Source organism: Larus michahellis, chromosome 1 (assembly GCF_964199755.1).
Source record: "Larus michahellis chromosome 1, bLarMic1.1, whole genome shotgun sequence".
Taxonomy (NCBI): Eukaryota; Metazoa; Chordata; class Aves; order Charadriiformes; family Laridae; genus Larus; species Larus michahellis.
Genome location: NC_133896.1, coordinates 121,912,436 through 122,200,793, shown reverse-complemented (window position 1 = coordinate 122,200,793; position 288,358 = coordinate 121,912,436). Strand labels below are relative to the sequence as shown.

General features: G+C 45.5%; 1 protein-coding gene across 5 annotated transcripts; it reads left to right on the top strand.

The window, feature by feature from the left end:
• The first annotated feature begins 88,342 nt into the window (after window positions 1-88,342).
• On the top strand, window positions 88,343-264,430 carry RUNX1 (RUNX family transcription factor 1). 5 transcript variants are annotated; one of them, XM_074601680.1, is made up of 8 exons: window positions 88,343-89,444; window positions 89,634-89,747; window positions 186,542-186,795; window positions 191,905-192,061; window positions 209,576-209,680; window positions 227,618-227,809; window positions 254,809-254,970; window positions 258,536-264,430. In XM_074601680.1, the coding sequence occupies exons 2-8, from the start codon at window positions 89,693-89,695 to the stop codon at window positions 259,027-259,029; spliced, it is 1,419 nt and encodes a 472-aa protein (XP_074457781.1). In that variant the 5' UTR covers window positions 88,343-89,444; window positions 89,634-89,692; the 3' UTR covers window positions 259,030-264,430. The 5 variants fall into 5 exon arrangements, with proteins under 5 accessions (XP_074457781.1, XP_074457770.1, XP_074457808.1 ...); XM_074601669.1 differs by having other exon boundaries at window positions 254,791-254,970; XM_074601707.1 differs by lacking the exon at window positions 227,618-227,809 and having other exon boundaries at window positions 88,343-89,747.
• The last annotated feature ends 23,928 nt before the right edge of the window (window positions 264,431-288,358 follow it).

Sequence of the window (288,358 nt, the reverse complement as noted above, 5' to 3'; positions counted from 1 at the left end):
GCTTCCTTTCCAATTTAGCCACATACCTTCTGTAGCTCTTCTCATGGGTTGTGCAGGGCATGCACTCAGTCCCCCTGCTGAGTCTAAGGTTTTTAATTTCCCTGTTTTTGACATTAGGGTCTTTCTCAACCGCTTCCTCCATTTTTAGAAATCCCCCTGTCTGAAGTTCACCGTTACCAATGTAGTTTTGGGGTATGACTCTTCCCTTGCTGAGGTAAAATTGAACTATTTTGTGGTTACTGTTGTTTTTTATTTAACTGGAACTGCTTATATAGTCAAAATGAACTGTGCCTTAGAAACAGTTTTTCTATGCAGTAGCTCTTTCAGATGCAGAGAATTTCCCCTAATATTAGCCCAGCTTGAATGTGGACAGCTAAGGTCACCACATACCATTGTTTTGTTTGACACAGCTGCCTAGTCTTCCTCAACGCTGCAAGTTCCCTGCTCCACACCATTACTGGGGTAAAACAGCACCAATTTTTCAGGGCTGCCTCGTTGTTTAATAACATATTTGATAAAAAAAATATAGCCTTCAAACTTGTTACTCCATCTACAGTTGGCCTGGTTGGAAAATTTCCAAAGGGACGCTTTCTTGGTGAAAACCAGAAATGCAATGAATGCAGTGACCACATTGAAAAGAATGTAAGGACGTTTCAAAATTGAAGACATCCGGTTCAGAGGGAACAATGGGTTTCTTTTCTTTCTTGCTCTTTTCTCACACTGTCTTCTCTAGATGCAGAAAAGCAAGGAGGGTGAAATGAGTGCCCGTCGTTCAAAAACATGGAAATTCTCCAGTGAAACAGAATAGCTCAAATCAATTAAGAGTTGGTTGTTGTTAACTAGGCCTGTCTTCTTCCTCTCCCATAACAGAGCAAAGCTAAGATGCCGGTGCTGTGCACGGAAAGCTCGCTGCCACAGGGTGAGCTTGTATCTCGTAGTCCAAAGGGTTTATGGCGGCACTGGGGACTTCAACATCATAGAATCATAGAATCATAGAATCTTCATGGTTGGAAAGGACCTTTGAGATCATCGAGTCCAACCATACGCACACAAAAAAAACCCCTACAATCTCTGCCACTAGAGCATGCCCTGAAGTGCCAAATCTAGACGTTTCTTAAATACCTCTAGGGATGGTGACTCAACCACCTCTCAGTATTGATTGGACTCTCTGGTATCCACATCACTTCCTCAACAGAGAACGATATCAGTTCACTGTGCAGAAAACAATTCAATTATAAGCCAGTTGTTGACACCTGCAGATGAATCAACAATAACTCAATACAGACACATGTAACCAGAAAGGCGTAGAACACAAGTGTGTGCAGATTGCACCACAGTTTATTTCCAGCAGCACCCCTGCTCTGGTCTTGAATGGGAGGAACTTCAGAGCCTCATTAGTGATGGGCTGATGAGCACACGTAACACAGAACAAGCATTGGCAAGCTGGTCACTCAAACCCTGACTGAGCAAAATCCTTCAGAGCATGCCTCTTGGTGGTTCAAGTTCAATGCCCAGCTGAGGAGGAACCAGTAGATTACTTTGATCCTCACAGCACTTCTGGAGCAATTTTTCCCTGGTCTTCAACTGCAAGCTGTGCCTGAGACCTTGGCCTTCAGTAACATTCAATGAATGTTTTAATGGCAACAGGAAGTTTTTCATATAGTGTCTGTATCTATCCAGGCTGGAATAGCTTAAGCCATGACAGTTTGAGGGGGTTTTCTCATTTTTTTGGAAGAAGAGGTTTTTTTTTATTCTTCACATGCACCAAAGCCATTGACTGTGCTATGGCTCTGAACCCAAAACCGCAATTACAATGTTTATTTTTAGGACCCTGGCTTGTGTCACCAATTTAGAGAAGATGTGGTTAAGCTAACCGTCACTCACTTCTACTGCTTGCAATTTTGTGTTTCACGTTTGTATAAAGCCAATTACCAGAACAACAGAATGTTTCTGTTCCGGGACCGTAGATAATTGATAATTCAAGAGGAAGTCAGTGCAACTTCAACATTTCAGTTTGTTGGGTCTTTCTCACTCAGTTTATGAACTGAATATAAGAAGACTCTTTCTTAAAAAAATCAGATAGGTAAAAGGGGCTTTTTAAGGTATCATCACAAGCACTAGTTTCCTGTCTTGGCAGACACAAATGGCTGTAGAAAGGGTGGCTATGGGAAATAAGCAGGATTGTCCCTCCTTGGTCTAACAGTTAAGCTTGGTTTAGCTTCTGTGCATGTTTTCACGGCTCTGAGCACAGAAGATTTTAACTACAAACCAGCAGTAGTACCAGGTCTTGTGTATATTTTTTAAATACTGCTGGTGCCTCAGAAGTTGGGCTGTGGACTTTTCCTGCTCTCTGTAGCTTGGACATTTTGAAAATTTTGCCTATGGTGGCTCTACTCAGTGATCTGTCATTTAATCTTGCGAACAGTGAACGCAAAACTGAGCAACTCTGATCTGGCAGGACTCTACGCTCATTTTGCTGAGAAGTAAAAGACTAACATGTAAGACTGAAAAATCCAGCCTGTTGTGAAAGGATGCAGTTAAAAAAAAAAAACAACAAAAAAACCCCAACACTTATAACTCAAAACATTTTGGAGCATGCACAAATTTTAATGTGTGCTTTTGCATCATTGGAAAAGCCTTTACCACAACAGTTTTGTCACTACTTGACATGTAAGTGGCGACTGATATCACTTACCAGTGACTGTAATTCATTCAATCTATCTCACTGCCTCAGACTGTCCATCAGTAAAAAGAGTTGGAAAAAGTGAACCTCCCAAGTCAAAGAGGAAAAGGGGGAAGAGTCACTGAATAGCTCTGGACTTTACTCTAGATTCTGGTGCCTACAGAAAGAGGGTCTCTAGACCCAGCCTTACAGATGCAGGCCAAAGTCCCTGGGAAGCTGAAGATAAGAAGTTTGGACCCTGCGCACAAGAGGTGGGACTAAGCCATCAGCCACCTTGCTGGGTGTGGGAGTGTGTGTTGCTCTGCAGCACAGGAGTAGCAGACAGGAGGATCTGGGGCTGAGAGACCCACACCTTCCCTTGCACTCCTGGAGCTCAGGGAGCAGGACAGGTTTTTTTGGGGATGCTCCTCGCCTTCCCCTGGCCCACACCATGCCCACACAGGAGGTGCAGAGTGGTGGCACAACCAACCTTCTGGTCCTGCCACCTCCATTCCCCCTCCTCACAGAGTCCTTTCACCTCTCCCCTGCACGGTAACACCAGCAAACTTGGACATGGCAAAGGCTTGTCCTTGGCTCCATGTTCATCCCTGTGGATGCTGGGAAGCCAGAGATAGCTCACCTGTGGACACCTAAAAGTAACGCTCTGATCCATCATCCAAGACGTTATGAATGGCAGCAGCCACTGACAGCAGTAAATATGTCCCAAAGGACAGTTGTCTACACACCAAGTGAGTGGGACATGGTAAAAGGGTGGTTTTGTGGCATTCAAGAAGGAGGAAAACAAGCTACAAGGTATAGATGGGTGTGCAAGCGTGTAGTGACAAGTAGCTGAAAGCGTGCTGCTTGGTAGCATAGAGAGTTTCTGCAGAGACCCTGAGGACTGAGAATGCAAATGAAGAGGGTTGAGGTGAACCAGCAAAGAGTATGTAGTACCCAGGACCCAGAAAGTCACTTTAGCAAACAGAAGACAACAATTAACAAGGACTTCGCTGGAAAGGAATAAGTCAGGAAGGAAACAGTTCTCATTAGGATTAGATAACAAGCAAGAAAAATGTAATAGAAACCAAATGAGGGATAAAAAACTGGAAAAGAATTAAGTTTCTGGGGCAGACACTAAAAACAATCCGGAGAAATTCATCTGCTCTGTTTGGAAAAAGAGATCAAGGATTAGGTAATTTATAAGGCTGGTGAATCATTTGCAGTGAATAATTTATTTTGTGAATGTGGCTTCATTTTCTGCTCAGAAAAAGTCTGCAAGCAGGTTATGAATTAATTGACATGCATTTGCCAGCTGTTTATGAATAATGCTTGGTGCAGTTTGTTCACATGTATTCTTTGGAAGCAGCAATCTTTAATCTGTTCTGGCTTTGATTAACAATGCAGGTAACTCATTTTGGGTTTTCTCCTTTCTTTCCTGACGAGCATAATTCCTAATTCTGTGTAAGCACTTGAGTTAATGACCGAGCCTGACAACTAGCATGGCCCCTTTGGGCACTCGGGGTTCTCCATGCTTGAGACATCGTCCAGGCCACCCTTGGGGTTGCTGCTGGCAGGCTTGCTCTCCGTACAGATGGTAAATCTCATCATCAGAAGGCACTTCATGGCATTGCTTCATCGGAGGTTTGGAAGTGCATGCTGGTGTTAAATCCATTTCTCAGTGAGATGCTCTGAGATCTGCTCAGGGCTCCCTGTTGGGATGAGCTGGCTTGTACTGGGGCTGCACCCTCTTTCGCCTGGAACATCACAGGCTCTGCTGGGAATTTTAGGTGCCAACACGTGCAGCCAAAGGGAAAAAATAACATAGGCATAGATTTCTGATCACACAGCCTTAGGGGAAAATTACTGGGATCTACTAAATGTTTTGTGACCCAGGTCCTCAGGGAGGATGATTTTTTTTTATAAGACTCCTTTACAAGAGGGCAGCACTCCCTAAAGAAAGACCAGGGTGGAAATTCACAAGTTTATCCTGTTTAGTACCCAGAAAAAAATGTTTTTACCTCTGTGTGTCATATGGATCTTTTTGGTGGGAGGAATTTGTATTATGGGGGCTCTGTGTGGAAAGAAAGGCCTGTCTGCCAGGGTCCAGCCTTGAGATGAGGCCCCCCTTGGCTTTACCAGGGAAGTAGTGCCAGTGACTAGGTGCAACGTTAAGGGCATATTTTAACTGGAAAAAAACCCTGCTGTTCTCCTTTAGATAGAGCAATTGCAGAGGCTGTTGTTAACTGAAGGAGGTCCAAAGAGCTAAGCGTGCTCATCGTTTTTAAGTTGACTGTGCCTCTTTCAGATGTCTCAGAATTTAAATCTAAAATCTTGACCTGTATTATTTAATTTTAAATGCATGCCACTATTTCTGCTTCACTGCAGTACCCATCCAATTAAACCTAACTTAAAAAGAAAAAAAGAAAAAAAAGCTCCACATACATTATATTAAATGACTTTCTTGACATATTTGGGAATTAACAAAAAGCAAGAAGCTTATTTAACAACTTGCAACGTATATGATTTTAACAGCCAAACTTACAATAGCTGTTCTTTCATCTATAAATTAAATGTATAACAAAGCCATAATTAAAGACCTTACTAGCAAAACTTTTCAATGGTGTGTTCTTCGCAATGGACTTTGAAGCACCTTCAATTGGAGCAATGGGAATTCTTCTGGACAATACTACAAGCTGCAGATACAGCTTAGTTAATTACAAGCAGAGCTTTCAGTATTTATTCCTTCTGCCAAAATCCTTATGCACTGCAAGAGAGAACTTTTTCCCTTGTGCTTGCTTACTAATGCTGCTAGAATGTGAATATAAAACAATACCTGTCTGTCTCTCTTGATCCTAGACATGATTATTAGGCTTTCATGCTAATTTCCCTGTCTATTGAGTTAAGACTGGATTAAGGAGGCAGAATTTCTATATGCAGTTAGGGTTGCCTAAATATTTCAAGGTAACGCTCAGTGACTGAAGGTACAAGGTGGCTATTGTTTAAGTACCACAGGGTTCTCCGTCACTGCCTCTTCTCACCTCCTCAGAGACAGTGCAGTACTGATGGCAGCGGTGATGGGAGTCGCTCTCAGTCTACCTGAATGCAGAACAGAGCCCAGAAATTCTATCATCTGCTGTATAAGACTAGCAAGTGTTCCTGGCACATCACACACCTGGATCCCTGCTCTAGGGATTCAAACCAGCGTGAAGCCGATGCAGTGCATCAGTATAGGGGAATCTCCCAGATTCCCTCCCCTAATATTCAAATAATCAACTTTGCCTGGTTGTTTGGAAGCCTGCAATTAAATCCAGAGGGTTGTTCAAAGAATCAGGGGCCACTCTGGAAAATAACAGAGACATGGTGCCGGCACGGTGCTCCTGAAGCAGAGTCCCCTTTCCAGTCCCTTCACATAAAATCTTTCAACACCTGATCACCCTCCGTGTGAAGCCTGTTCCTCCTGGAAGGCTGTGCCACAACCTCAGGCCTCCAAGGGCTGGAAATCTTCTGTGGTTTCCAAGCTAAATCTACCTGTGGCCAATATATTTCCATTTCTCCTTATATCAATATTATTCTTAGCTAAAATTACTTTCTTTTCTTCCATGGTGTTTACCTCTTCAGGTATTCTCGGAGAGCAGTCACGTCCCTTTTCTGTCATTTGTTTTACTCTCTTCTGACACATTTCTCCCCGAGGGACCCCATGGCCGTTCCCCTTTCTGTCCTCCCACGCGCAGGCAGATGTGCATTCATGGCCACAGTGGAGCCACAACTTGCAAACTTTGCTGTTTGGAAGAAACCAAACAAAGCCCACTGAATAATTACTGGGCAGACAAACCTTTTCAGGGAACGGCAGCACTGCAGCTCGTCATGAGCTCGGGCTTATATTTTTGCCTGCGCTCAGCCCTGGGGTAGGTACCATAGCCCGGGTGCTGCTGCTCACGGCTCCACCCAGCCGCTTACAGTAAGGTTGCAGCGTACCAGTAACGTGCCGTCTTCAAGCATGAGCTTTCCTTCAGTGGCATTTCCACAAGTCCTTGCTCCAGTGCCTTTCACTCTACCTCCCTCTCAGCCTTCTTCTTCCCTGAAGCTGGGTTGTTATGCTCTGTCTCTCTGCTCCCTTTATGAACTACCAGCTTCAGCCAGCCCCTGCCAACCAACAACATGCTTCCAGTATGCAGTTATCTGGCTAAGGAATCTCGTGAGATATCTGGAAGGTGATCTGGGGCGAATAAACTGAGCATCAGCATTTTGGCTATGGTAGCAAACAAATTCATTACCACAGCTTAGTTTTGAGCTTGATGAGCCACACACTCACAGTAGTGGTTTGCAGGGCCAACACGTGATACAACATGTTGAACAGCCACACTGAAAAACACAGGATGCAAACAGATACTTCAGCAGCATCAAAACAGTTAGCGATGAATGTGTAGAAGTTTGGGTTATCGCATTTCTAGGCATAGAATCCTGTCTGCACTGGTACAGTCTCTCTCACCCATGTGTAGTAGTACCAAAGCAGTACTTGCTCTAAGCTTTCCCACAAAGGTTTGCTTCCTCTTGCAGAAGGCTGAGCCACCTTTTCCCCTCCGTGAGTTCAAGAAATGTGAGATTCCACCAAATTATCTTGTTCTCCTGCTTGAGAAATGCTGGGGAGAAAGAGAGAGCAGCACCAGCCTCAGGTAATTTCTGCTTCCGACCGTCCCTCAGCATCCAGCACTCCGGTCCCCATGGTTCCCACTGCAACTCCCTCTCTGTGGGACACCTGAAACTTACAGACACATGCCCAAAACATACCATCATTGCATGCCACACCAGTGTCAAGAGTTGGGCAGGCAGTGGCATATTCCAGTGAATGTGGATGGCAAAAGGCTGCAGGGACTGCCTTGGTCCCCAATCAGATCAAGTCCCACAGATCCCAGAGGAATTCACATTAGTGTCCCAACTCTAACTCAGTACTTCCCAGTCTGACTACAGTCTGTCCAATTAAGCCCAATTCCTACATGACTTGACAGTTTTTTCACTACTCCTTGTATTATCTATTTTAACTAAATTCCCCATAAAACACACTCAGGTGCCTTCCTGAAGAACAGACACGTGAGATCTACTGCATTTCTTCAGACTGGAGAATCAGTCATTGCCATGGGAGAAACATATAATCCTGAAGTGATGTAACTTTGGTAAATTCTTATTGACTTTTTCATTTTATTTTCCATTTAATCCTATCTTTAACTCGCCGTAACACATAAAGCTTCAGTTCAGATGCTGAGATCACATTTAGAGAGCTGTGGTTATCTGCTTTTTTGCCTTTCTCAAATACAGGAACTACATTTGCTGTTCCCTGATCACAAGGTCCAGACAAGCACAAAAAAGTCAATAAAGGTCTGTGCTGCAGACCTGCAATTTCACATGCAAATCCTTTCAGCGGTGAAGATGGAGAGTGTCCGGTTCACCCAGTTTGAAGGCAGTGAGCTCCCTGAGCTCCGCTTCCCCCTCAGGTGTGGTCATTTCCAATTCACCTTCCTTCCACTCCCATTAGTCATCCTGCTTTTGCCACCGCGTTTTGCATCCTCGTTGAAATATGAAGGAAAGCATTCACTGAGTTTTGGGGCAGACTGCTTACTGCAGTTACGATCTCTAAGCTGCCCTCGCCAAATAGTGCCCTCACTTCTTCTTTCGTTGTTCTCTTTTTATTTATATAACTGAAGAACGTTAAGTTACTGTTTTTATTTCCTTTGCAAGATCTAAGACAGCTTGATTTTTGGTACTTTTCATTCTGTGTGTATATGCCTGACCTCTAAGATGTACCTTTCCTTGCAGATGGGTCCCATTTTTCATTCCGTTTAGGCTTTCTAATTATTCCTAATTTTCTTTATTTGAGCTGGTTGTTTGCACTAGAAGGAGTATTGCCCTTTGCTGCACAGTCCCCCCGTCCCTTTTGCTTGCATCTATGACTTAAGCAAATTTCAGACTTTGCATGTTGGAGTGTGTGCCGCTCAGTCCAGATGGCTTCAATCACTAGTTTCCTAACTTTATCAAACTTTTCCTTTTTTAAATCGGGAATCTAATTAAGAGAATTGAATTAATTCCTAATCATTTGACTGAAAGTAATTTTCTACAATCACATCTTCCAAAATGTCATCAGTATTGACAAAATCAAGTCAGCAATCACTTATAAAGAAATCTGTCGACAATCATACCCCAGAATATATGGATCCTGTTGTGATTAGTCTATCTCCGAGAAGCTGAACTTTCCCAGAAGAACAATTTCTGTCATTACTTGCTTCTAAGAACTCTGCAGAGATCTCAATCCATATCAAAAGTGGGCTTTACATGCCTCCCTGCTTTTTTTTTTCTCGGCTAGTCAATCAGGACTGTAACTCCCTTTCCTCCTAGCCTTCATCCATCTTTTCTGTTTACATTCAAAACTCTCCGGGAGTGACTCTGCCGCCTTGTACAGAGTGCAGTCTTGATTTTGTTTGGTCCCCGGACACCGTCATAGTTATTAGTCATGTTTATATAGCGATCCTGTATCATCAGGTTGTTATGACACATTTTATTAATGTGTTGGAATCTCTTTGATGCTCAGAAGGGCTGTGAAGCAGAATTATACATCCCCAGCAATGTTTGCAGCAGTGGGGTAAGGCACGCGGGGCTTGTATCCCAACGCCGTCTATGTTCTTTGTGGAACATGAGACAGTTGTTATTCTAACCATCGCATACCTCATCCTTTTCATTTAAACCAGTATCAGCACAATGGCTACTGCTAGTCCAAAGTGTTAACAGCTGTGTTAAGTGGCAGCCAACCAATTTCCTGTAACTTGTGGTGAGGTAGCCAGATGCAGAGAATATCTATATAAAGGCATCTCTTTTTTTATCTTTTTTTTTTTTTTGGTGGAGAGGAAATCAAAAAAAGCCCCTTTTACATTTGAGTTCAGTTTCCATATCTAGACCAAGAACAGTGTGAGGCCTAAGAGCCCATGCCACCATACTGACATGCCAGAACGGCGTCCAGAGGTGCTACGAGTGGGAAAACGGGATGAGGTTTCCCCTAGGTCAGCCTCTGCTGTAACATTGTGTCCCTCTCAGCTGATCCCAGAAGACCTACTTCAGCTTCTCTTCTCCTACTGAGAATAGCAAGACACCACTCTTTACTACCCTGTGTATGCGCCTCCTGGCTTGAACAACACGGGATCTCTCCACAGGCTACAGCCGAACCCTTCCCTCCCTCTCTGCAGGAACCCACACCAAGGGAGGGGGAGCTGAAGACATCCTTCAGACAGCCCTGTCTCTAAGGCAGGGCAAAGTTGCACAGTGTGACAGAGGAGATGGCTGCTGTACAGAGGGCAGCCGGTGTGGCCTCTGCCTCAGTATTCACCTGCACAGCAGAGTGGAGCAGGTTGGGGCATTTCGTCTGTAGCTGGTGCCACTGAGATCCCATGGTGACGTAACCTGAGGGTCTCGAGCCCACACCTGTGGTTGGCACCTCCTCTGCCTGGACCATGTCACTAAACAGGCTGGGCTGGAGCAGCTGTTTCAGGGCTGGCTAGCAGGGGTGGCTGCAGGAAAGCCCTGCTCGGAAAGGCCAGGAGTCTCCTCTGAAAGGCAGGAGGCACTTGGTGGTGGCAGGCAGATCCTGGCACGTGTCGTGACGGCTGGGTTCGCTCTCTTCTCCAGGCACAATCTAGCCTCCCCTGGAGATACGTGACCAGGGATGGACCCTGGCACCTTTCAGGATCAGGCTGTTGGGTTAAAGCTCAGCAAGACATTTGGTACGTGCTTGGCTGAACAGGCAGGAGACTGTCTGGCACTCTGGGGCACGGAAGATTAAGAGGCTCCTGTGCCTGGTGCTATAGAGATTGCTTAGGGCTGAGACTTCCTGCACTTGACTTCCCTCCCCAGTCCCCATGCAACTCAAGAAAGGACTTGCTTTATCTTTGTGTATGTTGGGTGTGTATACATACGTGCACGTGTGAAGGGCCGTCTGAAATCTAGCATGCCTGGAATAGGAAGGTAGTGAATAATGAACAACATCCTTAAAGGCCTTATCCACTACTAACCAGATATGTCCCAAATTGTTTGAGACAGCACACCATTACATCAATGCTAGGGAGTGAAGCAGAATAGAAATATAGGCAGAAGGCAATGGAAAATCGCTGTGGACTCATGCTCTTACCTCTGCAAACAGCACTATCGGTTCTTTAACGGCTAGACGTGGTCAGGACCTCTATTTTGTGTCTTGTCTGAGCAATTTACAACAGAGCCCCTGTTAAAACCATTCTGGGGGTATTGGTTTTCTCTGGACTCAGAGGGAAGGCTGCTGCTTGAATCACTAACAAGAATTCAGCAGCACCTGGGTTTTCCTTGGCAATGAACCACCCATGTACTGACCAACTGGGAGGCTGTTAAAGAACAATTTCCCACCATCTGGGGGAGGAAAAAAAGCACTCACAGTGCCACACAACTATCTAAAACCTGTGACATGGGAGTGATTTCTTAAAGAAAAATTCCCATCTTTACTGGAGCAGCGGGAAGGAGGAGGGCAGGGAGAGAGGGGAAGTAAGGCAAACTCAGACACCTTTCCTCAGGGGGAAGAGCGACATTTTACTGAGTGAGCTGCTTGGACATTCTTTGTGTGCGTGTGTGTGTATCTAAATTCAGTCAGACAACATCCCTGAAAATTTCCCTCGAGCAGCTGAAAGCGTGAGGCAGTGAGCACAATGCTGCAAACATATCATGCAGACATCTGAAGTTCTTGGTATTGGGAAACAGCAGCAGATAATAACTGTATGAACAGCCTTGTACTAGGACACTGCCTTTGGGGCTCTTGTGGCACCAGGGTCCCTCAAGGAGCTCAGAGCCTTGTAATTACATGGCTTTACACACCGCTTGTTGCCTTCGTCTTAAGGACTTGTCGCAGTGCCTATGAAGTAGTCTTCTTAGAAGTGGAGGGTTGGAAGTGCAAAGTCACCCTCCTCAAACTACAGACAGGGAAATTCCTGATGACTCTGACTGCCCTGTCCTAATTCCTAGTTCATGTTTTGTCCCTTTCTTGGCAAGATCCAAAAGCATGATAAGCCTGGGGTAGACATAACCAGGTCCTCCCAAAGCTGGATGTGGTTAAGCGCAGCCTTATTTATGTAGACCTCAGGATGTGTCTATGCATGCATCTTTAATCCTGTTGTGACACAGTAACAAATACCATGGCAAATTCTCCTTCCGTCAGAAAAGAACTACCCAACGATCAGGCCGTACCTGTGGCCACAGTGGCTGAATAACAAGACGACAGCTATAGTGTCAAACGCGGGTCTCTATATCGAAAGGTTTCGGTTCCCACTCGTAAGTGATTATGGAAAAAGGACTCACTTGCCCACTTCCAATAAATGAGAAACATGTTTCTTAGAGGCAGTATGCTTCCTATGCTTGTAGTGCAGTGAAGCTGTTGGCTAGTCTACTATTTTTGACACGCAGCTGTTACACAGAAACATCTGATAGTTTCTTTTCTTTCAGGCTCAGTTGCTGCGGTGTCAGGAAACAGCTTTTTGTTTCAGTTCTTGTAAGATGTGAACAGGTATGGGAGGCCAGTGCGATACCACAGTAACACAAAAAAACCCCATCCTGCAGCCTGCAGAAGAAACTAGAGGTACAAAGGAGGGTAGGCTGATCAGTCCCAAATTCTCTTTACATATATTTGCTTTGATATAAAAAAAAAAGTACTAAATGATTAGTTAAAAAAAATAATCATAAATCAGAGTGATATGTGTGGGGTTTTTCTACTGTGAGACTGGGGAATGAGTTCGTTGACTTACGAGGCAACAAGCCAATGCTTTGGGTAAGAGCAGCTCCTCATCAATAAACGGAAAACTAAAAGCTCACCCAGTGACTAGTAACACAGAAGACTTAATTGCACACTGTCAAAGGAGAAAGCCACTCCAAATCTGCAATGCTGTGAAACATAAATGCGGAAGTGGAAAAGTTAAAGGAAGGCCTTCAAGTACCTAGGAAGGCAATGACCAAATCCTGTATATCAACTTAATATAAAGTATAGGAGAATAATTCATAATATTTTGCAGAATCTACTATCACTCTTGCTTGGGACTCCAGAGGAGGAGGGTTAGCTCTCTCTGAGACAAGCTCTACCTAGGCAGGTGATATGTTAAGAAATCCAGGTGCCAGCTATAGACATCATGGAGACAGGAAGAGGATTTAAAGTCATCTCAGTATAGCTTTCTTCTTTAAATCCTGGCAAAAACTGCAAAAACTGCAGTGGTGTAAGCAGTTCCCTCTCCTCCCCACTGTGAGAACAGTGCAGTTCAACCCTTGCTCTGCAGAGTGTGTATGGGGTTTTTTGGAGGTTTTGGGTTTTGTGTGTTTGTTTTTTTCTAAACCTCAGCTGACGAGAGCTATAGCAATCTGGTCCTGTGTCAGGTTTGAAGCCCTTGGCTTCCACAAGCTGTGGCTTACGCTGTGGAGAAAGAAAAGGTGAACATCCTTTCATGTGAAACATTTTTATGCTGAAGCTAAGAAAGCTTTAGAGTGAAAAGGTGGCAAAGCAGCTTGCCTTGCACAGTGAGGAGCCTAAGTCAGTAAGCAAATATTAATTTGCAGTACCTGGGCTTGGGAGCACCCAAAATCTTTCTAGACCGTGCTGATTGAATGTGGTCATTGCCTATTTCCTATGGCAAGAAGCCATTACAGGCCTTGCATCTGCTATAATGCCCTTCCTTCACGTGGGGAAGTGGGCTGAGAGTTTTTAGGCAGGGTAGAATTTGCAAAACTGATTTTCACTTTTAGGAGCCGTTTGTCACCTTTGCTCACCGCTGCAACTTGTAACGTAGCTCTGGGGCAGCCAGCGCGGCACTGCTGGGCTGGGACTCTGAAACCTGCACAATGACGGTGCGGGGATGAGTCAATCCGACACATCCCCTGGGCATACAGGTGGCATATGTGCTGCAGCTCACCCTCAGCGAGGTTTGGGTTGAGCCTGGAGTACCCGGATCTGCAGGTCAGCTCCAAACAGCTTTAGTAAGAGGCTACTGCTGTGGTGCCTGCAGATGCTTCAGATGATGGTTTGTCAGCTCTGGAACAGAACCAGCAATAACAAAGGAGGTTTGTGACCATTTCCTCTTGAGATCCTGTCTAACAGCTTCAAGCGACCAGCCACTGCATTTGGGAAGGTGCTGGGAAAGGCCCTGGGTTGTGTTCTAGCACGTTTTCCCAAAGACCATTTGCTGACCGTGCTCCAGGATGAAGAACTGCCTTTGCATTCACCCAGTGTCAATTTTTCCATGCCTTCTGACAGCAAAAAGTGCCCCCTGGTCCTGGGGAAGCCCATGATACCTTGTTTTATTCTCTCTTTCATTCTTCCCTGCATCAGGGCGCAGCTGCCTGGGGAGGTTTTCATTCCTACCTGGAGTCTCTAACAAGCGGGTCTGGCTATTAAGTCGCTAAAGCAGAGCTGTAATTTATGTCTGCCCATGACGATGCAAAAGGGTAGCAGCTCAGTCCCTGGGCAGAGTAGGCTTGTGCATGCTGATCCATTTGTTAAGCTCCCAAAACAACTTTTGTTTTGTCTAGCTCTATGTCTCAGCGTGTCTTCAAGGAAAGGAAATCCAAACCTGGGATATAAAACAGAAAATTTGTCCGATTTAAAAATGCTTCTGTAATGTACCAACTGAGGTAATGGCTAACATCCATTTGAAAGTGAGCTGATTTCTTTTTCTTTCCTTTTTTTTTTTTTTTCTATTTTTTTCCAGCATGACAAGAAACTGGTGGCTGAAGGAAGAAAAAGGATATAGTTTATTCTCTTTGGGCTACCCTGCTTCTGACAGAGGCAAACACTCTCTTCCTGCAAACACAGCTAATCCTCTTTGTCTGGATATTTTATTAGCTGAAGTTTAAATCCTTGAACCCTCACTTTATCATGTGTTTCCCTTTACTGATGATGTCACCTACCCATGTTCAACTAATGAGTCACTTACAGCAGCCAAACATAAGTGCCGGTAGGATGCAAGGCTCTGCCAAGAACTTCAGCCTCCTAACACTTACCTTATTACTTGATGAAATAGGAATATAACTTATATACTAGATGATATCCCCTGAAACATAAAGGAGGTCATTGAGAGCCTATAATTACCTCCTAATTACAGGAACTGAATGCAACAGGAGTTGTTAGCAAAGGGGGAGGGAGGATTGATGCTGGTTCTGCAGTGTAACCAACAACAAATGGGCTGTTGGAAAGTTATTTTCTTCCTAAATATGTCCATATGTCATTGGGCATAAGAATATCACTGTAAAACACCCCCACACACACCCCTGCCCTGATGTCCCCTTTCAAAAGTGAGAAGAAATGCACTGGGCATTGTGTAACTGGTGATATCATCACAGAACGCCAACAGTTTTTTGTTTGAGACCCTGGAAAAGAAGGTAGGGAAGGAAATGGAAAAAGTGAAGAAGCAAATCAGACAGATGGAGAGACCTAGGGAGCTGGGCAAACCCCTGCAGGACAGATGACTAAGCTTTCCATTCCAAGTCAAACAGCTCCATTTTGGGACAGCAACAGGTTTTCATTTAACCTCCCTAAATTTTGTGAACATGCTCTGGGCTCCCTACAAGAATGTGGCTACTGTCTGCGTTTGAGACTAGGCAGGCAGCCTGCTTTTTCCACTTGGCTACCTTTGCACAGTATGTCAAAAAACCTTACGTGGCTTTGGTAGGAGAACTTGCTCTCGGTCCCGCTGGATATCTGGAAAAGGCAGTTCGGTGCGAGCATAAGCATGCAGGGAGGTCTGGACCTCCTAATTAAATTGTCATGTTTGGGACCCACCCAACAAAACTGGACAAAATCTGGTCTTAGATTTGAAGAAAGGAATTTTCCAAAGAGTTTCAGCTCTGATCACAAAGAAAGCAGTGAGACCAGAGTTGGGCTGTGCTTCCAAGGCAGTGTTCAAGCTCCAGTGTCCACAGGGAAGTGTTTCAGGGGGGTATCTCCCATGTAGGATGTGCTTGCTGAGCCTCTTTGCCTGGGCAGGGGCAAAGGGTTTTTCAGTTCCTCATGGCTGTAAATCTTCACTGCATTAAAGTGACTATAAAAGGGAGGGAAAGGTGAGGGCAGTGAAATTCTCAGTACAGAAACATTGAAGAAAATACTGAAATTTAAAATTAAAGAGGAGGGAACCTACAAATTAATATTACAACCCTTCCCTCCTGAACTGAGTTCAGAAACTTGGACTAATAATAGTAACAACAATACATTAACAACAAGAGTAATAATGTTAACCCAGTAGAAATGGGATTTTCTACTTCAGTGATACCAGTTAACCTGACTGGGAGGTACAAGGCATCTATCTTTCGGGCAGTGATGGCTCTTACAGAAAAAACGATAGTAGAGAGGGGGAAGAAGAAGCAAGGAAGAGTGTGAAGAAGCAAAGCCCGTCTTTACCTGCTGCCTGTCTAAGGTGAATAGAGACTGGCGTTTGCTCAGCTCTTGCAATCCCTGCTACATTGCTGTCCTGCGCTGACCTGAGCTGGGCGATGCTTCAGGGAGGAGAAATTCAGGTGTTCAAGATGCCTGTGACCCTTCCTGAACCCTCTGAACTCCTGACTCCTTCTTCCCCGTAGGCTTTTCCTACGTTTTCCTCCTTGCTAGCCATCCTGCTCCTGTCCCAGGAGTGACTGAAGTGTGGCCTTATATTTGGTTCCAAATTTGAAAATGAAGGGGCTGGCTGACATCTTCATGATGTCAGCAAGCCAAATATACGAGGGTGACTGCATTCAAGAGCCCGATGAGCTGATAGGGAGGAGTGGGGTGGGGTGAGGGGAAAGACCAATGTAGACCATCAGTAGTCTCTGGGAAAGGTCCCACTGGAAGTAGGAGTCGGCCACTGAGTCAAAGGGAAGCATTTCCCCAGCTGCTTTGGAATGATTTTCCTTTGCCTTTTCACATTTTTTAAATATAATGCTGTATTTCTTTCATTCACTAATTTTTTTCTTTTCTTTTTTTTTTTTTTTAAGTGAGCTGCTGGTTGCTTGAGGGTGCTGGTTTTACTCTTGAGAAACAGGAGTCCAGAAGCCAGTTGGAGGGGTCATTGTAGAGGAGAGAGACTTGCAGGTGGTGCAAACTCCCAGTGACGGTGTCGCAGAGCCTTTGCGCTTAGGTTTATGCTAGTTGTCGTCGGCTGAGCAGTGCTATGCTGTAAACTGTATGATCTGAAAGAAGTAACCCCAAAGCTGCTTTGTAAATCAGAACCACAGAATAAGAGCTGGGCAGGGAGCTGTGGGAGGGGATGAGGCGGGGTGCAGCTGCATGGCAGCCCCGAGCAGCTGAAGCAATGCTCTTCTGCTGTAATCTTTAGCCACACTTTCAAGGCAGAGAACCAGGGCAAGGGAAGGAATAAACAAAAAAATTACCTTTTCACCTAACAAGTAAGTAAACCATGAAATTCATTGCCACAACTGATTCAAACATTATTTCAAAGAAGGCTTTCACAGACTCATAGAAGATAAATTTGATTGGATTCATGATAGTTAAAGTGATGCTCTAGGATGGCTCAGAAGTTCCCACACAGGAACATGGAGGAGGTATCACATCTGACATGTGTCTAAGGTCATGTTGGAGACAGGTCACCAGATAGGCAGTCCTTGGGTCTGACCCAATACAGCTGCTCTTATGTTACCAAGTATCCACTATATCAGGAATGGAGGAAGTCAATGCGTCCAAGATGATGTCGTTAAAGTCAACCTGTCCAACAGCAGGGGGGAAGGAGTTACAGAGGATGAAGCAGGGAAAACCAAGAAAATTGCAGGCTATTTCTCAGGAAAGATGGGCTCCTGTGCTTCAACAGGGCTGCTGATGCATACCAACCCCAAATCAGAGGTCATTGTGATTTTTCCCACTGTCCCTGAGAGGTTTGAAATGAAGCCTGTAGCAGATGGGAGAAAATGACTGCGAGGTAATCTCAGCAGACGAGCGGTGGAAGGCATGGGTGTGCCACACGTCATGAGGATGTCTTGCAGATGTTTCTGCAGGCCCCTCTGCAGTCATTCTTTCCCTCAGTGACTTGACTCCCACACTTCAGTTTCTTGTAGATGTGTTCTCCTTATGACACTGGTGGCTACACTAGATTTGCCTGCAAACTCTGTGAACCCAGAAGCCCTCCTTAACAGCCTTATCTCACAGTCTTCCTGCTTGCAGTTGATGATCTACTTCATGAGAAAAGAGGACACTCCTGTCCTGCAGAAGACATTTTACTCCTTGTCCTAAGGAGCACACAGCAACTTCTGTGCTGGAGAAGAGTGTGAGTGCCTCTACACTGTTTAGGGCTCATAGCTGTCTTTGCCCCCATCCACCAGAAGTTAGGGAGGTTGTCAGTGCAGAGGAAAATCAGTTTCCCACCCAAAGCAAGCACAAGAGAGTAATCGGAGAAGGGTGCTGCTAATGCCATCACCCCAGACTCCCTGCTACTGCTCTCTTAGACCATGGAGGATCATACTCATATAAAAAAATTTACAGCTAAATGGTGGCTGAGCAGCTCAGTTTCACCGGAGGGGATGCAGGAGGAAAGGTCCCTTTCTCCTGTTATTTGGGACTGATGAGTGATGGCCAAAGGGTGCTGCCTCGCTGCAGGGGAAGGGGAGAGCAGTGGTTAGGTGGGCTCATGGGGAATGTGCAGTCCAAATGTCCTCTTGTCTAGCATCCCCTTCAGCCTCTGCCTCCTACACCCCACAGCAGGACAGGATCTGGCCACAGGCCTCCTCCATCTCTTTCTCACTGTGGCAGGGAAGAGCCTCGTCATCCCACCACTGCCGAGGCTGTTGTGGTCCTCAGTGTGGGCAGCAGCATCACCCGGCGCCCTCCGGCAGAGCAGCTGGCCTCCAGCAGCGTCAGGGCTTTCGTGTCAGCAGGCAAAGCCAGGGAGCCAGCGATACGCTGCAATAACACAGACGGCTCACTCTCACCTCATCGAGAAAATGGCACGCGTGCAAGAGCTGCCTTTGGGTGCCAGGAACGGGGGAGCTCGCGTCGGGTAGCGTTAAAAGTGTCTCAGAGTGGAGCGCTGTCTCCTAGCATCAGGCAAATGCTGGGAAACCTGCTCCCGAGAGAGCCCACCTAATTAAAAAAATTCACATTATTTCAAGCGGAAAGAAATGCTCTGGAAAGGTGTTGGGGGGAAATTAGATAATAATCCTTCAGACTTCTTCAGTTAGGATGATGTCCTAAAAAAAAAAAAAAAAAAAAAAAAAAGACAAAGTCATTAAAGGGGTGCAGGCTCCCAAACGAGTGTGCAGAGCAATGTTGCCCAGGTGTCTGAACGCTATCTGCTGCCTGTGCACCCAGCAGCACCCAGCGCTGCTGCTGCTGCTGCTGGGAACGGATGCATCCAGGCAGCACCCAAGTGTCTGGGAACTGCCCATGTAAAGAGATTATTGTTTATCCTTTGACATACAGAGCCATTACCTACCTAAGCAGCCTTGGCTTCATTCTGGGCATTATGCTTAATCCTATTTTTCTAAGAGAAATAGGATTATTCTCTGAGAGTTCATCATTATTAACTTCATTGGATGAATTACTGAAAGAAAAGATAAATAGTGATTTCTGGTCCCTTGGTATTAGATGGAGGCATCTAACTGGAATTTGCTGATTTCTTCATGAATTCATTTGATGGTGTCAGTCCTTCTCTCAGCAAGCAAGCACATGTCTCAAGGCTGTAGATCCAGATTTTTTTTTTTTGGGGACCATAAATTCCTACTGGTGTGTTTGCAACTATTTATTTTTTCTTTTGGGAACCACCATTGCTGGTAGAAAATGTCTGATGAAAGTTATGTGTAAGGGCAAGGTATGATTTTATGAAAAGTTGTTTACTTGTGTATTTCTCCTTACTTGGCCCCAGCCACCCATGCTTGAAGGAACTTTGCTTCAAGCTTTTCCATTTTGAATGTCTTTCTTTTGGGTTCTACTCGTTTTGTTTCATTGCCAGCCAAGTTAGATCTCGAGCAAGTTTAAAAGGCCTTTTTTTCTTTTGTGATTTTGATTACAACAATTTTTATTTCTCCAGCATCTCAGCCTAAATTTAGAGATCCTGATGCCAAAGATAATGATGATATTCCCTTTGATATTGAATCATCTGGTGCTGCAGCACCAAATAATTGAAATTTTCTTTAGCTTTACAACTTCTTCTGTGAAGGCGCAATTGTTTTCTCTTCTGAGTATACTGGTAAATCTAGAACGCTTGCTATGCTTTGTTTTAGCATTATACGTTGGGCTTGGCTTGATTTTCCTAGGGCTATATTGTTAGAAGAATGAGATTCACCTTCCAGGAGAACTATTAAAAGACTCAGATTTACTGAGGCTTCTAATAACGTGACATGCTAATTCTGTGGAGGGAATGGGAGCCACTGGGTGTTCCCAGAGAGCTTCTCCTGAGATATTGAGCATACTGTTCCTGGACTGCAGGTATCAATGGTCCATACCCTTCCTTCGCATGTGCCCCTGCGTGGGTGGGGGCACCCTATTCTGCTTCACACGTAGCATAGATGGGCTTAAGACATGTGGCCATGTCAAAAAGTTTATATCTGGCTGGGAGTGCAGCAAGGAACAAGTATCTGCTCGGGGCTGGAAAGGTGGGGGTACCTTCCCCATGTGGTGCCTCCATAAAGCGTTAAAATGAGCCATAAACTTTGATTTGAGGATCTCTGGGGCAAGGAACATCTCTCTGATCTGGATTTGTACAACCCCTTGGGCAGAGGGGATCCGAGCTGCTACAGCAATACAAATAGCGCATCATTAATAGTCATAATTATGATGGGCAGACTGGTGAGTTTGGATTCCTCAGGCGGATCTCGCATCCCATGGAAATCGGTGGCACATCTCCCATCGGCTTCAGTGGGGCTGGGATGCAGCCTTTGCTTTCTGGCTGTATGCTGCTTTGCAAATGGAAAAATATTTGAAGTTCTGTTTTGGTGCCGCAGACTCTGCTTCCTTTCCGCTTTAAGAACACTTCTCTCCAGCCAAAAGTTTCCTTTGTCTCATAGTCTCGGGGAAAAAAAAAAAGGAAAAAAGAAAAGCTTTCTCCAAATAAGAACATGAGCAACAGAAGTGTTAGGAGAAAGGATACACTTACGATCCAAAAGAAAAGAAAAAAAACTTTTCCCACTGTCTAGATGTCCCAGTCAAGGCCAAAAGAAAGCAGTCAGCTTTGCCAGCAAAATCCTAAGCAAAAGAAATAAATGACATCCCTCTGGTGCCCCTGGACGTACAAAGTATCCGGCTTTGCTGCTGTTCTGCTCCCCTTCTGCTTCCAGTGCAACAGCTGCCAAATTTGTCCTGCCTTGTAGGCATAACACATCAAGCTCAGGGAAAAACCAGGTGCTGAGATGAATTCTGGAAGTCCCGCAAAGGGAGGAGAGCAGCATGAAAGAAAACACAGCTATGTTAAGAAGCTTCCTTCTAGGATAAAAATAGATGGACACACACAGGAACTGAAAACCCCTCACTTCTGTTTGCTTTTTCTGTTTGATTTCTTTTTATCCTCTCTCACCTTGCTGGTCCCCTCTCCTATCCCAAATGAATAGTTGTGTTTCCCATCATAGCTCAGCTCTCTTTCAAGGCAAGATATTTTGGACTTAAAAAGAAAAAAAAATAAAAATTTAGGAGTTATTTCCCAGTGCGTAAACCAGCAAACTCCCTTAAGGAAAAACTGAATGTTTAATTTTGCAGTGGAAGCCTTGCAAAAATCAGGTTTTCATTTCCGCTGACTGCTTTGAGTGGAAAACTGCATAAACATGAATACATATGGTGCCTGAGCACACACACACGTATACACATACTGGTCCCTCAGCCGCCGAATAGTCCCAGCTTGAAATTGCAGCTTAAGAAGTGAAGTATTACCAGGGCAGATTTTAAATTATAAGATAATGCAGAAAGATAAATTATCCCTTGGTGTTGTTCCTTTCATTTCAACCAGTTACATGCTCTTTGCTTTTTAGCTAGCAGCCCTGAATACTGTTTTGCTTTTAGAAGTATACCTCTGAATGTCAGGAGATTGAACCACTAACTCCCACCTTGATGAAGAGAGATTGTAGAGAAGAATTATCGTGTTAGAGGAACAGGAGAAGAGGGTGGACGGGGTAGGCTGCCCTCCTGTATGCACAGCAAACTTTGGCACCTATGTTTCCTAGAAGTCAAACAGCACCTATTGTCTTCAAATTTATAAAAAAAAAAAAAAAAAAAAAAGAAGAAAAGAAGAAGAAGCAAAAAAACCAAAAAAGCTCAAACTTCAAGGAATCAGCAGGAAGCTGTTTTTACCAGGAATCGGAGGCTGGGGAGCGGGCTGGGTGCAGCCTGCCTGCAACACCCACCCAGCCAGCCCAGCTGCAGCCTATCTAACACAAACATCGCGGCAGTGGCCGTTTGCCCAGAAACAGCATCGGCTGCCGGAGCCCTCCAACGGAAGGAAGCCAGAGCAAACCCCGGCCCCCTCCCTCCCCCAGCCGCAGCCCCCCAGAAATCATCTCAGGAGGCGGGAGGGCTGATTGGCAGCTCCCGACGGGGAGAAGAGCAGCGCCCATAAACATCGCTGTTATTTTCTTAGGTGAAGAGGCTTTCCTCCGCTTCCTGCCATCAAAAAGGGTTGTTAACAGTTCCTGTTAAAAGCCAGCGCTCGCAGCCTCTAACTTTACACATGGGCTGCATTAGAAACAGGAAAGATGATTTTTTCCTCAGCGGTAAGATAATGCCAAAAGCCTTATGTTTAACCTTCAGTGTTTGGATTTTAAGTTTTCCTTGGTAGGTTTCACGGAGCAGTCGGGTTTGGTAGGGAACTGAAAAGACAAGTGAATCTTAAAGGGACTAAAACTTACAGCTCCCACCTCTATACTGGAGAAGCAAGCTTAACGGAGCTGTGGCCATCCCTACAGATTTTTTTTCTTATTTGCTTTTTTTGCCACCTAACATTTTCATTATAACCCACTTGTAAAAAGTTCTATATGAGGTCCACCAGATATGGAAATACCTGCAAGAAGTCATGCCAGCTGTTAGGTAGCACTGTAATAACACGGTCATTAGGTGTTTATTGAGACTCTTCAAAAAGCTGAGAAAGTCAAAACTCAGGGATGGATCCATGAGACTTCAAACAGGAACTGAACAAAGTATTTAAGAAACACTACAGAAGCTCTCAAATTCATAGAGTCAAGCCTGGCACTTCCCTTTGACTGAGGTCTGCACTAGATCCATCTTTTTACCTAGGCTTTGTCAACACTGGCTGCATCCCAAGGTGTGTGGGTTTGTGTGACAAGATCACACATACAGTGAGGAACAAGTTATTTTTTCATGCAAAGTGAGCCCAAAACCTGCCAAAGTTAAGGTGGCTTTGACCAGGAAGTTCAAATGTAAGCTGGGATTGTTTCAGCTCAGGAGCCTTTGAAGAGTGTAATATGCCATTGTGCTTCAGTGAAATCGTGAAGTCTTCCTTTCATTTCCACAGCAGATACTGTTGGTGTCTCACCAAAGGGATTCTCAGCATCAGGCAGGCACTGAGAGGGTACCGGCCTCTGGAAGGGTGGCCAGCTCTGGCTGATGTCAAAACTGAGAGGTTCCACTTGGCAATCCTTTCTGGCTCGATGATAATTTGAGTCGGGTGACATTTGTTCACCTCCCAAACTCCCAGGCTGGCCAAGATGGCAGTTCGTGGAGGACCTTTGCAGTTTTCTTGGTCAGGCTTGTGCGCTGCAAACAGCCACGGAGAACCTCAATCTGCTATTTGTAAACAGGGGTAGTGGGGTTTTAAAGAAGCTTTTGTTTCTCTGCAAGCAGTTGTCAACCGTGGAAGTGCTTTTTTCTTCCCAGGGCTTATTTGGAGATGCATTCCCAGGGGATGCATCCGACCCCTCAGAGATGTGGCCTGCTGCCAGGGGCATGCACTTGGCTTCTGCCATCTGGGCAGCAGCAGCCACTCTGCGCCGTGTTGGCAACAGCTCTCCGGTGGAGACAGCAAGTCTGGGAGCATTTTTCTTTAGAATGGCATAGTTTGGCCATGATTCCTCGTATAGACACAGCTCCTCACTGAGGCCCCATGCTTGCAAATATTTATGCCCCTGAGTAATTTCAAGAGCATTAGTAATGAGTTGAGTGGGATGACTCCTGGGTTCACAGCAGACACTGAGGAAAGCAATCCTTTTGTAAGAAGGGTTTACATACATGCTCAAATGTCTTTTGCAGTAAGGATGGACTTAAGTATGTGCTTAAGTGCTTTTTGGAAGTGAAGGATGAGAATTTCCCCACTGTCTGCATTCCATTTTATTTGCTGTCTATTGATAGAAATTTTGTGAGGGTAGCCCAGACCCTTTGTGTAAAATTAACAGTTAAATTGTTTGATTTCTGATTATATTTGCAGTTCTTCCTCCCTCTAAATATAATAAAAGCCATTACAGCCATTATTCTCCTTTACATTTGTTGCATATAAAAGTACATTCCAGCGCTGAGGCCTGAAAGATCAGCTTTTTCCTAAAGCACATTTTGTCTGACTTATAAAAGTTTTACGAGTTATAAAACCCCTGAAACAATAAGTTTCTGATGGAAATGATGACTAGAGAAAAACTAACAGGTGTTGATATAATACTCCTAAAAGCAGGGGACATGGAAATCTAGCTCAGCTAAGAATATGCACGTTTTTATTTCTTCATATTACATGTTTAATACCTTTGCTCTTCAGGCTGAACAGCAGCAGGAGATCATAGGAATCCCGGGTGAGCTTTTGCCTCAGCTTGTGAACTCTGAGCAGGCAATGTGTTTGCACTTAGGAGCGAGCAGCTTCCTAGAGAGCTAGCACCACATCCTCGGCTGGTGTAAGCTGGCATAGCCCTAAAGGAGTCAAGGGAGCCGATTTAATAATAGTTAAACACAATAAGATATATCTCTGTTTTGAATTGCGTAATTCAGTGCAGCCTAATGTGAGTTTATTGATGTGGTGGTCTTTACGGGTATTGTCAGGCTATAGGAAAAAAAGGGCAAATCCCCTCGCTTAACGTGTTTAGGCAGGGTTTGCCCATCTGGTCTTTGATCCCCGGGATCCACATGTTGGTGAAGCCTGCGCTTACTGCATAGACACATGGTCAACTAACGATGCTAGCCCTGGGCCTCGGCAACACCTCCATACGGTGATAGCTGCCTCTTCACTAAACCCGTTCCCCGCAAGCCCCGCACACATGATGGATTTGAAACCCATCCTGAGTGATCCCTGCAAAGCAGAGGGGTGTAAATGAGGCGTCTGAGGTTGTCCCGCATGACTCCCCCTGCTGTGCTCCTCGCCTAGGCTGCATCTTCCCTGGCGGGGGACACTGTACGTCATTATCTCTTCTTTCACATGTTCCTCTCCTTGTCTTTTCTCTCCTTCCTCATAAACTGCAGGAAACTGCCCCAGCTGCATTATTTTAAGACACGCATTTGTGACATAAATATATGTATAAGTATATAAAAGCATCCTTTGCTTGGCCTGAGCAGAAGTAGGAGTTCGGATTCTGCTGCCACCACAGTACAACTGCCCGGGGAAGCGATGCTGTACCAGCCATGCAGCTCGCCTTCCACGAGGGCTTCTCACTGGACCTCGTTTCCCTGGCTGCTAATGAGGGCCCTGTACATTTGTGTTCCATTAGAGGTGCCGATAAGTGCTTCCCCAAAAGGCCAGCCTTGCTGATTGTTGTACGGTCTTCACACGGAACAGTATAAATACAAAACCGAACTACAAATAAATATCATGAGCTGGGAACCGATCATGTCTTTGATTTCTTTCCTGGCTGAACGCATCCAGCTGTGACGTCCCCTTTTTCCCTCCAAGTCTGGAGAGTGAATCAGCAGTGCCCCAAGAGATTACTGCTGAACCCAAATCCAAATCCTCCCTTTGCTACTTAAATGATTTGTTCCCAAATGTTTGCCATGGAAATTATTTTACAGAATTGGCGATTGATGATTCAGTGCTATGTAGGGAATCCCCTTGAACCCCCCATGGGTTGACTCATCTCACTGCTCATCAGGTCCACCTGCTCAGGGCATAACTGTGGTATAAATCCACACTCCCTTACATGGCTGAGGATCCCAGCTGGGGTGGCACATGCTGCCTGCTGGCAGTATGGCAGTGGGTTGTTTGTTGACCTTGGTTTTGTGTCTCATGACATTGCCTGGCTCTGAGCAGTCCTAACTCAGTGTTAATCTAGGAAGGACCCGAACTGCTTCAGCTCTCAGTGAGGTGGCACAGACAGAGGGTGAACCTAATCAGTGGGTTTTATGCACGTGCAGGTACCTGAAGTATCATCACCAATGAAACCAAACAGAACATCTCTCTTGCAATTCAGTTCTAAAATATCCTTGTGTTCCTCCTGAGGAAGAGAGGGAGAATCAATTAGTGAATCTGAAGTCAAACTAGAAGGGATGTGGTAGATGGCTGAGAAACCAGAAAGTCAGATATTGCTGCTGCCAGAGGGCACACTTACAGAGTCCAGTCCTCTCAAAGGCTGTGCTGTGAGAAACATTTTTTCCCCCTTTATCCTTCTCAATGATGCTGATTTATTTGCATTCAGATGGTCCTGTGGTGACAGTCCCCAGAGTTCCTGTACCTGTCAAGGATGACCACAATGTAGTTAGAGGGTAACCATGCTTAGGACTTGTAATGAACGCAGTTAAGCAGGTCCCTGCAAGAAAATGAAGTGATTCAAAGCACAAGGCTAGACTCTTTACAGCAAAAGCTCCCGTCTCTCCTCTGAGAGCCCCAGGGAAGGGCCATAAGAGTATAGCTCCTGAGTCAGAGTGTAATGCATCTAGATTGCATAGTGACACAGCAAGCAAAGACCCAAAATAAGCAAGCAGAGGAGTGGAAAGACAGTTAGTGAGATGGGGCAATGAGAAAGCTTTCTACAGAACTGGCTCATTAATGTGTGTACAGATTTTGCCTTAGATTTCAAGCAGAGATCACCTCTCAGTCGCAGCACTGGTAGGTGATGTTTGATGACAGTTTGATCAAGTTGAAGGTGCTGATCCCAAAACAGCAAGGTTAGGAGTGCTGGAAGAATGAGGAAAAAGAGAAAGAAATAAATCCAAATCTCCTGGGTGGAAGACAGTTTACAGATGAATTAGTATGACTCTGGCAGGCATAATACAGAAATACATGGTGGCACCATGATCCATACGGCTTTGAAAACATCCCAGTCCTAGCGCAGCATGTAAGTAATCACTGCTACAGCAAATGTGGAGCTTAACAGATGTTTCACCTCTAGTTTTCCCTAGAAGTATCCTTCAGAGACCTGGGAACATGAGACTGAATCTGCTGTGTGGAAGCGAGTGTGAGTCTTCCCAGGGACCTGCCCAGGGTCAGACATGCAGGAGGCACCTAAGTGTTGGAGGCTCATAGGTAGACATGGAAGATTTCTCCTTTCCTGCTCATAGGGATGTCTCACCCCTGGCAGAAGTGAAGGTGAAGATATGCACCTGGGGCTCATGGGGAGGAGGCTGGGTTCGTTGTGTGGACGAGTGATGGTTGCCACACCAGCATCCCACCACATGGATTTAACACCTCTAAACAGTTAGAGAAATGCTGACTGCTGGTCCTCAGCTGTGCTTGATGTAGCCATTGCTTTTGTGTCTTTTTGGAACATTTCTTCTGCCAGTTGGTCCATCTCATGCCTGCGACTTCTCAAAAAAGTCTTCCCTGGAGTTTTTTGAGTGTCCGAGGGAAATGAGAGGAAAATAAAAGATCCATTGAAACTGGCAAACTTTTACTTTTAATGCTGGGGCAGAACACCAGCAGCTGAAATCCAATTTGTCCTCACCAAGATCTCAAGTTGATTGAATAATTGAAAAAGTTAATTTTTTAGAGTGTGAGTGAAATTTTTGGACATTTTGGCCTTGGTCTAATACTGAAAGTGAATTAGGGAAAAACTCCAATTGACTTCAGTTAGGCCAATGCTGTGCAGTTTTGAAAATCTCACATGAAGGTCTATGGGGCAGGGACTCTGTTATGCTCTGACTCGGTGCCTTCCCAGCATTGCTGTGACATTCCTTGAATGCATTCAGTGTTGTGCAATGTGCTTTTACATATCTTTGGCAGTCTCTCTTTTCAGAAAGCCTGGACGTTAAAGGGTAGAGGAGGAAGGCACTCGGATGTTCAAAGCAGGGACTATATCTGCTTTCATCCTGGTCTTTAACCTCAGTTGAGGCCAGTTAAGTGCTGCCATAACTCGGGTAACGAAATCTAAGAATTTAGTTTCTTTTTCATAACGCATTTAAATTAACGAATAAAGCAAACCTGCTAACCCAGGGCAATCTCCATATAAGACAGCACAAGCAGAGGAATAGTAGGTACTGCTGCAGCGGCAGCAGGACTTAGACTTCCCCTCCAGCCCATACAGCTCTAGGGAGCTCTGGGGTAATCATGAGGGCTGCGTAAGATTTAAAGATGACTGCAGGACTTTAAAGTAAAGATTTCCCACTCCTCCTAAGTTGCAGAAGCTAAATATATCCTTCCTGTTTACTCTCTGTGTGATTTTAGACTAAGCTGCAGTCTATAAAACAAAATGCATCTCTGGCGTCTCAGCCCAACAAGGAGCAGCACAGCCCTGGTTAGTAATGCAGCATCGTCTGACCGCCCGCCTCTGCCAAAGCTGGCAACAAAGCTTGCTTCAGGCAAGTTCAGGGGACAGCTGGCGATATCTGGATCAAATCAGTTCTGTGGTTTAGTTCAAACTTAAGGGATAAGGCTCATGCTAATGTTCTTTCTCTTTCCTTTTTAGGTAAGCATTTCCATTTGTAATGAGCCATCGATTTTGGAGGCTGCAGGCTGGATTCAGAGAGAGAGCCTATGGAGTGTCTAGGACACGTTTGGCTTTGACAAAGACTTACTTCCCAGCTTCTCTGTTCATCACAGATTGATAGCTGATTTAAAATGTCTCATATTTAACTTTTCGGGTTTTCTTAATTTATGATTTTTTTTTTCCTGACTCTCTCTGCTCATAGCAAAAACCTGTCGTAGCCCAGTGAGACCCTCTACGTCCCACTCACAATGCTGAATTACACTCAGTAATCGTGGATGGTCTGGTTTATTGTCCACCCAAAACGGACATCTTCTGGGAAGAAAGGGTCACTAGATGATGATTTCTTTTTGTGAGCAGATGTGAGGGACATGAAAAAACCCCTCTTAATAGCCAGTCCAAAAAATGACCGGAGGCACTGTTTTGCAATACAGGGTGTACAACCTAGTAAACCCAAACCTCTCTAATGTAACATAGCCATTCCTTCCCTACCTCTCTTTTTGTCTCAAAGAAAAAGGTCAATTTGGTATTTAAAAACACTATCAAAGATTTAATGATTGTACCATTGGCCGCAGTTCAAACAGTACAGGCAGGAAAGAATGTACAGCTGTCAAGTGTAAACAGAAATGGGTACAGCTCAGAAGTGCTTCAGACAAATCATTGTATGTCATCGGCTGGTTTTAATTAAGAACAGACCAAATATTCTCTCCCTTCCCCCTCCCTCTTTCTTCTCCCCCCTTTCCTTCCCCCCCTTCAGTAACTTAAACCAAAATGATTTGTAGTGCATTGTCTTATTGGTGTCTGTCCTTGTGGAAGTAAGCAAATGAATATGGAAATAGCTTGACTCATAGTTCAAAGCGTATTATGACATCCCAAGCAGACCATAAGATTGTAATCTTAAAACTGCAACACCAATAGGATAGACTTGCACCTTCCCACTTTCTGCATGGCAAGTCTTGCTTCAGGAACAGAACCCCATCATGTTCTTTCACGTTCTTATTTAAATCACTGTCCCAAAAGCAGATTTTAGGTTGATTACCTCAGTCAGGTGAGTTTTCTTCGTTATGTGTCTTGTGCTAGCACCAGGTCTGGCAGGAGGGAAACCTATTTGCAATACATCCTGTTCTCAGAAATGAGACATTAACCAATACTTAGGCTCTTCTGGATGGGCCTGAGCCAGAGGCAATACAAAGGAACTAAGGAAAGGAGCTGGGGAGATACATTATTTATTTTTATTTATTTATTTTATATTCACATCTCTGGATTGCCCCACTTCTGTGCTTTGCTGTTGCTACTGCTCTGGATCTCTTCTGACTCTGAGACTTCCAAAAGTAATATTCACCAGTAAATACATGTAGAGAGGGACCTGACACTGAAGAAATACCCTTAGCGTTACCCCCCTCCTAGTGCTGCGGCACAGAACTGCTGCTCTGCAAGTAACAAACAGCATTTTGTCGTGTTGTGCTTTGGGCAACCTTCATCCATTTTGTTTTCAGACAGCCAGGTGGCTATATTTCCAAAGCAGCAACGGTATGGACTGCACACACGTTGCAACCGTTTTGAAGGGTAACCAGGAGAAGAAAACACACTGTCACGGTCTGAAGTGGATCAGGCCTGATCGCAATGTGCACTTTGACTCAAGGGTGGGTGGAAAAATGAAGTCTCCCCAAGGGCAGACACTATAATACATGTTTGGGTTTACTTGCCAGCTCATCCTATTTCTCTTTGCTATGAAGAGTAGCAATAATGGCAATAATAGTAATAATGTTATTGATGGTACATCCTGAAAGGATTGTAAGGGGGGGTGATGAAAAAAAAGCATTGCACGAATCTCTGCTGCAATGAAAACAGCGTGGGCATCTTGTAAGAGGGTACTCCTGCAGTTGCAGTATAAATAAGTGCTTCTTTAGCTTGCTCACTATTGCTGTCATTGAAAGTCCACTTCTTTCGGGCACCAGACACTTTCTTTGCTGCTACCCTCAACCAAGACAGAAAGGGTGCTTTTTCCTTGGAGAGCAGTTTATAGCTTCCCACATAAAAAGAATTCTTGGTAGACATCATCCCGTGTGCTAATGACCACAGAAAAGAGTAGACGTCATTAGCAAATGCAGTATCAGTTATTTCCATATTTGCTCATAACGAAGAGGCAGAAGCAATGAGAAAAACTCAGTTAATTTGTGACCACCGATAACTCCATACCGATGCTGGTGCGTAAAAACTGCAGACAGGCTTACTCTGCATGAGACTTCTGAAAGCTCTTTTGCTTCGCTAGTTAGAGAAAGCTTTTTCATCTAAAATAATAAGGAAATATTCTTAGACCCTAAATCACCTGGAAGGCAAAATGTCTCCCACAGGATAGTTGATATCGTTTAGGTTTTTTTAAATGCTGAATCTTAACTAAAAACCTGGGACCTAAAGCATAGAGAATTGTTCTTAGCTCCTTAGAGCGCTGGAGTACCAACTTGCCTCGTGACCAAAGGTAACATATTTTCTAGACATTAGATGAAGGCCGAGGTATAGGTACTTCTACTATATAGGACATGTGCTACAGCTGTGTAGTTACTAAAAGGCTATATGCCTCTTGATCTATGCCCTTCGGCAGTTAGGTTAGAGGGTGGTTTGTTTGGGGTTTTTTTGCACTGCTCTCTTATTTAAGTACTGTCAATTAATGCTAAATACAGTGCATGAATCTCTGCACAGGGGCTAAACCGCTTTGATATTTCATTTCCCTTTTTGGCATGTCTTCCTCTCCAAAAGGGGATAATAATCACAAACCAATAGTTGGGAAGCAAAAAACCTTGAAAATGTTACTAAGGATATGTGCAGAGGCAGCGGATCGATCTTGACTCTGGCTCTACAAACAGCCTAGCTTGCACCAGTTCCGAGACAAAAAAGAGAGAAGAAATGCAAACGATCAGAGAAACATGAGATGAATTAAGAAGACATATGGAGATCTTCATGAAATATGGCCTCTAAATTTACTGGGAAACATGTTTCCTATTTGCTTCACACGTTCAAATGTCTGTTTTGTATGCAGCAGAAACAGATTTTCTTGATATTCTGCGTGGGGTTAGTGTAATATGTATATTAATTTATGAAACATAACTCCACAGTGCACGCATGTATGTATTTTGTACATTAATTATTATAGTTATATATAATATGCATGTATTGTATTGTGTTTATTGCATAACGGTTGTGTCAGGTTTGGTAAGCAGGCCAATATTTTTACCAAGTAACATAGACACAGGCCCCCCAGATGGATCAGAAGGATTGTCTGAAAAAAAGCCGTACTTTTTTACAAGGCTCAGAAGCCCAGTAAAACTTCTCTACATCCTCATGCAGGCTCCCAACAGAAAATAAAAATCCTTTATTAAATAATGTGGCCCTTTAGGGAGACATATATGACATCATCTGAACAAATGTATTTGATGAATAACGCATCATGATGCACCACTCCACAAGTGTGATTATGGAGCCTGGTGTGTGGGAGGACTCCAAAATGGACAAGTTTTCTACCTTAATTTCATTCTTGAAGTTAAAGATGATCTCAGTCTTTCTGAGAAACAGAGGGATATTTCCCTCTGAAATCCACAAGACCCTCTACGCAAGAAGATTTACTCTTAAAAACCTGCAGAGGTATTATGCTACTTTCAAAGCTCCTTTTCACTTATTTTTTTAAGAATCTATTCCAACCCAAACCGACTGAGACAAGACAATGCTCATACCAGGGGAAAATCAAGTAAAAGAATGAGTTAGTTTCATGATTCATCAAATGCCTTAATTATTTTCTTTATCTCTGATGCTTATTCTGTTAAAGTAGAATGCAGCAGTTATCATGTTCTGTAACTATACCAACTTCATCACAGTTTAAACTAAAATACACCTTGTATTACTGCACATGAATAAGCAACAGGCAAAAGTCTGTATCTACACAACGTTCTTGTGCGTACACAGGGAGCAGGAGTGGGATGATCCTATCAGAGAGTAGAAAGTTTTTGAGAGGTGCCTCCCAATAACATTAGTTGATCGATTTTTCTCTTCCTGTTGTTGCTAGGTCATCTTTGTGAAAATTGTGGGGGGACGAGCTGCAAAGATAAGATCAGATTTTAACACAGGCTTAAAAAAAGAGAAGTCCAACAAACTCAAAACCTCAGAAAATCTCTTCCTTTTTGCTTGTCTAAAGAAATGAAAGATCAGGGAAATTCCCGAAGGCAATCAACATTTCTTGTTTTGTTTGCGTTGGCCCAGGTTCATACTTGAAGCTCTATATTTAACAGGCCATCCTGAGAAGGCGAGATAGCCATGGCTAATGGCAATGGAAACAATTTCCCTTTGCGGTGCCTGCGCTGGGACTGCTGTCGTGGTAAGCCCAGAGCTTTGATGTCTGCCTGACACCGTTCAGAAACATTACATTAATTAGGAATATAAAACTGAGAACTATTGCTGTCTTAATTGAAAGCTCCTACTGATGCCTGGCGGAGGCTCCCCCCCGGCTTTGTCAGGCACCTCAGCCTGTTTCAGCAAGATGAGCTACAATATTTGCAGGAGCTTCAGTTTTTATAGCCATGGGATCGCTGCGTGGAAACAGATGTGAGGAGGAGGCTCTTCCCTCTGAGCTGCCCCGAAATCTGCAGAATGCAGATTGGGTGTCGAGGTCGTCCTTGTGGGCCTATTATTAGTGCTCCAATTCGGTTAATTCTCTTGTTTGTTGCTGTTCCCTGTGCTCCCGATCCATGCTGACCCAAGGTCTTCTCCCAGGGATGCTCCTGCCCTGGCACCTGCCTGGGGTTGGGCATCCCTGCTCATGTTTGCTCTGCCTTTTGTGGCCACCCTGGGTCTTCAAGAGCTAGCAGGGCTTCCCCAGAAGTGTACAGAAGTGACTGCTGTCCATCCCCTGGACCTCTGAAGTCTCTGTCTCTGGAGACATTCAGAACCCACCTGGATGCGTTCCTGTGCAATCTGCTGTAAGTGAACCTGCTTTGGCAGGGGGACAGACTAGATGATCTCCAGAGGTCCCTTCCAACCCCTGTCATTCTGTGATTCTGTGATTTTTGGAGTCCCCCTCAGCCTCACTCCAAATGAAAAAAGAACTTCTCCAGCTGGTTTTACGCTCGGCAAGTTCCCAGTTCAGCTAAAACTACAAGCGACAGGGAAAGACTGAATGGTTCTGGGGTTTAATTACAACGCACTGAGTTACTGCGTCGTACAGTAGTATACTACTTGAAACCCAGCTATGATCGGCAGCAGACAGCTGACAGCTTTTTTGCAGCCTGTGCAAAATGAGTTGTAATCACCAATCTGATTTTAATAGACAAACTATCAGTGTTGAAAGGAAATAAAAAGAAAAAAAGACAACCACTGTTTCTTTGAGGAAGATGTCAACAAATAAAACATGCAGGAACATTTTGCACTGAGGGTTTTTTTAATATCTTATAGGCTCTACAAGCGTAATTTAGAAAATCATAGTCTTTAGAAAAAGTACTTCATAAGCTGATTAAGGACTTCTAGAAATAGAGAAAGTGAGGGTAACATGTGGAAACTTGTATTGCCACTCCTGTGGCTACTCCAGGTAAGACATGTAGAATATTTTACAAGTTCTTAGGTTTGGTGGCACACTTTGGTTTTCAAGGATGGGGAAAACGTATGAGGTTAAAACTAACAAAATAGATAACACTTGAAAAAAAAAAAATCAACAAAAAGCACTTTCCAGGCAGAAAAAAATCTGTTTCACAGTCATTCTGGTTTGGTTGCCCCGTGTCTTACTTCTTCGTGTACGTGAGAGTTTCTTGAGTAGGCTACGTGAACCATGACGCATTACGGGGAAATTCCCACTGTACACCCTGCCCCCTCACCTTCTTCCCATTAACGGTGTGAGCTGGGAGATGCGGTCTGGCAAGGGCATCTGGAAATTGAGGTACCTGTACTACAGCTCCCTGTGAAACATTGCACCAGCATATCCAGCCTAAAATATTTTGCTTTTTTTGCCAAAACAAAATTGATATTTGAACTGTTACTAAAAATTTTAATTTTTACTCTCTCTAGTTTGAAGGATGTGGCTAATGTGAAAGCCTGTTAAGTGTTTGTGAGACTCAAATGTCATTATTGCAGATATGACAAAAAATTCATAGGCACTGAAAATTAACAAATCTATACTAGTAGTCACGAGTAAACAGCAGTCATTTGTGTTCTCCAAATGATATAAGATAATGAAAAATGGCCAGAATTAGCTATGTTGTTATACTTTCAAGGGCCTGAGTTTATTGGAAAGAATTTGGTTAGAAGCTACAGAGTTCTATTCATAAAGAGCTTTGTCCTGTTTCCAGTGGAATTTCTGCCCGATTTGCTATTTCCATGCAATTTGTCCAGGATGTTCCCTGCTCTTGTAAGCAGTTATTTTTACTTGATACATTTTCCCTGTTCTTGGTTTCCGTGACTTCAATTACGTTTCTAAATAGAGTCAACATCATTGGCCTTCTTACTCAGAAGCTGAGCAAAATCCATGAAAATGATTGTTTCTACTTGCAGTATATGGAACGGGTCAGAGGTGATGCCTACTGCAACGCCAGTGAAACCACAGCAGATACACATGGGACAAGCCTAGCTCTCAGAAACGCCATAGTGTTGTAAGGTTCATGGCAATATTATAATGGCAAATTATTTTCTTAGTTGTCTGAGATTTGCCTTTTCAGTGTGGAAGAACAGATTCAGCAAGTTGAAGAGAAAAGTGCACAAAATTGTGAATGATGGAGGATGTATACCAGAATTCATGTTGTGTTCCTGTGAGCAGCAATGGAAAGATTTCAAGTTGGAGTTTGAAAGTCATGTCAAATGCCAGCTCCACCAAAAATTGGTCTCCACTCAGGGTAGGTAATATATGGCCAGACTGAGGACATAGGGCTGAATCCAGGGCTGGGACATAGCACTGTGATGGGCTGCCTGGACCATGCCAAGAGCTATGTCCCTTAGACAGGACCCTCAGAGACCAGACCTGGTGAGCGTGGGCCACCTAAAATGGCCTGCAGAAAATGATGTGGTGCTGGCCACAGCTATGGACATGCTTCCTTCCCTTCAGGACCTGAGATTAGGCTGAAGATCTTGCTGAAAACTGGATCAGTCCTTTCTCAGAAAGACAAACAAGGAGAAAAACAGTGAGGTTGCTCTTCCCTACAAGTATCCATCTCAGATGAGTAAATTCAGGTTCAAATCTTACCTATTCATGACCTGGAGTAGGAACATGAACCTAATTCTCCATTATTCTGTGGAAGGATCCTAATTGTTTGAGTAAATAGCAGAACATTTGGGGCTGGGACAGTTGCTCCTTCACTCCTGTGGGGGCAGTTGAGCTCTATGTACCCCCTGCCCTCACCAAGATGAAAGGCTCTCCAACCTGTTGCATCCAGTCTAGCCTTAAAATTTGGATCTTATATCTTGCTTCTTCTTGGTGTCCTGACATATAAATCCTGTACTGGGGTTGGGAATTGATCCTGTCTAGATTTCAGCCAGGTGATTCAGCTGTCACGTTAACATTATCAAATGGTTCTTCTGGTCTACCAGGAAGTATCGGAGAGCTGTAGGTTAAGGAGCTTTTACAGTTATCTAGTATTTAATTGAACAAGCTACAACATGTATCACTTAGGCAGTTGTAGTCAGAGAAAGCATTAGCATATACTTTTACATCGAGGGTATGCAGAGTGCCATGTGCATGTCATACTTAATGTGGTAATAAATGTACCACAGTATATTGAATTCTCATATTCGTAAAGACGGTTAGATGGAAGGTGTGTACTTTGTTTAATACCCTTTCCCAAGTGCTCCTTAAACAATCAATATTTAATATGTCGTAATTGCCTCGTATATTTAAATTGAATGGTTCTTTGGAGTGGCAGTAAAGTCTAGCTCTGGGCTGAAGGGGTGCATTAGTCATGGTAACGCTGGGAAAGACTGCGGGTGAGAAAGGCTGTGGGACTCACAGAGCAGCCGCGCGATGCTCCCAGCTCTCACCTGTGGGCTCTTCCAAAGCAGCAGACTGTCACCTTCCAGCGGTGATGGGTTAACTCCAACCCTGCTGAAGCCGCTGGCTGTTATTTCACTTAACTTGCCTGCCTTTGCATGGGTCTGAGCACTAGGGTCAACTCTAGGTAATGGTGAGTGAGTGAGTTTGACTCTGTTGTTTCTTCTTTCAATTTCACATCACCACTTCGCTCACTGACAGCTTAGTTCAGACCCGGAAGAAATCCAGGGGACCCTTCTCACCGGCTTGCATTGCTTTAGGGTGAGACCAGATTATTTGCAGCAAAGTGCCTGCTTACTTTTCAAAAACATACTCAGATTTCTCAACAACCAACACTGATGGTCATTCAAAATAGGGAATCGCAGAGGAACATACAAGCCACAGTGCACAGCATCCTGTGTGGGATATTACTTAAACTACTCACACGACCGCAGGAATAGCTTGAATCTCTCTGACTGCAACACTTGCTGTTTTGATTTGTTAGAGAGTTAATCCAGCCAGGACACAGAAATAATGCTGCATGACGTGGGTAACTAACTGACCACTGCACAGCTGAAAAGATCAGTTCTGCAGCTGAATGCATTAACTGAAATTTAAAAGTGTTACCAAAAAAAGAGCGGGGGAAAAAAAAAAAAAAAGCCAGAAACTGAGTCAAACTGAAATTAGCTGTTGAATTTAGAAGAAAATCTGTGAATTTTTTTCAGTTATTCATTCATGACTAGTCACAAGTTTTGCCACAAATCCAGTGATAAAAGTGGCACCCTAATCGTGATATTTAAACTAGTCACAGGACACAGATGACTCAGCTGCAGTTCAAAGAGTCTCTCATTTCTGTCAGACTGCGGCCAATAGCATTCACACAGTTTTTCTCATGTGAGAAATGTTAAGATACACCAAATAGAGTCATTTTGGGCAGTTCTCTGAATGTCAACTCAGTGCTCATCAGCAATGAAACAAAAAATACTGCTGTTAAGACAGTAGTCGGGAATAAAACAGAAAACATCATTAGGACACATTTTATCTTGAACGTTCCTCGTGGCCCCGTCTCAGATGTCAAAGGATGAAGGAAGGATGCATGGACCGCACTATGGAAGAGCATCCATAGAGATACTAAACAAACCATATTTTCAGGAGGTGGCAGTAGGAAGGGTACAACTGAAAGGGGATGTGCAGTCACAGTTACATCAGGAAGAAGTGACTGGAGGAGGAACTTGCCATCACGTGAGAGGTGGGGGACAGTCAGGTGCAGGTATGGGATATGCCAGAAGAAGAACTTTTTCCACACAGCAGTTTTCCCACATTTTTTTTTAAGCTGCAGAAGTTTCTGCCATCAGATATGTGGAAGCCAAAGTCTAAAGTGGAAAAAAGGGCCATTAGGGCCTATGAAACACAACAGGGCAAATACAACCTTCAGCTCAGGACCTCCCTAAAGCACTGATGGAAAGAACTGGGGAGGAGTAAGGAGATACGAAGACATATCCTTGCATGCCCACTATGGTTCTTGTTCATTTTCCCTAGGTGTCCACTACTGACCATTGCTAAAAGCAGGACAGTGAGCTAGAAGAACCTCAGCTCTGTCTTAGGTAAGGCTTAAGGAGAACAATCTTTTGCTTGGAGATGTCCTACTACACCTCAAGACAGAGCAGCTTAATGCTAGGCCATGGTCATCCAGACACTTGCACGCAAGTGACTTCACACCTATGAGTAGGCCCATTAAATTTGCTGGGACTACTCGAGTGCATAAAATTAGGCACGTGCAAAAACGTTTCCAGGAGCAGGGACTTAAAACACACTTAGTGCGGCCCCAGCTCAGCAGGGCACTTAAGTATGTGCTTAAGCCCCTGAACTTCAGTGTATTTGGCTGAGCAGGCATGGACTTGTGGCACAGCTAAACCAGTGATTTACAAACATGTAAAATCACGGGATACTTGTTTAAACTCTGATTAAATAAATCAGCAGCTGAGGTTATGGTGCACAGCTTGCTCGCTGCAGTTGCAGTTTATGAACTCCACAGACGTGACGAGAAAAGAATCAAAATTCTTCTAATATAGACACTTATTTCTGATCTTTCCTTTTACCAGGCTCACTAATTGGACAGAAATTACCTTATTTGTGGGCATTGGTTTATCATAGTCATGATTGTACGTACTATGGTTTTACTTCTTAAAATCTCTTCCAGAGCAATAGGATTAGGTGAGACTATCATTACAGTATTCTGATAAATAACAAGAAAAACCTTAAAAACTCGCTGACTGCGGAACGGAGACACTTAAAACAGAACGTAGTGTTTAGCCCCAGGCCTTGGCAACAATTGAAACAAAATGTTTTGAAACAAAGCAAATTGGCATTTTGCTGACTTTTAATGTACTGCCTTTCCAAGCAAGACACCTGGTTCAACTACACAAAACATCTATTCAGAATTATAGTCTGAGCTTTTGTTATGCAAAAGGTAAATGAGGGCAACATGAACTCTGTGAGAGAGTCAGGTTTGGTTTTTTTTTTCTTTTTCCCCAGGGTAATCTGTCAAGAAGATACTGGTTACTGACAGGAAACCAGGAGTCTTTTGAGGATGTGTTGGTTTCTTTTTTGGGGGGTAGGGGAAGACAGTCCAGTGAAAAAAAGATACCAAGTGCAGTGAAGTATACCAGCTGCATTAACCAAAAGAAATGTTCCTGTATTTGAAGATCAGATTTTATAAAAATGGCTCCTGTGTGTGTCTAAAAAAGGCTCGTGTGTTTGTGTGAACATGTGCATGCGTGCAGGGGCACACCAGTATATAAAAAGAGGGAATTCACGTATGTAAGAGGCTAGAAAAGTACACATCGCAGCATTGCTTAGGTGTTACCCTAACTCTGATGCTATCAAATGCATTTTATAAGATCCCTCCTGGACGGTAAGTGAGTCGCCTGTGTGTTTCCTTGCATGTCTGCTGGCTTGGCATTTTAATTAATTCAAAGCGCTTGAATCTGATGGATTGTGAATTGTATTAACCATAAAGATGGATCTAACTCCAGAGTAACTGAGACTGCAACCCCAGCTTTGGTATTTAAACTCACGGGATGATATGGAGTCAATAAAACCCTTGCCTGCTCATTCAGAACACCTCTTTCATCTTGAATTTCATTTGAAGGGCAAAATATGTCATATTTCACTATTACATCTCCGTCACGCTGATCAGAAGCCTGAAGAGCTTGACCAGTTTGACCACTCGCTCCTCAGGCTCCTCAGGCTTCCAGGCAATAGCAAAGTAGCTTGAAGCCTTCCGTCAACTAGAGCAGGGTGATCTGTCAAACAAAGTACCAATATGACAATAAAAAAAAGCCCTGCATTTGCTCATCAAACTTCACACCTCTAAACAAAGTGCACAAAAGGGTCTCCATAGCTTTTTGAAGGTAACAGGAGAGGCAAGAGTTGGATGCACACGCCTTTTTTAACTGCAGTGGGTGGATCACTGCTGAGTTCCCTTTGCTGCTCACGGGCAGAGCCTCTCATTGGCCAACAGCTAGAAAAGAGTTGCTTGGGAATGTTTCAACAAAAAGTACTTTGTCAAAGCTGCTGAATGAAAATTTCTCAAGAAAGACTTGCCCTTGACTGATTTCTGTCCTTGAAAACGCTATTGAAAAAATCAGGAATCGGATAAATGTCTTCCTTTGAACTTTCAAAGGAATTATTATTTTTTTGGGGGCGGGGGGGGAAGGTTCTCTTTAAAAGCACTTTTCATTTTATAATATAAATAAGCAGTGTTTTAAAAAGCTGAAATCAAAATTAAAAAATGTTTCAAGGTCATTAAATGAAACCTGATTGGGCTTGTTTTGCTTTTTTTTTTTAAATTTCAAAAAGATACTTGATATTTTAACTATTTGTCCTGGCATCAGTGGATTTTTTTAGTTTTTTTTTTTTACTGATTCAAAATAGTAAAATATTCAAAATCTTGAAAATTTCCCATGGGATAAAAAAAACCAAAACGTATCCTACACAGCTCTACTAGAAATCACAGCATGAAAAGACAATCCTGACTTTGTGCCTGAACATGTTTTTTGGGTATGGTGAGCATGAAGGAGGTAAACACTACTGTCGGTGGATGCTTCAGGAAAATCAGATCTGTGCTGCAGCATATGGGTGGCAGATACACCGGGCTGCAGGATGATGGCTCACGTGGGTTCTGTGAGTTGATTCCCCGGGATAAAAAGGTTAAAAGGTCTTACTGTAATAGTGTACGATGGAGAATTTTCTACACCTTTCAAATAGTAATTTCTTAAGGCAGAAAGGCTAGTCCCCGTTGCTAGTGACTTCCCCTAATATTATTACTTAATTACAATCGTGGCAGTATTGCAAAGTGCTCCCGTGGCAAGGTAGGACTGCCGCATTTCCAACAAGGTGGGAGAGAAAGGGATGGGAGTAGGATGGGTATCCCAGGCATCAAAACAGGGACTCCAGCCCCAACCTGGCTGCCCCAGAGACTGGCAGCCCCTGCCTGCCCTGAGTATTTATCCCTCTCAGCCCTCTCTTCCCAAAGCTCCTCTGCCGCTGTGCCTGGCTGAGGCTTCCCAAGCATCCTTCCACATCCATCGCCCTTACCTCCAATCTTCTATATGGGAAGCCCCTGCCCTATCCCGGCAGAGCCTCCAGCCGTTTGCAGCTTCCCTGCTTCAGAGCTGCCCAAGCGTCCCTTACCACCAGCACTTCCACCCAACCCCAAAACCTTCCCCACGGCCCTAGAACCTTTCCCTGACTCCCTGCTCCCGAACCCTCTTCCCCCAGCTCCCCGTGCCCACTTTCCGTACTGGAGCCCACCTCCCTGGCTCCAAGTTCTCCCCATCCCTGAAGTCTCTCCTGTCTCCCATCTGGCCTCAAACACAGCAGATGATTAAAATTAATATAATTAATCCCATTCTCTCTGTACTAACGGAGACAAGTGCAAGCACTAATTCATGCTCCTGCCCCTTGATGGGATGCTCGTTCTTGGCTTCCAGCCCACAGCCCCTTCCACTGGAGGGCTCTTCTCCTTTTGACCCCTTTCCCCATCAGAGGGTCCCACCAGCAACCCCTGGGATTCCTGGCCATGTGCAGGGTTCAGCCTCATCCATGGTCCACAGGCTACTGGCTGCTCTTGGTCTACCTCAGCTGGCCAAACCTGCCTCTTTGCTTCCTCGTGGAGCTGCCTGGGCTCCTGGCAGTTGTTTCCAAAATCCAGACAGGAGCTGCAGCTCAAACTCCACCTGGATCGAGCCTGGAGGGAAGAAAAAGCGGACATGTCTGGGAAAAAGGAGCTTTATGGTAATTCTGCAGCAGGCAACCAGACTTTTAGGATGGGAGCCGATTTTTTAGCGGCTTGAAAGGGGACAGGGAGCCCAATATCCATGGGCAACGGCAAGTGTGAACACAGCAAGAGGAGGGTGAGACTAGTCCTAATCTGCGTGGTCAGATCCACATCTCACACCAGATGAATGCTGTCCAAGACAACAAATTACAACATATTCTTCACTCTGACTCACAGTCTGGGGCTGGCAGTGGCCATAACCGAAGGGGTGAGGGGTTCCTCAGGGCATCTGAGGAAAGGCAGCACTTCACCTGAGCACCCCAGTGAGAAGCAGGGGTGGCTGGCTGGCATAGGCAGCCTGAGGGACCGAGGGCAGCATCCTCAGCCCTCCCATCAGAGCACTTCCCTCTCATTTTTTTTGGTATTGTACCAGTTCCAACACTGCAAGGGCATCAGATCCACAAGCTCCGACTTGGGCATCTAAGAGACCTGCCAAGAACACCATGAGGGCATGCATACGAAAGATAGGAGAAAATTAAACAAAATAAAGACCAGGGGAGACTCGAATGCTCCAAATGCTAACAAGCAGAAGTGAGAAACACTGATGCCCTTGCCCAAAGCAGAGCAAATGGGCGCAGAGCGGTGAAATTGGGCTGTCACTGAGCAAGCAAGGATAGGGCTGCCAGACACAATGGTCAAACAGGGGAAGACCAGAAAGCCATGACCACAGTAGCCCCTTTTTGGGCGTCTGGCAGGGCCATGTCCCTGTCGGGAGGGATGAGGATGGGCTGCCTGCGCGCCTCGTGCAAGCCATCGCAGACCTTTTGGGCTCAGTTTATTGTTTGGTAAAACGAAGGCGATAATATCTGCCTCACAGGGGAGTTGTGAAGCTTATTAACGTTTTGTCTAGTGCTTTGAGATCCACCGAGTGAAAGTCCTTTATGACTATTTTATTGTTATTGTACGGAGATCAAAGTAAGAGCTCTAATCTAATGCCATCCCTTTTATGTTTATACCACCCACTTGTATCCAGCAGTCAGCCCGACTGCAGAGTCTCTCTTCAGCCTCTTGGTCTTTCAAGGCAGCGAGTGTTTGTTTGTCGGTGAGGTTTTCCAGGGTAACTGGCTGCTAGTCAGTCATGGTCTGAACCTTGTAAAAGAATGAGGGCAGACACAAAATTGCATCATTATTTAGCAGGGCTGGAAGTAAACTATTGAGCTCAGTATTTTCTCCAGTTATGTGCTATGTTAAATAGCTAGGTGTGGCAGGCCAAAAATGTACAGTACCAAGGCAGTTCTCTATGTGAAATGATTTTTAATTTATTGGTGTTTAACCTTTAATCCTCTTATTATGCATGGGGAGTGTTCTTGTAAGTACATAGAGATATATATATACAGGTATACATGGGTGTTTTTAAGCCACAGAAGTCTGTAAGTCACTGAACAGAAGAAAGAGAATGGGTAATTCATGGGTTTTCCTTACCCTGTTTGAAGGAGTTAGTGTCAGAGTGTGATCTAATCCTACAGAGATATTTTTATTTTTTTTCCTGTAAGGGAAAGCTACTGCTGGGAATCTCAATTTATTAAGTGTATGTACTTGTTTCTTCTTGGACAGCAATTTTACAAAGTGCCTTAATGTGTGAACTGTACACAATAGGTCCAAGATGTTGAAGGGTGACAGTAAGTGCTCTGTTGACAGGAGACTGTGTGGTCCAATTATTACTAAGGATAAAAAAAAGCAAAAGCAAAAAAAAAAAAAAAAAAAAAGAGTATGCAACTTCATGTCCAAACCTGAATGAAAAGGAGGAAAAACATGAGCTCTATAGAACAAGTCATACTCCCGTTCTTGGACAAAGACCAAACCCCATGGCAGATATGTTTATTTTAATACTTTTATTGTGTTATATATTACTCTAAAACCTGTTCATTTGAAGTTCAGCACCAGAGGGTACAGCTCCCGCAAGCCACCTAATTCTCCACTTGTGCAGTGATTCTCACCTGCCCGGGTATGAAATGTAGTGCTGTCTGGGTAATGGAGTTTTCTGTTTAGTGACTGAACTGAAAAGGGCAAACAACAAGGATTTAAGAAAATACGTTGTCCCACAGTGAAAATGTCTTGATTCTTGGCAAATCAAAGAGCAGTGTGTTTTATTTTGGGTCGCTCTCAAAAGATTCTCTGGAGCCAAAACTAAATGTTTGGGGTGGAGGGGATGTTTTGTTTCAGGTTACTTGCACTTTGTAGTAAGAAACAAAGGAAAACCAAAAAACCAAACTGTTAAAGCAACAACAAAAAGATCGTTTTAAATGAACAAGTAATCGAGATGAAAACTTAAGAGTTTCACTTCAGAAGTGCCGAAACAATGTATTTTGATGCTCTGGAAATGTGTCTCGCTTTTTTTTACCTCACCTAAATCTGGTCACTGAATTCAGCTAAAATATGCGAAGTTTGATGCCACCCAAGCCTGTATTTTTGACTTATTTTTATTTGGCAGAGCAAGTAAGAGCCTGTGTTTAAGTACTTTTTATAAATAGAGAACTCAAATAACTCACAACTGTGGGATTTATCATGGACTGATTCTACAGCCTCACCTACCAGCAAACCAAGGCCCTACTTCATGAAAAAGTGAAAATGTGCATATATCCTGGTGAAAATAAATGAGAGTCTGAGGCATACATGCATGTCCTGTGAAAATAAGCAGGCAATCGAAACCTGCATTTTCCGCAGAGTAAAGGATACGATTTTTTAAAAAAATATTTGTGCAGTTCAAATAAAAAGGTGCGCGGTAGATGAACTGTGACCACAAGGGCACTTCAAAGAGACACCAACACTAAGGCAGGTGTGAAATGGGATGTAATTGCAGAGAGAGATTTTGCGATATGGGTTATTTCCAAATGATTGCCCCTGTCAGCTGCCTATATTTATCTATTCATATAGGTAAGTGCATAGGTAAGTATATTTAAAACCACAGAATCATAGAATTGCCTTGTTTGGAAGGGATGTTTCAGATCATCTAGTCCAACCATCAACTTAACTCTGAGAAAAATCGTCACTAAACCATATCTCTAAGCACTATGTCTACCTGTTTTTTAAATACCTCCAGGGATGGTGCCTCAACCACTTCCCTGGGGAGCCTGTTCCAATGCTTAATAACCCTTTCAGTGTAAAAATTTTTCATGATATCCTGTCGAAACCTCCCCTGGCGCAACTTGAGGCCATTTCCTCTTGTCCTATTGCCTGTTAGTTGGGGGAAGGGACCGACCCCCACCTCGCTACAACCTCCTTTCAGGTAGCTGTAGAGAGCAATAAGGTCTCCTCTCAGCCTCCTTTTCTCCAGGCTAAACAAGCCCAGCTCCCTCATCTGCTCCTCATAAGACTTGTTCTCCAAACACCTCACCAGCTTTGTTGCCTTTCTCCGGACACGTTCCAGCACCTCAGTGTCTTTTTTGTGGTGAGGGGCCCAAAACTAGACACAGTACTCGAGGTGGGGCCTCACCAGTGCCGAGTACAGGGGGACGATCACTTCCCTAGCCCTACTCACTTTACATATATAACCTATTCAAGAGTGCAAATACCCGCTTTTAACCATTCAAAATTAACTTCTACCGCAAGAAAACCCAAACCTACACAACTGTCAGCTCTAAGCCCTTGACCTTGAAGGATTCCTGTGGGTACATTTTCGAACTAGCAGTCAACATCAGTAAATCTTGCACTGATACCTTAATGAATCAGCGCCTTTATCTGTCTTTTTAGGGTCAGATTTTCCAAAGTCCTGAGTGTTTGCCTACCTCTCCCCTCCCAACAAGGCTCTCCCCTGACTTCAAAGGCACGAGAGACAGGCCAACACAAATTGCTCACGAAGATCCCACCCTCATCTATTTGGCTTCCCTCCCCGCCCCACCTGAGCATCTCCTGTTACCCTGGGCAGCAGCAGCACACACCAGCTGCAGGTACCACAGTCCCGACTTGTACAATAAATGAGGAAAACTACACACTGTTGCCCTGATGCGTGTGCAGCATTCAGCAAGTCATAGGTTAGAATGACAGTAATATTTTAAAGATGATTGTGGGATTACATCACAGAAACTACTCCCCTTCGGGCTGGGTAGCACTGTTGCAATATAGGTGAGAAATTATCTTTTTTTGGTTCTTCCTGAAGTGAAGAGTCAAAATAAGTTTGTCAGCACACAGTGTCCTGGGACTGCATCATCCCTAAGAGGAATGCAAGCTCATTTTTGCTGCAGTTCAGCAATTGGGTTTGATTCATTTTTTTTTTCTTCCCAGGGTGGCCTTTTATGTGCTAAAAATGCCTCATCATGGCAAAACACAAAACAGGACCTTCCTTAAAATCCCACCCCCTCTCCTGGGGTGTTTGCCTCATCCAACTCTTCGGAGATCAGTGTGACTCATGTAGACTATACCAACATCCTTCCCCCTGCCCCCACCCCCCCTTAATTTTCAGTGCTTGAAGAGAGAGGAAAATGTTTGTGAAGTCGTGCAGGGTGACAGCAGGGTGAAAAAGAGCACGTGTAAAGCTGACGCTGCCCTGGCATTTCCCATCCCGGTGGCAGGGACGCATGCCCAGCGTTAATGCACCCTCTGACCCAGCACCAAAGCATTGCCCAAGCCCACAGCTGGCACCCACCAAAACCTCCCTCCATGAGGGGCAGGTGCCAGCCTGGGAATACATTTGGCCTGAATTTTGCCCATGCCCCTGCTGTCTGAAGTCCCCTCTGTAGTGGGCTCCCGCAGTTCATGCTCCCACGCTGACAGTCAGCTCTGCTACTGCAGACGTGAGAAGCCAGCAGCATCTTCCTCCCTAAGATGTTTTAGCCTCTATCTGTTTACTTCTGCATGGCCTGGCTAGCTTATGTGAGAAGAGATTTATCCCCAGCCCCTCTGGAAAGCAGGATACTTCCACCATGGATGGTGCCTCAGCATTGCTTTGGAAGCTTTGCAGGTGTCCTCTTGATGGCTAGTGGTCAGCTTGCTGCGGCACGGGTGGCAGCTGAACCGCACATCCCGGCTGCAAAGGCACAGTGAAGCACCAGTAAGGATGCCAAGAAAGCTCTGTCCTGTCCAAACACGTGTCCAAACCACAGGCACAAGGCTATGGGGATGCTTTCTCCCTTACTCTTTTTTTAGACCTTCTCTACTTTTGATAAAAAAATGTATCCCTGAAGCAAGAACTTTTGGGTGTATCGGCTCTGCTTGGCAAAGACAATCCCATCTGCGCTCCTCTTTGCTGGCAATCCATCCTTGCCCACTTGTGGTCCTGCAGAAGCAGAGCTGCACCTACCAGCTGCACCCAGTCCTCTCCTTCCAAACAGCCTTGTGGACACACAAGAAGGATCTCAGAGGGTTTTGGCCCAGTTTTAAGATTTACAGAATTTTTGCAGCTCTTGAATGTAATTTTACAGAAAAACTTAAATTAGGCTCCAAGAAAATAATCTCTTGATGGTATTAATTTTCAAGAAGTGACCTTTAGAAAAGCTTCTCTTCATGTTTGGTAGCAACCTGTCATAACTACATTGCAGGGTGGATGTCTAGGGTCCCTTCCATTCACTTGCCAGCTACCGATAAAAGTCCCCTATGTACCTGGTGTTGTTTTGTTGTTCCCCCACTCCAAGCTGATAAATTCTGCTCACTTGGAGATCAGGCCATGCAAGGGAAGCTCAGTGTGCTTGTACACATCTGTGTGTCTTTTTACCTCTGAAAAGCTCTACTACTACTTTTCTTCATGATGTGTAAGTTCCTTTGTAAAAAAAAAACCCAAAAAACAGAAACAAGACCCAAGCCCAAACTCAAACAACCAAAAAGCTGATTTGAATTCCCTCAGTCCACCAGCGCTTCACTGCCCTTGCCAGGGGGCAGATAACCAGCATACCGGTGGACTCTGGCTCTCCAGGTTGCACCCTGTCCCACTGGTGTGTCTGTTACGCTGCTGCTGCAACCAGCCTGATGTGGCAATTTTCCAAGGCCCTGTGTACAGGAACTAATTCTGAAAGGCCAGGTCCTCAACAGAGGGAAATCAAAGTAAATCTGCAGATGCTAATCACAGCTAAGCTAGTGTTATGAATCCATTGAAGTTCACACCAGTATTTCTTGGGATCGTCAACTGCTCCCATTGAGGTAGTGAAGACTTCTGCCCAGCATCTTCTGTGGAGATGCTCTGGATTTGGGTTACTGGTGGAATGCAGGACCCCAAATCTCTCCTGACCGAACCAAAATGAGCATTCTCAAAGTACATATAGGAAAAAATTAGTGGCTTTTTTGCCTTGTACAGTTAGACATCACTATATTTTCCATTTTACTCTAAAAATAGAATTAAGAGCCAAATTTTCCTGTCTTTTATTAACTTCACTAGTATAAGCTAGACATAGATTAGTTGAAATACATGTGAGAACAACATGGAATTATAATTCTACACCAAATTAAGCAAAGACACTAATGGGTAGGTTGTAATAATAAATATACAACAATAATAGAGAAGGAAATAGAATAGAAACTTGAGCTTTAGTCCCAGGCCCACACTCCCATAACTTTCCCCACCCTGGTTTTATTCCACTCAGCTTTATGATAATGGAGGAGCCAAAATGCAAAGATCAGAGTTAAATCTTGACTTTGCAATAACTCACAGCATCTGGTCCATGCATTCCTTCCCGAATTGCTCTCTCCTTCATTCTCCAAGCATCACGCTGACGATTTGCAGTGCCACTGCTGTTTGACTGCATGACCCATTTATCATCTCCACACTTCAGCATGCTCATTTTTCTTAATTTAACCAATGAATGAAGTAGCCCTAAATCACAAAATGGAAACGAGGGAAAGTGCTGGACTAGATCTAAGAAAAATGCTGGCTAGACTCCTCCCCGGGAAAACAAAATAAATTTCTTCATTTTCAGTCTCAAGTTTATCACATACTTTCTCAGAGTGAGAAACCCTCCCTTACTAGGTTTACAGTTTCCACATTGTGCAACAGAGTTTGCTCTGACTCATCTGTACAAATCAGTCATTTTTGGATCGGGGTCCCATTTTTTGCAGATTAAGTTGCAGGGAAGAAACATCTACGTGCTAGAAATAGTCATCCCAGACTTCTTCTAGTCAGTTAGTCCCCACAGACAGTCAGCTAGAGTCGATGCTCCTGCTTGCAGTAGATGTGTTAGGCACATTCATGTGTCCGTGAGTTTCTCCACGTAAACTCTTCTCTCCCTTCCCACCAAGCCCTGCAGTGGGGCATTCCCCAGTGTTGTGTGAGGCCCCACCACCTTCTTCTTGCACCCTGTTCCTCTCAAACCCGCCTGGCGGCCCCTAGCTCCTGTATCAGAAACTAATTGCCATCCATCTGCTCTGCTGTGCTCAGCATCATTGGTCTCTGCTACACCAAAGGGTCCTAAAATAACTGCTCATTCCTGGCTCAGAAGCTGTTTGCACACGCTTGATGTTCATTGCTACCCTCTTGTGTGTCCTTTCTTGCCCCACTACGGCCTTTTTCCAGAGGGGTAGCTGGACAGCACACAGTATTCAAGACAAGGACACACCAGGATTTTGTCCTGGGTAGTAGTGACGGTGGCTTGGTTTGGTTTCGTTCTTCCTTTCCCTGGGCATGGAGCGGATATTTCCATAGTGCTCTTGCCCCAGGACTCCATTTCTGGATGCTCACAGGTGACTCAGAGCTCAGCGTTGCATATTTAAACTTAAGATTACTTTTTTCCCTAGGGTGACATCACTTTACAATATTGAAATTCATCTGCCATTCTTATCTTCAGTTTAATTTCCTTCTGCAAAGTATGAATGAGTTCCTATGTCTTAGCATTCAACAGTGTTCACCATCCCAATACTCGTAAACGTCTTAAGAAACGGGCTGGTAGTAATGTGTTCATAGTATTCTAATTAATCCCTTCTATTGCCTAACATCAAATGCAAAGAAGTATACTACTTTCAAAGCCAGAATTTAAATGAAACCTCACCAATGACCATTTGAGAACTGTGGAAGAAAAGCAAATAATTAAAAGCAATTGATGCCATCCCAGCTTTTTGCCTGTGAGCAAAGCAAATTATCCACAGCACACCATTTTCTTCTGCTTTGAAAATGTGTGCACAGGGAAAAAAATCACTCTAGAATTCTCAGGCTCATTAGATTGTTTTGGAAAAAGGGTATAATTGTGTTAATATTTTTGAAATATTTTTCACATCTTTTTCTTTCATGGGAATTTTTAACAATTGTATTTCAAAAGTCACAGTATTTTGGATTTTGGAATCTTTCTGTTACCTCTGTATCCAGCAAGGGAGAGAAGAATAATACATTTTAAATTGCAAGTGACAGTTTTCCTTTACACAAAATTGCTAATAGTTATGTCAAACCTACACATTCAGAAAATTCTCAACCTACTCAAAAGAGGCATCATAGAATGAAGGTGTAGAATTGAAAGCAATTCATGGCATTCATGAGCAAATATAGGCCAAGTCATTGCTCACAACGTGTGTGCTTGGTGATGGATGGAGTAAAGATCAAGGCTAGGAGTTTTTCAAAGCAAAATATCAGAGATTCTTCAGCAGAAGGACAAAGTTCAGTGTGAGGAAATTGGAGCTCCCTTCTGCTGAGGGAAATGGAGAAGATGCATCAAAATAATCAACTGCAAAAGTATTTCATAGTCTATCCTTGACTTTGGAGATAAATGCATGATATTATCTTTTTATCCCAAAGATGTATGCATGACTGAGAAACTGGTTCCAGTGCTATTAGTTATAACCAAATGAAAGATACACAGCAATTAACAGAGATGATCATACCACTTTTGTATCAGGACTTTCAAAGCTAGCAGAAGTATTTGCCTTGAAAAGGGAGAAAAAAGGAGCAGAAAATTCCACTTCAAACCAAACACATCAACCTGCTTTTGAAATTTTACGTTGCTGGGCTCAGTCCTGCTCCTAAAGCACCATAAGCAGGACAGGGAGCCATGCCAGGCACACACCGGGCTCAGGTTTTGCCCAACTTGCCCCCCACAAGCCCGGAGAGCCAGCCCGCAGCAGCATGGCTGCTGGCAGGAAGAGGGGACATGCTGTGCCCTGAGACAAGAAGGTGTCCAGAAAAAGCAGGAGCCAAAACTCTCCAGAGCAAGGTTTGCAGCAGAAAACGTCCCAGAGGGAAAAGCAGAGAGGCACGGAGGAGGTGGCGTGGGGGATGGAGGAGAAGGGCAGAGCGGAGCTGCAAGGGGAGTGCTGGCCGGTGGGAAAACCTGGCGTGACAAGGGAGGCACATCAAGAAACCCCAAAGTACAACTGTGTGATGAGTCAGGCTGGGGGGTGAAACACTTGAGCAGAAGGGGAAGTGTGCTTACAGGCACTCCTGCCTGGATCCATATGCACAGTGCATATTTAGTAAAACCTGGGCAGCATTTCCGGCTGAAGATATCATGTCTACCCCTCTTCCCTCGTCTCCAAATTCAGTTTTCTAAACCGGGTTTGGTTCATTTTTTTAATCCCTTTTTTTTGGTGAGTGGAACACTGAAGTTTCAAGGGGTGTTAATTTACAGTCACTGTGGAAAATCTTGAAGGGAGAACAAAAGCATCCCAACTTTTCCCAGGGCAGACGGGCAACAGCCAGAGAAGCATCACTTGGTCACAAGGGGGGAGGGAAAGCCGATGGGCCGGCTGTGGGCAACCGCAAGAGGATGGGAGCAATGGTTTGAGAGAGCAAGTAATGGCATGTGCAACGAACAATGATGAAACGTGGCTGAACTAAATAGTTAGGGCCAGATTCTTGCCCTTCTTTCCTAAAGTCAGCAAAGTTTAGCCGACTTCACAGCAAAGCCAAGTGGGGCTGAGAAATCAAGTTCAGTGTCATCCAGTTTTAACCACCCCGAGCGCCTGCAAAGTGTACTCAAGGTTAAACAAAATTTACCGTAACTCGTATTTTAAGTAACTCTGAACTTGGCCGCCCACGCAGGAAACAGCTTGGAGCAGGTGGTCAGTGAAGCCTGCAGATCACGGCTGGCTCCGCTCGTGGTACTTGTGGGTTGCTGACTCACTGCCGAATTATGAGCCCAAACAAAAGGCTTTAAGATAAACTCGAAGTCCAGAAATTGAAGAAGACAAGGTGAAGGAAATGATGATCCCAGCCTGTGCCCTAAATGCACGCGATGGATGAGGAGTTGGTAAAAAACAAAGTAAACCAAGGGGCTGTTGTGCTGGGGTTTGCTCCTCCTACATGCCAGAGCACCTGAAGGAGAAAGCGGGGGAGTGTGACAAGAAATGGCAGGTGAGGGAAAAGCTGTTCTCGATGTGTCATGCTGCTTCTAGCCCGCTAGTAAAAAAAAACCACCCTGTATTTTAGAGGGTATTCCAACCATCTCATTGAGCTGAAACTGTTTGCTTGGACATATTAAAAATGTTGAAATTCTTACCAAATAATCACTCCTAGATTAAAGTCTTGTGAATGCTGAGAGAAACTGTTCCTAATGCCAATTAGTATTTTTTTCTCTGTCACTTCCCAGAGCTAAAAATCTCTCAACTGTGGGAGAAATTCTTAACAAACTGGAACAAGTTTGCTGCTTGTTTATCAGCCACGTCACATGCGGAAGTTCTATGTCAGTATTGCTTTCAAGGTACTCAATATTATTAAAATAGATGCTTTTATTTCAGATACTGTTAAAAATTACAGAGATGAGGGCGTAGGAGAAATCATCAGTCTTAGACGAGAATGTGTCTTTAACCACCCCCTACTGCCTGTGCTCTGGGTTTGCTGTGAATGTTGTGCAGTGGGTGATTTTAGGCAGTTCACGGTGCGGTGGCAATATGGTTTTGCACAGTGACTCCTGGCCCTGAACTTTCCACGCTCCCCTCCACGTCTGTAACACACACCGTACGACCGCTGAATTTGGTGGCTTCTCTGGCAGCTGAAGGGACCCCACTCAGGCATGTCCTCTTGGGCTGGTTCATGATCCTTTCTGGAAGGGAAAAAGGGCAAGCAGGAGGCTTGCTGGGGAGCAGAGGCAGAGGAGGAGGTGAACACAGCAACCCCATGCCTTTATTTACTTCGCTATTTCTCCCAGGCATCCCTGCGTGGTGGGGGTGGTTGTTTCATTCGGGGCCCATCCATTTTCATACCTGACTGCAAGGTCTGCCGTCACCCCGGAAGTCCCCCGCTAAAGGGTCCAAGGGGACACGGTCAGATCCAGCCTCCGACCAGCAGCGACATTAATTGAGTTTCTGTTTGCTCTCTTGGCAGGTCTCCTTCCTCTCACCTGCCCTCCTGCTGCCTTCTCAGCAGCATTCGTTTCCTTAATTCACATTGATTTGGTGTATAAACCCCTGCACCAACAGTGCTTTTAATTTCTGTTGAAAAAAGAGGAGAAAACAATCAGATTTCCTAAAAGGGGAGGTTTCATTCAGAGAACGCAGATCGCATCGTGAGTTTCCACGCTGTAAACTAGGTCTGCCTAGATGACTCACGGCGGTTGCCAGCAGACATACCTGTACAAACACACACCCTGAAGTGCTATAAATTAGTCTAGTTGTCTAACGCCCTCACCAAGTGCCTAATACTGCTGGTAAAATATGTGCTGGCTTTGCTAGCACGGGAGGATGTTGTAAGGTCTGATCTGAAGCCAGTTTAACTCAATGAGCTTTAGACCTGGGTTTAGATGGTGAGAAATGCTCCAAAATAGCTCTCATTCAGCAGAGGACATCAAACTGCCTGGGTGGCTCTTTTCATGCTTCAGGTGGGGGGTGTAAATACCCGGCAATATCAGGGTCTATATGGTTGGCTGATGATGCTAAGAGCCAGCACCGTCCTTCCCAGATTCCCTGATTTTGTGTCACAATCTTGGACCAGGGAGTGTACTGTAAATGTCTGCCAGTGCAGCAACACAGTTTAGAGGTGTGATCACCCACACACATCTTTATGCCAGGATGCTGTGTGACGAGCTGTACCACAAAAAACAGCTGCACCTGTAGTAGGAGCTTTTGCTGGTATTAAAGTATTATGAAGAATGTCTCCCCTCTACTGTAAAGTTTCTGTGGCAGATCAGGACCCCAGAATCATGTATTAAAACTAAAAATGTAGGAAGCCTAGTGCTGATCCGTAACGGGGAGGTCTTTCTGCCCTATTTTATGTGGGTGAAAAAAATAGAGGTCTTTCCCTTTGGAAAGAGTGGTGTACTTCCAAATATTCATATTCCGCGGTTCAGCTTCCTTCAGCTGGGCAATGTGTTTTAAGTCCCAAAGACATAATAATCCCATTCTGCAGAAATCTCTTTTCTGATTTATTTGTGCATGCTACAGTACAACAGGATATTTTCAAATGCTCTTTCTAAACTTCCCACTCACAAATTGTAAAATACCCATCCACGCAGTGCTTTCCAAGAACATTTCATGTGACGTATTTTCAGGAAAGACTACTATTTGGAAGCCTGCGTGCATCAGGAATTCAGTGGTCTTTTACGTCTTATGAAAATTAATTTGTTTGGCTTTTATTTTCACTACCTTAAAAAACATTGCTGTGGCTGTGCTCTTTGCTGCAAGTAGCTGGCAGAGCTAGGAAACGGGGAACTGAAAGATTTTGGGAATACAGATTTCCACCCCAAGTTATGGGGCACCCATCAAGGCATCCATTTGAATCTGTTTACCTGCCCGTGGTCCTTTAAGTCAGTGGAAATATCTCTATCTCTCAGCGAGGCCGGCTTGGTTGCGGCTTGGTTGTGGTTACACGCTGGTTGCAAGCAGCCAGAGCCGCCTACAGAGGTTCCAAAGAGCTTCCCAGCAGTGAGCTCGCACGGTGGAGCGATTTTGCCACGACAGCATGAGGCTCGAGGATGAGCTGCTTGACAATTCGGAAGTGCATTCTGGAGTCCCAGGGAGCTGCGCGTTGCCTGCTACAGCCAGCCCGACGCCGGTACCCAGCTGAACGCTTTAATTGCCCAGGAGCTTCCCTTCATCCCACTGTAGCAGCTGTGATAAGGCTCCTCTTGCCTAATTTGGCCCTCTATCAGGGAGGCGCGTGGTTGTCCCTCCTAGCCTTGGCAGCTCTTCTGCAGCCTCCTTCCAGAGGGACAAGCTTCCCTCCCTTCACTGTCCAGGGAGCCGAGGTAATTAGCCGGGACTACAGGTCTTGCGCTATACGGCCGAAGTTGGGTGAAATGAAACCTTCCCTTCATGAATTCTGAGGCTGTGGTGCCCTAAGTGGTTCCAGCATCAGGATCCTTCAGCTTTTACTATATCTTTATTTCACTGCAACATCCAGATTGAAAACACATTGCAGGGATTGTCTGGGGCATATGTTAGTGTCAGATCTGTTCTGTGAGTCTCTGAAATTTGGTATTCCCATGTTTGTAAGACAAGACAGCAGTTTCTGCATTAAGTTTTGGCTTTGATAGTTTGATGCTGTCTCTGAAGCAGATGGGTATTCAGTTCCATATGTCATCCAGAGCTTTGTTTTGAAAACACTAGGAAAAGATATATAAAAAAAAAAAAAAAGCAGCAGCAACTTTAGTCTGATTTTAGCCTGGTTCATTGACCTTCACTAAAAAGTGGGGAAACATTTAACAGTTTTGTGGGTGGGTTTGAACACAGAAACTAGAGCAATGTAGTTTCCATGTATATCTGCAGCATAAATGAGTGTAGAAATTAATCTGAAACTTCTATTGAAAAAATTAATATTTTTCAATAGCAAAATCTTCAGGAGTATGTGTGTCAGTTTTGGCACATTGCTTGTATCATTTAAGAGTTGCATGACTTTGATGCATTCTATTGGAGATGACCTCATTATCACTTCCTCCCGTTATAGTTTAAAAAAATCCATAGAAATACATTTTTTAAAGGGCTTTAACTGCAAAAGAGTTTTCTGTTTCTTGATCGTGTAAGACAGTTCTTTATCCAAAATACGTAGTTTTACCTGTTCACACCAAAATCTCTGCAGCAAATTTTCTTGGCATAATATTGAGTCTCTCTCCATATATATTGGAGAAATTATTTGTTCCATCCTTAGCCAAAAAGTCATCTGTGGAGTCATGTATTTGGTCCCCACAACTCCTGCCTTATTTTTTTCGCACCCTTTTCTCCCTGGTACACGGCTGCCACACAGAGCTGTACCTCCCGCCCCACCGCAGGGACAGATGTGCTCCTGGGTCAATCAGTGCCAGAAACGCCGCAGTTCCTGGTGACATGGGTTCGGATGAATCCTCCCCGAATTTGCCTTTCCTGATGGCAGGAGCCGGCTCCCGAGCCTCCCCAGCATCTGTACGGTGGGAGCAAGGGAGAGATGGCACCCCCAGCCGACATCTCGGGCTCAGCCCTCCCTCTCGCCCGCCAGTTGTCAACAGCAGCTGATGGAGCTGTAATGGTCTCGCTGTGGAGTTGTAGGAGGCCCAGCATCAGCGTTCAGACCTTGACGCGAGCCCACCGACCGCGCTTGTAAAGCTGTTGGGTGTTAAAGGGAGGAAGGCAGCTGGAGCACCGAGCCAGATAACCATTCCTTCCCCGTGGAGATCATCACAGGGGAGAACTAGTGGCCTTTAAAAGTCAGCTTTTAGCACCACAGCTAGCAAAATAAAGGCCTATCCATTTTAAGCCAATATCTTCGGTAAGAACATTGGGTGGTTTCGTTGCCTTTTGTTTTTTAAAGACTAGCGGAGGATTTTCTACACACCCCCAGACAGGCACATGCGCACACAAGCGCATGCATTTGTTTTAATCGTTAATCCAGACAAACTAAAGATTATGTTGTCGCATTAAAGGCTAATGTGATGAAAAGATCAAGGCATTTAATGAAGTGCAAAATTCATCCTACTTATGAAAAGAAACGTTGCTCTCTCCAGGGAAAGCTCCATACAGAAAATGTGGCTTTTTAATGAAAGTTATTTGTGTCTGTTTAATATTCTGGACCATGAGAAAAGATTTTTGTTGTTGTTGTTTTGGCACGTTAATAGCGCGGAGTGCCGCACCACTTCATTTTTTCTAGCAACTTGAACTCTTTGGCAGACAGCCCCACGCGAGAGTGGATTACCTCTCTGCTTTAATGGGATAGTTCATTAGCAGATTTGGTCATGTAATTGGGGAGGATAGTAGAAAAATTTCAAGAAATTCCTAGCTGTTCTACGCTCAGTTCACCTCCTATCGAGCACTGGGAACCCAGACCCACCGCAGCCTCTGAGACACTCAGTTAATTACTCTCTGTCTCGGAGTGATTATTCCTGCCCCGGTTTCCTCCTCGTGGAGATTAAGAACCGTTTAATGAACGTAGAGGCAGAAGTAAAAAAATCACAACCCTGAGCGTGCAAAGATCGGCTGTGTGAGACTTTTCAAGCTGTGCTGTAAAGATGGACTCAGCAAAGTGCACGTAAAAGAGAAAGCCCTCCAAGGCGGGCGGCTGCCTGTGGCCATCGCTGCACAAGTAACACCATAAAAACCTCCGAGGGAGCTCTCGGAGTGGGCTGCTTTGCAGGGATTGCTCTGCCTTATACTCATACACGCATCTTGTAATACTTAGACACAGCGACTGAGTAAGCAGCTTCATACCACACGGTATTTTACTTGCAGTCAAGTACACCTCTATTCCTACCCTCCAACAAATTGCAGAGAGCAATTTATTTGGAATTCCTTGTTGGGGGGATTTGGAGAAAAGAAATACATCACAGATGAATGCTTTCAATAGTTTCCACAGATTCGGTCTAAAGCTAAAAATCACCTGTTTGCTTTTCCTAAGGTGGTTTTCCCTTACAGCTTGAGATTTGCAACTGATGATATCTTTATAGTGAGTGATTGTATGAAACTATTTATTTCCAGCAGTAAGGAAATTATGTATTATATTGCTCAGAAGAGGCATGGCGTACTCCGTTCTTGGAAGTCCATATTCATCTGTAAGTTTTACAGGAACAAGGCTGTTAGAAGCACTGATCACTCCTGGCCCACTCGTGAAGTCAGTGCAAACTGAGGATTTACTTGTAGTTATCAAAGTGTGATGACAGCTTGTTCTCAGGAAAACCTGAATTACAGGAGCCATGCAGCAGATGTGGAAAGCTTGGACAACCTCATCGTAATTGTCTGTAGAGGAAGGAATGTCGCAGTAGGCTGATGATTATTTTTAAGTGCTAAAACATTCCTAAACCTGGGATTTGTGGGAAAGAGGGAGGAATCTTCACTGGGCTATTCTCCCACTGTCATGTCTCAGAATAACTGGAGTTTCAGAAAACTGTTCTATGAAATTGCGGTGTTACTTTTGCAAGCGCTGGCTCAGGATAGACACCTCTCATTTGGGACTTAGTATTTTTACCAGGAGATATGGTGGATGCTCAAGGAAAGATGGAGACCCCTCTAAAAGTTTCTATGTGTGGAGCTATAGTTGAACGTAGGCCAGCATTGGTGAAGAGGGCTCTGGCAGTGCTGAGGATCAGACCAGGTACCAAGGGACGAATGAAGTCACTCAGCGCTGTGAGTCCTGCTGTCCTTCTGCATTTTCAGACCTTTTGGTACCGTCTTGCACTCCCCACCACTGGGGAGGGTAACCAGGACAATTCTGTTCATTTAGACCCACTAAAAATCACATCACGCAAAACCCGTAAGGCTCTAGTGTGCAGCAGGGGATCAAAAGCAACTTATTGAGAAGTTAGAGGTGGCCACGGTGGTTCTGAGAGTACCCCTCATTAAGACATTGTGAAAAATGCATGACTTTCAGCAGGTATTGCCGGTTTTCTAACTAGGAGTGAAAGTCCTAGTGAAAGTCCAGTGTTTTATTGCAGATTGGAGGCTGCAGTTGTAGTAGAGCTTCCTATGTACCTTCCAAAAGCCATCGTCTGTATGAAAGGCAGGCAATGTATAAGGGGGAATATGTGTCCAGAGTCCAAGAGAGAGAGAATATCAATAGGATGTTTATATACACCCCAACTTTGATTTGTTACAGCTGAAATGGCAGAAGAATAGGTCTTTAATACTTACATGTTAACAGATGGTGTAAACTCACTGTTTAGGGCTAGCTTGCATGGGAACCCTAGCAGCTATGCCAGGGTAGCTTCATTTGTGGACTCTATTCTGGAATGAAAAATCAGTTTACTTCTTAATAACACTTGTACTCACAAAATGGAAAAACTATTCTGGATAAGGGGATGTTTATTCTGGAGTACCACCCATATGGGGATTCACACAGAATAGTAACAGAATACCATTTCTGTCCAGAATATTTACTCTGGTTGTTTTTGTTGTTTTCAAGGAGACAGCCTTGTTGCAAATACAAAAGGGTTGAGCCTGCCGGATGCCGAAGGCATGTCTAGGGTAGGAACAGATTTAGAATTGCTCAGAAAGAGGCATTTTTTTAAATTTTGGAAAAATGACTTCTTCAAAATGTTGAAATTTTAGAATTCCATGAAGGTTCCAGCATTCAAAACAAACACAAGACCCTTAAAATGAGTGTAAAACACACTCTCCAAAGCAAAGCTGCCTACGTAGACAGTTACTACTACCACTAGCACGTTGACTACTCATGTTGACTGCTGAGGTAGATTTGGGTTACTCTCTCTGGACAAAATGGATATAAGAGATTGCCATATTTCTGGTGTTTTATCAGAAGATGGCTGACAACACCATAGCTCAACCGAGAGGATCCAAGTCACAAGCGTTAGCCCAACAAAACACTGGGGTTTCGGAGAAGGTTTACTGAAGGAGGGCAGCAGCCCGTGGTCTGTCCTTGCCAAAATAAATCTTCAATCAGAATCAAGCTTACCTTTTGATGGACAACCCAGATATTAGGCTTGCCTATAAAACACAAAGCCACAGTTCCAGCAGATGAAAAGGTTAAGACAGAGACTCCTCTTTACAGCTGCGCTTTCTGTTTTAATGCATTCTGTACAAAACCTTTTCATATGTCTGAAAAAGAAAATGCCTACTTTAAATGATTAGGGTGCTGTCCTCAGGGGAAGTTAAAGATGTCCATGGTAACAAAATAAATAAAGGAGTAAAAAATGGGTCACGCTTTATTACAGCATTTCACGATAACACAGATCTTTTTTTGAAGTGTTAAACTGTGTCTTTTATTCGGTAAAGCATACCAGCCAACACTGGCATTCAGCAATCTGCAATTTATTAGCCATGATCCTCTTTCATCAGAATTCATTCTAAATAAAATTGCGGCTGCTTTTTATGTACTGTAACTCATTGCATTCACTAAGAATGATGATCTGGCAGGTGAAAGTGAACAGCAGAGAAAACGGCTGGAGATTTTTCAGGCGGGGCAGTTGCTCTGGTGGGAATGTCACGGGGCAATGGCAAACGCGTGGAGGGGCAGCAAAGGCTCTGCGTGGGTTGGATGTCATACGTGTTCTTGACATGGGCAGCAGTGATGGAGACCTCTTCCCAGCACTCAGCTTCGCTCCCCAGTGCAGAGCCTCCTCGAGGATCTGGGGAACCTGCCAGAGGACAGCAATGAGCTGAACACCAAATTTCATAAGAGCAGTCCCTGAGGCAGGTACGAGAGGAGGTTCAGGGTTAAGGAAAAAATTATGCCTTCAGGATTTTGCTAAACAGCTGAAGTTATCCTCTTGAGATGTAAAAGGGAACGAGGTAGAGGCTTAGTCTTCCTGAATCTATTTTTAATTAGCACCTCACTTTTTGGGAAATGGACTCTCTGGGATATACCTTATGTAAGGGCAGAGCACCCACTGCAACATGTCTTGACAACCACTTGAGGGAATGACCTCAGTTTGAAAATCTTCCCTTTGTTTTTCCAACTGGCAGGTTACCAGTTTTTCTGAGGCACATGGAAGGAGAAAATCATCACCAGCTTTGAGCTGATTGCTCCCCAGAATGATCCCAGCCTGCGAGGGAGCCTCCTGACACTCAGCAGAGTCTGTTACTCCTTGTTTCAAATTTTTAAATTCCCTGCTGAAAAGTTGAGCCTGACGAAGATACAGATACATCCTGCCTCCTGTATCTTTTCATCTGTGCTATCCCTGAAAGATCTGGCATCCGACTTTCCTAGTTTTCAAAAATCTACCTAGCCAGGCAGCTTCTTCCATCCTCTGTGCTTTATGATGAGAATAAGGGATGTTATCTTTTTTCTTCAGGTCAGAGAGGGGGAAGGTGAGCAATGTATAAAAGGTGCATTAAGGTCCCAAACTAGCTGCCATGTGAGTGGGGCAGCTGCAGAACTATGGACACCGTGTGTTTCTTCTAACACCTTTTGTGGAGGGGCAGGGAGGGTATGAGTTTTTGCTGTCCCTCTCTGGGTGGATGTCACGTCTAAACACCAACCCAACATGCCATCGTTCTGCCAGTCTCCAGCCTCCAGTTATCCTCATCTGTTACATAGAGAAACATGTACTGAGCATCACCTAAAAGTGGGAGGTGTCGCCCCCACTCCAGCAAGCTTTCCATCTAAATGATACCTCAGTAGTATAATCTGAACATCCAACAAAGGGGTAAGATGTACAATGAAGACAAATGGAGTCTTTGATACAGTCATGGCAGGGCTTTTAAAGTATTTATCCTCTCTTCTTGGCTTGTGTCTTTGGCAAACAGACACAATTTGGTTTGCCCGTGCTCTGAGCTATGTATGCACAAGCCAGCTGCGCACCAGAAGCCACACGGCCATGATTAGTGTCGTGCTGTGCCCAAGCTAATAAACTGGGCTCTGAGGCAGGATATATGAAGTTGAGCTCACTGCTACCCTAATATGGCTACCTGGCATCCATCTGGTACAATGTGCAAGAAAGGCATAGCTTCCTTTTCCTTCAAGAGACCATGTAGCTGCACCCTCAGTTATCTCCCAAGTGCTTTGGGGTTGGCCCTGGAGGAAGGAGCGTGTTGGAGGAAGGAAATGAAATGGAGATGTCCCTCACCTGACAGGCAAGAGTGAGGAGGAAACTCTATGGATTGTGGTCATCTCAAAATAAATTAGGGGCAATTAGAAGGAAGACACAGAAGGAGCAGCCAAGACATGAAAAGGCAAATGGAGAAATAAAGACTTAATTCATCCAGCTGTGGTAGATTTTTTGGTAGTAGAGGCCCAAAGTCTTTCTGGTGACTGAACATGTCAAGACCACAAGAACTCATCACTCACTGCCTCAGCCACGTATGAATGTCCTGAGTAGAGGATACCTCTCACTGCCGTGCACATTGCTTAGTCAAACACCAAAAAACCATTTCCAGGACTTTTTTTTATCCTCTTCCTTCTTGGGTCCCACCCAGAGTGGCACCCCTCTGCCACATCCCAGATGTTTCTGCGCTGGTTCCTGGGAAGCTCCGTGGTCAAAGGTGCTCCTGACATCTTAGCATCAGCACCAGCTAAGACCAGCTGAAGAAGAGAATGGGAGCCAGTACAGGGAGTTCTCCTACCAACTTCCTCCAGCCACGGAGGTTCGTAAGATCTGGTGTGAGAAAATTGCCAAATTAAAAGTCAGACCTGTTGTGTTGGATAACTCTGGAGGTGTAGGAAAAGAAAATTTGTCTAGACCACAAACCCTATGGAAGCGGAAGCCACAAAGATTTTGGTCTTCCCTTTCATTCGCTCTCTCATCCTCACAGTTTCAGTCCATCTCGTACAGCTGCTTCCCATTTCTTTCCCTCCTGTTTCTCTTGAGAACTTGCCTCACGACTGCGGTGTGTTTGATGGAGAAGGTCTGGCTACTTTCCAGACTGAGTCACCTCAAAGGGAAACTGCTGAAGCACCTCTGCTCTCAGGTGCAGAGCACCTAGTCTACGTGTCTCTGGTGAGCTGAGGAATAAGACATGGTTCTGCAGAGGTCAAATGTATTCCCCATGGGTTGCTGTAAGCAGCTATTTTATTTTGCTGCTACCATTAGACCACCCTAGAGCCTCCTAAGCTTCTTTAAGGCAAGAAGTCCTCATTTTAGAAATAGATCCAGGAAATCGTATTAAGTCCTGGGTCAAGCTGGGGGTGGGGGGAAGGTTGAATTTTGGCCTGTTGCAGACAGAGGGCTCACCCGAAAGTTTTGAGCTGGAGCTGGATGCTGCCACGAGATGGGAGGGGGGAGCGGGAGGAGGAGGCAGAGGTCCTCGCAGGCCCTCCTCTGGGGAGCTGTAATAGATTCCCGCACATTCAATTAGTGGGATGGAGAGCAGATTAAAAACAGATTATTGTCGCTGTAGCTCATGCTGAGCAGAATCTTTGCTCTGCTCAAGATGGTGCTCAGATGTGAGTCGGGGTGGCCCTTTACCTTCCCAGAAGGGAAACCTTACCTCTCCCATCAGAATGGGTTTGGCCTGCAAACGTTCACAGCATTTTTGCAAAGGTGGCTCCCTGGGTACACGTGAGACTGCAGTTAGTTAAAAAGAATTGTATTTATCCATTATTCTTTCTTTTTTTTCTCCCTGACTGTTGTGTTGCTTTTAATCCATACTAGAAATTTGCAATTTCCTTAAGCAAAATGCTCAAGGTCATTTGCATCGTGACCATGCAAATATGTGTGTAAACATCCTGCTTTCTAACAATACTTTCTTCTTTGGTGGAGTTTGGTTGTGAAATTCTGACCTTTATAGTATTTGTGTTTGCATCTTGACTCATTCAGCTGCGACAGAGAAAGAAACAGGCTGCACAAACCCTATTCATGCACAAGGCACCCCAGCACCAGCACCAGCACCAGCACCAGCAACAAAAGACAGCTAAGATAAGAAGAACACATCTGAGATGGGAAGCTTTTCAGTCCAAACATGGGGGACGGATGGAGTCGAGGCATGGCGTGGTAACCCGGGGGGAGTCTGTCAAAGCTTTAGGTACAAAGAGGAAGCCAAGCAAGATGGGCAGCAGCCTGCTTCACTGCTCGCTTCCAAGATCTCCTGTCGGGCTGCTTCCCATTCAGCCTTGGAAAAGTCATTTCCTCTTTTTTTGCCTCTGTTCCCTCCGTAAAATGAGGGCGAGTGCTTCCTTCTTTCTAACCCTTTCATTTGTCTGAAGCGGTGACAGTACAGGTTCGCTTGGTTTCTCTTACTGTAGACACTGGGCCCCGGGTTGCTCCTGAGGATGCTGGCTCCTACTGCTGTACAAGCAAACAAGACGGGCTAAAAGGTGGAGGCAGAGAAGGGGGACGTGCATCCTGAAAATGAACCTGGAAGCAGAGAGGACACAGATTAATTGGTGCTGTAACTTGCCCCAGTTCTTTTGGCTGCATTCATGTTGAATATGCTCCCCTCAGCCTAAAGATAGAGAAAGAAGTGATGTCAACAATAAAGGCAGAATTTGGAGAAACGGAACCCTGTGAAGTACAGCTAACCATAAGCAGGATCCCAGCAATGCAAAATGAAGGATATGGCCCAAGCAATAACCAGAAAGATTTGACAGACAGAGGAAACAGACTTCCAGGAACTCGGAAGGCATGGAAGTGATGAAAGGTACAGATTGAAAAATGAAGGTATTTGAAGAAAGAGAAGAGCATCAGACCACAAGGTACAAAGCTGCTGCTGAGAACCAAGAGGTGACTCAGAGGACAAAGCACACTTCTCTGTACGAAAGATCTGATCTTAGAAATTTGTATCAATTAACATGGATCGACCGGTGCAAGGCGGAAATGTTTTCTCCTTCTCATGCACTCTTAGTCATTTTTGGAGCAGGTGGGCAGGGAGCGGGAGAGGATATGCATATATGAATGTATATTTATACATACACATATATATTCATGGCAGGACCTCTATGTTGTGCAGAACAGACTGCTTCTGGGCACTTCTCCACATTTAAAAATACGTTCTGGCAATTCAAGTGAATAACACCCAGCCACTTCCACTTTGGCCCGACAACTGCCTTTCTTTTCTTGATTTTGTACGTCTCCCCGTAACAATGTGCTAAGCAGAGCCCAGGGGCTTGCCAAAGCAAGCCTCCTCACCACGGTGCCCTACAGACCCCCGAAGGCTAGCTCTGACGAACTCTTGGAGGAAGCAAATTCCAGAAGCAAGAGTTCACCTCTGGAGCAGGCACACAGGAGGGAATACTCCTCTGCTGCAGAGATTTCAGATACGTGGTTTCTGGCCCTTGTCTAGCACACGCTAGTGTATGTTGGTAGATAAGTAATATAGTTGTGCTTTGTGTAAGATAACTTTCCTTTTTTATGTAAATAGCTTCCTGGTTGCAGAACAGATCTTTCAAAGGCAAAATACAGTATAATGAGGTTGTCTGGAGTTTGTGGATAATGTGAACCAAAGTCTCAGGAAAGTAAAAAGTTGCCCATCCTTTAATCTCTCTGCAGGGCTCACTCAAATGGATATATTTGAGGGAACCACGTAGGGAAAGGAATCTAAAAGACAGAGAACAGGGCAAAAGAAGAAATACAAGCAAGGTCAAAAAAGCAAAGAGCATAAAGATTATTTTACCAGAAGATTATACTGAATGCAAAAATATGACACCAAATAAACAGTAGTAGTGGTAACTAAATGCTAGTATTTTTTACTTTTACAGACAGAAGAAACCTCCAGGCTGGGAGAAAGGCGCAATGAATTGCAGTCCTGGAGAATGACAAAAGGGTGTCCTGCTCTGTTCCTGTCACCTGGGACCAGAGGGCACATTCAGCCTCAGGGGTGTCATTGATACTGCAGAACACATGGGGGCTCCTCTATCGAAGTGGCTGTAAGCCGGGCAGGTGTGTTAGAGCACCAAAAAATGACACAGCGTGGCCTTGTCTGAGTGAATGAATTTCACTCCTCTTGACTGGGATATTTTTTGCTTCAAAGCAGAAAAATGTATTTTTCTTCTTTGTCAGTGTTGTGTGTTTTCACCCTTGCTTATCAATACTAGAGTGAAAAACAAAATAAACAGGCAGCCAAGATGAACACTCTGCATTTCTAGGTAGCTTTCCAAGGAAACAATACCTGTCCAGCCACATGACCTCTTGTTGTTCCCCTGTAATAACTTTTGGAGAGGGAGCCACCTTCAACCAAAAGTTTGACGGCAAGTAGAAGCACCGGAGATTAGCAGGAAGGGCAGGCAGATCCCAGCCCTATCTGTCCCAGCAGACAGAAGCTGGCCAGGCAGTGTGCCTACACGGGGAGCCCAAGCACCATGGGCTCTGGTGCAGTCACAGCCACTGGCTGTCCCCTGTGCAGCCCCCAGCAGGGGACACGGGAGGAGGAGTATGGCACTTGGCAGGGAGCTGAGGGCATTGAGTCTAGGGACAGGAAACAAAGTGGTGTGATGGTGAGAGTGCTTAGGGGACATAGAGAGAAAAGCTGATGATGGAGGAGGAGGGGAAGACGGAGAGCTGGGGAAGATCTGGGAGCTGTACTGGGGAAATGATGGGAAACCAGACGCAACAGCTGGAGGAAAGATGCGTTCAGCAAAAGGCCTCGCAGAATGCTAAACCATAACAAATAGTTATGGAATAACTTCTTTTTTTCAGGTCAATAAGGGAAAGGAGGCACAGAGCCCGGCTTAATGGAAAGGCTTTGCCTTGCTGGGGTCAAGCAAGCAGCTTCTTTAGACCAAGGCTGAAGGTCTGGCTCTGCACCGGCCCTCAGCAGTAACTGTTGTAAAGGAGTAACAGCACCAGCTCCAAACTCTGGGTTAGATGGAGAGGAACTGTTTACAGGAGCGTGGGTGTACCCTCCACCTGGGGACACCTCGGTCCCTAAAACATGTGGCAGGTCCAAGAGATGTGTGAGGGGGTTTCCTTAACTCAACCCCTTCCTTTCCCCCTTAAACACCTTCCTCTTTTACAAAACTCAGGAAAAGTATTTTAATTTTTCAAGCCCTGCAAGTTCTGGGGAGAAACATGGGGCATTTGGCACTGCTCAGACTTTTAAGCCCAGTCGGAGGCTCAACGGGAAAGACATGGGCTGAGAGCAGTGGAAGGACTGAGCCTTTCTATGGAAATGTCTAGCAAGCAATAACTAAAGTCACAGTCTTTAAAAAACAAACCAGCCCCAGGGCTACAACAGCCAAGTGCTTGCTTTAGGCGGCGGACTCGGTGCACAGCCCTTGTTAGCGATAAAGCCACCATGGATGGCAGCCGTGCAGGGGTGGCCCTGGCCTCCAGCACCGAGAGACTGAGGTAGCCCAGGACGGATGGGGGGAGATCATTGACCAAGTGGGAAAGCCACGTGCTGTCGTCAAATAATGCACTTTTTTTTTAACTGATTCTGTCCCAACAGCCTAAAACCTGTTGGCTTTCCACTGCTTTGTCAGTATGAAAAAAAATAACCAACCAGGTATGCCTGGGTAAGGTCAGTCATGAGAGGACACACTCGTCAGTAGTTTCTCCACCGCTCTGATGTAGAAATGCCGACAACTCTGCAAAATAAACTCATAAGGCTGCGCCGGTGGTTCAGCTAGGACTTTTCTAGGTTACAGGAGTGTAAGGAGAGAATCTTTGCAGCTTATAATCGCAGGGAAAGAGGAGTGGTGTACAGCAGTAGCACTTCCTGCCTGCACTTTAACCATAATATGACGGCTGCCTTAGAATAAAAGCAAAACAAGAACTGTTCAAAATAATTGTCTTTAACACCCTTTCAGCAATGACTACTCCACACTGGTGACAGCTTTTGTAAAGTTTCACCATGGGAGAAGTGCATGGTTTCCCAGGAGCTCCAGGCATCTAAAACAAAATTTTAGCACTGAGGAGGCTGCCTAAATCCCAGTAATTGCTTAAAGAGTTCAAACACAAGCCTCCCCTCTGGCCTTTAGCTAATCACTTCTTTTCCTCCAGCCGGGGTAGTTTTTACGTATCTCACAAAGATGTGGAGAGGTGAAAAAAATTTTACAAAATTTTAACCATTTTGTAAAACATTCGAAGTCACGTGCGGCCATTAGGTATTAGGGTTGTTGTGTGCTCTCCGTGCCCACCTTTGGACATCAGGCTTTCTGTGCGCTGAGAGCAGGCAGCGCCGCGGGAGATGCTCGCTCTGTAACGCTGTCTTCCCAAGAGCCACCATAATAAAGAAGTTTAGTGGCCGCAGCCATGTCCAAATAACCTTAAGTATCTGACTAGGTCCACAAGACAAGGCAGTTTAAAAGTGCTGACTCGGATTTCATCCTTATCCCACTGCTCAGTGTCCTGAAAGTTAACTTGACCTTATTTGCACTCCCTCAGACGTATATGCAGGTTGGGAGCCATTTGTCCTGTGATACACACAGAATTAAAACGTTCCAGGTTTTCCAACAGTAGATGTTCTTGCTTCTCCAATAGATATCTGTGTACCCCTGCATGAGACATAAGGTAAGGAAGAGGTAGGTTGCTTTTGGAGAAGCAACTCCTGTTCATAATACCGATGGAATATATCGCAGTTGCAGTTTTAATTAGACGCTTATAAATGCAGGTTTTAATTAAATACTTATACTATCAAGGATAATCTGTGTGCTTTTAACCTGACTTTACAGATCTCTACTGCACCAGAGAAGAAACATACCCACGCAGCTCCATAGCTGAAATAATTTGTTATACTGCCAATAGAGCTGTGATAATTCTTTGCAGGTAACTCTGCCCCCACAGTATTTTCCTCTGCTGTAAACATTACGTATATAACTTTTGAAAGTAATTATTTGACAGGTAATACTTGACACCTGTAGCTCTTTCCAGATGAATATAAATGTATCTCCTGTACAAGATAGGAGCATTTTGCTGTCCTTATCTAAGTTGTGGAGGAGCCAAGACAGAGCAGTTAAAAGACTTGAAAGCCAGCAGGGCAAGTGCTGTTTTCTATCTGTCTGGTAAAAAATGTAGATGAGACACAAACCCTCAAATTTTAACCAGTCTTGTTCACAGGCATCCTTTTGGGCCTACCCCACAGTTTGGTGAGGGCTCCAGGGGATGGCAGCTGGTGGAAAGCTGGCCTGTTCACAGGCCATGTAAGGAAATGCAGAGCAGATCAAAAAGCAGAAACAGAGAGTGCAAGTTTTCAGTGATGCTCAAAACAAGTCACACGCAGCCTTTGCGGCATGCTTTCTGCCTGCAGTCTAGTCCTTGAGCCTTTTTGAACTCTGCGGTAAAGTCGCGTAGGCTTTTTTTCAGCTTCCTCTTCCCTGCGCGCCTAGGAATAAATGCCGCTTACCTTGGTAGGTCTCAAAATCCCCCCAGATGAGCAAGCCCAGGCAATTTTCGGAGGAGGAAAGGTGGATTTGGCGCAGGTGTTGGGACACCTTAATCGTGCGGGGGACTTCTCCCATGCAATTGCTCCAGCTCCAACATGGGGAGAATGAAACAGATGTTTCTGTGCTTTACCATGCACTGGTGAAGACTGAAGTCTTACTGTTTTGAATACCAGACTCCAGAGGATTCCTCTTTCCCGTGTCTTAATTTTTACTGTTGTGGTCTATATTTAGTCGGAGAAGGGATTTAGAGGAATGTAAATAAGCCGAATGTATGTCTCTAAACATATGAGCAAACTTGGCAGTCCACTGTCAAGTGGTCTGTTAAATGTGTTGACATGATTATACTGTATTTCGACAGATTTAGGAGCCTGACTTGTTTCCCACTCTTACTTTCTCTCTCTGTCACACACACAAATAAAGACTCATTCACATTTTAAAACCGATCTAACCAGGCAGGCACTATATTTGGCTATACAATAGACAAAACCGAAACTTCCTTTAGACCTTGGGCACCTTAAGTTAATGAGTTACTGCTATACAGATAGACAGATGGATAGACAGATAGTTTACTTGTAGATTACCAGATGGGTAACATTCGTTTTCTTCTGACGTCTGCAAATAGCTCAGCCTTGCATGCTGACAAGACAGTCGCAAGTGGAGTTAATAAGGATACTGCTTGTGTGTCCTACAGCTTTGTCACCCTGAATAGTTTCTGAAAGCTGTGAGGACAGCGGTTGGAGTCCCCAGAAGCCAGTGCTCCTGCTTGTCTGCCAAGAGGCAGTCTATCAAAAGGAAAAACATCTTGGGCTGGAGCCTCTGGAGCGCATATGCTGTCTAATATATCCTTGAAGAGGAAGTATAGTCAATTCTCTGCAAATGGTCATCCGTCCTTCTAGCCAATAATATCAGGCACTGAAAAGGTCCGTCCATATAAATTATCCCATATTATCTAGCCATGTCTTAGACTGGTGGGTAAAACAGCAGGATGTTTGCCAGCTGTTTTAACAAGTTTCCCTGAGCAGCAGCCACTTGACCAGCCTTAACCAGTGCAGTGGCCACAGTGAGATGACATGATGTGTTCTAGGGAAGCAAGTTTTACCCAGAAATTAAGATTGTTTACAGAATTCTCCTGAAGTGAGAATACAGCTGGTCTCAAAAGCCATTTTTCCCCCTCTTCCCTCTCTCCCCCTTTTAAAAATATGATTTTTTCTCAAGTGTTTTGAAGGCATGTTCACATACGGCAGATTCCTGAGCGTGCCGGCTTCCCATCCACACAGAAACCCTAGGGGGACCCCAGCCCCTGGCCGGCTTGCTGAGCCATCCTCCTGCATCAGGTCCAACTCACCACCCTGGGGATGCCCTCGGAGACCTATGCCATGTGAAGGCAGCCAGTCTCATCCAGGGAATGGCCTCAGGGAAGCTGGTCTGTCCATCCAGAAGGATCTTTTCCATTGTGCTGTCAGTGATGGCTTGAACACCAAGCTCTTGCTGCTTTTCAAGGATGTGGTTTTGTTCCATTCATAAAAAAATATGGAAATGCTCAATGATGTGTACTAATGTGGAGTGAGGTGTGAGCACAGTAGACAAGAGCCGGTTTGGTGGCGTTGGGTGCTTGATTTATCTATCTATATACAGATGGATAAATAATTTTTTATACATATATAATTTTAATGAGGAGAGGAATGACTCTGTTTTGAAGGGGGGGAAGTTGGAGCTGTTTTCAAGCTGCTCCATGGGGCCTACTGAAAAAACAGCTGAGTAGGATCGAGAGAATAGGTATTTTCCTCAAACCTTTTTTGACCTCAGTGGTTAAATTGCTGGTTTGGTTTTGTTTTCTTTTTAATGTAGGAGAACCACGAATTTCCAGCTCTTCTGTACTGATCCCATGTGGTTCAAGTAATCATGATGTTGCCTGTGAAGGCGCCATTTAGCTTTCACTTTTGACCGCTGAAGACCAGGCACGTTTCAGAGGTGATAAACTGCTCTGTCCCTGATGGGAGAAAAGGCAAGCGGTACCCGCAGCTCCCTTTAACCACCCACGGCATCCCAACCAGCCACCATGCCCTGCTGCTTGCTCCATGCAGCATCACGCACACCCCGGACACCAGCCGAAGCAGACGGAGATTCTTCAGCGTTAAATGAAGCCTGTGGTTTGCAGGCACGTTGTTTGCAAGTGCATCCAGCGACCAGCTCGTGCGTAATGTCAGAGGTGGAGTACTTGGACGGTGCCTTTTTCTGGAGGAAGCGGGGGATGCCCCAGGAAGCTCCTGTGGAAGAAGCAGCACGGGCCATCTCTGCAGCCGTCTGCAGCCACGCAGCCAGCTCCGGTGGCTGCTGACTGGGAAAATGTAGGGAAGGAGGAGGGGAGAAAAGCAAACAAAAACATTGTCACTGAAATCTTTACCATCTGGCTTTAAGAAGATGAACCTACAATCTTGTTGTTTTTTTAACTGACAAGCAGAGAAACTTGGCGGGGGGGGGGAGGTGGCTTCTGAGGGTTGTTTTTTTTCTTTTTACATTGGCGTCTTTGACACAGTCTCCTAAACTCCCTTGTCCCTACCTCATCCCCCTTGCTTGCCTATGCAGAGCCATTAAAGGCTTATAATGGAAATATTTTTGTATCTATGTAGTGGAAAACACCCGTTTAAACCGGATGTTTGAGATCAGAAGGACTGACCCAGAATCTGCACTGGGGCAGACATGAAAGCATGAAAATTTCATTCACAAAGGTTTTCTGGGACCAGTTCTCTTCTGCCTAAGCGGAGTCACGCACATGCTGGCTCAGACGCTCCCACAGCGTTTCCAGAGCGGAGTCAATTGCTTTTAAAGTTATGCAGGGCTACATCCTTAATGGACAGAGGCCATGAGCACGACTGGGAACAATTACCAGCTGAATAAGATGTTCATCTGCAAGGGGTGCACTTTTGCCAGCTACTACCCTTGGACGGCCCAGGGAGCGAGAGGCACAGTCAATCCCACGCCTACTTGTTTTCCTTCCCTTCATCGCCACAGTTTCAACTGATTTTGATTACTCTGGCGCCAAATAAATGAAAACATTTCATAGACATATAATCATCCGTCACTGTGAAGAAAGGAAAAATGCTTGTGTACTGTGTGTTTATAAATACGCTTAATGAAAAAAGGGATCGCTCTACCCTTCCCAGCCTCGTGCGGCTGTAGCCAGCGTAGCTGCGTGTCATGTCGGAAAAGCCAGTTGCTGCTCACATCCCGACACGGTCTCTGGCACAGCTGCGGAGCTGGCAGTGCCGCGGAGGGATGCGTAGCCCTGCCCTTTCCCTCCCACCAGGTTCCGAAGGTCAGTGCCCGGGGAGAGGTAAGTGATGCGAGGTGTCAGGAGGCAGGAGCGCAGCCTGAGCCCATGGACTGCAGCCGAAACACAGCACCTGGGAGGGAGCAAAGGGAAGAGGGAAGGTGGGGAGGCGGGAAAGAGGAAAATAACTTGCAGGCACAGTCTGCTGCAGCTTGCTCAGTCCCTAGAAAGAGCCTGACTTGGCTCCTACCAGATCAAGGGAGGCTGGCATTGCCAAGTGACAGGGAAGAGTAGTCATTGCCATCAGGGGTATGGCAGCCTGTGTGCTGCTTTCTTCTCACGGGAGCATCCAGCTGGTCACACCATCTCTGTGTGCAGATGCTCATCAGGAAGTTTTTCTGACTGTTTGGCAATGGACTTTCCCTACATATGAATTCATTTTTTACCATGGGGAGTGTTTGGTTTGCCTCTGTTTTGAGGAGTGCACTGCTTGTCACGTCAGGCTAAATACAACTTAATACAAGAATGCCCTGCCCTAAATGCAACCTTTAAAAAGGCCATATCCTCTTCTGTAAGAAGAAGATAAACGTGCAAAAATGTCATGAAAAATTGCTGCTAGGATCTATCCATTAAGCTCTTTTGACCCTTATTCTTCACATATCAGATCTGCCGACAGGTTACTCTCTGCATCTGGCTTCGACCCATGAACACAGGCATCCTGTTGGCCTTTTCCAAACTATTGCCTGAGTTGCAGTTTGTAGAAATCATTCACGTCAAGCTTTTTTCCCTTTGAAGGTCTTGTGAGCACTGAGTGGTGACGAATAAAAATTAAAGTGGACAAATTAAATGGATAAAATATTGTGGCAACATGTCATGCCAGGTTCTTGCGGAGGTGGATGCTGCTGCAGGAGCAATTAAATTGCACCACACAGTGTGCACTTGCAAGACTGTGGTGGGCAGAGGAGAGAGATTAGATTATCAAAGGCTCCTTCTAAGTTGCTACACCTTGGCAGGAATATCCTGCAATAGCTGAGAGATGCAAACACAGTCACTACTCTGAACACAGTGAGTTGCTTTTTCTAAGGCATGGGCAGCTTGTAATTCATATTTTTATTTCTTCCTCTTTTTTTTTTTTTCCTTTCCAATGCTATGTAGCTGACAGCATTTTGGGTTTTCTGTCCCTGTTGTAAAAGTAAGCGTTTTGCGTGTTCCACTGGAAGTACTACATTATGAAGAAGAGAAGATTATTATTTTTTCAAAGAATGGTCAATGATTTATTTTTCTTGCATCATGATGGAGGATGGCTTTAAAAGATTTTTCTCTCCAGGCATGCTTCAAAGCCTGTCCTGTGGCTTTTGGCATCTGTCTCGTGATATCTGAAGATTTCAGATATAGTACCAACACCACAGCAAGAACTGCAGTCTGATGTGGGCTGTAGAGCAACATCCTGCCTTCCAAAGTGGAGAATGACTCTTTTTTTCTTGAAGCCAGGATACCAAGTCATGGTGACCAACAACACAGACTGGCTATGTGGAGGGAAGGGCTGGCTAGTTTGTGTTTCCTGGTAGAAACATAGAGCTAGCATGTTGGAAGAGACCTAGGAGGTCATCACTTCCATCCCTAAAATATAAGCAGGACCGGCTACTTCGATGGGCAGGACCAGTTTTTCAAGCATTCCTGCTCTTCAGAACTTCCAGTGGTGGTGAGCTTGCGGCCTCCCTAGACAGTTTATTCTAGTGCTTGATTATCCTAAGCTATAGAAAGTTTTTACTCATGTTTAACCTAAGTCTCCCTACCTGTAGTTGAAGACCATCACTCCTGTGTATCTACAGTGAATACGGAGCACAGCTTACTTCCTTCCTAGTTGTTAGCCTGTGACAGGTTTGAAGGCAAGTATCATCTGTCCTTTGAGAGACTGGGGAACAACCCCATATGAATCTGTCCTACAGACCACATTTTTCAAGGACTTCTCCATTGGTCTCTCCAATTTGCCCACATGCTTGAGCTATGGTGAACTGTGGAGGGCACAGCGCTTCTGCTGGGGTTTTGTCAGTACCGACTTGAACAGAGACTATGTTGTGTGACTTGCCTGTGACACTCAGCACTTGCTTTTTCTGTAGCCGTGTAACGTTTGCACTATGTGGACTAAAAGTCTCTCATCTTCCTCTGCAGAATTTCTGCCGAGCCAGTTTTTCTCCAGACAGTATTTGTGTATCTACTTATTGCTAAATATATGACCTTGAACTTGCATTGACCGAATTTCACCCTCTCTATTCACACTCTTGCTCATTGGGTCAAGACCTTTTAGGATTTGAGGCTTGTCTTCCCAAGTGTTTGTGGTTTCCACTGTTCCAGTAGCACCAGTAGGAGTGCTGTGTCTTTCCTTTCATGAGATGTTAATACAGGGGGATCACACACGAAGCTTGTTTTCTTTGTCCTTGTTAGCTGTTCCTCCACACCATCTTACCTTCTACCTGCTCCTAGGCAAATGGACCAGGAAAGCATCAGAGATCCTGGAGCTGGATTCCCTCTTTTCCAGGAACTTAACTGTTACCTGAGATTCCCAAGGGGAGTTGCTAACAACTGGCGTCAGTCAGTTGCCAAACTATCCTAGGGTTCAATTCCATCCAGTGTAGATGATGTTGAAATGCCCAAGGGCACACCCCATTGGTACTTCAGGGTGAATCAAGAGTGTGCTTTTGAAGCAAACCTCCTGCCTGTTCCCCCAGCGGAGCTTTGGCTTATGCCATGGAGCACTCACAGGACACATGAACAGGGTGACTTTCAGCTGAAACTAAAATGCAAGTTGTGCTCTGGCCCCACTCAGCATATGGGACAAACTAGTGATAACTTGAGGTAAACCTCCCTGATATACCTATGATGCAGAGGTCAAGTTCTCAGCACGAGCCGTTCCCCGGCACTATTACTTCTTGCAATCCTTTCCTATGTAAGCTTGAACGCTTGCCCCCCTGTCAACAACAGGACTGTGTAAGCCGGCTCTGTGTAGCTGACCGTTTCCATAAAGACTTACATGAAAGATGTAATACACGCTGTGGTTTCCTTGGGACCTGCTATCAGGTTTCCCTCCACAATCTCCACGCAACTGTGAAAACGCTCCCAGGGTACCGCTCCTCTGAAACACTCATTGCAGCCAGGCATCTGGCTGCGATTAAGGTATGGCTGAGCCCTATGAAAAATCCCTTCTTCCTTCTTTCCATCATTAAATACAGGGAGTCTGAATGTATCCAAAGGAGTCATCATTTGCACTTGTTGCTTAAAGGGTTCAGAAAGGACAAAAATATCTTTCTTGCGCTGACGTAGAAGTGAGCGCAGACTTGCTAAAACCACACCACTGTTCCCAGGAAAGTCGTACTCTTCCGGTGACTAATGTTGAACAGTGCTGATGTAGGTAGGCTGAGCAGGTAACGTAAAGCACACCATAACTGATTAAAAATATATAAATGAATACAGACTTTTATTTAGGATACTGTCCAAAGTGGGTTTTCTCACATATTCCTCAACTTAGACAACTTCAGGGCTGCTGTCCAGGCTCTGATATCAAGACATAACTGGATAACTGCTACCCTCTGGAAATGCTATTTGAGGTTTTTCTTATGATATTATGTCATTGTCCGAGGCATAATATTTCAATACCACATAAAGTATGCGCAGTATATATTATTACCAAATGATACAGAAATGCATGAAGTTCCTAAATAATACAGAAGGAAATTTATTGTTGATCACTTCTACTCAACTTTGACGCAGACCGCTTTGATAGTTTATGTCATTAGTATTTACTGTGCCTTACACACAACAGGTGTCTTTCCACTGAATGCCACAGAAGTGTCTGAACAAAAGAAAAATGAAGCTAAAGTAATGGAATATCTTCTATTTTGCATGCGTGTATAAGGTACAGTTGTGTTTTGTTAGGTACGAGGGCTTTTTTCAAAGGCTCGTATGTTCAGCCTCGCAGCAAATTTATTCTCTGGCTTGAAAGGGAGTGAAAGGGAATAAAGAAACAACCTACTTTGTACGAGCAAACAAAAGTAAATTAATAGATATGATTCCAGTCTTTTACAGTAATTGCCTCCTACTTTGTAGCGCCACAGATCAATTTGCATTTGGGGGGAACTTCTGTTTGTAGTCGTTCTTCACCCTGCTGGCTGCCTGGGAACCCAGGCAGGATTTTCATTGCCCTTCACATCTGATCTTCAAGGACGTGCATCAGCTCACCCTGTACCGCCTTTTGGAAGAAGGCAGAATTGAAGTGCCCTTTAGCTTAAAATCATAAAAGTCTCGAAAGGTCTAAATAGAAAAGATAAACAAATTCAGACATTTATTAAGAGTAGGCAGAGAAAGCAAATTTAAAGGAAAAGAGCTGGCATATATTTGGCCCGTTCAGTCAAGCTCTAGAAACTGTTTTATTCTCAGAACAGCTGGAGTAGAGTTTAATCGCTTTGATGTTGAGTTCTCTGCCCTCTTGCAGATTTCCTCAGCAAATTACTGCCACTTTCGCTGTCATTGTCCAAGCCTGAAGGGAGGATCAGTAATGTCTTATATACTGTTTAAATTGTAAACTGTTCAGATCAGTAGCAAGAACTTGCTAAGTGGTTGTTGACAGCGTAACCCCCAGAGGCTGGCAATGCAGTTTCTAGGAACAGTTGCGGAAATGCATCACTGCCACCTCACCGATGTGCCCCCTTGTTTACTCCCTTACCTAGTCTGGCTCTGAGGTGCGTTCCTCCATCTCTGTGTCTCTGCTGTCCCCCTCCTGTCACCTCTTGCAGGTGCATGACTACATTTCTGCATGTCTTGACACTTTTTTCTGCACTCTATCACATGCAGTTCAGAAGGCAACACTAGCCACTCTCTCATGCTCTCCTCCTAAAAGCAGCATGGCTTTTGGGCTGAATATATGTAGTCTCTACCTCATAAAGTCATATCTTCATGTGCATCTGGAGCTCCTAAACTGTTCCACAAGCTCAAGAGTGGTTAGGAACACGAGAGATCACCCACTGGGAGCACGTACCGCCTCCAGAGCAGCTTCTGTTGTCAGACTCCTGAACAAAGCCTGAGCGATGAGTTTCCACAGTGAGCTTTTTACTTGCTGGACAAGAATATATATAAGACTTACATAACTTTGTAACTTTAGAACTACGTAATTTTGGTGGAGTGTATCAGATATTAAAGGCCAACCATGGCTAAGCCAGGTAGGATGAACTTTGTAGGCAAAGCTTTGTGATGGGTAGAGGGGAGATCTTTCAGAGGGCTCAGAAGGAAAGCTTAGCTACAATACTACCAAGTCTGACACATCCAGAGAGCACCCTCTTGTTGGCCTGCCTCCGTAAATGGAAGATTTCTAGTATCCCCACTGAGGGAGAGATTACTCAGACGTAACTTCTCAGTTGTTTTTCATTAACTGCCCTAAAGGGGCACAAGAGGAAATCAGAAGTAAGAGCTGATGTGCTCCTGATGAGCTGACGCATTATCCCTTCTCAGACTCCACAGAAGAAATGAAATCAACCCAAGTGACATCCACTCTTCAGATTTTAAAGGAACTGAAATAAGCTGCAACCACTCTCAGTGGAAGTCCTAGGATTCACTGTAAGGCAGAAAAGGCTCCCTTCCTTCGAATGTGCACCTTAACGCTTCTTTCCTCCTTAGCAGTGTTCACAGTCATAAGACCTTAAAGTCAGATTAATGTACAGATAAGGAGATGGTTCTGTTTTTTAAAGGGACAGTGCTAAAAAAAGACCATGTAACGTACGTTCCTAGCAGGACAGCTCTGTGAGGGAATTAAGTCGCAGCCCAAGCGTGCCTGAAGCTGCATACAACATCACAAGCTCTACATAGCTAGCTTTAAGCAAATAAGCCATTGCCAGCTCTCAAAGACAAAATAAATAAACCTAAACAAAATGTGCTTATTTTAAGACTACGGTTCAAAAACCAGGGGCTCCCTTCCAATGGCATTCTTTCCATTGACTTCAGTAGGCATAGGAGCAAGCCCTCAGATGTTTGAAACAGTGATTTCTGTCGGTATCTCAATAAGCAGTCTCCTTTCATGGGTTTCCTTCTGCTGGCATTTTATCCATCTGTGTGGTCTGTTCTGAAGCTTGATGTGCTGGGCTGTTGCAATCAGAGGAGATCCAAGGATTCCCCAAATGCTTTCCCTTGAGGGCACTTGGCATGAGACTTTGCCAGGGAAAAAGCACCTTTGAACACTGTTTCATTGTATGTTTTCAGAGATGAACAGGCAGCAAGTAGCATTCAGAGGTTCTGTCTGGGAAAGGCATCCCAGCCAAACTCACTGCAGTTTCTCAAACGCACACCCCGACACCTCCAGCTAAGGGCTGTGCAGTTACCCTGCGGGGTCATTTTTTCCCAAAAGAAGTCCTATGGCAAGAAACTCGTATGGTATGAACTGACAGGAATTTTTTCATTGATCCACTGGCAAAATGGCCCAAAAAGGTGACAATAGCTTCAAGGGATTTGCTCCTGGAAAGAGCAAGATCACTCTCTAGAACTACTGTTGATGGTAAGTAGAATCATAGACTCACAGAATTATAGAACGGTTTGTGTTGGAAGGGACCTTTAGAGGTCATGTAGTCCAACCCCACCTGCAATGAGCAGGGACATTTTCAACTAGACCAGGTTGCTCAAAGCCCCATCCAACCTGACCTTGAATGTTTCCAGGGATGGGGCATCTACCACCTCTCCGGGCAACATGTTCCAGTGTTTCACCACCCTCATTGTAAAAAATTTCTTCCTTATATCTGGTATAAATCTACCCTCTTTTAGTTTAAAACCATTACCCCTTGTCTTATCGCAACAGGCCCTACCAAAAAGTTTGTCACCGGCTTTCTTATAAGCCCCCCTTTAGGTACTGGAAGGCTGCAATAGGGTCTCCCTGGAGCCTCCTCTTGTCCAAGTTGAACAACCCCAACTCCCCCAGCCTGTCCTCGTAGCAGAGGTGCTCCATTCCTCTGATCATCTTCATGGGCCTCCTCTGGACCCGCTCCAACATGTCCATGTCCTTCTCATGTTGGGGGCCCCAGAAGTGGACACAGTGCTCCAGGTGGGGTCTCACCAGAGCAGAGTAGAGGGGCAGAATCACCTCCCTTAACCTGCTGGCCGTGCTCCTTTGATGCAGCCTAGGGTATAGTTGGCAAACAGGGATCAAAATAAAACAGAGCTCCAGGGTATCCAAAAGTTTCCACTGGTCAAGCTACTGATTGCAGCAGGATTTGGAAAGATTTCTTCCCCGAGGATCCCATCTTTCATTCCAGGTCTTTGTTCCACATCACTTTTTTTAGTTAGGTCCTGGCAGGCTGGGAGACATCATAATCCCTCCAGCAAAATGGAAACCTGCAACAACTTTCCCTAATCACCTTGAATGTTCATGGAATCTAAACTAGGAAGAGCTACTTATGCAATAGAAATATCTGCAGTAGTTATTAGGAAAGCATAGTCTATTTCCATGATTTATATTTTGATGCTATTGGGCATTGAAACTCTGGGAACAAGGGCTTGAAAAAAATTTGATAGGTTAGTATACACTATGACCAAGAGTTTCAGAAGCAGCTAGTGGTGCTGAGTGCCTCTGTTTTCTGATAGCTTCTATGAACCAAATTAAGGGGCCTTAGTTTTCAGAAAGGACTTCTTATTGCTAAATTCTTCCATAGGCTCACGGTGGGAGTATGGAAAATCATTAACCGCTACCAACAATTTTCACCATCAAGTCTACAGAATGTTTTCTCACTGAAGGATTATTTCAATAAGATCACCCTCCCTCCCAAACTGAAGGGAGTTGCTCATTTTTCCTACAGGTGTACTAAGTTCACAGCGTTAAACCTCTGTCAACACAAAAAGCAGTTTTGCATATTATTGCTTTTTGTGTTGTGGTATGATCTTTTTATGTATATGCTTGCAGCCTAAGGTAAGCAGGTTCTGGTATGGTATTTCAGGGAAGGTTTTCCTCATAACTTCTAGGACTACTCACAAAAGTTTGCAGATATAAAGGTGAATTTTTGTTCTCGGTAACTCTAAGCTTGTAACAATGCAATTTCACTGAAAGTGTGGCACATCTCTGTATTTAGCTACTGAACAAAGGGTAAAATTTAACAGGGAGGGTTGAATGTGATTCAGTGCTGGTAACAACAGAATGAAGATATTCATTTGCAAGTTTTCCTCCCATTCTGGTGTCTGCCTTTTTATTGCTATGCACTGCCTTGGGGCTACAGGGAATCTTGTACAGCTGTCATTGCAACTTTGCAGGTTGGCCAACACATGAGAAGCTTATTAAGTGATGTGAACAGCTCTCTATTGCTAATGACTGGACCTCTCACAGAATCATACTCCCATTCTGTGATTCACCAGCACTTCTTTCCTTTAGGAGAAAACCATAAATGAGCGTCACATTACAGTTAACTTTCATTAACTTTCTACAGGGCACATCACCCCACGGACAAACATGCATACACTTAACGCATTTTTTTTAAAGACTAAGAGAAATAGTATGTTAGTTATGACACCCCCAGCAGATCTGCAGTGTCAGATATACTGATACTGGGTGAAATAGTGGCCCAGTATGATCTACACAAAAAGCAAGACCGAAGCTCTTCTTTATGGAGCAACCTGATTACACCCCATCTTTCTTTCAACCCTTTTATCTGTTGTACGAGGAAAGGTGTGGATGCTCCATGGGCGGGAAGACTCTAGTGTCTGGGAAAACAAATGCATTCTTTGCCTGCTCAAGAGATTTTTCTCATCACAAAAACGTGCCCGACGCAGCAGCCACTGGCTGTTTAGGAAAGCCTTCAGTAGCTTTCAGTAGAGGCTGGATCAGACCCAGTCGTGCCTGTCACTGAACGGCCACACATGTGTAGGGGGGGGCCAGGCTGTTTGCTGGCCTGTAGGCAAAGGTCATAAAATACAGATACTCTCATAGCCACAACAAAAAATGATACTGTGACCAAAAGAGGATATAGGTTTGCGGTGGTTTTTTCCCCAGCCATTGCCCTGACAGGGCCCAGCAGGACATTTGTAGCAGATGGAATCGTGGAGATGTGCTGTGGCTGACAACAAGAGAAACTCAAACGTTGTTTTGCAGGATGTGTCCAACTCGCAGCTGCCCTCCACTTCAACTTAGCACATCTCTAAGCCAGCAATTAAGACACCCAAGCATTTCATGTCGAGGAAAGGCGAAAAAACCCACACAGTGCCATGAGGAGCACATATGGAAGAAAAGGCAAGTAAATTCAGCATGGAAAAATGAGGTAAACTACCCATTTGATCACTCTTTCTTTTATTAAGCTGTTTCTCAGGAAGCAGTCATAGCATTAAGCCTTTCCTTCAAAAAGTTTTTGACAATAGCTGTTTTGCACTGGTACAGGGCAAATTGTTACTTCCACTGTCTTTCATTTTAAGGCTGGATGAACGACACCACTCCTCTGCTTTATTTAGTGGCAAAGGCTCGTTAATATGATGCCACATCCCCTTTTCATGAATGTCTAGCTCTATTTCCTCTAACAGCCTGCCCTCATTGGATTTCCTGCAAGACTTGTCCGTTTCCCTGATCAGATTCTTCCCTCTTTGAATTTATCTCTGGCTTTCCATGTTCTGTCTTTCAAGTGCAATGTTTGTGTCCTCAGCTCCAAGACACTTCTAGCTTCTCCCTCTCTCTCTTTCCTTCTCTTGACTTTTCTCATGTAGTGAAATTGCTATTGCAAATGGATGCTTCTCAATCTCTTGTTCACTCTTTTACATCACAGTCATCTTTCCTCTGTGCTGCCTCTTACCCCCAAAAAAAGATCCCCCCAGATCCTGCTTGTTAGTCATGATGTTCCCTGCTCCTAGTCACAACTGCAGAAAATTAGTCACCTAATCATGATCAGAATGGGGGGGAGGGGGAACAGTTAAAGCTTGCTAGGACTTTTATTAAAGGCATATAAAGACATTTGGTGGGCATTTTTCAGCCATATTCCTTTAGCAGCTAGGCACCTGAATTCTTCGTACAGCTTTTGGAAAATTCTTCCCCAGGAATCTGTTTGCTGTTTACGGGGGTTACACTGCACAGACATCTGTCTATCTTTCACACTGGATCAGATGAGAGCTCGGTACAGAGGCAGGTTATTTTGGCAGAGGTCAGTAACCAGGTGCAAGTCCCAGGCCACCAGCTAGTTCACCCAGGGCCAGCTCATGTCACGGCACCATACTGGGAAGAGTGCCATAAAAACAGCAACCTTCCCTGAGAACCTGTTACCGACTTCAGATTTAATGTATCCATCACTCACAACACGCTGATATTCTTACAGTGAGAAAGCCCTGTCGTAAATGTTGAAGACTTTTCTGAGTAATTAGACAGAATAAGGTAGTTTTGCTAGAATCCCCTGTGAAATAGAAGACAAGCACTATTCTCTAAGCTCAGGGAGAAATAGCAAATAAGTAATTTGAAGTTTTATCAAAAAATTACCTGGATTACTTCTCTTTCTAAAGTAGCTACTTCATATTAAGTAGATATTTAATTTCTCATTTTCTACATTTATTGGAAAAAAACGAGTTGCTTTGAAAAATATCACCGCATACATCCTAAAAAGTAAACAGTGGAACAATAGCTCATTACAATACTTAGGCAGTCTTACTGGTGTGCCTAAAAACACGAAACAAAAGAGACAGCAAACCCTGCAAAATTTTCCCCCACTCATGAGTAATCCCATTGATTCCAGTAAAACAACTCACATGAAGTAATGTGAGCATGTATTCATATTCACTGTTTCACTGTGTTTGCTTCGTGACTTTACTGAGAAAAGTTCAAATTCAGTCTTTACATATTTTATCCAAGTTCAAATCTTGCCACTGGTTAGTGTCAAGGTATTATTTAGCTGCCTCGAGCTGTTTCTCTATTTTATTTTCATCCATATGGGGTTTTGCTGGTGCAGATACTGAGACAGTGTAAAGTGGTGGCACTTGTCAATGGGCGGGTGGGCTGGGACTCTGGCTGGAATGTACTCCCCAGTTGGTGAGAGAAAAAGAAAAACGTAAATAGGGTGGGGAGTTGCTGGTTTTTACCAGTGTGCATTACCTCTAATTAAACAGAGCTGTGTCTGTCCCCAGGGATTAGCACGTTGCTTATTTTCACAGAGTTTAGGGACACGCAGGACAGATCTGAATTGGGGATGGCCTGCAACCTTTGCAAAATTTGCTGGAAAATTCAAAACGCTCAGAAGTTTTATGTGAGCTACTACGTGCAAAGATCTTTCCTTTTCCGCTCCTTCTCTGCAAGTTTCTTATTATTCCTTTATTTCCTATTCTTCTGCCTTTTCCCTAGCTGGCCACAAGCATTTGACTCATTTCAATCCACCTGATGAAAAAACCTCCAAACCTCCAAAACCTCCAAACTCTATCACTGAAAATAAGTTATTGCAAATAAATAAAGCAGCTCTTGTTTGCAGGGAGGAGAAGGACCAAAAGTGGTGGATTGATACTGGTCAGGTTTCTGCAGCAGAGCACTCGGCAGCAGCACTGATGTAGCATTTTTGGTACGGCTGCAAAACAGGAAGACCAGAAGGAAACAGTTCATTTAAGTCAGTCCTTTTTTTAGCTTAGTTATTTAATCTGGGTCAATTTTGAAATGAAAACCTAAGGCATTTTATTTTGAAACTGCCAGAGTGAAAGGTTCAGGTGTTGTTTTAAAATGTTTCCACGCTCTCCTCTGCTGTGCTGACTGACAGCCACAATTCACGGGCAGATCCAGTTCCTCTGAAATGGCATCTTTTGGTGAATTTTCTCCTCCGCATTTAATTATTGTTTTCATAACTCTTATACCTCATTCACAAGGTTACGAGAGGCCACCATAAGGCAGAGCTCCCTGCTGATGGCAAAAGAGTGCCAGCAGCTCCAGCTTACTACAATACCAGTTTGCTGTTTTGTAAGTCGTGCTCTGCTATTCCATGGTGGTTTTGCAGGACTGCCAGGCCCGTGACATTCCCAGCCTCTCAGCAGTAACTCACTAAGTGGTTCAGATTCAAGGTTTCTAACACTGCTGTTCAATAGCAGTCACCTTTGACACACAGCGAGGGTTCAGGTTGGCAGATGGCAGTTTTTTCTTTTAGAAAGTCTGCAAACTTGAGATCTCTTTCTGACACTGCTGGATAGAGGGAAACTCGTGTGGCTCCTGGAAGCCTGAAGCCTTCACTTTGGCTTCCAGAAAAGTGGGAAGCAAGGGAGAGCGTTGAGGTGAAATACAAATTATATATTGAGCAAAATACACAGAGAGCTTCTAACCTCCTCTCAGTTTCCTCTCTGCTAGATCTGTGCCAAAAAGCCTTAGCATGCAAATTTGTGACAGGGAGAACCTCAGTCGTGTTTCTTTTGGGTACATTGGGAGTTGGTGAGAGGGTGCTGTGAAGGGCAGCGTGGTGTGCCTTGGCTGACTAGGGCCTTTACCAACATATCTGGTGTGCCAGATACGGAGTTTGCCCTTGCCTGCTAGCCTTAAGGGGATTTTTTTGTTCTCTCACTGCGAGCATTTGCTTTGCTTTAATCTTGCTCTGTCCCACTGATGGGACAAGTGGATGTAAAGGGATGGCAGTCTCCTGATATTCTCCTGCTCCGGCTCTCCTCAGTCCATTTAGTGCTTGTCCATCCCTGCTCATGTTTGAACCCAACCAGCTTTGTCTGCGGCTGGCCAGGCACACTATGCATTTCCCACCGCTAAGTCCAGGCTTTGCTTGTGATGGAGCCGAGCAGCGGAGTGCATCTAACACGCCGATTACACCCCAGGGTCAAACACATCCTGCTGCACTGAGACGTGGGGTGTCTGTCTGGAAGATCTCAAGGGATTAGAGCCAGTCTAAATTGAAAGGAGGGTGAAAACGGAGAGGCTGCTATCAGTGGAGGGAAGGAAGCCTTTGTTTATGTACAGCCGGTCACTTGTAGGGCAGATGGAGAGACTACGCACCTCCCTACATTGTTGTGTCAAACCTCAAACCGTAAACCTGACCTCCCAACACCTCCTGAGAGCGGCCAAAATAATCCCTAAATCATTCTGGTTTGGGCCTCTCAGTAGCTTGTGGGATTTTGCAGCCTGAAAGGCAACTGGCCTCTGGGGCATAGCTTGGTGGGGTCAGGTGATTATTGTACTCTGCAAGGGGAAAAAGTCAGTTTAGATGTAGAGGCTGATAAATCTCAGGTGCTCAGAGCTTTCCCTGTGTTAATTTATCATTCCTACCAGTGAGACCTTAAGTGTTTGCTCTTAAAAAAAATGGACTTCTGTTGAGGGTTTGGGGGAGGGGATGGTGGTGGGGTTTTTTTTCCAAATTTTGGCAACCTTATGAGATTCCAAATGGGATCTGTTGACCAAGACTTCAGCGTACATACATGCCTGGTGACAGGCCCTGTTTACTGGATGTCATGTTCCAGCCAACGGGGCCATGCTCTGCAGTACTAATGCAGGAAACCGATTCCTCAGTACTCCTAACTCTGAGTCCTACCCCATACACCAAGTTAAAAAAAAAATGACTACTGGCATAATAATTTGATCTTTCCATTGTCATGTGGTCGCTTGTTAATTTGTTTCATGATGTGTCAGCTTCTAGATCTAACACTGATATTACTCCCTGAAGGTTAACCATTATCTTACATCTTATTCACTAGAAAGCAAAGGATGTCTAAGTACCATTCGCATGAGTTTTCTAAGGGCCTCTGTTTACAGTAACTGCAGGACAGCTTTAAATAAAAAAAAAAAAAGAAGAGACTGGCATTAATGATGGCACAGCTCATATAGCAACATTTGGATGCCCTCCTTGGGGCATGAATTGTGAAATGATCCAGTTTATTCCGTTCCTCTGAGCAATGCCAGCTACGCTAACAGTACATTTTGACATAGATTTATTGTAGGGCTGTAGGAACAGCTGATGTGCACCCAGCATAAAATGGTACTGTGGTGCATTCAGCATTGCCAGCAGCCCTTGCCCACTTTTTTAGGATTCATGGCTTCTCTGGTGGGTGTAGCAGTGGCCTGGGAGAATAGCTGTCCATCCTCCTGCTTGAGAGTACCACAGACCCACATAGCACAGTCCTTTCCTTGAAAATTCAAGGTGGTTAGACCTTAATAAAGCATATTCCTGTGTACTATTTGCAGCTGCCTGTTGGCAGAGCAGAGACCGGAGTGGCAGCCTAGATGTCGAAACACTCAGGCTTTTCCCTTGCATCATCTGCCCCAGCTATGAGATGACAAAACCAGGCCAACTGTTGCTTGTCGCATAGCATAGCTATGCCACGGCCTTCATGGCAGATGACTGAGGTGAAGGTATTAACATAGCTGACATTCGCTGTGTGCTGGCACGCTGTGCTGCCGGGCGCTGCCCAGAGCTCTGGGGACGCTCGCGGCACATGCTCTGGCTGTTCTGGGTGTCTGTCCCAGCCCTGGCAGCTCTCCTGCCCCAGCCCATTGAGCACTAGAAAAAGAAGAGAAAGAAAACGCAGCACAAATCGTGATTTAAGGCTGTGATCACTGCTGCCTTCTGAAGCAGCCAGGGACTAGAGCTCCTGCAGGAAGAGTGTCTTTCCCAGATGCCCAGACAAAGGGTCGGAAATAAGGGGATCTGATTTTCCCTGCAAGAGCAGGGCGCTTACCCAAGCACACCCCTGCAGCAGCCTGGTTCCTCGGGCTCGCTGAAATACATTCCTGCTAGCTCATCTCAAACCTCTGATGTCATTTCAAATCTTCATAATACAGCTTGCCTTTTGAGACAGAAAAGATACATGGTTCACAGGTAACTCGGAACACTATATATTCCTTCTGTATCCCCGATTTAAAAATCTCTTTTTTATATGGTGACAAATTTGTCTGAAATTTGGGTGCTTGGCTTACACTCAGGTGAATGTGCCATAACGTCCTGGTTCTGCTCTCTGACCGGACGAGTTAAACTTGTATAATTAGATTTCTGGGGCAGTTACCCTTGAGAAAGTGAAGCCGAAATTTGCTTATGTGCTGGCCGAACGTACGGCCAGTTGCTTGACTTCCAGCCACGTCGCCCTGTATGGCACAACCCAACCGCACAGGCAGTCCAGGGAAAATTGGAGTCAACATCCACTCGTGGCTCCGCCACGTTGCCGGGTCGCTTCAGACTCCAGGCTTCGGGCTTTTTCCCCTTCTTCGGGAAAACCGCTCCCTGGGCTGCGGGCTCCTCCCGCCGGCCCGAGCTCCCTCTGCCGGCCCCGGCCCCGCAGCGCCCGCCCCGGGGCATGCATCCCACCCCGGGGCATGCATCCCACCTGGGGACACGCATCCCTCCCCCTCAGGGTGGGACCGGGCAGGGCATAGGTGTGTCGTTCCCCTGGGAGCATCCCACCTCCCAGGCAAGTGCCCTAAGGGGGACGGCGTTGCTGCCAGGTTTCGTCTTCGGCGGATGCTTGTTGAATTATTGACTTGCGAGTGGAAGGAGTCCAGGTCTGGGAGCGGGGAGAGGTTTAACCCAGACCAGCCAAAAAGTTGGTCTGGTTGCGGTAGGCTCTGGAAGAGCCGGTAAGCAAAAAAGCCAAGCTTTGAGTTACTGATCTGATTCAAGCGCAGCAGGGGGTTGAGACAGGCTCGGAGCACAGTAGCAAAGTGTCCTAACCTTCCTGCTCTTGCTGCTCAGAACTGCTCTGTTTTTTTCTGGAAATTCATTTGGGAAAATTTCCCAATTCCCTAGGTAATATGCGTCGCTAGAATTGCCACATCCTTTTGTATCGTGAGCGGCTTCTGTTTCAGCAGATTGAATTTTTCTGAGGCAAGCTTACCGCACACGCACACGCAGCTCCCCGCTAACCCTAAAAAGAAGCCAGGATGCTCAAGTCGATTGCATGTGTGCTAGCAATGCAGGCAGTCTCAGCAAAAGGAATTCTACTTCCAGTTGCAACAAGCAGAAAAAATCCAAACGCATTAAGCACCTAATTTTGTCTGGGGATCCCTGCTCCTCAATGCGGGAGGTGCTTCTGCAGAGCCCCACAGAAGTCTGGCACCAGTCTGCGCAAGCGGTATCTGCCTGCCAGGGGGTTTGACTGCGAGTTCCTTGCGGGAGGAACCGTGTGTTGCTACGTCTTTGTGCTCCACCTACCAGTATTTTTGATAATATTGCGAAGGCTTCTTGCTTTTCTTCCAGGGGAGCTCTTCCACTGTGGCGGTCCCTCAGAGGGTGTGGGGAAAGAAAATTCTCGCTTTGCTTCAGCCCTGCTGCCGGTGCAGTCCTTTTAATGCCACGGGTTTCTTGGCAAAGGTTTCACGGGTTTCAGCGTGCTGAACCCCAGGCTGTGCAGGTGTGAGGCGTCCTCTGGTTTGCAGCGAGGTGGGAAAGGGCTGCTGCCCACTGTTCAGAAGAGAGGAAAAGGAGAGAAAAGGTGGCGCAGCAGCCACTTCTTTGTGCTGTAGTAAGTGATTTTTTTTCCCCCTCTTTGCATTGTCAGAGCCAGGGCCAGACCTGCCAACTGATTATTAGGTTTAGGACCTTCTTTTTTATTTTTTAATTCTTTTGGGGAGGGAGAAGGAAAGGGAAGAATTTTGGAGAGGACAGACTTGTTATGACCTCAAGAGATGCTAAGCTAAATCTTGAGGATTTTACTCAGGTTTTCTCTTGGGTAGGGATCCATCTGCTAGGAAGAGGAATTGTGCTAAACAAGGACTACTGGATTCCACCCTATGGAAGTCACTTACTTACAAACCTTTCTTGTGGGCTCAGAGACTAGTGACCTTCAAGCACTCCTTAGAGGCTGCCATCATACAGGTTCAAAATAATGTTGGGTCTTTTTTTGTCTCCCCTGACAGTTTCGTTTTTTTTTTTTTACTTTTTTTTTGAAAAAACTCTTTACAGTGTCCTTTCCCCAGCCAGTGGTCTTTCCTACAGCTGATTCCTAATGTTTTACAGGATGACTTACACATCCTGCTTTAGCAGCAGACTAATACCCGGGTTTGAATTACTATTGAATAAGCAGCAATGAAATCTCTATCAAAATAATCAGTAGTTCCAAAAACCACAAACAACAAAACAAGCGGAGTCGAACTAACTCAGCAAGACCATTTGTAGCATCAGGGACGGTGAGTCATTTTTCTTTTCCCTCCCTCAGCAGACTCCATCGCTGCCTCGCGCAGCCCCGGGGAGGGCAGGTGGAGTGGGTAGGGCATGACTTCAGAAAGTTTAAAAAAAAAAAAAAAGAAAAAAAAAAAAAGAAAGCCGACATCACTCAGGTCACGTGATGCCAAGGGACCAATGGAGGCAGGTTCTGGAAAGGGGAACAGTTAAATTTGTAATTTTGGTTGTGTGAAACACTTCTTTGGGCCTCATAAACAACCACAGAACCACAAGTTGGGTACAGAGGCAGTCACACAAGAGCGGGTCCGGGATATTGGTCAGCAGGCAGGGCGAATCGTTTTGACTGCAAACCACAGAGTTTCGTAGAGTGGTAAGCATCATCAACCACAACCGATCCGCTATTTTTTTTTTTCTTTTTAAGAAACAATTTCGGAGTTCTTTTAGCAAAAGAACCTTATAATCTGCTTTGTGCTGCTCCTGAGGCACCGGGATAAAACGGAGCGTGATGGCTGGGAGGAGGGTGGTAGCAATGACCATGCTTCATTTTTCACTCCCCAAGGTAGAAGAAATCATATATTCCTTCACTGTAAAGAGAGAGTGAGTTTTAAAGAGGAAACAATGGCTTCAAACAGCATATTTGAGTCACTTCCTTCTTACCAGCACTTCTTGAGAGGTAAGTGCCATTCAGACTTTCTAAATATACTTTTTACTTTCCCATACTTAAGAAAATGCATGTCTAGAGAGTATCTGGGGACATTCTTGTAGTACATGCTTTTTCCCACTTCAGTTTTCTTTGAGGTGCTCTCATCGGAGCTAATATCTGAGCTTGCAGGAATACCACCTCGTTACTTATCAGTCCGTTAAAGAGATTATAACAAAGACTCATTTAAGCTGTTCAAACAGCCATCGCATGCTTGTGAATTTTCTCTTCATAAATCAAAGTGGGCTAGAATAACTCACATGAATTACTGCAGATACAGTAGCAGTGGCACAAGCCCCTTTTGATTCTTTTTGGCAGAATTATGACTTTTTGAGCCACTGCCATGAAAACTGACAGCCAACAGCATACGGCACATCTTACAGGCTGAAGCACGGGGAGTGAGCTGGTGCGTACAGCCAGCAGAACGTGATGCTGTCTCACTTACGCTAGACCGTCAGCCCGGGTAAAGGCACGTTCACTGGGGAGAAGTCAGAAAAAGCTTAGAAACCTGCTTAAAGTTAGCTGCAACTCACGTGGCTCGTGAAAAGAAGCGGTGTGGATAAACTCAGAGTTTCTGTTGATGCCACGCAGGGCTCAGATGACCGCGAGTTGTCGGCTGCAGCCACCCTTAGAGAAATGAAGCAGTCCTGTAAAGGCTGAGAGAGGGGGACCAAAGGGCTTCACCCAGCAATCTGTCTTTTTTGACCAGTGACCAAGCGCACTCAGAGGCTCCTTCTAACGTTCTCACAACCCCCCGTGGAGCTAATGGTTTAGTCATGGCTTATTCATACGAGTAAGCCAGGGACTGGCACAAGAAACTTGTCCGCTTCCTCGTAACGACCTTCCTAAATAGCTCATGCTACAGCTGAACTTTTCCCCTTTCCGCGCTGACCGCTCAAGCCCTTTCTGCAGCAGGGCTGTGCCCCTGCGGATGACAAGGCTCACAAAGCTCGTCGCTCGTCGAGCGTGGCCGGGGCGCTGCCAAAGTGCAGCACTTCATAACTCTTTATAGTTGCAAACTACATGTTTCCCGGCCTCGCTGGCGGTGTGGGTGTGAGTCATGAGTTATTCGTATTAATAAGCGGGGCTGGGGAATGCGGAAGGCTCGTCCCAGCTGCTGTGTCACGACAAGCAGCAGCTCCGCCGGCACCCTGCCGCTCCTGCCGACCAGCGCTCGCTCGGGTGGGATGCGGGCAGAGGGCAGCCTGCCGAAACGCTAGCCAGCTCTCCCACCTTCCTTCAGTTCTTTTTTTCCCCCCCGCTTCCCCGTGTGTCAGAAGTTTTTCTACGTCTGTCTTTCCTGCCACTGCGAGGGAGAGCGGAATGGCAGCCAGCTGCCCGAGTCGCTGGGGCTCGCAGCATCTTCCAGCCTGGGCAGGGGAGATGCTGAAGGGAGAGCAAGAAGCGGCACACTGCTCTGCGGCGCTCACATCTGACATTTCCTCAGCACCCCTACCAAGCAAAGGAAGCAATACTGCTAGAACAACAAGAAGGATCTTCCTGCATTTCGTCAGACTTTTTTTTTTCTTTTTTTTTTTCTTTTTTTTTTTAGCTCACCCAACTGTTTACTGTTTAATCTGTAGTGCAGGAAGACTTATTGAGGAAATTTTGTGCTTCTGATAAAATAAAAAACAGAGTGAACCTCACGGGGCAGTGCTTGCAGCCAGGGCCAGAACACAGCCAGCCCACGGGACGGGCTGGGGATGGCAGAGGCCGTATCGCAGGCAGGAGCCCAGAGAGCCTGAGAGCAGCCAGTTGGAGACCAAGGACCGATTTGTCCAGAAAAGGTGGAGTCCCATTAAAGCTGGTTAATGCAGCAAGTGATTTAGCTCAACGCTCCGGAGTGGGTTTTCTCCTCCTCCTTATTACAGTTGTCATTATAGTTGTTAACATTATTATAGTACCAGTATTTTGTGTTTCTTCATAGACTGCTAGAAGTCTTGCTAGGCTAGAAGTCTTATGCTAGATACCTTAAAAAATCCAGTTTTGTCAATCCAGGTGCAGATCCTGGTAGGCAGGATCAAACTCCCGCTGTACAGTGCTAGAAAAGCTTGGGCAACGGGGCTTCGGTTGAGTTATAAAGCAAATGTTTCATCGTTGCGAAAGAATATCGTGTTTGAATGTGGAAGGCTGTGCCGGTTTTCCAGCAGTTCCCTTTTTGTTCCTTCCTTTTACTCAAATGAACTTCGCACAATTTCAAAATGCTGGGCGCAGCAAAAGTAACGTTTGGGCCTCCGAGCAAGAAAAATAATCATCCCCAGGGTCGGTTGTTCTCACCCCTATTTCTCAATAGTGTTTACATAGACCAGTCATTCGAAATGTCCAAAACCGTCTCTTTTCTTTTTTTCCCGCCAAAATTTATTGCACTTTCTCTCTTAACTGAAATCGTGAGGTAAAGGGAAAAATAACAAGTTGTTTTCCGCCATGGATTTCACTTTATCAGTCCCTGCAGTTCACTGAGAAGGAAATCCATAACTCTTTTTTAGCCTGATACTATGTGAAAATTGGGAAAAAAAGAGGGGAGTGGGGAAGCAGAACCATTGTTCCAGCCCCTGTGAGCAGTGACAGACGTAGAAAGCCTGACATATTAATTGAATGTGGTACACCACAAAGGATATGGCCCTTTTTCTATCACACCACACCAGGTCCTCGCTTCTGCCACTAGGTAAAGAAATGAGGATTATACTGAAACCTCCCAGTGGCGTGCTCTGCGTGCCGAACACATTCAAATGTTTCACCGGCTCTGCTTTTAGTGACGGCCTCATTTTCCTAATGGCCTCTTTCAGTTTATGGTCTGGGTTTGGTGTTAGGACTACAAGGTGTCTTGCTGCAGTGCAACCCGCAGAAAAACGTCGCTCCACAATCTAGGACTGCATCAGCAAGGCTGTAGTTTAAACTTCTATTCTAGCAAGATTCATATTATATACATGGATTCGCTGGTTTTATTGAGGGTTCAACGCAGATTCGTGTGTATTGGCTGGGTCAACACGGTGATGTCTTTTGGGCAGGGAGACCAAAACGAAACCTGTTGGAGAGTCTTGTGTTAAAGACTGCATGTATAGTTTTTAAAGGATGCCTAGATAATTACATGATATCACCCCACCCCATAACTTCTTTTAACTTCTTGAGGGTATTAGTCTGTCCTGTAAGGTTTCTTAATATTTTGTCTGCAAAGGAAGACAGAGTAACTAATCTTTTTTCAGGGTTATTATGGGGCTCTAAATAGCATGGAGCATAATATTTTCCAGGAGGGCACTTTTTCCTCATTTTTCCTTTTGCTGCAAGGTCTAATTATTTCAGTTTAATTATTTCAGAGCAAAGAAGGTCGCTCCTGGTTTTGCCTTTGTTGTATTTTTTTAATTAATTAATCAAGGCAATGAAGACTTGTGGTGCAACATTTTGTTGGTTTCTTATCAAATGGAAATGAACTGCAGCAGAGCATTTTTACAACACGGAAGAATACACTGTGCTTACTTTCTTCTTAGTTCTAATACGTCTAGTAATGCCCAGCCGTTGTGGGTTTCTTCCTTCGCAAGTGCTAAATAAAACTGCAGCCTGCCTGGACCCGCAGACCCCTACAGTTAGTAGCTACAGTAGCTATAGTTAGTAGCAAGTTAGTAGCTTTGACTTGCCTTGTGATGCAATTTACATTGGCAGACTCCTAAAGTCCCTGGTGCTGTATGTGAGCAGAGGGGGGAGGTGATCGGAGGCTCCCAGCTACCCAAGGCTACATCTGCAGTCTCACACTGTGAGCGTACGAGACCTCCTTAGGACTAAATGTGTGTCTGCAGAGGGTGCTGCGTGAGGAGCAGGGTAGCAAGCTGATAATGATTTCAGCCCTGTAGAATTGGTGACATTAGCAGAAGTGGTCATATACTAGACGTAAACTGCCAAAGACGCGTGTCTCTGGGAGACGCACGGTACCCAACACTGCCACGCATTTTCATTCACTCGCCCAGCGGAAGAGTCCTGTCTTTTCACAACAGCATAAACTGCGCTGTAGGGTAGAGAGAAAGGTTTCCAGCACTTTTGCAGACTGCCTGAACTGTAACAAAGAGTTAATTTGTGTCAGCATTATAAAATACTAACAGCATCTTGTGAATAGGAAATTGAACTAAAGCTCATAAAAACCTTGGCTTACTGGAAGAAAAAACTTGCACAATGTCTGATTTAGACAGCCTTCTCTCTGTTTGAGCCTTTTTTCATTTAAAAGCCTTGAGAAACATTGTGAGACCGGAACACAGGAATTCCCGTGTAGCAAGGGGTAAAGGATCTGACAGAGATGAATACACTGCTTTGCTAAGATCAAGAGATTTTATCCCAGGCCAAAATATTAGACTGAGCGTTTAACCAGTCACACTCAACATAGCGATGCGTTGTGGTGACAGTCTTAGCAAGGACTTAGGGTTGTGGGTGGCGTGCAGATCCCCCAGGCTGGCTTGCCCTTTATCATGTGGCCATTAATAAGGGATTGTTGGATGGCAGCTCTGCCTTGGACTGTGTTTTAGTGCGAGAGCCAAATTCCAGCTCTGAGGTAGCTCTCTGGTGGGAAATAAAAGTATCTTCCCCACACTGCCAGTGTATGCAATATAAAAAGAAAATAAACTGCATTGTTTTCATGACTAGAAGATAATCATGGTTTAGTTTGACTGCTAAGGCATGACCCCAAAAAAGAACAGCCTGCTTATCTTTAAATGCATATGAAGGCCAGTGATATTGGCAACTTTATGACAGTATTTTATGAACTCCTTAGGAATTTTACTTCAGAACACAGAATGAGTATCTGCATCATCCTGTTATTTGGGAAGGGAGAGTCTATACCTAAACCAAGAGTGGTAAAGAAATTACTGTTCTTGGATCTAGAAATAGACATACTTGCTTTTAAAAGCTAAGCAGAAGCAATCCTAAGGAAACAGTGAAGACATTTCTCTATAAAACTGTGAGGTTGTTCAACCAACAGGAGAAGCTCGCCTGACTTTGACACCCCACCGCACGCAGAGGGGACTCGCTGGGTCCCAGCGGTCTCTGCTGTGCCTCCAAAGCAGTGCCTGGAGAGCCGTGCAGGGATGTTAGCCTCAAGCCCCCTTGAGCTGTTGTGGAGAGCAAGGAGGAAATGCAGAGCGGGCTCGGGAGCTAAGGGGGAACGCCACCAGCAGGAAAAATTCAGGGTGGGCTGGTGCTCTGCAGAAGCTGCTGGCTGCAACGCCTCACAAAGTGATAATTGGAGGTTACTCACCCCTGTGACAAGAGAGGGAAACCTGTCTTCCTCCTGCACGCGTGGGGCAATGGTTTGCATATACGAGGCTGCCTCCATCCCTGAAGGTGTTTAAAAGATGGATAAACATAGTGCTTAGAGATATGGTTTAGTGATGGTTTTTGTCAGAGTTACGTTGATGGTTGGACTAGATGATCTGAAAAGTCCCTTCCAACCTAGGCAATTCCATGATTCTATGATGTGTTTGCTCAGACTTTTTTTTCAATTTTTATTTATTTGCTTGTGGTTCCTGTTTTGTTTGTTTTTTCATAAAACAGCTCAGATTGTCAGCTCACTCACTCACTCCTGCTCCTTTCTCTGTGCTTGGTCAGTGGGGCAAGATATGGTGGAAATTTTTTTAAACAGTGGGTGATCACAGCCTAGAACTCATTACCATAAAATACCATTGAAACCAAGAGTTTAGCAGGATCCACAAAACAGCTGTGTCTGTATATCGTAAACAGTTTCTTAATAGGTACCAGCCAGGTAAAGAAAAAATAAGCTTTGGAAGGGTTAAGTTCTCCCATCATTTCTCACTGCTGCATTTCAGAGCACAAACCGATCTCTGTTAAAGCTTGGAAAGAAAGCTTCCCATGTAAGCAGGTCTGTCATCTGCAAAATGAATTGTGGCTTCCTCCAAGACATCTGGTACCGGCCACAGAGAGAGACAGGCCACTGGCTAGGTGAATCACTGGTCTGAGAGAAGGACAAGAAAACATTACACTGCCTTCATTACCTCTCCAGTCGTTTTAAGAGAGTGGATAATATTTGTATAGACTTGAGTCAGCTTCCCAAAGAGTTGATGAGTAGTAGGGATATCTGCTCTCTGAACTGCAGTGATGAACTGTACAGGGTGACAACAGGGGTGGCGTTTGGAGCAGCAGAGCACCTACAAATGTCTACAGGACGTTGGTGAAGTCCATGCATGCACCAGCATATGCACAGTGGTACTGCACGCAAGACACATCAATCTTGCTGCCAAAGGAAATAAGGCTAGAGATTTAAATATACAGATTCCCAATGTAATCAGTTTTCAAAAGAAATACTTTTTCTTCCATTTGGCTCCCAGCAAAGTAAGGCCTGGGCTTATGACCAAGATACATTTTAGTCCAAAACATTGAATTCCTGTAAAGATGTATTCAGACAATTGAAATAGGGGGAAAAAAAAGGACATAGAAGAACTGACTGTGAAAGAAGGGAAGCAGAGAGTGACGTTAGCTGCTACCTGGTAGAGTTTCCAATTCATCCTTAATACTGTCCGCAGGGCTCACCACTTCTGCTTGCAAGTGAAACTTTGTGAAATTGGGTAGTTTCACTTCACAAAGATCTGTGAGAACATTTTCTCCGGCTTTGATCTACTTGGGGTTTTTTTTTCAGCCTGTGCTTTTTTGTTTTGCATTTCTGATTCCAGTGAACCCAAAAGCAGGTTTGGGTTCACTGGAATGAACCAGTCCGAGTGAGGGGCTTGGGGCTTTTTCTTTTGCCTTCTGAGTATTTTATCTTGCAGTGTGTTTTCTGTTGTCTGGTTTCATGCTGAAGCTGTGATTTTAAGATGCGCTCAGAAACTGCCCTTAGGTAGGGTTTTGACTGTAAGTTGTAAGGCTTACCTCTTTTACAAATCTTTCCATGAATGCAGTGCGAAGAAACTTGAAACCTGTCATGTTTTATGTGATTTGCTATAAAAATTTCACTCGGCTGTACGTAGGGCAAGCTCTGTGTTCCTCATCAAATCAGCAACCTCAGAAGGCATTGACCCAGCCCTTCAAGTGCCTTTTTGCTTTTTGTTGCCTTTAAAAGAAAAGGATGACTGTTTGCAAAATACCTTGCATGTTCGGAGTGATGCAGCACAGCGCGGGGCCGAGCATCTGTTTCCTTTGTGACAAATTTCTTCCACCTTCTTAGCCCCAGCCCTGCCTGCATCTCTCATAAGCCCATTTTCTAGCCAGTTTTATGGCATACACCTGTGCCATGCCGGCCAGACGCGTGCCTTGGAGGTATCGAGGCATGTACAGGAGCCTTGACCAAGCAGCGAAGGATACCGAGCTCCATAAGCGTTGCTGAAGTTGCCTGCTTTGGCGAAGGCAAGAGGTGTGAGCGTGCTGAGCTGGGGCCGAGAGTGGGGTGTCCCAGCCTCCGCAGTGGGCAGCCCAGCCTCCCTGCCTGCCAGCGCTCAGGTCTCCCTCTATTTACACTCGCCGCAGTATCAAAGGGTAGTGGAAGGCAAGCTGGCACAGCAGAATGAAAGCTTTCATGTGTCTAGCATGGGATAACACAGACAGATGCAACCGCCTGGGCGTAAGTCACCGCCAGCCAGCCCCTGGGAGACGTCGGTACACACCATGGTGGTGGTGAGCGGGGGCGGCAGACGTACCTCTGGGTTTTCACTACTGTTATTATTCGAGCTGAGTAGATTTAAGTTAGCACTGCTTTACGCCCACATGCCTGCAAGCACGCTTCCCCTTTTCTCTGTAGCCATGACCAGAAGCAGAAAGCACTCCCCAGAGCCAATTCTTAGGGATAATATCCTGTCTTCACCCAGTCAGGGACAAAATGGCCATCGAATGCAGTGGGGCTGGGGCTGTTCTTTAAGAATAAAGAAACCTGTGAGAAAAACATGGAGATGAAGTTGTGAATAAGACGGAGGTGAACTCCGAATGCCAGTATTGACATGAAGGCTGAAAGAAATGCAGCATTCAGGTCCAAGTCTAATTCATGTGACCCCAAGTGGCAGAACTATTGCTTGAGAATGAAATTTTTTGTCTCTTACCTAGGAAATACTGGTGTGGAACACTATTTATGTCATATTATGCACAGTTGTAGAGGGAGCTTGGAGTTGTCTGGGATTTTTTCTCTGGTTGGTAGCTGTTGGTTTGTACTTAGCTTGTACATCAAGGGTGTACACCTCACCCAGCAGACAGGGGAGGTGTATTTCCTCACTGCGCAGTGAGGAGAGTCTCTGAAAGAAATACTCAGCATAGAATCACGGAATAGTTTGGGTTGGAAGGGACCTTTTAGTCCCCCTGCAATGAGCAGGGACATCTTCAACTAGATCAGGATGCTCAGAGCCCCACCCAACCTGACCTGGAATGTTTCCAGGGCCGGCGCAGCATGTACCGTGTCCTGGTCTTATACAGGACAGAGAGGGACAGGACTTCTGTGAGTGCAACCACAGCTTTGGAAAGCAACCCTGAAAGTGTTTTCCAAGTAAGGGGCAATGAGGAGGAAAGGAGGAGGCCTCATCTGTGTGGTCAGTCTCCACATGGCAAGGCTGCCATGGCTGCTGACCATCTGTACGTGTTACATATCATCCTGGGCGGGATACTGATATGAGACTACGTGCTATGCCCACTATATAGGAAGTTACTATACAGTTACTAGATAATATCAGACTTCTGTAAAATGCTTCTGTTTTTCAGGACCTATACGTAAATGAGCTTTGGGTTTTGCATAGGTTGGGTGTAACAGAATTCATATCTGGAAGATATGCTCAAGACCTCATTAACTCCATTTGCACAGCGGTCAGCAAATCAGTTACTGCAATATAGAGTGGTTTAATTGCTCCTATATGCATTGTCCAAATGCTTTCCAAAGAAATTCAGTACCACTTTGTGTGTCGCACCTCTGTGGACTATGGGACAGGGAGCTGCGGAAGTTACTTCATGTGGGGTCCTAAGCAGACCCAAGTCCACCAGATCACTAAGCACGCTTCTACGACAACCTGATTCCTGTTTTGTTGCCACCATTTCATCTGAACCCAAGGTTGGGGGGCAGATAACATGTGGAAAGCATTGTGCTTATGACCCCAGCTAGGGAAATGGGGTGAGCCTGGAGACTCATCAGGTAGGTTGCCCTCTCACTAGAGAAAGGACAGTACAGGGAGTCGCCATGTGGTTTGTCCCCCACGTGCCTTCTAAGGACTTCCACTAACACAGCCTGGAGAGATGGCCACCTCTGAAAGGCAAAAAGACACCTTAGTCTCTGCAATGATTCTCTCTAGCTTCTGCACCAAGACTGTAAAAAGAGATAATATATGGTGCTAAACACCCACTCATCTTTTACACTAAGCATAAAATAATTTGTGTATTGAAACTAAGATTCAGATCTCGTATATGAACAGGAACTTATTCTGGCTGTACCTCACTGCATGGGAGAAAATTATTTGCTTTTCTAAATGAAATGGAGTGTCTCAAGCACAGTATGTTGGGCTATTGTGGAAACTAAATATTGTGAATGGCTGCCTAGGTAAAAAGTGATAGGATAAACTTCTTGAGTTCAAAAGTGGTGAACCACTTGAATTTTAGTGTAACAATCAGAACTTTTATTTTTGTGGGGTTTTTTTCTCCTAATAGGGATGACAATGCAAATAGCCATTTTTTTATGGTTTCATACACAGTCCAAACAACTTTGAGTACTACTTTTGAGAAGTGATATTATTTTGTACTGATGGTTTTAGGCACATGTATTTTACACTATGCAGCAGAAAAGCTACATTAGTCCTAAAAAGGTTCTTTCCTGTACTTCAGAGGAATGATCTTTACCAGTATGAACACTTTTATACCTATAGAAGTCCATTCCCATTTGGGAGAGTGCGCTGCTATAACTAGACATGTACCAACATGAAGAGGGATTTATGGCTCCCCTGTGGGGTGAATTTATGTCATTAGACAGATGTCTATACAAGGACAAGGTTCACATTTTCCTGGGGCAATCAAAGCTGCCCAGTATTTTGTGTACATGGCACCTGATCCAAGAGCCAACGAAACCCGTGGAAAGACCTGGCTGACGTCCTTGGACATTGGATTAAACCTGTGATGGCTGTTCTCCTCCCAATAAAGGTGCTAACAACCCGAGGTCACACTGCTGACAGCCTAGGTCAGTGGTCCCTTTTCACAAGGCTGTCCTTACACCCTCGCACACATGAAATATGGAGGGTTGGGGCTGGGTCTCCTTCTGCGTGGCAACCTGCCTTTTCTTTGAAGTGGTGTCCCGGACCTTTCTGCCCTGTTTCGCCATACTCACAAGAGCTGCTGAATAAAAAATGGCACCGTACAAATTAGAGATCACATTTCCAGCATCCTGCTGATGGGCCAGCTCCTTTTCACAGGCTCATTAGGGTAGCCCCCTCCCGCTCCTCCCCTTCCCTCTAACACCTCTGTGCCCCGGGCACATCCCCAGCCCAAGCGGAGATCGGCAAAGCAGCTCCCCAGACCCGCGTCCTCCAGGTTTTGGTGTGTTGCTGCTTTGACTAAACCGCACCAGTTGGAGATCAAAAGCGCTATTCAAACAGAAGCGGTTGGAGGTTTTTCAGGCTGTCTCATCTCCCCTTTCAGCCTTCAGAAAAGCCCATGCGAGCCCGAGGGATTAGGAAATACAACAGATCCCCGCTGTGTCTGAGGGGATTAAACGGTGTCGTACAAGCTCAGGGCAGTGGCTGGACAAAGAGAGCACCCTTGGTCTGCCCGCAGCTTTCATACAGTCCTTGCAAAGGGCATCAGGGAGCCAGGGCTGTCCCTGCCCCCTGCCTGGGGTCTGGGCATCCTGCCATAGAGCTGGGAGGTGGCTTCCCCACCGGGTATCTCCACCCGTCCTCCGCTCTGCTCAGAAGCAAGAGCAAAATCCCACGGTTTGCTCCACAATACCTATGGGTAAATATAGGAGCTCCTTCACAGCAGCAGCGGGGTTTGGCTTCACGACCCTGGGCCAGCTAAAGCAAGTAGAGGGAGGAGAAAAGATCTTTCTCAGTAAACAGTTTTTCAACATGGTTTTCATTTTCAGCTTCTGAGTTATTCTCTCCCTGTCAGACATGCTCTCATTCATTCTTTGATAATTTCTTCAGCAAGTGCTGCTCAGTCTCCAGCTTGTTCACAAACAAATCCTGGTCGTGAACAAATCCCCGCAGTCCCCACAGGAGAGACTTCCCTGCAGGAGTTGCGCAGCTGCCGACCGAGCAGCATGCACAGCAAACCAAGGCAACACGAGGTACCAGCTCAGTAGATTTTCTCCCATGTGCACGACTTAAGCCAGTCATTGAGCATGCCTGCCTAAAACTGTAGCCTCCTCTGAAGGCTCAGGCTAATACAACTTGTTCACACAGCCGTCTTGGTAAAAAAAAAAAACATCCAAAACATGATTTAACAGAAATTTGTTGTGAGATTCCAACTTGGTTTTTCAAAGAAAATCTTTTCACTGTTCCCCGAATTCCTTTCTGTCTGAAATCCCTCACTTGCTAACATCTCAGCCCCTTTTCTTGCAAGTTCTTGTTGGAATTTTTTTTCTGCAGGAAACACAAGCAACATTAAGGCATCCCTTATTTGAAACTGCAGTTCAAAGAGAGATTGAAATCAGAATTTGAAAAATAACCTGTATAAAAACATTAGCTGTCCTATTTTAGGAGATAATTAGCTGTAGCAAAGTTTCCCTCACTTATTTTACCTTGGTGAGAAAACAAACTACCTTGTCATTGAGGTTTTTATAAAGTGCTGCTGTGAGCAACATTTGCCGCGAACAAATTAACCCAAACATTTCGAGTGTATGACTTACATTGCTAATTTTGCTGATAGTTTTCATTTCTGCATCTGGAGACCAAAATGCCTTCAGTTATCACAGAATGAAGGGGGAGAAAAAAAAAAAAGTGGATCGTATATTTGGCTGCATGAAAAAAATCCATACCAAGCATTTCTTTCCAGAACCCAGGGCAGAAGGGAGGGTGAGGAAGTCAGGAAGAGAGCAAGAAGGGGAAGAAGTATTTTATTGTGTGGCAGAAGCAACGTGCCTGATTTAGCCTTCATATTAGCAAAGGTACTTTACCTCAGCAAACCTCTGGGACATAGTACTATTTTCACTGGGTACTGCGTTTTCCAGCTTGAATAGGGCATGCTCCATACGTGACTGGGGGGGATCGGTGGGTGAGGGAGACATCAGCCCCAGCTGCTGACATTTGAGACACAGGTGCTTGGAGCTGCCTTTGCCAGCCAGCCAGAGCCGGAGTAATGCAATATAGGCAACTCCCACAGGTTGCACTCTGAGAATAATCCACTGGCATTTGTTCGGGCTTTTTTAGAAGCTCGGTGTTTGAACTAAGTCCTCCGTTGTTCATAACATCATCCTGCCAGCTTATTAAATTATCGACCTTTTCTTCACTGGTATCTTCCCACTTTGGTTAGAATTAGATGCATACAGGTGGCCAAAAGAAACCGTGCTTCTGTGCCTAACACCTGGTACCGGCCCCCTTTGACTGTCATGTCTGCAGCCTCATCCCTTTCCAGTTGATACAGAAAGGCAGAAAGGGGTGGAAGGACTGGCTTCTTGTGGTGCTGGGATGCAGCTCTACTCTTTAATTTCTAAGCTTGCAGATAGTCCTGAGACAACAGGTTGTGTATTTGGTCCTTTCTATGTAAGTGGTGAATACACCTACAAGGTTTCTGATTTTTTTTCCAAAACCTCAAGTTTAGCAGACTGTGCATAGGATGCCACAGGATGAACAGATGTGTGTTTCTGTGAATTCTCGCTTTCCTTTTCCCAGCCTCTCCTAGAAGGCTTCTGCACGAGACTCAGCCTGTTAGTTTAATTTTGGTAATGCAATGAAATCAATGCAAAGCTCAAAGGAGGTGTGTGCTGGGTGTAGGAGGAAGAACAGAGGTAGGAAAAAGAGAAGTATTTCTAGACTAGTTTCCTAGCCTCTTACGTTTTCACATGTAGCATACACTAATAGATGTGAAACTGGGTAGACAGCTTGTGTCAGAGTTCTGATGCAAGTTATGATGTGGTAGATAAAAAGTGATGAGGATATTAAGCTCAAGGGTTGGTTCAAGTACTAAAGATTATACCTGCGGTATTATTTTTTTTCTTTTTTAATCCTACCGTGGCATTACCTTTCAGTGTGCCTTACAATTAATAAATAATACTAATCATGCCGGCTTGCATTCTGCAAGAGCTATCAGCACAGCACAGGGTATGTCCCCCACCAAACCAGAAGGCCTTTGCAGCATTAGTAGTTAATTCCTTTGTGAAACTTAGTGTTGGACCTCTGTGTTCCTGTGACTGGGCCCCATCCAACTTTAGTATGCTAATATGAGCCTTTTTTAGTGTTGCTATTTGGAACTGGAGTGTACCAAGACCTGTCTCAAGCCACAGCGGATGCTAATGATGTGATCAGTGACATCATAAATGTTCTTGTCATGTTTTTAAGGAATAGTTGGGGAAGCATGTAGGATAGGGATAGATTGAGATCTGTCTCAAGTGCTATGGGTAATTATTTGGTGTATATTAACTCTATTAAATCCAAATGCTCTCATCGTGTTCTTAATGTGGGCCTTCCCCACAACCAGTGTAGTGTGGTGAAAAGCTCTCATGCTACTGGGGCTGTAGGAAAACTTCTCATGAGAATTTTTCGTCTTCTTTTCTGGGTAAGCCTTGCTTCACTGGGAAATTTCAAAAAGCTAATTTGGGTTGTTTATTGAAAGCATGCAAAACCACTAAAAATCTTCTCCATGGAAATGTTGGGCTTATGGTAAAATTTCAGACAGAAGCAGTGCGCATTCTGAATTCATGGCAACTCTAGTTTGACGCATTTAAAAAGACAAGACATGCTGCTCTAGGGAGAACTGATGAAGGCTGATTTCCTACAGACATGGGTCTTGTGGCTGCATTCTCTAACAACCGATAAGGCTTTAATCTGATTGAAGGTTTTTCTCTTCCTGAGGAATCTCTAAAATCTCTCTTGGGCACCCTTCAGCTGGGAGCACTGACAGAGCCTCCCTGCTACTGACATGTTTTGTGAATGCCATAGCAACTTAAGACCACTTCTGCTCTATCAAACTTAGTTAAAGTTGTCCCACAAACCAGAAAAGCCAGGGGAAGTACAGAGAGGATGGGAGCGCTCAAACAAGCACTGCCTCCACAGAAAAGCAGGCTGATAAAGGAGCTTTGCATTTCAGTTTGGTGTGCGCTGGGCCAAAGTGATACACAAAGATAGTCAAATATATTCAGAAGCTGCTTAAACTACTCTGGGAATAGCATGTTCCTCATCTTCATGGATGAAGAACCAGGGAAGAGTGGTCATATCAGAAGTCCGTGGGAGCAAGAAGTGGAAACAGAACCTCAATTTTTTTGCCTTACAGTTCTGAGCCAACTATCTGCAAAATGATCTCTTGTTTACTTTGAATTTCAAATCTGATGAAGTTGATGTTTTCATCAGAAAGTTACCTTAGCATTATTCGTTATTTCAGGGCTCAGATAGTGTACATCCAGAGCTGCAACTGGGCAATCCAGTTCAAATAGCAAACCATAAAGAAAATCCAGGAAAAAATGTTTTCCAATTACTTCTGAGCAGCAGGCGAACTTGAAAATATTATGAGCTGTTTGTGGACAACATGGGAACAGGAGAAGAAATAAAACTAGCTGACAATCAGTTTGTGATACAAGACTCGTTCAGCTCATTAGAATTTCAGATCCAGGAGAAGCGGAGCACTGGGTTTTTTCTCCATCCTGGCTTAGCACCACCTTGGCAGTAGGTGATGCTTTGCACCTCCCTGTGCCAGCAGAGCAGGGGGGACAGGCCATGGGCAGGGAGAGGGTAGGGAGTAGGGTACAGTTGAGTCCTACCAACCCAGCTGGAAACATCACTGCTTGGAGACTCCCTAAAAACCTCCCAGGGTCCAACAAAGCTGGAGGTTGGTGTTGCAGGACAGAGAGATGTGTGAAGAAACTACACAGCCATTTAGAAGTGTTTCTTCTTTTCTTGCAGAAAATATTTCCAAAGGAAAGCTTATTTTTTTCTGAAAATTTAATTCTAGAGCTATATTTTTTTTTTCTGATTTCTCTAGTGTTGATCTGCCGCAGCACTGGGCTGTGCCAGGAAAGCTTGCGGGTTAGAGAGCCCTGCTGCAGCTCTGCTGCACAGCCCGCGCTGCCGTTGGCACGGGCTCCACCTCTGCCAACAGAGGCTAACCTTTGGCCAGGCATTTATCAGACCAGGGGCAGAGCGTGTTTTGCTTTCCCCATATCTAACTTCTGAGTAGAAACCCAGGCTGGTACCTTGCTGGTTTGCAGAGACAGCGGGCTTCTCTATAAGGTAGCCCAAACCACCTTGAAAAACAGAATGTGCTTCTTGAGGAGCCTGAGCAGTGAAGCTTGGGGCAGGGTTTTTGCTAACACTGGGGTGAAAACGGGCAGTAGGAGCTGCTCAGCGGCGGCGACGGGAGCCCTGGTTCTGCCACAGGCTCTGGTGCTGCTGGCTGCGAGGGCCGTGGCTCCTTTGCCTCCTCGGGCCACATCTCCATTCAGCCAGTCCTGCCTGGTGCAGGGGGACAGCACAGCAAAGAAATCGCGCCATCCGCATCCCTGCTGGCCATCGTGCCGTGGGACATCAGCGGCTGCCACACAGACCGGAGAGGAGCTGAGCAGCTTGGGTGCGCCCTTGGTGCCTAAGCGTAGCGCAGCGTACTTCCTTAGTAACTGCTTTTAGGTGGAATAACTCAAAAAGCGAGCAAGATGGAAGCTCAGCCTTTCCCCTCCGACGCGGCCCGGCCTGTACCGCACGCTTCTTGTTTTGCTCATCAGGGGAGAGCTGCAGGAAGGAGATAGGTCTGTCCCCTCCTCGGTGCCCTGCCCGGGGTGCACCTGAAACCCCCCTCCGCGGGGTTTGAGGCGGGGGGGGGGGTGGGGAGAGGGGTTGTAGAGAGAGGGACCCACCACCGCCCCTCGCCCCGGCGTTACGGGGAAGCTGTCGGCCCTGAGCGGAGGCATCCTGTTTGTTGAAAAACAAGTGACAGTTGCAGAAGGGTTGCGCGAGCGAGCAAACCGCAGGCCCTGCGCGGGGCTGATAACGAGCCCTGCGCCGCTGCTGCAGCAGTTCCGTCCCTGCCTCACGACGGCGGGGGGGTGCGGGGGGGGGGGGGGTGTGGAATGGCGTGAGCCTCGACGGCGCTTTCCTGTTTCGCGCTTCTTTTGGGTCCCCCCCCCGCCCCCCGCCGCCGTTGCTCGCTGTTGAGTTCTGCCGCATTTTTTCAGTTACCGGCTGGTTTCTCGAAGGGGCCCTCCCCTTGCTATAAGCGGCGGAAGGCCGGGGGCTCCCGCCGAGGGCTGAGCAGGGGGGATCAGGGCCCCGGCGTTCAAGGAGGCGGCTGCAAATAAGTCTTCTTAACAGCGTGTACCTGCCGGCAGCGTGGGGCTTTGTGAGTTCGCACCCACGCCTGCCTCCCTGCCGGTGCTCCTCCGCCTCAGACTTCAGAGCACTTTAACGAGGCTTCGTTTAACCCCAGGTCCGGAGGAGACCAGAACTGGTAACGCAAAGGGAAAAGCATTTTCGGGCTCAGAGGCCGCCTGCGATCAGGCAAATAGATCTGTGTTTAAACCTCAGCGCAGTGCAGACTTAGACCCCGGTTCTGCCACTGTGCACGACTCTATTGCCGTGACCATCGCCGGCTCCCTTGGGTCTGGTGGGAACCCTCTTGCGGTGGTGAAGTGTGTGCATGCCTGTGCGTGTGTGGTTTCTCTTTGCAGCATGAGGAGCCCTGGCTCCGTGTACAGCTACGTAAATGATGCTACCCGCCTCTTCAAAGCCAGGCACACGTGTGAGGGTTCGAAAGCTCAAGCTCGCAGCTATACAGGCTACAAAATTGTTGGACACATGCATCTCCCTTTGCGGAAAGACGACACGTTCACCGGGCTTCCCGTGACTTAGGTTTACTCGGTTTTGAACACCTCACTGTAAGGTTCAGCCATGTGTTAACATAAACGGCTTTCCATTCTTTCTCTCTGACCAGAATGCTGGGACTAGCAGAAAAAGCATTTTCTTTCTTCAACCAAGAATGTTATTTTTTCTTCAACGATGTTGTCAGAGGGCTCTTTCTTCGGAAAGGTATCTCAGGACATGCTTGGTCAAGCAGCTTGACCAGAATTCTTATTGGCATCAGTTACATAGTCCTGATATTTATTTTTTTCCTTTGCTAAAAGATGGGCTTCTGGTAAGGAATTAATTTTTCAGGAAAAAATACGTTGGAAAATTGCTTCAATAAAGTGTTGATTCACTTTGTTCTTATAAAAGAATAATAGTAATAATAAAAATGTGGACGGCATTTTAATTTCAAATGCTGCCAAAACCACTAGCTTTTGAGTTTCATGGTTTTCCCTGTGACTTTGCTCTCTTTCTTTTTCCTAATGCGTTCCAATGCTGTGCTAGGAGCCGTACAAATGTATGGGAAAGCACCCTGAAGAATTTACAACCAAGAAACCAAATCAAAGATAGGTGAAGGGAATGGGGTTACTGGACCAGTACTGATGAAACTTGGTTTGTGAGAAGCATGAAATGAAACAAAAAGATAAAAATGGTTTTGGCAAGAGCTAGCATAGTCACACAAGTGTGTGGAGGAAGTTAGAGAGCCCTCTGTAAGGCAAGGCTGTCTGAAGTCACCTTGCTTTCCACAAATTACTCTCCACCCATGCTTTCACTTCTCTCCTAGCTGCAGCAAAACCTCTCAAATGTTTGTGGTTTTTTTTGGTTGCAGCCTGTCTCATTCTAGCCCAAACACTGCGATCCCTCAGGCCCTTCTAGGGCTCCTCTCCCCTCTGCGCCTTCCCAGTGCAAGACCTTTCCTGCTCCTCCCAGTCGGGGCATCACAAGAAGTCCCACTCCGTGGCCACCTCCTGCCCCATCACCCGCTCTGTTATCCCGCCGTAGGGGCCTCGTGGCCAGTGCTGCTCTTTGGTGGCTTCCCCTCTCCCTCCCATCTGGTACGACGTTTTCTAGGATTGCGTACCCCCTGTCTTCCTCCCTGCCCGGACCATGGGAATGCTTGCAATTTTTCTTTGCCTTGTAAGTGGGTAACCCCCAAGAAATGTTTTGGCAGAGCTCAGACATTGGAAGGGCATTGATATTCACGTGCTAGCAAGCATTTAGACTGGGATCTTCAAAGGAATCTAGGCAAGCCACCACTGATAGGCTTCAGAGTAACTTGCACATCCCACTCCCTCAGTCATTCAAAGTCTCGGTGCTTGCTGCGGCGTCTCTCAACATAGCAAGTTGTGATGATAAAGTGGAATAGGGATTCATGAGAGACTGCTGCTGGATCAAACGTACTGACTTCAGCTTATTTGTTTAGTGCTCGAGGCTATTTTTTAAGTGACAGAAAATGAAGAAAGTGTACTTTCCTGTGCCATTTATTGTAAGGGAAACGTACATGACCTTCTGTATTTAGTAATGCATCTGCATTGGTTTCTGTTGTAAAAAGTCTTTTTCAGACTTACATTTCCTTGCCACACAGCATACCTGAAGAACAGGGCAAATAGTGAGCTGCCTCTTTAGCCGTTGGAGCCAATTACCAAAAGTTGCTACAAACAACTATTCTAGCCAGCGTGGTGGTTTTCCAGGGCTTGTTTCCTTTGTCTTTGGAGTCAGGAGGTGAAAAACAAGCTGGCAGCTCACCGGTCTCGTCCCCCTTCCCACCCCCTGCAGTGGGATGACAGAGGATCCCCCAAAGACCAGGGTCCCACAGGGACCTGCGCCCGGCTGCTGCGAGCGCACCGGGCCCCCATCCCAGCCGCTCCAGCCTGCCCTGGCTGCCCTCACTTAATAGAGATACTGTTGCTTTATAAGTTGTGGTAGCTTTTTATTTTTCTGGCACGAAAAGATAGCCTTTTGGTGTATGGCTTGCTTTTGCTGAAGCCTTTTGTGCTCTCTCAAAGATAAAGAGTGGAGAAACTCCCAGGTTATCCAGACAAAGCTGTCACAAGGCAGGGTTTAAGGGTTGCTGGGTACTTGCTCTGATGGGTTTTGAATGCTGTAGTAATAAGGATTCTTTCCATCCCTTCCCTTAGGTCATTCACTGGGAGAATTTATGGTTAGGGATTTTTCCTTAGCATTCAGCAAGTTTCTCTTCTTTTCATCTAAGTCACCTAGTTACTGTAGACTATTACAGTTTATGAATGTGTGTTCGCAGTATACAATATAGAGGTATATATACGTGTGTGCATATGTATAGGTATTTCCATACACTATGTGTATGCACATTGTCTTTTATTTACTTTACACCCCAAATAATACCTCTTCTGCGTTTTACACCCCCTAAGTGTTTGCAGGATGTGCTGACCATGCCATGTACTCATTACTTGTCCAAGGACAAGCTCCCCAAGCTGTCCTCATAAACCCGTTCCTTGAGCCTCGTCAAATCACTCTCCTCAAATCACCTGCTCGCTCTGTTTCGAGGGACTGTGGCCAGCAGAGCAGCCCCGCAACCTGTCCCCTGGGCCTGCTGGGAAGGCAGACGCTGCTGAGACCCCCCTCATATCTCTCACGCTGTCTCTCACGACTGTGCCGCATTGTGCCATGTGAGGGGGGGAGTGCACAGAGGTGGGGGGGGGCGGTGGTTTTGCATGGCATGGCTGGGGGCCGTGGTTGAGGGGAGAAAGGGACTCCTTCTGTAGTCCTTCAATGACGGCTACGTGAGCTGGGAGCCTTGTGTCAGCCCTTGATGCTGGTATTTTACATCACCGCTGGGACCTTGAAGACTGGCCCAAAACAGCCTATACAAAGCTGGCCAGTGGTCCTCTGTATAAAGCCACCAAAAGGATCTTCTCTGGGGAAGATGCTCTTCCGCTGGGGCTGGCTCAGAGCATCCCCTGAGGTGCTGTGACCCCTCTGTTTTGGAAACTTACTCCTGCGTGTGGATTTGCTAGGTGGACAGGGATGGAGTGAGACGTCCAGAGCGCCTGCTCCAGCGCTGTGAGGGAGCATGCGTGAAGGCGAGGAGGAAGCAGGGATGGGAGGTGGGAAGGAAAGGTCTGAGACGAGCTGAGATCGGGCACAGAGGGCTCTGTGGGCTGCCCTCTGAGAACCATCATCGTCCAGCTCAAATAAAACCTAAAATACTCTGGTTTACATGCTTCGTCCCTTCACCCCCCCTCATTCAATTCACAGCTACCCTCCCAAAATCAGCGTAGGTAATAATCACTTTATTCTGAACTGAGACTAATTCTCCTCGCTGAGCTGGCTGCTGCGTAAGAGCAGATGAAAGAAAGCATCCCTGCCTCAGACAGTTTCTCAGTTTAAAAAAAAAAAAAGCCAGAGACAACAAATGGACATGTAGGCAGCCAAGACAGGCTGGCAGGCTAGCCATTGCTCTGACAGCACTATGAACCAATTTTTTGTAGGTACCACAGCAAAGGAGGACTTGGAGGGTGACATTGGGACAGTATCGCATGGTGTGCAACAAAGCGAGGGCAGTGTGGGGGAAGGGTAGAGGCATTTGTTTGAAAAAAATGTCCTAAATGGTTGGGTAACAGCACAGGGCATCACAGGCTGGCAAGTGGTGCATTCGGCCCTTTGATCCCAAAAGGCAGGTGATAAGCAGGGTGGGGTGGGCTGTGAGCCTGTCTTTATTCTGTCATGGGAGCACCACAGGTATGTGGCTGTGCCGCTTGCTGCCATGTCTGCCTGGGGATCAGAGGAAGAGCATGGCACACCGAGCACTACAGAGCTAACAGGAGATGTGTTTCTCTCCCCATTCCCCCACCGGCACCAGGGTAATCCTGGGCCATGCCTTGGGTGATGAACCTGCTAGGTGTGTGTGTGAATCGTGGTCCTCCCGAGTGGGTGTGAATAGTCACTGGTGTTTCCCCAGAGGATGCAGAGCAGAGTGGTCCTTCCTGGGTGCTACAGGTTGGCACTTGGTACCTCTCTGCACAGGTCTCCAAAGGAGCCTGCTGGTATCTTTACCTGTTGCCAACATCAGTTTTCTTTGCTTTTATTTATGCTTTCTCTTCTATCAATGGAAGAAGCTGCTCCTTAGAAGACAACCATAGTTAGCGGCTATGACTTTATGGTGCCGTGGTTAGCTTTGATTTCATTGCGTAGTTACCAGAAGCGTGAATGCGATGCCATTTGCCCCGATGAGTTTCACAGAAAGTGAAGCTGCAAAAAGTATTAGGTTTTCTCTTGTGGGAAGGCGAAAGCCACACACGCCACTGATTCCACCACAACCATTCCTTGGTTGCTGACAATAGGCGGGCTGGAGGTAAATGGGGCACTCTGCTGGGCCACAGATAGGGCTGGCTGGCCACATTTTTTCCAGCAGGATTTCACATTTATTTTGCCTTATTCCCAACACGACCTTTTTGCATTTGACAGAACAGCAGAGAAGTGCAGTGGTGCCACCTCACCCCTCACCTCCCAAAATTAGCAGCCGTGCTGGGGGAGAGAAGCATGGTGCAGGAGCCTGGACTAGAGAGCTGATGGTGCGTGGGAAAAAGCTTACGGATGGGCCTTCCCTCCATAGAGAACTTTTGGGGTTTTTATTTAACCTTTTTAGTCTTATTCCTAGAAAGCCTTTCTTAAGTAAAATGCAGTAATAGTGCTAGGATTGGAAAGAAGCATAAAAACCTGGGGTTCTACCAAAGCCTGCTGTAGGTATGAGATGGCCATGAACTTCTATCAGTACGTTTTAAAACAGACTATATGGTGGTTCATTGTCTATTCCCTGCCATCTAATTTGCAATACAAATAGCTTTCTACTGATAAGGGTCTTCCACTCAGATGACCACAAAAGCCATTATTTGTTAACTCGAGCTACTGTCAAAAATAGGTCCGTTTCCCTGACAGGACAGCTAAAGGAAAAGTGTCACTATTAAACATCTCTGTAATGTGTTACTGTCTCAGAATATTTTGTTTTCTTAAAAGAAAGCCATACATAAAACAGCTTTTATTAATGACTGGCCTGCCAGAGACATTCATTTCATTAAAACCCAACAGGTATCAACTCTTCTGGAGAATTTGTCACAAAGCCTTTGCAGCAGTTCCAGACCATCCCTTTAAATGAAGATAAATCCCTCCTTGACTATTTGTGGGTATCCCTGGTTTTTTAGATGCAAAGCCACCCCTAAAAGACTGGGGTTTAGGATGAAGGATATTTGGCAGCTGCTACAGTCAGCTCTTCTAAATCAGTTAATTTTGTAAAGGCTAGGGCTCACATGAATGGGCCCCCCGCTTTTCTTGATTATTGAAGTTCATTGCATTCATTGGGAAGACACGAAGGCTGTAGCGGTGTTGGCAAACCTGGAAGTCCGAACCCTCTGTGCACTGATCAGATGAAGCAGAAGCAGCAAGTCTACATCCCTCCCCAGGGAACACAGCTAATACCTCACATGTCTTTAAAGGAGAGAGGGCAATTCATGTACCCGTTCCTTGTCATTTTAGGAGAAGGTTGTGGGTGAGTGAGGTGTCAGGAAGGATCTTGCTTCAGGGGAGGCAGTTGCTGGATAAGCCTTGAGCTGAGCTGGCCAGTAGGCACAGCAAACCCATGGTAGACTAAAGCATCGACTAAGGGATCAAACCTGGCTCACATCCTCGTCAGCTGTCGGTGCAACAGGAGGGTACAAAGAGTGCTGCTCAGGCTGTCCTTATCTGGTTTTCAAAGCCGTGTCGCTTACTTCAGATGCATTGTGTGGTTGGTGCTGGTGGCCTGGATGCACGGCTTCCTCAAAACCGCAGGGCAAAGGCTGCTGCATGTGTGCTTGGTGAACGCCTCTGGGTAGTTGGGGCTTTTTATGCAGTGCTAGAGCACATATTTAAAAAAATCCCTGAAATGCAAGTGCCTGAATTCTATGAATTACTGTGAATCAGCCTCCAGTAATCTTGCTGCCCAGTAAATCAGGAAACACAGGGCGTTGCGCAGCCCACTTGTGTGCTTTGGGCTTTGCGGCAGGCTGCAAGCAACTAATGCGTGTACCAAGGGCCACCGGGATTCCGGAGCAATCCCTGTTGCTGTCCGGATATGCCTTACGGAGAGTTAGGAGCAGGGGGCAGGGAGACATTGATGCGTTGATAAGATGGCACGACTGGAGCAGATGAGAGTTTCTCCTCTTGTGTAAGAGGAAGGTGCCAGGGAGCAGCCTCGTCTCTGCCTTGAGGACAGATGCATTCGCTCTGTGCGGGAGATGCTGGTGTGAGCTCTCCTTTTCGTCTGCCTTCACTCCAAAGCAAAACGATGCAGCTGATACACAGGAGGGCCAAATGGTTGCCGATGGAAAAAAAAGGCATAAAAGACGTGACGACAGAGAGCTGTAAAACTAAATGTTGTTATTCCTAGTTTAAAACAAACAAACAAACAAAGAATCTCTCTGACCTCTATGAAAGAGTTTTCCCACTATGCTGAATTAGCTGTCTTTTCTTATCGGTATGAAATAATTCCTTCCCTAATGCAAACAATATGCTTGTCATAAGAACAACAAATAGCTGTGAAGCTCACACTGTAGAAATTTCTGGAGGATCAGCAATACTGACGTGACTCCTCTCCTTATGAATTTGCCCCTGCCTCTTCAGGTCAAGTCTTCGAATTCAGCTCTTCAGATTCTGCAGTTAGAGCAGAAAAAAGCAAGCTATGAGACCAGAACTATAAAAAAGCAAGCGGTAGTGTCTGGACAAGGGGGCTTGGGCAAAGCTTCTCCTCTGGATCAGTTCCCACCTGGGGCAGATGCAGCAGAGATGATTGTGGGGAAGGAAAAGCACGAAGAGAATCAGAGAGAGTTTTGTAGGGACAGGGAGGAATCCTATCCCCCCATGAGGAATAGGAGGAAAAAGGAGCCCAGTTTTAGGGGAAAGAGGATATCAGCAGAAGAGGGGAAATAGAAACAGAAAAGGTGGGGAAGAAAAGAGGGAAGAAGCTGCTGAAGAAAGACCCCTTGGGACAGGCAAGTTGTCAGGGCACACCTTTCCCCTCGGTATCTCTGATACAAAAATTGGTTCATGTGCTCCTTGACAGCAAGGAAAAGGGTCTCCCACAAGTTTCCTCCTACTGCAGCTCTGCTGCTGCATGGGAAGTTTGGTCTTTTCTGTGAGGACGTGACTCGTTGAGCTTTAAAACCTAAGACCCCAGCTATGGGGTTTGCATGTTTATACTGCCAGGAGACTAGTTCCTATTATTCCACTGCTCTGATGCCACGGCTTCCTAGTCAGTGCAAAAAAATGGCATCCTATATTCAATAAAGAAATTAGCTACAGCTCTGAGTCCGTTTCCCAAGGCACAGGGCAGCAGAAATAAAGCTCAGTGTCCTCACCCTTGCCACAGCACCCCTTTGAACACCGGTTGGGATGACTCCTGTCAAAAGCAGCTGTTGTTCCGGCTCAAGTTTGGGGATGTTTTTGCTCAGTCTTCAATGGCAAATTGACAGTATAGTGTCACAAGAAGTATTCAGAATGAGAATATGTTATTTCTCAATTGCATTCAAGAAAACAAGATTATAATATAATAATTTTTAATGAAATATGTACACACAAAAAAAACCCTTTCTGCTACAAAATCCCAAATCCCTGGTAGGACATAAGGAGGGTTACATAGTCGATGATGTTTACTTAAGTAGTGCAAAAAAAGCCCCAATTCAGAATTTGTGCATGGCCTCCTTAATCCAGTAGCACCTGCCAAAGGACATCCAATAACCCACTCTTTAGCTGGGCAGGCACACACAAAAGAGAGAGTCGGGGGCAGGACTCGTGTTACAGGCCAGCTGCTCGCTAGGATCATTAGGCTTCTGGAGGAAAAAGGGTCCAGATCACTTTTGTGGCTTTCAACGGAGTTTATTTAAAAGCTGAGAAGAATGTCTGGACTTGGATTTTATGCATCTTGATTGTTGGTGTTAGCCTGAGATTTTAAAAGTTAGGTAATATTTACTCACTACGTACAATTCATCCTTCCATAGGGAACTGGCTACAGTTGACTGTGGTAGGAGATTATGGTGCAACTCTGAGTGATACACAATATTTAGTTTACTTAGGTGCACAACTTCACATTTCCAGAGGTCCCCGAGGGAATTGGGAGTCCATCTTCCACTTACTTTTAATGAGGCTTGGGTACCAAGCTTGCTCCACATCCTTTCTGAATCCCAAGGCTGGAAGGGAGTCTCGGGTCCAGAATGACCTGTCACTGACATCTGCCCACAGAGGAGCCAACCCACCTGATAGCAGTGGAAGTGCTGTGGAAGGAGAGCAGAAGATGGTTTTATGAGAAAAATTTCTTATTCTTCTTGTCAAATCCCAGCTTGAAACAAGTGTGGCTTTGACTGCTTCAGATTTTAGCCACAGTTACAGATACAATAGGGCTGGTAGCATTTTGTGCAGCCTCTGATTAAAAAAGCAAGAGCCTCATAACACAGAAGCATAACCATACCAGGTCCACCCAAAAATCTGTCTGGCCTCATATCTTCTCCCCAGGATAAGCAACCCACAGGTATTTCAGGAAAACATTTAACAGTAACTTGGATAGGGGCTTTTCTGCTATAAACTTGCATATCTGCATTCAAAACTTTTGACATCCCCAGCTGCCTTAAATTATAAATTGTGTGAAAAATTTAAATCCCCGTGATAGGCGGTGCTCAGGATTTACATGGGTAGATTAAATAGCTGGTAGGATTCTTCAGCTCTATCAGTCCTCCATCATTTTTCTTAAGGTACTTACGGTTTTATTCCACAAATAAATTGAAGAGGACTTGGATGGATGTTTCTTCTTTGGAGATATGAATATATAATGAATTTTTATGTAGGGCAATGAAAAAAGTAATCCATTTGTTTAGTAGAAAAGCCTCCTTTTTGGAGATGAGCTGCTTAGAAATGGTAGCTGCATAAGAAATGGCGGTTTTAAGGATCCTGAAGACTAACTTCAAATAAACATGCAAGTGATTGCCTTCCGTGAAAATATAATGCTAAAAATATATCTATTTATACTAAATATATCTATTTATTTTTTTCATTAGATGTCTTTAACTAAGTGCTCTTTTCAAAAGAGAAACTAGAAGTCATAGGCTTGTAGGGGTGTTCTTTAAATTTTCTGTGGAAATCTAAATAACTATTTTTCTTTCATTTAATTCCTTCCTCACACACACACAAAATTAAATGACTGGATGTTGCCAGCTTTTCTTTCTCTCCTTTTTGCCTGAGACTTTACACTGAAGAAGTTTGGAAAGCTATAGTCCCTGAAACAGAGATGCATGTTTCCTTTAATCAATCTGTAACTCATCAAAATCAGGGAAAGTTAGCAAACTGGCAAAATAGTAAAAGAAAAAAAAAGGCAAATGGGAGAAAAGAATTAAGAAGTCATTCCATGTATTGCACTCAACAGAGGGGGGAAAAAACTGGACGGGGAAAGTAAAACTTTAAGATAGAAATTGGTTTTTTAAGCTAGTGTTGAGAGTGCCCAGATGTTCTGTTTCAACATATTTCAGATGTTTTGTGAAACTTTTCTCTATTTTTGACCGCTTGTAATCCCTTGAAAATCAGTATGTTCTTCAGTGAAAGGATACACCCAATTTAAACCACTTGAAGTATGCTTTTAAAAAAAAAAAATAAAATCTAATCTACCGATTACACTAAAGAGAAGAGGGAAAAGGTTCAGGGAAAAATGACTGTTCCATCCCAATGAAAATGGTTTGCCTGAGGTTAGAAGCAAATGAATCCCAGTACATGTTCTCCTTGGAGTTTTTAGTAGAGGCACAATTTCAGTCTGTCGTTCCCACCGCTGAGCACCTGGTAACTTTAAAAGGAATGATAACTCTGGCCAGAGACAGGGTCAGTGTAACGGCACCATATTCTGTAGAAAATATAGAAAAAGATGGATTGATTTCTATTTGTGCTCATAGCTTGAATATAAATATTAATCTGAACTTCAAAAGTTAGTACAGTAAATGCCAAAGGGAGCAACAAAATCACTTGGCTGAGAATTACATTTCTTTAAATATTTTATTTGTTGTAACACTTCATGGTAAACACACTTCACATTTATTTCACAGGCCAATGCTTAAACATGAATAATTGTGGCTTTCATACCTTGGTCTTCCTCTAGGGTAGAGAGCGCAGCTGCCAGATATGGCAAATAACTTCACATCTCATGGCTTGAGGCCAAAGGATGGGGTTTTTTGCACAGGCTGTCAGGAGTGGGACCCACCAAAAGAGGTGGAAAGGTCTGGAGAACTCCCCTGTGCTTTCTCCTGGCCAGACCAGGGCATGTTTCTCCCTAGCATGGGGGCAAGTCCTGCCGGGAACAACAGTTTTGTGAGCAGGGATGTGCGGATGCTTCCTCACTGGTACCTCAGCCCTGCTGTTTCTCCCTTGAGTTTCTGACTGGTCAAAATGGGCCCGCACTAGGTAACTGCACAAGCACAGAGATGGATTAGCAAAAATTTCTTTGACTTTACACAACAAACTTCACCACGGAAACAAATTGGACCCTGGTCCAGCCAGACTGGCATAGGGTTAAAGATGCCGTACTGTTTTCCCTCCTGTAGATCAAGTTTCCATTTGACGCTCTTCTACATTCTTTAGGGCAAACAGTAAAACCACCGATAATTGCCTGTTATTCAATGCACACACAACCAGCTTTCCCTCTGAGAGCCATGCATCTGCCTCTCCATTACCATCATGAGATTTATATTTTTTGGACCAGTGGCTCTTTTTATGTACATGTCTGTTTGATGTCCTATGACAGTGAAATTTCATCTTGCCCTCTCCTGTTCAAAACCATTAATTATCATGCCATAATCACTAGAGCCTGTTCATTTGGTTTAACAGCATGTGCTCACTTGCTATTTAGAGTATACACTAATTATGTTATTACTTTGTCAAGAACAGGTACTGGGATAGATGGAGCGAGTCTATGCTGGGTCTCCAAGGGGATGCTCAGGAAAAGGTGGAGTCCAGGAGGAACAGGGATTGCGAAGGCAGCATCAAGGCACCACTGGCTTGTGGCAGCTGGGTTTGTGGGCAAGGAGCTCTAGCAGAGACATGGTGGACGTGGATGCTGGAGCAGGGTGAGGAACAGCCAGTGATCTGCTTAGTCCTGTGCAGGGGGATTCACTCCTTTTCCACCAGCTGCTTGAGATTTGGGGACCGATGAACTTAAGAGGCCATCCCCTATGCAACTGGCAAGTGTTTAAAAGGGCGATAAGGCAGGCCATATCTCAGAGTGCTGGTAACCCCAAGCAAGACGGACAGACAAAGAGTGGCAAGTGGGGACCCGCCACCTCCTATTTCGCTGGAGGGGAAGTGAGACAGAGGGAATAACCGTCTTGTGCAAAGTCATACGGGAAGTTCGTGAGAAGCAGAGAGTTAAAGCCAAGCTGCATGAGGAGGGCTTTCTGAAAAAACAGCATAAGCAGTCAAGTCCAACTCTGCTTTTAATTCCATTTCAGGTTAGCCAAAACTGTGATAAAAATCCATGTATTTTATATACAGTTAAATATCATATTTATTTCTTTACACCAACGTAGAAAAAAAAGAATGCTTGGCCTTGAATGAAACTTCTAACTGGATCCCAAATCTTCCCTCATATTTTCAATGTCACGAAACCTTACCAGGACCCAGGTGCTGTTGACAAGAGCAGCGGAGCAAGGGGTGATACGGGGTCTGTCCTCTGGAGGCCACGGCTGTAAACTCATGCACAAGACCCGGAAAATATTTTTTGCAAACCCTGACTCAATGGCTGGATGACTCCTGCCCTGTCAGGAATTAAGTGTACAGCTCAGTATTTCACACTTGTGTTTTTGTTTGGTTTTCCAATGAGCAGCTGAGGTGTAGGCAGCAGTCTGCATATGCAATGTTAGCCAGAAAAAAACTTAATCATTGGAAATTATCAAGCGGCTTCAGTGGCTCTGTTTTTAAAAGCCCAGAGTGGATGTTTTCCTCTTGGCCTCGTCATGTTTTCATAGCCACTTGGAAACTCAGCACTAGCATCATCTGCAGTGATCCAAGCTCCCCTGCTGCCAGTGCAGGATAGTTTCCTACTCTGCCTTCTTGATCGTTTTGTCCTGTGTAGTTTTAAATGACCCAAGCTACAGTGCTTCCTACCACTTCCCTTGGGAGACCAGTTTGTAGTCTAAATAGGCTATATGGTAGCAAATTTTCCTCCTATTCAGCTTAATTTCTTTCCCCTCGGTTTCATCCCGTAATGCCTATTCCAGACAGAGGCAATGTTGTTGGAGCAGGGGGAAGCAGCCAGAAGAGCTGGCAGGACTTGCGCCGGCACCCCTCGGTGATGGAAAGTGTGACTGCTTTTCGTAACACAGGTGCATTGCTTGGGTGCGATGATAGGTCCTGGGCTGCTCCCGGCTACTGAGGGCTGTGACCGAGTGTTGGAGAGCCAGCAAAGGCCAAACCCCTCTGTTACCCTCTCCAGCATCATCATAAGAAAGTAACATGGAGCAAAGCCAGGGCTTTCCCTACCACAGTCTTATTTCCTCTCCTTCCAACAGTTTCTTTTCCTTTACTCAGGCAAAGGGAAGCAACTTCAGACCTGTGGTGTGCATTGACCTCCTGTGTTTAATTGCCTTCCTACCATGAAGAAGTTTCTCATTCCTCACTATTTCAACCACAGCATCACCTCGTCCTCTGTCCTCCCAAGCACATCACCTAATCCCTTCCCTAAATTTCACGCTCTGCTTTAGTAACATAAAAAAGTTAGTCTAGGTCACTTGTACAGGTTTCTAAAATATTTTAGCCTGGGGGAGGGGAAAGGAAAGGGTTTCTCTTCCTTCATTTCTGTACGTGGCAGATTTCTGTTTTTCAAAGAAAAAAAAAGAGAGAGAAGCTGTCTGAACTGAAAGGGGGAAGGGGAAAACTTGCTTAGAGGTGGTTCTAAAAATGGTAGTTTTAAAGTAGATTTCCTGCAATTTGTGTGCTATGTGCAGAAGGCGTGTCAGTGTGGTATAAAGGTGTTATTGGTATTGGATGGAGATGACCTCAATCAATGGCTTTGCCACTCACAAGTGGTGCAAGCTTTCCACCAGTCAGTAGTTAATTTAATCTCGTGTAACCTATTAGAATTTGTGTGCATTTATTATATTTACATATTTCTATTGCGTAGCAAGGAAAGCAGCTACATCCCCCTACCCCCATCTTAAATTAGACTCTCAGGCCTGGTTTTCCAGTGCAGGTGACAGACAAAGCCCAGCGGCCACAGGGTGGGAAGGGAGGGGGCGGCACTGAGATACGGCTGCAGATGGATCATACAGCCCTGAGCTTCCACCTCTCCCAGAGGTGGGTGCTGCCAAGGGACCGATGTAAAGACTCGAGGGACCTATGTACAGACTTTGATAAAGACTATAGGTCTTTGAAAATTTCCCTGTAGGGGAATGTGTGCCGAGCAGAGTGAGCTTCTCATCACCAGCTCTTCTCTGAGCTCCCCTGCTCCAAGGGAAGAGCGAGGTCCACCTTTCACAGAGTGCATGCTCGCGTGCCTGTGGTTTGGGCAGACGCGCTGCTGACTGTCTACAGCTTCGTGCTACGGTGTAACCGCCCCCGGTTGCCCGCCCCACCAGCGCCAACTGTCACAGAAATCGTCCGGCTGCAGCTCCTGGTGCCTCCACATCTTCCCTGCCTGGGCACAGAGGCAGCAGCCCCCTTGCAGAGGGACATGGAGGAGAGCTGAGGACTGTAAATCCTACAATCGATAGGGGTTTTCTGGAATCCTCCTAAATCACTAGGTGAACAAATGGGCTTTTGTTTTTCTGCCTTTTTTTTTTTTTTTTTTTTTTTTTGCAAGAGCGTGGAAGTGGACCGAGGAGGGCACAGAGCATGAGAAACCGTTCTGCCCTCGTGCCCACAAGAGAAAAGAGGTCATCTTGGTAGCCGGTGAGAGTCTCGGTGCAAAGTCCAAGCTGGAACAGGCAGTAAAATCAGGTGTTTAACTTTGGACATCTTCGGCTTGAGAAGAGTATGCTGTTTCAAGAGCTTAACGCTGTGGAAATTGTCTTAGGTAGAGACAGAAAGATGAAAGCTACACAGTTGTGTTCAACTAGTTCAGCTGTGTTGAAGGGAGAAAGTGGGTCGAGGGGAGGGAGAGTAAACCTGCTAAAACAAAACCACGTTTTTTGAGCTGCTTTACAAACTGGGGGCTGTGCGATGTCATGTTTCTTGTACCAAAGTGAGTTCGCTGTGTTGTCTAGTCTGGTCTAGGGAAGGATTTACACAGCTAGAAGTGCTGAGGTTGTGCAGTAGCTTCATTCCAGGAGGTGTTGCCGGTGTCAAGGCAGGACTTCTGAGCGTGATGTCAGGACACAGCTGCACAACATATTTGTGAATGTATGGACCCCTAAAATGCCCACAGATACCAGACAAGCAGTGTGAAAAGGAGCTGCCTTTTAGAAGTGAGACATGGGATAAATAACCATGTTATCTCAATGTCCAGTGGGTATTTATTGTAAAATGTGAGGATTTGTTTTATTTTCTTCCCTTTTTTTTTTTTTTCATATGTGCAGACTAATTAAATTACTCAGAGAGGGGGGAAAAAATCAGTTTGATCTGACTTCAATTTGACTGAAGTCTGGAACGAAAAATGTGGTGCTTTGAAAGACAGAATAAGCAGTTTCCTGAGTCATAAATTGAGTCACACAGACCCCTAATGGTGTTTCCAGGACTGCAGACAAGCTGTTGCTCTTAAGACAAAAAGTAAAACCTTTAAAAATAAACTAGAGTTTGTGGCAGATTTCCAGGGAGATTTGTAATGTCCTGTGAGAGTCACTTCAAAGCTACAAATCCTGCCCCTGTGAGCCTGTGTCTTTACACGAAGCGGGCAAAGGGAAAGCTCTGGCGACGTGCAGAAATGGGAGCTACACGGCAATTGTAGTGGGTTTGCATCCAGGGAAGCCCAACAGCAGAGTACTTTACCGTAAGCCTGCAGCGCGCTTAAAAATAAAGAAGTTATTCCCTGAGAGGCTGCTGGAATTAGCTGCCGCTGCAAACACGCAAGCCCTCGCACATTTGCTTGTGCACATAGCAATATAACCAAGCAAAACAACGCTGCGCTCACTCTCTCAGAGGCTTTTTTTCAACAACAGACAGAAGGTGATTGCTACCTGTCTGCCCAGCAGCCATTCCCAAATACATAGGGAGCCCACACGGACAAGGAGGAGAAGATGTCCCGGCTCCGGAGTGAATGGTGTAAGGCACCCAAGCCCAATCCAGCAAATGTTTTGGGAATGACCGAGTGCCACAAACTGACTGCTAGATCAGGGACCTCCTTTGTGGAACGAGTGGGCTGCTTCATACCCTAATTGTGAATTTGTTTGCTGGCAGCCCCAGCAGAGACTGGGCTGCCTGCATGTTCTGCTCTATCTCCTCTTACCTCTGAAGTTGATCCTTGCGAAAGGAGATGTATTGTGGGAAATGGCGAGTGGGAGAATTGTTTGCTTTCTCTTTTTTATGGATTAACTGAGGATCTTAGTCTCCACAGCCATCGGTGAGTCACTCTTCACAAGCAATAAATTCACACAGCCACAAAAATGCAGCTTTATATTAATGCTTTGGTGCCATTGTTGATGATTTCTTACTGCAACCTGTGCCAACACCGCAAACATTCATACTAACATGGGAGCTTCCAAGCCAGCTGATGGAAAATGTTTAAGATAAGAAGAAAAAAATTGCTAGAATGAACCCAGAGGCTCCATTTTTAATTAAAAAAAAAAAAAAAAAAGGAAAGAAAACCAACGCTGCAGCAACTGTCTTACACCTCTGACATCTATATTTTCTGAACCAGATTTGCTCTTTGATTGTGGCTGTAATTCTTTGCTGGTCATCATAATTAAACTCCAAGGAGGTGTCGGGGGAGAGAGTGTCTCTATGATGTAGAGGTAACTCACCACCTCATTCTGATTTCATGTATGTCCCATTCATTCTCCTTGGGATTCTGGTAAGAATTTGGTCTACAGAGGATGCTCCAAAGCAGCACCTGAAATATTGTCCTTTGTGCTTCCTCATGCTCTGGTGTGTGTCCCATGGCACAAGTAGATCTTTAAGTCTTGCAGCTGGTTACCAAGCAAGGATGGCTCTAGACCTCCCCAGCCATGTGCTGACTGTTATACCATGGTGTACCTTGCTGGGTGTCCGGCCCATGGTCCTTTCTGTCCTCCCTCTTACCCTTTCTCCACCACCCCATACCCTCCTTCATTTTAGTTCACAGTGATTATCCAGCAGGTCTGGTCTGATTATACACACATCTCTTACAGTACCTAACAGAGTCAGAGTATCAAGTGTCAAGTGCGGCTTGCCTTGGTTTTGTGCCTGGAAATAGAAATCCCAACCATACTGTAAGGGGTTTCATTTTACTTTCTTGAATACAATACACCACTATTTGGCAAGGGAGAACACATTTAGAGAAGAATAGACTATACACACGGATGTGGACCTGTCATAAAATTCATTTTAGTTTCCAGTTGAAGTTACCCCTGCTAAAAAGATCTGATTACCATGCGGTCTGACAGCATAAAGCTCTGTAGAAGAAAAAGGCCACCACCGTGAGGCTGGGGGATGGAAAATGACTGTAGCTAAACCAGAACCCATGTTTGCTGTGTTTTCACCAAACTCCTTCTAACTGATGTTGAAAATCTCATCTACTTTATGGCCTAGGTTGCGGAGAGCAATCACAAGGTCACACTGTTGGCATTGTTTGTTTGGGCTTTGGGCATCCCGTGTAAGAGTATGCCTGGCGTTGACCAGTGTAGTGTACCTAGTTTACTCAGGGGCAGAGAAATGGCTCTCTGTCAGCTTTCACTCAAGATGAGAAGGTTTTGGGAAAAAAGTCAGAAAACAAATCAGTTCCCAAATCAGTTCTGCTGCTGTGGAGGAGGACAGAGCCAGTGACCTGGGTCGCCCCTGCAGTCTAAATCAGCTATGAGTCTGGTTTTTCCGAGCTGGATCAAGGATACAGGAGGTAAAGGTGCGGCGAAGTGCAGCCTGACACCCTTTCAAATCCGTGCTAAACCGGGATGGACAGAGGGGTCTTGGCGGGCGGCAGCCCCAGCCCTGGGGCTGTGCATGGTCACCTCCTGCCCTCTGGTGTGCAGCACCAGGAAAGGACATGGGCACCTCGGGTATGGGGGAAAGACAGCCACCATGCAAGGGATGGGAAGCCCCACGGGATGCCCCATCCCAGCAGCGGGCCACCAACTCCTGCCCAAAAGTGGGCATGTCCCCAGGTGGCCGTAGTGGCTGTCTGGTGTGTAACTGGCCAGCGCATGCATGCCCACGTCCAATGATAGGACCTGGCAGAAACCCCCAGTTCAGAAAGCCCCGAAGCAAGGAGTGGCAGCAGGCCCCTAAAACCTAGGTTTGCAAAGCCATTTGGGAAACTGTCCCAAAGGTTTTGTTGTAATTTTGTGTGTATTTATGAGTCCGTCCCTAAATGCCTGTTTAAGTAAGTGCAGCCACTTACAGTATTTCAAGATGAACTTGTCAGTTCCTCCGTTTCAGTGCAGGACATCTCTTCTGGCTTTGCAGTTACTCTCTGAAACACTGCTTATGCTTTCAGGAGGAAGATATGCTTTTCCCCTTGCAATCACTTTTCCAAGGCTCTCAGATTATTTAGGACAGAAACATTGTCCAAAGCAAAGCTGGAGAGGATTTCCTGAGCGCTTTAGGCTATTTTTTCCATACATGTCAAAAAAAAAAGGTTTAATTTCTTCTCGGGTATGTTAACATACCGAATTAGACCCTCCGCTATTTCCAAGTCCATCTATGTCCCATAAATAGGATGTGTCTGCAGTTCAGCATCCACCAGTTCCCCTCTCGAGCTAGCCATGCTGCTTTGGATGCAGCTAACAGCAGAGCCGTCGCCCTGGAACTTACAAGAAACTTTTTCATGTATATTCCTACCATGGGTGATGTCATGCAGCAGCACTTTCACAAGGGTGGTAGGTTTTTTTCTTTTTTTTTTTTTTTTTTTCAAGAAAAAGAAATGGATGAGTCATGTCTTACAGGCAGCTCTTTCCCTTCTTGTTCACTCATCATCAAAGTTCAAATCATGGCTTAACTATGTGGAATTGTAAATTGGTTTGGCATAGTTATGTCTAGATCCACTGAGTTTCCCACTTGTGGGAGTCTCCCATTACCCTTTCTCCTCTCTGACTCACTTGCATGTGTACCAATGATTTCACTACCAGCTGTCTCACTGCTCCAAAAGGTCTAAAGTGGGATATATGTATATATTCCCTGAATTAGATATCTATCTCGCTGCCATTTTGGCATTGTGTGCATAACCTAGGATACATCTCAGCCCATTGACATTTCACTCTTTTTAATATTAAACTTGGGTGCAGTAACTGTTTTTGTAGACTGGAAAAATAATTAGGACACACATTTCCAAAGAAGTGTGTGGAGCATTAGCCATGCAGTTCCTTTTGACTCTAGTGGAGGGTTCATATCTAAAGCCTTGTGCAATTGCTTTGGAAGTTTTAGGGGAATTTATTACATTGTCTACTGGTTGAGAGGTTATGTTATTATTTTACTGGTAGCCATAATCACCATAATGAAGTTAAGCCTTAGAAAAAGAAGGTCAGAAAACAAATGTCTTCTAGTCATTACACTAATGCTGTTAGATCGGTTTGTACAGCTGTTGAAAAAACTTTGCTTGTATGATAGGATAATAGCTATTTCAGATTTATGTCAGTCCTGCATGTCTGGAAGCTGCGCTCTGGATCTGCATGCCAGAAGACTGCAAGTTCCAAAAAATGCACAGGAAAAGGTGACTGCTGCTCTGGGAGACTTGTAAAGTAACAACAATTGTGGGATGAGGCTCATCTCGCCTAACTATCTAGCTCAAGTTAGTCTGTTCTCTCTTCTCTAGTTAATGGGGGGAGAGAGAGGGAGAGAGGCACCTCCATATAGGGTTTGTTCCCATCACAAGATAAGTCTCTAAGATAAGTAGGTTGAATCACCCTCTGGCAGTGCCTTTCTAACCTTCAGTGACTATAAAGGGAGCATAGTTTAGACTGGCTTAGACAAGACAAAGCTAAAATTAGGTGAGACGTATCCCACCCTAAGCTTTGCACCCAGGCAAATTGCTCTCCAACAGCATAACTGGGGAATCTGAGACCAGTAGGTTAGGATTGCTGACCATTTAGTTTCCATGGTCTGTCATCCCTGGGCTACCATCTTGCTCCCTTGGAGAGAGAGTCCTAACCCATGGGGGTCACAGGAATCTTTACTAAGTTTGAATCGAGCCTATGGTCCTCCTTGATAAGTTACACGTGTAATTTTCTTTCAACTGGGGAAACTATGAAATGTGGGAAAACAGGATTTGAATAGGATGATCATAAGGATTCTTACCAGTGCTTTCCCCTGGCTTTTAAAAAAAGGAAACTTTGGCAAGGATGCAGAACCCTTGAAGATGAGTCCACCTTCTTTCTCTCTAATCTTATCTACCTCTTCTGCCCTGCAGGCAAAATGCATGGGATTCCACAGGCTGACAGTTCCTCCTTAGTTCTAGGAAAGTACTTAATTATCTCAATCACTTCATAATTGACTCACTTCCACTACTACAGAGAGAAACCATACCAAGGAGACAGAGTTGGAGTGCTGAACCCCATGGAGTATAGTTGGGCAGTGAAATCTTGCCAATTTCTGTAAGTGTGCTTCCAGGAAACCTATCTCTGTCCACTGCTTGGCTTTCTGACTTTTGTCCCCTCATTACTGGCCACTATCTTTTGGATTAGTGCCCTTCTGAATTGCAGAATTGCTGTCAGCGTACAACTTTGGTTACGTTTCAGATAGTTTGTTTTACAAACCAAAAAGTGACATTGGAAATGTGTCCTGTTCCGTGCCAACAGTCCTAGAGAGCATCTTGTTTGGATGCTTTTTCCCTCTACTGTCATAGTGCAGCTGCCATCAACAGGAGCATCACTGGTTGATGATGAGTGAGCTGTCAGCATGTTGTCATCCATGTCTGCCAAAATGCTTATCTGAAATGAACACAATTCTTGGGCCTCCAGCACTGGGCTGGAGTTGTCATGAAACTGGGATTGCTCGTGAGCTCCCCGGAGCTTCCCACATCAGGAGGGCTGGACCTGCCCTGAGAACGGCCTGTGTTGAGGGATTTGTCACCTGCATCTTAAACCATGGACACAGCTCCCCATCCAGAGTTGTGCAAACAATAAAATCAACTTGTAAATCAGCTTAGCGCTGATTCACTCATTCACACAGTTAGAAAACCTCCTCTCTGCTCTTTCTGGTTTTTAAATATTATGGAACAAACCAAAATTTTCATTGCGTGGTGGGAATCATAGGATTTTTTAGATCAAAGGCAGTTTAGAACTATTTGTGTCAGCATTTCTAGCAATGAAGTATATGTACCACAAATAAAAAAGTAGTATTATCTGAATTCGCATTAACAGGCATTCTCATTTTTAAGATGACAGTTTTAGGAAACCCTAAAAAAACCAGGAAAGGATTTACCATCAATTAATCAACACACTATAAAAATGTCTAGTCAGTTAGCCATAACTATATAATTAAGTGTGCTAGGCTATAGCAATTAGCAACACCACTCTGGAAACTATGCATTTTCACCCTAAAGTTTTTTAAATTATTTCCGTAGTTGGCTGGTGGCTGTTCTTTTAACTTCGACATTGTAATAGGAAGAAATATAGCATAAACTCAAATTTATTTTTACGTGCATGTTGACATGATTGCGGTAGCTGTTTGAGGAGTCAGCCATTTGCTCCAAAGTACAGTTTGAAATTACCGTATTTTCTCCAGTAATGTAGGTATGAGATAGCAGTGCTGGCCCAGCCTAGTTGTTTTATTCATTCTCTTTTTCTGTAATAGCTTTAAGTCCCCCTCCCGCCAAGCCAAACCCTGTTTGCAGAGGAACTATCAAAGAGGTAACTAAGGAATGAATTTACACCGCATTTTGAAAGTGAAGCAAACTACCTTGCCCTGATGTCCACTGAGAGTATCCACAAGAAGTAATTAGTCTGAAACAACTTGTGCACTGTAAATGCACATTCTTGATTACATTGAAGTTCTTATACAAAGTCTGAGACGTGTTTACAGCAAGCCAATGGCAGAGGTTTATAAAGATAATCACTTAGTTATCTACAATTTTTTGGTGCTTTCCAGTTTGCCCTTGTGCTTTGCGATATGATCTCATAAACCAGACCCAAAATGTGTTTCCATTCGTGCAAGCTCATTAGCAGGGTGACTACAGTGTATATATTAATAGCCTACTGGCTACCAGGGAGACTGACCAACCAATTGTGCCCGTCAGTAGAAAACAGAAGATTTTTTGTGGCCAGCCATTTCTTTTGAAGGAAAGGAAGAAGTCTGAGTCATCTGGATTTCCTTGATCAGCCCATCTCAGTGAGTAGTACAGGGCGAATTTTGTAAAGTGTATGGATTTCATACCCAAAAGAGTCTGTGTTAAATAATTATTTTAGACCCCAGATGTTTTGAATTTTCTTTGTATGTATAAAAATTAAAAAATCCTTTAATGCTTAATGAGAGTAGATAAAGCTTTCTTAACACTTTTGAAAATGATTAAAAGGCTTTTGGATGCACCCTCTTCTGTTATAGGAAATTAGTGGAATTTACTCAGCTTTTATCCAGATACATCAGAACAAGCTCTTGGCTGAAGTTCCACTTGCTTTCCAGGTCAAGAGGAAGGGTTTTGCTGTGCCTTTACGAGCTAAATCCCTCTCCCTTAGCTGCTACCTCTGTCCTTACATGATATCCTAGCAGCCAGAGAGAGGTGAAACGCTGAGATGGGCCGCTTCCTGAATTAAACTCTGGCAGGAGAAGGCTTTCAGTGAAGGATTCCTGTCTCTGACAGCTGCTGGACATCCTGATTTATAAGCGAGCCTGCCTACTTGGCCAGTCTTGCCGTGAGCAGAGGAGTCTGTAGGGGCAGTGGCATGTGTGGGATGGAGATATTGAGTTTCTTGGTCGGGAAACAGGCTCCCTTCTGGACATCTCTGCTCAACGTTTTAATGCAGCTTTACAGACTGGGAGGAGACTCTGCAGGAGGTTTTGGCGTTTGGTAAGCAGGGTAACGTGAAGGTAGCTCTGTGGTTTCTCTTTTGAGAAGGGCCTTGATCCTCATGGTGCTTTGTCTGCTGAGGATCGCTCTTGCTGAGCACGACTGAACTGACATTGGTGGTGCAAAGATACAACGCCTTTCCTTCTTTCTGAACCAAGTGGGAAGGATGGCAGTCGGGGGCCTTGAGGGGGTTTCTGCTAGGAGTAGATGCTGGTGCTGGAGCCAGATATTTGTTTGCTGTAATCTGTTTGTTTACAAACACTGTGCAAAGCCTTGTTCCCCTGAATGCAGCAAGAATCAAACAGACGATGGTTTCTTTGATGGTGGCTCCAAGCCTCTCTCAGCCCAACCCGGTATTTAAAACTCCCATGGGTTTTTTTCTTTGCAGCACCATGCTATCGCTCTGTCTCCCATAGTCCCTCCTCTGTGGCTTTGGGCTCCTCTTATGTCAACCCTAAAGGAATTGACTGCCGTCTTGACATTTATCCTGAACGAAAGGTTACTCCCAAGCTCTTTGGGGAACAAAGCTCTTGACTGTTGGGTTGCCATGCCCTGCTCAGACCTGCCACCGCACAGATTTTCCCTGCTTTCAGCTGACTGAAGTCAGCCCTGGCCAGGGGAACTATGGGTCCACGTTAACTGGCCTGGGGCTCTATGTCCCACCAAGGGTCTGAGAATGCCTCTCAAATCCTTCCAGGCTGGAGCAGGTTCATGCCCGGGGTGCCCCAAGCAGGGGCAGAGGAACGGGGTCTGTCTGCATATGGGTCGTGTAGATGTTCTCCTTAGCTATTGCCAAAAAGCAAGTGATTTTTCAAACAACTTGTTAAGAGAATTTCTTGAGCAGCAGCGTCTTTTTTGTTTTCACTAAATGGAGTTATTTGCTGGCAATTATTTCAGACCGGAATAGCTGGAGACTGTAGAGTTGTATTTGCATTTTTGTTCGAGTGCCTGCACATGTACTGCACACTGTGTTCCTTGTGAGGCAGTCATTTATTGTCCAAAAAGCTTTGCTTTCCACATCCAAGCACTAGAGCAGGAACCTTACAGGCTGACCTAGGTTTGGAGAACAAAAACTGAATGGCCGTGCTGATGTAGAGCCACTTTATTATTATTAAATTATTATATTACGCAAACAAGCCCTAAACCTTATTGTTTCTTCCCTCTTCTCTGTTGCTTTCCCATCAGATTGCACGCCAGTCAGACTGAAGTTTAGTCTTAGTTCAGCACCAGAAAGCTGCCCCAGTGGTTCCTGAAGGATATTCTCCCCCCCTCACATGTCTGAAGGTGGATCTCCCAGCCAGCATCTCGCTGTGCTTCTCTCGGGAGCTGCTGAGTAGCATTTCATGGAGTCTGTTCAGGAATCAAACATAATACACATTTCAGTCGTTCCCTGACATTGTCTTTACTAAGTGGTCCTTTACAAGCCTGACACTGAGCTGATGGTTTGAGTGGGTACGGGGCATGGATCTCACTGAAACTCCACACAAAATACTGGTTTCTGAAGTGAAATGCCTAACTAGAGTGCTATCTACTCATTTTCTAGGAAACCCAGAGTAGAAAAGTCTCCTAAAGACTGTGGTTATGTTCTTTTCTCTTAACTAGCATGGAAAATGCAGTGTAATCTATGTCAAGTAGCATTCACTGGTGGCAGCCAGTGCTAGTTATAAAGACAGCAAGAAATGACCCAGAAAGAAGGTCTCCAACTAGGGCTCATGCAAGAGATTCTTCCACAGGCTCTGAAAGAGATTTGAGACCAGCAAGACCCTACAAGCTGGAAAGAAAAATCCAAAGTGTGGTGCAAGATTAAATAAAGAGCAAAATTCTATCAAAAAGCCACAGTTTTATAAGCAAACAGGAACAGTGGTTGCAGCATGTATTAGAGTGCAAGCTCTCCTTCCTTTGGTTTGGTTTTGATTTGTTTCGAGGGGAGGGATCAGCAGAAATTTTCAGCTTGCTGTTAAAACAACACATTCTCAGCGGAACTGGGTCCCCAAATCTTTTTTAGATTCACCTCTTTCGAAGAAAGGCAGTGGGGATTCCCTCCTCTGGTGTGGGAGTTTCCGAAGGCAATCCCCCACCCCTTGGTCATCAGCCGGCGATGCACCCGCCAGGCTGGAAGTCAGAACTCGGTATTTTTTTGGAAGGAGTCAGCTCCTAACCTGAGCTCCCACATCCAGAAATAAACATTTATATTGATCTGTATCCAAAGCACATTCCTACGACATCAAATCAGCACCTTCCATGACAAAGGGCGGCATTTACAACTCCCCAGTGAAACATGGAGAGGGACTGAGGCACAGGGAGCGTCATCTCAGCAGCATCACGTCGCACAGCCCAGCAGGGTGGTGGTGGGACCCGTGAGAGAAGAGGTGCTCAGTGTCGGCTGCTTGCGCTCATTTTCCAGGAGGATAACCTCAAAACCCATCAACTAAATCACAGCAACCTCAACCTCCAGCTTTTTCCCTCCTGTCCTGTCTCTCTGCAGCTCCCACATTCCCGATGTTTAACGGAAGTTTCAGATGAGGGTTGGTTTCAGCGTCGCTGTTTTGAGGTGGGTTTTTTTACTGCTGTTTGCTCTTTCCTTTGGGAGCCCACAGCAGGACAACCTTGGGAGCAGCTAAGCCAGCCGGCAGGTCGCAGGGGCTGCCGTCCGGCACGCTAGCCCTCCCTGCCCCGTGCGAAGGCTGCCATCTGAAACGGCGGGGACACGGGCTGCAGCCGCGGAGCAGACTAAACGGGATTTAATTCAATCTTTAGGCGGCGGTTCGCTGAACAAAGACCTGACTGTGCCCGGGCTGGCCCTCCCTCAGCAGGGAGCCTGCGGGACAGCCAGCCCGGACTAAACAAAATTTGCCAGTCTGGCACTGATTGAAGTTCAAAGCCCCAGGAAGGCCAGGAGCAGCGGGCAGGGTCACTCTGCTGTAGTGGGGCGATAGGGCAAATGCGGTGGGACCTCTGCCATTGAGCCTGGGTTACCTGCTGTAGGTGCCACACATCAGAAAATGTTAATTCTGTAGGAATAATTGCATCCCTCCTAAACACACTTCACCAGCCAAAAATGCGGCAAGTAGCTTGTAGCTTACTGCAGGTTACTCCAAGCACAAAGAAATCAACCATCAGCTACCATCGCTTCAACCCCCTTGTTTTCACTGCCTTCAGTCTGCCTTACCTGTCACTATCCTAAAAGTAATCCAGGGTTTTACAGGTTTTTAGATTTGTTTTTATTTTATTTTTTGAAATGCCTGTGACAGCTTGCAGGATTGGCTGAGCATCTGCAGCCCCTTCTCATGGGGTGGCCGGTTGCAGTATTATCTCCGCACGCCCATCGTGTCTCCCAGCACTGTCCCTCACAGGGGCCAGAGCAGCACTGGCTGTACCTGAAGGACACCTCTGCGTTTCCCTCACTTCTCCCATCAGGAGAATGGCATTTTTCCCACCCAGGAGTGCTGATCCCACCTCCCGTGCCCCTGGGCACAAACAGAGCAAAAGGTGACGGGGCACAAGGCAGCCAGTCTGGGGACTTCACACACATCATTTGCTACCAGTTCCAAGCTTTTCCTCTGTATGCTGGGGATAGTGCTGGGGGCAGGAGAAGAAAGGAGTCCACACCCCCGCGATACGGCCCCCGAGGCATTCGGGCCAGTCCTGGTTTTCCCATCTCCCTGGTGCAGGCTGTGATAAGCCTGCACTGGCTTTCCGACCTCTCCCTCTGGATGTGATGCTCTGAAGGAGTCTTTCCATGGGCCGGAGCAGACTTCTGCACAGAGCTTGCTTGTACTTACAAGGTAGCAGAGCAAATAAACTCTGTTGGTACAAAGCTACGCCTGTAAATTTTTCCTCTCTTTAGGCTTTTTCTTCTCTTCCTGCATTTTTTCCTCCTCCTTTCTATGAATGCGTTGTGGCTGCCTTGCAGCAAGCTGGCCAAAAGGGTCCTCTGCAGCCAGGCCTTTTCTACCCAAAATCTGAGGCTCAGCACTCGCTGCCAGCTGGTAGCTGACATCATTTCCACACACACATGCTCTCAGTAGAAAAGACCAATCAATCAGTGGCGTAAAAGTCCGCATTTCCTTTCCGTCTAATCAGAGTAGCTTTATTCTGTGCTTGTATCTTAGCCTCGTGCTATGGAATATACGAAATTTAAGACTCCAGCTACCCCCTGTTTAAATGTCGTGACACTCGACAACAGCGGGATGAGTAACCAAACTGAATCCTGAATTCTCCCCACCCAGGCTGCGTCACATGTGAGCCTCGTTAAGAACATTTAAGCAGTCAGCCAGTCACGAGAGAAAATAAAACTAAATGAATGGCAACAACCACACTGGGGAGAATTATGCACGCTAATAATGGTGTCAGCACTTGCTGCCGGAGCGCTATTAATGTGCAAAAGCGTTGTCTGTGCTCAATTAGAGCGTAATCCCGTCCCAGTCAGGGGTCCCGGCTGGTGCCGTTGGCAATGCGTTTGCCGGGGCCCAGATGTGCTGGCACGGCAGGACCTGCTCCCTCCCACAGCCCTCCTCCAGGATGGGGGAAGGAGAGACAGCAAGCGATGGGAGGGGGACATTCTATTTTGGGTGTTGGGGTCAATGGTTAGCAGATCCCAAAATTCCAGCTTGGCATCCTCTGTGACTTCTGCTGTGCTTGGGAGGGGATTGCATCTATCTGGCCGGGGCTTTGCAGAGCACGTGGTCGCGGTGATGGAAGGGACCTCAGCTCCTCCGAAGGCGTCCCCTCCAGAGGCTGCTGCCAAGCTGGTGGTCACCGACCAGGTCATAGAATCATAGAATCATAGAATCTTCATGGTTGGAAAGGACCTTTGAGATCACTGAGTCCAACCATACACACACAAACCCCCTCCTACAATCTCTGTCACTAGAGCATGCCCTGAAGTGCCAAATCTACACCTCCTTGTGGGCTGGATCCTGGAGGCTCTAGGCTGTGCAGCCACCCATTTGTAAACATTAATTCTGCCAGCATTGCTCTTTGTCCTCACCTAGGTCTCCAAATCGTGTCCAGAGTGTAGATGATGTCTGGTCTAAATAAATACACCAGAGAGGTTGAGTTTCCTGCCTCCTTCTCCCCCTCCTAGCACATCTGTGCCGGAAGAAACCTAATTTAAGCCCTGTGTCTCTGGCACAAACAAACGGGAGCTCCAAGCCCGCGGAAAGAGCGGTCTGTTCTTGCTTTCTTCATACCTTCTTAATTCTTGCTCTTCCTTGTGGTTTTGGGTCTCACTGCATTTGACAAGGCAGGCAGCAATCGCGCTTTGAAATGATTCTTATTTGGTACGCTGGAGTAGTCTCTGAGTCGAACTCTGCTGCGTGCAGCTTAACGCCCTGCCATTTTGGATTTGTTTATTCGTTCAGCGATCGCGAGAATCCCTCCAGCCCGTGCATCCACCAGTGAGCTTGCCGTGGTTTGTACTGGGTTTATCTCAATCTGCAGAACATGTAGCAGTGCATTGGTGACTCATAAAGGGCTCAGTCCTGCAAAAGCACGTGTTTAAGCACATGTTTAACTTTCAGCACGTTATTATATCTCGCAGAAGTCAACAGGACGACTCACTTTCTTAAAGTCAGGCTTGTTCTTAAACACTGCTGAGGGCTGGAGTCAGAGAGCTCAACACCTTGCAGGAGCGAGCCCGTAATGATTTTCCTTTCTTGCCTGCGTAAGTCACGTTCCTGAGAACACACTCTAAAGGATCAGGTTCTGCTACTGTTGAATAGCACATATTCACGGATAGTCTGGTTTTAATCAATCGGTGGATGACTTTGAGCAAATAAGATCCCCCTTCCTATAACTCAATTTCCCATGTGTAAAGTAGAGATAATGATACTTGCCTTGTTTGCAGAACACTTAAAGATTTACTGAGAATTCACTCCATAAGAGAAAGGTTCTGTATGTGGCTCTGAATAAATCAATATTAACACATTCTCACACCCGTGAATGCGGGACTGGGAAGGTATTTTTTATTTTTATGCAGTTGCCAGCTCTCAGCTGTAGGCAATCTTTCCACGAGAAGGCTGGAGAGAGACAGACCAAAGTTTTGCAGCGTATCTTTTAGTGCAAGAGTCACAGCCTTAGGGAAATAGGTTCTCATTCTCCCTACATGCATTCTTGTTAAGGCTATTACAAGGTGCCTAAGCAGCAAAATTTAGGCTTGCCATAAAAGAGAAACTTTTATGCCTGTGACACACCTTTTCCTAGGAGATTAAATCTGGAAGGGATAGCATTCCTGCTGCTCCTGGGGGCAGATCTCTGCACATAAAACCTGGATTTCCTGGTGACTTGGAGGCAGTTGAAGGTATTTCCTACTCTCACCTGAATGAGGCAGGATGACATTATTCCAGGTGTCAGCTGCTAGGATGGAAACACGTTGACTTTTCCTAGCTAAGGATCTAACTCTTTACGTTTAATTGTAAAGATTTTAAGTTAAAAGAAAAGCTACCTATGAAGTATATTTTGAAAATGGTGTTGGAAGGATGGCATTGCCTCTATATGGTCTCATGAGTAGGCTGCTGAAATTTCCCAGCAAAATTCACCTTCGCATCTTTCTAATGACACCCACATCATATTGTTTAACCTTCTGGCCAAAAGTTTCTGATGTATTCACATTTCGCTCTCTATTTTTGAGTCTTCAGTTATTAACATGTGAATATTTCTGGGTTTCCAACCCTGCAGATATAACACGAGTTGACTCTTAAACTTGTAAGTCCAGCTTCTTGCTTTTCCACATCTTTGTGTTTTCTTTTCAGTAGAGATTTTGTCTGCCATGTAAAACAAAGTGATTATTCCATCCAAATCTTTGGAAAATTCTGTTCTTTGGCACAGTGTTGTGTTGTCTGATACTTTTTTTTTTTTGAGTTTTAAATTTCTGGAAGGGAAGCCCTTCCTATGAGGAGATTTAAGTTTCCATCAGTCATGAGAAAAACTGTTCCCTCTGGAATATTAGAGGTAAACTTGGAAGACAACATTAAACAGAAATAAAATTCCAGATTGCTTCATTTTGAATTTCAGCCCTGTTTCTTTGGAGGGGTTATTGTTTCCAGAAAACACCTTGTTTTTTAAATATTCTTGGCCTTTTCAAGTTTAGTGCACTGACTGTAGTAGCCAAGACTTTTGGATATGCAGCAGACGAGAGAAATGTACAGCATCTGTCAATAGATAAATATACATGTGTGTGTTATACAGGACATAAAACTTTGTGTTGGGCTGCTATAAACGCAAAGCAATGTTGAAATGTTGCAACACTGGTTTTCCCTCTCAGTTGTTTTGCTTTGACCTATAGAGGTTTGAGGATTCTTGCAGAAAGTTGTTTTGCAGATAACTTGGGAGACATATTTAGAAAAGTTTCATGCAAGTTCTTTCCCACTTTCATGGTTTGGATGAGCCTACCTTCTTCCTACAGTTTCTGAACTCTGCTCCTATGTCCATAATATGTAGTTCAGGCATATTCATTCAGATTTCAATGATTCTGCAAATTACGTGCTGATCTTTCTTAAGACTAACCTTAATTCCCTTGATCCCTCAGCTGCAGGCAAAAGTTCCTGTTCTAATAAACAGGCAGTGATATGTAGCTATCAGTGACTACATGCTGTCTAATTGAATAAATGCTGAAACCTGCATTCTTCTTACAAGGACTGACAGGGTTAGAAATTACTCTTGGGGATAGGTGTCCCTAAATAATCATTTCCTAATGACACCAGAGTCTTGATTCTATTGCCCACACATAGACATCTGGTGCCATTCGAGATGCCCTGGGGTTTTCCAGATGGCCTCCAGTTGCTGCTTGGCATGGCTCTCCTGTGGCATGGGTCCTCCGTGAGTCACCTATGTTGTCTGCTGTCCCCAGGTGGACAACCTGGACTCCTTAAGGCATCTCAAAGGGCACTAGGTAGCTAGTGGGGGTATCCAAATCCACTCCTACTAGTTCAACACAATCATCTTCTCTTAGCCAAAGACTAAGATACGAGATTCAAAGAAAGAGATGTCCTCAAGCAAAGGAATATTTCTGTGGTAAATCACCCAAGAACGGGGTTCATGGCATAGGAGAGTGCCGGCCATCCTCACTTCACCAGACATCATGGGACATTTCATGTTGTTTCAGAATAGCTTTCCTCTCTGCAGCTCTGAAGTCACTGCGAAATATCAAGCAACATAGAGAGGGCACTGTATGGCTTCCTTTATGCAACTGATTCCTAAATATTTGCTTTGGAAGAAAACAGCCTTGTTGTTTAGTATAAATGAAAATGTAATTTACTTCTCCTTTGATCAAACTGAAGCCAGTCACATGACAGAAGCGCTGCTAACGCACGCTGTGTATCTGCTTTTGTCTATTCCCACTAGGCAAGCAAAGATTGCTTTCAGTAGCGAGGCATCCTAGCGCTTGGGCGTGGTACAGAGGAGGGTTCAAGTAATGAGCAAGCTCTCATTTCTCTCAGAAGACCTGGCAGAAGGCCCCGTCTGTTCTTTAATTACATTTCAACAGCTGTTTTTTATATATTTGTGTTTCCTTATTCAAACGTGGCTTATGAGAAAAGAGAAGGGGGGAAAAAAAAAAGCAAACGATGAGCATGCTTTTAACCAAGAAACACAAAACTCTGCAACACAAGAAGCTGTCATGGACTAGCCAAAATCTTTCCAAGAAAAATTATTTCCTTCCCAGACCCACATCAGTGTTGATGCCACTATGGATGAGGTGGAAAGAAAACAGAGCAAGTTGGGACTGGATCAAGAGCAAAGGCTATAATCCATATTGACTTGCAAAGAATCAAACATTGTTAGTTATCAGTCAGTCATCCTGACAGTGAAGTAGCAGCCCCGCATGACGGTACCCACAGGGTGAACAGAGAAGAACAGCTTTCCAGTTTGTTCCAGGGAGCCTTCATCATTAAACAGCAGCTCCCAGATCTCAGCTGTAGACCTGTGCTTTGTTTCAGGGCAGTGATGTGCAGTACTTCACCCATGCATGCACACACCACTTCCCAGACATCTGCATCCAACTCAGAAAAGTCATGGTGGGAAGAGGATCGACGGCTGTGAACATCACCTCTGCCTGCAGGGGCTATCCCAGCCACCAGAGTCCACGTGCCATTTCCCTTCAAGGCTGATGCCAGCCCATCTGCCAGGAAGTGTGAAGACCCCGCCAGAAGTCTCCTTCAAGATCAGTCATTGGGAGACAAAACTTCTCCCCATTAGTTTAGCTGACGTGACGTAATGGGAAGGTTTCCCTACTGGGATAAGATGATTGTCTTGGCTCCAGCAAGGGTGAAACTGAAAGAGTTCATGCAAACCCCAGTGTGCAGAGGCCAACTTTTTGATTACTGAAAAGAAAAAGAAAGGTTTGCCCTCCTTGTGCAAGCTCAGACTCTAAGCTAAAGAGCAAGATTGTTCTTCATAGCTTCACTGACGCATGAGAGGCTATCTTGTTCTGTGCATCATATCCGTCTTGTCCCTTCTTCACTGCCCAAAATTGTAAAAATAGGAATGTGGGGACACCAAAGACTTATCTTGTCTCCGGCAATGGTCAGTAGCGTATGGTTAAGGAAGGTATGTAGGACTTGGCACTCATGGTCCTTCACAGCTTCTGGCAGTCAGCAGCACAGGGATTTCTTGGGCTGGAAACTGCATATAGACTATTGTGCTTAGTAGCCAGTAACAGACCTTTACTTTCATTGGTTCATCAAACTTGTTCTTTGTGAATATGTTTAAACCCCTTTGAATTAATTTCTAATTTGGCCTCTACAGCCTCCCGTGGCATAAGTTCCACAATTTAATTAAAAGCTGTGTGAAAAAGTTCTTCCTTAGCCGGTTACAAAAATGCCACCTGGTAATTTTTTGTTCTTGTGCAGCAAAAAAAAATATTAATAATTGTTGCCTTGACCTTCTTCACTCTATTTATGATTTTATAGACTTCTTTTATACTTTTTCTACCAACACAAACACATGCTGCATCTTTTCTGGTCACCAAGAAGGGGAGAAAATGGAATGCAAAAACATCTGGAATACGAGTGGCTACGTGCCATCTAGTTAAAGCAAGATGGTTGTCCATAACTATTTGTGTACGCATCTGTGTAAAGGGAAATTATAAAAATAAGAAGGCTTTGTTATTATTGTTGGTTAATGAAGACAGAGCAAAGAAACAATATATTTAAACTCCAGTGAGACTAGGTAGGCAAAACAGGAGGACAAAAAGTCCTAGCCTCTGTTTCCAAAAAGGCTAGCTGTGGAACAAGTTTGGGACCAAGACAGCCAAGTTCAGACTAGATGTTTCCTACTGAGGAATGTGGTGGATAATAATAAAGTCCATTAGAAGTGGCTTCCAGCCCAAAGGGGGTAATAAATGCAAGAGTATGGTTGTCTCCTGAAACCAAAGCTGGTACTGCGCTCAGAAACACAGGTGTTAATGAAATGCATCAAAACTAAAAATATCTTGGAAACAAATGTGCCAAAGTGCCAGAATCAGCTGGTGAAAAATAAGTACAGGCATTAAAAACAAGTGCATTTCTTGCGGGAGGTAAGCAAGTAACCTCATCTTCAGAAGAGCCTAATATAAAATCTCTCAGAAACATTTGCCTCTGGTTTTGTTTAAAGGGATATGCTTAAGCACAGTTAACTTACAGTTCTTTGCTTTTGTTTGCACAAGTGAAAGCAACATATGTTATTTTATGAACTGCCAGACATCGTGGCAGAGAAACGAGCTCTACCCCCACGGTGCAGAGTGGAAGGGGTTCCAATGCTTACCAGTGTTACCAAAAGTACTGCTGAAAAAAAGATGAAGGGAAGGACGACCACCTTTCAAGACACTGCCTATCTCATCCAGCACACAAATCCCACCCCAACCTTAAAATACCCAGAGCCTGAAATGCTGCAACCTAGAGGAAGGGTCTCGAGGAGGTGAGGATGCAGGCCTCAGCATTTATAAGGTATCACAGTGCTATAGCTGCTGTAGTTCATCTTGGGTGTTTTCAGATTAATTTCTAAAACAGATTGTTCATCCCTGCAAAAATATCCAAATATCCAGAGCAGATTTGGATCTGAACATTGTAAACTGCTCATTCAAAATAACTCTAATGGATTGCTTTTGCTAACTTAGCATGACACCAACCTTTGGACTTTCTTTCAGTTCTCATTCCTTTTTAGCTTATTTGTGGAAACTTATAATTAGATTTTCCTTTTCCTCCTTCTCCCCCCACCCCAGCTGATAAAGTGCCATAAATCCTGGACGTCATCCATGAGTGCAGTCATTTATGAATTTTGCTATTTTTTGCACATTGCACCATATGTAAGACAAACTAACTTAGAGGCACAGTTTCTTATTCCTGGCATGCAGGAGAGTCACTGAGAGATATCATATGGTCTCCTGGCAAAAGTACAAAGTGGCTCTTGTTGTTTGATCTACTGTCTTAAACTTAAATGCAAAATCTGATAATTGGGTCAGGCAGGAGAAGAACCTTACTAATAAAGCTCTTTTCATTTCCTTTTCCTATATTTCCTCTTTTCATCTTTTCTTTCTCCCTTTCTTGGTTGGTCCGAGGAGCTGGAATCAGCCGTTAGCAAAAGGGGTTAGCAGTGGAGCTCGGTTTATGGAATTTCATCTTCTCCCCCAAATTCCCTTCTGTCTGTTCATCCTTCAGCGTACGCTGTTCTCTCAGCTGCCCTGCCAGTGGATTCGCTTGCTCTCCTGGACTTGCTCTGCATGTTCTCGCAGAAATAGCCCAGTCTTTACAAAACCTGAACCGCTGAATGCACGGTAGACATTCTCCAAAGTCATCACCTCTTTAAAATCAAAAATCGCCTAGGAATCTCTTTTTCACCTAGGAATCTCTTTCATGCTATTTTTAACAAAGGCAGAGGTTCGTACTCCCGACGATACACCAGCCAAATGGACACTGAACTTTCTTTGCAAGCTGAATGTCTCCATAATATAAGAAGCTGAGACCTGAGCACTCACTCAGCTGAGAGATTTGTTAAGCAGCAATAGAGCACTTTTGTTCGCTGCTAGGAATAGCACAGCAGGAACATTTCATGGTTGGTTTAATGCATGGAATTAGGTACTTGATGGTTGCCCATGTAATTTGATTGGCTGTACTTTCCCTCCATGATTTTGCCTAAAATTCATCAAAAAATATGAAATCTGAATTTTGAAAAATTAGCCTACGCACTTCAATAAAAAAGCCCTGGAGCTCCTGAAGCAACGGAACGCCTGCCAGCTGCACGTCAGGGCTCTGCCTGCAGCTTCATCTGCTGGGTGGCTGCTGCTCTGGACCCATCAGCCTGGCACCATGTGCTGCAGAAGGCCTTTTAGATCACACAGGAGAGGGTTGCAGGAGCGGGCAGTCGTTGGCCAGGAGTGACTGAGTAAGAGCATTTTAATTGATCGCTAAGCCCCAGCTGTAGCAGGGTTAGCACACAGGAAGCACACAGCAGGGTTTCCAGACCTATGAAAATGATCAGTTTTACTATAATACAAACTCTCGTTTGACTTACTACACTCTTGGACCAATGACTTTCCTCCACTTCTCCCCTCTGGGATGCTTGGGAGTTATTCTCAAGGCAGAAAACAGATTTGATGTTTGGTGAAGGACCCAAGTAGGTGGTTTTCCCCTCCTGTATTGACCACAAACACAGAAGCTCCCCAGCTACGACCAGGAAAAATACTCCAAAAGCTGTTTCTCTCTAGGCAGTTAGGTACAGACCAGGAGAGGTTTCGTGGGTGTAGCTATGCCTGCTCCCCAAACTGCATCTTGGCTGGTGTGTTTATGGGAGCAATTGCCCAACTGGAGGCTTTACAAACCAAATTGGCTTGCTGCTTAAGAATTACTAAATATCTCCTTGCTCAGGACAGAAACTTAGCTGATAAAAAAAAAGCCCAACCCACAAAACAAAGCAAAACCCTTTAGAAAACACTTATTAAATAATGTGTATTAGAAGGGGGTATTTTTAGCAAAGATCAGCCTTGCTACATTTTCACTGTGCATTCCAAGTTCAGCCTTGAATGCTGCATCTTGGTCTGTGGAAGGGACACTCAAGCAGCTGGGCAATTTCATACAAGAAAACATCAGCGCCAGCAAGTACAGAATACATGAGCAGGAAAAATAAAATTAAAAAGCTGTAAGGCACTCTCAAGATATATGCTGAAAATGGAACTCGTGAAGAATAGCAGGGTTTGCAATTGTTCAATAAGATGGCAGAATAATAAGGCAACAGGCACAAAATAATTTTTACTTGTTCCCCAAACATTTTTTTTTCCTGCATTTCTCTTTTGCAGAAGATTAAACAAACTCATACGGCCAGGCGATAAGAACACAAGCAAGGACTGTCAGCAGGGCTTCTGGGTTATTTTTACTTTTGGCAGACATGGGAGGGCTCGGCTCCTAGTCTGTTTTGTGTGATGACTTAGACCTTTTGCAGGTTTGAATATTTGCGCTGGGGGCCAGTTTACAGTGTCAATTTTCCTCATGTATCAGCATGACAGGCAGCCGTGTTGATCCACTGTCAAACCTCAGCCTCGCACACTGCTGAACACAGATGGGGTGGTCAGGTGTCATGTACATTTAGGAAGAATTACTTTACTGAAAGAGTGGTCAGGCACTGGAGCAGCCTGCCCAGGGAGGTGGTGGAGTCACCATCCCTAGAGGTATTTAAGAAACATCTAGATTGGGCACTTCAGGGCATGCTCTAGTGGCAGAGATTGTAGGGGTTGGGTTTTTTTGTGTGTGTATGGTTGGACTCGATGATCTCAAAGGTCCTTTCCAACCATGAAGATTCTATGATTCTATGATTCTATACCTGATGCGTCTTTATTGGCCCCCATTTTACACCCTAAGTTGTTTCTATTCCCACTTTTATTGTCATTAATTACTTCACATTCCACCTAAAGCAACGTACAATATCCAGGTGATGAGCCATGTGTATGTTGATAACAAGTGACTACCTTGCAGTGTGCTGTGTTAGCCATTTTACAGACTGAACATTTCCAAATAGGCTGCTGAGAGAAATGAGTGAATTTGTGAGGGCAGCAAAAGATGCTGCTGCTGCTTTGCAAATTCCCGCACCCTTATCTTTGACAATTATCTTGTCTTTTGTCGTTTTGGGTTGTTGCGCTATCATTAACCTCTCCTCAGTTCGGAGAGAACTGCTGCAGGTGAAAACAGCCGTAACATTATTGGCAAGAAGGGCAGCATATTGCCAAAGCAAACAGTTCTGTACTAACAGCAGTGCACACTTACAGGCAAGGAACATCACCGGTGAGCTCAGGCTGGACCCAGCGGGCAACCCTGGTGATCCTCAAAGCACCAAGGCCAACGCTGTAGATCAGGACAACCCTTTTGGAGGCCGCTTTCCCCAGGACATGTCCCCCTCTTTTGGCTGCACAGCTCCCCAGGAGATGTGTGGGATGCCCAGAGCCACCCGTGCCTGAGCATCAGCTGCTTGCTTTTTTAATCTGCGGCCGCAGCACGGGGCTTTGCGGCTCAAGGGACCCTTTGAGAAGACGATGGGCAGGAGCAGGACAGTGGTTACTCCCTCTGTCACACGGCCATCGACCGCCCGAGCCCACAGTCTCTCCCGGTGGTCACTGAAATGAAAAGTCCCTGGGCAGGGAGCCAGAAGGGCAATGCCATCACGGCTCCCTCCACCCAGCAGCAGTCAGCTGCACCAGCGGCCGCAGGGAGAGAAAGGAAGAGAGACAATACAAATTCTTAGCCATAGGAAGTTTGTTGGGAACTGCATGGCTTCAATTATAACCAGTTTGTGTTGTTGGGTTTGTTTTCGTATCTTTATTATTATTATTATTATTCCAGATTCACTGGTTCAGTATTTAATTCTACCTGGAACTTCCTTTCTTTGGTTCCTTCTTGCAGACTGGCTGAAGGTTGCCCAAACTTTTCACTTGCTTGTGTTTACAAGTTGACTTCAAAAAAAAAAAAGTTTTACTTGAAAGAGCAGAAGCAGTAACAGTGTTGTTTTGGTTCAAAAATAAATGTGAACAAAACTACTCCTGACAGTTAACAAATATGAAATACACTTGACTTCTAGGCTATTAAACAAGAGCAGCAAAATGTTCCCAGCAATTGCTTAATGCAATTACTTGATTAGAGAAAGGCATTTCATTTCCTAACCGCTACAAGAATAAGCAATATAGCTGTCAATAATTTCGCAGTGAGGGCGGAGGGCTGGTGGTCAGCCTTAGACCACATCTTTGCATGGTCATTAGCGCATATCCATCAATGCACCCAGCAAAGCTTTAAGATTCTTAAGGGATTTCAGCAGTATGCGAATGACCTTTTCCTTCATCAGTTCCCAGGATGTTTTTCATTACTGAATATGCAGCACATCATAATGTTTTACATCAATCCTCCATTTAAGTCATATCATGTTATTTTGAGACAGCCTACGGTCTTGGCTGCCTTTTGCGTTAAAGAGTTGGTGTGTAAATGGGGTGGTTCCCTCTCAGAATGCACCATCAAAGGGCTGCAAGACTTTGTAGGTGGTAGTACTTGTACAAAATATATATTCTATCAGGACAAAGAGGGATTTGTCTTTTCTGTGACCGGTGTTGCAGCAAGTGACCAAGGGAGAGGTGGTGGTGAATCAGACGGTGTTGTGCTCAGTTCCTGGGGCAGTGTCGATCCATTTCCAACCGGCTCATGCAGTTCTGAGGTAGAAACTGACTCCATCCCAAAAAGACAGCTTTTCATCCTCCATAATGTCTGCTAGTGGGCAAGGGTGGGCCTTCGTTTGCATTTTAATGTGATCAGGATTGCACCTCTGAAGGACATCTCCCAGACATCCCCCACCACGCTGTGGTGCATATCATGGAGGGGTCTCAGCAAGCATGAGCTGGCTCCCTTTCTGCTGAAATAAAACTGAAAGGCAGGGTCCAGGCGGGTCAGGTACGTGCCCTGGCCACTGAAAGGCCCAGGCTAGCCTCAGGCAAACATCTCTCAAACACAAAAGAGTGGGGCTGTCAAGTCTACAGCACCAATGGTTTCTCTCTGAAGACTTACCCCTGTTGCTCAGCACCATTTGAATGCAAGCACAGCCAGAGCGTACGCCCCCCAAGGTAAAGAGCTGCTGGAGCAGTGTATGGCAGAGGGGCACAGCAAAAACGCTCCTTATTTTTGTTCCGGTCGCAGCATGTGCAGCCCAATGCAACACAAGAGCTAGGTGCTGGTAGCCCCACGGTGAGGGTCATCTCTGCCGTAAAGAGCGAAAGTCCGTATGCCTACAAAACCATGCACACATGAAAAGAGTGACATCGCTTTGCTTAAATCTAGGCTTTGTAGGTAACTATGGGGTGTCAGGGCTCAGTAGTCCACAGCCAGAAGGGGCTGTTCGCATTTCTGTGCTCCCTATGGTCTGTAAGGCAGGAGCATTTTTGTTTCCATAAAAGATGGAATAGTTTCCCTCATTCATCAGTCTTACTTGAGTCATATTTATAAATACATTCTGTCTGTGTTACTAAAGGAGACGTCTTGACCATGTGTTCAAAATTATAAGTGTGAACTCATAGTGTTCTGTTGTACATAAATATTGTCTGCCACGCTGTCATTCCTCAGCTTTATATTGACGCCTTTAAACTCATTTATGGTATAAATAATAATGCTTCCTTTCAGGGGGCTAGTTCCTGAGTTGAGTGATACCCCATGAATGAATTTATTGAGAGGATGGGACAGAATCAAAGGCAGGTTTTTCCTCGTCCCCTCTCAAGCTCCAGGTCACACGATGCAGGAGGAAATAGCCAGATCTGCTGTAAACTCTCCACCTTGCTGAACTCTACCGCAACTGAAGTCATTCATCTGAAGCAGCTGGATGACTTATGAATTTGGGGGTTAATTTCTGTATGTAAAAAAAAACCCCAAAAACAAAAACCAAAACGCCCAACTCCCCCCACCCCCTAAAAAAAAGAGAAAAATATTGTGCACAAATTAAAAACCTAAAAAATATCAATTTCAGTTGATGCAAAATTATTTTAGTTCACCCTGAATGTAAATGTTCTGCTTTGGGTTTGGTTTAGCATTGTTTTATAATTTTTTATTTCTACTGTTTAATGTAGGCCGGTCCTCAAACAAACAAAAATCACCAAAATGAAGAGCCAAAATATGCATTTTAAAAATACCTTAGTGCAATTAAAAAAAAAAAAAATCTCATTTAGAAAATGTCAAAATGAAATTAACTGCTTCAAAACAATTTCCCCATTTTTCTGGACTGAATCTTTATGCAAATTTTATGCAAATTCACGAACTGTAGTTCATCCCCCTGAAATATAAACTTTCACTGGAAAAAAAATGTCTTCAGCTCTGCTGAGAACTTTTCCATGATGATTTCAGAACTGGGGGTATTTCCTGCATTTCTGCACCCTGCTGCACATCGACACTGAGAAGGCCCATTTTTTTCCCCGCTGACGTCTCTCTCAGATATTAAAGTTTTGAGTCAACTCCCCTTTAGACACTTTTCAAGCAGAGCTTTTCTTGGCCAAGCCAAAGTACACGACACGGCTTAGCTTTTGCTAGGGAGGTTTTCAATGCTAGGACTCCTTCGTGCGTTTGAGAGAGATGTGAAATCGAGAAGGCATCTGTTCACAGATTATTAGTAATAGACTTGCTAACAGAGCTTGTGAGCTTGTTAGCAGGCAGCTGCAAGCAGGAAGCCGGCATCCATCAGCAGAGAGTTAGTGGTCCTACAGCTGCCTTCTCCGCCCGTGCTTTTCGTTCTCCTGCCTCTCTCTTATCAGTGACTGAATTATTACAAATTGGGTTCAGATCCAGCGTGACACGAGGAAATGGGGAGCAGCTCTGTTGCGTTCAGCGTGCTGACAGAGCGGGTGATAACAAGCTTCTTGCGGGGGGGAGGCGGGGGGAGTTGCGTAACCATTAGACATGGAAAAGCAAAATCCCCTGCGCTGGAACAGAAGGAAAATCCCCGCCGCTGTAACTGCTCAGCCCCCCATCAGCCTCTGGTGTGGCCCAGCGCGCACCCGTTACCTTACCACACACGGGAGTTGCTTTCTAATTTTACTTCAAAAGGAATTTGAGCATATGTATCACCATAGTTGGGGAAAAACAGAATCCAGAAGCGCTTTCCTTGATGTGTTATTCATTCTCCTACTTGGTGTATCGAGGGCAAAATTCCCTCTCCTTTCTGATCCTGAGCACAGATCAAAAGGGAAAAAAGATCCTGTATTTGCTGTTTGCATTTTCGGGATCCAGCCTTTACACACACACATATACAACAGTAACGCTTGCAACCTGTAGCTGAGAAAACTTCTGCGTGTTTGTAGCAGTTTGCAAACGAATTAAGACAGCACTCATTTCTGGAGAAAAGCGACGTTTGTAATTGCGGTTCTGGCTACAAAACGCTGCTGCGTTGAGCCGAGTGGCCTGCTGAGACTGGAGTTTTTGCATTTGATACTCCAGAGTCAAATATTGCATTGGTAGCAAAGTGTCAGGTTTTTTACCCGTCCGATTCCTGGGCCTGCAAGTAATTTACTTGCATGAGCAATTTCTCTGAATTTTCTTTCATACATAGGGTTTTATGATACCAAACCCCTATCTTGCATTCATCACTGAATGCCACAATTCATATGAACTCAGTGGAGAGTTTCCGTTTGTGCAATCTCTTAATCTTTTTAGAAGTTCTACTGTGTTATCATAGGCTTCAGTTTCTCTTTCTGCGTCTTTCTGGGTGTGTGCATGTCCATATATATACATATATATGTGTAACGCGTGCTTGTGTAAGTTTGCGTACACAAAACCACCTGTGTGCAATGCAATCCATTTTTATCGGAAATTATAAAACGCAACTGCCACAAAGATTCTTGTATCTTGTAAGAGGAAATCATAGCCTAGCAGCCTGAATTCCACATTTCTATATCTTATATACTTTCTCAGCCATTTCTATTGCAAATACAAAATGCGTCGTGTCAGCAAATGTGAGGAGAGACGCTTACTTTCTAAATCCCATACCTAGATACCGCACATTGCAACAGCACAGTGACAGCGCATTAGAAAGCTGGTTGTAAGGTGGAAAACTATTCCTTTTGTGAACAAAAGATTGCGTTTTGTTTTTTTTTTTTAAAAAAAAAAAGGTATTCTTCTGAAGGAACAGCCCCTCAGTTTCTGAAGCTGGGGGTCTTTTGTCCGGTGCTGTTTGGCTCCATTACATCCTCACGGTCCCCTGCCCTGGGTAGTGTCTGTGCGGGGAGACCTCTCTCCACCCCAAGCATCCCCCAGCGCGATGCTTTTGAAGTGCTGCGCTGGGTGCGCCCGCCCGCTCGCCCCTTTCAAGCCCAGCCCATTCCAATTTGGGCAGCTTTAATCTCTGCCTTTCAACTGGTGGGTGCGTAGGGGAATCTCCAAACATGGACCATGGGTCACTTGCCTCCTCCAACTGCCCACGCTGCCCGCCCCGGCACCGCCAAGAAACCTGGGTGAGGGAGATGGGCACACCGCTGGCCTCAAATGTCAGCCCCTTCTTCAGCACCTACACCTCCCCTGTAGCTCCCCCTGCACCTCCTGGCCCTGCCACAGCCATCACGCTTGCCTCGGCTCAGGCTGCTCTACTATATATATACATACATATATATGTATATACATCTAGGAGGGGGATTGCTATTTTGGGAGAAGGAAGGAGGAAAAAAGCTAGCCCTTTGGGTAGCATTATTAAGTAGAGCAATTGAGGAGAGGAAGGGTAGAGGAGGGAGAGGGGAGAGAAAACAAACTGGAAAGCTCACATGAGGCAATGCAATTGGATGTCAGAGCAAGGGCTTTGATGTCGGTGGAGGAGATTAAATGTCCGCATAAAGGATTGGACTCGGGTGGTCTGCGCTGTTTCCTCTCACGTGCGCGGCGGTGTGACAATTGCTTTTCAAACATTAGGAACTTACCGCCTTCTAAACCATAACTTAAAGAAGGAATTAAAAAAAAAAAATAAAAAAAAAAAGACATCAAAGAAGGAGGACTTCTGGGCAGGGTCCGAGCGTGGTGCGGGTTCATGTGTCGCACAGTCCCATGGCTTCCCGGCGGTGGAGCGGTACAGCGCTTTTGGAGATGGAGCGGAAATATAACTGCACTGTCAGGCAGGAAAAATGCCACTGATGAGGCCCCCGCTCAGTGACGTGTCCTGAAAGGAAAGGTCACCAGCAGTGAGTTATTCTGCCCAAATCCCCTGTGCTGGGCTACCAGGTTTTCACCAGGGCACGCTCCTGAAATGACAGAGGAGATTGTAGAAACCAGAGCAGCCGGGGGTAGCATCACGCACGTACATTGCTGCCTGGGCTCCCCTTCACAGGACAGCACTTCCAGCACAGCGCTTCAGAGATTTCCAGATTTTAAGCACGTTCTTAAGCCGTATCATCTCTGCAAAACCTTAGCACATTATTAATTTTTACATTTAAGTGCTTTACTAAGTCTCAGCCAGAGCCCCCGCCAGTTTCTCTGCAAACCTTGAGATGCGAACCACGACCTTATGAACCACTCTCCATAAGAGAGGATTTATTAGACTATTATTATTATTATTCCCGGGTGCAGATAGTTAGGAAAATTAACTTTGTAGATGGAGGCAATCAAAAGTCCTTACTGCTTAAGGTTTAACAGTGTTTAGGGAGTGTATTGTGTTTTTGAGTATTGAGTGTATTGTGTTTTTGTGTATTGAGTTTAACTGGTTTAGGGAGCGTATTGTGCTAATGTTTTGCCTGTTTGGTGTCATTCCTGCAAGTCTTATGCTTCAGTGTGCTAAATATGACCTAAAGAAACCCGTGGATGTAAACAGGAAAATTTTGATTGATGTTAATGGGCTTCAGATCAAGCCTGAAAATAAGAAAGAATGTACCACAAGTGACAAACTGCAAAATCTCCTAACTAGGGTACTGGAGGCTGAGGGTTTTGCCAATGAAGTTGAAGTTTGAACTTGCAGTAATTTGGCTAATGTGGTTTTGTGCATTTTTTGCTGCAGTCAGCATTTTTATTATGCTCTGATTATAGGTGCATTTGCAATTTTTAAAGACTTGGGTAGGGTTTTTTTTCACGTGGCATAATTACAGAATAATATTTACTGTTATTCCCTCAAACATTTTCTACTTCGGTTATTTATTCTGTTCTTTTTTCTTCTGCACAAATTTTCTGCAATCTGTAATTTTCTGTAAAGATCAGTAATCTTAACATTGGCGTATATTTTGATAAAGACAGAAGGAGGAAGTATTTCCGTTCGGAAAGGTAATGTAATAAAAATCTGGTTGATTTTTGATGCCAGAAAAAAAATATCCTACAGATTAAACTGAGCTGTGGAATCCAGCCAGACACTCCAGGCTTTATCAGGAAAATGTATATACGCTGAGCATGCCACATGCACAGCGTTTTAAATGAATATGCTAAAATTTTGCCTGAAAAAAATTGCATCGATGCATGTACACCTCATCTATTTCAGGTTAATTAATAAACTCATTTGAAATATGTAATGTAATACTACTGTATTACTGTGTGTAATAACATTCCTGGTTACTAAGCTTTCACTCCCTACGTAGCAGCTCTAAGCCCCTACTTCCAGTCTCTGCCCGCTCTGCTTAGACCGTAATTCTTCAATGCTGAGGAGTTTCTCCTCACTAAAACAGAAAGCGAGCGAATGAGATGGTGAAGGTGAAATTGCTTCATTTATGGTAAAAGCACTAGGGACAAGTGAATGGAGTGTGGTTCCTGTGGTAATTAGTTCGCGTTTTTGTCACCCTCAGAAGGAAAGTTTGCACATCTCCCTAACAATAGTGGAAGGAGTGAAGGCTTGGTCGTACTTGCAAGGAAAATATTTGACTCCATTTGATGTATGAACTCTAAAGCTTTTCTCTCTCTCTCTCTTTCTGGTATCTCTAGAATGGATAAGATAATTGTATTGCGTGGTTCAAAATACCAAACATAAATCAAAGGATTTAGCATAGTTTTGTAGAACACAGAGACAGTCTTAGCTTACTAAGCTTAAGTTACAGCATATGTTTTTCATTAAAGGATCCAATCCCTGATCTTCATAAAAACACACCAAAAATCATTGTCTATAACAAAACATCAAACAATAAAATTATCATTAGCTCTCTAGACCATTACGAAACAAGAATCCCTACATTAATCTTACTGCTATTTGGTTTTAGTAAAGTGACCTTCAAAAAGAGTTGGGGTGAATAAAGCAGTGAGGCATTTGCAGCGGAGCAGACAGCCTGACATTTAAGAGAATTCTCCAGTTTTACTGTAATCAACATAGCATCACACATGCAGAAGCAATGATTTTAAAAGTCTGGGAGATAAAAAGGTCTGTTGCTCAGGGGAAGGACCTTGGAAACACTTAAGAAAACGTCCAGACAGTAGTGGAAAACACATAGGATCATCTTAAGGCAGGGAAGTCACCGAATAAAAGCATATTGGCAAAAAGTATTTGCGAAGAGCTTACAGGTAGAGGCACGTCAGCTTTGAGGCAGCTCTGTGAATAAAAATAATTCCTTTACAAGTCACCTGCAAGAAACAGGCTCTAACGATTTTCCCAAACGAAATGTATGAAGTAGAAAAAGGAGGTGCTTCTGGCTGGAGATGCTGCAGGGTGGGGAAGGAGGAATCGTTTCTCGAATGGCAAAGGGGCAAAGGAGCGCGTGGCAGCGAGACTGCGCCGGTGCACCAGCTCTTGTCACCCTCACCGAGAAGGCGCCAACAGCCCCAAAGGGGCTCAGGTGACAAACTTGGATGGCAGTTTGTGCTGCCAGAAAAATGGACAGTTTAAAAAAAGACACATGGAGGCTGTGGCGGTGGCTCTTCCTTCTTGTAATCACCTTGGTTTGGCATCCAGGAGGACCAAAAGGCCCGGGGGGGTGGCAGGGGGGATGCCAAGGAGGGGACAGACATGCTGCTCCCGTGCCCAAGGGCGAGAGCAAAGCCCACAGACCCCAGTTAGGGGGTCAGCTGGACCTGGGCCCCCTAAAAGTCCCCAGGCAGGGTCCATGGGCACCTCTGAACTCAGTGCAAACAACTCCCACTGGGCTGCCCTTGGCTTTATTTCTGATTTTATTATTTGTTGCTTCTGATTATTTGGGGTTACTAATGGATATATACAATAAAATACAGTTATTTGTGGTGTTTAGATATCTCTAATTCAGAACACATTTAACAAGGACATTCAAGGACAGGCGAATACTTAGCACATGGCAGACCACATGTTATTTTTTCCTTTCATCTGAAGGATTTGGAGGCTAAGCTGGAGTGGATCCTACTATTATTAATTATATCCCAGATCATTAAAGACCATTCGGCACCCCCAATTCATCAACTTCTTAGGCATCCTTTCCAGACACCCATGCTACCCTGGGCGCACTCGGCTATTTGGTGTAGGGGAGGTAGAAGTGAAAACAGAAGTCTGCTGGGGGGCAGAATCCCTGGATGGGAATGTTCTGCTGCCCATCGCCTTGAGGTGGGGGGACACAGCAGAAACTTTTGTGTATGTGAACGTGACTGAGAAGGTTTAGCATAGGCACGCCACAGCTGATACATGATTTTGTTACCCACAGCCAAGATTTCATCCATCCACATAAGCCAGGCAAAGGCTGTACCCATGGAAGAGTCCTCCAGGAGAGAGTTGGGCATGAGGTTTTGCTAGTGCTACAACACGGATCTTGAAGAAACCATAAATTTGCAGCGGGACATGGCACTGGGCTCGCAGGGCCCCTGCCCCTGACTTCTGCCTGCAGGCTGACGGATAATTCGTTCCTCTTTGGCTTAAAAAGCTCCCGTGTTCCACCTCAGATGTGGTTGCACCTATTTGGTGCTTCCAAATCCTCTGTGATCAGAAACACTCAACAAAATTCTTTGGGATGAAAAGAGCCACGTAAAGGAAAACTATTATTGTGTATACTGCTAAAACAGGGGGCAAAGGACCTTTAGATTTGCAAAGGCAAATAACGAGGTTTTGAAAGTCCTACTTATACTGGCCTAAGTTTTTTCTTTTGATTGCATGTTCGTAGGACATAAAGCAATAACAAACTTGCACACCAATATAAAATTTGCATATGGGAAGAAGCAAAGTTGAACAAAATATGCAAGAATTTACAGCAGTGTTTTGGAGCCAATATTATTATAAGATGCAGTTCCAGAGAAGTACAGTTCAGCGCTGTCAGCTTTTTTTAATTTATTCATTAATTTGGGAAAGAAGATGGACATACACAGCTTTAGTCCAGGCTAAGGAAACGAGAGCTCACACTATGAAGAAATCACTCTTTTTTTTTTCTCCATTCAACAAAAATCTGCTAGATCCAAAGTGGAATATGAGTGCAAAACAGGTTATTGGGTCCTGGTTTTTGGGGTTTTTTTTCACTCATACAGCTAAATAAGAACAATTTTCCAAACAGAAATTTAATCCTAAATGATTTAATAATAAAATCTAATTGCTTAGATATTAGACAGAACATGAACCAAATTCAGCCTTGGTATGTACAAACTTGCCTTGATTAATTCTACCTACTTGCTGAAAGGGATGGGTTTGGCTGCACTTTTTTTCCCCCCGTCACAATATTAAAAGCTGGTGTTGAGTGAATCTGAAAAGCTGCACTAAGCTGGTGAGACGCAAATCCCCAATTTTGGTCTCGTTCTTCTCCAGGCTTAAATAGGACTGAGAACGGTGCTACACGTAAGCTTTTCAAAAAACATCTCCTAACCCAAAAACAGCACTAGGAGAGTTTCAGCTTTGCAATATGAACAAATCCTCCCTCCCTTCATACACTCGAGAAGCATTTACTTTCAAAAACGCCTAAGCTTTTTGTTTGGTTCCTATGCTCTAATCCTATAAAGCATGATAAAATGCTGACTGTCTCCTGGAAAGCAGGCGACGTTTGCCCTCCACGGAGGTCTCAGGGATTTCTGGGGTATCTGGCTTCATGCCCATGGCTCTCTTTGTTGTTCCAGGCGTCCAGGTAAACAAGGAAAAAGATATCAGTGTGTGTGATAGCACCCGTGAAAGCAGCTGGTCATGTGAATAAGTAAATCAGTGCCTTAAATTAATCCTCCACTTAAATTTTATTCAAGAAAAGTGTCTTTGACTTGCAGGGGTAGGGGGGGTGCTGGAGTTTTTTGCAACCATTTGGCCAGATAGCATTAAAAGTGCATCCCAAACAAAGGAATAGGAAGGAGGAGGGGACACCTCACTTCACTTTAGACTTTGCAAGTGCAGCATGCTGTGTAAGGCTGGCAAAGCAGGCAGGAGTGGGCAGGGGCAGGCAGAAGCCGCCCAGGAGAGAGATGGGCATCTGAGCCTCACCCCCCTCACTCAGGTCCAGCGTCAGACCACAAAGTGGCCCGGGGCTCGGCTTACGCCATGGCTTCCATGCTGGCTCGCATCCCTCCTGCCCACCTCAGTGGTGCGAACTGGTTCTTGGTCTGCCCTTCAAAACTTCAGCTCTGCTTTTGGGTTTCCCGCCTTCCCTTGGTGTCCACTGCAGGGGTGATATTTAGATTCAATTTATTATATCTTCTCCAGTTTGAAATATGAAAGGGAGGGGAGGTGGGAGGAGAGAGGAAACCATATGTCAAGAAGACTGAATCAAAGTGAAAGTGGTGTGTGTGTGCGCGCATCAGAGGAGGCTAAGTTTGGCCTGATGTTTTCTATTTTGACTATTGGAAAATTTTGGTGAGATGTGGGCTTGGTGTGACATCTGTTTAGCTTTGGGGAGCGTGTACGTGTCCGTGTGTGCGCGCGCGTGTGTGTGGCAGGGACTGATGTCTTTCTTTGTACGAAGCTGCAGAGTATCATATGGTGATATAAAACATGAACACCCACTTAGAAAATTCATGCAGAGCCTGCTGGGGTATTTCGCCTCTGTTTATTCTGGTGGGTTTAACTCCTGGGGCACGTGCACAAAAAGTCTTCTTCATGGGCAATATAGTGTCCAGGAAAGCTCTAGACTGGTGATGTCTTGTGAACCAATGGTCCAGGCTCTGAACAAATATTACAACAAGCATCGAAGGATGGTGCTCCAGCTAATGTAGCTTCCTATCCCAGTCTGCTGCTTACCCTAAGAGCCGCGATATGCATGATTGGCAGAGGCGCTGCTGTCTTACAGCTCCCTGTTTGAGTCACCCCTGGAAATGAGGCCACCGATTTTCTCTTCTCCTGATGAGAAATGAGACAACCACCCAAGGGGTTTGTTGTTGGGGTTTTTTTCTACTTTCTCCGTATTAACAGTCCCAATATTTGCTTATAAAATAAGGGGGCGGGGGGCTAACAAACCTATTTAAACAGAATTTAGAGGATGTTGTGCGTGGCGCTGCTGAAAACAGCCCAATACTTCAAGGGTAATCAAATGCCTGCAAACCAGCTTTTCCACCACTGCTGGCAATAATTAGCCATTCAGACTGCACTAAAAACTGCCTGAAGGCGGAGAGACATCACTAGATCGGGTAGTTGCTTTAAAAAAAAAATCCGTCGATACTTCTTTGCCGCTGTTTTGCTTTAATTTCGTTCCATTTTCTGTGGCGTTTCTGTACAACCTGGAAATTTGTGGTGCCCAAAGAGCAACACTCAGTGTTTGTCAGTTTTTCAGGCACTAAAGCATTTGACATTAGTGTAGTTTCTATTTTTGTGTAAAATCCCAAACATCTGTTCCACAGGAGATGGGTTTGCTACCAAGCACTACTGTTAGATTTCTCGCCAACAAGTTTCATTGCTTCATGTGGTTTGTGTTTTGTTCTTTAAACAGTTAATTATGTTTTATTCTTTCTTCCATAAAAGCTAAATTTAGCCAAGATCTTCTCTAATCTGAAACATTTTATGGAAATGAGAGTGTTGTTAAAAAAAGCATTCTGGGTAGAGATTACAAATGTATAAAATAAGTGAGCACAGTGTCCTTTACATCATATCTCTGTTCGCCACTCCATCTTTGATGATATGGGCAAAGGCTGTTATAAATGGAGATCAAGTAGCCTGCTACACACACACACGTGTGTGTACTAGTACGCTCACACACACAAGTGGACGCGCACACACGTACACATGGTGGTTTATATGCTGCTGGCAGCAACCCGTCCCTGATTCACTGAGCCCAAAGAGGGGATTCACAACCCAGCCGATGGGATTTATAAGGACATTTTGCAGTATCTTGGAAGAGCAGGGCTGGAAGGGACCTCAAGAGGTCACTCCATCCATTCCCTGTGCCTAGAAAGATCAGCTTCATCTATATTATTGCTGAGAAGTGTTTTTGTAAGTAGCCCATGGAGACATCCTGTACAGGAGATCACGCAGCTGATCTCTGCTGTAGTGAGGGTCTGCGGCAGCCTTGCAGCCCCCCTGCACACTTTGTGTGTGCCCTGGGGTCCATCCCGGCAGCAGATGGGCACGGAGCAGTGCTTACGGGATGGGAGCCATCATTCTGAGTGGGCAGAGCGGTCCCGAGCTTATGCAGCACATCTCTGGTGCCAGAGGATCACCTGAGGCAGGGAGGAGTTTTGCTATTCATTCAAGTGGCACCAGGATTTCAGCCAAAACATATATGTTTACCACAGGGACATGAAATACAGGGACAAACTCATAAAATATTGCCAAGAACGCTGGCAGTCTAACTTATCTGCCCCTCAACTTTTATCAAACCGGAAGATAAAGTCTGTTTAAAAGAAACTGCTGAGAAATCAGTCTGTAGTGAGCGCGCTTAAAACAGGTCACCAGCTTTTCCAAACATTCAGTGTCTGTATCTTAAGCTGACTCCTACGTGGTTTATATGTTTTCATTTTTCCCCTCTATGTACGGATACAATTTTAATGCCCCCACCATCTCTAGGATGATGAAAGGGACAGCAAACACTTTTGGCAGATGAAATGTGGGTCCCTGTACTCCAGCCCCATCAAGGTGCCGGTTCTTCCTCCTTACGATTGACCTGCTGCCTTGTTGGTCAGACCACGCTGCACTAGGTTCAAGGAGCAGCAACTCAAGTGCTCTCCTTACGAATCTTCGAGTACTTTTCATACCGACCTCCAGCAAAACGTAAACGGGGAATACTCGTATGGAAAACCGTGGGACGCTCACAGCTATGTGTAACCTGAAAAATCTGCATGGATGGCTCTGCCTCACACCCAGCACCGGGTCCTTCCCCGTTAAGGGAAACCAAACGATGTCCCTGCTAGATTTGCATGGCAGAGCAGCTGCTCCGCAGGGCACCCCACCGCCTCCCAGCAAGGAAGCAGCTCGGAGAATTTGTGTGGCATTTGCATGGGCTAGTAGGGAAAGGCGCGCCTCTCGGGCACTGAGTCCACCGAGTGGGTCCTGCTGTTCTTCTGTCACTCTTCTTCTGCCCTAGTTTGCTGGAGGAAGCAAAGTCCCTACGGTGGCCACAGCAACAGCAAAATGCAGGGCAGGGTTTTGTGCTGCATCTTGGCACGGTGTTTTCCCGCCCGCTCGTGAGGCGAGGTAGGGAAAAGCTCATCAAAATGGCAGCTAAGGCTTTGTATCCCTCCTCCCGTGACTCGTGGTGGGACCTTAGCCCTGCTGGAGACCTCCCTGAGGGGTGGCTCGGAGGGGACCCGACTCGGGCACAGGACTCCCGCTGATGGCCCTGCCCAGAGGCCCCAGCAGGCAGCCCCCGCAGACGGGGGAACCGTGCCCGAACGCGGGGCCTCTTAGTCATTCAGGGGAGATTCGGGAGGCTACAGCCCAGGAGGTGCATTTCTGGGGCCTGTGAAACTGTGAAACTCTGTAAAGGTCAGTGCTGCCACTGGTTCACTCTCTCGGTGATCATTTTTTTTTAATATCGTCATTACTCTTTTGACAAGTAAAGGGAGTCTTTCAGCAAAGGGATGGCTGAAGGCCATAGAGCTGAAGGCAGATGGTTAAAGCTGCTGAATCCCTGAATAATTAGTGAAACATAGAAGTAAAAAAAAAAAAAAAAAAGTGTGCGGGCTACAAGTGCACAGAGCACATTATCATAGACTCACAGAATGATCTTTAAGGTCCCTCCCAACCTAAACCATTCTATCAGCCATCACTTAGACTTTGCTGAAAGACCCCAAGATTTCAGGGCCAAGGGCTTTTAGTGCAGGGGAGTCATCGTCAGTCTCCCTTACGAGCGCTCTTTGAACATCTAGCAATACTAATTGTTGTTCCGCATGGAGCACCGCCCGTCCTGCAGAGTGCCAGCTGCCTAACGAAGAATTACCATCAAAACGTGTACCAGCTTCTGAACGGGGGCTGCTCTGCCTGTGTTTCAGCAGGGAAAGGAGAGGGGCTAGAGGCAGGGAAATATTTTTTTCTGCTCTGTATATAGTTTTTTAACTATACTTTGTTGATCTGAGTGGTCATACCAGTGTAGCAGGTACCAAACAGTGACAGAGTCTAGAGGCAGAATTCGGGTCCATGGCGTATTTGACACCAGAGAGCATCCTCCTGTGCGCTCACGTGTGGCTGTCCTGATGTCAGGCAGCGGTATAGCCTCTATACTGCCTGGTTCCCTTACTTGAAAAGAGATAACAATGCAGTTCTGGGAGACTGTGGATATCATGGTGTATTTCATGGTTATGGAGGTAGTTAAGCAATCTGAAATCCGTATCTTTCATATCCAGGGATTAGGTTTTCCCTGCATCCTTTCTGCATGTGTGCGATGCATATTTATGTCCAGGTTACACGTTGTATTGGGGAAATGAAAATGGGCAGAAGTGCGATGGAAATACACATCACCATCGTGCATTTTCTCCAGCGCTACAGTATTTCTCTGCACTGCTCCCTTCATTACTCTGCATGTGTTTACAGATTTCCAGCCTCCGTCTTCCTGGGAATTATGTGACACATCCTTCTGAATTTTCTGTTCAGCGCTATCAGGCTTTAGCCTCAGAAATACCTGTCACTTCCTGGATGTAATTTTGTTTTGGCTATAAAATCGACCACCCAGTTGGAGAAGGAAATATTTTTATCTCCATGCTAATTGTTAAATGATTTTTTTCAGTATTCAGGCTCCACTGGAAAGGAGCCAGATGTGCGGTGGGATACAAACCACTAAGAACTGAACAAAGACCACCAAATACACTCTTTTACAGGCAACTCATCAGCAGCATACAAAAACACAAAGCAGCCTGCCTTTCCTGCAACGTGAAACTGTTGCTGGAATTCAGCAAGACAATTTGAACAATTCCGCTCTGGGTTCCTCATCTTTGGCTCAGTGCTAAGGTACCTATTATTGTCTTGCTCTTATACAGCAGATTGCCTTGTAAAATTGTCATTAATCGATCCTTCCAATGTGCCCTAAACTTTTCTTGACCAGCTCTTCACGTCACCTTTTATTGCCAGGCTCTGCCTTGCTTTTATCTGCTATCAGAACCCTGCTAAAGTCGTTGGCTTTCTGCATTGCAGATAAACTCATCCTTGTTTTAAACTTCTGTCCCGGCGCCTGCCTCTGCAAATCCCTTTTTACACAGAGAGGTCAGCACCGTCCCCGCTTGAGGCTTTGCAGAAGGGAGCCCTGGTGCTTGGCTGGGCTGAGAAAAGGCTTCCCAGGGGGACCTCCCTGGCATGGGCAGGGGTCTTGGCTGCAGAAGAGAGTGCCTCACCTTCCCATCACCAGCCGCTGTGTGCTCCCACCTCACATCCCTGTTTTCTTCTCACCATTGCTGGCAAACAAACTCACCCACTTCATGGATCCTTCTTCACCAAGCCTGCGGTGCTGAGATGCTACTGGTATAGCATATGTATGTCCTTGTACAATTTTCTACATCCCAACCTTTGGATGAAGGGAGAGTAGGAATCAGTCCTCAAGGGAAATGGCAGCATAAGCAAAGGGACGCTATTCCTTGCTGCACTCACCTGATCTAACTCAGGGCGAATTGTGACAGCGGTTTGCACCACCAAACGCCAGGAACCATTTTAACACAATTCTGAAGGCAGTCAAGATGTTTAGGGCACAGCCGGGTGAAAAGATCTTCCTCCCCATGCACATGCATAGGCACGCAGTTTCCGCTGAAACAGAATTCCCAGTGAAATATTTCGTAAAACAAAAATAAATATAAAATGCCGCTCATAGTTATGTACTGTGTTTAATCTTAAACCACAGAAAATACCATCATGAACTTAATCTCAAAGTATTTCAAACCAGAAAGCATTCTTTTCCCTTGAGAAATAAGAAAATAAAATGTCAACTGTTAAAACAAAATTTCAGACTGTTTTCAAAATATTTTCAAGGAAAATTGTCAGAAGCGGGTCCTTTTTGTCATGGAGAGATCAAACTTGATAAATCAGCATGCGAAAAAAAAACCGCTGCATTGAAAAATTGACATCTGACTCCAGTTTGGATCATCGTTCCCACTGTATCCACTGAAAGTTAGTAACTGTTACTGAACCCTAAAGTGGAAGATCACCAAGAAGATGATAAATAATAATTTCTTTTAAAAGAAGTAACTTATGAACCTGGAGTTATTCAAATATGAATGTGTCGACTCTGGAATGCTGTCTGTTACCTTAAATCTGACATCGTTCAGCAAATTTCCAAAGTTTCTGTAATCTCTTCACCTTGCTCTTTGCAGCATATGTTCAAAAATCTGAGAAGGACGGACTTCTACTTTTCCTTCTTGCTGCTCCAGGCTCCAAAGGCTGACATGGGGACTCATCGCCCCAGCTGTCCAGCAGAAAATATATTTCATTTCCCCACTTTGGGAAAGTGATTTGGGAGTAGGGAGAGGGCAGCAGTCACATAAAGGCTACAGGTGGCTTGCTCTTCTCACAAGCCTACAATCACTTCTAGAAAGAAATATACCTTGTTTTTTCTCCAATAAAAAGTGACGTAGCAGAAAAGCACCCAGGCCTTTGCTACCTACGCTGATCTGGAGTAATAGCATTTCTGCGTGTCCTTCTGTGAGTTTAGGGGTGGAAATAACAAACTGAAGTAAAGGATTGAAGGATGCTCGGTTTTCATTCTGACTTTTGTTAGGCTGGTGAGGAAGCCCTTCAGTTTATGCAGTTTCTTCCACATCTACATTTATAATTTAAGAGGAGAGACAAAAGTGACACTTGCAAAGGGTGAGGCCAGTGGTGTCCAGCATCCCTGTTCTGGCTGACAGGAATGGTGAGAGAGACATACAAAAGCAGGTATTTCATAAAGGTAAATTGTTTCTAGATGCCATGACTAGTGCTAGCTGTGTAAAAAAAAAAAAAAAAAAAAGTAGAAAAACTCAGAAAATACTCTATTTTGAGTTGACTCAAAGCAAATAATTTAGAATTCTGTCAAACTACTTTAAAAATTAATCTAGAACGAAGAAGAACCTCTAAGAGTAATGGTTTCAGCTGCCACGGCTTTTAGAACAATTTCAAAATGAAATTATACGCAAAGCGTTATTTCCAGTAAAAATATTTGGTTAAAAATTTAATTCTGAACACCATCGTAAAGTATTTCGTTTTTATAATTTGCACTGCTCCTTGAGCAAAATAAGTTAAAAAATAGGCATAAATTCATGAAACGTCATTTTAGCTCAAATCTACATTACTTCAGTGGGAAAAAAAACCATTTTGTCCATAACACTTCATGCAGCTCTATAAAGCAGGATTTCTTTAGTTTGTTTTCTTTTACTCATCCATCCACCCTCCAATTTGTTGCCTACTTTTCCCACTCTTTCTTCCCCGTAAGTATTGCTGTGGGCTATATAATACGGCGTAATCAATGGCGCATGAGCAGTGCTGGTAAGTGAGAGGCGGAATCCCATTTACCGATGGATCGTGCATCTGACACTACCACCCGAGTGGCTGCTTTCGCGTCTTTTCAATTGTTGTGTCAGAAAATCAATCCATGACTTCAGCAAAATCTTGACACTTTCTCCCATCTGCAGAGGGGACCGTTAATAATTCATGACCTTTCTTCTTTTTCGAAACTCGTTTATTCTGAAGCTAAACACCCCACAAAATGCTCGTTGCTGAATCTGCCACCGCTCTTCTATCGCTCTTCTTGTGAAGTTAAAATAAGTCATAGCAGGTATTTTTCATGGCCAAATCTCAGGGGAGGACTGGTGATAAATAATTCTGAGGGTGGAGGTTGTTTCGCAGTGTGGGACTCGGTTCTGTGCCGGGTACGCAGAGTCAAGTCAGCTAATACTGTAATTGCATAAACAGGATGGTCTTGGTGAAGTTAATTTCCTGTAGCGGCTTCTAGATTTTGTGACAAGGCTGAGTGTGTATAAGAAATGTTCTCATATTCTCGACGCACAAAAGATAAAAATGGCAGGCTTTCTTGAGGTAAACGTGGAAATAAATAGCTGAAGAAGGGGCTTTATAGCTGATACAATAAAAGTACTTCTCCCCACAAACACTTTAACATAAAATATCCATAAAATATCTATTAAAATAACACTTTTAGGGGAGAATTGGTCTGTTCCTCAACTTATGTTTCTGTGGTGTTTTGTAGCAAGGGAAGGAAGGAGAAAAAAGAGTCTTTGAGAACAGAAGCAAAGCAGTGTTCAACACGTGAAGTATTCTGGAACACATAAAAGTTAGGGGTTTGACCTTCTAAGTTATCCATGATGGGATTACCTATATCAAAGCAGAGATCACAAGCAAGTAAGCTCATATCCTTTATAATGAATGAAAATATTTCCAGTAGTGTCCCCCACGCACTATCTGTCCAGGTCAGACTTTTCAAGCCTAAGTAATTAAACAGTCGATTTCTGAATTTGTGATTGCAGAGCATATTAAATGCTCATGAGCTCCTCAGATAATTTCATTAAAGCCAGAAAAAGCTGGTCTTCCTTTATTTAGTTATCTAACAGAATATGGCTGAACATTTTGACCAAAGTAATTCCTTTAACCTCTGTTGCCACTCAGCCCTGGAGCTTATTAGAACTGGTGACTTACTGTAAAGACAAAAAGCTGTATAAACCACCGATAATCTCCAGAAGCGGGTTCTGTCTTTTTGCCTTCCTGCTTCAGACTCATCCATATATATGTCTGTAGTGCTCCTGGGCTTCAAACCGGGTAGGCAACTTAGTATGGAGGAAGGAGATGCTCCAGCGACGTCTCCCAGTTCAGCTATATATATGCACATAAAGCCCTTCTGCAGCCTCCCTTCTTTCTGCAGTTCAACATGTGCTATTGTCTCCAGCTGACAGAAATTGTGTTTTCATACCTACCGGATGTTCTAAATTTAAATACTATCGGTCTACTGTAAATAACAATGAAATACTTTACTCTGACAGCATTGGAGGCAGCATATGGATTCAAGTTTTAGACAACACTACATGTAAAATGCCTTTCCTTTTATAGCAGAATATATTTAGAGTCTTTTAAGCTCAGCTCCTGAACCGAGTATGATGCATCTAGTCATCCAGCCCAATCAACAGCAGAATCACAACTTCACGTCAGTGCAATACATTGTTAACTGATATGTCAGAAAATCAATTAATTACTTTTAAGTAGCAGTTAAGAGTATCCACACAATGCTGCCATGTGAATTATTAAAGAAAGCAAGGTTGAGTTTTCTCCGCAATTGAAACCCTGTCTTAGAAGAAAGTGCAAAATGCTGCTTCTGCCCTGAAGCCTAATCAACATTATTGGGCAGGCAACAGGAACCAAAAGAGTGGTGGAGGGTACAAAACGGGAAGGATGCTGGCTCCTAAAGCAAAGGCACCAGCAATCTGTAATGGCTACAGCTGCTATCAAGCCTGAATGACAAACCCTCCCTTCTTTGGAGGTACAACAACTTCCAAAGTGGAATAATGGCAGGCATGGCTCTGGGAGACTAGCAATCAGAGCAGCATGAGAAGGGCAGAAAGGACCTTCCATATCCTTCTATAGCTTCACCAAGGGACCTGCTCAGTCTTTGTGCAGCCCCTGTCACTGTCTGTTATAGATTTTTGCCCGGGACTCTCCCCTGGCATGCTAAAGGGAAACATAGCCTTAGTGGGACATCATCATCATGAAGCTTTCTGCTTTCTTCATGCCTTGGTCTGTTGGAGATGCTACATGGGTGAATAAGTCAGTGAAGGTGGAGAGGTGACTGTGAGGCAGGAGTGGGCTTGGGCTTCTCATTTTCTCTCTTCTTATGGCAGGAAGGCTTCACAGAGTAGGGTCTGGAGGGCTCAAGTAGGTCATGTTAGAGTGAGCACATCTGGAATGTTATCCCATCAGTGCCACCACCGGTGAGGCTGAGCAGGCTGTGTCATGGTCCCTGCTCTGCAGGGTGGGCGTGTGCCCTGCGGTAATGGAAGGCTGACAGCATTTGTTGTGGCATTCCTTTCACATATGGAAAAAGTGAGATGCTCTTGGTTCAGCTTGGCCACAAGCAAAACTGTCCCGTCTGAGACTGTGAAAGATGGCCCTCGCTCTTCTCTCTCCCACCCTTTTCTTCTCCCTCTTCCTTCTGCCAGGAGCTGTGGGAAGGATTGGAGCGGGGGCAAAGATCAGCCACATGCTTGGCCCAGGTCTTCTGGGCTCTGTCTTCTCCGTCACCACAGCCAGGAAGCTCCTGTTGGGTGGCATGCTGGAGGGAAGGATACAGCAATGTGTCTGTAGCGCTGGGGTGCTACCATTACTCAAATACCTCAGCGCACGGTGGGGTCAGGCTCCACGTCATTGCACAGACACCATGGTTTGTGTCCTGGGGGTTTCAGTCCTACCTTTAAACTACTCACCAAATCTCCAGCAGTGCTTGAGGTTTGAAAGATTGCTGGTTGGAGATCTGGGAAAGATTTTGCTCCAAAAGCTAATGAGTAATGGTATATCTGCGGTGTCTGTTTTTCCTTGCTTATGTGGCCTGTAGGAATTCTGTCTTTGCTGGGTTCAGGTACAGAGGTCCTGGGTTTGGTACTTTCCAGGCAGCTGCCTGGCACTGGAGAAGTCTCATAAATTACCCAAATTCATGACCCATGCTTGTCAGGGCCCTCTCTGATGGTGCTTCTTTGGCTCTCCAGATCACATCTGTCCTTCTGGCTAAGATGAGAAACGGTAGGTAATTTTACACGCACACACTTTTTTTTCTTTTTTGGTCAGAAAAAGTCAGTGCATCAAAACTAAAGCTTTTCACAAAAACATCTGCACTGGTTTTGACCAGAAGACATCCTTCAGCTTCTGGGGTGGGATGCCGGGTCAAAGTAGAGACTGCTTCTGCAGCCCTGCCTGGATTTGGGAGGCCCCAATCCTGTCCCTGCTCCAATTGTACTCACCTATTCCTGCAGATGGGACCTCGTCCAACAGCAGGCATTGGGAGAGCCAGCCGCTTGGTGGCTAGTGCTGCACAACCTTCACCTCCTGGGTATGGCTCATCCTGGCCACCCAGGCAAGCCCCCCTACCTGCTGGGAAGGTTTGAAGGTTTGAAGCCCCACACAGGAGGAAAATTTTCTGAAGTATCACACACAAACAGGACATGAACTCCCTGTGTCAGGTCTCTTGGCAAACCTCAAGCAACCAAGAGGTGCAAGATCTTCAAGATGGTGACAGAGATGCTGGTGGCTTCTTGAAATCTGCATGGGAACAGCTCTGCCAGGATTCTAGGTGTGGTTTCCTTTGGCATTTTAGCTGTACTGTGGCACATATGCCCAATGTTGTTTCCAGTCCTGTATTTCAAACCATGCTAGTTTACACCAGTCTGAGTCCATGGGCTACCTTCTGTGCTGGTACAAGGCCAGGCAGAGGAAGAAAGCTGAGCTGATGGAAAATGTGTCGGTTCTGCGGGGATTCTGGCCGAGTCTGGCCGAGAAAGTGTCACGTAATTAACTTAAGTTTTGTCTAAAGCACGGTGGCTGGTGCCTCGGGGTAAGGGAGGTAATGGGCACTCTCACCTCTTCCCTGTGGTCATGTAATTACAGCCTGGGGTAGCTCTCAGCAGAGCAGAGAGAGATGAAAACTGAGATACAGCTGCTGCAGACGTAGCAGGGCAGAGACCCTGGCACTCGGGGTGGACGGAGGGTTGGCATTTGGCTATGGCATGGACTGGCTGGGTTGGCATCGTTGCTTGGCCAGGTCATTGCAAAGCTCCCTCTCCTGGCCGGCACCAACCCGAGACCTTGTGCTTCCTTGAGCCTGCAAACCTGCAGCAGGGCTCAGCGCAAGGATGGCCACGCAACGGAGAAAAACACCGGGCGCTGTGTAGAGTGTGAGCTGCTACAGCCTCTGAGACTGCCGCTGCCGCTGCCGCCACTGGGTGATGCAGTGGTTGGTGCTGGCAGGGGGAGGCGGCTGCCCCATGGCTGTGCCCCCCGAGCAGCAAGTCAGCAAACGTATTCCCAGGTTGCGAGGCTCCGTCTTTTTCTAAAAGTAACCCTTTGACAACTCTTTGACTTTATTTAAAGGAGACAGTGATGGAAGGACAGCTGGTGTCAAAAAAAAAAAAAAAGGATAAATATGCTTGTGATGGCTTTCAAATGTCTAGTAGGCTGCTCCAAAACAAATGAAATTTTAGCTGTTGTTCCGCATGTCTCACAGAGTTTGGTTTCACTGGAGAACGCATCCAGCTTCAGCATGGCAAAAGTGCACATAAATACTATCCCTATCCAAAAAAGGCCTGGCATTTGAATTTTCCCAGTAACCATGTGTATTTTTCAGTGGAATTCACCCTCGTCCACAAGTTTGGCAATGCCCTCCGAGATGCGGGCAAATGCCCGTGGCATCCCGCTTCCAGAAAAACAACCTGCTTCAGAAGGGGGTTGCTAAACGCTCTGCAAAGAGGATGTAGTGCTTCAAAGCTAGTTAAAGATGGTGTTGCATGTCGAAAACAGGACGTGTGCTCCATCCTGTTTCATTCTTACTTGCCTCTTTGGGTTTTTTTGGTCTGCATTATGCTTTTTTAAAATATGTCAGTCGTTTATCTCAGTTCGGAGAACCCTAAAAATATTTCAGTTCATAAAGTGAAACTCTCTGTGCTTTGTTGGGTAATCTCTCTGCACAGTCTTAAAAAAAAGATTGACAGAGGCTGGATGTTAAGGCGGAAAAGGACCATCAGATTCTGTTCTTTTCCTTGCGTTTTATTTTGTGTAGCACAGGCCACAGAAGCTCATTGTTTCTATAGGGAGCCCAGACCCTTGCGTTTGAGAAACGTAGAGTTTATTAAAGGATTGCAAGGTACATAAAGGGATGCGTGTGGGAACCCAGTCATTTCAGTCTCGCATGTTCAGTGCAGTAAAGGTTTTATTGATAACATGAAGCTGGTTTGGACAGGTGTCCTGCAATATGTGTGGGGACGTTAAGAGCAATATATAAGAAGACAAAATGCTGCCTAACTTCAGGAAACTTGCTTTTGTTAACAGGGCTGTTTTTACAGTTTTGGAAAACTGTATGGCTAATGTCCCTTCGGTCTGAAAACAGAAGCCATTAATCTGCTTTCACTTTTCATATTACCTGCTAATGGGACGCCATCAAATGACACAGTGTTCCTGGCTACTTCCATTTTATTTCACATTGATGTTTACTTTTGCTTTACAAAACAGATTATAAAGGTCCCCAAGGACTAATCTTAAAAATTGTGCAATGCTCCAGATTACCGAGTTTAAAAAGTTATCAGAGTCCTGACTTCCAGATGATCTGAACGCCCATAGCTTCACTGAAAGTCCATGAGAGCTGCAGGTCTTTAGCACCTCCAGAAAAACAGATTTCCATTTTTTAAGCTAATGCCTTGCCAAAACGTATGTCTTCCTTCAGTAAGCATTGGGTCAGAATTTACTACTGGAGCGATGCTTGCAGTATATATGTACAAATTAAGAATACCTCTTTTCTTGGCTCTCATAACCTCCTCTCTGCCCCCTGCCACCTCCAGGCTAACACTGTAGAATACGCCTGAAAAGTGGCCAGTAGGACAGGGACTGCAGTTGATGCAATAAAAATTTAGCTGGGGTTTCACTTGCATGTTCATTTGATCGTCTTTGCACTGTTAAACGCACACGCACACACAGAGTGAGAAAAAAGCATTCATCTGAAAGGACTGATAGCTTTTTTCCTAGAATCCCAAAATAACCAAACTAAAAGAAGTGGTAAAGAAAGTCTTTTACAATCTTTTCAACTCTACAAACTTTTACAATCTCTGTCAACTAAGGTATTATGTTAGGGAAGAAAAGTACGAAACCCAGATCCATCCTGGGTCTGTAGTCCAGTTTTCCCTGGAGATCCATCCTCTCTGACATCGACATACACGTATCTTGCATAGCCCCAGCATTCCTTATCTTTATGTAAATGTCCACAAGGTGTTCACACGCTGATAGATGGGCAAGAAGCAATAGGAAAAGGAAGGTGAAAACTGATAATAAAAAAAAACACATGAGAGCGCCGAGGACTAAAGGTCTGTACATTTCAGACGCTCAGACCTAACACTATACGGAGGGATGGAAAGAAGGAACCTTTTCTGTAGAGTTAGCATCTGAAGATAGCAGCTAGCGGGGGGTGCTTTATCTGCCCTGTAACAGAGGGGCTATTGCACCTCCACCGAACCACTGCCGGCAAAGCCCAGGAAACATCTTGCTGTGCAGTTGATGAAACATTTGCCTGAGGCCTCTCACAGTCCTCCTGTGGCAGTTGAATAATGTCATAACCCAGGATTGTGTAAGAGTTGCTAGAGCCGTAGAGATTGTGCTGTTTCATTTCATGTCACTGGGCTTTCTGCAGGCGTTTTCGTGTTTTTCCTCTTTCCATTCTTTTCCTTGGGAAAAGGAGTATGTTTCTTGTTTGGGTCTCTCCTTTACTCGGGCAGTGTTAAGGCAAAGTTCAAAAGAAAGGAAAACAACCCAGAAGTACTTTTTTTTTTTCATTGCCCCTTTTATACCAACCGTGGTGCAAGAGTTCCTGTGATTCCACAGGAATTGGAACCTGCTCTTGCGGACCGACAACTTCGGCCTTTCCTGGAATAGCTTAAGCACACACGTAATTTTCCTCATAGGCAACGTTGCATGTGTTGAAGCGTTTGTAGGGCCTACAGGTTTGTGGCCATATGCTGACAAGTGAGATTTTAGCATTTTTATGCAATATAATATTTAAAACGCTAACAGCGATCTCTACTTGAAATGTGAAATTTGGCCAGCAGCAAAGCCCTAGTAAATCTCACAGCCTTTTATTTCCACATGCATTCCCTGATTTCATTAGAAACATCCTATCCTGGAATCTGGAAAACACAAACCAAAAAAAAAAAAAAAAACCAAAAACCACAAACTAAAAAACCCATATCAGCTATGCATTTGGCAGCGTTTCTTTTTGTCTACCCAGATACAACTGCTCCTACTTGATTTTGTTTCTTCTTAGCCCTATCTGTGACCGTGTCTTTGCTTTCTAGGAGGAGAAAAAGATGAGGTGAAAAAGTACAGGGAATACATTTGGTATCCTAGCCAACACTCCCCTCCTTAAATTTACAGAAAAAAGAGGGAGGGGATCACCGTGTGGGCCACTAAGTGTGCAGGGGTTTTACACTGCTGTTTAAAGAGATGCTCTGTAAATCTCCACTGCAAACCAAAACTGCCTTTTGCACTCTTTCAGTGGCTACAGCATTTTGGCACGCTTTGCAAAACAGCTGGAATGAACTTTGGAGTCTGGTTTAACACTTTGGAAAATCACTCCACCTGTCTATCCATCCTTTCCTCCATCCATCCATCCATATGTCTATTCATCTATGAATTCCTATGAAATTGCTGAATCTCACACTCGGTGACAAATGTGACAGGCTTTTATATATACATAGCACTTGCGCACTTGTACACTTCTAGGAAGGATTATTTCCTCTTAAACGCCAGGGAACGGAGATGTATATCACTTTGCCTACAGAAGAAATTTCAAGTTTTGCAGATACTGACTCATATTTACGCATTTATCAGAACACGGTGGCTGACTTCTGTTACCATTTCTCATACAAAATTCCCATCCCGGGGATGTCACTGGAATTATTCCCATGTACAGGGGGAAAGAATTGGGGCTTAAATTGTCCCGTGTATCTACTGAAAAAAAAAAAAAATCTCTTCTTCATAGTCAGAAGCATTCTCATGATACCAGTGTCTGGTGTTAGGGACTATAAAATACTCTGAGCAGGGGAAGTCTGCAGAAAGAATCGTTATCAGTTTCATTACTCTATTTACTGGTAGTAGAACCTTGCACCTTTGGAACAGTGCATCAGCTGAAACAGGAACAATCCCAACCTGGTTTCCAACAGCAAAACTCTGAACTTACATCTTCATCCACTTCCACTCTAATTGGGCAGAGAAAAATCATCTGAGAAGCTAAATGAAAATTACTAGCCTATAAATGCCTGAGGCAAAAAAAAAAAAAAAAGAGAGAGGGAGGGAGAGGAGAGAGAGAAATATGGGAAGTCTCATGTGAGTTTGGTTAGTGGAAGAAAAAAAAACACTTACTAAGTATGGCTGCATGTCATTTTTCAATTTGCTCATGTTAAATAATGATCTCTAGGGCAGAGAAAGAGTGGAGTGAAAAGGAAGAGCTCTCCCCTCGTCTTGTTTAGTTTCTGCTGGTGTTTTGCAGTGTCTGGTCACTGCCTGGCTATCACAATAAACTTAAACATGAACCACGGGCAGTTTGGTATGTCTTCTTCTCTATCCTGGACCATGTACCTGATGAGGAAAAACAGACCAGCCACTGGCTTTTTCGGTAAAGACTTCTTTATCTTCCTTTTAGAAAGTTTTTCTCTGCATTGTCATGAAATAGAAACCTTGATTGTAAAGTAATAGAAAGTATCGGGTGAAAAAAACTCTTTAAAGTAATATAACTTCTGTTGGAGCAAAATAAGGAAATCTCTCATTGGGTGCATGTGGGTGCTTTAACTTCCACGAGACAGTTGGGTACGTGTGGGGGTTTTCACTAGTCTGTTAAGCGTGTTGCAAGCCTTTTTAACTGAATCAGTTTCTTCAGAGGAAGTGCTTCAAAATAGTTTTTATTTCAAATGCTTGGCATGAGGGTGCCACCAAAGCTGGAGGGAATTGGGCTGCCTTGGGTGGCGGTGGAAGGTGATGTCCATCTGATGGTACTTGATGGTTAAAGGTTTGCAACTTTGCAGTAACAGAGTGATCGCAGAGGACCGGGTAGTGTCATTGTCAATTGATTTGAGTCCCAGGGTTATGATCACTAGTGATGCTTTTTTATGCAAAATAGAGGGTCAGCCTGTAGGCTTGATGAGTTTTTATTGCCTGAAAAATGACAGCAGAGTAAAAATTTTCCCATCAGAGCGTCAAAGATAACTTTTTATCACAAGGATATGTTAAATAAAATAATAGGAATCTTAAGAAAACATTGACAAATTCTGTAGTCCCTGCCATGGTCCATTTTGCTGTGCATCTGTAGAGAACAAGACTGCTTTTTCCAGCATCATTGTACCTCTTGCACAAACAGTGGGCCAGGGAGAAAGACATCATGCTTCTAAAAAATATTTGGAATACTGCAAAATTTGTTTCTTTTCTGTAAGCTAGCTTTCTTCTTAGTGACTCTTTTTCTCCTAAATATTTAGTGAACTAAGCAAATTTTGTGCAAAAGGGTTTTATAGCAAGGTTTTAGATATTTTTATGGGTTTGATTTTAAAAGATATAATGAAGACAAAAGAATGAAAGTTGGGAATGAAGAAAGGAAGATCTATTATTTTGCACTGCCACTTGAAGATTCCTTCACTTTTCCTCTCCCACCCCGTGTTTTAGCAAGTCTGTACGGCACCGCGCTCAGGGGGCTGCTGTTAACCTTAACTGCAGCAAAGTTTCCATTCGCAGTTAGGCGAGGGGGCAAATTTTCTTCTGATTTGTAGCCCATGAACCCCGTGAACTCTGATCTCCACTTGTCCTAAATCAGCGCCAAATTGAGAGGATCACCATTTGTTTCCGTTGCGGAGCACTTGGGAAGATGGCGCTGAATCATTTTGCAACGTACCTAAGTGCTAGATAAAGCCTGACTTACCATCCCAGCGCTAAGAGGTGACATGCAGGCTGTGACTGCCAGAGGAGCAGCCGTGTGCCAGGCCCCTGGGACAAGTCTGGCCTTTCCCTGGTTTGCTTCCGCAGAGCTTCACACGCAGTGCAAGCCCTGGAAAAGCCTGCCGCACAGCTGGGTGATTCGTTAGGCTTTCCAAAAGCAGGCAAAAGAGCAAGACATTATTTTTCTGACCTGTCCAGGGAATTATGACCCCTGCCTAGGATAAATCCTGGTGTTTGTGGGATGCTTTCTGCTTTGTAAAGTACAGGGGTTCTTGGAGGTTACCTTTTCCATAGCATCTGAGAAATTAGCCTCTTAATTTCATGCTCACTTAAAAAGCATGGAATAAGAAGCAATTTACAGAAAGATCACAGAATCCCAGAAGGGCTGAGGTTGAAAGGGACCTCTGGAGGGCATCTGGTCCAGCACCCCTGCTCAAGAAGGGCCACCTAGAGCAGGCTGCCCAGGCCAAATGTGAGTGTCGAGTCAGAAACATTTGGTTTAGTTTGGATTCTGTTTTTAACAGATGCACGTAATTCTTGCTCTGCAAGACATCGAAGACATTGTAGAAAAATATAATGTGAAGTGGATGTCATGAGAGATGGTTTATGTGGTGCATAAACCAAATGAGCAACTACCTTTGTTTAATATTGTCCTGTGTAGGTTTGATTTGGTGGTGATAATTGGCATCTAAAAATCATGCAAGAATGCTTTGTGTTGGTTAAGAAAGGCTAAAACATATTGCTACATATGTCTGTTGCCTAACAAAGCTAAAACTAAGGCTTTTACAGTCCCTAATTTCATAACTGTGCAAATGAGCTATAGGAAAAGCAGATTAAAATATCCTGTTGTCGTTTAAAATGAACTTGCCAATTCATAGACAGCACATTGTGCCACTGGGTATCATGTGCAACATCTGTAACTGGAAAGCAGTATACGAATATGATCTTAAGCTAATCTTGCTAAGCTTTGTTCACTCTACAGCAAATTTCCTTTTAAAAGAGTTGTGTATTGTAGTTGGTGTTCAGGGAGCCATTTATTATGTCTTGCTGCCAAGAATATTCCATGCTTTTAAATATTCTATAAGGTTAGGGTATATTTCAGGGTAGATTTGTAGCAAGACTGCAGTTAAAGGTCTGGAATTACAGCTTTTCGTCTCACCTACCCTGACACAAATCAAGGCCTTGCAGCTACAATTGAATAAGCAGAGAACCAGGCTCATGGAGGACTTTGTAGCTCCGGGGAGACGGGAGGCATCAGTTTTTGTTGAGCCCTGCTAGATTGTCATCCTACTGCATGGCACTTTCAGACTGCGGGACAGCCCTAAGGTGGTCCAGACCCAGCATCGCTGCCTGGGGACAAGGAGGCACCAGGGAGGGAGAGGCAAGGGAGGGCAGGCTGCCTCAGCATCCCCACTCGGGACGTGCAGGAGGACCTGCCTCACCTGAGCTGTTCCCTCCCTCTCCCTGGATCACACTCTGTTCCCTCGCTGGTGCACAGATCTCATCTTGGTCAAATGGGAGTGGAGGCTTTGATATGAAGTTGCACCTCATTATGACCTGGGGGAGATCTGTGGTTGAGATCAAAGGCAGTAGATGACATACCTGGTGAATTAAAAATGCTTAAGAAAAAAGCCACCCAAGAGGAGTAGTGATGATTTCCATTAAAACAAAGTAACACTTCTATAGCAATTATTTATCCCTGTTTTAAGTCCAATTACTGGTGGTAAGGGTTGCCAGACTGACAGACAGCCCTGGAAATGCTACCTTCTGCCTCCATGGGAGCAGCGGTCTGCTCCAGGACCATTTCAAGTCCTGCAGCAGGGCAGCTCCAGGGGGTCCAGCTTTGCACAACCTGATACCTATGGCAGATCTGCTTCCTGGGTCACACGGGTGGTTGGGCCTGTCAAAACACCCTGCAGACCTCCCTCCATGCACTTGCATGTTGGTTTTCTTCCAAGGTAAGGCAAAGCATGGGGAAGGAGGTGGTTCATGCCCTGTCACACTGCTGTCACACCTGCAGGGCTTGCAGATCACCCTGTTCAGGGGTGGGCTCTGATGTCCCCTCTGTTTTAATGGCTGCCAGATTTCTACAATTGATGAACAGAGTCCATTCCACTGTGCCCAGCAGAGCCTGGGTACCCCACACCAGCCACGCAAGAGGTGAGTCCAGCCACATCCCAGGACTTGCAGGGAGGGAGCCCCATGACTTGTCCAGGAAGCTTCTCCCTTGCTCTCACCGGTGGAGAGGTGATCTTTTTTTCCCCTACATTTCGCCCCGTCCACCAAGCACCGTGAACCTCCTGCGTCCCACAAAAGGCGCCCACACAGAGTGAAGTCTTGGCGTAGTATTGATCAACACTGGACATGGGCTGGGGTTTGCCCAGTGTGAACTGGTGTGGGCCCACCCATATGAGCAGGGTATACTGTCATACCTTCCCTGAAGGCTATTTTTGAAAGTAGAAATTTGCACTGGAGTTAGATGAGGATTTAGGCTACGAAGAGCTGAAGGAATTGTCACAGCTCAAACAGAGACAGTGCTGAAAACAGATAACTCTTCAGTCTCAGTGAGAGCGATGCTGAGACCGAGAGTGACACCAAGAGTGATACAGAGACTAAAGAATTTGCTGGCTTTCCTAAAAATTAAAAATGAGCCCATCTCTAGTACTGCTGGGCTAGAGTATGCAGACCTGTTTCCTTGTCGCATTGAGGGTAGGTCCAGTGCTACCAGAAGATCTTCAAATTGGCTTGTGAAAGAGACAGCTCAGAATAGCCTGTCTTGGACATTAATGTCTTGCAAAGTCCTCATTTAACCAGCTGATGCAGATTGTTCCTGCAAACATTTGCATCAGTCCTCAAAAATTATCAAATCATGGAAGTTCCCTAAAAGAATCTAATTGTACAACAGTTTTATGGGGCTAAACTGTAGTTATAGTACCAAAAGAAAGTAACACTGGAAAAAAAAATAAAAAAGATATAAAAAGGAATGAAACAATTTGGAATATATACTTGTCCTTAGACTACCAAAAACCAAAACTCAGCGGAAAGTGACATGCCATGAAGAGTATCAGAAAGAATAATCTGCTGAGTAATTTTCATGCCTTTTGGCTCTGGGGAGGGCATGCTTTGAAAGGAGTGCAGAATTTGGCCTGTGGACCTCCCGCTTCCCGTGCTTGTGCCCCTGTGGGATTAATCGTGTAAGATTTTAGTGAAGGGTGATAGTACATCCTGCTCTTTCTGAGGACTTGTCCCATAAGCATATGTTCAGCCTAAAACTGCAAATGTATCTTAGTAGGTGAGGTTCAGCAGATTACATGTGTCTATGTGGAAAGTAAGTGTCTTTTTAGCAGGATTCTTTATTATTAATCGCGTGCAAAATGATCCAAATATTTGTCTCTTCTTCTTACTGTCATTAAGATCTATATCTAGAGGGTTTGACAACATGCCCTCCTGAAACTTTTCTGATTGCTAGCCCACGCATCCCACAGCTGATGAGCTGGCCTGTACAGGGAGGCTGGTCCCCGCTGGGTACAGGGCAGCTGACACTGGCATACCCAAGCTCAGACCTGCTACGCACAGGCAGAGTCAGGCACAGGTGGGATGTTAAGCGGAAAAGAAACAATTTAGGAGATTAACTTGTGGCTTCGTCTGTGGCTGTGAGAATGCATTAGTGGTGCGGAGCGTGGTTAATCTCAGCCGGGGTTTTCTTCCTCCATCCCCGGTTCGATCAAGGGATGTTGCGGTGAAAGTCCCAAGCATGATTCCCCTAACAGCTCAGAAGCAAAACCCTTTTCTGCATGAAGTCATTGCTGAGTGCATGAAGTCACTGTTGGGCTGAGGAGGGTTAAATATAAAGCGTGCTGGACACTGGAGAGCAGACAGATGTGGAACAGGCTCGGCTGCTGGCTGAAGGCACTCGCAGGGCCTCGTGCAGATGAAACCAGCCCCAGCATCTGAGACAGACGCTGGAAGGAGCCTAGTTTAGAGTGAGGAACAACTTCTAGCCAAATCTCTCTCTGTGCCTCCCACAGAAATGAGGTATCTGGGATTTAATACGCCTAATCACACTGAGATTCATGCCAGGAGAAGCTTCGTGTTAGCTATGGGTGAGGGGGCTCTGTGTCAGGACAGCAGTGCCTGTCCCACAGACAATCCCTCTGTAACCTGGCAGCTCCTGCTGAGGCTCACAGGACAAGGGTACTGCCTGCCTTTCCTGGAGGGCTGCAAAAATATTGGAGGAAACCGATTCTGTTTCGTACCACATGCTATATTTCAGGGAGCAAACGGGATTTGAGACTGAAAGCCAGTTTCTGTCTCGTCCAGTCCAATTAAATCTGAAGCTTGAACTGCAATAGCCTCTCGCTGCGTTCCCTCTGCAACACCCCTGGGAAGGAGACCCCAGTCACTTCCTTGCTGCCACTTTGTTGGGCAGCTACTGGAAACGCTCTGCAAACTCACTGTGCGGAGCATTCCCGCAGGAGCAATGAATGAGCTACCGGCATTTACCCCGTCACCCTTGAATGGGTCATGGAACAAGGGGAAATGGAGAGAGAGCGAAATAAAACTCATCCTGAGGCTTTAAAACAGGAGATGAAGGGCAGGAAGGGACAGAAGGAGGCATTCCTCCACTGAGTGCCTTTACTAATGATATCACTCGCTAATACGAGTGTCACAATATCATACTGGGAATAACGGCATCATTTTCTTTTGAACACTTCCCCTTTCATCATTCTAGTCTGTCCCACTTTCTAAATGGTGGAAGTAATATGGGAAGAAGAAGAGTGCAGTCAACTTTCTTATTTCTCCTAGCTGTTAACTCCAGTCCAAAGTATTGCAAGACCACAACTTTCTGTCTGGCAAAACAGGGTGGGAGGGAGCCTCCTCTGGAAACCATCTTTCTTCCTTTTTGTTATGACGTCAGGAGCTCCTTTTCCTTAGGATTGAAGCATCTCTGCATCTTGTTGACCTGAACAATGAAGCCTTTATTTAGAGGGATAATGGAAGCACATTTTGGATTTAGAAGTCTTTCTGCCTTAATTTCACTGTCTCAAATTTGGGCCAAAGTTAGTAGTGATTTAGGCTTCGGCCCAAAGTCTTGGTATCATTTATTTATTTGCTGAAAAGCAATGCTTATGTTATAAAACTCCCCTGTAATTTACTTCTTTACTAGCAGAGCCAGATCTTCCCAGTAAAGAAGCCATGGATGATGTCCCAGAACTTCCCAGGTCAGCAGTAAAGCACAATGGGGATGCCTAGGGAAGAAGCTGTGTCCCAAGAATACACCGAGGCTTTCAGTCTCCTATTTATGGCCTTATAGGAACTTTTGCAATCATTTATAATTCATACTTAATTTTGACTGAAAACCAAGCACACTGACCCTGAGAAAGGCAAACCCATACCAAGTCATTTGCAGCGTGATCAGATGCAGCGTGAAGGCTACCATTACGTTTTGCCTATTAGCACCATGGCTATAGTGAATAATTTTTCCTAGACTGAGTATATTCAGTGGCCCGATTCTCTGTCTGGTCGCTTACCGCTAACTGCAGGAGTGAAGTCTGGGGCACAGAATGAGATGTACCTGCACAGCTCCTAGCATAAATCAAAATATCATCAGGGCTTCTCCAACACGATTTAAGCAGTCCAGAGCACTCAGGGCCATCTGACAGCTGAGCTGCAGTTCCTGCTCCGCCAGCGTGCCCTCGCCCTCAGAGGGGCTGGAGAAGGGTATAAAGTAGTTATATTAATTCTGTGCCATCTGCAGAATCCTCCTTAAGCCAGAGTTGTTCGCTGCTGTCCAGGTGGGTCAGATTTACTGCTCCTTTTAAATGTCCTGGAACCAAAGGAGTTGGACCATTTTTATTTTTTTTTCCCCATTTGCTGGTACAAGGCATCTGTAATGTTCCTACCAGAGCAGAAGATCAAAAGACCAAATGATACCATTAGTGCTGGAGGTTGTTATGATGTGAACCTGCGTACATAAAAAATGCCACAGAAAATACTAGGTGTGGGTGATGTTATCTGCATTAATCTAGGCATGTAATGAGCATAGTATAATGGCACACAATGCGTATTTTTTAAGTCTCCAAACCAGTGAGTACTTATACCAGATGGCAGCTTTTCAACAATTTCCATTCCCTTCTCCACCCCATACTCCCAAGTATTTCAAGTAATTGGCTTCTTCTCTAGGGATTAGCCACAGTGGAATCATATTAAATGACTAATTTTCCTCACTTGGCCTCCCCCTCCCCCCACCCCCGCCTTTTAATTTTGAACTGTGCAGAGAAAGAAATCATCCAAAAGCTCTGAGTGTTTGTGTGTGTTTGTTTTCCACAGCTCTCTAGAATGGCCTCAAAATCATCTGGGCTTCTAGGTCATGTGGTACTTTTTGGCTTTGCTTCTACTATTTCTTAAACTTTCCCCTCCAAGGTGCTTGTCAAGCTCTGACTTGAAAAGTTCAAGTGATGTTGAATCTGCAGCTTCCCTGGGAGCGTATTCTCCTGCCTATTTGATCTTAGGATCAACGTTACCCCTGATCTCAAAACTGAACTCGTTTTACTTCAGTTGGCATCTGTTATTTCTTGTCTTATCATTTTTCACTAATGAAAACAGTTCCTCCCCTTCCTCTTTATAGTTGTCTTTCATGTACTTGTAAACCGCAGTCACGCTGTCCCCTTGGCTTCCCTTTTGCCCCAAATTATATGTATGTATTTAATTCCTTTCATCTTTCCTTATAGGTAGTTCCTTCCAGATCTTTAATCACCGTAGTTGCCCTTCTCTCTAATCTCTCCCCTTCACTGATATACAGCCAGTAACACGGTGGCCAGGACTAAAACCCCTTGCTCTCCCTGGGATTTGAGTGCTGGGAAAATAGGACTGGATGCTCCCTTGGCTCTAGATGTGACCCCTCTGCTTCTGCACCTCCAGACAGCCTCTCCCTGCTTATCGTGCACCAAGTACTCAAATTTTACTTTGAGGAAGGCAAAATGCATTGCATCCTAGCTGGATGAGGGGAGACGCACCCGCTGCCCTCTGCCTGGCTCTGTGGCCCCTGGCTCTGGGCACTAGCAGCAGGCACACGCCACACACCTGCAGGCTGACACATGCCCGCAGCAGGTGAGCACAAGAATAAGCCCAGCCTCAGCTTTGGCCCTTAACAAACCTCCCAGCAAAGCTGAGCTGGTCTGACAAAGCGGGATGTAAGGGAGGGGGAACATCAACACAGGCTGCTGCTGTAGTAACTTCATGTTTATTAAATCTCCCCCTTGAGGAAATGGAGAGGAAGGGTGCCATGGAGAAATGTCTCCAGGGGTGGTGGCACCAGTGAGGTGCTGCATTGGGCACGCAGTTGGGCACGCTGTGTTGCTGGGCATTGAGATTTCATCCATGCCAGTAGAAGTGTCAGCCAAATCGCGTTTCACCACCCGTCCTTTTGTGGAGCTGCTCCTCCTTTGGCTTGTTGTGGTTTGACTCATTCCTTCACCCAGCAAAACCCTAGGAGGACCTGCAAAGCTGGGGTTAACGCTGGATGAAAATCCACAGTTTAGCCTCTCCTAAAAACTGTCCTTCCCTGGGTGTACCCCACTCCCTGCCCATTGCTGCCACCAGTCGATAGATTGATTCAAGAGAGATGCAGCTCTTTCAGTTGCAGTTTCTGAATGATAAGGGAGGTGAAACAGTAAAAGGTAGCTCCCTTCATACATAGATCCATGTCCTTACCACCCATGTCTGTGATAATACGCTGACTATTCAGGCAAATCATTCCCCACACCCTCAAAACAGGAGTCATGTCTACCTTCTAAAATATTTTGAGTGACAAGAGCATGGATAGGTCTTCTGTATTTGGAAAGAAAAAGGCTCACAGCTTCTGCACAGGAAGAACGAGACAGGCTTTTGACCACTGTTAACACTTGGAGGTCCTAAAGAGGATGGAGAGTCCCTGGGAATATTTTCTGTGGTAAACTCGGGTCACAAGTAATTAGATGCCCAGGCTAAAGGTATTGAACGAATATGTGCTATTTTATCTTTCCTCACAACCCCTCTGCTTTGCATAAACTGAGCTGCAGCCAGTTTCCCTGCTTCCAGAGTAAACAACCTTATATCAGTTAACAGAGATCAAAGACGAGATCCCTGGAGGGGTTTAGGCACTCCTCCCTCCCTGAAACGGAGGGAAGTTAGACACCATACACCTGTGGAGTCCTGGCCGCATTCCCCCTGTATCACGCTGGCCATCTCACATCTCATTCTTGGTGGCATCATATGCGCACTTTACATGCCGGGATGAAATATGCATATTTCATTGTGTGAGAGAGATCGCTGCAGGAAATAAGGACCATCTTGCCTTTTTCTTTGCTGGCTGCTGCTTTTCTCTGTGCAAGGTTTCATTATTCCAGTAGCCCAAAAAAATAATTTCTTATATCACTATAGCAATTTTTTTAAGGACAGTCAGTGGAATTACCCATAATGGTAACTGCTGTGCAATAAATATTTGCAGGAGCAATTCAGAAGCCTGATCCTACAAACTTCATTCACAGGTATTAACCCACTGATTCATCACTAGTAGAAGCAAGGCAGGCTTACACCACTATAAACAACTTTAAGATGGCCTTAACACATACATTAAATGAATTCAGGTGCAAGAGGTAAGAGCTGATCCACTGAATAATGCCACGTTAAGCCCAGATTCTCCAAACAATTAAGTCCGTGCGTAATTGCGTTGCCCAAAGAGACTCCTCTTGCATTCAGCGGAAATGCTGCTAGGAAGGAGGTTGGGCATGTTTCTAAGTGCTGGCAAGATCAGGGTCTGTAGACAATTCTCTCAGTCTGTGCTCATATGGTACCTGTGCCAGCTCTGTTAAGGTCTACAATTTTTTCTCCTTTAACAAAACATTGTGCAAGTTTTCTCCCATCCTGCACAAATCCAGACCTTTGCAAACAAGTGTCCATTGCCGCCTGCTTGGCCAGGGAATAGTTACCTGTGCAGCGGGAACTTGCGTTGTGTTCAGGCTCTAATTCATCCTTTGCAATTTAGGCTGTTTAAAATTCACCCCTAAATTGCTGCTCCCTCTCGCGTATTTCCGAAGCTTTTGCTTAACTGTATTATGTAAAAAGCTCGGTGCTTTGTGGTCGAGTAATCCTGTACGACAGAGGCAAGGCATGGTAGATAGAGATTCACTTGTGGTTTGTTTACGGCTGTAATAAATTGATGTCAAAATACAAATGTAAGCAGTGCTGAATGTGAATTGGTAGTTACACCACCAGTTGCGATCCCCGGTTCAAAAGGATTCCTGCACAAAAGACCGACTGTCCGAGCCGGCAGTTTTAGCATCAGGGATGCTAAAAAGTCTTACCATGTGAGAAGAAACATCAGCTTTAAATACCCTGCATCGTTTCCTTACTTTACCTTATCACTGGTACTCGCGCAAACTGCTTGACTTATTAATTCCTATTCTTCCAGAGTACCTGCACAAGATATAGTAAGGGGACAGTAAATTCCTACGAGAGTTCCTCTCTTTGTCATGCAAAAATAAAATTATATGGAAGACGATAAAATGAATTAGCTAAACAAACTAAAAATAAATAAAAAACCAAACCCAAACCCCAAACAACAACCCACATGTAGTTAGTGTTAATGGGCATGTAAAATATGTAGCTCGATCTGTATCAAAAGATCCTCACCACCGTATTTTCCCTCTCTGCCCTCTCTTATTTAACTCCTTAACTTACCTTGCAAAAGCTTGGCTTCTGTGCAGTTAAAAAAGAATATTGTCACCTTTAGTCTACATTAAGGTTCTTCTTCTCAGCATTGATAGTGCTGCTAAGTTACAGAATACTGTAAGCATGGAGTATTTTCTGCGTCTTCTGTTAAATCGTCGCATTTTGTATCCTTCTGACTATTCACGTGTGTAATAGATCGGGTTCATTTCGTATTTATAATGAGCTCAGATTAAGACGGGATGCAAAGCAATGAGTGAAATTCAGCTCGACATATTTATTAATTTAAATACAAAATACTCCCTACCTCTTGGCGAAAACGGGACAGGGGAAAAAAGAGGGGAAAAACCCCCAAACACTACATGAGTATTTTCACATTTTAAGCGAGGTATGTAAATGTATGTACATCCGTAAAATAACTTTTCTTATCTCTACAATGCCCGTAAAAAGTTATCAGCCACTAATATACCCCAGATGGCTTTTAAGCTGTAGTTTATAACAGCCATTTGCTTGTATATATTTTTTTTCCTTAAAACAGAAGGAAGCCTCTCCCTAATAATTTAAATTCGGGATAATTTCATACGAGAAAGAAGTAACCGTGTCAGAGATGGAATTAAAAAAAAAAAAAAAAAAAGAAAGGAAAAAAAAGAAAACCGCACACAAACAATTGACTCTTGGTGTGAAATAAGAGAGCTTTCCGCACCAACTTCGCCTGCTTAAAACCGGGACCTGTTGCAAGCGCGGCGGGAGGGTGGGATGAGCCGCGCTCCGCCGCTGCCGGCCCCCGCGGAGCCCCCCCGGCCCGGTCTGCGCTCCCACCACGGCACTTTGTGGAGGGGTGGGGGCAGAAAACCGGCCCCGCGTCCTTTGGCAGGGGGGAAGGAGAGGAAGGAGGCAAAGGGGGAGGGCATGCGAAGACGAAACTGTAACCCTCCGGCGGGGAGGTGCCGCGGTGCAGCCCCGGGCGCGGTTGGGGAGCCCCGGGCCCGGCGCCGCCTCACCCGTCCCCTCCGCAAAGGGACGTGCGGGACAGAGGGGGGGAGCCGGAGCCTTGCACGCCCCCCCGCAGAGGGGAAAGCGCTCCCGACCCGCACTGGAGGGGTGCGAGGAAACCTACACCTTGGCGCTGGTACCGTGAATTTAGTGGCAGGCGGCTGCGCCGCTTCCTGAACTCAGTTGCGGGTCTCCGCGGCTCCCCGCCAGAGGAGCCCTGCCCCGCAGGGCATCCGCGCATCCCGCTCCCCGGCAGCAGACTCCGGGCAGGCAAAAGCCGATTTCTCTCACCCAGGGCGCTTTCAGTTTAATTGCGTGTAAACCAGGGAGCGTAAACGGCAGGAGCTCGCTCTCTGCTCCCGGTCGCGGGATGCCAAAACGCGTACCGACAGTTATTTTCCCAACTCCGGAGCGTTTCCAAAGCGGGCGTCGGCAAAACCAAGGATCCCTTCTGCCCTGTCCTCGCCCCCGGGGTAGGGGAAAGCCGGCGGCGGGGGGGTGGGTGCCCGAGGGCTCCCGAGCAGCTGCCGCGCAAAGCGGCTCTCCCCGCGGAGCCGCGTCCCAGGAGAAGCGGCGGGGTCGCATCCCCTGCGGGACCGCAGCCCGCCGTGGGCTTCGGCGGGGACGGGCGGTGCTGGCCGCAGCAGGCCGAGCGGGCAGCGTCCGCCCCCGCCGGGGGTCGCCCCGCTGCCCCCCGCCTCCGCCGCCCCCCCACCCGGCGCCGAACACCCCCCCCGTTGCCCCCCCCTCCGCCCCAGCCGGCTCCCCTCTGCCGGGCCGACGGCGGGCGGCGGGCCCCCTCTGCCGGCCCCGCCGCGGAGCTGCACCGAGGGCCGCCCCGGGGCAGCCGCCGCCTTGCGCAAGGCCGCCGGCGGGCAGCAGCCGCGGCCCGTTCCGTGCCGCCCTTTCCGAGCCCGGCTCCGCGCGGTGGGAGGCGGCCTCGGTGCTGTCCCCGCCGCCGCCACCGCGGCCACCCCACGCACGCATTCCCACCCACCCACCCCGCCGCAGCTGCTGTTGGTCCCCTTCAAAGCCCGCCCGGCCCCGGGGGAGCGCGGCCGGCCGCCGCCGCGGCTGCTGAGCTGGCGGGGGCGGTGGCGGAGGGGGAGGTGTCCTGCGGGTGGCTGTGGCGAGGGGCGGCCGTGGCGAGGGGCGGCCGTGACGGCGGGGACACGGGCGAAGGAGGGGTGTGAAATTTCACGGAGGGAACCCCAATTCCGAGCCAAAAGCGCGGCGGGGACGGGCGGAGGCTCCGCCGCGACGGCGGCAGCGGGTCGGGATGTCCTCTTTCCCAGCCCGGCTTACGCCAGCGGCGAGCCCACGACATTCGCGACCAGCACCAAAAAAATAAAATAAAAAAAAGAAAGAAAACCACCAAAACCAAAAAAACCAACCCCAACCCAGCCCGAAAGGGCAGCCACGCCCCCACCCAGCATCCTCGCTACCGGCTCCGCGGGCCCAGGCCGGCTGCCGGGGCCGGCGCTGGCGGCCCGCTGCTGCCCGTGCGGCGCTGTCCGCCCGCCGGCCCGGCCTCACCCCCGGCCGGTGCGGCCGGCTGGCCGCTGGGCTGAGTCGGTGGGGAGGGGATGTCCCCGGGCTGGGGGCCCGGCGGCCGCCCCGACCTGTCGGGCCGGCGATGGGCGCCCCTCGGGGCCGCGTCCTTGTCCGCGGGGGCGAGAAGCAGCGGGGCGGGCGGGGGACGACAGCCCGGTGGCGGCTGCCTCGGTGGCCGCCGGTCCAGGGTGTACTGCCTCCGCGGGGAGAAAACGCCCCGGAGCAAACCCCGCCGGAGTGCTCGCCCGGCGCGGGGCGCAGGCGTGTGCCGGAGGGGCGTCCGCGGGCACACTGCGGGCACCCTCCGCTCCTCGGTGGAGCGGGTGTCCCGTAAGCGAAGGGCAAGCGGGATCTGCGGCGGGGCCAGGCAGAGCCGGGCGGGCGGGTCCCGCCGTTCTGGATGCCTTAACGCCCCCCCATTCCCCCGGGGCAAACCGCAGGCACGGAGCCCGCTGCACATGGTGGGAGGAGGTGGGCGTCCTTTGCGGTGGGCTGGGTGAGCGGCAGCCCCGCGGGTCCTCCCGTGGGGGTGCGTGGGTGCGGTGGTGTCCCGCCGACCCGGCGCTCACCCCCCGCGCCCCACAGTAGCGGCGGCGGCGGCAGGCGCGCCAATTCCAGGAGCCCCCTGGCCCGCGGCCGCGCCCTGGCTGCTGCCGGGAAGGGCGGTGATTGGCCGGCGCCCTCCCCGTATGCAAAGCAGCCGGGGGAATGACATTCCTCCGCACGCCGCCCGCCGCAGCCGACTCTCGCGCCCGGCCACCTCCATTCATACCGGCGGCGGCGGCGGCGGCGGGAGGGCGGCGGGGCGGCGCTCGCGCCCGGCCACCTCCATTCATACCGGCGGCGGGGACCCCAGCCGGGCGCGGACCCAGGAGCGGAGCGGCAGGGCCCGGCCCCGGCCCGGCGGTGCCCTGGTCGGTCGGTCGGTCGGTCGGCAGGCAGGAAGCCTGAGTTTCCCCGCGGCTCACGTGAAGACCCGAGCGAGAGCTCTCGGCTGTGGAAATGCGCTTTCTCCGAGCGGTCGTCTGGGCTGGAGGCTGGCACTTCTAACCCCCGGCTGGCAACTTGTGGGGATCTGGGCTTCCCCGGGTTCTTTCCATCTCTCTCCGTTGGGGTCAGCGGCTCCTTCCAACCCCCGCCCGCCGCCACCTCCTCGTTTGCGGAAGGAAAGCTTTCACTCGTTCAAAAGTAGTGGCTTATTATTATTTTTCTTCAAATCGTGGGTGTTTTTTTTGTTTGTTTGTTTGTTTTTTTTTATTGTTGCTGGTTGGTCGCTTTTGGTTTTCAGTGTGTGCGTGTGCGTGGGGGCTCTCGGCGCAGGCTGGCAGTATCCATCCCGCTGGCTGGAGGCGGCCGAGAGAAAAGCCATGTTTCCTAAAGCAGGCTTCCACCTGCTGCGGTTAAAATATTGTTAAGCAGCCGGTTCCTGTGGCCGAGTTAGAGGAAGACTGCCTCAGATACCAAAAAAAAAAAAGAATTGGCAATGACTGCCGAAGTTGTTGCAGACTGTTGGTTTGACTGCTGAGGAGGACGTGAGTGAGAGAGAGAGAGCGCTGTTGCACACACAAAACCACAGAGAGAACCCACAATTTAACCAACATCCCCAAACCCAAGTTTTCAGCTGTGGACCTTTTAGCCTCAGAGCTTGCGATCGGCTGCGACCTTTCTTTAAACTGATGAAAGACGTTATACCAAAGACAAGTACAAAGATAGAGATTTAAAGCTTGAATGACATGCACTTGAGCTTCTTTTCTTTTTTATTTTTGCGCAAGAATAATTGAAAGGTCATGACACGAGTACTCTTAGAGCAACGCGAACCAAACTACTGAAGCTGATTTTCAAGGCTGCTTTTAAAAAAAAAAAAACCAAACAAAACAAAAAACCTTGCCGAGAACATTAATGGATTCCTGTTGTGTTTAAATTCTCTACAGATTATATTGTAAATATTTTATGAAGTACAGTATATGTGTGTGTGCGTGTGTGTACGTGAATATATACATACAGTTGTAGCCAGCTGACCTTTGATCAGAAAGCCTAGCTCGTGTACCGCCTTCTCTGAAGACTGACCCTGAATTTCCCTCTCTTAAAGAGCGATTTTTTTTTTTTTTTTGCCTACGGAAGACGCTGATGTATTTGTTTTCTCTTGGGACTGTAGAGAAATCACCTGGAAGAAACCGATAGGCAACTGACTCTCGGGAAGCCCAGGCTTTGCATGTGTTTCTGACCGCCTCTTGTATTTGACTCGCATAAATTTTTCCACGTGCTTTGGGAGTTTGGAAGGAGTTTTCCCTCCGGTAACTTTTGGCGTCACGGCCGCAGACTAGATGCCCAGGCGTCGCGGTAAAGCCCCGCACGGACGACCCTCTCGCTTATCGGATTAACGTGATCTGTTCCGCAGCGCCAGGACGCCAAGAGTTAAGTCTCGGCGTGCTCGCTATCTCAGCCGCCTTCAGCAAAAAATTAACTTTGGGGACTGGCGTAGAAACAAGTTTCCCCCGGGTCCTCAGCCTGTATCCGTTTATGTTGGTCCCCAGAGAGCAGATCGCTGAAGAGTTACGCTCGTTTCGCTGTTTTGTAAAAACTCTGTGGAGGTCTTTCACTCAAAAGGCTTGTTGTGATGCGTATCCCCGTAGATACCAGCACCAGCCGCCGCTTCACGCCGCCCTCCACCACGCTGAGCCCGGGGAAGATGACCGAGCCGCTGCCGCTGCCCGGCGCCGACCACAGCGGCGCCTTGCCGGGGAAGCTGCGCAGCGCCGACCGCAGCATGGTGGAGGTCCTGGCCGATCACCCCGGGGAGCTGGTGCGCACCGACAGCCCCAACTTCCTCTGCTCCGTGCTGCCCACCCACTGGCGCTGCAACAAGACGCTGCCCATCGCCTTCAAGGTACGTCTTGCCGCCTCCCGAAAATCGCGCTTCTGGGGGGCAGGGGCGGCGGGGAGGGAAAGGGAGGGGAGGGCAGGCTGGGGGGGCGCGGGGCGCAGACCCCCGGGCTCGGACCCGCACCCGGACCGGGATCTGGCCGGCCGGGGGCGACGGCTCGCCCCGGCGGGGAGGCCACGTCGGGGCCGGTGGTGCGGGGCAGCCGGCCCCGCGCCTCCTTCCTTCCATCATTCCTTCCATCCTTCCTTCCTTCCATCCTTCCTTCCTTCCATCCTTCCTTCCATCCTTCCTTCCGTGGTCGTTGTCACTCGCGACAGCGTGGGAAGGCGTGGGGCGGGCGGGCGCGGCGCGGTTCTCGGCCGGGCTCCGGACATGCGGTGGGCTGGGCAGGCTCCCTCCGGCCGCTGCATCCATCCCTCTTCGGCCCATTCATAACTCTGGTGGTGAGGGGCGGCTCTGCTCAAAGGGTAAAAAAAACAACAAAAAAAACCCCCAAACAAACAAACAAACAAACCCAAAAAACCCACACACGCAGAAAAAGAAAGAAAAAAAGGCCAAATCCGAGGAGTTTGGCTGCTCTGGGGACCAGATGCCGGCGCAGCCCGTCGCGGACGGATGCAGGGTGTCCCGGAACGGATGCAGGGTGTCCCGGAACTGCAGGAGCCCCGGGCTCCCCCAGAAGCCGGCCAGGGCGGCGGGGGGGGTCCCGCTGCAGGCAGCCCCCGCGGCGGAGCGCCCTACGGGGTGTCACCGGCGGGGAACACCCGACCGCAGGGAGAGCCCGGTGGCACCGGCCGACCCCGCTCCGGGGGTGCCGGGCTTCCCCCCCGCAGGCTGCCAGGGTCTCTTCGGGAAAAACCCACATCTTTCCTTTTTTTCTTCTTTTAGCTGCTTTTTAGGATAGTGAATGTCGGGGCCTACCCTGCGCTTTCCTCCCTTTCCCGGCCTGCTTTCCCGTTACCCGGCTTTAAGTAAAATTAATTCCCCCCTCCCCCTCCTCTTGGTCACGCTCTTTTTTGAGTTGGGTCTATCGCTAACTTCTTGAATGCTCTGGTTTTCTTGCTACTGATGTGTAGACAGGCTGCAGAGCAGGGAAAGGAAAAGGTGATTTTTCTCGTTATCCTTTTCTCCGAGGCAGGAGGCGCAGAGACATGCATCTCCCGGGGTTAGATTTAGGATCGGGATTTGTAAAGTTCCTGCTTTCTTTTGCGGTCACCGCTAAACACCGACCGCCTCAGTACAACTTTTTTCTAAGGCGACCAAACCCGAGTCTTTCCGATGGCTTTTGCGGGGAGCAGAAACGAGGGAGAAGGGAATCGGTTCAGCTCCCAGAGCTTTGGGAAATCCTGCTGAGGAGGCGGCTTTAGGGAAAAGTTTTATTATGTCTGGAGAGTCTCCTTGTTTTACGGATTACATGAGTCTGGGGAAAGGGAGGAACTAAGCGACAGGGTCCGTTCCTAAATTCACATATTTATATTAATTATTGTACTGTCACCCACGCACTAGGCAACTGCTGCTAATTACTCGGGAAGCTGTCCTCCTGGAAGGCAGGGTTACGGTGTAGAACAGGCGTGAAAACCCGCTCCGCCCCGCCGGGAAGGGAGATAAGCGAAGTCCCCAAAGGCGGCCGGTGTTTCTCCCGGGGGGTTCCTTGCGGCCGGCGGCTACCGCGGCGGCTCCCCGCCGTGCCACGCGTGGCCGTGCCCGGGGCGCGCTCCCCGCCCCGCTCATCTCCCGGTGGGGAAGAAGAGGGGGGGACACACACAAAAGGCGTCCCTTCCCGCTCCTGCCCGGCCGCCCAAGCCGCCGGCGGAAAGCGGCGCCGCCGCCCGGCCACGGCCCGCCCCGGTGCCGCGACACCGGGAGCCGCGGGGTCTGGCATCCCACCGGGAACCCGCTCCCCTTCGCCGCCCCGGATAGGGGGGCTCCTGGGTATGTGAAAATTGGAAAAGAAACCCCGGGGGCTGGTTTCGAGAGGTCGCTTTCTTTCCTCGGTTCCAAACCCGCCCCCCGCCCCCAAACCCTCACAGCTACTGCAAACCCTCCGTTTTAACTTGCGAGCCCGCTCCCAACTTCTGCAAACAGAGTAAAGGGTCAGGTTCTCCAAACAGACGAAAGCAAGCGGTTGTAACACTGAGATAGTTTAACCTAGAAATACGCAAGAAAAAAAAAATTTAAGAAAATCTCCCCCAAAAAACTTCAAACCAACCAAACAAGAAAACAGAACAAAACAAAACAGGAGAGGGTTTCCTTCTGAGCTCCTGAAATGTTGCGCTGGGAGGCACCTGCTTGCCGGGGCGCCCGGTGCTGCTCTTACCCTCCCCAAACGCTCAGAAATGAGTCCTGAAATAGTTTGCCACGTATAAAACAACGCCATTGGTTTTGTACTAAATACCGAATATTCGCAAAGGCATTTTTTTTCCAAGTCGTAATTTTTAAGATAATTTGGAACAGGAACTAGAAAATTCAGTTCAGATCATTCCTATGCTGCCAATATCTTATTTGCATCTGACAAAAAAGCGCTGAGTTTTATCAAGTATTTGCTAACAACAGTTACATCAAGAAAAAGAGAGAGAGTTTTCTCTTCACGTTTCTGTAGAAAAATTCACTTACTTGATCTTTAGAAACGGGATATTATTTCAAACTAAAATGATCATTTCCATGCATTACTTTTTTTTCTAAAATAAAGACTGATTCCGAGAAACCTAGAAAATAATACATAATAACTCTAATAAGGTGCCATATAGATTCATTGTCCAAACGCTGTTAAGAAAGAATCTACATCTTCATTTAAAAGGCCAATTTTGTTTGATTGATGCAGCAGAAGTAGGTAATTTAGGTACCCGGCAGCACTGCAACTCTGCTACTCTTGTTGCTTCTCTGGAAATACATATTTTTAAAAGTTAAGGAGTACATCAAAGTACTAGATAACTCCAGTCAGCAAGTCCCAACTTATCTGTTTAGTCTTTTTTCTAGTGTAAATGTTTGTATTTCTGTTTCTATTGTCTATGACTTTTAACTCTAGTTTCTTTTCTGCGCTGTGTCATTTTTATGCTGGTTTCTAATATTTTCTTCATGTGTCTTATCGCTGAGGTTGCCTTCGGTGTAATTTGAAAATGGTGATTTAAACTATTTGTCCTGTAAGTGACAACTGACCCTAGATTCACAAAGGTTTTTCATCCTTCAAAATACATTTATTTCCTTAAATGAACATGCAAACATTTGCATCACAGGGAGGTGAGGGTAATGCCCCGATTTTCCTCTTTCCCTTTCTTGTGTCTTTAGTATATGTGCATGCGTTAGGGTTTTACAGTAACTTTTTAAGAGCTGGGTGAGCGCGTTGCATTCGCAGCTGCTGACCCTGTGAGCCAGCCTGCCTCATGACACAACGCCGTGCAAGGAGAAAACTCGCTAGCCGCAACATTTTGGGCAGGGACTATTTTATGCCAAGATCAAGGAAATGTGAAAAGCGCAGCGCTGAGTGTAGCCCAGGCCACAGAAACGCATTCCGGCACACAGAGGAGAACAAAAAAAGCAAAAGCCTGGGCCGCAGAGGAATGGGAAAGAGGAAGTTGAAATAGATACGTAAAGAGGGAATTTTGACACAGTGATTTTAACTTTGCATGTGGAAGTGAAAACAAGGGTTATTGGTGACAAGGGGGAGCGCACTGAAGTATGAAATGCAGCCTCCTATAGAAGGAAAGGCTGTGAAATACCTGAGACTGGAATCCTCTCTCATATTGTGGGAGGCAGCTACGGATGAGGAATAAGCCTCAGAGAGAGACCCAGTAACGGAGGCGCTGATCCTGTTTGGAAAGAACAAGTGTAATTAGAAACTGATAGAAATAAGACTGGGCCCTAACAAGTTTCAGCCAATTGTAACTGCATGGACATAAGCTAGAAAATGCTAAGATGAAGGCAAAATATCAAGCTGCAACTCAGAGGACGTGATGCAGGACTACTTCCTCTTAGAATGTGTAAAAGAGGAAATAAAAGCTAGCTAGATTTTTTCTCTCCCTTTTTTTTTTTTTCTTTGGTGGTAGTCCTGAGGTCATTACTGTAGACTTAATTGGGGGAACAGCAACAGGGTCTTAAAAAAAGTATGATAGGGGACCTAATTCAAGCTCTTACTTTTGCCAGAGTAAATCAAGAGGCATACCGGACATCCATTCGAGTACAGCAGGGTAAAATTGCTTTGAGAATTCAGTCCTGCTCGAGAAGATAAGAAAAAATTAATTTTTGCATTGTTCGACCAGTGTGAACATTGTAGATAACAACATTTAAGGTTAGGAATCTATATATCTCTCAGCACATTGCATCAAAAATGCAGTGAATCCTGTGTTCCTAAATACTTGTTTGATAGATGCTTGGCACCAAGGAGCTACAGCACAAACATTTCAGATGAGGTGAAAGCCTTTGTCAGAGCGATTGCAGGTTTCATTAGTTCAGATCGCAATTTCCATCCATCAGGTCGCGGGTGAGGTCTTAAGCCAATGATTTGCTTTCATGCTTCTAAAGGAAAAAAAGAAATTGTTCAGTAAGTTGTGATTAAACATTCAACGGAGGCCTGCTTTTCCGTGGACTTATTCTGAATTCGTGCTGGGACAGCTCTGTTCAGAGCAGTGGGAGGAAAAGATAGGGAACTGGTGCAGCTGTGGGGACTCTGACCCTCTGCATCCATGAGATGACTGACTTGGTTTTGTTTTCTCTTGAATTTTATATTTCCATCATTGTGCTGACACTGCTGTAGCTTAAAAGTAATGCTACAACACTGTAAATCAGATGTAAATCGGACCAGAATCGGTTCCTGTTGCTTGAGTTTATTTATTGTCAATTGCAGAAGTATATTTTGGAATGCGTATTTTGTGTATTTGTCATGCCAGAGTACACATTATGCTGTGTATTTCAGATGTGCATCAATGTAAGAAGTTTTCCATAGCTCTACAAACTACGAATGGAAGCGATTCCCGTTTTCCCCAAATAGCTTCTTAGTCTACATAGATTTTTGCTGTTGCTGGTTTTTCCTGTTTTATCATGTTGCTTGTTGAAGTTGTGCGCCCAAAAGTAAATGTCACGTAAGGAAGCTGAGGATTCCACTCTTTGATTTCATAGGTGGTGGCCTTGGGAGACGTGCCCGATGGGACGCTGGTAACGGTGATGGCTGGAAACGATGAGAACTACTCTGCAGAACTCAGAAACGCCACAGCTGCCATGAAAAACCAAGTAGCAAGGTTCAATGACCTCCGATTCGTGGGCAGAAGTGGAAGAGGTATGTGTTTGTTCTCAGCTACACTTTGGTCAGGCTCCTCAGTTATGTCAAGTTCTGGTTACGTGGAGGGAATTTGAAGGCAGCATCTATCGAGTTTTCTGCGACCGGGAATGCTTCAAGATCTGGCATGGGCCATTCCAAAAGGCACAGAATTAGCTACACGGTTTTCTTGCTTTATCCTAGCCTGTCCTCCATGTCACTTCAATTTTTAAACAGTGACATTTCATTTGAAAAAAAAAATATCATAGACAGCAAGTCACATTTTGACTCCAGAAGCCACCCCGTCAAATTTTGAACAGCACAGTAGTACCTATGTTTAAGTTTAAATAATGTATTTTCAATTCAAAATGAGAATTTTCAGCACGTGTAAAGACTCATGACCGTCTCGGGTCTCCCAGGCACTTTCTGCTGGTGTCTGTAACAGAGCAAGCCAACCTAAAATTACATGTAATTTCCTCATAGATCTAAAAAATTTCTGGCTTTGTCATGGCCTGATGATGGCACAGGGCACTTTTTCTGACCTTTCTTTCTCTGGAATCGATATAGAACTATATGCAGTAGTCCTGTTATTTAATGTGCCCCTGCCTAGGATAGAACAGAACAGATGAGCTGAATATCTGACTTGCTGTATCTCCGTGATAACCAGTAATTAGTGGTACCTAGTAAATAAAAAGGCCATATGAGCATAAGTAACGAATAGGAGTCAAAGCTGATTTAGGCTAGAACTATATAAAAATGTTGTTAGGAAGCTGCAAATAGTATCTGACGCGTGCGTCTCACGTCGCTTGTGAGTGGGCAGGTGTACGAAACTCCATCCAAAAGCCCGTAAAATCAATAGAAGGACCCTTTGCAACTTTACTCTTTGGCTCTGGTCCATAATCTTAAACCCCATAAATTCCAAGCAATCGTGTTTACCTTTCTATTACAAGATTATTTTAAGCGCTCCTTTCGCATGAGTGCCGTTGTTGCTTTGAATGGAGTCCCTTTGCATGTATTGGGGGGGGTTCAGTCAAACCCTCAGAAGAGAAGCTGGTGAGCTCTGGCTCAGAAAAAGCTTGGAGGAAAGCTCAGCCTCCCTCTTTTAAGGTCAAGAGTGAAAAGCTGTCATATCTTCCGTGTGACTTCATATGATATTTGCTTAGGTATTTTCCTTCTTTTTCCTTCTTATCTTTAAGTAAAATTGGAACGTAACGTTATGGTGTTCCAAACACAGCAGTGTTATTTAGGGGCAACTCAGTGCTGTGACACTCACAAATCAAAATTATAGTGTCTTTTCCATGGCTCCACAAACTACGAATGGAAGCGATTCCTGTTTTCCCCAAATAGCTTCTTAGTCTACAAAGATTTTTGCTGTTACTGCTCTTTCCTGTTTTATCATGTCACTTGTTGATGTTGTGTGCCTGAAAATAAATGTCATGTAAGGAAGCTGCACTTAAGCAGGCTTCTTTTTGAGCAATTTGTGGCAATTTGAGCAGTTTGAGCACTGGTGTCTCTCTGGACCAGGTTAAAGACTCGGGGCTCGCTGAGCCCTCCTCACCATTTTCCCCTCCCTCCCCCGCCATGTGAGCACTCAGGCCATCTCCTGATGCGTGGTGGCACGCGTGGTTCTTATGAGCACGGATGGAATGATGAGCGTGCTTCAGGAGAGTGACAAAGGTGACCCACTTCTGCTCGCTCGCTCTCTCTCAGACTGTGTTATTCCAAACGGGAGATGGGTCAGGCTTCAGACTGAGGAAGTTATCCTGATTATACACAACAGCCTTCATTTGCCTTTGAAGTGAAATGCATCCGTAGATAGTCTTCCAATATAAATACAGTCAGCAATTGTGGGAGAGCATGGCCCTGTTGAAACATTGGTGCAAGCAGTAAATACATTTTAAGAATAAAATACCAATCCAGTCCCCCTGTATCCTGCAGCATTTTTAGCTGAGGATACAGAGGGAAATGTCTTTTAGAGCGTGTTGTTTGGGCTGTCTTCAAAATGCACTTGGTGGAAAACACCCGCAGCTGAGAACGTAGCTTCATAATGCTAGCAAAGAATAATAATAGGGTAATGCAGAGAAAATTATATCCATTTACTGAAAACATGAGAGATGCTGTAATGTCTAAAAGTATCAGTCATTAAACATGTTCATTTGTTATATTAAAGGTACCACCTTTTCAGTAAATGGAATTTGCATTATGATTCAGAGATGACTGTTTAGAAGATTCAAATGAATAGCTGGCAAAGTGGCGGAGAAGCTAATAAAAACAAACCTGTAGTTCAGTTCCTGGCCATGGTAATGAAGCTAGAAATCATAACAGTGAACTGTGTGAGTTTCAAGGTCAAAATCCTGAGAGAGAACAGCCCCTATTCATACAGAAGACCTTGGCGGGGAGCGTCGTTGAGCCCCTTACCCTGCTAGAAGCGGTTGCTAGTAGCCGGTCGCTCGCGCACGGACATAAACCTTGTGTGCCGTACGATATTCGGGTGCTCAGGATCCTTTAAGGGATGGAGCGATTTGGGAGCGCTGCGTGCTATTAGTCAGTCTTGGAGGTTAAATCTCATCACCTCCATTGGCTGCCCATCTTTGGAGCGAGTGACTAATGTATGCTTTTGTTTACTCCTCGAACAGGGGATTGTTTTCCAAAGGTGGGGATTGTTTGCATTTGGTACGGGATTTCTGAGGTGCTGTTCTGTTGAATTTGTATAAAGCCTAAAGCGTAAGGTAGCTGCTTCAAAGGGCATTGCTTCCTTTGATACTTTGCTAGAGGAAAATTAACTGAAACTTTGTTTGCCGTGTAATATTTGAGTCTGAGTAAGTTCAGTTGCCACCAGTGATAATGCGATGCCAGGAGTATTATGTGAAAAGTGATTGAAAGGTCACGGTTTGGTTGGTTACGGTCAGAGTGGATGCTTTTTGTGTACCTCAGGTGATTTAAAATCCCTGCCGGAGCATAAGGAATGGCTTTGACCGGTGACAGTTCCCTGTGCATCGGTTATCATCCAGGTGTCACCATCCCCATGAAAAGCCTCGCCGAATCGACGGCAAAGCACCTCTCCCTTCTAAGAGAGCAGGAAATTGTCATTCTTGACATTCTTAATAAATAGTTTGAGTTTTCTTCCGTGGGCTTTAAATGAAATCTAGCAAGATAGGGTGACGGCTGTTTCAGATGTAAGATTATTGTCCACTTTCATCTCAGTAAATAAGCGGCTCTGCACTGACTGTGAGAGAGTTACAGTGATTTCCCCCCCTTTGGGGGCCTGATCCTGCCTGTCGGTTAGAGCAGACACACCAACCAAATACTGGCCAAAGCTTAAAGAACCAAACTGCATTTCAGCATTCGATTTGTATCTTAACAGCAAGCGGTTGCCCCGTGTACTCTGCCCATGCCTGTCGTTCAGAATTACACAAAAAAAAAAAAAAACAAAAAACAACCAACCCCAAACACTTGATTTTCTTGACACCCAGAATGGGAGCCGAGAATATCGCAGGTCGCCTGAAACATTGAGATGTTGTATAAAAGCAATTTGGCTCACTTTCCCGAACAAAACAGATTTACATTGGAATTGGCTGGGCTCCAGAGTTACTATTCCTCACCCTAGTTTGAGAATGCTACTGGGAAAACCTGCCCGTCTGGCTTGTAAGGCCGAGTAAGTAATTTCTGAAAGAAAAATGTAGTTTAAAACTTCAGCCAACCTCAGCCCCCCTTGCCTGATTACCTGGTTAAAAAAAAATTAATCTTTATTTTTCTCCCTCCGTTCATAAACACTTCAAAATGCTACTACTGCAAAGTACCTTGTTTTCTTAGTGTATAATGAACCGGTATAGGTTACTATGATGAAATAAATCTGATGCAAAAAGCCTGACACCATAGAGTTTCATTGGATAAAATTAAAAATAAATAGTTATTTTGGAGAGGGAAAGCTTCGTGGCTCGGTAAGCATTACATATTTTCCTCATGGAATCATTAATCCCAGTAACTATCTTCTTTGTAGAACGTAACATTAAAAAAAAACCCCAACAAATAAACATGTTTTCCAGATGAAAATAATTATTAATAGGTTATCATAATAGTAGCTAATGGGGAAGTGTCTTGGCTTGCTGCAGAAGATCTCAATCTAAAGCTGAGAGCTCGAGCTTTGTTATAGCTTTCCAGCAAGGCCTTTTTAAAAACTGCATCGTGGAAAGGACTGAAAATTAAGCCTACGTATATATTTCCTACTAGCTATCGGGATTAGAGTCATGAATAAGTTCTGCGGTAGTTTTCAATTTCCACAGAGCCAAAGAAGTACTCCTTTTTCACAGGTGTAGCTGGTAGGAGAACATGAGAGAGAGATATTATCAAGCATAATCAGAAATTTCGGCCATCGGTACTCTTCCTTCTGGATATAATTTTGGGGAAAAAAAATCAGTTTAAGCTGGAATCTCAAAAATACTTAAACCCCAGAAATTACTGGCCTGGATTCTGAGTCCTATTATTTTTATTGGTCTTCTGAAGTCAGAGTTTTGCTCCTTCTGTGCAGCTTCAGCTTGTGGTTGCACTATTTGAGCACTTTGCTAAAATTTGTTTTATTTTTTACTTAAACACATTCAAAATTATAAAAGTATGTGCAAAACAGAGGAGGATGCTATTCAACAGGGTCGTAAAATCAGCATTAAGCAGCCCGCCGGGTCCTGGTCCAAGCCGTTGGAATGCTTCAGGGGACGCGGTATCAGATACTGGAGTAACAATGAGCCGCGCTTGCCAGGCGGGATGAAAATAGAAGAAATCCAACAGCAATCAAAACTGAAAAAAAAAAAAAAAGAGTCAATTGACAGAGTTCAAAAACAAGCGCTTATTTATACTTCGCATTGATAAGTATGCGGCGCTAGCAGGATGCTACGGCCAGCGGGAGGGGGGCTTGGCCGTGGAGAAATGGGCAACTCCTTTGAGCCATCCTGTAGCCCTGCCATCGCGCCGGGCGCAGGCAAGGCTGGCACGGCCCTTGGTGGGGGGAGAGCTGGGTGTCTGCAATGCTGCTGGGCGTCTGCAATGCTGCCGGGCAACTGCAACACCTCTCGGCCACGGGTTGCCACTGTCGGTCCAGCCGCCGGCGGGCAGCAGCCAAAAGAAGGGGCTGCACTGCTGGTGCTCGCCCCAGATGTGTGTTCAAGGGTTGATGTTTATCTCAGGACTCTTCTCCCCACAGACTCAGGTCTGAACGGGGAATTTTTCTCTAAAAGACAGAAGCCGGAAGCGGTGATTTTGTTTTCAAGTGACTTAGGCTCGCCTAGTTGTGTCGTTAATTTGAATCGAGATTTCTGTGGAAACCGAGTAGCCGTGGAAGAATCCAGCGTGCAGACTCCCCGCACTGGTACAGAGGAGCGGGTGCCTATTTCAAGCCAAATCGCCTGCGTCGGCGTTAGAGGGATCAGCAAACCCAGCCCTTTCGAGGCAATGGCCACCCTCTGTGCTGGCCTTCGGTGGAAGGAGGGGAGGGGAGACGACTTTCTCATTCCACCAGTGCCGTACCGAGTCGGCTTCGGCACACGCTGGCTACGTGCAGCCGGGTTCGCGTGAATCGCTGGTTGTGTAAGAAAGTATACGAATGATGCAGCTCCGCGCGGGGCTTCGACTCGGAAAACATCATGTGGTCCGTGCGGCTGAGCATGACTGCGGCTGGCTTTGCCAGCTCCCAAACACTCTCTGCTGGGTTACTTAAAATTTCGTCTGGGCGAAAAAAAAAAAAAACCTCTTGATCAGAAAGCGTCAACAGGAGAAAAATAATGGCAGAGCGATTTGGAGAACTTCCTGTCTCCGGGAGCATTACTGCTGTAAACAGTGGCCATGCCAAGTGCTGAACCACTGCCCTCAGTCCAATAACAATAAATCTATTTTTTGGTTCTGCAGAGCTCTGCTTGTACATTTTTGAAACTCGGGCTAATGACGAGGATGAGGCAGACGCTATCCTCTGAGCATTTTCTTTTTTTTTTTTTTTTTTTTTCCTGTGATAAAAGGAGTTGGGTTTACCGGGATACTACTTAGGGAAAACAAAGTACCTCTCTAGATGAAAAGGTCACATAGTTTCAAGAGATCTGTTTGCCCTTCAGCTTTTTTTTTTTTCTTTGTTTTTATTTTGCTTTTTATTTTAGTGTGCCCTGCTTCAGAGGCTGCTGGAGCTCTGGTAAAAAAAATATTTATTTTTGTGGGTAGCTATGTATGTATATACCTGCATTGCAACTCAAATAACAGCTGCTATTTTGTCATCAAAATAAATGCATTCTGAGAGACAAATTAGGACCTTGGCTTCAGGGCTGGCTAGTGAACCTCACCTGACTATCCTATGGCATGCAGCTCTTGTCAGCTTGCTCAGGATTAGCAGAAGTGAGGATGCTGCAAATCAGTGGCTTGCAATCGCTGTCAGGAGAGTCTTTTCCAGCATAGTCGTGTGCATAAACCCTCACCAGTCTGAATCAGGCTCTAATCAGTCCCTTCTAAAAATCCTTTAGCAGCAGTAAAAAAAAAAAAAAAAAAAACAAACCAAAAAAAAAACAGATTATTTTTTTCTATTACCTTAAGGCTGTGTAAGTCTCCACCTCTTTTGCTCCCATCCTACTTCTCCCCTGTTTTTCCCATCATATTATTTCAACAGAGTTTTCTCAGCCTCTCCAAATCAACCTTACTCCCTTCATCTCTGCCCTGCATCAATCTCTGTCTCTTGTCCCCCTTCCTTTGTTGATGCTCTTCCTGCCCGTCCCCTTTGAGACCTGCTGCCTCCCAGCACAGGTTGGGATTCCTGGGCGAGACTTTACCACAGGAGCAGGTTTCGGCCTCAAAGTGTGATGGCAGGAACCATCCTTAATTCCTTCTGCCCTTTCCTACCGTTCCTTCTGAGGATGGGGAGCTACCTGCCGTGCTGTGCGGGAGCAGGCAGCGCAGGGGGGAGAGGGAGGAGGTTCTGGAGGCAGAGGCGAGAGGCGAGGAGGAGGGAAGCAGCTGCTTTGAAGGCTTGATGCCACGAGAGCTCAGCAGCGGGGCGGTGCTTGGAGGAGCAGTCTGTGCGCACATCAGTTCCCTGAAGTTTAGGGAAGAACTGAGGGAAACGCTTTGGCAAGGCCACAAAGTTTCCACAGGCTAGACTTTATGCATCGCAACTGCGTCCATATCTGAGGCCACGGAGGCTGCTCTACGTTTGAAGGTTGTCTCTAGTGGAACTTGGCAGGTTCCAAGTTTGTAATGGCAGCGTTATCTCCCCCATCACTGGCTGCATGGATATCCATCGAGTGACCCCAGACCTCTTCTGAGCTCTGAAATCAATGCGCATTGCATTAGTGTAATGACAGCATGGAGGAGTCCTTCCTCTAAGAAAATAAGCTCCGAGTAAACAGTCCCAGTGCACACTCCCACGCTCAGCCAGCTACTGAAGAAGTGACTTACCAGCTTGTCTTCCGGCATTCACCTGCTTTAGGCCACTGCAGGCGGAAGTCCCTCTCTTGCTAAAATGGCCCTGATGATCATAAGAGTGCTCCTTGCCTTTCATATTCAGAGCAGTGCATTGCTCTCCGAGTGAACCCGCACCTTCCTTGTTGCCTGTACCTGGTGCCTCTTCCTGCAGCCGTGCCAAGAGGTCATCGTCTTCATCACTCCGCAGGGCAAGGAGCGTGTTTGTTCCCAGCTCCATCTCCGTGCCAGAGCACTAAGGTATGCCGGCATCTGGCTGGACAGGTAGCCAGGCTGGGGCTGGTCCCAAATGAAAGCCAGCACTGGAAAAAGGGAGAGGGACTGAGACAAAATCCGGGTCTCACAGGGCTTTGTCTAGGTTTACAGGACAATGCACCATGAAATGAAGATGCCTTAGAACAGGATCTGCCAAAAACCACAACACCTATTACACTGAGGTTTTCCCAGTCTTGCGATTAGCCAAAGGATGAGAACAGGGCTTCGAGGGGTGAAGAAATCATGGGTTCAAACACAAAAGCAGTCCTTAGGGAAGAGACTGGAATGAGGCTCTCCCCTCGCCCCAAACGCTGCAGCCACCAGCCCCGGGAGCCAGGCGTGTGCCACAGCTCTGCCCAAAGGACGTCTCCGCCCAAAGGGCCTCCAGCCGGGCAACCAGGGTTGAGGACTCTGTCACCCCACCGCAGCCGTCTGGCCAGGGTGTGCTTCAGGGAAGTGCAAAGCCTACATCTGAGGCATGTCCTACAGAGCAGGGAGCTTCCCATGGGAAGCCTAATGCTTAAAGCAGGAGCAGGGGCCACCACGAGATGCTGAGTGAGAAACTGAGCCCTGAGCAGCAGCTCCTGGACCAAACCACCCCAGGAGAGGGGCAAAGAAAGGCTCAGGGGTTGGGAACGGACTGACCATGCCGAGGTGCTCCTTCCCAGAGGCTGAGCTGGTGGCCTCGAGGGCACAGCTCTGTTCAGCAGGGGAAGCCCCCTCAGATGTTGTCTGCGTCTGCTGCTAGGCACCACCTGGATAGGGGGGGGTGGGAGGGATGCGGGCTGTAATTTTGGACTTAAGCTTTTAAATCAAACCTGAATCCCACTTCAGGCAGCTAAATCCTCTTGTGAATCTGGGCCTTAACCTTTTCATGTCTTTCTCATCACCTATAAAGTGCAGGCGATAATTTCTACCTCAAAAAGCTCATTAATGGTTTGAAATTATAGCTGGGTTAAGGGCTATTATTAGGCTTAAGGAACCCAAGGCATTTTCTGTAAGAAGCTGGTAGCTTTGCATTTAAGTCATTTCATTTTGAACTGTCCTTTCCATCTGGTGTTCCTGTTGCTGTTTTTCCCTTTCCCTGAACTATTCAGCAGTGACACAGCAGTCTGCTGTGAGTGACTGTTTCTTCGTTCCACTCTAGAGCTGGATACACTTCGTGGAGGCTAAGTCATTTCCGAACGCTTATTCACAAACAGCCCAAGCTCCGGTATAGAGAAGCCCTTCATTTAAAACTAAAATGATATTGCAATGAGAAAAAAAAATGTCAAAATTCCCTAATATATAGTAGGTCACAGCTTGAAAGCAGAGGTTTGGTTTTTAGGGTAGCCCACTCATAGGAGCATCAGAGATTTCCATTAGAGTCGTCTTTGGGGGAATGTAATTCCACCCTCTCAAAATCTGCGTTTAAACATTAGTGACGTCTACGTTTGTATAAATTGCATATATACATTTCAAGTCTTAAAAATATTTTAACAGTAAGCATGGCATTTTAAGGCTCAAACTGTAATCTCCTTGTGCTGCCACTCTGCTGCGGAGACCGGGCACCCTGTACCATCTCATTCGTCCTGTGCTGTAATTATTGTCTCCACCCAGGTTCATAAGAATTTTATAGTGGTTACTGCAGCAACCTCACTTATAGTTAGAGGCTTCTTGGCTTTTCCATTAAAAGGTCTTCCCCCCTATCCCAATCTTTCAATGCTTTAAACCCATTTTGCAAACTTGATCTGCAGGCTTTCAAGAAGGCATCCCACCCCGAAAATTCAGTTAAAACAGGTCACTTGGGTTGTCTTTCAGAACAGGATGCAAACACACTTTTTTTTTTTTAATATTGTCAAACATTGTTGTTACTCTTTTGCTCGTACTCACAGAAACAGATAGACCTCCATCGCAAAGTCTAAAAGCTGGTATTACATAGGACGTAAACCTAAGGATGATAAAGTACAAATAATGTTCCCGCCAGCCAAATGCCTCCCACAACTTGAAATAGCTTCTCTTCTGAAATTAGAGAACACCACAATAGAGGGGGATTCCTGGTGGTTTTGTGTGTTTGTGGATTGTTGATGTTGGCATACAAAAATGACTAATGTCTAAGTTAACTACTGGGTGTCACCCTAAGCTGACCGCTGTAGGACACCCTCTCTTCAGACACCTCCTTCTTGCCACCCTGGTCCTAAATCTCTTGACCTTATGCCTCTTCCCTCTCAGTTAGTTCATTTATGGCCTGAACCTCAGCAATGTCCTTCTACCCACCTTCTGCCGCAGCTCCCTTCCTGATAAATGGCAGGATTTATGGCCATGACCATTTAGTACCCACAACTGGTATCTCCTGCTACTCAACTGCCCTAAGTTTTTCCCTAAACAGAAGTGACCATCCTTTTGTGGCATCTCTGCTGAAGCGCGTTCACGGGATCTGTGTGATGGAAAAATATCACGAAGGCAGTGGAAGGAGTAAGCTGAGGGAAGGAACCCGAAGGAATCCAACTGAGACCGGTGCCTTGCGTCAAACATTTTAGACGTGAACATTTCAAATTCAAGTTCCTTAAGAGAAGGGCCATCGGGTGCCTCGCAGGCAAGCAGTGGAGCAACGGCAGCGGCTGCACTTTTACACACATTGTCAGGCTGTCAGGGAAGGGATTAGCACAGAGGCCCCTGCAAGGCTGGAGGAGGCGGTGGACGGTATCATCATGACAGCACGCGGGACTGGGAAGTGAAACCGCTCGTCAGCGCAGAAGTGAAACTGGCTGCACGCAAACTCTTGTCAAATGAAAATGTAAACAACTGGCAAAAAAAAAAAAAGAAAGAAAAAAAAAAAGAGAGAAAAATCGGAGCTGCTTTAGTGAGCTGAGTCCCACCTTTGCGACACTTGAGAATGTGAGCGATGCCTATTTCTGCATCAGACTCACTCTTTTGAGGGCTTCAGATCAAATACTAAGTGTGTTATTTCCTACAATAATGGGCAAAAAGCAGCATTCAGGCAAAGATTTTTGAGTTGATGGTGACACATTTCTGGAATGCTGGGTGCTGGCTTTTTTTTTTTTTTTGCTTATTCCAGCCGGAAGGTGTTGTTCTTTTTCCTGAGGGAAGGGATTTGAACATCGGTACCACTGTAGCGGAGCAAAGGGGGGAAAAAGCAACTTTCGGACCTGCCGCCTGTGTGGCCATTCCCCAGTGCAAAGGGAAATGTGTAGTGTAGGGGACAGGTCTTGTAGCACGCCTGGTACACCTGATGACAAGGGGCATGCAGAAAAACATCGCTGTGCAGCACCAATATGCGTCTGCTGGAATAGCTGCTGAGGGCCCGCAGCCTTATCTTAACACCTGTGAGTTACACCGAGTATAGCACCAGCTTCTGCATCTGTTTGTTTAAATATTTCACGTCCACAGTATGCAGGCTGGGAGTTACGTTTTTGACTTACGAAGTAAGAAGATTGTCAGGGACTGTACTTATCACCCACAGAACGGTTTTAAGGTAAAATTCAATTTTCGCGCCTGCTTGGGTTGAACAGCATCTCTGTTAATGCTACTTGATTTCAGTTATGTAATTTTGGTTGCTTAATACAGTTCCCGTGTTGCCTTAGGTTAAATGTACGTACGCTTCACCAAAATAATGCCTTGAAAAGATTCCACCCCAGCCACAATCTTCTAGCCTTCTAGCTCCGGGAATCCCCGGAGCCGCGGTAGGAGAGGCAGGCGGCTCTGCTGCTCTCCACCTCAGCATTTGACTCGTTAGCCGGAAAAAAAGCTTGGAGAACGGGCAGGGAGGAAAAGGGAGTGAAGCGCACGTCTTGGTTAAGCAGTCGGTAGTGCTGCAGGGAGCTGGGAAAGACAAGGGAAGGGGAGAAGCCAGCGCCAGCCACGCTCCTGCGGCAGCCAGCTGCTTTTCCACGACTTAATGCAAAGCAAATTCAACAGTTCATAGCTGGGTCTGAGTTTGCAGGAGGGCCACTTCTGGCCATGTGCATGACAACTTGGCCCCTTATAAATCCAGAACAAAACAGCTATTGATTTAATGCGATGGTGATTTCGTTCTGGGTAAGTAGATGCTATGTAAACACAGATATAAGAACTTCCTGGAGTGAGACACTCGACAGAAATGTTCAAAAGTATACCTTTATGCTGACCCAGGCTGGTTTGGGAGGGGGCAAGTGGGCGTATTTCCCAAATCTCCAACTTGACATGCGCTTACACCCGCAAAACGCCCATGCAAATACACAAACAGATCCGTTGCCCGTGCAACTGACTCGTGTGGGCAGTTCTTGCATTTGTTTGGGTAATCACCCCGATTTGCTGCCATCCCCCCACGTTCGCATTTATCTGTTTGGACCGTTGGTCTGTGGCTGTCAGAATTTGTAAACCGTTGGCAGTGTGGTAGCGGACGAGGTGAATAACAGTTTTTTCTCGTATTTAAATTCAGTGGTATCTGTGGTGTTGATGGTAAACAAATTATGTTATTTTTTTGATGCCGCTTACTTCAGCTGCAGCTTTTTTTCTGACAAAATAGCCACTGGACCAAACAGGCAAAGTTATATTCTGACTGTGTGAAACTGTCACCGAGGGCAGGAGAAGAGAGTCACCATCTGAGCACCAGAATTTGGACCGGTGCAGGTTTTTTTGCAGTTGGACGTGCAACTTGAGCACCTACAAAAATATTTCACTCGTATGATGAGCAGCAGTCAACCAATGAGGGGTCAAATTATGCTGGCCCTTCTCGTCCTATTGATTACATTTGAAGTATTCAGCAGCTTAAGTGATAAGAATGGCAAAGTTTGGCCCCAGTGTATAATAGTCGACATTTGAGAACGAATATGCGAGCGCGTGTATATTGCATCCTGCCCCGAAATACAGTCAGATATGTTATTAAAATGCAGTAGATATCTTCACTTTGGCAGATACCCAGGAAGATGTTGTGAGAAATTGTAAAGACGTATAAAATTGATCATTTAGCGTGGTTTAATAAAAGTAAGTACATAAGCACTAAAAAGTAGAAGCTGGATTAAAAAAAAAAAAAAAGTATCATAATCTTTCTTACTAGAACCTGGAAGTCTCTCACTAATATAATAGAAATGTCTGTAATATAATTTGTATTGCATTTGTGTATTACATTTCATGTTTTTCCATCTATACCTTTTGTCCTTGTCAGCACGAGCATTCTTGGCTCCTTTCCATTTTTTCTTCTTTTTATCTAACAATTTACTGTAACAATTTAAGAAAAAAAACCCCCTCAAATCTAACGACGCATCTGTGATCATCAGAATAAATCCCAAAAGCAAAAAATGGTAATTGTAACCAAATAATCTGTTGGCCCTCTTTTCCTGTCCCCCACACCCCCCACTCCCCAGGCAAACTTCTGAAGCTTTAACTCCATTTTTTTCTGTCCTCATTTGGATGAACCTTCATCAATGGACTCAGTGGCTCTTTTTGCCTGAGAAAGAGGTGGATTAAAATGAAGTGATAAGTTCAAGATGTGGCCTCTCTTCCCTAAAGCGTGTCTGTTCTTACTGCCCTTTGCGCCTGCCCATGCAGCCACTTGTATTTTAAGTGTGCCATCCCACCCCCCAGCCCCATCTGGTCATGACACTGCTCAGGGATGACTAAAGCAGCACCCAGGAGCTTCATGTGACCATGTTGTCACTTGGGATTAATTTTTTCCTCCCTTGGTTCCTCTCAAACATTCCCAGGGGCTGTTGCTTACAAGCCTATTGCTCCCTCTAGAGCTCTTCAGTGCTGTTCTGGGGGACTTAAATAATCTCTCATCATGCTAGATGTGAGCTCGCTGCTCGATTTGCTTCCAGCCTCTGTCAGATGGGATGCAGACCGAATGCAGACTTCAAGTTCCTGTATTGCAGTGTAGAGCATGGGCACAGATGCTTGGGTCTTGGGGGCTGATCTTCACTTTTTGCTAGTCCAGGAACGGTATTGCTGAGCAGGCACTCGTGGACAATATTATGCTTTGTGCTTCCTCTTAAATTCTTGCAGCTTTGCACAGCATCAGGGGATCTCACAAGAAATCCTGTGAAGTCATGAGCTGGGGACAACTGGTTTAAGCCATCATCTGACTTCAGCTGTCAAATCATCAGTGACTCTTGAGGGCACTTTTGATAGTACAGTCTCTAGCAAACCCATCAACAGAGCCTCTAAGTATCATTTCAAAAGTCAGTATTGTGTTCTGGCCAGAAATGCTACTGTTTCCATTATTTTTTCTAGAAGGGTTCTGACCTCAACGCTCTTGCGAAAACAAACATTACCAAGCAATTTTTCCCACCCTAGTTGTGAGGGAAGACTTGATGGAGGCTGTGAGTCTTGTGCCCTGCCCTTACGCATCATGAGGGTATGCTTGAGGTCTATGGAAAGGGCTTCCAAAGCCAGAGCCCTGTCCCACATCTGGAGAATTTAACCCTTGTGCTCATGAGGTGCTATGTGCCTAATATTAGGAACTGCCAGGGGTAGTTACGGAGGGAGCAACAGTCTCTGAAGTGACTTGTGCCCCAGCGAGGCACAGCTTGACATTGACATCACCTGTCAGCCCTTCCACCATGGGCAAAGACTCCCGCAATGACATAGTTGCAGTTGGCTTCAGAATACTGAGGCATGCGTCATAGACCCGAGCTAATTAGTGTATGGCTTTCTGTAGATTTATGCGACTGTTTAACCCAGAGAGTCTCAGATTTTGGTGTTAGCTAATGGAGGGCTACGTGCCGGCTTGCTGTGACTGCTAGGATGTCATCAAATTGTCATCATGACTATTGGAGGCATCCAAACCAGGCCAGTGTTTCAGAATGCCTTCTTGGGGTGTTTGGTCCCTCTTTACAGTCACTAGAGAGGTCAGTCCATCACTTAGGCTGTCTGACTCAATTTTGGTGGCACTCACCCCTTTCTGAGCTGAGCGGAGACACTAAGTGCTCAGTGTAGGTCTTCTACCAATAGTTAGGAGGTCCACTTATTTAGACACCAGAAATCATGGCATCCAGTGCTAGGGAGTCTGAATATAGCCTCCACTGACTAACCCGGTATTATTTCCATCCGTTTACTCTGCTGCACATTGCATATGTATGTGTGTGTGTGCTTGTGTGTAAGTGTGTTAGGCAAGTGTATGTTAAAAACAAAAATCTGTATCATAATACATAAAAGCAAGGAGGAGAGGTTTATAGTCCTGCTGTCATCCCAAAACAGGTATATCCATAAAACGTGCATTTCACTAACAATACCTCCAATCTAAATCTACCTTTGTCAACCAGACACATAAATGATGAATAATGCAGAAGCTATGAACAAAAGTGATAAAACCACTTAACAAAGCTAAATGTAAATGAAACAGAATAACCATAGAAAAAATGCAGCTAGAATTATTGGTAAGCAGCAATGAGTGACATGTAGGTTTATGGTTATATAGTCCTGTGGTTAACCAGTATGTGGTTAATGAATAGTCTTCTGTCAACAAGAAGTAAGCTAAGTATCTTCCTGCTTTTGCCAACTTGTGTCACAACCTTATACAGGCTCTGAGATCTAGTCTGTTCTGTAGAAAATCTTGAAAGTAACTTCACCTCCCTCTTATTCTTTATTCTGGTCTTGTAGACTCGCAATGTGGCCACATTTTACTACATTTCACTATTGCTATAAATTTTTTCCTGCGTTGCTTTTCTATCTGGAAAATCCACAAGCGCCTTCTAAAGAAATACGTGGTCTACATATTCTAGTAGAACAGCAGGAGCACCTATGTAATGCATCAGCAGCTGTCAAAAAAACCCCAAACATACGGAAAGCAAGATGGAAATACTGCAGATTAGTAAAATGAATCAAGTATATTTTCAAAGTCTCTTTCAGTCTTAGCGATCTACGTGTTGTACATAATGATATAAGGAAACTGGTTTTGGAAAGAAAGAAGATCTACAGGTGCCTCTCTGATATTTGTTAAGTCTAATGCTATGGGTGATAAAGTTCTTCGGAAGGAAGTTGATTGAACTTTATTACTGATGCCTTATAGAAAGATCTGTTGTGCTGGCAGAGAAAGAGTAACAAAGCTGTAAAGCTTTCTCATGTAATTTTATGTTTAAAGAATGTCAAGAACACAGCCATCCTTGGTCTGGGTAGATGTAGGACCCAAGAGTTGAGGGCCAAAGGCCCTGAGACAGGGATCTGAAATGACTTTTGCTTCTGCTGCAACTCTTTCGATCTCAGGGACTGCTTTCTAGCGAGGATGTGGAGGTGGAAAGACACCGGCCTGGGATTTGGAGGCTTGTGTTTCAGCTTCTGTTTTGTGAGGGCTGTGATTCAGGTTTATAGTCGGACTTAATTGCAGCAGCCAAAGTGGTTAGCATCGCTGGCCACAGGCTTCCTGTGAGATCGTGGCCAAGACACTTTATCTCCCCACAGTTCCTCATCCGTAGAGTGGGGAGAATACCTCCCTAATTCACAGGGATGCGATGAGGACAGTTTCCAGTAACAGCTATGTGTGTGTGCTCACTGCGATGTTGATGCAGACCATTAGCACCAAAGCAGGAACTGCATTAAGGGAAGTATTGAATTGCAAGTGAATGGGCATGGGGGGGGGGGAATATTGCTGCTAGACGCAGGCATTTATATTTACATTTGTATTTAAATTTATATTTATTTCTATAGAGAAACGAAGCAAACAATAAAAATGGGAAGTCTTAGAAGGGAAGAAACTCGGCGCTTGGGAGGGCTGGAGCCAACTGTTAAAATGAAAGAGGCAGATCTGTACGGGAAAGCTCGCGCAGCATGTGCCCGAAGGAGGGGAACCTCAATTTTCTTACAACAGTTCCTGGTTATCTAACTTGGGGTGATGTCCCTTGATGTCTCTTACTGATAAGGAAGATTCCTGTCAGTATCTGAGTCCTCCGTGATGCTGAGATAACTGTGCTAAACCTGCTGACGGGCAATGTTTTTATTGTTGTCCAGGCCAAAGCCATAATGAATGCATATACGAGGTCTTATCAAAGATGCAGAATGTTACTTTTGGTATTTAAAATGCGCCTGAAGTAAATGCTGGCACCGGCCAAAAGCACACCCAGGGGTTGCAGGATCTGAGGGTATTGCAGTCACAAGGGGATACAAAACCCTCCCCGGCAGCCATCAAAATGAGTACTTTTCCCAACTTAGAGCCGTGGCATTCACATAACAGTTTTGAAAAAGCCTTCACAGTTTTCTTACTGAATAATAGAAAAACTAAGCATAATGCTCTGCTGTGTCTTCATAAAATGTTTTAATTCTCTGTGGACAAGCTGTAGGGATTTTTTTTCTTTTTTCCATTCCCTTGTTTCTTGGCATTGCAGTAGCAGATTATTTTTAAAGGGTTCTGGTTCGCAATATGGAATTGATCTAATGCTAGCTTCAACCACAAAGCGTGGGATTTTATGATCTGCCTAGGGGATCTGAGCACCCAGTTCTCTTTAATTTTAACAAGCGCTGCTGATCAGATTCCCGTGGCAGTTTTGGAAGACTCAACCACAATTTCTACGCTTCTCTGAACTAACACCCTTTAGAAAGTACAGATAATGTACCAGCAGTCATGTAGATCAGATAAACTCTAACTGTTAGGGGGTAACCTCCTTTTTCTTACAAACAAAGTGTAGATCATTTAAATATAAATTAATTTTTTTCCCCAAAGCTTTGAGCAGTTGCCACAGAGGGAATGCATCCAGCACCAGGCAGTTGTGAGGTTATACAACCTGCTCTCTGGGCACACACCTATCTTCAGATACCTAAAATGTTTTAGTGCCATTTGGTGCGTGCGAGGGCTATCTGAAACGAGGAGTACACCTTTACTCAACGCATATGCCGAGTAACATTTTTTTTTTTTTCTCGTTGCAGGGAAGAGCTTCACGCTGACTATCACTGTCTTCACAAATCCGCCCCAAGTAGCCACATACCACAGAGCCATCAAGATAACGGTGGACGGACCCCGCGAACCCAGAAGTAAGTGAGCTGACGGCAGCATTTGCAGGCCAAGTTGGCGGCTTAGTATAGGGGTTCATCACCAGCCTCATGAAACCCAGCAACACCCAATGTACGTGGAGCAGCGGGTATGTCTTAAGCCAAGGCTGTCCTACAAATGGTTTTAATTATGCCTTCCCCAAGCCTTATTTTTCACGGGTGTCTGGCTGATCTAGAATATGACTTGCCTTACATTTCTGAAGTATCTGCCCAGGGATGACTTGGATCGTACCCAAAAGCTGACAGAAGGGATGCTGGTAAAAGGTGGGCAGCGTATACATTACACATCATTTCTTGCTAGTCTTGCCTTTCGGATGTTAAGAGGATGTTAAGGCATTGGAAACCAATATGTCATTGATCTAACTTTTCAAGCTCAGCCACCCTGCAAAAGCAAACAAATGCCTGAGAGGGGAGACCTGGTTGCTGCCTTGTGGAATTCACTGTCCCTCATGCTGTCGTATAAGCCTAGGAGCACCCATTTTCACAGGCAGCCAATCTTTCCTCCTCTTTTCTTTTCTTTTTTTTTTTTTTTTAAAGAATTAGATACAAAGAGGAGATGAATGATTCGATATCTCCAGGGGAATACCCTCACCTTTCACACAGGGGGTTGTTTTGTTCGGGAGGTGAGGGCAAGGCTGTTTTGTCTGTGGGGTGAAGTGAAGTGAAGTGAGGGGGGAGTGGAACGGATCTGCAGGTACAGATGCTCCTGCAGCACATGCGCTGCCTCTGACCAGGGGCAATCGTTAACCTCAGTCGCTAGCCTGAATGGGGCATTTCCATATTTTGATCGAAATGCCCTGATGGAAACTGAGGTTTGTGGTTAGTTTCTTGCGCTCCTCCCGCACACTTGGCAGAAGTTCTGGCTGTTGCTTAAGTGGAATCGTCCCGGGAGAAGAGAGCAGCAGGATTCAAACACCCACTAGAGAATGAGACTCGCAGCTTGGGATTGCTTAACTGGGGTGGGGGGGAGAGAAAAGGAAGGTTTGAAACTTCAGGTAAATAGCTTAGAAAACTCATGTCTTGCCTGTGCGTTTTCTTCTCGAGCCTTCATTTGTTTTGAGTTGCATCATGATGCTGCATGCACTTAGTGGAAAATTCTGACCTATATTTTTTTGGGTTTGAGGCCAGACTTTAAAACAAATACTGCTGTCAGTATACTGCTTCTTATTTAGTTTGGGTTGCTTTTTTTTTTTTTTTTTTTTTTAAAATTGTGGCTGAATTGTCCCTGAAAAATGTTCCTGGTGAACCAGGCAGCTGTGCACATAAAACAGATATTTGTATATGCAAGTTCCAGATTTGCATATGCAATTACCTGGCCATGTTCATAGTTTGCAGACAACAAATAAGCTTTAGTTTTTTGAATACGAGTCTGCTAGAATGGTAAGGAACAAAATCATCTTGCAGGCATGCCTACTGTTTTAAATCAATTCTTCAGTTGGTATAATAGTTAATATTTAATAAGATTCTACATTTTAAAAAGGAAGTAGAGATAGAATACATACTGAAGCAACATACCGACCCAAATATATGTAAAAGCTTCCTTGTAAATAATTTCACTTTGTCGTAGGCAAATTAGCTGCATAGTGAAGGAGGCTTTATGAGTGGCGTGAGAAGAGGTCAGACTCCCCCCCCCAGCAGGAATGCACAGCTCCCTTTATCATTAAGTCATTCGTGACGCAGCGCAGAAGGGATCACGCTCCTTTCATTTGTAGGTGGGCGGCGAAGTCCTTGGGTTTGACTTCTCCCTCGAGGGTTTCTGCATCGCAGCGGCTGTTGCGATCAGTCTGGTGTCTCCTCTCCTTTTTATACGTTTGACTGAGATAGGGGTTGGCCTGAAGAGACACACCACGGGCTGTGAAGGAAAAACGCAGTGGTAGCCAGTGCATTCTCCATTCTGAGACAGTTCTGGTGGGTTTGGGCCATACGCCTATTTTTCTATTCTCGCCGTCGCTGGGTGTATCCCATTTTGCTTTGCTTCGATTAGATCAGTTACACGTGTAGCCTGTACAAAAACAGATTGCAGGGCTGTTACCTGGGCAAACTCACATACAAGATTTGTGGTTAGACGTATTAAAACATGCGTCCTGTGTACTGAAGGGATTTAAAATGATATCAGCCTTCTTGTATTGAGAGGGGAATCAAAGACTGCTAGGTTAGAGCGTTTCTGGTTTCAGTAATCCATATTTGGGAACTTTCATGCTTACAGATCCATGCTTTGCTCGCTTGCCTGAGGTAAAGGAATTACAGAAATACTGAGATATATTTTCTAAGATGTCCCGATTCAAAAGAAATCTGTAGAAGACAGTAGCGGGAACAAAATTGGACACTGCTGTCTTACAGAAGTCTAGAAAAAACATGCTGAAGTCCAAAACCAACTCCAACAACAGTTTTTGATTCATTTACTTTGTTTATAACAATTCTCAGACAGCCTGAATTCTAGCGAGTGCCTGCATTCTCTGTGAAAAATGCTGGAAGGTAAGGGGGCAGTTCTGAGGATGGAGGCCATCTGAGACAAAAACCAGAATTTCACACCTGGATGATTTTTAGTGAACTTTACAGGACATAGCAATACCTTTCTTTTTTTTTTTTTTTAAACCTTTAAGATGGATTACCTTAAGAACTAACAGAAACATTTTCTTTTGTCTTCAGAGAATGTCAGATCAAGAGCAGTTTCTGAGCCAGAATTAGACGGGTTCTCAAAGTGAGTTTTTTTTAATGCAAAAGGACAGCCTCTTCAACTAGGCATGCTTGGGGAAAAAATTTCAAAAAGTAATACAAAGCAGGAAAATATTTTTGGAAAATAGAAAGATACTCAAACCAAAGGCTCCAAAAGCAAATATGCAAAGCACAGGCGTTTTGACTCACAGGGGTGTGTGGAGATGTCACGATAGGGGATGACAACACGGGGTGTATTATCACATCCGCCACCTTCACTCTGCACAAAGGCCTGCAGACTTTGGCTTCTTGCACATCCCACGGTACATTTGGTCGCGGTTATTGTGATGGCCGGGTCTTTGCCTAGCAGCGTATTTGCCTATGTAAATACTGGATTTGCATTTACAACTATGATAATTACTCGTGCGCAGGACATATACCATCGTCCTTTTTTTGCCGTTGAATTTCTGGCTGTGCCTATCCATGCAATACTTCTCATCAAATTGTCATGGAAATGTAAAGGGCGCCAAGGTACTTAAGAAGCTGGCTCTTCCTCCACTGCTTTCATTATGTATTTTTAAAATCGCTTTTGAACTTTGCATTTTCATTCTCCAGCTCTGAAAAAATGCTTATTTTCAATTTTTTTTTTATAAAAAGAAATAATACTGCACTGTCAGGGAGAAGGGCAGGATGACCTAACCCATCATTTTCTTCTCCAACTTCTATGATTCTATGATTCATAAAGCAATTTATGTTTTTATGAGCTAAGTCCATGGGGAAAATCATTAGCAGTAACCAGATCAAGAGTAGTGCTCCTGATGAAAATACTTTTGGTTAGGAAACTTGGTAGAAATAGTATGACTCTTAAATTAAATATTTCCCTTAGGCCATTTGACCTACTGTGTACGTCTGCTGAAAAATTAGGTTTTTCTTCTTTTGACTGCTTCTTTCTGTTTTTCTCATTGAATTGTTTTAACCTACATAGCTCTGAAACATTCACTAATGGACCAGGTGCCTGAAAATGGTGCTAAATGAAAAGGCTACATAGATTTAGCTCCAGTGGGCCTGAGATTTCCAAGGTTAAGCTAGGCATTAAATGTGATTATCCCGTATTAGATATGTGGTTTTTCCAAATACTTTTTTGGCATCCTTATATCAAAGGGCAGGATGCTGAGGAGTGGAGAGAGAGAGAGAGAATAATATTGCTGAGCAGGATTTGAGAAGGAGCTTAAAAAGCTGCTGGCCCAAGAAGCGCCTTTTTAGGAATGGAAATTTTCTTTTGCCTCCTGGCAAAGCTAGACGGGGGTGGAGTGGATGCACCTTTGGTCAACCGCAGTTGAGGACACCCTCAGACCCTGATCTGAAGAGATCCCATCTCACTTGTAAGGTTCCAGGAGGGCCCATGGCCTGTAGCTGTTCTGAAGGAAACCTTCAAACACGCCCTTGCCCAACTCGAGGTCTTTTTTAGGGAATCCCCAAGGGCTGGTCTGCTTATCCTTTCCTCTGCCTCATCCAACCTTTGCCCACAGACCTTGGCCTCCCAGAGCAGCTTCTGGGAGGAGAGTCAGCAGAGCCCGTGAGGGGCCGGCATCGCCCGTCCTGTGGCAGAAGCGAGGAAGACTCTGCATGTATCAGGCTGGGGAGGGAAGATTAAGGGTTTCACATAATTTCCGCCTTCAACATTTGATGCAAGGAAAAGCCAAACTGTTCTTCAAAAAACCTTTTCAACTCAGTGAGTTGAAATAATATTAAATGCCTTTATTTCTTGCTTGCTTTCTGCTGTAAATGCCTCCAACTGTTGGAAACTGAGACTAACATGTACCAACGAACAGTTTAGAAACCATGAAAAAATGAATCTTCGTGTCATTGGAATAAACCCACCATATAAATTTCAGTCATGGCTTATCAGATCCTTCCATTCACCTGGAGACTTACAGTGCCTAGAGGTTACTTAGCCGAAAACGTGTAGGGGACAAGGTGGTGCTTACAAGTAAGTTGATTGTCCATATAACAGAAATGCAACTGGGACTCTTTCTTCCTTTGCTAGCGCTAGCTGCGTGCTCTGCAGCACACCACCCTCTCAGTATCACAACCCAACTCCGCTAACTGCTTTTTAAAAAATCTTGGCGAAGGTACTTGCCCCCGAGAGCTTCCAACCTAAATAGACCACGTACAGACAAAAGAAAGGGTTGGGCTGCAAGAAAAGCCGACGGTTGCGCACTGCTGGGTCTGTGCCTGTGTGTCTGTGTCCCCTGCGTCCTATTGTCTGGGAGACACTGATGTGGGCGGACTAGCGCTTAAATTATGGGTGCACTCCGGGGACATTTGCAGTTGGCTTGTGCAATGGTTACGTGCAAGCGTGCGGCGGCTGGGGGAAGTTGCAAAACATGGCTAGCGCAAAGTCACACGATGTGACTTGATGCGTTGCTGTCTCTAAACGGGTACAGGTAGGTGGGGGATCGCTATTGGTTTAATTTCTCTGTGTTTGTGTGCGTGTGATCAAAGGATGGACAAAGAAGAGCAACTGAATCCATTTAAATGAAATAAAACGGTTTATTATTGCAAGGGCATGCCTGCAGACTGAAGGAGCTGTTTCTGAACAAGCAGGACAGTCCTAGCAGCCCCCCAGCAGCCAGGCCAACTCCGCAGTCCCCCAGAGCAGCAAGGGAAAAACAGCCTAAAACGTACGTCCTGTGGTTGGGCACGTCTCCCCCCGCTGTGAAAGCTGTGCATGCCGCCAGCCCATTTTTCATAATGAAAGTACACAAAGAGCGAAAGAGCAGAGAGCAGTTTGTGCCTTTGTGACTTGTGTTTTTTGAAGAAAAGTGAAGAGTGAGGGGGAAATCGGCCTGTTTCCATTATGCACGCACTTTCACACAACCACCCCAAGTTGCTCCAGTGGTACAGCGTTGGGCCTTCTGGCTCAGCAGAGGACCGTCTAGCACAGGAGCATCACGTAGCACAGGACCACCTGGCGCTGGATGTTAAAAGTTTGGCTGCAGAACAGGACCAGAGGTCGCGTGTCTGGATGCCATCACTTCTGCAGAGCATCCACAGGCATCTCTGCAGCTCTCAGGTCCCCTGTGTCCCAGAAAGACCCCTCCGTGCCCCACATCCCAGCTGCTTGGCGAGCCCCTTCTCCACAGGGGGATGGCGGAGCAGCCCCCTCAGGGCAGGGGCAGCTCCAGACTGGGGTAGCCCCGTTTGCGGTGGCTGGCAGGGCTGGCACAGCACCAGCCTGTTGTCTGAGGTCTCAGAGTCCCCTCGCATGGCCACCCCGGTGCGGGGTTCACTGGCAGCAGGAACCTGAAGCAAAGCCCATGCTCTCAAGCAGTCAGTTTCAGGCTGGAAATCATACAGATGTACCCGTAGGCACGCTACCCACGAGCTGAAAAGACCAGTAAAAGCAATGTGTAGCTGCTTTAACGACCCCTCAGTGCAGGCAAGGTCCAGGCAAGACCTGCCTTAAATGGACTTTAATTGCTACTGCAACCAGCAGCTCCTAAAGGCAGTGCTGATTGCTCTCCGTCAGATGTGCAAACGATTATGAGATTGATACGAATGCTCGGCCCTCCCTGGAGTAACACTGATAGGGGGGATCCTTTTTGTCCTACTCAATAGGTAGGACCTCAATAGGTTTTTCATCCTTGAGGTTTCATGATGCAGATGCTTCTTTTCCATATGAAAAAGAGATGGAGCAGGATTATTTTCCCTGGCATTTATCGACCTCACTGCTGAGTCCATTAGGAGAGTTGATGTTGGGTGATGTGAGGCAGGAAATTTGTCATTTTAGTTCAATAAAATTGTCAAATGTGTGCAATACGGAGTCTTGTGTCAAGACTGCTTTTCTGGGAGTGCGGTAGCTCATGTGTATTTGCTTGCCTAGTTATTTGGCTGTTTTTTTAAAGACACACAGACGTGTTGACAGGACAAGCTCCTTCCTTGCATAAAGCAGGTAAACAGGAAACCAGAGTTGCTGCGGTGTGGGCTAGGAATGGCGCTAAGACTGGCCCAGTCCTATAGAAATTATTTCAACTCCTTTTTTGAGTCACTTAATCCCACACAGCTCTCCCCCCCCCCCCCCCCGGCCCCTTGAATTAGTGTGATTTTAAATTGAGAATAGGTAGGTAGCTATTTTTCACTTCTTTCACTTTTTTCATCTTTGTCAACCTTTTTTTTTTTTTTGCACTTCATATTCATTATTTTATTGCCTAGTGGTTGAGCGGCTACAAAGACTGTGGTGAATATTTTTAAGTGTTTACTTATATTTGCATGGCGGGATTTTCAAGGGCTATACAGCCTCGGTCTAGCTCTCCTGAAATTAGTGGGCAAGTACTCTGTAACTGTGACAGAAGCAGAATTAGGCGCATGTATATTACTTCTGAAAACGCTTTCTAAGCAGTCAGTAGGTCTGATTTTCTCCTGTCAACTGCACTTACCTACAAAGAATTAGTAGCTGTTAAGATCAGTGAACAAGTCTTTGGGGAGGGGGAGCGTTTTCCATAGAAATATGCAAAAAAGACTGCATAGATGCCACTTGTATTTTGAGTGTGTGTATGTAAAGAAAAGTGTTAATATGCAGCACCCTGGCAAGTAGGTTGGCCATGGGGGATGTGACTACACACTGGTGCCCACTGAAGACCCTAGTTCACCGACGTGCCAAGTACCTTTCCAGTGAAGTTAGTCGGTAGTGCTCTGAATCAAAGATTCCTGAGTCTTGTCCTTCCTCCATCATGTTTCTTCAGCAAGGACGGACTTTTGAACAGCAGTTATTAAACATGAGTGAATGAAAAGTTTGTAGCAGCTGACGGAGCTTTCCGTGAGCTGGGGAAGGGTGAGCTTGTAGCTCAAACCCCACGTTGCACCTGCCTACCGTGGTTTTAAGGGTGTCACGTAGCCCCTCCCCTTCCTAGAAGGAGATTAGCTAGCAAAGCCAGGCTGTTGGAGCATCCATCAGCAATCCTGCTGTCCCCTTCAGGGTTCACCACCGAATACCGTACTGCTGTCAGATGAGAAAGTTTCCTGCAGGAATGGGCTGGAGGTCAGCAGGACCTGATTACACACAACCTCTGCAACTCTCTTCCTTCACCCTGCTCTCCACAGGAGGTGGGAGAGAGGCCCTTCTCTTCCCCAGGCTCGCAAGGGAGCTGGGAGAAGGGGGAGGGAAACTTTGACCCTGCCTGGAGTGGTCAGACACTCCCGTTTGCCAAACAAGCTTTTGGCAGTGCGGGACCTTTTCTGAAGCCTGTGTTTTTGAGGAGTTGCCTTACTTAGGGGTTTACCAAAACAACACGTGTCTAAGAGAAAGGCTGGATGGAGCTGTGCGGCACTTTCCGGGAACAGCCCTATTTTCTTCTTGGAGTGTAACTGGAAGGGTGAAAATCCATCTGCACCGCGGTCCCTCCCAGCTTCGTCTGCCCCGGGTTATCAGGAGGTGCAGCAGTTTCCTCCTTGCAGGCCCATACGAAAACACTGTAGGCTTTTGCTTCATCCTCTGCCACCCGTTGTGAAGAGTGCAAAAAGGACTTTTGCTCTGCCTCTCCATTTGTGCCTTTGCTCTTCGCTCATCCGCTGCGATTGGGAATTGTAATGAGTAAATGCATTTTCTATTAGTGTTAATGGTAAATCTTGGTCAGTCTGTTCCTGTGTCAGTGCTGCATGGGTCTGTGTGAAGCGTGAGGGACAGCAATGCTTGGGAGAGGCCATCTCGTCTCTTCTTCTGAATCATAAGAGTTGTCTGTCGTATGAGAGCATGATGTGCTTGTTAATACCTGAAACACATCCTAAAGAGAGAGGGGGATGGAAACATCTTCCTTGCCTTCTTTAATCATGGAACAGATAAGGAACAGCCTGTATAAATGGGAAGAGACACAAGAAGGAATTTAACAAGCCACAAATGAAGAGTTGATTTTTTTTTTTTTTTTCATAGGACCCAACCTTTATTCTTGCCTTGCAGAGTGTTGTAGTTTGAGTCCATTAGGCACGACATGCACCAGGCCGCCTTCTCACGGCTGACCAGTCCAGAAAAGCCAGGCTGTCTCATAACCTTAGCACATAAAGCTGCAGAAAAATTTAGGCGACAGTGCTGATTTAATTATTAAGGATTCTGTTTGTCTGAGTCTGTCTGCCTCTCCTACCTACACCCTGCATTATGGGCTGTTCTTCATTACCTGCTCTACCTATCTTCGCAATCTAGCCGCAAACAGTTTTGGTTGACCACACCACTTCCCTCTTGAAAGTTAATACTGTTTGACTCATTCTGTACTGCTAACACCAAGCCAAAGAAAACAAGCCAAAGAATAACCTGCTTGTATGCAGTTTGGAAACTTCTCAGAGGCCCTGCTTTCAAAATGCTATACAGTAGCTTACTATATCTCTCTGCAGCTGCAAAGAAAATGAGGAAAGCAAAAAATGGTTCAAGAACCTAAAATAAAGACTAGGCAGAACCACATGAAATTTATGAGCTTTCAATGAACTGCAGTCCTGTGTAGGCACAACGGAGCGTTAGTACAGAGGAGGGACTGCTAAGTAACCTGCAGATTAAAATATCCAAACTCCTTTCTTTGGAAAAAACAGGTATTTTCAGCTATTGTGTGGAAATACCAGTCACTGGGCTTGGTAAAAGCAAAGGTCTTTAGTTCAAGGGAAGTGCGTAGCCCGGCTATATACTTTTTTTGGACAGGAGCAAAGATTTTTACAAGTCGTCGACGTCTGAATGGTCAGTATCCATGGCGAGTAAATTTACTTTCGTGTTGCCAAATTCCCCCGGCTTACATAAACGGTGAGCCACAGGACTTGACCTTTAAGTTGCAGGTCCCTTGTTCAACTCTGTCTGAGGCTGAATGATGGAGACCTTTTACCGTCCAGAGGTATTTCAGTAGACTGATGAAATGGGTTTCTGTCTAAGCTATTTCTCTGACCTCCAACGCCGCGATCGTTGTGCAACCCACTTTCCCATTTGTTTGTCCACTCGCAGGCACTGCAAAGGTGGTAAATGCTGTCATCCCTCGCTTTTCCCACTCGGGCTGAGGGAGGGGGTCCAGATTCATCCCACCTAAGCTTACGCATTCCATTAAGCGGCTGTATTAGGACCTGGCCCCCTGTATTCAGCAGAGAGACAACCTTCTCCCAAGGGCTGCTCAAATGGCGGCTCAGCCCTTGCTGCCTGAGCCTTGTGTTTCTGCAGCTTTTCTTTGGACAGAGGTGTCTTTTTGTGCCTGTATTTTTCTTGGTTGCTTGCTGAGCTGTTGGTTGGCTGGTTGTGCCTCATTCTGCACCTACTCTCTCATACATATCTTCAACTATGATGTCTCAGCCCATGGCTGGAGGGTATTCTTATGGCGGTTTGTACGTGTGGGAAGATGCAAACTATAAAGAAACAAAAGAGGCTTTTGGCAATGCAATGCTTAAGTTGGGAGTCATTCAAACTTTGTCAAGGAGTCGGGATTTTTAAAGTATATATATTGACATGGGGGAAAGGGAAAAGAAAGCGAAGGGTATAATTTTGCAGACTAATTTAACTTGCATGAACAACTTCTTCCTTCCAAACTCCTAGCGCTCGGTTCCCTTACTTTTACTTTGCTGCCATGACCTAATTCCTGGGGTGAACCCGCAGAATAATTGCACTTCCATGACAGAAATAGAGGACACATATATGTCAGATTCATCAGAAGTTTTGGTTGATCCATGGCAAGCAAAATAATTGTGCTTTAAGTGGAAATACGTCTGTGCATTGCAATTTGTTAGTACAGCACAGGCCTCACCAGCAGAGCTGGGGGGAGAGGAAGCTTATTTCCTGCCTTGCAAAAATTGTCAAGATTGCTTTTTCTGGCTGTGGTACCTCAGGGTAGACGTGAGGCTTTTCATATGTTTGTCAGGAGGCAGGGAGAGAGCTGGAGGAATCCGGCCCGGAGGAGCCCGCCGCCTCGCAGTCAGCGTGCCGGCTGGAGCGAGGGAGACCCGCAGCCTCCGCTTGTCCCTTTTCCTGGGGACATTCCCCCTTGGAGCTCTCCCAATGCAGCTGGATGGTGAAGCAGTGACAAAAAGAGCTGTCAGCCTGGAATTAGGACACTCACCTGGAAAATAGGAAAGCAAAGTGTGCTTTCTAGTATAGACCAGGCAAGAGGGGCTTGACCCAGACTCTCCCACCTTCCCTTGTTTGTTCCAGGGCAGGACTCCCTCTTAATTGCAAGTTTTGCTCTACCTTTGGCGTCTGTTTGTGTAGGTTTTTTTAAAAAAGAACTGATTTAAAAAAGAAGGGGTAAGAAAAAAAATGTTGCCAAAATATTGTTTAACTACTGTTGAAACACGTAGGGGACAAATGCACCAGCTGCTCAGGGTGCGTGTCATTACAGCAGGGGGACTAACCCCGCTATGGAGGTGCAAGAAGCTACCTGGGGTTTCCCCCAGGTGAAGAGGGGAGTTACCAGAGAGCCCTGTAAATCTTTGTTCACCTCATTGCTATCACCGGACACTTGTTCAACACACAGCCAAACTGGATGACCTGGTGGAAAAATGAAAGTGCTCAGCAAAGGATCGTACCTGAAACATCTCGTCTGGCTGCAGGTACTTGGAGCAACAAGCAGATTTTTCCATAAGGACACACAGAACGGGCAAGGTTTGCCAGGGAGCTGATAGGAGAATTGCATCTGGAAAGGCTTCCCAGTGTCAGTCTGTCCGTGCTTCGTATTGCTCGGCATTCTGCTTCCGCAGGGCGGCTGGATGTCAGCCTGGCCACCAAGCCATGTAATATCCAGCCTCATTCACACGCTTCCCAGCACCTCGTGCCTACAGTCAGGTCGGGTCTGATGACGAACACTGATTCTGCTGGTAATTACAGACACGGCACGAAAACGTTTAGCATAATATCCTGTCTGCCATGATGTTCCTTCTGTCTGGAAAGAAGGCTTGCATTGTACAGGGCTGAAGAAAAACAGCAAAAAATATAATAGCTGATGAGTCTACTCGAAGCTCTGACTACCATCACCATTATTTTTCCTCCCCACAGCAATAATATTTTTCACTGAGGAAAGAGAAAATATCCTCCAGTGTGTCTAATTCCTTTTTGAGGAACTTTTCGCATTGTATTTTTAACACTCTACAAGAGGTTGGTGAGCTCTGACGCTCTCCCGTACTGATCCTTCTAATGCCCGAGTGCAGGATAAGTCTTTCCCAAGCGATGGAGGCTAGAGAGGAAACCACTCCACAGATTGCTTTTATATTCAAGGGTGTTCTCCTAGAGCCCCGTGGGCTGCTGTGTAACAATGTTCAGTGCCTTACGCTAAGCATGTGCGTACATCTCTGTGGGATCAGGTCAGGTCTGTTTGCAAACACAGCAAATGGTGTCCTAGAAAAGTTACACTACTTGCTTTTTCTGTGCAGATAGGAAATCGAGGAAAAAGAGAGTGCGAAATATTTTATATCTGGGTTATCTGGCACATAGAAAAATAGTACCAGGATTATGCACTTAAGGCACTATTTCTATTGTTAACAAAAAAAATGCTATTTTGCGAGCAGGATAGCTGATTTTCAAGCATTTGCATTTTCCAGCTTGGTAGTAATATAGAAGCACTATACTTTAATTCACTTTTGTTTACAAGACTATATCATTTTTTTGCACTAAAGATAGTTTGCTCACTTCCTAGAATAATGTGAACGAGTATATTTTCTTCTCATCCTTCACTATGTACAAAATAATTGGATTTATTTTAGCTCCATGGCACAACACAATGTTTACCACTTTATTAACCAGACACAATGAAACATGGCTTATTTTCTACCCGACTAGAGCTGGAGCCAAACCAAAGCCCTGAACACAAATAGCCCTGAAAAGAGAGGATGCTTGGATCAAGGTCCAATGCTGTTCCAAAGCAGCCGGCTTTCGTTAAACCGAAGCGTCGGGTCTCCTCAATCACTCCCTACTTCGTCCAAGTCTGGCCAGATGCTGCATTTTCCTGTGTATAATCCACTTTCTGAGTGTGAAAAGTTTCCATTTCCAGTTGGGAAAAGGCGGGGCAGAGGAGAGAGGGGGAGGTGTTCTGCTCCCCTCAGCGAGAAAGTGCGCCGCTTTATTAAACTCCGCTTATACTATCTCCACGCAAGTACAACCTGCTGGTTTCGGGCAGCAAATTTGTGGGTAATACACACGAAAACCTGTGGCGTTCCAGCTCGGCTCGGCCTCTGGTTGGGATGCTCAGCAGCCATGAGCCAGTGAGTCTCCATCAGACACCTGGTGCCCCAAGCCCAAACCTTCTGTGGGTGTTGGTACCTCCCGATGCACCAGCTGGATTTGTGAGTGAGTGAGAGCAAGTGACAGAAGGGTGTTACCCGTCCTGTGACTTAAAGGAGAAAAAAATGTCCATTAATCCATTCCAGCCGTGTTTACTTGTAGAACGGTCCTGGGTACCCACAGGAATTTTGGTAGCTTCAGCTGGCAGAATGAGAGCAGCGATGGCCTCGTGCCTTTCCTTAGCCTCTGTTTTACCTGCTTCTCCCCTTCTCAACCTGAAAGGCATCTAGTGACGCTTTTAAAAACTAAGTAAAAAGGAAGGTAATGGGAGACCTCTTTCTTTCTCTGCACCTGGAGCGCCGCTGTCGTCTCCGTGGGGCCGGCTGCGATGTGAAACCCGGGCCGAGCAACCATTCCCAACCAGTGCCCGATGCGCACGAAAAAAACGGGGGCTGCCGAGGCACTTCGTCCTTCTTGTTTCCACATCCAGCGCCCCGACCAGCTGGCCGCGGGCCAAGCTGAGCGCTCCACAGTCTGTTCAAGTCTATAAAACTGCGTTTCCCTCCCATTAAGAGGGAAAGCGCTTTCATGTTGCGTTGCTGTAAAAGTATCGGAAAAGCTAATGTTTTCTCTGCCCTGTTTGCTTTAAAAAAACCCCGCCTGACCTCACTGAGACAGTATTTGGAAGGGAGAAGGAAAAAAAAAGTCCAAAAAACCCCAAATCCTGCGATTTAGCCAAGCAGGCTGGATGTCCTATTGATTCCAGTGTCTCAAACACTGCAACCCAAGAGAAGAAAAATGCTGCTCTTTTCTTTCCTCTGCTGAGAATTGATGCTTGACAAAAAGTATGAGGACGTGGGGAGGGAAAGAGGACAGCGGTGCTGGCTCGTGGCGAGCCGTCTCTCTCTCTGAGCTCTGGGTCACAGTCTTCTTCATTCCAGAGCTGGATGTTTGATTGACTTCCATAAAGTCCCATCTGATTTGCAGAAGTTTCGTGGCAGATCCTTGTGGCCAAACTGCCGGCTCAGCAGAGCCGCACCAGTTTCCAAGCGCCTTCCTGCCGTTCTTTTTCATCCTGCATCACCCTGCTCTCCTGGAAAGGGGAAGCCTGGGCTTGTGGTCACCGCGCTGAGCGTCGGCCACAGGGTCACTGCCTGACCACAGGCAGATCACCTCATTTCTCCATCATTCAGTTTTCCAGCTGTAGAAGGGGGATAATAATAGTCCTGGGCTTTACAGGGGTGAACCGAGGATAACTTGCCTGCTCTTTAAGCGAGGTGTTTAGAGGGTAACTTCAAAGTAAAGCTAATAAACACAAAAATACAAGTCACCCTAACAAAGCTCTGCCCGTGCATTTGTAGTGGCTTGGGAAAATCATTTGCATTTGTTATATTTTTCTGACACAGTCCTTTACTTTCCTGCTGCAGACCTTCATGCAAAACAGGTTCTGTGCTGCTACCTGCAGCAGTCAGCAAGGTAGAAAAGGTGAAATAGCACTTCTAATTGGGGGTTGGGGGGGAAGAGCCACTTTTGGAGCTACATCTTGAGGTGGCAATTGCCTGACGTTGTTTCTAGGTAGTTCCCACCAAAAATTACAACACATGGATGAAAACAACAGCAGAGTTCCTCTCAGAAGGAAGAGGCTGGTGCTGGTCTTTCCTCCCCATATGCATTGACATGAGTGGGATTTCCACAAGCCCGAGGGATAAGGCAGATCTCGGGTTCAGCGGGACAATCTGGAGCAGCACAGGGCTGGGGCTGGGGCGGGATGTCCAGGAGTTTTGCTTGGTGGACGCACAGTGGAGACAAGCAGAGGTGCTCCCATCAGCTCGGAGGGACCTGGCCTGGGAACGGGGGTGCCCTGCAGTGAGCTGGGGAGGATGCTGTGCCTGGCTTAATTCACCTTGCTTGCTGCCAGCAAGCCGGGTTGTCGATAGCAAGCTGGGGTTTGTCTGCCCTGCCCGGCGCCGTGTGCCAGCTTGGTACAAATTTAGCGCCTGAGCGAGATTCAAAGCGGGAAATTTAATTCTTGCCTCACCAGCCTTCATGCAGCCCTTGTCCTCTTGGCTTCCGAGGAACAGCGCACCTCCGTGCGAGGCGGCTGGCACACCAGCCTGCACTGCTGGGACGCTTGGTTCCATGCCAGGCAGGCAAAATTCCGGATGCCGGGAGGGCAGCGCCGGGGAGGCAGGAGGAGAAAGTAGGGTAGCAGGAGGTCAAACTTGGCTTTGGCGCACTCACTTACAAGCAGGAGATGTCTGAGTGGAATTTGAAATTAGGAATAAATTGCATCAGGGCGGTGGTGGGGGGGCATGGATTTGGAAGGACCTGGCTCTTGGCTCTGCAAGCCCTGGGTTCAGCCTGCTGAAGCTTAAAATAATCCAAAAGTATGAGGTATTTTACACATCTTGTATGACTCCGCATGTTTGCGTTCAAGTCCAGTGTTAGAAGCCCAAGGCTTGAGGCAGTGTCCAGCTTTGCACTGCTGACAAATGAAACGTTTGCTCTTGACCAGCCAGAATGTCAGATAAAAGTCTTTTTCATCTTTCTTCTCCCTTCTTTTTTCTTTTTTTTTTTTTGGAAGCCTTAATGGGACTCTTTAATGATGAAACCGCTAGTATATAGTATGTCTTTTTATATTTTAATTCCCACCCCCCCCCCCTTGGGATAATTTACAGCACAGTGTGGAATCTGAGACAGTTCAAGCTGTGCCAAAGGGCCTGGCAACAGGAAGAAATGCCGAGCCACTGCGATTTGGAACCATAATACAAGTTATAAAATTTAATTTTAGAAATGCAGCTACTGGGAACTGCGTTTAAATGCACATTTTCCTTTTAGTGCATAAAATGGTCCTGTGTCTTGATTGAGCTGTTAGGGTGGCTTGAAAGAGTGCTCTGTAGAGTAAGGGGCATACAGAGCTCTTCAGAGATCTTTTGCTGCTTATTCACTGATACTCAAAATTGGAAGCTGGCTGTTTATGAATCTTTATGTATTAAACACTATGGGGATGTGTGGAATAGGGCACGGTGGATTATTTTCAGGAGTTTTGTGCCAGCCTGTTTCACTGCCGTAGCCGTGAGTTGAGAGAGGACTCACCATAGGAACAGCACTGGCCACCTCCTTGCAGGGAGGATGGAGATGCAAAGAAAGCTGCAGAGGGCAACTCTTCATGACAAGAAAACGAAAATCGGGACCAGATAGACAGCAAACTATGTTGTCCGGCAGAAACCAAGGGATAAAGTAACTTTCTTCAAGGGAACGAGTAGAAAAAAAAAGATGTTTGACCTCTGGGCTAGAGATTTGACGTGCATTCCCGTCAGGGTAACAGTGTCCTATGGGGAGAAGGGGAATGGATAAGCCACAAAGATTCACGAGGCAGCTGATTTCCTGAAACAAACGCAATGTGCAGAAATGGGATTGGGTTTGGGGGAAAAGGAGGGACAATCCTCTGCTCCCAAGAAGGTCCCCAAGCAGAAGGTAGGAAAATGACGTTTTTGGAGCTGGGGATCCTACTCCATTGACTAAATACACGTGGGGTCAGGGTATGTCCTCATAGGCTCATTGCAGGCAGTATCTTGCCCTCCATTTGGAGACTGCGTCTTTGAAAGGACAGCTTGTGTGCCAGAGACGGTCTGCTTTTGAGTTTTCTGCTTTGGGGCTGTTTTCTGTGCTCTTTAAGTAGAAAAAGCCCTATTGGGGGATGGGGGAAAATTACAAAGGAAATTTTTGATTCCACCTGGTTGGAAATGTGGCTGAACCATCCCATTTCAGACATTTCACCAAACACAAGTCTGCTAGGGAGGTTTCCATTTCAGCCCCAAAGCTTTGTGTCAGCAGCCTTCCAGGGTAAGACACCCCACTTTTGAAGGATATCTCACAAGATTGGACAGCAGTGGACACCAAAGTGATTTGCAAAGTCGTGGCAATAGGTTAGGTCTTAAGAGGGTGGAAGGAGGATTTGAAATTTGCGCTTTCATCGTGCCTATCGGAGAGCAAGTGCTCCAGCAGATGAGACATCCCTCTTGCATGCTGTGTGTGCGGTCTTTGTGCTTGGAGGTTGACACGCAAAGGATGCCAGAGCAGAGAGCAGGCACAGGCAACAGTTACAAATGCATTACCTTGCTCTTTGCATACCACTCGCTGCTAACTAAGGCTTATCTTGAAATCACTCCTGCCCGTGACGTCTCTGCCCTTCCAGCTGAATCTGGATGTGCCCCAGTGCTGCACTGGAACTGGGCCTTTCCAGCATCTTCCCCATCCCCTCCCAGCCCCTCAGGGCCACAGCACCAGAGCTTCATGGGGACCCCGTGCTCCAAGGGCTGCCCTGGGGAGTGCTGAACCCCCCAGGTCCCATGTGGCCATGGCCACATCCACTGTGCACTGGCTGATTCTGTAATGTCAGCATCTACTCTCTTGTAGTTGGATATCTGGTGGGACCTTCTGTTTTGGAAGCTCACAGTGCCACTAAGAGAGACTTCATTACCCCTCAGTTTCAATTCTGCCAGCTTCTGGTGTTTCTTTCCTGTTTCTGTCTATAAATCCATTACTGAAGGATCCAAAAATGGGATTGGATTGGGATTTGATATTTTATAGCCCCATACTTGTCTAATTATGGTACTTTATGACAATCTGGGATTGCATTTTTGAGGAGTTATTCCAGTGCAGGTTTAGCATGGGGGCCACTTGATTTTTCCTCCTTTTATATATCCCTGCAGATGGTCCTCCTTTTAGAAATGCCTCTTCTCTCAGCAAGAGGTGTAAAGGTACGGCAATTTTCAGTGAATCTGGTTCTTCGGAGTAGGCCATGTCTCGGGCTGCCCCACGTTATGGTTACAATGCATGACTGGTTTGTGTCTCCTGTGCTTGTAGAGAGGTGGTTTCAGCTTAATTTCAGACAGCCGCTAGCTGGTTAGGTACTTTGCCCATGGATGAGGGGTTAAAAAATAAAGAGATAAAAAAATTAAAAAGAAAAAAAGTCAACAGACCTCATGTATCAGTGAGATTTTCTGATCTTTTTCCCCCCCCTCCCACAATAGGACATCGTCAGAAAATAGATGAGCAGACAAAGCCCGGGAGCTTGTCCTTTTCAGAGCGCCTGAGTGAACTGGAGCAGTTGCGGCGTACGGCCATGAGGGTCAGCCCACACCACCCAGCCCCCACACCCAACCCACGAGCCTCCTTGAACCACACCACTGCTTTTAACCCTCAGCCTCAGAGTCAGATTCAGGGTAAGTACCTGAAATCCTCCCCCCCGGCTCACCCACCTCCACCCCGCCAGCCTGCGGAGCGCGGGGTCTTGCAGGCGTTGCCCCCTGTCCCTCCATCTCTTCTGGACTCTCCTTGGCCGCCTTTAATGAGTGAGAGCCTTTAACAAGCGCAAGGAGGGGCTTCCTAACATATGTCTGTATTTCTAAAGACTTGACAGCTTTTAAGGGGTCCGTACTGCCTTGTCTTCCCGGTGTCAGTACAGCTCACGGTGTTCATCTCACCTGTGTTAGAACTGTAACGTCTTGAAAGTCGTCATTTTCTTGTGAAGATGCATTATGCCAGGCCCTTTTCTATGTGTAGGTGTATTTCCTGATGGATATTTAATCAATTACATTGCGTGCTGGAATGAAAGAGAAATACCGTCAACGCCTTGCTTTGACCTTTCCCAGGAAGGCAGTAGCAAAGAAAGCTTTGCAAAGTGCTTTGTCCCCTGAAGACGACCTCTTAGTGCTAAGACATTAACATGGACAGGCTGGTTTGAGCGTGTTTCTGTAGCCGGCGGTTATCCAGCGGGTTTTATTTGAACAAAAACCTGCAAAACGGTGACTCAGGAGTCTGATTTCCTCGGATGATGCTAGTGAAACCAAGTTATCATCTAGCTTGAAACGTTTCCTGCCACTGCTAGAGCTGAGTCCGTCCCTACTAAAACCGACTCTGTCCCTAGGATCAGCTGGAACTCGGGGAGCAGTGAATCAGGTCGCTAAACGTCAGCTGATACATGGTTTTGCGAAATGTGTATCAAAATGCAGATTCATAGTGAGATGCACAAAAAGGGAGGGTGTGGGACGGTATTAGTTTTAGCGAGCGCTGGCTGTTCCTAATGGAATTTTCCTCTATTCTTCCAGCCAGAATGAAAAGGCCTTAGTCGAGGTTTTCTGCTGGGGTTTTGGCGAAAAATAGTTACCGCAAATTGGCATAAAGGGGTTTTTCGGCATTTGTTTTTAAAACCAAGGTGCTCTCTGTTGCATGCAGAAAATGTTACTGCTCACCTAAGGCAAACGCTTGTTACGTCCTTTTATTCCCAGGCCTAGGAAGGTCTTTGGCTTAGTGAAATCTACTGCAAGTCTGCCGTTGCCTTTGCTGTGAGCAGAAGCAGGCGTTATTGAGAAGCAGGGGAAATAAATCAACACAATTGTCATGTGCTGTGCTGTAGGAAGAGGCGGGCAAAAAGACAGTTGGAAGGATCACCCAGCTCCTTCCCTCTCTGGAGCCACGCCAGGTCAGCTCGGGCGAAGGACCCAGTCCTGCACCTCTCCCAGCCCCCGCCAGTCCCCTCACTTCGCTCTCCGATTTGCAGAGCAAACCACGTCGGGTTCCTCCTGCGCGACAGCTCCGTCCCTGTAAAAGCAAACGCTCATATTATTACGGCTGCTCAGCAGCCAGCAGCTCCGTGGGTGGAGGTATCGGTCGCAGGCTTGCATTCTTCAGCTTCTTGGGAACACTATACGCTTAGCAGGGTATCGGGTTTAACGTCGAGTATCCCTCTTCCCTGGTTCCCTCTGGAAGTCCCTCGCTTGTACGACTTCAGAGCGATAGGCTTTTCACGCTCGGCCAGGGATTCAGCTGCTCCCTCCAGAAATAGTTTTAGCACATTGCTCTGCTTTGCTCTCTGCAAACAAGACTTTAATGCGATTCACCTGCAGGCGTAGCTCAGAAAATGATAGCAGTGGAACTGCTAACGTTTCCTCATCGATACCCTCCTCTTCACCTCCCGGTCTGCTCTCTCCCAGTTCCCCTTTTCCTCTACCTCCAAAATGCGCGCGTTATCCATTGAGCAACTTGTTGAGTCTTGCAGTTGCTATCAGTAAAATAAGCCCCAAACTGAAGCTCCCTCGTTTAGGACTGTCTCTGCTGCAGGCGCCTTTTAATTTCTAGGGCTCGTCTTTTCAGGGTCACGCTATCACAGCAGGGCAAAAGAGCTGGGGCGGGAAGGAGCTCCAGCACCATCATTTTTTCCTCAGTGTTCCGAGGATGATTGGGTTTGGGGCTGATGTCCCGTGTGACCTCTAGGGAGTCGGGATATTTTCATTTTTTAATTTCTAATAAAAAGCGCTGCGTTTCAGAATGGAGACCCCCAAAAATGAAACAATTCTTACCTGCTCCGTAGCATTGCTGTACCTATCTGTGCATCTTTGCATCCTGAAGCACTTTTATTGAAACTGTCTCACTGAAAAGAGCACGGAGTGCTTTTTATACAGCATAAAATAAGCCATAAAAACCCCATACCTTGCTAACTTCCAAGCAGTAGCGTTAAACTTTGCTTTAACTCCCACCAGTATGAATCACAGGCTACTCCTCTGTTCATCCAAGTCCAATTATCTTTTTTTTAAAAAGCAAAACTAACTCAAAATAGACATCTCTGACTAGTTCTTGGATTTAAAGGGGCAGGTTGCCATGCCGCTAAACCACTGTTTATTTGTTGAGGTTTTCATCTGTAAAAGGATTGAGGTTAATTTTAACTTCCTATTTTACCAAGTCTTGAATTTGAGCATAAAGCTGCTTGTGTCATGGATACAAGTCCAAGCAAGTAAAGAGACCATAAATTGCTATAATCGAGTTTTATGCTTCTTTCATATCACAAGGAGGGAGAAAGTACACCTGTTGGTTTAAAAGATCTAACCATAGCCAATTCACAGACCAAAGGGGAACAGAAGGGGAGGAAAAGCTTCCACCACATCACACATGGTTTAAGTTGAAAGATTACTTTGTGCCAGTACCAAGCGTATAATGTCAAAGGATTTGACCTACACGCACAGGGTAAGGAAATGCAGTTAAAGCTCCAAACCCAGCCAACGCTTCAACCTCAACTCACCCCTTCTTTTGTACGGAGAGGAAAAGAAAATAGACAGAGCCATCTGAGCTGTGCTGGGCTGTTGCTCAGGAAAATTTAGGCAAGGCCCTTGACGAACATTTAAGTTTCTATGTATAATAACTATAAATAAATCTACCTATACGTTATGGTTGAGTTTCTTCTAACACCAGCCCGAACCAGATACTAAATACATAATTACTGATTTTATGGTGGCTGCTGTTAACCAGCGTAAGGTAGACCTGTAATTCAAGAGATTTTACATAAATAAGAATTTATATGGTTTCTTTGCGATACCTTTTTTTTCAGGGCAAACAGAAATATTTTAAATGTGTAAGTCATCAGGCCAAGAAGGTATTCTTTTGGAGGCATTAATGTTGGGTTAGTAAATTGCATAAATAAATTTCTAACTAGTGGAGTTAGAAGTATCATCCAAAAACATGTGCAATTAAATGACTTCAATTTTTTTTTTCCAAATTAGCCCAAACAATGTTTCCAACTGGTGATTTATTAATTACCCATAGGTTAAAAAAAAAAAAAGCTATTTATTCTGTCTAGGGAAAACAAATAATCATTATAATTACTTTAAGCTACATGCTTCTTGTTCTTCTTATGCTTTTATAGCCTTAAAAATATCTGAGTTTCCTAGCTAGCTTTTTTTTTTTTGCCTTTTTTTAAATTTTGTAACCTTATATGTTAAGTTTCAGCTGGGACCACGCTTTTATGACCAAGTCTAAAACCCCTGGAAACAAGAGGCTGTAATAAAATTGCTGACAGATCTTTAAGTGAAGCAGCAGAATTAGCACCGATAGCAAAGCAAGAGAGATCATTTAGAGATCAGCTCTTTGAATTAGCAAGAAACATAATGACTGAGAGATTATTTTGTTACAAGCCAGCCTTTTGTCTTCCTCCAGGTGCAATATGCTTTGTTTAAGAGACATTTCAAGGTCTTTGCTATCGTAATCTTGTTCCACCAAAACCAGCCCAAGTTTATCAGGGTTACCATGAACTGGTGAAACACAGGAGCGGAGTCAAGGGCGGCGTTTAAGCCCAGGAATTAAAATGGCTTTGTTCCTACTACGGCTGTATCCTGCCCCAATTTTTAATATTTCCACTTTTAAATCAGCTTAATAGGCTGTACGTTAATAGAGGCGCTCACAAGGCAGCGTTGCAGAGCGGGCTTCCACAGGGCTGTCATTCTACCTCCACGTTTTGCCGCTGCAAAATGCCGTTTTCAGGTGCTTTTGAGAATCCGGATTGACGTGCTCATAGCTCCCTGCCAAGACAGATAAACAGGCTCTCAAGATTAGGGGCTCGCCAACTCTTTCCGTTGTGCAACGCAGTAAATGCTGATGCTTTTATGTTCTCTTTGGGCACGTCTGCATCTCCCTGTCTTGCCTTCACCCGGTGCGGCTTTGTAGAGCGAGCACATGGTGCTTTAACGGCGTATCATCCCGTTTCCACTCAATTAACCGCCTGACCTCTCTGTCCCAAAATACACTCCCCGGCGTGTTGAGCGAGTGCCTGCCTGAGCTTGGCACCCTTCCTGTCCGTGCCACTCCTGCCTCCCCTGGCCGGCAAAGTAGCCGGGGGTTAGTCGTGCCGGTGGGCAGGGCGGGTGCATCATTCCCAATCAGCACAGCCAGGGCTGCCAAGCTCCCCGGCTCCGGTTCTTCTCCTGGATGCGCCGGAGCCCTCCTTCCCAGCCCTGGAGTACAGTTTCCCCACCACGAGCCAGGTCACAAATGTTTTGCTAGCGGCCAGGGGGATCCCCTTTGATGGAGCTCCCCTCCATCACCTGTCTCCTGGGGCAGGTGGGTGACTGGATGTGTGCTGGGAGCCTGCTTCGGGAGAGGGGGAGAGATGCTCTATCTCCTTTCCCCTCCTTTCAATGCCAGTAGCCACCAAAAAGCTTCTGCGTGGGGAAGAGGAAAGAGGTGAAGCCACCTTGGTGGCATGGACCCAGAGCTCGAGTGCCACCGCCACCAGCAGGTCACAGGGAGTTCGTTGAAATAGTGACATTTTCCCAAAATATTTTGGAAACCAAATCTGTTTAGCTGGAAGGGTTCCAACTGGCTCTATCAGAAAGGAAATTTTATAGAGAGAAAATATCATTTTACTGAAAGTACAATATGTTTCTTTGATTCACAGTTATTGCTCAGCACATAATACTTTTATATAATGCCATGACTAACCTCAGCAGTTTTTCTTTTTAAGGGGTACAGTGTTATTAGCAGCAGACTCACCCTGCTGTCTATTTATCGTGTCATAAACCAGTTTGCATCTGAAGAGATGAGCACACAAGCATGTGAGCTGGATTAGCACGTGCAAAACAATTCTTCTTTCATTCAGTCTAATAGAAGTCCACTCCGGGGAAAAATCCCTCCTCTTTCATGCCCCCTACTAACAAAACTCGTGGGTTGAGATAAAGACAGTTTAATAGAACGGTAATAGAAAATAAAATAATAATAATGGTAAAAGAATATACAAAGTAAAGTGATGCAGTGCAATTGCTCACCACCTGATGATCGGTTGCCCATCCCATCCCGAGCAGCGATCGCAGATTCCTGTCCCCTGGCCAACCCCCATTTATGTACTGAGCATGACGTCTGTGGTGTGGAATATTCCTTTGGCCAGCTTGTCCTGCCTATGCTCCCTCTCAGCTTCTACGGGAAGCTGAAAAAGTCCTTGACTAATGTAAAGATTACTTAGCAAGAGCTAAAACAGTATGTGTTATCAACTTTACTCTCATACTAAATCCAAAACACGGCAGCTACTAGGAAGAAAATTAACTCTATCCCAGCTGAAACCAGGACACAGAATTAACTTGCACCGACCAAACTGGAGCGTGTCTTAGGAAGTTTGCTTTAAAGCATAAACTAAAATGGAGCGGGAGGAATGTGACTCTTGACATTTGCACAAGCACAAAAGTATTTTACGTAGCATTTTTGGCCAAGCAAGATGTTTCATTTTGTGGTGAAACTAACACCCTCCATATCTCTATCTTGGAGAACATTTGTGAGGTTATAGTATACACAGAATCTATTGTATAGACAAGAAAATATCACTATGGTAAAGAGATACAAAAGATGTACATAATATGATTAAATAACCCGCAGCTTCACAGGGGCCATTTTTTCCTGGCTGTAGTTCTCAGCATCGCTTTTTGCTCAGTCATTTCATCCCATGTGGAAATAGGCTCCTTACAGCAAAAGGCATGTCTTCCATTTGATTTGTAAAGTTTGTAACACCATTTGGGTCCTCTCCAAATACTAGCTGACAGGGATAAAGTTTTGTTACCATAACTCCTTATCTCTGCTAAGGCTTTGCATTTCTGCAGGGCTGGTTGTACCGTGACACACGAGAGGGGTGGGATACCCAGCAGTAGCCCAGGAACGAGAGCGGTCCCAAGGAATTCCCTCCATCCAGCATTAGAAATCTCCTCTCCTCCCTCCTTCCCTGCCAGGAGCGGACGAGCAGTTTTGCCCTTTTGAGATACCATAAGTGGGATACTGTATTAATAGCAGTATAGAAAGCTATAGAAAAATCTCCTCTGAGGTCCAGATGAAGTAGTGATTATCCAGTGTTCAAGAAAAAATTAATTCAAGTGTCAGTGGGTGCAGAGGGGGGCTGTTAGTATGATGAGAGGAATAAAAACCTTTCTTTAAAGGAGAGATTAGCATAGCCAGGATTATTCAGCATGCTGAAACAAAGGCTGAGAGGGAAGATAATTACAGTCAATAAACACAGCAGAGAAGTTCAACACTGGGGAGGGAGGAGAACCATTTGCGCCAAAGGACAGTGTTGGCTCGAGAACAAGTGGTTTATTCTGTAAACTGACCGTCAATGAATTTAGGCTGGAAATTAGAAGATGGTTCCGAGGTATCAGAGTAGCCCTGGCAGCCTTCCTGGGGGCTATTAGAGGCAGAAAGATGTAATTTAAGACAGATATTGCTACATTATGTAAGTACAGGACCCAAGATGTGGCTGGGCTGCAGGACGCAGGAGATGCCCTCCAGGCCTATATTTTCTTCCATTCGATCAATTCTTTGCACCTGGGGCTTCACCGAGGTGAAACAAGTGACATTTCATTCTCTGGGACAGGCAGGAGGTGGCTCAAGGATCTTCTCAGCAATTTGCTCTGTCGGATCTCAGTGACAAGATAAAACCTCTCCTGCAAACTCTGGGCGGGCTCCTTACTCCCAGTTGGACCACCAGGTCTTCAGCACAAATCCCACGTGGGATGCGGGCTCAGCTGGCTCTCCAGCACCAGCACTGGAGACCTCGCGCTTCGCCTGCTAAGGAGAAGGCTTTTCCCATTTGAGGGTGGCAGGGATCCATCCTGCTGCCCCCCCTTCCCCGTGCACCTCGAGGATTCATCCCCTTCAGCCACAGATTTGTGCCTCCTCCAACTGTTCCCACTCGGGGCAGAGTGAGGTGAGGAAGCCAGTTCCTCAACACCTGCCCGTGTTGCAGGCAGCACGCCCAGCTCCGGGGCATAAGCCTTGCTCAAGAGCCTCCCCTGCCTCCTCACATTCAGCTCTAGAAAAAAAAAAAAAAAAAAAGAAAAAAAAATAGGGCTTGAAATTGTTTAGCTTTTTCATCAACTTAAGGCACTAATGGAAAGAGTTATGTAATGGTGTTTAATCCAGAAGATTTCCAAGTGTCGATATATTTAAGATACCAATCTTCATATTCCAATTGCCTGGCACTTCCTGAGGTTAAAAAAGCAGTAGATAAGGCAACAAATATGTTCTCAGCACCCAAGCAACATCTCCACTTACACAAATTTTCCTCCTTTTTTTTTTTTTTTTTCCTTTTGTCCTCCATATCACAGAATCACATATGGAGCATCCTAAAGAATGAGTTTAACTAAAGAAAAGGCAGTCTTGATTTTAAAGCGGAAGTGAAAAAGTTTAGAGATATGTATTTTGTTCTAAGTTTTGTCAAAGTCATTCTGCGTGTCTTCTGGCAAGCTATTTAGAGCTTGGTTTTTTTGCAGAGTATTTAGGAAAACTTAGCACACCAAAAAGGTGTTTTAGCAAGATTTTTGGTGGTGCCCATACACCTAAGCCACAGAGAAATCAGTGACAGCTATGGAGATAGCTTTGCAAATCCGTCTCGCTGAATCTTTAGGCAGCTGTAAAATTTGGCAGCTCGTGCCCAGACATAGTTTTATTTTTCATTAATCAGTCCATGTCTTTTACCACATGAGAACAACGCTGAGCTGATGGATACTTCTAAAAAAAACAGAGCTTGCAGGTAGGGACAAGTACCCCCGGTTCAGTTTTGAACTTGCACGGTGATCTCTGGTTTGTTTTGTTTTGTCATCTTCAACTCAGTACGCCAAAGTCCCTTCTCCGTTACGTCACTGCAAAAGTGGAGCCGCTCTCTGAGCCAATGCAGGAATCTTGTGCCCGCATTGATGCTACCGGTCCAGCGTTAGTGCTCTTGGTGGCCACTGGTGGTCGGAGAAAAGAGTGAATTACTCGGGCTCACTTCTTGCCCCTTTCGCTCTCTCCTGGTACAGCAGTGCCGGCGTCACTCCACCCAGGTGGAGCCTCTGCCTGCTCTTCTCTCCTCCTCCTTTCTGGGGCAACTGAGAAGGCTCAGCATCTTAAAGGGTGGCTGCTTTAATGCACTGTACCTCAGGGGACATTTCTATCTGCTGTTGAGATTAGCCGGGTCACTGGGCTCTCTTACTTTTCCATGGAAACACCTTATTCTGGCTCACCACTTCTCTTGCCCAATGTCAAATCTCACCTATGGCATCGGCGTGCTGGAGATGTCGAAAGCAAATATCCCTGCCTGCCCAAGAGGTAGGTGCTCCCACCGTCCTGAACTTTGGACGACGACAGGTGGCCATGTGTTTGATAGCATTTCAGCATTTGAGGCTGCGACTCCTTGGTTTTGGGGTTGTTCCTCACTGGCCCTTGAAGCATGTTCTAGGCCTTTGAATAGACCAATTGTGAGGAAGATTAAAAGCCCTGATTGCAAAACTCCGGTAAATAAAATCTCTCTCAGTTCTTTACTGACAAACCCAGTTTCTTTCCATAGCATTCTCCTCTTTAATCCCCTCTTGGCAGAACATGACATGTTTTGATACCAGAGCTCAAATTACCTTCCATGGTAAATAAAACAAACAAAAAATAAATAAGAGCTCCTTACCCTAAAAACAAACACCCACTGAAACCAGCTTATTATTCAGCTGATGCTGCCCATGTGCCAGAAGATACCACTTTGATTTTGTAATTGAATGTGTTCTTTTCCCGCAAATACTGAATGGAGCCCCTACAAACTTGAAATGCCGAGGGGTTAGAGTGGAATGACCATGGACACCCGTACTATTTGCCATCTAGAAAACAAAGAAGGAGGAAATGAGGAGACTAGCACACAAGTTAGTGTTCAAATGGTTGTTCCTGAGGTGAAAACCCCACCTCAGTAGACAGAGCCCATGTGGTCTGGGTTGGTGCAAACAGCTAGATTTGGATGGAGCAAAATCAACCCCTCTAAATCCGCAAGAGGCTGCAGCGGCTACCGGTGCTCATAGCAGCCAAGGGGCTTTGCATTCCGGACTCTGCTTTCTTCACCAGTGGGATTTATCCATGGGGTGGGGGGCTCCTTTCGAAGCATCTGGTGCAGGCATGCCCTCGCCTCTTCTGCTGCCATGCCTTTAACAAGATGTTGCATCAAGCAGATCTTCCCTAGTGATCCCGCGTGCTTAGAGGGTTCACAGGGCTCCTTTCACATGACTGAGTACACAGTACACCCTTAGCAAACTTATTTATAAGTTTTCCCTGTGTATTCAGTATATTATGACCCCTATAAATGGAGATTGTTCACATGCGAAGAACAATGGGCTTGGATGTGCTCCGTAAAACAATCAATTATGTGGGGAAATGCACATTACGTAGTCAAATAGACGATTGTATCCGTCTGACCATTTTCATTCTATTTATACATCTCTTCACTTAAAAGCACTGAAAAAAAAGTAATCCTAGGAAATAGATCCATTAAAAAATTGTGGGTTTGCTGTCAGGGTCGGCTTGATTTCCAACAGTAAATGCCTAAGTCTGTTTCAGAGGTTTACTTGGTTTGTCTGTGTTGGCTAAGATACTCGGTTCTCCACTGGTGGTTCTGAGAGCTTCCAGGTTTTAATGCTCAATTCCAGGAACTTTCAGGGAGCCTGGATATCTGCAGAAAGAGAAGTTTTGAATTACTTTGATTAGGTACCCAAAAGCGGAACTGGATCACTCAGCACGCTTTAGAATATAAACCACTGTAGTTTGCATCCTCTGCATTTTTAAATAACTACAAATATCAGAGCTTTTGGATACGACTTGGCCAGTTTAGGTTCCCTTAGCTTCTGGCAGATCAAATTCAGGTGATCGTTACCAACAAAAAACAATGAAACCAAAACCTCTTTGCGTAGAAGGAAGTTATATATTCACTGCTTTATTCATTGATAAGTTTCTAGCATCCAGAGAAGTTGCGGTAAACTGCTACATCCTTTGGCTTGTAGGAAAGACAATGTTTTGTCAGAAGCGATTCTTCTTTTTATTAATGTGGTGATGATATACAGGTAGCTGACCAAGTGTAGCGTTTGTGATGATTTCGGTTCTCACTGCATAAGGTTCCTGAAGTATATTTAATTTTAAAAGTCCCAAGTCCAAACAATGGTCCTCTTTCTGCAGTAAAGCACGTGAATAACTGCTCAAAAGAATAGTCTCTTTGATATCCTTGAGACCTATATATACATGAGCAATTTCACATGCAAAACCATTTGCAAATTCAAACTCGGTATTAATTAGTTCATGAGGGAAGGTATCCACCAGAAAACGGTTCTGCTCTGCCGTACATCGTAAAAGTGAACACTTGTGTTAACTTGAAAAGGAACCAGACAAAAGGGAGGGAGACACTTCAAGTGAGTGTAAACCAAGATTCGCCAACTAGTGCTCACCAAGATACAAACGGATCGCTAGGCTATCGTCATTTTTACCCCTCCTCTGCAAATACTTTTTTGAAAAGCTCTCTGTCAGCTGCCTTCAGCTTTTAAGCACATACCTGGGTGCCTGCACCAAGCTCTTGTGCCGATGGTGCCCCCCAGCCTCCACCCTTGCCAACTGTCTCCCATTGCCCGGCCAGCAGATAAGCCCCCCAGGTGGATATGGCTGGGGACCAGCCCAGGACGTGCAGGAATCAGCCCTGGCCCCGGGAAGCCTCCTGCCAGACCTCCTTTAGCTCAGCAACAGTCTGTGAATGGTGCCCATCTGTGTTATGAAATGCAAGAGCCCCGTGCCCTCCCCGAGGATGGAGGAGCTGGAGAAGGGACAAGGGCTTGCGGCTGGGGTCAAGGGCAGGTAAAACCTCGCTGCCGGGGCATAGGGAGAAACCAGGCGGAGCAGGGCTCGCCAGATGCCTCGGGCATGGTGGAGTGCCCGGCCATCACCAGGGTGTTTGTGGGTCACCCACGGGTGACCGAAGCCAGGGTGGCGGGTGCCACGCAGGATCTGTCCCTGCATGTGCCAGAGCCTGGGGGAGGAGCGGGAGGCCACTGGCACTGCCCGCTCTTGCCCTTGCTGGGGTGACTAACCCGGCCAGACGTAGAGCAGGGACTAGGCTGAAGCAGGTGAGAGAAGTAAAGGCAGAGAGGAGAGAGTGTGAAAACAGGTTTTCCTGGAAAAGTGAAGGAAATATATCCATGGAAAAAAAAAAAAGGAAAAAAAAGAAAGAAAGAAAGAAAGAAAAACAACTGTGCTAATTCTTGTGCTTGTTCGATCATGTTCAGAGCCTCCTAAACTCCCATGGAAGGGAACGGTTTTGTTTCGTGAGGGTGGTGCATACTGAGTGCCTGTCCATGTGATTTTTGTATTTGTACATTAAACATTTCCCCAAGATGTAATTCCTTCCCTCCTGCACTTGGAATAAAGTGACTTTACAAGAAGGACTGCCTCCAAACAGCAAGCAAAGGAGGGCTGTTGGGGCAAGATAGGGCAAATGTAAATGTGTCTGAGCTAGCTGCTCCACCCAGCCTCTCATCTTTATATGAAAAAAAAAAAAAATATAAAAAATGTTTCCAATAACCGAAACAGGCAAGGTCTGATCTGCACAGACGGTCTGCAGGCATCTGCCCAAGAAGCTGACGGTTGGCTGGTACATCCTCATCTGATTTATGTTGTGTGTGTGTTAAGCCTTAAATTGTTGAGTCTCTGGCTGGCTGCAGTGGTATTACTGGATGGTTGGTGTATGTTTTCAGCTCACAGAGCTGGCTCTGATACTGGGGTTGTTGGCGCTGAATCAATTCCAATCTCACACCTGTCTGAGACAATGAAGGCCTTGTTGCACACATCTCCACCAAAGGCTGTCGTACAACTTATTTTTCACATTTGAAGAAGGAGGAAAAAAAAATAGAGGGAGGACTGAGGAAATGCTGTCTCCTCGCAAGACACGTTCCCCATGCCTTGATGCAGCCTGCTCCTCTTTTCTTTATGGGAAAATATATTTACAAAACAAAGCCAGTGGAGTGCTTATGGAAAGTGTAGCTTAATCCTGGCAGTTAAATGTGACTAAGTTGGTCTCCAGGGACTTGGTCTGTAGGACCATGCCTGGTGGATTAAGCATGGGAGATAAGCACCTAGTTTGTCACACTCCTACTGGAAAGTTTACCTCCAGCTGGGTTAGTGCTATTAATAGCTTCTTATCAGTGTGCTATTTACCTAGCATTTTGGGGCCATTTCTTGAGATCTCGGAGGTTGTGAAAGGTGCTGGGCTCGGATGCCAGCGTGGCTGAGATCCTCTGCTTCCTGGCAGTGAAGCAGCTCAGCCTGGGTAGAGGATCAGCCTGGCTCCAGGCACCCATCACTCCCGAATAGAAGGCAGGAGCCTGATCTTTGTCTTGGTCATCTGTCTTTGCCCTTGTGGTCTCCCTTTGTCCAGTCTTCCTCCTCCAGTTCTGCTGCACAGGTGTCTTAGACGTGTGTCCTCAGGAAATGGTAACGGTTTAGAGCCTTTCTGTTGCACCCTTCTGCAGTAGGGGCTGCAGACCTGTCTCAGGCAGGTGTTTGGTTTTTTCCATTTACTATGATAATGGCAATTTTTACCCAACTCAGACGGAAGGCATGTGGCTGAACATTTCCTTGGAGGGGGATTTCTCTCCCTACTGCTGAAACAGCCTGAAAATACAGAGCGGCCTTCCATACTCTCCCCACATACCTGTTTGCCCTGCATCAGCAAAGGCTAACTGGGCCTCCTGAGCAGTCAGAACTGCTGCAGTGCTCTCAGTGACTGGGTCCGCCCGTCCAGGTTGTGCAGTTCAGCAGCTTTCCCACGCCCTTTTTCTATACTTTCTAGCCCGATCGCCTCCATTTTTGCCAGCGCTATCCCTGGTTGCATCGCTGGGGCTGCGCCGACGGGAGTGGGCAGGCTGGAGGGCTGGGTGGGAGGAGCGGTGTGAAATGCAACACAGCGTTGTGTTCTCTCTCCTCCTCACCTTGACTGTCAGTGCAGTCTCCCTTCTTTGCCCCAAAACATCTTTTGAGGAGGAAAGTAGGAAGGGGAAAAGGAGAGGGTGAGGCACTGCAACCCTGCTCGTATCCAGTGAGTTTTGAAAGGTGCAGAAGCAGACCAAGGGGCAGCTCTTCAGCCGATGTGAGTTGGCCTTGCTCTACTAGCCAGGCCAGCTGAGGATCTGCCCTTGCGCCTTGTCGGGGTGGTCTTCAGCATAAAAATAAATGATTAACAATGTAATGAGTAAATATAAAGACAGATGGTAAAGCCTACTTCTGTTGGTACTTGCATGCCTTTGTTTAGGAATACAGAAAAAGGCCCTGCGGTGATGAAATGCAGACGGGAGCATGATGTTATCTTGCACCTATAAACCTTGCTCTGAGTCCACTGGTGGCCACTATCCAGAACTGCTGAGTTCAGACACACTGGCTTGTACTAAGTAGAAATGGCGCTTTCAGTCTTCAGTAAACAGCATTTTTGCCGCAGGGCTCAAATCCTTCAAACATTTGCCTAGGTAATTGTCTGGTTTTGCCTTCTAGTGTCTCATCATCAGCTTATCTGTAAGTTCAGACTGGCTAAATGAGCATGTGAGGATGGGGGAAGAGCTGCTGGAGGATGGGGGAATAAACCATTTCATATTTAATTCACTGGCAGGAGAGACTAATGTGAGTGCAGCTAAGCGATCATTTTGGGATCACGTTGGGGAAAAAATGAGTAATACAGCATATTAATTTAAACACATTAAAGAGCTGCACAAATAAATGAAGGGGGTTTTTGTTTGGTTTCCCTGGCGGTTCCGAAATATCAACAACTGCAAAACAACAACTGCAAATATATAATTTCTTGGTGAATTTAAATGTATTGTTTCATAAAGTTGCCAATTTTTAAAAGAGTAAAAATGAGACATAAAAAATGTTTCCGTTAGGGCACTTTCTGAAGTTTTTCTTTCCCTGACCAAGCCAACAATCTATAACCTAAAATAACCTTGTTTCTTGCCATCACATGGGATTTTTACGTTAAATGTAAATGTCTTTGGTCTCACAGGTGTTCATTAGGAAAGAAAGCAATAATTATTTAACATCTGATTGCTTACATATCACGATTATCTTTAGCCTTGAGTAGTTTCTTAAACGGGAAAAAGTTCTCTTTGCTTATAATGATGACTTGTGATCTTACTCTTCATGCCACACTTGTCTGAAACTGCTCAGTTCAGCACATTCAGTAGAGTTTAGCTGTGTTTAGCTAAGTTTCTAAAAAGTTTTTGATGTGTCAGTGTTTCACAGGTTCATAACTGCGAACAGAACAGCAATGTTACATGCTATTTCTGAGCAGACAGGCTAGTCACAGGGTGTAATTTGAAAAGAGGTTATAGCAAGCTAGACTTTTCAAGACGTTCAGGAGTGTTTAGCATACTAAAGGTTAATTTTTAAGATGTTTAATACAGAAAGTGAAACAAAGCTGTTATTTGTATAAAACATCACGCGTTTCCTATTCCAAAAAGACATCTTCCTCAGTCTGGCAACACAACAGCTGTTTGTTAGTTAATACTGGGAATTACTTTATTTCTTCCACACTGGGCCATTTTGCAACATCTGACATGTGTTGACACTTCTTTTCTATACTGGATTACAACTTTTCCTTCAACGTTGTTATTCCTTACTCCACCCATTCTGGTTAGCACCCACCTGCACGCAAACCAGAAATTACGGTCGGGACGTAGGTACACAAAACTTGGGGCCACAGTGCACATTTCCAAACTGTCCCAGGTTGTCCCAAGTCCCCAGCAGGAAGAGCTCCAGCAGAAGGGGCATCACCAGGGAGGTGAACGGCAGCTGAGGCATCGGCAGGGTTCCTCCCGGGTCTCCTCCGGGCATTGCTGCCCTGATGGGTGGCACAGACGTGCCCTCCCTGTTCAGGGTGACCCCCTTCCCAACTGCCCTGATGGGGAGAGCGTGTCCAGGGCGTTTCTGGCTGAGCCCTGCCCTTTCAAAGCCCCTCACCTATTTATTCAGGGATCTCATTTGCCGCACCTTGCTTTGCAAGGGCTTCAGCCCTGCGACAGCTTCTCTGCGTGTTGATTTTGCTGAGCTTCTGGTTGGCATCTTCAGCAGCACTAAAGAGAGAAGCACTTTAAACTTCAAAACTCGTGCCGCCTGTATTTTTTGCCCTTCAGATTTAAGTCTAGCTCGCTCTGAAATCAATCAGGGTAACATTTAAATATGTCCGGCAGAGCAGACACGCAAGCAGAACTGAACCTAGTGCATGTCTTGAGCGCTCCTGCTCCCACAGCTACGGAGAAGGGTTGAACAAGGAGATGAGTCTTTACCTTCCTTTTAATTCTTCTTCCTCTGTCTGTGCTCCTCCAGCCCCTTGGATTCAGGGGGGAGCCAGGGGAGACGTCCTGCTGCCACCCGCCAGGGCCATAGGTCGGGTGGAATCGGTGATGGCTGCAGCGCGGCAGGATGCTGCATTCCTCAGCTACACAGCAAGTGCCAAGGGATTTTGTAAAGGAAGCAAAGCATTTCTTAAATGGTATTTTAAATGTATTTCTGGACTGAATGCCCCTGACAACCCAGTGAGTTGGGGCTTTCAGCACATACTTCTGGGCTTGACTCATTTTCCATTTCAGTTTTGTAGATCTCCTCAAAACCAGCTTGACAGTTTAGAGGAGCAGATCATTTAATAGAGTTTTCAACAAGTCCGTTTTGGTTTAGTACAATAATAAGCAACAGTTTCTGAGCTACCTCCTTTTTAAAAAAAATCCATGCATCATTCTAAGTCAAACTGACTGTACAAATGTATGTTCACATGAAGAAGACCTTACTTCACCTTGTAAATCAAAGCTGCACTCTGGAGAGAGGTTTCATACCACCGGGCTCAGTATCATTTTTCTCAAGGTGACCTCAGTTGTTCAAGTATGAAGGTTGCATTTGATATGTCACTTACTTTCTCTAAGTCAATAAAATGAACCAGTCTGTCTTTAGATCATCAGAGATCTGCTTATTACCAAAAATTGTTTTAATCCCGGTTTGTGTCGGAATTTAAAAGAATCCAAGCAGATTTCGTTTGCCATCCTGAATAAGGGTTTGGAGGGTGATACTCCGCTGTGTGTACAGAACGCCCCTAGATGAATTCTACTTTATTAGTTTATAGGCTTTCTTCTGAGCACTTGGGATGAGATCATGAAAGTGTAAATGGCTGTTATCTTCAAAGGCCTCTTTCATACTGACAAAACTCCACCTTACCGACTCGTATTAATAATCTATTGCAATCCTAATTAGTTCACATCAAGGTCAGTGTTTTGTGGTGGATAAAATGACTGTAAACTCCAGAGGGTAAGTTTTTTCTTCCACTGCTTTCATGTTGAAAAAGAGGAGGGAGCGCTGAAAGTGTAAAAGAAGAGATCGATGAGGACTTTTTGTTTATCTGCAGGCTAAAGAACTTTAATATGGAGTAATTAGTTCACATCATCAGGAGCAACCTGTGAGATACCTGAGGCCACGCTATAGTCATTCCTTTATCACCGTGTCTCCCGGTAGACTGCACAGACTTCCTCATTCAACTCTGCTCCTTTTTTCATGGCATTGGTTTTCCAGTGGGAATAGCCCATCCCAGGAACTTTCAGCCTTGTATTTAATTGTCTTGAAATGTAGGCACAAAGCAAGGAAATGCTTCGCTGTGACATTTGAACACCCGAAGGCAGAGTCCCGCTCGGGCAATGGCTCTGGGGCTGGGCACCAGGGTATCAGCAATCCCCTGCCAGGACCAGCAGGGTCAGGTCCAGCCCACAGGCACAGAGGTTATTGCCCTAGAAAGGAAGGTGCAGGTAATCCTACGTCTGCAAATAGTGACTCAATGTGACTTCCAGGTCCTGGCCCGGGAGACATCTCGCCAATTTCTTTGGTCTTGCGCCACCCCATGAAAAAGAAACTTTGGAGGTGTAACCAGGCTGGGATTCATTTCACCTAACTTTAGACATCCGTGTTTTGTGTGTCTCCGTCTGACAGAGTCATCTGGTATCTTCGCGATCGCGGAGAGAAACAGCTGTTCAAGGGGTGTGATTCACCCGCCTGGCTGGGCTTAGATGTCTCCCTTAGGATGAAATAACTTGCGCCCCACAAGTGTCTGTTTTACCCTGTTGGCAATAAAGTCTAGAGTCTAGACAAGTAGCTCAGAGGTAGACACCTACATTGTAGATCTCTCAGGTGGGATGAATCCTGCCCCAAGAGCCAGGACACCAGGAGAACAGCAGTACATTTTATACACAATTAACAACCTAGTTCTGCGTCTGTGTTTCCAGGGCATGGTATACCTGCCCAAGGCAGGCTGAAAGCAGCTGCTTTCATCATCAGCAGGGTAGTGAGATGGGCTAATTGACCTGCTCCTCCGTGAGCACTGTACCCCACCTGAGCCCTGCGCTTCAGGTAGGCTGCTTTCAGGATGCGAGCTAACTGGCGCGAAGTAGATACATCTCCCCCAAGCTGTTTTTACAGGTGAACTTTCCCTGCCAGGGTGACATCAGGTAATTCACATGTGCTCTGACTCAGCCGAGCGCTGAGCCCTGTGCCCCGAGTGCTCTGCTGAACTGGAGCCTCACTTCCTGCACACATCAGTTCTCCGTCTGAGGAAATGTGGGTTGTGATAATACCCTTCCTCAGGGGGCAGTGTGAGGACCAGGGAATTAATTAGCTGGGAGGCGATCACGTACTAATGTGGCTCAGGGAAAGGTGAAGAGGAGAGCAGTAGCTAGGACCTAGAGCAGCAGAGGAGAGAAGCTGGGGAGGGGACAGGTGGGACAGGAACAGAGATGCCCTTTGGCCCGGCAGGGTTTGCCATACGGACTGTGGCAGCAGGTCAGGGGAAGCTGCCACAGTCCCCATGCAGTTCCCCTCCAGACTTGGAGAGGTGTGATTTCTAGGTGCGGATTTACCGAGGTGGGTAAGGGAGCAGTAACTCTCCCAATAGGTCCCACCCCCGGTCCCTGTGCGGGTCACCGCAGATCATGCACCCTCCCAGCAGCAGCGCAACCTGCTCTCTCCCTGGCGCCTCAGAAGCCAAAGGAAACCGCAGTGCCATGCAGCAAGTAGACAAGTGTATATGCGCGTACACGTATGTATGCGCCATGTACACACATGTACGTGCTTGTACTGGCATCCTTCCGCCCGGGCCACGGGGCTCTCTGCACGGCGCCACCTCCCAGGCTGGGCACAAGGGGACAGAGGGTGAATGAAGTCTGCTCGCCGCCGACATCCACGTGGTATCTGTCCCTGATTTCCTCACTGTTTCAGTTTGTGCTTTAGCCGTACGCTTAGAGATAGGGGAGAACACTGCAGCGACATGGAGTCTGGCGGCGTGTCTCCTCCAGGGGAGCCAAAAGAGTGGAAGGTCAAGGTTGAATTCTTTTGCTTCATTCCTTCTTGATGTGGGGAGGGAGGGAAGAGGAGGATAGGTGGTGGAATGGAGTCTCCCTCTTGAACAAATAACTGCAGCTCTCCAGGGTGACTCATACCTCCGAAGACAAAGAACAATGCATCCTTAATTTGCAAAACTCAGCTTTTCAACTTCTGTGTGTCACTGGCACCCAGAGACTTAGCAGTTTGCCCATAATGCCATCATGTTCTTCAAAGCAGCGGTGACGCCAGCCCAGAAGGAGTGTGCTTACTCAGGAGGAGAGATGGTTTATATTTCATTTGAGCAGCTTATGTACTAACCTGCTAGGGCAGCACATATGTTGATTGTGAAATCAGAGTTTTCACAGGTCGGTATTTGGAGTTGTCTGCAGTTCCTGATTCTGGCACCGAGTTAGCAATGAGACCTGAGAGGATTTATCGGGACCCCCCCCTCCCCACAGCCACTTTGCCATTACTAAAATGCTACTTGTTGTCTCTTTACGGCACGCTGTGCATATATGGTTCTGCTAGTCTAGGCAGATCATTAAGGCAGCTTTAAACTTGAAGGGATACACACTTCTCCTCCTTTTATCCCCAAAATATACATGGCTAGAACAGATGCTTTCTCCTGCTGCCTTTGATATTATCTCCAGGCATCTTACTATCACTGGAGCACTGGCTTTCTTGACATGGACATGAAAAGAGTGACGGAAATTCAAATAAACCATGAGGATACACTCAATTGTTTTTCTCCCTTCCATGCCACCTCTTTCTAAAGAAAAGCTAGCAAAAAATCTTCATGCGAGGCTTCCAGACTGTCACTAACTCAGTACTGGAGGACTGATATCCTCAAAGGCGCTGGCAGACTTGCACGATTGTCTTCCCCAAGACCCTTTCTAGTGCAGCGTTTAAAAGAAACGACATAACACGGAAGACCAGATGCGCAGGAACTGAATGCAAAGGGGAGTGAACAGCAGAACTTGTGCTCTGCACCCCAGCACCTGACCACACCACGCTTTGTCTGTGGTCTGCCATGGTTTTCTATACTACACGCTTGATCCTCCTTAGGGGCTGGTACCCTCCTGTACGTCCACGCAGCACCTAGCATGCTTTGGGAAGTTCTGCATCAATGCTAAGCACCGCAGCAAGAACAAACAGCCTCAGCAACTGCTTTTCGAAAGGTTTCTGCTGGAGGATGATATTTTTCTTCTTCATTCTCAAGGGCGCGATGCCTCAGTGTGGAGAAACTCCCTCATTCTCCTATCCCACAGGAGGTTTTTTAGAGGCTCAAAATGCCTCTAGAACTTCTCTAGCCTTTGCAATACTCCACAAAACCACAGTAATATTGAAATAAAATGAAAGCAAACATTGAGGCGGGAGTTTGCTGCCAAAGATCTCACTTCAAGAGAATAGCTGGGGATTTGGGTGGTTCTCCCTCCCCCCAACAACTTAAAAATTTCCAGACACACGACATATCTGTCACTGTCGTTCTCAACCAGAATAAGTCCTGTCACCTGTTCGCAATCTAAAAGGGGCTTTTCAAGGCCACGGAGAGGAGCGAACGCTCATCTCCTATAAATTTCCAGTGGAAATGAGACGGCTTTGAAAAACTTTCCCTGGGGGCAAATCAGAGGCTCTCACCCACCTCTGTGAAACCTGCAGGTCTCCCAGCTGTTGCGCTGGGAGGTGGCTTTGTGGTGTGACAGTGGTTTCCACAGCCTGGCACACGGAGGGAAACCACCCTGCAGGGTGAAGTAGCTGCTGGTGGAATTTTACAGTTTGGTCTGTAATTTTCCAGCTCCTCATGTTCCAGCGCTGAGAGGTATGAGAATACCAGCCTTGTGCGGCTGCTGCCACTGCCACTGCCGCTGCCAGTGATGAACTTGTCCTTTGGAAAGTCCCCCTTATTTAAGCTACTGACTAATTCTTTCAGCTGCCGGGAGATGACACACCTTTTCACAGTGCTGCATTAGGCTGAGGATTTGCTGGGTCCCGAGTGAGGGAGGGAGATTGAGTCATTCTGGATGCCTTGCTTCAGAGAGAGCCTGGGTCAGACTCAAGCAGGACCATAGCACAGTCCCTTGTGCCTCTCACACCTTCACCTGAAGCTGCTGGCGCTAGGGAGGAATGAGAGAAAGCAAGTGGGAAGAAGAGTCAGAGATGGGCACGTAAGAGATGTTGGGAAAGGATGGGGGGGGAGGAGGGAAGACTGAAGTTTTTAGGCAGGCGGCATCTTTCTCCTGAGCACAAGGCTACACGGAGTATTTCTGTGCTCATGGTCCATTTCCTCTATTAAGCAAGACACTCTCTGAATGAACAAGTCTAATCAAGACCATTCCTGCCTTACACTCAGAGGAAGGGAAAGACACACTATAAAAACTGTTTCCCTTTGGAAAGATTAGCAAATCAGACCAGGGAGGGGAGGGGGCGGGGGGTGGGCAAATCCCAGACTCTGAAAAGCCTTTCAAAGCAGTTAAGGATCTGACTCTCTCTTGTCTGCCTCCGAGTTTGACACCAGTAAACTAATCCCAGCTTTCATTCACCCCATGTCTTCTGCCAGTTGCTGCCTTTAAAGTCTTTGCCAGGATGGTGGAGGAATTGCAAAGCTCGACGCTATGTGACTTTCGGGGTTTGTTGCGTATGACTGACAGAAATTTTTGCAACTTGAGAAAAAAAGTCTGGCAACAGCAGCGCCTATTTCGCAATTCATCTTCATCTGGCTGTGCCGAGGATGGGGGGATTTTCACTGACATAGGTAGTAGCTAATTAGCTGCTCTGTACTCCGGGCTGAGTCCTTTGTATCCCCTTACCCTGCCTTGAGAAAAAAAATCACTTTGTAGAAGGTACTTTGTCCCGGTAATTGTATTTTCAAGCAGGCAGGTGTCATTTCTGAGGCGGACGCGCGGGCGGCCCATGCGCGAGCGCAGCCCGGCAGGCAGGGGTAGGTGGCAAAGGCGGGCAGCCTGGCTGACTCAAAGGCGTACCTGCTCCCTCCCGGGCCACTGCCAGCTCCGCCGCCATCCCGCCTCACGCCACGGCGTCCTGACTCACATCCTGCTGCTCCTTTCTGAAGCTTCCAGGAACATGCTGTATCATAGCGAGATTTGGCTGCGCAGCGCCTCTTGGCTGGGAGCAGGCAGCAGTGTCTGACCTGCAGTGACACACGGAGAACCGTCTCTCCCTGCGCTCCAGGGGCATAAAACAGATTCGGAGGTGCACGGGATCCAGCCTGGTGCAAGCCACACGCATCCGTTTTTCCTTTCGGCTCATAGGTGCAATGGGAGCTGTCATCTGATTTGAATTCAAAGCTTAAAGCTTTTAATACGGTTAAAAAAACCTATTTTCTGATCAGACTATAAAATCTTATGGGGGGCTTTCTTTTTAGACAGCTTGGTATGGATTGTTATATTTGTTATATAGAAATGATGAAGCAATAGACATTTTTGCTATCCTTTCAAGCAACATCCTGAGCTGGTTCGACGAATGACCACAGCCCCCCTGAAACTTGCTGATTTATACCTTCTGAGTGCCTGACAGCATCACAGCATTTTCTTTTGGAGGGAGAGGGGGGTGTTGTTTTACATTTTAAAGCGTGTACCCCCTCTGAAAAAGAACCGCATAGAAATAGCATCCTAGGACTTCACGTCTAATATGTCCCGGTGATTTCTGCATCCTGTACACTCAGGATCAGTTTTACAGGCAGAAGATGTCTGTGCAAGCTCAGGAGATAGGCTGTGGTTTTGTCTAAGGTATTGACCCGTTCGCTCCATGCTCTGAGCACAAAGGGAGTTCTTCTCTTTTTGTACTTGACTATCAGGAACAACTTTGGAAGCCAAAATACGCCCTGCGTCACACTAGGACAACTCCATTGCCTGGCAGGTGTTTGTTTGGCCTTGCTTAACCGTGCCGGTTCTGCTGGGCGAAGGTATCTTTGGGTCAGGGCACATACATCTCCCCTGTGCACCCGTGCTCCTGGGTACCCACTGGGCCCAGAGCTGCTTCCCAGTGAGATGCCACTTCTGCGCAGTGATTGCGCAGCGCAGCCCTGCACTCAGACAGCGCTGGCGGCATCCCGGGTGGGAATGACTAATAGCTGTTCGCAAAGGTCGTACCAAGGGCTGTGGCGGCTCCGGGGAAAATTCCTCCTCAAGCTGGTTATGTGACAGCGGGTCCCGAAGGCAGCCCGGCCGCCGGGCTCTGCCTCCGCCCCGGCGAGGGTCCCGGGGCGCTGCGGGGCGCGGAGCCGGCGCCGGCCGCCGCCTTCTGCAAGGTCTCCACCGCCACCTACTGATGGACTCCTGTCCCCGGCGTCTCCCGGCGGGAGGAGAGACCGACCGCCCTCCGCCCGGCCGCCTCTCGGGTTAGGCTTTTAATTTTCCCCGGCGAAAATGGCTGGGGAAACGCTAAATTGGAGGACCGGAGGGGAGCATCATGAAAGGGGGAGACCTTTTATTTTTTTTTCGCCGAGCCTCTACCCAGAGCTTGTATCATTAAACTATTAAACATTATGCAACATCTGTACAGCTTAATTACAACTTTTTAAAAACGAGCCGAACGCAACCTTTTCGTGGCAATAAAACATGACGAGGCACGAAAGGTGGTTCAATACTTTCTGCTTAATAGCTTGTTAGGCATGAGGCTAGAGGCCGAGAGCTCATGACTACACAGCAAGGTGTGAATTATTGCACCATAATTCTCGCCCTGGAGTGTTTTATTGCAATTAATAACTGTTTTCATGTTTTAAATACATTTTCTCACACCGTAAAAAGCAGAAATGGAAAGTACTTGCTAATGGGAGAAATACAGGGAGGACTGGGCACAGATCACCAACTGGAGCAACTTCCTTGCTTTCGTGCTATTTTGATCTGCTTTTAAATGATTTTGGAATCCTGTTTGGCTTTAAAACTGTGTGGGCCCAAAGCCCTGTTATTTCCCTTTGTTGAAGTAGCTCTCCCTGCAAATCTCTTCACAGATATTCTGAGTTGTGAAGCAACTCCCGTTTATTTGCAGCATATTTTCACCAAATTAACTTCAGCCACACGAACCCACACATTCAGTTCCCCACGCCAAGCTACAAACTTCTGAGAAGTGCACCTCTTTATTTTGAAAGCAGAAAAGAGGTGGATTCAGAAAGAGCTTGTTGCATTTCTTTGAGGAGCTTAGTTGTGTGGCAAATTTGAACCCGTTCCAGTTTAATTTCAGGTAACCTGAAAGCTGAAGAAAAGCAGATATCACAAAAATAAAATGCTATTTGAGGCCCCTAATCCAGATCCTACTGAAGCTGCTGGAAATGCAAACCTTGCCTTTACCGGGAGCTGAATCTGCCTCTCGATACTGAAATGCTGCCATAAAAATGCTATTACAGTGATACTTTTCTCCACTTCTTATTAAAAACCTCTGGAGGTGATGCCTGGGGTTAGTCAGCACAACCTGCTTTAATACGTGTATATAATATAATGCGCTATATTAACATCACTGAATAGACTGCAACTTGTTAATCAGTCTAATGTCAAAAAGCCGATCTTTAAGAGCAAATACAGGGATTGGGAATACAGGTACCAAGATGGAAAATTGATTGGTAGTTTGAACTTTCACTTAAGAAAGACTTAATGGGATGAGGAGATTAATAATGGGGGTCTCTCGGGCTGTCTGCCACTGTTTCAAGTACCCCAGAGGTCAGTAATAACAGCAAATGGATGAGGCAGGTCAGATACCTTGGTCGTCTCTTTCTGGATGTTACTAGACACGTACTTGGTCCATTATCCGGTTTCTAGTCGGGACATGGCACAAAGCTAATTCTAGTAGCACTAAAAGAAAGAAACCGTGTTTCAGTTTAGTCTTGTCAGTGTTTAGTAAATCCATGACAAGGTCTTGCTTCCTCTTCTGCCACTGTGGTGGCTTTTTCTGCATCTTCTTACTGTCGTTCATGTGTTTATTGCACTTGGGACTGTTTTACGGACCAGGATCCTTGCTGGGCAAGGTACAGCACAAAACCATGTCTCTTGTCCTGAAGAGAGACAGTAAAGTAAGAAACAGGAGAAAAGTGTCAGACAGAGCTGCCCCGCCATGCAATGACAGCTTCTAAGAGGAGAAAACAGACAGTACATTCTCCCCTTTCAGCCTGAAAAACAAGGTTGGGTGGCAGCAATGCCCAGGTCACCCCGAAGACAGACTTTTCTCCTCTTCTCTGCAGTGCTAAGACCTAAGGACAAGGCACCTGAAAGCAGGTGATAAAACATTTCCAGCCAAAGGGGTTCAGTGGCTTCTGCAGTGACAGTGTTGAAGAGAGAGGTGACAGCGGGGAGGCTCTGTCACCTGTGGCATCAGCCTTGGCAGAGAACACAGAGGGCTCCCCAGGCAGGAGGACTGGCCGAGGGACTTTCCATCCCTGGGCTGGGATCCCTCCAGCCCACATACCATGGTTCTAGTCCTCAGCCACATTGCTGAACTGCAATCAATGGGAATGAGAGCTGCAATAAGGGAGTAATGATTTCATTAACCCCATTTTAGAACTGAAACACGCAGTGCCGCACCATTACAACGCTTGCTCTGCCGATTCTTTGTGGTATTTATCCTAATGCTACCCCTGGAGACTGGATTCCCTCGTCTATCTCCCTGTCCTCTTTAATAAACACTGACCATACGTTAACAAGGAGATGATGATGTAATTCAGAATAAGACAGGCTTTGTGCCTTTGTCTTTTTGTTTGTTTCTGCTGAAGTCCCTTTAATCTGATTGGATGTCGCTTTTGAAACAGCATGAGTCAACTGAATTTATTTCTAAGGAACTCTGCCTGAAAAAAAAATTAAATATTAATAATATCTGAATTTGAGTATGTTACTCAGCAGAAAAATCTTTACAAGGCTTCAGTTTATTCTGCAAGTGACTTCACTAGTTATTTTTTTTAAAGCTTGGAGTTTTGTATAAATCTTTCATTCTAAACAGATGAAACAAACAAAATGTAAAACTCATCTCCATAAAGCACAACACAATAATAATTTCCAGATGGTCTTGCTGATGGAAGATCAAAGTCTTCATCTCAGACTTGGGAAATTTCCCTTCCATGCTGATACCAGTTTTATCTGAATGCAGTTCATCCAACATTCGCTTTTTTCAAAAAGACAATTAGCTAGATGAAACTGCAGGAGAATGCTCTTAGAGCTGAAGAAAACAGTAAAGATTTTACTAAAAGTAATAAAAAAGGTTCTGGGTAGGTAAGGGGGGGGGGGATCTTTCTCACTTTGATTTACACAAAAATTAGATATTTCTATACACTGAAAAATGCCAGCTTCATATGCAAAGATGAAATGAGCAGAAAAGAGTTGTTTCTGCATTGGTGCAACTGGCTTGGACCAACTCTCTGCCATGCATCTCTGATTTCAAACGTCAGCCAAACTAGTCGTGTGGCTAGAAAATAATACGTTCGTGCTTTTCTGTAAATGTTTTAGGCATCTGTGCATTTTGAGATTTTGCTTCCAAGAAGCAGCAGTTTCTGCAGAAAGCCTGTACTCGTAGGGTGTCTGCATTTTCTGCTTAGCAGTGCCACAGACTTTGTGTAAGGCTTGCTGTTTCTGAAGTTCAACCGCTGCTAGTAGATGGACCCCTCACTCTGAACTGTACTTCTGTATTTTAGCGTATTCAAAATAGACGTAAAAAATACCTGTTCGTTTCATTAAGCCTAGGATTTTGAAAAGATTGAGGAATTTTAATTCCCCAGTCCTGTTCATCCACTTAGGAGTCTGCCTTCTGGAGGACACTAGTTTCACTCTCCATCTCTGTCTCTCTCACACGCACACACACATTTTCATCTTGTTTTTCTTTCTCTCCTTACACACTTGCACAGAAGCACTCACAGTTCAGTATTTTTGTCTCCTTGGTGCCATACAAGACATGCCTTTTTGGCTAAATGGGCTGCCAACACGCAGCCTGAAATACTAATGCATCTCAGCAATGAATAGTCTTTCACCTTGGAAAGCTTAACCTGCTTTTCCCTGACCGCTTTTCCCTGTCCACTGTCAATGTGAAGCATCAAAAAGCTTCAGAAGAAAAAAATCAACCCATCAAAACTCACAGATGCACAAATAATATTTTAGAAAGCAATTCATCTGAAGGTCTCTTGACAAAGGGGATTATGGAACTGAAATGTAATTATCTTGGCATTTAAGTTTCTGTTTCCACCATGTGGTTTGGTTCACATATTTGATTGCAAAGTTTTGTCATTCAAAACAGCCTATAGGTCTCTTTCTCATTGCAGACACAAGGCAAGTGCAGCCATCGCCGCCGTGGTCCTACGACCAGTCCTACCAGTACCTGGGCTCCATCGCCACCCCCTCCGTGCACCCCGCCACGCCAATATCACCCGGCAGGGCGAGCGGCATGTCATCCCTCACCGCAGAGCTCTCAAGCCGGCTGTCAAGTAAGTACCTAAAAGTTAGTCCCCTCACACTGGGCCTCACCAAAGCCTCAAGGCTGACTCCAACGCAAACCGGTTGCCATGTCCTAGGATGCTGCCACAGCTTTTCCCCAGTTGCATTGAAGCCTATTGCGGGCCCTCCAAGCCTTCTCCAAGGCTTTGCTGGGATTTGGGCGAAGAGTCAAGAAATAGGGTTTGGGGCCCAACATATCTTTGTCAAAAAAGGGGGAAAAAAAAAAAAGAGGAGAAAGCAGCACTTTGAAGATGTATGGAACTATAAAAATAGTTTGGAGTGCTGAAGAGCTATGGTATCTGCCAAGAAATGAATGCCATGGATATTTCAATTCTGTTTCCTTCCCTTGCTCTAAATTCAGACTAGAGCACAGCAGGTTATGGGTGGACACACTGACGGCAAGATGGTGGGGTTTGACATTTTAAGGGTTGCACTGGATTGTCTTGTTACATCTTCGTCAAATTGTACTGCAGAGCTTTACAAGCCAACATAAAAATGTAGCGTGGAAGTGAAAGCTACCCCCCTGGTTTCCACCATCCTCAACTGACCATCTGCTGACTCTAACACACACATATTGAACCAATATGGGTGTGTTCAAGAGCAGGAATTTTCTTAAAATGAATGAGAGCCATATAATTCAAATTTGCACACAGCTTTTTCAAAAATATCTTCTTTGGCTGCACATATTGCTCTCATTTGAATACTCAGGGCTTCTTCTAAGATCAGAGAGAATCACTTGAACGTGCTCCAGCCTGTCCTATTGTTGTCATATAGCGCCTGCTTTGAAAGAGTCACAGGGACAATGCCCAACAAAAGTAAATTATTTGTTAGGCCTGGTTGCTAATTACATCTTAGAGAGAGATGAAAATACCTGAAACCTTTCAGAAAAAAAAAAGAGAAAATTTCTTGTTTTAAAAAAAATCAATAAAAATTCTTATTCTTCATCGACACACTCTTCTTTTAAAATGAAAAGACTCCTTTTTGCTTTTTCCCCTGTGTTTCCTTCCCTTTGCCCTGGCAAAATGCAGAAACGGCAAAAACGGAGAAGGACGAAAAAAGATCTTCTTCATAGCAACCAGAAAATTTCAAGTAAAAAAGTTTATTTCATCAAGTATTTTACTTAGAATAGTATTTTTTCATGACAGAATTGTTTGAAATCAATGTTTATCAGCTATTTTGATTGTCAAACCCTATACAGGGGTGCCTGATGTATGTGTACTTGTAGGTGTGGACACATGAATCAGACTGAATGGAGATGTTAATCCCATTTTACCTCTACCAGTGTGGCGACTGAGCTTGCACTCTGATAAGTGAACGCACTCAGCATTAAAATGCAGTATTTTTTGCATTGCTGTAGTGCCCAAACATCGTCATTTCGTACCAGGGCCCTTATTCTGGCACGCATGGTATGAACACCAAAGGTTTCCATGGCGGCTGCCCCCCAGGAGTGCACAGCCTAAGAGAAGATAGCCATGTACGCGTGGAGTAACTGTACACTGTGTTTCTTTTGTGGCACACGGTGAGCATGGAGGTAGAGCACCAGCACTAGGGCTTGTCGGTGCTTTTTGTGCCCGTGGTCACAGTGATTCACCTTGGGGCAGGCAGAGTTTCTCCATGACTTGTGAAGGAACCTAGAAGAGCTTCGTTCACATGTCTGCATTCTTTCTTTCTTGTCTTGGTTTTGTACATGTGGGCTGATCTCTACATATCTTAAGTGTTTTTTTATAATGCTTCCAAAATGTTACTTCTATATTAAATGTCATTCAGTATTCCCAGAAAAATCTTTCACAATATTTTCTCCCCAATCCCCTTACTGTCACACACACTTGCTGTCTATCTAAGAAACTTCTCCTTGTCAGAACAGAGGAAATTTTAGGGTTTTTTAGGCCTTTCCATCTAAAGACACGGTGCCTCAAAAGAAAAAGCAAAGATATGGGAAATACTTGAAACACCTTGACATTAAATCTCATTATTCTGCTTTTTGCCAAATTGGGCAGAAGAAACCCTCATCTGACAAGTGATGTGTCCAGGCAGTTTGGAAGTTTCAAGAAGTTTGATTTCTTTCTCAGGAATGAGGTGTGAACGTACCATTTAAAACCTGGCAGGTTGTCAGATGCCATCTTCAGCCTTAGCTACTCTGAAGCTCCAGCCATTCCATACCGTAGTGTATCTTGCCACGTTAAATCTAAAGGTCTGGGGGAAGGAAATGTGGTCAGGGGTCCCATTAATCTTCCAGAAAAAAATGTAAGGCAAACTCAAAAAGGAAGCATACAGCGTGCGTCAGAGCTTTTCTAAGAAATTTACAGAAATTCATCAAAGTGTGCTGGCTGTGTCATTGACGAGCTTTCAGAACTTGGCACTGGAGTGTGTCTGCTCTAGCTTTAAATCCGGTCAGAGCCAAGAGCTTTTGTTTTCCCTCTGCTTCTTCTCATGAGTATTTCCTTCAGCGCATGGCTCCTCTTCTGCAGACTCCACGCCTTGTCTGACAGAAGAAGTTGTCTTCTGGAAAGATTTTTTCTTAATTATTATTGTTGTTATTTTAATCATGCATAGCTGCCAACTCTAGGGACTGACACCTTCCATTAATCTGAGTCATGACGAAGATCCTTCCTAAAGAGGCCATTATCTGCTCCGCTTGTTTAATCCTTGCACACCAGGGAAGGAGGCGACGGGACCGGGCATACTTCCATGTTTGTCAGACAAAGCGGAGCAGGATTTGACTGTCCTATAAAACATTTCGCCTAGCAGGATGAGAAAGGCTTCTAGCACACACGAAAGGAAGAAAAAAGGCCAACCCCCAAATATATCATTCTGCTTTAAAAAGGCAGTACTATTGTTGTCCTTTTTTACATCCTCATTAGAGCCAAGATATTCAGAAGTTAGTAACAATTATGTAGACGTTATATGAGGATCTAGATATGAAGACCTTGAGTGAATCTGATTTATCTTGACCAGCGTTGAGAGTTGGTGGAGAACTGTGCTCCTAAGTGGTGACAGCTGGGCTGAGCCTGTGTGTGTAAATCCCCGCTGTGCAGGTTCGTGTACCCGAAGAACAATCTCTGCACCACGGAGCTTCTCATTTGAGTCAGCAAATAAAACTGGGTGCAAGGAGAGACTATGCAAAAGCTGGACAATTTATATTTAGGTCCCATCAGTGTCCCTGGTGAGTCAAGTGGTGCTGGGCAAGGAGCTTGAGATCTGTGTCCCTGTTCCTCACCCATCCATCCACCCGCTGAGGACAAGGACACTCTGGAAGCGTCAATAATTGCACGTGCTTTACGGTCTCTAAGGGCAAACACATACACATACAAAACAGGGCAAGAGCTTGGCACTCCTCTTTGATTGCTGCTTTACTGAAATTTATCCAAAACATCTGGATCCGTGAGCGCCACGATGACTGCATGGAGAGCAGGTGAGGGATAGCTCTGTTCCGGCAGTATCATCCCTGCTTCAGTTAACCATAGACCAAAGTGTGGCTGTTGGTTATCGCCTCGAACAGGTGAACCTCTGTTCTGACAGTTCAACAGTTCTCTGTCTCCCTTCTCCCCCCACCAGGTGCTTCTGACTTGACTGCGTTCAGTGACCCCCGGGTGGGAATCGACCGCTCCTTCTCGGCGCTCCCCTCCATCTCCGACCCTCGGATGCACTACCCGGGAGCGTTCACCTACACGCCGACGCCCGTCAGTTCAGGGATAGGAATTGGTATGTCTGCCATGTCCACAGCCACGAGATACCACACTTACCTCCCACCTCCCTACCCTGGCTCGTCGCAGGCCCAAGGCAGCCCGTTCCAGACCAGCTCACCCTCCTACCACCTCTACTACGGAACCTCTGCCGGCTCCTATCAGTTCTCCATGATCTCGGGGGGAGACCGGTCCCCACCACGCATCCACCCCCCCTGCACCAACGCCTCCACGGGATCGACGCTCCTCAACCCCAACCTCCCCAACCAAAGCGAGGTGGTCGAGGCAGAAGGGAGCCACAGCAACTCCCCCACTAACATGGCCACCACGGCGAGGCTAGAGGAAGCGGTGTGGCGACCATACTGAATGAATTTTAAGTAGTTATGGGCCAGGACTAACGTGTTTTCCATTTCCCAGTGCCCGTAGGTATCCCATAAACACCCATCTTGCTTATGGGCCCTGCCATCTTCATACATCACTTTGAGAAGGAAACCCTCCAGAAGCCGGTGCTCCCAGGAGCGGTGGCGTGTATTAGCCAGCCCCTGGCAAAGCGACGTTGCTCCAGCAAAGGCTGAGCTTCTGGAAAGGAGGACGCCTGAGTTGGTGGTCCAGAGGTAGCGAGGGTGGGTAGAAAAGTACCCAGTCTGTTTCCAGGCCTGTGGCTTTCTAACCTGCCTGTGCTTGAAGGTCTCCACAGCCCTAAAGAGAGTTTCGGTTCACTTCTATTTTTAAGACTTAATACCTAAAAAAAAAAAAACTTAGTGAGTTTACTGCATCTTCTGGACATATTAACTGTAAGGAGGTATAGGAAGATTCCCAGAGGGAAACTGTGAACGCTTCTGTTTTAGCAATGCTGTGAATGAGAGGTTTTATATGTTGAACTTCATTCTTTCTTTTTTTTTTTTTAAACCATGTTGTATATTCCAAAGAATATGGAAATTTTTTATTGCTGGGGTTTTTTTGTTTTGTTTTGGGTTTGTTGTTTTGGGGGTTGTTTTTTTTAGGATGCAGCTCATCCTGCTTTGCATCTAATTTGTTTTATTTCTCTTGGCACCTTATAAATTGCAAAAAGAAAGATTTTACTCTTTTTTTTGTTTTAATCATGCTTGCTTCTTTCTTGCTTTGTGAAATGAAAGAATCAGCCCCTTTTTCAATGAGTTAATTTAACTTTTTTCTCTTGGATTTTTTTTTTTTTTAAATACAACGGCTACAGCCTTGGGTCATTTTCAACTACTGTACTAGTTTGATGAGTTCATTGATATTTATGCTTGATATTTAGACTTTTCTTATTTGTTGATACTATTATTATTTAAATATGCCTATATTAAAAAAGATCAGCAATTGCCTTTTTTTGGTAGCAGCCAAAGTCAAATTTATCACATTGAAAAAGGCTGGAATAACGATGGGTAAAGTGACCTAATTACCTAGAAATATTGTTTACAATTATCTCACTCTCATTTTACTCAGCTAACTGGGCTCAGATCCTCAAAGGCATTTAGGTGCCCAGCTCCCACTGGAATGATTCAGGCACCAAAATCCCTGTGAATTTCTGTGCTTTCCCACCCAGTGGAGTCATCTCTCCCTACTCCTTCCTCGCTTTTCCTTCTTCACCCGTTGTGGTGACCCTCAGGGTCAGTAATCAGGATGTGCACATTTCATAAGGCAGACTCAATATTCTCTAACTAAATACATCCCCATTCGGCCCCATTCTGCTCCCGAGCTTGCCTGGGCTTCCCGAGAGTGCCGGTGGAGGCCTCCAAGTCTTTCAAAAGCGAGCGCCAACACGCAGATGGCATGGCAAGGGTGCAGCCCTGGCTCCGACGGAATCGGTGTGAGATTTGCTCCTGGCTCAGCGGAGCCAAGATTACTGCGCAGTACAAAAGCCACGTTCCAGTGCGCTGGAAAATAGATCAGTCCGTGCATCACAAAGTAACTCGAACTGGACAGGGTTGTCTAGCTCATCTGGAAAGCAGGCTAGCAAAGACGGGCCCTTAACGGTTCCTCCATCATCATCTTCTGAGGGGAGAGGAAGGGTCTTTAAAGCTGGTGCACACAATATTCTGTCCTGTAGCAAATACGCAAGGCTTATACTAACAGCATGTTAATACAGAGTCGTCATCGTTGCCCATCGTTACAGCACAAACATATCAGATGTCACTGTAAAGTTTATGGCACTATTTTATTTGAGGGTTTGGTCTGAATGCAGTTGTTGTACTACTCATTAATTGCAAACTGCTGATGTTGACACGTGTGCGTTCCAAATTAGCTGATTATTATTTAATGTACCTCTTAAACGAGTGAAACAATTGCAGGTCAACTCAGAGAGTATTTGAAAGCAGGACTTCAGATCAGTGTTTGATGTTTAAAAAAAATTAAAAGGATTCAAATTAAAAAGATCCTTGGCTGCAGGCAGCAAAACAGCTGGACTTATTTAAAACCATTTGTTTTTCAAGTTTTCTCTTTTTTTATATGATTTTGCTTCTTTGTTTAAGTCAGATGCAGTAGCACTTTGGTATTGAAAAGTTACAAATTGAAGAATTTACATTGCCAATAAGGTCATTTTTGTGCAGAAAATGGGGAGTGTTTCAAGAGATCTCAGCAAAAGTTCAAAATGGTTCTGTTAAAATACATGCATGGCTGTGTGCTTTTCATTTAGCATAATATCCTTCATCCTTTTCTAGAGTTCGCTCTTAACAAAAAAGGCAGAAAACACTGAAATTATATCAGAACAGTTAAAAATACATTTTGGAAGTATGGAGACCTTGCTGAATACAGACATACAGAGAGCCTACCTGCTGTGACATTTACATAGTTAGAATCTCACCTCTTCAGTAGCCTAAAAAAAAGTCCTTCTTCACTAAACAGTAGCTCTGTTGCAGAATCCATCTTACATGTTCTCTGTCGCTGTGCCATTAAAATCACCATTTACTACAGCTCTCACATCTGCCTTGTGACTGGACCACCCAAGTGCATAGTAATGTGAGCATGAACCCAGAAGTGAGGGAGAGGAGAGGACCTCCGAGGAGCCAGATGCCAGTGCAGAGGGCAGGGCTGCTGTGGCCGGGTCACCTCAGCCCAGTGGCAGAAGTGAGGTTGATGTGGCTAGTACACTCCCAGACCTGTTGCCACAGACTGCTTTCTGCTAAAGCCCTTTGCCCCTTTTAGCCCGTAGTATTGTACTACTCTTGAAATTAAAAGATCAGGGATTCACAGGAACGGGGAGTCGGCATATCTTTGCCTGGAGATTAGAGCTAACCGACCATTTTTTATGTCTACACACCTAATTTCTTTACATTTGTCCTAAAGGTGAAGTTTAATTTTACTCTCCCTGGTGTGAATAGGAGGAGGAACTGCAGAACCGGTCACCACGCTTACTCTGTGTCTTTACTGACACCTAACAAAACCCTGGGATTTCCCAGTGCCTCACTTGCGATAATTACCAGCAACTACACTTTTTGCGTCTAACCTCCTGGTGTATGTCAAGCACAGCACAAAGCTGCACCCTCTTTACAGAGGAAAAGCTAAGTTCATTATCTTTTCCAATTAGTCTGTTTAGTCACTGTGGGTCTCAGTGTATTCACACAAGTGCTTATGAGAAACCACAGTTTACTCAAATCTGTATTTTTGTAGCTATCCCCTGTCCCGCTATGGACAGCAAAGATCTTCAAGGCTGTAAAAATGCTCACATGTCATATCATAAGAACACATAGCAGGCAGAAAGAGGACACTTGGATAAAACATTTTCCCCATTCACACATCTCCAAATTATAGTATGTAAGTATATATTTTTATATATATATTATATATATATTTATACAGTTTTATCATCCCGGTAGCTTAATGGAATCAAAAAAGAACCGTTGTCCTTCTGTTTTCAAGGCGCAGGCAGCGGAGCGCCTTAGATACCTTCCCCTACCCAAACAGCTAATGGCAGGCCTTACTATCAGCTTGTGTGTTCCTTTCACAAGACACAACTCGTTGTCCAGATGCAGCTATACCAAACAATTTCCAAGTAAATACAGGGCCCAGCTCTCATTTGCTCTAAGGCCCATTTCTTTGCTCTAAAACAATGTTTATGCTCACTTCAAGAGTTCCTGCTACATTTCCAGGGTGATGTACCAGAGTTTTAGTGCAAGGGGGAAGTGGATGCAGAGTGCATCCCTGCTAGGGAGGATTTGATTTGCAGAATTAAGCCAAATTATCTGCTGGAAAGGAGAAAAACCCTTTCCTCCAAATGGCCCACAGGCTTTGTCAGAGTGTTCCGAATTGCCTGCACTCTTGAAACATTCATTACTGCTTTCTGGGTGACCTTTTCCATTGGTGTATTTGAAGATTCAGGAGAAGTGGATCATTTTTCTATTTGAGCAAAACACTTGCTTGTTTTCCTGCATCGTAACATTTTCGTATTTTATTTTTGTTAACCTTGCTTGGTCAGTACCGATCACTTGGCATTTTTCTCCTTGTCCTAAAAGGGTTGCATCAACAGAGTTACTTGTATTTATGTATGTAAATAGATTTCAAAAGCTTCATAGCAAAATATTTAGTGCTTGTAATTACTCCGCATTTTTTTCATTTTTCTGTGTTTTTAATGAACTTACCTTTGTGTTTGCTTAAATACTGTAGTGAGACTTATTTCTTTCCGAATTAGTTATTTTAGGCTTCAAGATTAACTACATTTTATTCACTTTTGTAAACAGTTATAGCATGGTCTCTATTCAACACTCTTCACTTTTTTGTGGTAGGGGAGAAATGAACGTGCAAAAAGTCTGTGGGTTATTTGTGGTATTCTGGGTTTGACAGCTACATCTTTCTTTAAAACAAAAAACTAAACTTTCAGTCTGAGGTGGCCGCGTGGTAAAGTCTGATGGGAGGACACAGCGGGAGACGCGCTCCTATCAGACTGGCATCGGACTGTGCTTGTTCAGCATTTACCGGCTATGTTTACAAAACAGATGCTGCAGCATCCTGGAACAGTCACATTTTCCCTTGACACTTTCATGCTGAACATTTCCATAAGGGGAAACTACCAGGTTCTGGAAGTTTGCTTTTTTGTTTTTGATTGCAGGGGATTTTTCTTTTTTTGGGGGGCGGAGGGAGGGGAGGGAGGCCGCTGTTTTTTTGGAATCAGATAGGACAAGAGAATAGAGTAGATTTTTCCCCCACTACAGGAAGTCTCTAGATACCACATCAGAGTAGACTCTTGCTGTACATAGGGATGGCTGTATCCAGCACCACGGGAGAATTCATTACAACTAGCAAACAGAGCAGCTGGACTGCTGCGTTAGTTCTAATGAAGACTTTCTTTCTTTCTTTTCTTTCGTTCGTTCTTTCTTTCTTTCTTTTTCTTTCTTTGTACCACAGTTTCCTCTGTAAATTCAATATCATAATTAGTGTGAATGACAAATAAAATGTTTGACAAGTATGCCCATTGGCCTGGTGCGTTCTTTCATCCAGGAGAAAGCAAGTCTCTCCAAGCAAAAGTAACCATCAGAAAAAGAATATTGACCATGTATCACTTGCAACATCAAAATTATGTTTCCAAACCTTTTTTTTTTTTTGCTGATTTCTTTCTTTTTTAACATAAAATGGCATTTTCCTACTGTGGAGTGACCTGGCAGAAGGCCTGCTATCCAACAGGACTATCAAAATAGGACTGAAAGGAGACTTTGCAGGTACAGAAGCCTAGTAATTGCATTATATCTCTGCCTTCTTGATTAAATTTCAATAATTCAAGGTCGTCTACAGCTCTTATTTTTCTCTCTTAATCTTTTGCCTCTTGGGTTTGATCCTTTTTGATATTAATGAGTTGAACCTTACTTCAGGAGCACCAAAACAGATAGTTTGAGGTCATATTACTTACAAGGTACATTGGTTGTTTTTCTCTCTACATAAATAATGAAACAGTAGTGTTACTGAAACATTAATATGGGGGAACCAAGCTTTCAAAATAAGGAAAAAAAAACAGAGTCAATATTGAAAGTTCAATCTGAAAGCCTCTGTATCTATGCATATATAGATAGATATAAAATCTTCTAATACTGGCTCTACACAATACATTGCATTATATTAAAGAAGCCTTCAGTAGTATCCTTCTACACAATAATGTATATATACAAAGATGAATTTTCATCTACTACTACCAGTGAAGTGAAAAACAAGCTACAAAGCAAACTATTAAAGGTATACTTTTTCTGACAACTTGTCAGGTAGCAAGCACTCCAATTTCTCAAATGATAATTCATATTATCTTTTTTTAAACTAGAGCCAAGATACTATGACAAAACAGCTACTGAATTGCAGGTACTTGAAGTCCTAACCTCTTCAGAGGTTAGAAATGCTAACGCACACCTCTGACACGGTTACTGGTTACCCTGCTCAGTGTGATCATCTCGCATTTCTTTCTGCCACAATCTGATATTATCCCAACAATATCGCACTTATATTTTTGCAAGGGTCCACCCTACTGGTTCTTCTCCTTACCCTATGAAACCCAAGAGCACTTCTGTAGAGGTGGATGATGAAGTAGAGCACATATTTATTTTGTTTCTTACTGCAACACAACAGGAAAAGAAGCTACAAATAGCAACAGTCAAAACAAAAACAAAAATATTACGCCCAAGGGCATCTCATCAGAAATATTTGTAGCTAGATTTTGAAGACTATGTAGAGGACATACCAGCAGAGTTCTCATTTTATACAGGAGGGTAAGGCATCCGACTGCCATGACCATTTTAACCGGATGCACATATCCCACTGCCACTGAGGCTGCCCGTCCTTGTGAGAAAGGCCATGTCTTTCTTATGTGACAGCAGCAGCTCAGGCATTTGTGCAAGTCCCTCCCAGCCCCAAGCCCGCCAGCTTTCACAGTTGTTGGGCTATTCCAGATCGGTGGCACCCACTACCTGCAAGCTGAATCATAGATCTCCTAGGTTGGAAGGGACCTTTCAGACCGTCTAGTCTAACCATCAACCTGACACTGAAAAAACCCATCACTAAACCATATGTCTAAGCACTATGTCTACCCGTCTTTTAAAAACCTCCAGGGATAGTGACCCAACCACTTCCCTGGGCAGCCTGTTCCAATGCTTAATAACCCTTTCAGTGTAAAAATTTTTCCTAATATCCAGTCTAAACCTCCCCTGGTGCAACTTGAGGCTGTTTCCTCTTGTCCTATTGCCTTTACTTGGGAGAAGAGACCGACCCCCACCTCACTACAACCTCCTTTCAGGTAGCTGTAGAAAGCGATAAGGTCTCCCCTCAGCCTCCTTTTCTCCAGGCTCAACAATTCCAGCTCCCTCAGCCACTCCTCATAAGACTTGTTCTCCAGACCCCTCACCAGGGAGGAAGGGAGAAAGGGAAGAAGTTTCCCTCTCCTGCCCCTCTGCCTTCCTCCCTGCCCAGGGAAGCTGGCAAAAGGGGGTGCCGAGAGCTCACGAGCCGGCAGTGCGCAGTCAGGGCAGCCCCCTGGGCTCCCTGGGCACTTGAGGTGGCCACGCCATGCATCTTTTGGCAGCTGAGAAAGGCCAGCTCAATCCCCCACCTCTGGCTGCTTGAGGGGGAGGAAGAGGAAAGGGCAAAGAGGTTGATGAAGACTAAGGCTGGAGGCTGCTGTTGGTGAGAGGAGGGGCTGGCAAGGGTGAACGCAAAAAGTTGTTGATTTCTCATTGCACCTCACACCCTGACTGACAGCTTTTAATGACCTTTAATTACGAAGGCTATTGTCAGGGGTGTTCTCCCACACTGTGTTGTTTGACTTGCGCAATAAGGAAACAGCCGTAAGCCAGGCTCCAGAGCAAAAGCAGCTAATTAAATACTATCAGCCTGCAAGGCACCGTACAACTCAACACAGATGTCCTGGAAAGACAACACAGGTGTGTTACCTTCAGTGTACATGGCATTTTCCCTCTTTTCAGTGGCTTGTCTCATGAGACAACAGGCTTGGATTAGTGGTGCAGTTTACTGTGCCCGGAAGTAATATCCCTTTTTCTGAGCAGGCATGGAAATGCTGGTTACTGGCACAGCATGTGGTCACAGAATGGAGAATAAACTCTGTATTATCTGCTCTGAGACAGACCTTGTTCACAGCATTCATAGCTTAGAAGCCTATCACCACTGCAACTGCTACGATACTGGAAGACCTTGTAATGGCACCGTGGTTTCCAGACATGACTAAAATATGACTCAGTCCAGCACTGTAAATGGGCCAAAAATACAATTTATCTGTGGCCCCATAACTTTTTACAATTCTGGGCTTTTTACAGTTCTATAAGATGATCTGGGAACATATCTCGACTATTACTTTAGGCACCCCCTTCTTCTCCCTGGAAGACAGCACCTTTTTTCACTGTTTAACTATGTTGAGGGCTCACATTAACTTTGCCACTGGGATGGCCTGTGGAGCAGAACTTCTAATGTAGGCAGGATCTCAGGGAAGGAATGTCCGAATTACAGCTCATCTCAACTCTTGCCTGCTGGGGGAGGGAGGCACAGTGTAGATAAAAGCATGTTTAACCCTGAGGAGAAGGAAAATAAAAGTTCAGAACCTACAGGTCTTCATTGGAATGTCTAGCTACTGAATTAGGAAGCTTGTTTTCTGGTTTTAAGTTACAGGGACACCTAGAAGTCTCCCAGACTGGATTAGTCAGCACGAGTCACTGTCTGGGAATTGTTTGGGTTTGCGAGAGGAGGATAAAACAATTTAGAAAGAAAATCTAATACACAGATTTAAAACATAGCCTGCTTTCAGAGCAGGGAGGGGGTTAGGTCTGATTCGTGGGCTTTATAAAACGCTGGTTCCTAAGGGTAGGAAGGCTGTCAAAAGAGAGAGAACCTGTTCCCTGCTGATGCAGAATTGTTTCCTGTAGCATGTAAAAAGTGCCTCCGGCTGTTTTACTCTCAAATTCCCCAAACACAGGAACATCTGTAGCTTTTCTGGGGAGGCTTAGACGGCGGTCTTACTACTATCTGCTGCTACACTTGACACATCCTGTAAGCAGAGAAGCGAGACTGTATTCAGGGCAGCCTGCAGTTACAGTTCCTCAGGAGGTCTCTGACATCTGGGTGTGCTTCACGCGACCACCAGGTTTATGCCTGTTGGCTGTTTAGACCCGTTTCCCCTGTTTTCTAACACCAGAATCCCTCAGGACCAAGACCTCCCAGTTCACAAGGCAGCTCCTCTTGCCGTCTGCAGGGACACCACAGCTACGAGGGTGCAGGTTTCCTGGCCCTAGGAGCTCAGCGGGTGCGTGCCTGAGGGGCACTGAACGCCATGCCGCAGAGTGCAGCCCCCGTATTCCAGTGTCCTCTAATACCAACAACTGCTCAACTTTTTTGTATATCTTTCTTCAAAGGAGCCCAGTGGTCAAACTGTATTACATCTTTGCATCAGGTGAGCATCACAGGCATGGAAATCCTTTGAAATTGGCTGAAAATCAGCTAATTTTCACTGAAATGGTAAAATCCCTGCCTGAAGCCCTGTGGCAAACTTCACCCTTCCCCTCTTAAATGTCTGTGTTAAAGAGTTGCTCTGAAACAAGGCAATACGGGTTACTTTACACAGAGAATGTTTCATGTTTCACTTTCACCATGTAAAACAGTAGCTAAATTTGTGGAGGGGGAAAGCAACTGTCCTCCTTCCTTTCTTTTTCTATTCTGCTCCCTCCTCGAATACACGCATCTCTGATATTTCTCCAGCTTGCTGCGGAACTGGGAGCCTGGTGATGTCAGTCCAACACATGTAACTTTGGGGGATGTATGACCACAGCCAGTCAAATGCCAGTATGTCCATCCCATGGGCATTATGATTCTGGGGCTGGATGAGAGGAAGAACGGTTGTTCTATTTTGGAACAGAAACTCACATTTCCAAAACTTTCTGCACACGGCAAACATCTGTCCATGTGGTCCTGAAATAATGTTCAGTAGTATCCTTTTGAAAATGATGAAACCAAAAAGATCTTGGTTGCCAAAGGCTGGAGCCTGCCAGCTTAGCTGGGAATCCAGGACCTTCCAGGCTCCTCGCTGTGGGAAGCAGGCAATGCTGCTGATTGGCAGCAGCGGTGACATGGTCGGGGTGAGTCAGCATGCTGCACCACAGTTTATCAGAAATATTTCTGACCAGCCCCAGGTATGAGTGGCCAAAAGCAAGCTCTTCCTACACAGGCATTTTGGCTACTTGTCAGTGCTGTCAGGATTGTGGCTGTGATCCCATGGGCTCACTTGGGTGACCTTGCAGACCTAAGGTGTTAAAGGGACAGATATTTTGCCTTGTGGTTTTGCCTTTCCAAATGTGATCCCTTTAGTTTGACTTGATTACTAAGATCACTTTGTAATGTGTGTACTTCCTAACCTCCCTGGGTCTTCAAGTATATCATCTGCTGGAAAATATTTGTGTCCTTTCTCAGTGTCCTGTAGCCACGCTTGATATTTTCTGCTTCTTAAAGTCTTACATGCACCTTAAGTCTCCTTATGACACAAAATTTTTGTGTTGCACTTCTCTTAGTTCTCCTGAGGGTAAAGTTAATAAATGACATGTGAATCCAGCAAAGCAGAGGTGCCTTTTACCCACAAACAGAACTTAAGAGACTTTAAAGGCTAGCAGGCTACTCTGTTTCAATGAGTAGCCTATATCTGAATTGGTATTTGGCTTCAGCTGCTGCCTCCACAAGGAACACCTGCCAGTGTTTTTCCTCACCCTTAAAGAGGTGGCTGCTTCACGCTCTTTACTCAGATAAGGTTATGTCAGTCCATAGCTGGCAACCAGAGAGGACAGGAGATGGGGAAGGAATGAAAGGAAGAAAAATTATGAAAATCATGAAGCATCATTTGGAAGGTAAAACTACAAGTATGAAGTCATTTTGCAAAGCATGTTTGTTCTCCATATATGCCCCAAGTCACTTTGCAAAGCATGTTTGTTCTCCATATATGCCCCAAGCAATGGTCTTTGGGGCAAGCTTTGTTACCATGTCTCCATTGCTGCCCGTCTCACAGGAGGTGACTATTCTTTGACGCTCCAATGTCTGTTTATCTGATTTTAAAGTCTTAAGATGCATCATTCACCCACACCTTGCCATAGCATATATACAATTACATGGTATGGTCAAGAAGCTTCCAAGTGTCCATTCAGAGTGTGGTTCCATTAAGGACGAGAAAGGAGTCACCCATTGCTGAGTCCCCTTCTTGAGGGTGGTGAATTTTGCTGCTTCTCAAGGCTTTCAAAACAACAATTTCCTGAGACAAGAGTGGGTGGAAGAGAGCGAGCCCTTCAGTCACCTCTGTGAGGGATATTTTTGTGCCCTTTTTGCAACAATATCTATAGGCACGTTGAGGTTTGCCTCCCACAAGATGCTTGGTGGTTTCAGTACACACAGCTACACACGACAGAAGAATCAGTTGTGTTTGGTTTGTCTTGCGAGGGAGAAGAGGGGAGAGTGGGAGGTCAAATTTATTCCAAATCTATAAATAAACAAAATTATGTTTCCTGTCTGGTATCCCTCCCACCTGGATTTTGTAACTAGGAAAGAGGAAAAAGTTCTAGCAGAAAAAACAAATTCTGTTAAAGGGAATGAGCTTTTTCGTTGTCTGTTAAAGTCCCCAAAGAATGGTTTCTTCTTCCAGTGCAGGGAGCTGTAAATCACTGAAAAAAATGAAACTTTCTGAAGGTCTTTTTTCTGTCCGTGATAAAACAAACATATTGTAGAGCTAAACCATCCTAGGAACTGGATTCTCCTCTGTGATACTAACAGAGACGGACGCTGCAAGAAGGAGAACAAACTCATCTCACAGCGATTCCTCAGCATCTCTCAGAATTGAATTCTTCAAGTGTCTCTGTTCTCATTTGCACCACCGCTCACACACGCTGTGGAGCTTTATGATCCAGAGCTCTCAGCTGCTGGTAATAACACACCATTAGAAACTAACATGGCTCCCACAAGTTGCTTATCTTCTTGCCAGTTGTTATGATGTTATATTAAATGCAGCTATTCCTGTACTTTTCCCCCTTTCCTGTCCCTCAGAATGGCTCTCTTTCCATTTGTCCAGCTCAACTGTGCTTTTCCATCACCTCTGGCTTGTATCCACCCCTGTGTGGTCTCATCAGTTGTGTCTCTTTCAGATGAGTCCATGGGCCTCACAGACACCTGAGAGCATGAGAGCCCCTGATGCTGCAGGAAGATGTTCCCCATCTTGGGCACCGTTTGACTTATGTTTGCTGAGCACAGAATGTACTTGACTAAGGATCTGTCCCTGGCTTCTTCACTTGCTGATGGCTGTACCAAAATGCCTTCCTTCCTGTGCCTCAGTTTCCTCATCTGCAAATGGGTAGTGACACTGACTGTCTTTGAGAAGCACTTTGAGCTCCACTGATGAAAAGGCCCATGGAGAGGAGGTTGTTGTTATTGTTGTCTGCAGTTTAAAAACATGCTCATAAATCATCTTTCAGGAATAGTGAAGCAGGTTTCATTGGCTCTGGAGCTGGGTGACTGAACAGAGAAGAATTTCCTTCTTTGGCATTTTCCCCTAGTTTTAATAACTTTGAACTCTTGCTTTAGATCTTGTTTACATTAGGCTGGTTTAGTAACTGTGTGTCTCCCTCCAGCAATTGTCTCCTTCTTCCCCACCTTCCTCAGGTATTTGGTTTAGGTACCAAACATCTGACTCAGGTCTTCCTGGAGAATGGCTGGGCCAGGGTGGATGGAAGAAGGAATTATTTTTCCCTGTTGGTGAGTAGAGGGACTTAACGGGGGAAGGAGGCGGAGGCCGTGACTGCCATGGACATGGGCCCTGGGAACATAAAAATCTAGGCTGCTACCACACCCATTTGGCCTCTCGATGCGATGTTAAACACAAACTGTGCGGATGGCCTGTGCTAAAAATGTTCCGGTCAGAGACTTGTAGTGGGTCCTTCTAAGCCTCACGAGCTATGGAGCTGCGATGCCCGCCTTTTGGGGCAGGGAAGCTTCTTTGAAAGCAGACAGTCCCTCACAGCTCAGAGCACCTCCGGTTAGTTACAGATGCGGTTTTTATCATGGTGTGTCCCTCAGAACGTGTGGAACGGCATAGCTGCTTCTCATTCGGTTGGTTTTGAGAGGCTCTGGCAAGTGAACGGTGGGTCAGAGCCCAGCCCGAGCTGTCCTGCCAGAGCAAGGCCTCTGCTCCCCAGAGACTCATCAAGGGCACGGGCCTGAGCTGTCACACCGGGGTTTCGGGGCGGGCTTCCCGTCACCCCGGCAGCGCCGCAAGGCCGCTCCGGCCCCGCCGAGGTGGCCGTACCGCCGCAGTGGCCCTACTGCCGCCCTCACGGTCCCCGACGGCCCCCGGCCGCCCCCGCCCGGCCGCGACCCGCGGCTGAGGGAGCCGGGGCGGAGGCCGCTAGAGGGCCACCGCGGATAGCTGCGGGCCGCCGCCGGCCGAGGCCGCGCTGGCGCCGCCGGAGCTGCAGGCGACGGGCCGCCCCGGGGAGCTGGGACGGCGGGAGGGTCCCATGGCGCTGCTGAGGGTCCGGGGGAGCCCTGGGCCGGCCCTGCGGCCGAGCGAGCAGAGGGACGGGCCCGGGGAGGCACAGAAGGCAGCCGCCCGTAGTGCCGCCCGGCCTCGGCAGGAGCGGGGCCTGCTCCTGGGAGAAACAAGCGCCGCGGTGCCCTGAGCTGGCGCGGAGGCTGAGATAAGGATGTAGGGCGGTAGATAAGGAGGGCCTCGGGGGCACCGCGTCTGCTGTGGCCGGGTAAGGTGCCCGGCAGGCGGGGCTGGGCTCCAAGGGACGCTGCCTCAGCCCTTTCTGGCCGAGCCTGGCCTTGTGCGTTCCCAGCAAGGCGCTGCGTGAGGGGACGAAGCTTTATAAAACCGCAGTCTTGTCTAGCCTGGCTGCTGGCAGAGCCTCGCCATCCATAGGTGAGGATTTCCCCCAAACTCAGTACCTGCTCACCTTCCAGATACTTCGCTCTAGCTCTGCACAGCAAGGATGCGCTTTGTGATCCACAGGGATGGAGGGTGCGAGGATCAGGGTCTACGATTTATCCTTAGGCTGCCCTTTCAATGAGTTACCGTCCTCCACGGGGAACTGCAGCGTGGCGGGCCCTCAGAGCAATGAGAAACTGGAATTAAACAAATAGAAGTAGTTGTCAGGCATTAAAGCTAACAGTACCTGAAGTCTGAGCCCCCCACAACAGGGCTCTTCTGCTATTTGCCAGGAATCCAAAAGCTGTTTGATATGCTGTTAAATCAATAAAGGGAGAGGGGTGTGTTGACAAAATTTGTTCGGTGATTTGTTTGGTGTCTGTGAGCTTAGGAGGTAGCTTCTCGGTTCGCATGGTGCTGGCTTGCTGTGTTTGAATTAGAAAGGTCGTTATATGGAGTAGTAACTAGATGCCGGGCTTGAGGGGAGCACCGTAGGCAGGAAGGAGAACAGCCTTGGCCATTCACTGGGTCTGACAGTAGAGCCTGCGCAGCCCTGCAGCTCAACGAGGCTGCAACCGGGCAGTAGCAGGAGGAATGGATATAGGTTAGCGGTAGCGGCAGGAAGGGTAAAAACATGCTTTTCCTCCTGACAGAAGGGAAATTTCAAAAAGCCATTGACCTTGTCTGCAAAACATTTTCACCTACTGTGTTCATTGCTGCTGGATGAGATTTTCAAAGCCATGCCAAGGGTGTACATAGCTATATATCTCCTGTAAAAATGAACGGAATACATCCCTCTGGCGTTTCTTTTCAAGTTTCAGCCACAGAGCCTTTCCTCACTTCATCAGGGAAAAAGCCTGTCGCCCACTCTGCCACCGCGTGGGGGACTTGAGCAGCACGACTCAAGGGAAAGATGGCCTGCGAGCAGCCCGAAACACGGCATTGCAAGGAGTACGGGAAGTAAAGTTCGAGGAAGAAAAGGCTCAGACATAGCTGAGTTGAGATGGATTTTTTTGAAGTTCCTGACAACTGCAGGTTTCTAGATCTGAAGACAAAAACAGTTTTCTTAACTTAGCTTTCCTATGAGAGGCATTTCTAATTAACTCAATCCAAACCTGGCAGGAAGGTAAACAGTGTTGTATCTCTGGGCTTAGGCCTTGTAATTATGGCCCATTCAGAGATAAATCCTGACCTTTTCAGACAGATGGGCTAGCTGAGAATGCACCAGTCAGACAACCGGGACAACTATCAGCAGACAGATCCATAAATGCTTAAGGGGAATAAATTTTAAAAAGTCTTGATCAAAACTGTCAGGAGCCATAAATGCATCCAGATGGGGAATAGCTCAGAAGAACTTCCCATTGCCACATCAGAGACCTGGAAGCTTGGAAAATGTTGAAAGTTGACTGTAATATGAGGTTCAAAGCTAATAGGCTGGGTTGTCTGCAATATTGTGTTATGGCTCTAATCTCAGCAATGCATCAGGCGCCCTGGCTGGCTGATAGGAAGACTTTGACTCCTGAGGCAGGCCGATTCCTACTCCTTCAACAATAGGCAGAATATTAGTACTCATTCCTTGCCTTCCATTCTTTCACATCCAAACTTTTGGAGTGCCAGAGACTGTCATCCCAGATCTGTGAGATGGCTTGAGCCTTGTGACAGTGTGTTTCCAGTCGCATCTGGTGAGCTGTCCCTGAGATTTATGGCTTTTTTAGTAGAATCCAAATGGATCCAAAAATCATAAGTAGGTACCCAATAACAAACCAGATTGTTCAGATGTGTTTCTCAGATTTATTGATATCCTATCATCTACATGTTTGGTTTCATTTCAAGAGTAAATGAGTTCCCACATCACTGTGATTATAGCAAGTGTCAAAGAGGTTCACTGAAGTATTCCTCTTGGCAATAGCAGGACCTGTAAATGTCAGGTGGTTTTTTACAAACAATCTGGCAAGCAGTCTTTTTGATCAAACTTTGACCTAGATCTGAACATAATCCCATATCCCATTCTACAAGTTCAAACACAGAGGCTGGGTTGTATCTCTAAGAAAGAGGCTAAACAAAGGGAGAGACTCAGTGACAATATTTATTTCTGATGAGCATTCCCAAAAGAAGAACAGATTATTTTGGTGATCAAAATCAGAAATTCTGATTTTCATACTGTCAGGCATTGAGTGTCCCTCCCCAGCATCTCCTGGGCCTTGATCATGGACCAGGAGCCTGATTTCGGCCCTGGCCTGGCCTCCCAGTCCTGCCCCAGCTGTGCTTGTCTCTAGCCCCTGTGCTGGCCCTGCATTGATCCTGGCTGTGGCTCGCTACCTTGCTGTGTCGGAGGCTGCCGGTGGACCCTGCTACCAGCCCCTGCCTCTGTCCGCTGCTCTCAGACCCTGCAGGATGGTGTGTACCAGTGAGGGCACCACCTGTACTCATTTACCCTTTTCTCCTGGCTCCCTGTTGCTTGGGGATCATCTGGCCCTCGCTGCTCCCTGACAGGTACCCCGAGTAACAAAAATCACAACTAATAATTTAAAAAGTCTTGCAAACAACATCTTATGTCAACAAGAGACATTTGCACCCAAGACCAGTTAGCTTTTCTTGTTTTCATTTTAAATGCACCACAATTTGCACTAATGAGCTCTGCTGTTGATAGCTTCTGTAGGGAGGTCAAGGACTCACCAAATGTGGAAGTTAAACTGTTCATAACTTGGGCCAGCCCTTCTGAGGCAGAGTGAGTGAGGGAGCTGCTACTGCTGTTGACCAGGTTCTTCTCAGGACCTTGCTTGTCTCCAGAGTCATCAAGCATTAAGGGTTAAAATTCAATTTAAAAGAAGATTTATTAAATCCTGAAGAAGTTAATAGAGCTATGCAGTGAGAATCATAACCTTGTAATGAAAGAAAGTTGTGATCTTAATACAACATGGTTTTGGCAGGTTATAGTGGGAAATGTAGGTATACATTTTAATATTTGTGTTGTACAGTGGAAAGACTCAGAAAAGACCCCTAAGAAAGCTTAGCCGGTAGTACGCAGAGGAACCTGAGTAAAACAAGCCCTCTGAGATCTTCCCACCCAATTTCCTAAAATCCTTTACTTTGCCTTTTGGTTTGAAGGCGTATGCCCGGAGCTAGCCATCAGTGTTGTTTCTGATAAACGTTGCGCTAAGGAAAGGCAGGACCTACTACTTCTGTTTCTGGGTGACCTAACAGGGTGTCTAGAGAAGACATTTAAAAAACCTGTGGGGTTTCTTACTGAACCCCTTATGTCCCTTGTCTGAAACCCTGGTACCGCATTGAGCTGGGATGCTTCGTTTCATTGCCATGCTTAGCTTTTAACACTAACCAGTTCCAAACGTAGATGTAGTCTGACTAATTGTGGGTGTAACAAAGTAGGTGTATGTTCTTTGGCTTGCTGCAGGCCTTGAAAAAGAAGCTGTACAGTAAAGCATAAAACAAGTGCATTTTCTCAATTCCACATGTTTTCACAGGACAATATATTTCTTTATGGTAGAAAAAAAATTAACAGGCAAAGATTTACATACCTACTGCATACTGAAATGCCTTCTCTCTTTCACTTAGATATGCCTGTCTTCAATATATAGTAAACTTGGTTTCTCAGCAGCATTAATGCGTGTATTTTCATTGCTGTCCTGGGAGCATGAACCATAATTTCAAACACTGTGAGTTCAGACAGCTGCGTAACAACTAGAAGCAAGTCTTACTACTGGCCAGAGCCATACAAGTTACAGGCCTGGGCAGCTGCTTCTTCACGCGGTTCCAGAAATGCTGAGGTTTCTACACGGAAATGCTGCTGACCTGAGCTATCCGCCCAGCGGTGAAAATGGCCCCTGGCTGTGCAGTCCTGTTTGCAAGTGCGTTGTCAGGAGATTTATTTTTTTCCTTTGACAATTGTCAGCCTTGCTTTAACAAGCGGCCTAAAAGAGAGAGCAGTGGTCTCGCCACTCCAAGGAAATGCAAAAAAGTAAAGAGAACTCCATTGACTTCTGGTAGAGAAGAGGGGAGATAAATGAAAGGAATCGATGGGCAGGCCTGAGACGTGTTTACTTTGCATATATTGCTTTATTATGTTTGGGAGGCATTTCTGGTAAAAAGAGGAGCATAATTAAGCGGAGGAATGTTTGCAGTTGTAACCAGGGAGAGAAGTCTGGGCCAAGGAGCTACACTTCGGTGTCCCCGGGGTGAGTTGGTCACCCTCACCAGGGCAATAGAATCCAGAACTGGAACGCAAAAATTATAGCCTCAAAAAAAAATAAAACAACAAACCAAAATCAAAATGGCAGAGAGGCAAAAGAAAAAGGCTTTGATTAAAAATTTTCTTTAAAGGGTAGAATGGGGCAGAATCTGTTTAGAAGTCTTCTCCAAAGTGACAGACGAGAATTGGGTGAAGGGTTTCCTGAATGCACGGGATTGGGGGTAGTCTGAGATGTTGCATGCAGCCTTGCTGAAGAGCTGGAAAACCAGAAATCGTCTCTTAACACTAGCTTGGAGAGTGAGGACTGGCGAGAGGGAATGGCAAGGGAGCCCACAGCCTGAATCAGACCTTGCTGCTCACCAAGATTTGACCAGCCCAAGCTGGACGTGGGATGTTGCTGCAGGAGGTAGGGAAGCACCTGAGAGCTGAGCTAACCATCTTCCCCAAAACAGATGACTGTCAAATAGTAATATACCAGGAGTTAAATATTGTCTGCTATATTGTTTATCTACCTTTCTTTTTGTTCCATTAATAAAACATTGTTATATTAAGTCAACTGAGTCACGTTTGCAAATGAAGGAAATTAGTTTGCTGAGCACCAGAAAGTTTAGTTTTCATTTTCCCAAGCTTCTGGATAGGCATCTGGGTTTAGAAGTGACCCCTAGGATTTGGACTGAGCTCTTGTTGCCAGTCAAGTCACAAAAAAAGGGTTGTACAAGTAAATGAAGTTTATCCGGCCCTTCCCTGCCCAAGGCCTCAAACAGCAGCTTCAGCTTCTGTCAAAACGATCCTGTCAAAACAATTCACTAGTCTCTTTCTTGTGGTTTCCTTAGCCAAAAGCACAGCAAAAATCTGTCCATACTCACCTCTGACCGCTTGCCCAAGCTTTGGTTTCAAGAAACTGCCAACAAACAGAAGGCACTGTCATGCTGAAACGTCAGCTCACCTGAGATCAGTCACAAGCGACCAACAAAAGGCTGACAAAATAGCCACAGGAAGCATTTGGAGAAACACAGGGCCAGACAGGGTACTGTTTACTCAGTATGAACGAATTTGGGGTGAGGAGGTGTTGGGCTGGGGGAGTTCTTCAGAATGAAGCTACCAGGTGTCCTGAGGGAGCATTAGGTCAAGTGCATCCTTTCAGGACGGCTTAGTATTTTCTCACTCAGTAAAAAGACCAGTCCTCTCCCCCAGCGGTGCACTTGCAACACATTTTACATGTGCTGGGGAAAAAACCCAACAATTTTTGTCATGAAGGTAGGGGAGAAGAGAGTTGCTCTTTGTTCCCAGCACTGCTCTTGGCCCTCTCGCTGTGCTTGAGGAACCTCGCTTGGATTCCAGACTTCTTTCCCTGAGCCTCAGCAATGCTTTCCCTGCAGGAAAGCTGCAGTTTGTGAAGCAGAGAGGCCCCATTAGTCAGTGGGGGAACCCCATAAGTGTGCATATCGAGTCAGCTACATACTGCGTTGTGGTGGGCAGCGCAGCCCTGTGCCAGGACCACAAAGCAGCCTTTTGCTCGGTCAAATGGCAGTGCTCGCTCTAAGCTGCTTCTCTCACCCCAGCGTGGTGTGGGGACTCTTTTCCCCCATGTTACACTGCCTGGATGCTGGGGAAGTACAGCCCAGGGTGTACTGCGATGTTCGGCTACCATTCTGCTACTGAGAATGCCCCTTGTAGCCTTTCCTCCGGTGCCAAATGCATCTGGCACGCAGGAGGAAAGCTCTTGGCTATCACTCCCTGCAAGCTGAGGCAAGCCCTTGAACCAGCGGTATATCACTCCCACTCCACCTTTGGCTGCCAGCAGTGGAGTGATTTAGCCCTGCATCTGACAGATTCATCCAGGCTGGTTTCACCCCTATCTCACGTTTTCATTAAGTCCCCGGGAGCACATGACAGAGTCTGGAGGCTTTGCTATTTATTCAGTTCCTCACTGTTTGCTGTGCTGACAGCTGGCGTCACCGCCGTGTTTGAAATCTTGGCTCCTGAAGTAGTGGCCCCATTTCTTCTCTGCGCCTTGACGATGTGAATTCGGGCAATCGCCTCTGCGCTGCTGTTAGCAGTGACCGCTTCAATCCCAAAGTTTGCATACGCGCTTGAGATTCTCCTGTTCAAGCAGTGATAGCACTCAGTTAATGTGTTTGCTCGGGCAGAGAAAAGGCTTCTGACATTGGCGACTTTATTATTAGAGTGGCACAAAGCAAACCCCAGAAAAAGACGTGTCACCAAATGTCAAAATGCAGGTCACTAAAGTGAAATCACACATGGAATTTGTTCTCTGGGTAATGAAGAAAGGCCAAGGATTTATAAGGCAGGAGATGGGACGGTTCACTTAACCAGAGAGAAGTTGCACGTGAAGGAGTTTTGACAAGCTTTGTCGACAGAGGCTTCGGCACCCAGAAGATCCTGTTTAACCGCAATGGCAACCAACGTGTTGGCTAATATTCTTATCGCTGCGGTTATTTCAAATGGTTTTCTAGCAGCTGCCTCTCCAGTCGTGCCTGCAAAACCACAGCATCCAGCAGGTAAGGTCTGCTGTAGTGTGGAATCCCAGTGCTGTCCTGTGGTATGTCTCGGTAGGATACCAGTCTCCTGAAAATTTTTGTATTATGGTAGGGATTACTAAGATGCAAAGCAAGATATTCTCAGGTGGAATCACTCTCATAGCCCCACTGAAGAAACTGGCTTGCCGAAGATGCTGCATTCCTTTTAATAAATCCATTTTATTATTTAATATTTTTTCTTTTAAATTAAATAATGTAGTTATTTATTATACTTGAATATTATAATTATCTACTTATATTTATTTTTTATTGTTATTTAAGAATCCGTTATTATTTTGTGTATTAAAGCTGTGTACTTCGCAACAAACTCTATCATTGAGCTGAACTGCACCAGAGATCTGCATTTTCTGTAAGTGCAAGGCTACCTTTCTGAGGTAAACATATCTAAGAAGAAAAATTGGGTGTGAATCCAGCAAAACTGTAGATAGAGTTTTACACATGATATTGAAGAAGATCATAACACTTCTTTTTTTTTTCACCCCAACCAAGCTCAGAGGCAGATGTCATTGGAGATCCTTGTAGCAGATCAACAAGAAAGGATCCTGAAATTTTTGTCGTTGTTTGATGAAGCACAAAAAAGTGCCATTCCCGCAGCAGATCCTAGAATCGGTGGAATCAAAGGTAACTGCCAAAAAGTAACTGGCCTGGAAATTTGCAAATCCGCTACTTGTTTTGTAGAGCCAAGGTGGCGTGTATGGCTGATTCTGTGTGTGCCTTTTCCTATAAAGTATGTAAGGGCTGGCTAACAAAAAGTGCCAGGTACCTTTTTGAATGGGGTAAGGCTCGTCCTTATTTCCTTGACTGTTAAATGTGTTTTTCTAAGGAAGGGGTAGCTGTATGTTTGTCTGTGTGTTATGGGAAGATTTTTTGGGAAGGGGAGGTGGAACGGGAAAATCGTCCCCGCTAAAAGGTCTTATAGGCATGCAAGTTTTCAGAGTGTTGGAGATATTTCTCTATGACGAAATCCAAAAATGGAAAGGCGAGCAAGCTGTGAAAAACTTTACTGCAAGCAATATGTCATTGCAGGTGGTTTTTGAGTATTTTAAGGGCACCTCATTCATTAATGTTGGTTCTGTATGTTTTACTTGTAGTACAACTTGCCATGTCATTCAGCACTGGTGATACAGCATGAGTCAAATACTGAAGAGATAATGATCGTATCTGCAGGGCAGAGGTCATGTTTCAGTATAACTGGAAGCAAAAACACACTCAGGGAGGTAGAGAGGTTTAAACAAGAAACAAACCCACAAGCCACAGAATTTCCATTGACTTCTGTTTCGACCAGTGGTCTTTTGCTTTTAAATATGAGAAGAGGCTGCAAAATTTCTTTTACTAGGATTTGTAGGTCATGTTCCAGCTTCAGGTGGTGAATGCTACATAACCTCATTCATATACACCATAGTATCATGCTATAAATGAGACCCTCCTAACTATATTCTAGTGTGTCAGATCTACCATCTGCCTGATTAAACAAGGATCTCACTTTGGTTATAAACTTAGTGCAGGTTCAATATTTGTCCATGGTCCTCTCGTAAAACTTTTCCACAAAGTGACAGGGAATCCATTTTAACTTAATGAGAGCTGAAAGTGTGCAAATGGAAACAAAGAACAGGATTTATGTTAAACTTGTTATTCACTGGACATGTTTCAATGAAGGGTGTAAGCCCGTGAGCACTGAACGCTGCTCCAAGTCATAGCATGAACATCCTACATTAAATTTTGGTAGTCCATAAACAATACAAATTCTGCACAACGAAACCACCCGGCTAAACCCAAACCAAAAAGAGAGAGACTTACAGCTTTCTACGGTCAAATTTGGTAGATGTCTCAGCACAAGAGAGTTTTGTCTGAATTTTATGCCTCGTCTGTAGGCATCTAAGAAGCTTGTCTGCTCTGCAGTCAGCTCAATTAGACCGTGGTGATCCTCCAGAGCTGCCACAGTGCCCTGCAGGGTTTTCCAACAGAGGTATTTATCGTGAGTGGGCAGCTCTGCCTGAAACGATCTGGGTTTATGCTTGTATGACCCTGGTCATACAACCTAGGTATTTCCGTACCAGGACAATTTCAAAGATCCTCTCAGAGCACAGAACTGCTTTCCTGGAGACACAAGACCACCATGTGTATCTTGAACGGCAGCTTTTGCGTAAGGGGAAAAAAGTGGGTGAGTTTTTACAGTAGCAAAGCAACTGATGCAGCACAGAAGAATACAGTTATGCCTCCCCAACTCTACTGACAGTTAATTGCCTTCCAGTTTAGTATTTGGAGTGTATGCTGTGGGCAGTTTTCTGATAGGTTCATCTACGTTGTTTCAAAAGCTGCATTTTGAGCAATATTATTTGCGGAATTGGTTTATCATGTGCTCACTGTGCAGACTGTTTACACACGCATGATGCCCTGGAGAGTAAATAGTGAGTACACTCCACTGTCTAGTGAATTTGAAAAGTTGGTTATATACTATTATATTCTTTGCTTCCTCTTTTCAGCTTTGGTCCCCTTTGAGTCAGCCTCAGAGAAAAGGAAAGTTATAACCATTTTCTAAACTGGAATTTTCATCACCCCAAGGTTTCCTTGAGGATTTGCCTAAAAATGTTCTCATCAGACTAACTTTGGTGCAGAAACCAAGCATCTTGTTTGAAATTGTGCAGTTTCTGTAAAGCCTGGAGCGTGTGAAAACAGGTAGCCCCACCTGAAACGGCTGTGTGAAAATAACTCAGCAGGTGCTGCGTGGCACCGAGATTGAATATTCTTCTCTCTCAGTGCCTTTGAAATTTGAAATCTCAAACATACCAAGCGTGTGTTGGATCTGAAATATCTCTCTACTAGGCATACGTGTATAGTATGGAGCACGGAGGTTTCCAAGTCTGAGCTCTCTCCACCCAGCCAGCAACAAGTAGATGTGTTCTGGGACTGCTTACACTGGCTTTGCTAGACATTTATTGTAGCAGACGTTTTTTTTACCCTCTGTCTGTCATTTAAAGGCCTTGTCCTTTGTGCATAACATTGTGTCTAGACGATTGTGACATCTCTTAAGAAGGGGTTTAAGGCTCTAAACATAAATTCGCCTCTGTATGCCTGATTTTGGTTTTCTTCAGTCTTTTGTGGTCTGTTGCTTATCTTGCTGGTTCTGGGTGACAGCAGCAAGGCAGTGTTCATCCACTGCACTGGCTAACCCAGACTTGAGTGGCAGTGCTTCTCTGTGCAGAGCAGGAGTAGGGATGCATTCACCCGGCACACACCTCATATTGCTCTTCTCAGGTCCACTGTCCACAAGCAGAGGCATTGACTGAAAGCCTCAAACATATGTACGCACTTCGGTGGCTTTCTCATGGCTACCCTGTTTCCTACTGCTCCCGAGTTAGGGCTCAGACTCTCCATAATGCCTGCAAAAAGTTGCATGCTTGGAAACTTAACCTGAGCAGGAAGATACCTACATAAGCTCAGACTGAAAATAAGCCTTCTGGGCTGGTGTCTCAGGGCGATGAGAGACCCGGTCTCAAGCTGTAGCACCTTATCTGTAGTTAGGCTCTTACAGACCTGGTGTTCCCGTTGCTTAAGAAACCTGGGGACTTTTGCTGCTCTTGTGTAGCAGTAGCTAGTGGTTTGAGCACTTGTTCAAGAAGAGAGTTTTCAGGGTCAAATCTGTCTCCTATCTGAGCCACAATGGTGTTGTGAATCTCCAAAAAGCATCCAGTTACCAAGATCTCTGTCAGTCTTAACCGTCGAACAAGTAGTAAAATGTTCATTGTGCTGTCAAGAAGTCAAAGCATCTCCTATCCACTTTGGAATTCTCAACAACTCAGTTGTTCGTACCCTAATCAGGGATGGAAGTCATGCTGGAGGTGAAGCTGACCTTTGAGGGACACATGGTAATGCCACACTTAGACAAAGCCAAGCTGTGGGAAGAGCCAGCTCTGCTAATTTTTATTCATGGATGCGTCTTGTTAAATGACGGATCATGCTGGAGTGCGCAGGAAGCAGAATCATCATCTTCCAGAACAGCTTCTAACTATGTTACCTTTTTGCATTTCAGCTTATGCCAAGACGTATGGAAAGAAAGTTGAAACGGTGAGAACAGGCAGCTCTGTGTTTTCTCTTACTTGTTACTCTAGTTGTTGTCTAATACCCATATAACTCTCATCATTATTCAGTAAAATAAGCAACGCTGTGTTTTGTGTTTCCTGGATTGCCAGTGTTCTCGGTTTCTAGAGGCTGCCTCACTGACATTGCCCTGCACGTGTATTGTTTTGGACAGGAAGGTGTAAATGAAGGTCCATCTGATCTTCCATCTGAACCGAGCAAGGACCTCCTGGAAGTAAGTCCTTTACATGGGAAGAACTTCTGGAAGCCTTCACTGCCAACCTCCTGGAAAATTAAGAGAGGTGAGACTTAAAGAGTGATGCTGTACCTTGTCTAGCCAGTTAATGGGTCACTTTGGTACCTAGGCTAGTGTTGTAGAAAGTGCTAGAAGTGTCTGGCTAAAAAAAATGTCTGGTGTAAACCGTAGGTTTTGCGCTGAAATACTTTCCTTTAACATATATCCACAGGCGAGACATCGGTTAAGTCTCTAGGCCATCCAAACTCTGGGTTCATACTAATCATGCCAAGTGTTGATGAGGCCCACAACAAAGAGGAATCTTTCTGGGCCATGAAAACCTTTGAACAGCAACCAGAGAGTAGACGTTTTAGCCATTATCAAGTTGAACCAGATCTGACCTCATATTGCCAAAGAGAACAGATGCACAGCTCCCCATGTACTTACAAGTAAGTATCTCTCAGGAAAGCTCTGGTGTGTGAGAGACCTCACTTCACCACAGTTTGCCTCATGTCTCTGGACCAGAAACATTTTCTTTGTACCTCCTTCAGTCCTTTGGGTGTTAAATGAGAATAACAGCTTACCTTTTGTGACAAGGGTGTTGTGGGTGTGAGTATACTTCTGAGGCATTCAAATGCTACAGCAATAGGGGTGAGATAGGAAGCTGGTTAGAAATTGTTTCAACATTTTTTTTGGCATGAAATCTTTTGGGATTATTTTTTAAAAGACATCTCATTTTTAACTGGCTTTCAAACCTTTTAAAATGTCAACTTTACAGATGAGATGTTGTTTTTAATCCAGATGAATGATTTTGACTGATCCTCCATTAAATTTTATAATCTAATTTAATGGCAAGTTCTTAAATCAGGGGAGAAGAAGGGTGTTCCATTTACAACTTCTCCCACTCCTATTTCGGTCATGTAATTTCTTATGAAGTAAAGTATTGTTCCTGAACACTTATAGGCATATTCTTCAGAGAGAAAGATGGATAGAGGGAGGTTGAATTCTGACTGAACGAAGGGGCACAAAACCTTAAAGGCACTCTGTGTGTGTGTGTGTAAAACGTTGTTTATACCAGGTACATGCAGTACAAATACTGCCTATTACTCAGAAAGAGCATCTCCCTGCCCTTGTTTCTGTTTACCTCTTTTAAAATTTTTTTTGTTCTTTCATCTTCCTTTTTTCCACTTCTCTCTTTTCTTCTTGTTCCCTTCTAGTTCCTGTGCTTTCGATTTATATTCCCGGTAGGTATATAAATCAGTAATTTAGTACCTAACTAGCAGTTCATAGCCCAGAGTGGGAGTGAGAATCCCAAGTCACCTTTTTCTTTTTTATGATTTGCAGTTAATTATTAGCCTTCTGCTAGTACAGAAAAGCAGGCAAACCAGAAGAGGGAACACTTAGTCAGTTTATGCTTCCAAAGGTCTAATTCATGATTTTTGCAGCTGAGGAGACTGATAGTGGTAGATGTACTTCACTTTAACAGCACTTCAACATTGTGTAACACACGTTTGATGTACCGGAAGATTTAAAAAAACAAGTAGCAAGCAAAAAAACAATTGTATAAATTAAAGTGGGCAGAGTAATGTTTTGAAGCTTGTTACATCTTGGTGCCTCTTTCTGCACAATGAATGCAGGACCAACTCCAAACATGCAATGACACCCTCAGTCCTGCCCAAAGCTGCCTTTGGGTGGGATCTCCTGATTCTTGCCCCTCTTACAGTGGGGTTTAAGCACAACATGAGCCGTTCAACCTCACTTGCGTATCACACTGTAGGGCCAACTGAATTTGCGTCCCCTCTGATCTATATCTCTGTGGGCCTTGGGAGAGCTTTTGCTCAAGGTGTGCACCCAGCCCCAGCTGGCACGAGAGCTGAGCGAGCAGCTTCTCTGCATGCCCTAGGTAGAGACTCTGTGCTGCTTATGCCAGGGGCAAGAAACCCACCCTTCGAATAAGGAAAAGGAGGATGGAGACTAAAGCATTCCAGTGCCTTCCCACATTTATCGAGAAGCAACTCTTAACTCGGTGAGAACCCCCTTGCTGTGGTATTAGGGGTGTGTCTACATGATACCAGCAGGCTAGTGGGGATACCCCCACTCCACGGTGAAGCAGCGTGCTCTAACCTGGACAGAGCATCATCTTGGTGAAGAAAACCAGGGTAACTTAGGCACGTTGGATAGCTGAACCAGGTTAGAGTGCTGTCGCACAAGCCTGCAGAGCCAAGGTGACTGTCTTCATGAGGATGCAGGAACATGGTTAGCTGCTACAGCTGCTCTCACCTCTGCAGCCGCTGTGGTTCAGCAGGCTGCCTGTTTTATCAGTTCATTGATGCGGTTTTCTGGGTGTGCCTTTGCTACCACATTTCCTGAGGCACAAAATTTATCTAGAATGAGATGGAAGAGGGAGGGAGGAGGTGGGGAGAGGCCTTCAGTTTAGCTCAAATTACATTCACAGTGATGTGAGCTCTATCAGAGGAGGGTTTGCTGATACCAGCAGAGGAGCAACTTTCAGGTAGACTTGTACTGATGCAGTGGTAGGACTTTCTATCCACATCACAAGGTATTATAACGAATACTCTTACTGTATGGACACATCCTCATCACCTTGCAGCCTGTTAGCTCAGACATCCTTAGGCACAGAGGTGCTTGTAACACTCTATCTGCTACAGTACAGTTAGGTGCGAGGCACACAGAGCCTGTACGTTGTGCCAGGGGGATCTGAGACGCAGCATCCTCCTTGCAACCTGTGTAAGGTCCGACTCCCTGTAGCCTCTCATGTGAGTATGGCTTCATTACCTGGAGCGATTTACAACTATTTCAGTGTCCTACAATGGAGTGAACTGGAAGATCAGTTCTGTGATTATTCCTATAGGCAAAGGAGCAGCAGAGTTTTCACCTCTAGAGACCCCTTGTCTTCACTGCAGATCACTCAAGTGAAACTTTTAGTGGCTTGGTACTTATCCTAATGTTCTCAAAATGAAGAACAAAAAGTTGAATGAAAGCAGATTTTCAAATATTTTTCATCAAAAGAAGACACAGGTTGAGTTTACATTTTGTTTTACATCTTAATCTTGAGTTGAAAACCAAGGTTTATTATTCTGTGGTCTTCGTTTCTTCTCTAGCACTGCTACTTCTCATTTTTCTCCTTTCATCACTGAAAAAAATAAAATAAAAGGGAATGGAATGATAAAGGAAGAAACCCAAGAAAAACAAATGCCCTTAGTTTTTGAAAAGGAACATTTATTTTGATTTTCGTTCATTGGTTTGATTTAATCAAAAAGTTGAACAATTTTCAAATTTCCAAATAAGACTCTTGTTTCCCTTAGTTCATTTCCAGAAGAGATTTTTCTGTTTGCATTCTGCTCATCAATAAAAACATCTTAATCAGCAGGAGTCCAATTTAGGCCAAGACCTGGAAAAACCTTTCTCCTTCCCTTCTTTGCAGCTTGCTAGTGCAGGAAAACTGGATGCTGGTCTGAGCTATACATAAGGAAATCCAGTGGGTTGATTTATCCCATAGCTCATGAGCAGGGCCTACATTTGGATCTTTATCCCATGAGACAACTACGAGTAGTTCAGGAATACAATGTCAATTAAGGCTGTTGACTGGAGAGCATAGCAGTGAGCCGTGGGGCAAACCTCTGCTCTCCCAGCCCTGCCAGGTATTCAGGATCTCTCACCAAGAATCTCAGTTTGTAGGGCAGCAGCTCCTGTGCGTGGTCAGTAAAGTCACGGTGAGCACCCATAGAACCACTACGAGCCTTTGGGTAGCTTTTAAGGGTCCATGGGGGGTATCTGGGTGGCTGGAAGCGCTTAGGTGGTATCAGCACTTGGGGTGGCTGGTTGAGAGGGATGTTTGCTAACCTGGTCAAGGCTCTGCCACACTGTGGATAGTTTCTGTTGACTTGAACATTCAGGGTCATGCCTCACCTTAGCACTTGACTACTAGTTCTTGACAGCTTAGAAATAACCTTTCTAATAACCTAGGGAAAAAATTTGCTTTTAAACTAAACTTCAGCCAGTTGTAAAGAGCTTGTGAAATTTAGATATTTGCTTATACTCAAACAAATAGCATGTTGATACACATGAGGGATAGTAACTTGCTTTCATGGGGTTTATTTTTTCACTGCTTTGAAGCTGTTTTAAAAAAAAAAAAGAATGCATAGGGGGAAATATGTAACAGTTAGTTACCCCGCATTTGATTTTATTTCAGTGTGCTTTTGGAAGTACTGCATTGAGCGCAAGTAGTGCTTAACCTTCAAGTTGATGGGTCATGCTGAAGACTAGGATACTGACGCTGAGAAAGAAACCTTCAAACCTTGAAGAGCTTTCTACACAAGTGGTTGAAGATCAATTAATTAAGCAACTGTATGACCATATTTGCCTTGCGTATAATAGGTGTCTAAAAGGGAAATGTAAAAAATTGTATTTAAAATAGTAATATAATAAAAACGTTTTTTTTGTACAAGCAACACCACACAGAAGACTACTTGTGCTAATAAGCATTTGGAAATCAGTAGCCCTATCTCCACAAACATGCCTTTAAGTAATGGAACATGACCTCTGCCCTGGCATGGGATCAAGTACTACAAATGTGTGTCTACATATTACATCTTATTGCATGTCAAGGCCACTCAGACGACTGGTGATACTCTTAACACCACAACTTGCTTGCTTTCTCTGTCTCATCTAATTTGTTCTCTAGTAAATTGCCTTAAAAATAC

Coding starts and splice junctions, on each gene's coding strand:
- RUNX1 (XM_074601669.1), top strand. CDS start 89,693: ATGGCTTCAAACAGCATATTTGAGTCACTTCCTTCTTACCAGCACTTC. Junction 209,681..227,617: donor CGGACCCCGCGAACCCAGAA/GTAAGTGAGCTG, acceptor CTCCCACAATAG/GACATCGTCAGAAAATAGAT. Junction 227,810..254,790: donor GCCTCAGAGTCAGATTCAGG/GTAAGTACCTGA, acceptor AACAGCCTATAG/GTCTCTTTCTCATTGCAGAC.